Source organism: Hyla sarda, chromosome 7 (genome assembly GCF_029499605.1).
Source record: "Hyla sarda isolate aHylSar1 chromosome 7, aHylSar1.hap1, whole genome shotgun sequence".
NCBI classification, from domain to species: Eukaryota; Metazoa; Chordata; class Amphibia; order Anura; family Hylidae; genus Hyla; species Hyla sarda.
In genome coordinates, this window is record NC_079195.1 from 25,724,491 (window position 1) to 26,012,848 (window position 288,358).

General features: G+C 43.0%; 2 protein-coding genes and 1 long non-coding RNA gene across 4 annotated transcripts; 2 read left to right on the forward strand and 1 right to left on the reverse strand.

The window, feature by feature from the left end:
* Positions 1 to 14,411: 14,411 nt before the first annotated feature.
* LOC130282027 (uncharacterized) lies at positions 14,412 to 183,102 on the reverse strand. The gene is made up of 5 exons (XR_008846216.1): positions 183,078 to 183,102; positions 136,313 to 136,412; positions 133,986 to 134,178; positions 113,707 to 113,797; positions 14,412 to 15,180 (listed from the first exon to the last, which is right to left on the reverse strand). It is a non-coding gene; the product is annotated as an uncharacterized LOC130282027 (long non-coding RNA).
* LOC130282026 (transient receptor potential cation channel subfamily V member 6-like) lies at positions 80,835 to 142,474 on the forward strand. Its single transcript, XM_056529862.1, has 15 exons — positions 80,835 to 80,965; positions 125,450 to 125,547; positions 125,697 to 125,819; positions 127,611 to 127,751; positions 127,897 to 127,995; positions 128,670 to 128,845; positions 130,638 to 130,784; positions 130,875 to 131,087; positions 131,225 to 131,311; positions 131,397 to 131,473; positions 131,609 to 131,774; positions 133,025 to 133,091; positions 133,851 to 134,119; positions 139,078 to 139,184; positions 139,507 to 142,474. Exons 1-15 carry the CDS (start codon positions 80,835 to 80,837, stop codon positions 139,778 to 139,780), a joined length of 2,175 nt encoding a protein of 724 aa, XP_056385837.1. The 3' UTR covers positions 139,781 to 142,474.
* Positions 183,103 to 186,049: 2,947 nt separating the features above from the next.
* LOC130281732 (transient receptor potential cation channel subfamily V member 6-like) lies at positions 186,050 to 226,671 on the forward strand. Of its 2 annotated transcripts, XM_056529295.1 has the most exons (17): positions 186,050 to 186,152; positions 186,250 to 186,270; positions 201,538 to 201,823; positions 205,964 to 206,061; positions 209,224 to 209,346; positions 210,994 to 211,134; positions 212,561 to 212,659; positions 213,609 to 213,772; positions 213,863 to 214,009; positions 214,272 to 214,484; positions 217,739 to 217,825; positions 218,877 to 218,953; positions 219,344 to 219,509; positions 220,176 to 220,242; positions 222,150 to 222,418; positions 223,720 to 223,820; positions 225,285 to 226,671. In XM_056529295.1, the coding sequence occupies exons 3-17, from the start codon at positions 201,732 to 201,734 to the stop codon at positions 225,508 to 225,510; spliced, it is 2,070 nt and encodes a 689-aa protein (XP_056385270.1). In that variant the 5' UTR covers positions 186,050 to 186,152; positions 186,250 to 186,270; positions 201,538 to 201,731; the 3' UTR covers positions 225,511 to 226,671. The 2 variants fall into 2 exon arrangements, with proteins under 2 accessions (XP_056385270.1, XP_056385271.1); XM_056529296.1 differs by lacking the exons at positions 186,050 to 186,152; positions 186,250 to 186,270 and having other exon boundaries at positions 201,323 to 201,602; positions 201,687 to 201,823.
* Positions 226,672 to 288,358: the final 61,687 nt, after the last annotated feature.

Consider the following 288,358-nt stretch of genomic DNA (forward strand, 5'->3'; position numbering starts at 1 on the left):
AGGTGTCAGCAGAAAAAATTCAAAAAGAAAATAATTTCCTCTGTAGCATACAGCTGCTAAAAAGTACTGGAAGGGTAAAGATTTTTTAATAGAAGTAATTTACAAATCTGTTGATTTAAAAAAAAAGAAATGTTTTCCACCGGAGTACCCCTTTAAGATTTAAAATGTTTTCTTCATAGTTAAGTAGTAGTAATAAGAATGATAGTGAAAATTATAGTTATTATAACAGTTATAATTATAGCTTCTACTTTTTACACTGACGTCTTTGTTATATAATCACTTCAGAATAGTTGGTAGTAATATATATGTATATTGGGCATGATTGCATTTAATAACCATAGAAATGAGGTCATAAATCCTGTTCATCCTCATAGCATGCACTGTGTAACCTTTAGGGCGGATTCACACACTGCAGATTTTGTCGCAGAGATTTCGGTGGCTGTTGCTTGTGACCCCATTCAGATGAAAAGAACTGATGTTCAGTTGCATTAATTTCTTTAAAAAAAAATCCTGCTGCATGTAAATCCGCCCTATTAGGCCTTGGTCACATGGCGGAATTTCGGCGGCGGAAATTCCGATCCCGACCTTCACAGGGAGAATTGTCAATTCTTTCTGCGGAATCAGAAATTTAGTACATTGCTGTCTATGGAGATGGCACATTTCCGAGCGGTCCTAGCGGCGGCATGTTCTTGCGATGGTTGCTGTCGGCGTAATGTCCAACAGAAATGTTTTCAGCCGCACATTCCACAAAATAATCCTTCATGTGAACATAGCCTCAAAGCTAAAACCACTTCAAATGAAATGTTTGAAAATAGAATCCTGCCGGATGTCTCCTTTATAACATAATACACTTGCAATCCACCGACACTTATAACTGGAAATGTCTTTACGAAATGATTTGTTTGGGGTTAATACATAGTTAAACTTTGTCAACAACATAAAAAAACATTGGACAGTCTTGGCTGCGGCTCCGACGTGTTATTAAGGATCTCCAGCAGTAATTATGGATTGTGCGTATTGTTTCCTTGTCCATTTACTTTTTAACCCCTTCCCACCACATCAAAATATTTTGCCAATGGTATTTTCCTTTTTTCATCACCAACTTGCAAATGCTATAACGTTAGTATTTTTCCCATTAGTGAGAAGAGTTGTACCTTGTAATCACTTTATTATAATTATTATTTTCTTACCAAATAGTGTATTAAGAAACAAAAAATAATTAAAATGTAGGATGTGATGGAAAAAAAAGAATGGAAATCTACAAATTTTTACAATGTTTCACAGCCCAGTTACAGCAATGTAAAATTGATATAGTTTTTATGCTCTATTACAGTACTTTATTTTTTAATTTTTTTGCTTGGCATCGCCATATTCTGACACCAAAGCCTTTTAAACTTTTACATCTGCAGCACTGCATAAGGTCATATGAGGAGATTTATCAAAACCAGTGCAGAGGAAAACTTGCCCAGTTTCCCATAGCAACCAATCAGAATGCTTTTTTTAATTTTAATTAAAGAAACGATCTGATTGGTTCCTATGGGCAACTGGGCAGCTTTTCCTCTGCACATGTTTTCATAAATCTCCCACATAGTTTTTTGCAAGTGAAACACAGATTTTTTTTGATACCACAATGTGGTAGATGTGACTTTTTGGTCTTCTTGAACTCTGTACTATGGGAATTGCAATCTGTTTTCTGCTCTCTCTCTCTCTCTCTCTCTCTCTCTCTCTCTCTCTCCCTCTATCAATTTAAATATCTACATCTAATACATGTTTACAGTATGTGTTAATAGATAGATTAACCAAGGGTCAAATCCTGGGAAAAAAGTGTGGGAACTCACCCAAGATTTGCACTTCAAGCATACCTGTCAGACACCCCGCAACCCCCCCTCCAAAAAAAACTGCGATATGTTGCTCAGTACCTCATCCTGATTATGTACATGTAATTTTTATGTGTCTACGACCTATATTTCTCTCAGAATTACCTTTATGTACTTGAAGTTATTGCTCAGTGAGGTTTCTGTCCATGCAGAGGCATGGGGCGTGTCCCTCTCTTCTCCTTACTGTGATGACTCCTCCCCCTCCCTCACTCTGCTCTGACTCACAGAGGGCTGGGAGCAAGCACAGCAGCTCTGGACCTGCCTGCAGCCCTTTCAATCACTCATGGTGTCCATGAGGTGTCGATGACCACTGGACACTGCAGGACTGGTATGTGTCCCAGGAGCAATTGAAAAACATATTGTTTTTGCAAGCTTTATAACATATCAACACAAAACCACATAAAATAGTGTAGTAAAGTCCCTACACTATAAGGCTATGTTCACACAGACTTTTTTGTACCATAGTTTTACCCAGAAAAAAAATGGCTGTTTTCTGTTTGTCTTCTTTGTGCAGCCATCTGTTAGATATTACACTGACCCGAATGTATTAACATTGCTGGGTTTTGAAAAACCCTAGGGTTTCCCTTTTTTTCCTCAGATTTACTATATCTAGTTCTTGGTTAGTAGTGCATTAGGTTGTTTTTTTTCCTGAAAACTGACTACATTAGAGTTGGTCAGCTTTATGAATAGTAGCTGCACCATTTTTCACCAAACTGTAGGAAAACTTTTAGTAATCATCATAGGACATGTGAAAAAAAAAAGAAAAAAATAACTTTTTCTGAGCTTCAATGTTTTCCCAACAGCTGATTGTTGGGAAAACTCTAAGTGTACTAGAAATGCAAAAAAATACAAATAAATAAAAGTGTAGGCATTGTGCACATTACCATCGAGTTCCATTGAACTCAATGGGACTCATTTACTTAGGGTGAAGTGTAGTTTTCTTTGTGCGTTTTTTCCCCGTCAGGAATTTTTCCATGATATTTAATGATTTAGCAATTTTCCCTATGTTTTGCTTTTTTACACCTGCTCTAAGCTGTGGGTTTTTTTAGAGCTCAAATCCACCACATTTATTTGAGGATTTTGGGTGTTGGGGACACACTTCTTTCTTTGTAGACACATGGCCCTTTTCTGGTTTTCTAGGTGAAGGGGTGAAAAGCAGTAGTAAAAGATGCCCAATGCATGAAAAAATACATCTTTTTTTTTGGCCATCTTTTGTACTGGCAAAATAATGCCCATTTTTTTGTACAAAATATGAAAGAAAAACAAGATGTGAATGTAGCCTAAAAAGGAGTAGAAAGGGAACAGTGTTGGAACTTGGGATTTTCTGTCCTCTGGAAAAATCATCTATGCAGAATAAAATTATAGAAAAGAAAAAAAAATTGGCTCCTGGATTCACTAGAGCACAGAAAAGACCATTCCAGGTAATAGAAAAACATAAATAAGGAAGAACATGGCTGACCACTAGTGGAAAACTATCATGGGGCGAGAGGGAGGAGCTTATTATAATTTAGGTAGTTTCTTCATTTATATGTTTTGCCACTTTTTAAATTCGTGCTGAAGTTGTCCAGATTGGAATGTGACACAGTAAAATATCTCATTCTGAGGGGTGGAGGGATAACTCCCACCCTTAACCACATTTTGCAAAATCAGGTACATGTACGTGATGATTAGGGATGACTTCCCGCATCACCATGAACATGTACCTGATGAGAAAAAACTGTCACAGCGCCGCCGTGCACTGGGACAGTTTATTGAGCTTGGTTGTGCTGCACAGTTAAGCCTCCCTGAAGCCGGCCAGGGACCAATCGCAGCAGTTCCGAGCCGGCAATCGCTGCTATTGGTCCGTCAGTACAGACTGACCAATAGCAGGGATCTGGTGCGGGTCTCCTCCTTCCCCCTCTCCTCCATTGCTTTCCTGTGTGAAGGGATCAGTGGTGAGGGGGGCCCCATCGGCAGAAGCCACCCGCGGAGCTGCGCTCTAATCCTGGGTTTACCCTGTAGAAGCTGCGGTCACTGAGACCGCAGCATTTACTAGGGTAACAGAGGGAGGGAGCTCCCTCTGTCACTGATCAGCGCTCTGCAAAGTGAAAGCAGAGCACCAATGGTTGCCATGGCAACCGGAGGCCTTACACTGGCCTCCGTTGACATTTATACTGCATGACGAATGACCTTCAAAATAAAAAACAAATGCAGAATAGATTTTTGTTTAATGTATACCACCTCATAAAAAATAAAATGGCACCAATGAAAGCGTCCTATTGTCACCCAAAAATATTTTTGCACCCCAAGGCCCCTGTAATTTTATATGATGTCAATAAAATATCCTAAACTAAAAGGAGGCCCCAAAATCCACACAGCACACCTTCATGTCTGAGGCCTGTGTGAGAGACACGTAGCGCACAAAGGCCACATATGGGATATTTCTAAGTATGTCACAATTCAGGGAATAAATCTTGAGTTTTATTTCTTTGTCAACACCTACTGTGTTATAGAAAAAAAAATGGATTAAGATGAAAAATCGACAAAAAATTCCTCCTCCACTTTGCTTTTATCTCTGTGAAACGCCTAAATTGTTAATAAACTTCTTTAATGTCATTCTGACTACTTTAAGGGGTGCAGTTTATAAAATGGGGTGATTTATGGTGGTATCTAACAAGCAGGCCCCTCAATTCCACTTCAAAACTGAACTGGTCCCTAAAAATCTGATTTTGCAATTTTCTTGAAAATCTGGAAAATTGCTACTAAACTGATAATTCCTCTAACATTTATAAAAAGTAAAAGAATGTTTATCAAATAATGGGAACATAAAATAGACATATTGTAGATGTGAACTAATTATTAATTTGATGTGGCATGGCTATTTGTCGTACAAGTAGAAAATATGAATCTAGAAAAATGCTAATTTTTCATGTTTTTTCACAAAATTTAGTTTTTTTTTTTTTTTTTTTACAAAAAACACTCAATATATAATTAAAAATTTACCACTAAAGTAAAGTACAATATGTCACGAAAAAAAACTATCTCAGAATCACTTTCATAAGGCTAAGTTTCCACTTGTTTTTTTTTCTGTCAGTTTTTGGAAAACTGCAACTGCAGTTTTTGAGCCAAAGTCAGAAGTGGATCCATAAGGGAGGAGAAGTGTAAGTCCGTCCATTATATTTGCCATTCCCTTTGAATACACTTCTGCAGTGGCAGTTTTCCAAATACTGACAGAAAAAAAAAACAAGTGTAAACTTAGCCTGTAATCTTTGACCTTATTACCAAATAAGTGGACGCATGTCAGATTTAGATAATTTGCCTTGGTCATTAAGGTCAAAACAGGCTATTGATTAAAGGGAGTAATATAGTAAATCAGTATTGACACCCCATAATAAAAAATGCTATATGACCTCCTATCATAACAAATACAAGAATTGGAGTCATTAAAAACCAAAAATAGTACAAATATGCATAAACTTAATTGAAATGTCATATATTAAAAGATTGGAAATTCCACCCAGAAGGGGGGTACAAAAACGGACCAGGTGTCACATACATTGTCTACTAATTAGTGCATACACAGCACCAGTACTAATGGATATCCCAAACTGGACATAAGGAAAGTGCAAAGTAACATAGAGAATTCTATAGAATGGTCACAACAGTACAAAAAATGCTATACTTAGCAATACATTAAGTGACAGGGCAACGAGACACTGGACACTGGGTGGAATTCCTCCCATCTTTTAAATGACTCCAATTCTTTGAATGTGAGTAGAAGTAAATAGGGCTCAGGTAAGAAAGCCATGATGAAATGGGTTGAATCAAGTTGTCCTACATTTGCGTTTTGCATCTCCCAGTTTATCTTCTGGCTCTGCTGTAACCTATTTTTCTTTTGTCAATAAGAGGTACAGTTAATGAATTCCACCCTGGTTATCCATTAGGAAAGCTGCCACACCTCTGCTACATATGACATTACACGATCCTGATAAATATCTACACAAAGCAAAGATCAGTCTCTGTTGCGTCATCTATATATATCTTTATACTGTAGGTGGGGAGCTCCTTTACTAGACTGCAGCTGATTTTTTACATACAGTACATTATGCATACATAGAATTATTTATTTAAATTACATGAAATAAAATTTCATATTTACATTCAAAATGCAAAACAACTGTGACTCTTGCTGGCACCCCACAGTTCCGGTTTATCTTTGTTTGGTCCCTTGATCTTCTATTCTCTGTATCTGAGATAAACACTTGGTGCAGGACCTGCTGGCACAGCCAATCACTGGCAAGGACAGGACACCACTGAAGACAGTCATTGACTGAGCTGACAGGTTCTATTTCAAGCAAAGAAAAAGAGAGAAAAACCTGGGGACCGAACAGAGCCAAATGAGAGCTACACAGGACCAGCAAGGGGATTGGAGCTTGGAAAGTATGTTTTTTTTTTCATCCCTTGTCCTTCCTTGTCCCAGCACCAAAAAAAAAAAAAAAAAAAAAAAAACCTCCTTTAAACCTTTAAGGACTGAGCCCTTTTCCTTCCTTGTCCCAGCAACAAATAAAAAAAAATACTCCTTTAACCCCTTAACCCCTTAAGGGTTTTTCAGTTTTTGCACTTTCAGTTTTTCCTCCTTACCTTTTAAAAATCATAACCCTTTTAATTTTCCACCTAAAATTCATATTATGGCTTATTTTTTGCGTCACCAATTCTACTTTGCAGTGACATTAGTCATTTTACCCAAAAATTCACGGCGAAACAGAAAAAAAAAGTCATTGCCCGACAAAATCGAAGAAAAAACGCCATTTCGTAAATTTTGGGGGCTTCCGTTTCTACGCAGTGCATATTTCGGTAAAAATGACACCTTATCATTATTCTGTAGGTCCATATGGTTAAAATTATACCCTACTTATATAGATTTTATTTTTACGTACTTCTGGAAAAAATCATAACTACATGCAGGAAAATTTATACGCTTAAAAATGTCATCTTCTGACCCCTATAACTTTTTATTTTTCCACGTATAGGGCGGTTTGAGGACTCATTTTTTGTGCCGTGATCTGAAGTTTTGTATGACTTTTGTTTTGTTTGGACATTTTTATCACTTTTTATTCATTTTTTAATGGTATAAAAAGTGACCAAAAATACGCTTTTTTGGTCTTCGGAATTTTTTTGCGCATACGCCATTGACCGTGCGGTTTAATTAATGATATATTTTTATAGTTTGGACATTTACGCACGCGGTGATGCCACATTTGTTTATTTTTTTTTATTTACACTGTTTTATTTTTTTTATGGGAAAAGGGGGGTGATTCAAACTTTCATTAGGGAAGGGGTTAAATGACCTTTATTAACACTTTTTTTTTTACTTTTTTTTTTGCAGTGTTATAGGTCCCATAGGGACCTATAACACTGCACACACTGATCTCTCATGCTGATCACTGTCGTGTATTAACACGCCTGTGATCAGTGTTATCGGCGCTTGACTGCTCCTACCTGGATATCAGGCACGGAGCAGTCATTCGTCGATCGGACACCGAGGAGGCAGGTAAGGGCCCTCCCAGTGTCCTGTAAGCTGTTCGGGACGCCGCAATTTCACCGCGGCGGTCCCGAACAGCCCGACTGACTAGCCGGGATAGTTTCACTTTCACTGTAGAAGCTGCTGTCAGCTTTGACCGCCGCTTCTAAAGGGTTAATACCGCACATCGCTGCGATCGGCGATGTGTGGTATTAGCCGCGGGTCCCGGCCGTTGATGAGCGCCGGGGCCGACGCGGTATGATGCAGGATCGCGGCGCGACCCTGCTTCATATCGTGGGAGCCGGCGCAGGACGTAAATATACGTCCTGCGTCGTTAAGGAGTTAAGGACTCAGCCCTTTTTTGCAATTCTGACCACTATCACTTTATGCATTAATAACTATGGGATGCTTTTACCTATTATTCGGATTCAGAGATTGTTTTTTCGTGACATATTCTACTTTTTGTCAGTGGTAAATTTTCATTGTTACTTGCATCCTTTCTTGGTGAAAAATCCCCAAATTTCATAAAAATTTTGAAAATGTAGCATTTTTCTAAATTTGAAACTCTCTACTTGTAAGGAAAATTGATATTCCAAATAAATTATATATTGATTCACATATACAATATGTCTATTTATGTTTGCATCATAAAGTTTACATGTTTTTACTTTTGGAAGACATCAGAGGGATTCAAAGTTCAGAAGCAATTTTCCAATTGTTCACAAAATTTTCAAGATCAGAATTTTTCAGGGACCAGTTCAGTTTTGAAGTGGATTTGAGGTGCCTTCATATTAAAAATACCCCATAAATGACCCCATTATAAAAACTGCACCCCCCCCCCCCCCCCCCCGAAGTATTCAAAAGGATTAGAGATGAGCGAACTTCCAGTAAATTCGATTTGTCACAAACTTCTCGGCTCAGCAGTTGATGACTTATCCTGCGTAAATTAGTTCAGCCTTCGGGTGCTCCGGTGGGCTGAAAAAGGTGGATACATTCCTAGGAAAGAGTCTCCAGCCCACCGGAGCACCTGAAAGCTGAACTAATTTATGTAGGAAAAGTCATCAACTGCCGAGCCGAAAAGTTTGTGATGAATCAAATTTACTGTAAGTTCGCTCATCTCTAAAAATGATATTCAGAAAGTGTGTTAACCCTTTAGGTGTTTCATAAGAATAGCAGCAAAGTGACAAAGTGAAGAAAACCAACATGCCATACTATTTTGGAAACTACACCCCTCAAAGAATGGGTCCAGTGAGCCTGAACAAAGGGTCCAGTGAGCCTTAGCACAGATGTTTGACGAATTTTCGTTAAAGTAGGATGTGTAAATTTTTGTTTTCACTAAAATGCTGATTTTCCCCCAAATTTTACATTTTTGCAAGGGGTTATAGGAGAAAATGCCACCCAAAATTTGTAACCCCATCTCTCCTGAGTATGGAAATACCCCATGTGTGGATGTCAAGTGCACTGCTGGTGCACTACAATGCTCAGAAGAGAAGAAGTCACATTTGGCTTTTGGAAAGCAAATTTTGCTGAAATGGTTTTTGGGGGGCATGTCACATTTAGGAAGCTCCTATGGTGCCAGAAAAGCAAAAAAAAAAGAAATAAAAAATGGCATACTATTTTGGAAACTACACCCCTCAAGGAACGTAACAAGGGGTACAGTGAGCCTTAACACCCCACAGGTGTTTGACAACTGTTCATTAAAGTCAGATATGTAAATGATTTTTTTTTTTTTTACTAAGATGCAGTTATGTTACCCAAATTTACCATTTTTACAAGAGGTAATAGGAGAAAATGCCCCCCAACAGTTGTAACCCTATTTCTTCTGAGTATGGAAATACCCTATATGTATATGTAAAGTGCTCTGCGGGCGCACTACAATGCCCAAAAGAGAAGGAGCGCCATTGGGCTTTTGGAGAGAGAGTTTATTTGGAATGGAAGTTGGGGGCCATGTGCGTTTACAAAGCCCCCATGGTGCCAGAACAATGGACACACCCCACATGTGACCCCATTTTGGAAACTACATCCCTAACGTAATGTAATTAGGGGTGCAGTGAACATTTACACCCCATTGACCTTTTACAGATCTTTGGAACAGTGGGTTGTGCAAATAAAAAATAAAAATTTTCATTTTCACGGACAACTGTTCCAAAAGTCTGTCAGACACCTGTGGGGTGTTAAGGCTCATTATACCCCTTGTTACATTCCGTGAGGGGGGTAGTTTCCAAAATGTGGTCACATCTGGGTATTTTTTTTCCGTTTATGTCAGAACCGCTGTAAAATCAGCCACCCCTGTGCAAATCACCAATTTAGACCTCAAATGTACATAGTGCGCTCTCACTCCTGAGCCTTGTTGTGCGTCTGCAGAACATTTTACACCCACATATGGGGTATTTCCGTATTCAGGAGAAATTGCGTTACAAATTTTGGGGGTCTTTTTTTCCTTTTACCGCTTGTGAAAATTAAAAGTATGGGGCAACACCAGCATGTTAGTGTAAAAAAAATAAATTTTAAACTAACTTGCTGGTGTAGACCCCGACTTTACCTGTTCATAAGCGGTAAAAGGAGAAAAAGCCCCCCAAGAAGTTACAAGTACGGAAATACCGTAGTACGGAAATATCCCATATGTGGCCCAAAACTTTTTCCTTGAAATACGACAGGGCTCCAAAGCGAGAGAGCACCAGGCGCATTTGAGGCCTAAATTGGGGATTTGAATCCGCCACAAAAATACCCCACGGCAGTGTTTCCCAAACAGGGTGTCTCGAGCTGTTGCAAAACTCACAGCATGCCTGGACAGTCAGTGGCTGTTCGTCAATACTTGGAGTTGTTGTTTTTCGACAGCTGGAGGCTCTGTTTTGGAAACAGTGCCGTACAAGATGTTTTTTTTTTTTTTTTATTATTTGGGGGGGGGGGGGGGCTGTGTAGGGTTATGTAGTGTTTTACTTTTTATTTTGTGTAGGTGTAATCACACGATTGGGTTTACAGTGAGTTTGAGCTGGGAGTTTGAGCTGTGGCTGAAAATTTGCCGCATCTCAAACTTGCAGCAGCAAACTTGCTGTAATCCCGCCCATGTGAATGTTCCCTGTACATTCACATGGGGGGGGGGGGGCAAACCTCCAGCTGTTGCAAAACTACAACTCCAAGCATGCACTGACAGACCATACATGCTAGGAGTTGTAGTTATTCAACAGCTGGAGGCACATTGGTTGCAAAACACTGAGCGTTTGTTACTTAACTCAGTGTTTCCCAACCAATGTGCATCCAGCTGTTGCAAAACTACAACTCCCAGCAAGTACAGTCTCTCAGTGCATGCTGGGAGTTTTATTTTTGCAACAGCTGAAGGCACACTGGTTGGGAAACACTGAGGTAGGTAACAAACTCGGTTTCAGAACCATTGTGTCTCCAGCTGTCGCAAAACTGCAACAATCAGCATGCATTGACGGTCGAAGGGCATGCTGAGAGTTGTAGTTTTGCAACAGCTGGAGGCACACTGCTACAACTCCCAGCATGCCCTTTGGTAGTCTGTGCATGCTGGGAGTTGTAGTTATGCAACAGCTGAATGCACGCTTTTTCATAGAAAAAATGTGCCTCCAGCTGTTGCATAACTACAACCCCCAGCATGCACAGACTACCAAAGGGCATGCTGGGAGTTGCAGTTGGAAATCCAGCTGTTGCAAAATTACAACTCCCAGCATGCCCTTTGGCTTTGCATGCTGCAAGTTGTAGCTAAGCAACAGCAGGAGTTGAACAGACCTCACCTCCTGCTGTATCCTGCTGCCTGCACCGCTGCCGTTGTATCATGCCGCCGGGACCCATCCTGCTGCTCCTGTCGCTGCTGGTGCCGATCTCCACTCCGATCGCCGTCCCCAGCAGGTCCGTGATTGGTCGGTCGGTCCGACCGATCAACCACGTGATTGTGAGGCGGCACCCATGCCACCTCACTCCTGCTGGGTAAGGGTGAATGGGGCTGTCTCGGACAGCCCCATTCACCCTTTTTTTCCGGGTGACCGGGTCACCTGAGACCCGATTGACCCGGAATAGAGGCAAATCGTTGGTCTGAATTGACCGGAGTTTTGCCGCGTTCGCCGACATGGGGGGGTTTCAGGACCCCCCTGGGCGATATGCTGGGATGGCTGCTGATAGATATCAGAAGTCATCCCGTTCCGATCACCGCGTCCAGAGCAGTGATCAAGGAAAGCTGTGCCATAAATGTATGGCGCTGTGCACAAAGAACTTCTTGGCAGCGCCGTACATTTACGGCACTCATCCTTAAGGGGGTTAAAGGGGTACTCCACTGGAAAACATTTTCTTTTAAATCAACTGGTGCCAGAAAGTTAAACAGATTTGTGAATGACTTCTATTAAAAAATCATAATCCTTCCAGTACCTTATCTGCTGCTGGAATTTATTTTCTGCCTGACCGCAGTGCTCTCTGCTGACACCTCTGTCTATGTCAGGAACTGTCCTGAGCAGAAGAAAATTCCAAGGAGCAAACCTCTTTTGCTCTGGACAGTTCCTGAGGTGGACAGAGTTGTCAGCAGAGAGCACTTGTCATCAGGCAGAAAGGAAATTCAAAAATAAAAGGACTTCCTGTGTATTATACAGCAGCTGATAAGTACTGGAAGGATTGGGATTTTTTAATAGAAGTAATTTGCACATCTGTTTAACTTTCTGGCACCAGTTGATTTAGAAGAAAACGTTTTCCAATGGAGTACCCCTTTAAGTTAAAACTTTCATGCATCCCAACTTGTGTATTCAATGAGGCTTAGTAATTGACAATAAGGGTTGTAGTTTTCCAGCCGCTCATAGCCTTGTTAACATACCATAACTCTTAAGAAGTCAACGGGTTTAAGGAGAAGGCATTGCCAACCATGTAACTATAATATGGAGGTGTGCCAGCAAAGTGCCTCTTAAATAGTTATATCCACACCCTCTCCTGGAGAGAAACCAAGATGGTTGTGAGTCACAAATCCAAATGTAATAATAAAAATAATAATAGTGACTGTAAATTATGGATGTTGGGAATTAACCTGGGGTATAGCATTCCAGAGACGTAAAGAAAAATCTATGTGACAGTAGGGGAGGTATAGATTATGAAGGGTGTTAGCCATTAACAGAAACTAGAGCAAGACCTTTACCCTTATAGGGGGAGATTTATCAAACCTGTACAGGGGAAACGGGGAGCAGTTGCCCATAGCAACCAGATTGCGCCTTTAATTTTTAAAAAGGCCTCTATAAAATGAAAGAAGCGATCTGATTGGTTTCTATGGGCAACTGCACCACTCTTCCTCTACATAGGTTGTGATAAATCTCCCTTTATAGAATCTAATATATATATATATATATATATATATATATATATATATATATTTAAATATGGCTACCATTACATGGTAATTACATTTCTTTAAAATAAAAAATAGCAATAATAATAATAATAATTACTGGAGTAGAAAAACTATTGAAACCTTGGTTTGAAGGTTCATATAGGTCCAAATGTTATTCTTATAACTTCTATCTGTGTAATTTTTCAAAAAATCTAGAACATAACAGATTGGTGCAACACAGGTTTAAATATAGATTTTAGCATTTTGTGAACTTAAAAAAAAAAATAAACTAATATATTGATTTCAATTATGCCATAAATATTTATAATTTCTACTTTTCTAAAAATATCTAAACTTATTGCAACACATAATTTTCGAAAATGTATAATAAATGTAAAACAATAATATAAATAATAAAAAAAGGGCATGTTTTTAATTTATTTTGACCAAAAGGAAAATGTACAAATGATGAATATTTCAAGCCCTTAATGATGCAGTCAATTTCAATTTTGGGGTTTTCATTTTTTTTTCCTCCTCTCTTTCTAAGGCCACATTTACACGATGGAATTTCCAAGTGAAACCGGCAGAAAAATGTTACTGGGAAATTCTGTTGGATCCCATTCTTCTCATCACACCATAAAAAAGGCAGAATTTTCATGACGTGAACATCTGTAGCAAAAATTGTAATTCCAGACTCCACAGAAAGAAATAACATGTCAATGCTTTCTGTGGATTCAGCTTGGAAATGCACTGCTGTCTACGGAGATACCGCAATTCCGAGTGGTCCTATTCCGCCTGTGGAATGTACAGGTGCGGACATTCCATCATGTAAATGGGGAGTCATTATGATTTAATTTTCTATCTCCGTATTGAGAGCTTGTTTTGTTAAAGAATGTATTATACTTTTTTCCATAAATTAACAGAAAGAAAAAAAAAAAAAACAGTATTTAAAGAAGTAAAAAAATAATTATTTTTACAAATTTATGGGGTAGGGGTGTTTACACTATTCACTGTGCGGTGAAAAGTACAGGCTATCTGTATTGCTCGGGTTGGTACAATTACAACAGTACCTATTTTGCATTAATATATATATATATATATATATATATATATATATATATGTATATATATACAATTTAATGACACCTATAACTTTTTTACTTTTTTGTGTATAAAGTTTATTGATAGCACCATTATCTTCTTATCCGTGTGCATTGCTACTATGAAATAAAGATCACTACTGCAATTGAGCCACTGTGCTGGACCATCTTTTTTCTTTGCCAAGTTCAAGTAGTATGTTCCACATTGGTCTGTGACGAGGGAGGTAAACAGGGGGTGAGCTGGACTTCTCTTTTTGTACACCATTGTCTTCAGTTACCATTACCAGGTACTGTTTTGGCATAGATTAGACTTTTAGTTCACTTTTTATTACAGTTTTTTGGGGCTGTAATGTAAAAAAATTATAAAAAATAAAAAAAAATAAAAAAAAAATTCTGGCACTTGGTATATTTGATGGATTTGATGTTTGATGGATGGTTTAAAAAAACAAAATCTACCAACGAACAAATACAATTTTTATTTCTTAATGTTAAAACACATGTGAAACACACATTTAATCTTTTATTTTATTTATTTATTTATTTATTTTTTAATGAGATTTTTACAAGCGTTTCTTGGTGGCATTTTTTATTTTTTGTAACTTTTGCAAAAGATTTTTTTCCAGGAGTTCTTAAAGTCTTTGGCAGAAAACTGACAGGGGGTTTTTTGTACAACAAAACAAAAAACCAAAAAAATACACACATGGCATTTTTTTGGACCAAAATTGTTTTCCTTGTGAAAACCTTGATTGGAAAAACACTCCTACCTTTTTTGCAGTATGTTTCCTGGTGTCTAAGTAGGTTTCCTGGGGACTAAGGCAATGTAGGTAGTATACATAAAAAATGGGCACATCTTCATGAGAGTATAGCAGGGAACAATAGTCAGCAGACTAGTGGTCCTACCGGCATCTGCAGCAGCCGAACTGGTCATCAGAAACTTTAATGGAGTGTGATGAATAGCCATAGACTATAGACATAGAATAGTCAATAGCCATAAAAATATTTTTAATAACTGTATTTAATATCTATGGAATGGCATATCTTATGAATCTAGTTCAGACTGCGTTTACCTCGTAACCTTCAAAACAAAAACTATTTCAAGTGAGTCGTCTCCAAACCAGATCCCGCCAGTCATAGCCTCCATATTACAATCCTACCGCTGAGATGACATTTATATATATATATAGATATAAAACATCTTTATACGGTGATTTGTTTGGCTGAATCTTAAATGTAAATAAACTGTTAAACTTTGGCAAAAGCAATAAAAAAAAAATTGTCCGATCCTGGCGGCGGTTCCAGTATGTAAGCAGATGAATGTGACACTGTTTTTCAGCAGGTCTCAGATGAAGCATCTTTTACAGTGTCATCCTCAGTTGTCTCCTGAAATAAAAAGGAAGACTGAGCAGGACCCCCACCGCAACATCACATAACTAATATGGCAATTCTTACTTTTTGTACAGCTCCTGGTACATAGACCCCATCCAGTCCAATATAATATGATGCCATTTCCTTCGAATGGTGGGGAAAAATTTCAGTATTTTGTATTCAACGCCTTAAAGGGGTACTCCGCCCCTAGACATCTTATCCCCTATCTAAAAGGATAGGGGATAAGATGTCAGATCACCGCGGTCCAGCTGCTGGGGAGCCCCGAGATCACTGCTGCGGCACTGCGCTCATTGCTGCACAGAGCGACAGACTTTTATTGAGGGGGCGGACTGCGACATCACGAGGGGCGGAGCCATGATGTAACGATGCTCCGGCCCCTGTATTACCCGTCATTACGTGCAGAGCAATGATAGCGCAGTGCCGCAGCAGCGATCCTGGGGCTCCCCAGCAGCGGGACCGTGGCGATCTGACATCTTATCCCCTATCCTTTGGATAGGTGATAAGATGTCTAGGGGCGGAGTACCCCTTTAAGGACTCAATGTTTTTCCGTTTTTGCACTTTTGTTTTTTTCCTCCTCACTTTTTAAAAATCCTAACCCTTTCAATTTTGCACCTACATACCCATATGATGGCTTGTTTTTTGTGCCACAAATTGTACTTCATAATGACATCAGTCATTTTACCCAAATATCTATGATGAAACCATAACAAAATATATTTGTGGGACAAAATGTAAAAAAAAAAAAAAAATGCCATTTTGTAATTTTGGGGGCTTCTGTTTCTACGCAGTGCACTTTTCGGTAAAAATGACACCTTATCTTAATTCTGTAGGTACATACAATTAAAATGATACCCTACTAATATGGGTTTTATTTTGTTTTACTTCTGGTGAAAATTATAACTGATTACATGAAAATTTGTACTTTTAAAAAGGTCCTCTTCTAACCCCTATAACTTTGTTATTCTTCCGCATGCAGGGCGGTTTGAGGGCTCATTTTTAATGGGACTTTTTGATCACTTTTTATAAAAAAAAAATTATTTGACCATGCGGTTTAGTTTACTACATATTTTTATAGTTTGGACATATGTTTATTTTTGTTTACATTTATTTTTTTTTAATTGGCAAAGGGGGTGATTCAAACTTTTATTACGGAAGTGGTTAAATCACATTTATTCACTTTTTTTTTAAACTTTTTTTTACACATATATATCCCCCATAGGGGACTATATCATGCAATCTTCTGATTGCATACACTGATCAATGCTATATCATAGCTTAGCATTGATCAGTGTTAACGGCGCTCTTCTGTTCCAGCCTGGATCTCAGGCATGAAGCAGTAGTTGCCGATCAGATGCCGAGGAGGAAGGTAGGGACCTTCCTCGCGTCTTCTCTGTTTTACCGCCGTGGTCCTAATCAGCTCCACTGAGCTGCCGGGAAGCATTTTTTTTTTACATTTTAGATGCGGTGATCAACTTTGATCGCTGTGTCTAAGGGGTTATTACTAGGTATCACCGTGATCGTTGATTTCCAGTATTATCCACTGGCAGGGTCGGAATTAGGCTTAGCGTGGCCCTAGGCAAAATCAAAAGAGGGGCCCCAAAAGTCGTAATAGTGCACGAACCAGGTTTGCACATTTTTGGTCACTTCAAATACTATAAAAAATATCTAAAAGAAATTGAAAAGTCCCATCAAAACAAATATAGTACCGATAAAAACTACAAATCAAAGCGCAAAAAATGACCTCATACATCCCCATATACAGAAAAAAAAGTTATAGGGATCAGAATAGTACAATTTTATAATTTTGTGTATAGTTCCCCTACATTAGGTTGGCAGTATAGTTCCCCCCACATTTGGTTTGCTGTATAGTTCCCCCCACATTAGGTTAGCTGTATAGTTCCCCCACATCAGGCTGCCAGTATAGCTTCCCAAGATTAGGTTGGCAGTATAGTTCCCCCTCAGTAGGTTGTAGTTCCTCCACATTAGGTTGGCAGTATAGTTCACCCCACATTAGGTTGTAGTTCCCCCATATTAGATTGGAAGTATAGTTCCTCCCACATTAGGTTGTAATTCCACCACATTAGGTTGGCAGTATAGTTCCCCCACATTAGGTAGACAGTATAGTTCCCCCACATTAGGTTGGCAGTATAGTTCCCCCACATTAGGCTGGCAGTATAGTTCCCCCACATTAGGTAGACAGTATAATTCCCCCACATTGGGTAGGCACTATAGTTCCCCCACATTAGGTAGGCACTATAGTTCCCCCACATTAGGTAGGCAGTATAGTTCCCCCACCTTAGGTGCAGTACAGTTCCCCCACATTAGGTGCAGTACAGTTCCCCCACATTAGGTGCAGTATAGTTCCCCACATTAGGTGCAGTATACTTCTCCACATTAGGTGCAGTATAGCCCCCCACATTAGGTGCAGTACAGTTCCCCCACATTAGGTGCAGTACAGTTCCCCCACATTAGGTGCAGAATAGTTCCCCCACATTAGGTGCAGTATAGTCCCCCCCACATTAGGTGCAGTATAGTTCTCCACATTAGGTGCAGCATAGCTCCCCACATTAGGTGGTGCAGTACAGTTCCCCCACATTAGGTGCAGTATAGTTCTCCACATTAGGTGCAGTATAGCTCCCCACATTAGGGAACTCAGTGAACCCAGCCAAAATCGTTATACAATTGATGCCGAAACTAATGACAACGTGCATCAGTTGTCATCAGTTGTGTAATATCTGGCATCCATTGTTTCTGGACGCCGTTCAATGTGTCCAACCATCCGGCGTCAAAATTGATGGATGATTGTAAACTGTCCAATTCAAATAAATGGGATCAGTTCTAGCATACCAAAGGGAAACTATGCTGGACACCGGACATATGTGAACCCAGCCTAAGAAATCAAGTGATATCTTTAAAATGTAATCTATAGGGACTTAAAAAAAAATATTTAAAAAATTGATAAAAACAGTTAATAAAAATATTTGTTTACAAATCCTCCTCTCCCCAATAAAAATGTAAATCACCTACCATTTTTCAAATGTGGAACCAATAATACAATCTCAAACTAACAATATAATGTTATTGATCCCATACAGTGAATGCCATAAAAATACACAAAAAGCCACAATTGTTGATCTTTGGTCACATCACATACCAAAAAAATATTATTTATATATATAATATATATATATATATATACACACACACACACACACAAAAAAAATTAGCCCTCACAAACCCACAGATGATTAAAAAAAAAGATTTTTTTTTATGAGTAAAAAAAATTTATAAAAATTTGGTATCTATGTGATCATACAGAATAATGTAATGTCAACAGTCAAAAAATTACAGAAGTGATGGAAAGATTTTATTAAGCAATTTTATTTTTTTTAAAGTAGAAAAACCAAACAAAAAGCATAAAAAATTGCTATCTGTGATTATACAGAATAAAGGCAACAGTCAGATAAACTTTGAAATGATTGTAGAACATTTTTTTTTTTTTTTATGCAAAATTGGACAATTCCATTTCTTAAATTCACCCCACAAATATTTTTTTTCTTTTTCTGGTTTTGTAATATATTACATGGTAACATTAAAAAGTGGCAATAAAAAAAAAAAATACACTGTGTGCTGCAAAAAAAAAAAAAAAAAAAAAAAGCAAAACAAAAAAAAAATAAAAATATATATATATTGAAAATTTATACATTTTTTTAAACTGTGTTATATAAATTAAACACCAATGTATATTTACCAAACATGACAACTACTGTAAATAAAACACAAGTCTTTCCATAAAGCCTTATGCAGTTACATCACACACAATCCACAAAAGATTATCTGTTGTTCTCCGGGAGTTCAAAAACCCATTAAAATTTTAACAAAATAGATTTCGTTTTCTACTTAACACATCCTGATAAGACTGTGAACAATTGTATAAATTAACCAATTCTGAATTTAAGTCTAAATGTTAATTATGAATCAAAAATTAATGTTCTTATTATTTTAATGTTCATGTAGACAATGATGAATATTACTAGAAATAAATAAACTTTCATCGAACCTGAAAAATGCTTTGTCCTTACAGTTTGTTCCAATTCCAGTTTATTGTGACCCCTGGAAAGCAGCAGAAGCCCTCCAGAATTCTTCCGAAGGAAACATACAAGAGAATCTCTATCTCAGAATTAAAGACTGAATAACACAACAATTTCCTGCCCTGACTGTCACTTCAAGGGATCACACTCATACACATAATACTGAGGAGGCACTGTCGGAAGGGGCCGCACATGTTTGGAAACTCACACAGGTCTTTATTATATAAACTTGTTTTTTTTTGTTTCTTGTTATTCTTTGAATGAACAGGAGGAACAAGTTCATTCACGTCTTAATAGTAGATTGACGTTATTTGGGCTTTTTTGTGTCTTAGACTCCTTTATGGATTCTATTCAATTCTTTCCTGTGAAAGAGAATTCCCACTTTTACTGGAAAAGTTCTACAATTTTCAAAAAGTCTTTATGTTCTTGCTATCAATGAATAGGAACAGTCTTGCTTATCTTCAGAGGCAGCAAGCCCATACATAGCCAAACTGTTCTCGGCTATAAAGTGGATACAATTGTATTCATTCTACAAATTGTTCTATGGACTGTAGACTTATACATTGTAGCTATAGATGAGTGAATCAATGCAACATGAATTGAATTTGATACATATTCTACAAAAATGGGATTTATAATAAGCCAAACCTTTTGCAATTCATGTTAAAGGGGTACTCCAGTAGAAAAAAAAATGTTTTCAAATCAACTGGTGCTAGAAAGATAAACAGATATGTAAATGACTTCTATATAAAAATCTTACTTTTTCCAGGACTTATCAGCTGCTGTATGCCCCACAGGAAGTTGTGTAGTTCTTTTCAGTCTGACCACAGTGCTCTCTGCTGCCACCTCTGTCCGTGTCAGGGACTGTCCAGAGTAAATGCATGGAAATCCCCATAGCAAACATAGGCTGCTCTGGACAATTCTTGACATGGACAGAGGTGTCAGCAGAGAGCAACTGTGGTCAGACTGGAAAGAACTACACAACTTTTTGTACTATTTAGCAGCTGATAGGTACTGGAAGGGGAAAGATTTTTAAGTAGAAGTAATTTACAAATCTTTTTTAAACTTTCTGGCACCAGCTGATTTGCAAACATTAGGCTGAATTCCGTGCAGAAAAATCTTGTAGAATTCCGTGCGGAATTTCTTCCGTGTAAATGCGCCCTGAGAGGACTTTTACAGGACAATGGAAAACTTCAGAAGCCTCTGGTTTCGAGTCTCAGTCAAACTCGCCGAATCGGGACCAAAATGAATCTTAGGAGATTCGCTCATCTTTAATTCTAGCAAACTACAAGAAAGATTTGCACAGCAGCTGCCAATGTGTTTAGCTCATAGAACATTGTCTAGTCATTGACAAGTGTTTCTCAACCTTTTCAAGCCAAGTACACCATTAATGACTAAATGCTCCACCATGGAAGCAAATAGTAATGAACTTTACCATGGTTTGCAAAAGTATATAGATAATTGTAATTGTTGCACCTTTATGACCAAAGAATTAATATTTTTACAACTTAAATAATGCATAAATATCTCATCGTAACCCTAAATCTTTATTATCCCACCATAACCCTTCATCTTTATTATCTTTTGTTGCCTTAACATAACCTAACATCCTCCTAAGGCTAGGTTCACACTACGGAATTTCCACCTGCAATTCCACTTTGAAATTGCAGGCAGAAATTCTGCTTACTAAAATGTATAGTGTAGTGAATGGGTTTCCGTTCACAAATTCACACTTCGGAATTTGTGAAGCAGAATTTGTGAATGGAAAATCCGCTTTAAAATTTCTGCCTGAAGAATGGTGTTGCTCATTCTTCAGGCGGAAATACTCGCGGAACAGATTGAAGTCTATTGGAGACTGCAGTGTTAGCACGGTCCTAGCGCCAACGCTGGCCGCACTCGGAATCTCTGGGCGGAAATTTTCTGCCCGGAGATTCCACAGTGTGAACCTAGCCTTAGGGTCTATTAACACGGCAGAATTTCCGCTTGCAGAATCTCTCCTTAAATTAAAGCCTGTAGACTTCTATGGGATTCCGCACTCCCATTCACACTTCTGAATTTCTGCTTGCAGAATTCTGCTAGCGGAATTCCACAAGCGGAAATTCAGAAGTGTGAATGGGAGTGTGGAATCCCAGAGATGTCTATGGGCTTTATTTTGAGGTGGAAATTCTGCCATGTGAAAAGACCGTTAGTAGTTTTCTTGGTAAGAATAATTTAGTCTTTAGAAACACTTTAGGTTTTGCTTTACAGAATAGTCCAGAAAGTTAAACTCCACTGAAAGGGGTCTTCTTGTTCACTCTGTAAAATTCTTCAAATACCTTGGTTACTCTTGGTTAGTTGTGTTATCGTACCCTGTTGCAAGGCATAAGGCTGTAAAGGTTGTGACATGAAAGTAAAGTTACGCTGGCTCTGGCTAGAGGGCCACTAAGAAGTGGGTGCAGAGGAGCACTTGTTCAGCTTCTTCTTCTCCTGATTTGAAACAAATCTCCATTTCAGAGTAGAAATACAAGTTTAGGGTAAAGACTAGAGATGAGCGAATTTAAAAAAAAAATTATTTGGCCGATACGCTGAATTTTCCCCCAAAATTTGTTTTGTCTGAATTTATTCGCAGAAAATTGCTATTAAAAACGGCTATTTCTGGCCTACAGAGAGCCTCATTGGGGGTGTAGAACACTTTGCCTTGCTGTAACATGCATAGGATGTGTGCTGGGTTAGTGAAATAATGTGGTTATTCAGTATGACATGCAGATCAGAGGCGTTGCTATTAGAATCACTGTCACAGAGCGGCACAATGACAGAACCTGGAGGTGGCATCAGTATGATGAGACCATAAAGTGGCTGAATGACATAGCGTGGAGGTGGCGGCAGCATGAGGAGACCATATAGTGGCTGAATGACACAGCCTGGAGGTGGTGGTAGAATGAGGAGACCATATAGTGGCTGAATGACCCAGCATGGAGGTGGCGGCAGCATGAGTAGAGCATATAGTGGCTGAATGACACTAAGTGGAGCTGAACCCATAGAATAAGATACTTCTGTGGGGGAGGGAACAGCATAGGACAGAGGCAATGGGAGGACAGGGACTGCTCCCAGCCAAGCCAACTGACGGTTGTGTCTGAGGAATCCACCGACTGTTGACTGGGGGTATCAGATGTCAATTGTGATGAAGTGGATGAATGTGTCAACCAATTGATGACGGCAGATGGGTTGCTGGTCAAGACATGACCGCTAGCTGATACCGGTAGCTCAGGCCTCTCGCTTCGACTCCTGCTTCCACTCGCCCACAGTCTGCTGCGACCTCTGCCTGATGAATTTAGGCCTCTGCCACTCCTCTGCACATCCTGGCACTTCTCTGCCTGACATACTTAGTGCGTATATGAGGGGAGTACAATATGCTCCACTACGCTTAAAACAGTATTTGTCTACAACACCAGCAGGTGTGTTCTTTTGGCTGGCCTTTCACAGTATCTATGCCCTTAAGACTTTAACAGGAAAAAAATGGTACACCACTTAAATGTACTTATATGCACTTTTGAGGGGAGGACAATGCGCTCCAATATGCTTAAAACAGTATTTGTCTACAATACAAGCAGGTGTGTACTTTTGACTGGTCTTTCACAGTATCTAGCCCCTTTAAACTTTAACAGGAACAAGATGGTACACCGCTTAGATGTACATATGTGGTATGCACTTATGAAGGGAGGAAAATGCGCTCCAGTACGCTTAAAACAGTATTTGTCTACAACATCAGCAGGTGTGTACTTTTGGCTGGCCTTTCACAGTATCTAGGCCCTTAAGACTTTAACAAGAACAAAATGATACCTCACTTAGATGTACGCACAGGTTACACCTAATAGAGGACAATATGCTTTTAGTGCTCTGCTCATCGTAACTGGCTGGCTACTGTTAGCTTTTCAGTTGTTGTACACACCAGTGCTGCAGCACAAAGTTACTGTGTACTACACCCAAAATTGCACTCTCTATCTCAATCTCACTCCCTTCCCTATCAGTGCTTCTAGGCTGGATTTGGGCTTGAGGCGAATCGCTGCTATAAAAAAGCTTTTCTGTGCAACAAACTGCTCTCTGTCCCCCTCTCTCTCTGCAATAGAATGCTGATGTGACTGGGAGGTGAATCGCTGCTGTAAAAATGCTTTTCTGTGCAACACGCACTGCTCTCTGTCCCTCTCTCTCTGTAATAGAACGCTAATGTGACTGGTCGAAAGATGGCTGCCGATTATATAGGGCTGTGACAACACAGGGGTGGTTTGCTGCTGATAGGCTGCATGCTGAATGTGATTCAGGGTCATCCTGCTGACCCTTGTTCCCGCCTTCCCAGGATTCATTGCCCCACGTCCTCACATGTGGATCCGCCATTTTAGATGCCCTGGAGCCTAGACCGCACTTAATGGAGTTTAATGAAACGATTCACGTGATTGCATCGCGGCGATATTTACACGTTTACATGTTGCAAATCTAATTTTTCCTGAAATTTGTAATGAATTCAGATTCTTCAGATTCGATTCGCTCATCCCTAGTAAAGACCTCTTCAGTGTGGATTGGAGACACCTTTTGGGTGTATGTTAACTGCAAACAATGCTGTTGTCACGATGCCGGCTGGCAGGTAGTGGATCCTCTGTGCCAGAGAGGGATTGGCGTGGACCGTGCTAGTGGATCGGTTCTAAGTCACTACTGGTTTTCACCAGAGCCCGCCGCAAAGCGGGATGGTCTTGCTGCGGCGGTAGTGACCAGGTCGTATCCACTAGCAACGGCTCAACCTCTCTGACTGCTGAAGATAGGCGCGGTACAAGGGAGTAGACAGAAGCAAGGTCGGACGTAGCAGAAGGTCGGGGCAGGCAGCAAGGATCGTAGTCGGGGGCAACGGCAGGAGGTCTGGAACACAGGCTAGGAACACACAAGGAAACGCTTTCACTGGCACAATGGCAACAAGATCCGGCGAGGGAGTGAAGGGGAAGTGAGGTATAAATAGGGAGTGCACAGGTGAACACACTAATTGGAACCACTGCGCCAATCAGCGGCGCAGTGGCCCTTTAAATCGCAGAGACCCGGCGCGCGCGCGCCCTAGGGAGCGGGGCCGCGCGCGCCGGGACAGGACAGACGGAGAGCGAGTCAGGTACGGGAGCCGGGATGCGCATCGCGAGCGGGCGCTACCCGCATCGCGAATCGCATCCCGGCTGGAGACGGTATCGCAGCGCACCGGGTCAGTGGAGCTGCCTGGAGCGCTGCGGTAGCGAGAGAGAAGCGAGCGCTCCGGGGAGGAGCGGGGACCCGGAGCGCTCGGTGTAACAGCTGTATGTCACCGTGAACAACCCAGATCTGACTTGAGTTTGACTTGGTAGAGCCAGGGTTGACTATGTTTTTGCATAGCAGGCTTGATGGCCTGAGCCAGACTAAGGCTTAGTGACTATACAAGACCTCCTTCTCCTTCCCAGGTCTAGCCAGGACTAACTAATTTAGACTGGTTCCTATCCTCAGGAGAGACATAGTCACGATGCCGGCTGGCAGGAGGTGGATCCTCTGTGCCAGAGAGGGATTGGCGTGGACCGTGCTAGTGGACCGGTTCTAAGTCACTACTGGTTTTCACCAGAGCCCGCCGCAAAGCGGGATGGTCTTGCTGCGGCGGTAGTGACCAGGTCGTATCCACTAGCAACGGCTCAACCTCTCTGACTGCTGAAGATAGGCGCGGTACAAGGGAGTAGGCAGAAGCAAGGTCGGACGTAGCAGAAGGTCGGGGCAGGCAGCAAGGATCGTAGTCAGGGGCAACGGCAGGAGGTCTGGAACACAGGCTAGGAACACACAAGGAAACGCTTTCACTGGCACAATGGCAACAAGATCCGGCGAGGGAGTGCAGGGGAAGTGAGGTATACATAGGGAGTGCACAGGTGAACACACTGATTAGAACCACTTGCGCCAATCAGCGGCGCAGTGGCCCTTTAAATCGCAGAGAACCGGCGCGCGCGCGCCCTAGGGAGCGGGGCCGCGCGCCGGGACAGGACCGACGGAGAGCGAGTCAGGTACGGGAGCCGGGGTGCGCATCGCGAGCGGGCGCCACCCGCATCGCGAATCGCATCCCGGCTGGAGGCGGTATCGCAGCGCACCGGGTCAGTGGATCTGACCGGAGCGCTGCAGTAGCGAGAGTGAAGCGAGCGCTGCGGGGAGGAGCGGGGACCCGGAGCGCTCGGCGTAACAGTACCCCCCCCCTTGGGTCTCCCCCTCTTCTTAGAGCCTGAGAACCTGAGGAGCAGACTTTTGTCTAGAATATTGTCCTCAGGTTCCCAGGATCTCTCTTCAGGACCACAACCCTCCCAATCGACCAAAAAAAAAGTTTTCCCTCTGACCTTCTTGGAGGCCAGTATCTCCTTTACGGAGAAGATGTCCGAGGAGCCGGAAACAGGAGTGGGAGAAATAAGTTTGGGAGAGAAACGGTTGATGATGAGTGGTTTAAGAAGAGAAACGTGAAAGGCATTAGGAATACGAAGAGAAGGAGGAAGAAGAAGTTTGTAAGAGACAGGATTAATCTGGCACAAAATTTTGAAAGGACCAAGATAGCGTGGTCCCAATTTGTAGCTAGGGACACGGAAGCGGACATATTTAGCGGAGAGCCATACCTTGTCTCCAGGAGAAAAAATGGGGGGAGCTCTTCTTTTCTTATCAGCAAACTTCTTCATGCGTGATGAAGCCTGTAAGAGAGAATTTTGGGTCTCTTTCCATATGGTGGAAAGATCACGAGATATTTCATCCACAGCGGGCAAGCCAGAGGGCAAGGGAGTAGGGAGGGGGGGGAAGAGGGTGACGGCCGTACACCACGAAAAATGGGGATTTGGAGGAAGATTCAGAGACTCTGAAGTTATACGAGAATTCGGCCCGTGGTAGGAGATCTGCCCAGTCATCCTGGCGGGAGGAAACAAAATGCCGTAAATAATCACCCAGGACCTGGTTAATTCTTTCTACTTGCCCATTGGATTGAGGATGATAGGCAGAAGAAAAGTTTAATTTAATCTTGAGTTGTTTACAGAGAGCCCTCCAGAATTTTGACACGAATTGGACGCCTCTGTCCGAGACGATCTGCGTGGGCAACCCGTGAAGACGAAAAATGTGTACAAAAAATTGTTTTGCCAACTGAGGCGCTGAAGGAAGACCAGGAAGAGGGATGAAATGTGCCATCTTGGAGAATCGATCAACGACCACCCAAACAACAGTGTTGCCACGGGATGGGGGTAAGTCTGTAATAAAGTCCATACCAATCAGAGACCAAGGCTGCTCGGGGACAGGCAGAGGATGAAGAAGACCAGCGGGCTTCTGGCGAGGAGTCTTATCCCGGGCACAGACAGTGCAGGCTCGCACAAAATCCACAACATCCGTCTCCAGAGTCGGCCACCAATAGAAACGAGAGATGAGTTGCACGGATTTCTTGATGCCCGCATGACCTGCGAGATGGGAGGAGTGACCCCATTTGAGGATTCCGAGGCGTTGGCGTGGAGAGACGAAGGTCTTCCCTGGAGGAGTTTGCCTGATGGAGGCTGGAGAAGTGGAGATCAGGCAGTCAGGAGGAATGATGTGTTGCGGAGAGAGCTCTACTTCCGAGGCATCCGAGGAACGAGAGAGAGCATCGGCCCTAATGTTCTTATCGGCAGGCCGAAAGTGAATTTCAAAATTAAATCGGGCAAAGAACAGAGACCACCTGGCCTGGCGAGGATTCAGCCGTTGGGCAGACTGGAGATAGGAGAGGTTCTTGTGATCGGTGTAAATAATAACTGGAAATCTTGATCCCTCCAGCAGATGCCTCCATTCCTCAAGTGCTAATTTAATGGCTAGTAGCTCTCGATCCCCGATGGAGTAGTTCCTCTCCGCCGGAGAGAAGGTCCTAGAAAAAAAACCACAAGTAACAGCATGCCCGGAAGAATTTTTTTGTAGAAGGACCGCTCCAGCTCCTACTGAGGAGGCATCAACCTCCAATAGGAAGGGTTTAGATGGGTCAGGTCTGGAGAGCACGGGAGCCGAAGAAAAGGCAGACTTGAGCTGTTTAAAGGCGTCTTCCGCTTGAGGAGGCCATGACTTAGGATTGGCATTCTTTTTGGTTAAAGCCACGATAGGAGCCACAATGGTAGAAAAATGTGGAATAAATTGTCTGTAATAATTGGCGAACCCCAAAAAACGTTGGATAGCACGGAGTCCGGAGGGGCGTGGCCAATCCAAGACGGCAGAGAGTTTGTCTGGATCCATTTGTAGTCCCTGGCCAGAGACCAAGTATCCTAGGAAAGGAAGAGATTGACATTCAAACAGACATTTCTCCATTTTGGCATAAAGTTGATTGTCACGAAGTCTCTGAAAAACCATGCGGACATGCTGGCGGTGTTCTTCTAGGTTGGCAGAAAAAATCAGGATATCGTCCAGATACACAACAACACAGGAATATAAGAGATCACGAAAAATTTCATTAACAAAGTCTTGGAAGACGGCAGGGGCGTTGCACAGGCCAAAGGGCATGACCAGATACTCAAAGTGTCCATCTCTAGTGTTAAATGCCGTTTTCCATTCATCCCCCTCTCTGATGCGGATGAGATTATAAGCACCTCTTAAGTCCAGTTTGGTAAAGATGTGGGCACCTTGGAGGCGATCAAAGAGTTCAGAGATGAGAGGTAGGGGGTAGCGGTTCTTTACCGTGATTTTATTAAGACCGCGGTAGTCAATGCAAGGACGTAGGGAGCCATCTTTTTTGGACACAAAGAAAAATCCGGCTCCGGCAGGAGAGGAGGATTTGCGGATAAAGCCCTTTTTTAAATTCTCCTGGATGTACTCAGACATAGCAAGAGTCTCTGGGGCAGAGAGAGGATAAATTCTGCCCCGGGGTGGAGTAGTGCCCGGGAGGAGGTCAATAGGACAGTCATAAGGCCTGTGAGGAGGTAGAGTCTCAGCTTGTTTTTTGCAAAAAACATCCGCAAAGTCCATATAGGCCTTAGGGAGACCGGTTACAGGGGGAACCACAGGGTCACGGCAAGGAGAACTGGGAACCGGTTTAAGGCAGTCCTTGAAACAAGAGGAACCCCAACTCTTGATCTCCCCAGTGGACCAATCCAGGGTTGGGGAATGGTGTTGAAGCCAGGGTAGTCCGAGGAGAATTTCGGAAGTGCAATTGGGGAGGACCAAAAACTCAATTTTCTCGTGATGAGGTCCGATGCACATTAGGAGGGGCTCCGTGCGGAAACGTATGGTACAGTCCAATCTTTCATTGTTAACACAATTGATGTAGAGGGGTCTGGCGAGACTGGTCACTGAGATGTTGAACCTGTTGATGAGAGAGGCTAAAATAAAATTTCCTGCAGATCCGGAATCCAAGAAGGCCATAGTAGAGAAGGAGAAGGTAGAGGCAGATATCCGCACAGGCACAGTAAGACGTGGAGAAGCAGAGTTGACAACAAGGACTGTCTCACCCTTGTGCGGAGTCAGCGTACGTCTTTCCAGGCGGGGAGGACGGATAGGACAATCCTTCAGGAAGTGTTCGGTACCGGCACAGTACAGGCAGAGATTCTCCATGCGGCGTCGTGTCCTCTCTTGAGGTGTCAGGCGAGACCGGTCGACCTGCATAGACTCCACGGCGGGAGGCACAGGAACGGATTGCAGGGGACCAGAGGAGAGAGGAGCCGGGGAGAAAAAACGCCTCGTGCGAACAAAGTCCATATCCTGGCGGAGCTCCTGACGCCTTTCGGAAAAACGCATGTCAATGCGAGTGGCTAGATGAATGAGTTCATGTAGGTTAGCAGGGATTTCTCGTGCGGCCAGAACATCTTTAATGTTGCTGGATAGGCCTTTTTTAAAGGTCGCGCAGAGGGCCTCATTATTCCAGGATAGTTCAGAAGCAAGAGTACGTAATTGTACGGCGTACTCGCCAACGGAAGAATTACCCTGGACCAGGTTCAACAGGGCAGTCTCAGCAGAAGAGGCTCGGGCAGGTTCCTCAAAGACACTTCGAATTTCCGAGAAGAAGGAGTGTACAGAGGCAGTGACGGGGTCATTGCGGTCCCAGAGCGGTGTGGCCCATGACAGAGCTTTTCCAGACAGAAGGCTGACTACGAAAGCCACCTTAGACCTTTCAGTAGGAAACTGGTCCGACATCATCTCCAAGTGCAGGGAACATTGAGAAAGAAAGCCACGGCAAAATTTAGAGTCCCCATCAAATTTATCCGGCAAGGATAGTCGTAGGCCTGAAGCGGCCACTCGCTGCGGAGGAGGTGCAGGAGCTGGCGGAGGAGATGATTGCTGAAGCTGAGGTAGTAGCTGCTGTAGCATCACGGTCAGTTGAGACAGCTGGTGGCCTTGTTGCTCTATCTGTTGTGACTGCTGGGCGACCACCGTGGTGAGGTCGGCGACAACTGGCAGAGGAACTTCAGCGGGATCCATGGCCGGATCTACTGTCACGATGCCGGCTGGCAGGAGGTGGATCCTCTGTGCCAGAGAGGGATTGGCGTGGACCGTGCTAGTGGACCGGTTCTAAGTCACTACTGGTGTTCACCAGAGCCCGCCGCAAAGCGGGATGGTCTTGCTGCGGCTGTAGTGACCAGGTCGTATCCACTAGCAACGGCTCAACCTCTCTGACTGCTGAAGATAGGCGCGGTACAAGGGAGTAGACAGAAGCAAGGTCGGACGTAGCAGAAGGTCGGGGCAGGCAGCAAGGATCGTAGTCAGGGGCAACGGCAGGAGGTCTGGAACACAGGCTAGGAACACACAAGGAAACGCTTTCACTGGCACAATGGCAACAAGATCCGGCGAGGGAGTGCAGGGGAAGTGAGGTATACATAGGGAGTGCACAGGTGAACACACTGATTAGAACCACTTGCGCCAATCAGCGGCGCAGTGGCCCTTTAAATCGCAGAGACCCGGCGCGCGCGCGCCCTAGGGAGCGGGGCCGCGCGCGCCGGGACAGGACCGACGGAGAGCGAGTCAGGTACGGGAGCCGGGGTGCGCATCGCGAGCGGGCGCCACCCGCATCGCGAATCGCATCCCGGCTGGAGGCGGTATCGCAGCGCACCGGGTCAGTGGATCTGACCGGAGCGCTGCAGTAGCGAGAGTGTAGCGAGCGCTCCGGGGAGGAGCGGGGACCCGGAGCGCTCGGCGTAACAGACATAGTTGGACTAGGGAACTCTCTAGAAGGTTCTAATGGCCTAAGGCAGATGTGTGGGTTTTGTACCTTTTTTTTAATACGCATGTACACAGGTTCCACTAGAAGTGGCAATGCAAAAAACATTAAGCCATTGGATAACTTTATACCTCAGTGTATGCACTAAATAAAGGGGTACTCCGCCCCTAGACATCTTTCCCCCTATCCAAAGGATATGGGATAAGATGTCTGATAGCGGGGGTCCTGCTGCATCCGGCATCCATTTAGAGCATCGGATGCAGCTCCAGAGGCTTGTAACGTCACGGCCATACACCGCTCGCGACGTCAGGGCATGCCCCCTCCCATAGACTAGCATTGAGGGGCGTTACTGTGACATCCCGAGCGGGGCGTGGCCGTGACGTCACAAGCCTCAGCCCCGCATCGCCAGTCATCCGGCATGGAGCGAAGTTCCCTATGTGCACTAGATGTCTGGGATGTCGCAGCTGAGATCGCAGGGGTCTCCAGCAGTCAGACGCCTGCGATCATAAATCTTATCCCCTATCCTTTAGATAGTGAATAAGCTGTCTTAGGGCGGAGTATCCCATTGAGAAGTGTAAAGCAATACAGTACATGTTACCAAGGTTTAACTGCAGCTAGATCGGTGCCAAGATCCCACTCCATGCAGCTGATTCATTTTGTTGGTAGTTTGGGCAGCATGAAACAGATGGCATGTTCCCTTTCATGACTTCCACTAATATACACTGCTCAAAAAAATAAAGGGAACAGTAAGATAACATATCCTAGATCTGAATGAATGAACTAATCGTATGAAATACTTTCATCTTTACATAGTTGAATGTGCTGACAACAAAATCACAAAAAAATTATCAATGGAAATCAAATTTATCAACCCATGGAGGTCTGGATATGGAGTCACACTCAAAATCACAGTGGAAAACCACACTACAGGCTGATCCAACTTTCATGTAATGTCCTTAAAACAAGCCAAAATGAGGCTCAGTAGTGTGTGTTGCCTCCACATGCCCGTATGACCTCCCTACAATGCCTGGGCATGCTCCTGATGAGGTGGTCTCCTGAGGGATGTCCTCCCAGACCTGGATTAAAGCATCCGCCAACTCCTGGACAGTCTGTGGTGCAATGTGGTGTTGGTTGATGGACCAAGACATGATGTCCTAGATGTGCTCAATCGGATTCAGGTCTGGGGAATGGGCGGGCCAGTCCATTGTATCAATGCCTTCCTCTTGCAGGAACTGCTGACACACTCCAGCCACATGAGGTCTAGCATTGTCTTGCATTAGGAGGAACCAAGGGCCAACCGCACCCGCATATGGTCTCACAAGGGGTCTGAGGATCTCATATCGGTACCTAATGGCAGTCAGGCTACCTCTGGCAAGCACATGGAGGGCTGTGCGGCCCCCAAAGAAATGCCACCCCACACCATTACTGACCCACCACCAAACCGGTCATGCTGGAGGATGTTGCAGGCAGCAGAACGTTCCCAACGGTGCCTCCAGACTCTGTCATGACTGTCACGTAAGTGAAGAGCAAAGGGCGCCAGTAGCGAATTTACCAATCTTGGTGTTCTCTGGCAAATGCCAAATGTCCTGCAAGGTGTTGGGCTGTATGACGTCGGGACCTCATACCACCCTTGTGGAGTCTGTTTCTGACCATTTGAGTGGACACATGCACATTCTTGGCCTGCTGGAGGTCATTTTGCAGGGCTCTGGCAGTGCTCCTCCTGTTCCTCCTTGAACAAAGGCTGTTGTATCAGTCCTGCTGCTGGGTTTTTGCCCTCCTACGACCTCCTCCATGTCTCCTGATGTACTGGCCGGTCTCCTGGTAGCGCCTCCATGCTCTGGACACTACGCTGACAGACACAGCAAACCTTCTTGCCACAGCTTGCATTGATGTGCCATCCTGGATGAGCTGCACTACCTGAGCCACTTGTGTGGGTTGTAGACACCATCTCATGCTACCACTAGAGTGAAAGTACCGCGAGCATTCAAAAGTGACCAAAACATCATCCAGGAAGCATAGGAACTGAGAAGTGGTCTGTGGTCACCACCTGCAGAACCACTCCTTTATTGAGGGTGTCTTGCTAATTGCCTATAATTTCCACCTGTTGTCTGTTCCATTTGCACAGCATCATGTGAAATTGATTGTCAATCAGTGTTGCTTCCTGAGTGGACAGTGGGATCTCACAGAAGTGTCATTGACCTGGAGTTGCATTGTGTTGTTTAAGTGTTCCCCCTTATTTTTTGAGCAGTGTATATATTGTATTTCTCAGAAATGATTATCCTTTAGGAAAAGGACTGAGAAAGTTCAGGCCACCACACCTCTGCTAAGTATGACATTATGTGCTAACAGTAAACACATACCACATAAATCAAATCGGTCTTAGTCAGGTCATCTTTATATATGAATTATGGTCCTTAACTAGACTGAAGCCCGATGATGATATCTATAATGCAAATATGATATATATATATATATATATATATATATATATATATATTACCATAACTTATTGGGTCACTTAAAATAATTTTGTACAATTGGTTCACCCAGCAATAACCGTAACATTTTTACATAGCTTTACAGCAGCTGCTTGACTTGAGATCATCAAATTGATTCTTACAAATAGAATTGACTGTTAAGTTTCCAAAAAATTCTGACTCATCTAAATTTAAAAAAATTTGTGGACTAAGGAGAATGTATATCCCCGCAGTTATGCTGTATACATTGCTGCTCACACTCTGCACTGGCTCAGCAAATATAAACTGTATGCCCCACTGCTCAGTGAACAGAAGAAGGGACAGATTTTTCTTTACCAATCTGAATGACCTATAGCCAAAGTTCTCAAATTGGTACTCCACTGCAACAGCGTTAGGAACATTTTGTTCCAGATGCTCAGTGTGGGCTCCGGGGGTCATGATGTCACGGCCACACCCCTCGTGATGTCATGCCACACCCCCTCAATGCAAATCTATGGAAGGCGGTGTGGCGCCTTCCATAGACTTGCATTGAAGGGGCGTGGTATGACATCAGGAGGGGTGTGGTCATGATGAAACAACCCCCGCATCCCACACCCAGCTTTTGGAACAAAATGTTCTGAATGCTGGGGCAATGGAGTACCCCTTTAAGACTGAAAATAGACAATAGTCCATCAAATTTAACCTATATACCTATTGTGTCCCTTCTGTGTTGATCCAGAGGAAGGCAAAAAAGCCCTTATCAGGCTGATGACAATTGCCCCATACTAGGGGAAAAAAATTCCTACCCTACTCCAAATATGGCATCAGAATAAATCCCTGGATTAACGTTCTGTCCCCATAGACCCGTCAAACCAAAATCGAATTTGACAAGCTAAACCCACCAAGACAACTTTTGGGAGCGTTTCTCATCTCTACTTAACATTTTGGCGATTTTCCTTTCAGGAGGGGCCATATAGCCCAACTGTATCTAATGTGTGGCAAAATTCTATTCAGCTGTATGGAGTGTATACAGTGTATACAGTGACCCCTCAACTTACAATGGCCTCAACACACAATAGTTTCAACATACAATGGTCTTTTCTGGACCATTGTAAGTTGAAACCAGACCCAACATACAATGTACAGACAGTCCAGATCTGCGAAATGTGTCAATGGTCGGAAGAACTGACCAATCAGAATGGGCATTTTACTGGTAAAACCCCTGTATTCCTGCAGTGTATGCACTGACTGGTGTCTGGTAGCGCCCCCTACAGTACAGGGAGGTAATACATGTTCTTCCGTACACTTTACCTGTACCAGGGTTACCTGTTCCTTTGGACATCAGGTGAGGGCGACTCCATCTTAATTTTTTAGGACATTGCGTGTACTGTACAGGACCCCGAAGAAGATCCTGTCTTCCACATAGACCAGTGTTTCCCAAGCAGGGTGCCCCCAGCTGTTGCAAAACTACAACTCCCATCATGCCCGGACAGCCTTTGGCTGTCCGGGCATGCTGGGAGTTGTAGTTTTGCAACAGCTGGAGGCTCCCTGCTTAGGAAACACTGACATAGACAGTGATTTACAGCTCCCAGCAGATCTTTATTACTTTTATATGTAAGGATTTGCTTTATCTATATTAGTAATCTACTTATTTTTCTTTAATCCTCACTTTTTCCTATTTTTGGATGACATTTCGGTGCCTTTAGAACCAATTACCAGGTTTGCATAGAGTTCTGGTCTCAACATACAATGGTTTCAACATACAATGGTCGTCCTGGAACCAATTAATATTGTAGCTTGAGGGACCACTGTACAGTGTACCTGGGTGACAACCAATATGGTGATCATTACTAGTTCCTTAGGGGTTGTCACTGAAACGTCTGGGTTGTAAATCTGCCCTTTCATATGACACATCGCCTGCTCCCAATTCCCTATTGTGTTTTATTGACAGCAACATTAAATGAGAATCTAAAGATTGAGTTGATTTCCATAACATCATTGGATGAATCTCTTATATATCTATTTGGAAAATATTCCTTATTGTCTTTTTTTGTATTAAAGTAGACTTTCACGCGCTGCCACCGGTATATCCATGGACATTGACAGTAAGAGCTGTAGTTTTCCAGCTGCTCGGTGCCTGGTTAGCGTGACTTTTGAGAAGTCAACGGGTTTATAGAGAAGGTAATGCCAACTGAGTATCTGTCATATAGAGTTGTGCCAGGAAACTGCCTATTAAAAGTTTTTATCCGCACCCTCTCCTGGAGAGAAACCAAGATGGATACAACCAAATAGAATATGGCTCACAATGGTCTGAACACAAGTCAAAGGCGGTGGTGGTGGTGGTGGAGAGTTATCTTCAAAAACAGCTGGAAAACCCGAAAAGGGCTACCCCTACTCTTACCCCACACAGCAACTAAAGCTGGTCATATAAACTAGATAGATGTCAGTCAAATGATAGTTTCTGCTGGCAGCTACCTCTGCTGATCTTCCTACCCATATGTATAGTGGGTGGAGCACGTATATATGTTCTCAAGGGGGAGAGGGGGTTATTTCTTTTCTGTCTAACCACAGTGCTCTCTGCTGACACCTCTGTCTGTCTCAGGAACTGTAAAGAGAAGGAGCAAATCCCCATAGCTAACCTATCCTGCTCTTATAGATACAAAACAAGGCTTCAGTATAGGGTGCAGGAGTACATCGGCGCCGAACGGACCCAGGACACAGCAGGTAAGAAGGTAAAATCCAATTTGTTTGATGCAACGCGTTTCCCTGCGCAAGCGCAGATTCATCAGGCATGCCTGATGAATCTGCGCTTGCGCAGGGAAACGCGTTGCATCAAATAAAATGGATTTTACCTTCTTACCTGCTGTGTCCTGGGTCCGTTCAGCGCCGATGTACTCCTGCACCCTATACTGAAGCCTTGTCTTGTATCTATACGTTGTGGAATCCACACCAGGAGGGCCGCAGACGGACCATTGTATCCAAGCGATTTCCATTGTTGCGTATGAGGCTACACAACCACCCAGGGTGAGCAGTTTAAAATTAGCTTTTACTCTCCCCTCCCCATTCTCTGGTGGTATTACCCTATGGAGCGCCTTCTCTCCTGTTTTTAGAACTATCCTGCTCTTGACAGTTCCTGAGACAGATAGAGGTGTCAGCAGAGAGCACTGTGGCCAGACAGAAAAGAAGTTTAAAAAGAAAAGAACTTCCTGTGAAGAATACAGCAGCTGATAAGTACTGGAAGGGTTAAGATTTTGAAATAGAAGTAATTTACAAATCTGTTTTAACTTTCTGGCACCAGCCGGTTAAAAAAAAAAAAAAAAAAAAAAAAAAGGTTATCACTGGAGAACCCCTTTAAGTCGCTGCCTCCTCCTGTTGCCTCTAGACTCCTCTGACAACAAATTGGATAGCTGAAACCTTATAGGTCTGATCCTTCTCTGTCCCTGACATCTGCCATCAGAAGAAAGCCAGGAGGCCACCATACACCTTAGATGGTCAATCTGTCCTGTTCTTGCTCTCGGCACAGACCAACATTGGCTCGCATTGATGTGCCATCCTGGATTAGCTGCACTACCTGAGCCACTTGTGTGGGTTGTAGACTCCGTCTCATGCTACCACTAGAGTGAAAGCACCGCCAGCATTCAAAAGTGACCAAAACATCAGCCAGGAAGCATAGGAACTGAGAAGTGGTCTGTGGTCACCACCTGCATAACCACTCCTTTATTTGGGATGTCTTGATAGTTGCCTATAATTTCCACCTGTTGTCTGTTCCATTTGCACAACAGCATGTGAAATTGATTGTCAATCAGTGTTGCTTCCTGAGTGGACAGTGTGATTTCACAGAAGTGTCATTGACTTGGAGTTACATTGTGTTGTTTAAGTGTTCCCTTTATGATTTTGAGCAGTGTATATTCCAGCAAAACTAACTAGAGATATTTTGATTAAACTTGGTAAAATCTTATATGTACAATAAAAAAAATATAGTAGAGTACAGGGATGACCCCAATACCAACAATCTTTGCTGCCTCATAGTCACGGAGCCCAGACAGCAAGTCTATGGTACTTCCGCCTCATCTCCTGATCATGTTACTTTCAGGCTGCAGAGATTGCCCAGGAGTTTTAAACATGCTTCCACCAAACCAATGTCATGATAAAGTATCATTTTACTGTTAGGCAGGCAGAGAATAGTTAGTCCATGAGGAACAGAAAGGGGATCTTGGGGGAAGAGAGTGCAGCAGAGAGATCTATTGTGGGCTGTAAGGAGTGAGAGGACAGAGAAGATATTAGTGGGAGGGCTGGGAGAGGTCCTGGCAGCTCTGCTGCAGTGAGGAGTGTAGGGAAGATGAAAACCTATCACTTCTGGGGCTTCAGGAGACTAGGAAAGCTGGGTGGTATGCAGAATGATTAATTCTGGGGCAGGGGAGTAAAGATTTACTGTTTGGCAAAGAGAAGGGTGAGGGAGGAGAAAAGAAATCAGTGCAGGGTCAGGGAGAAGACTTGGCAGTGCTACTACAGGGACGATGAGTAGCCTATCACTGCTGGGGCTTCAGGAGACTGAAAAAGCTGGATGGCACCGGGGAAACACAGGGTACTTTGCTAGTTAACTATAAATTACACCAGAAAATTGTCATTAATTATGGCAGAAACCATTGATTTATTTAGTCTTGTAAAAGTCATTCTGTTTTTCATTATAAACCAGTCCAGAGTCTCGTTCCAGACTTCTCCAGGGAATCTGAACACTCGTTAGGAAGAAAGATTATTACAAGATAAAAGGACTGAAGGCTGATGAATCACATTCTTACTCTAGACTCTACTTAGGGTGTAATAAAGGTACATTTCACTGACAGCAAGCAGATCTTTTTAAACAAAGTTTTTAAACTAAAATTACATTTTGATAGGGGCGTCACTCTGCTTGCCACAAGAAAGTTAGATATCCAGCATCCAAACCACTCTCTCAACAAGCTCAGCAAGCGACACCACAATACCCCCCCCCCCCATGATATGTGTCACCCCAGGAGGGGTTTTGTTACAGTGTGTCACCCCAGTAGTAAGGAGATTACATGAGGAGGAGGTATGTTACAGTGTGTCACCCCAGTAGTAAGGAGATTACATGAGGAGGAGGTTTGTTACAGTGTGTCACCCCAGTAGTAAGGTGATTACATGAGGATGAGGTTTGTTACAGTGTGTCACCCCAGTAGTAAGGAGATTATATGAGGAGGTTTGTTACAGTGTGTCAGCCCAGGAGTAAGGAGATTACATGAAGAGGAGGTTTGTTACAGTGTGTCACCCCAGTAGTAAGGTGATTACATGAGGAGGAGGTTTGTTACAGTGTGTCACCCCAGTAGTAAGGTGATTACATGAGGAGGAGGTTTGTTACAGTGTGTCACCCCAGTAGTAAGGTGATTACATGAGGATGAGGTTTGTTACAGTGTGTCACCCCAGTAGTAAGGTGATTACATGAGGAGGAGGTTTGTTACAGTGTGTCACCCCAGTAGTAAGGTGATTACATGAGGAGGAGGTTTGTTACAGTGTGTCACCACAGTAGTAAGGAGATTACATGAGGAGGAGGTTTGTTACAGTGTGTCAGCCCAGGAGTAAGGAGATTACATGAGGAGGAGGTTTGTTACAGTGTGTCAGCCCAGGAGTAAGGAGATTACATGAAGAGGAGATTTGTTACAGTGTGTCACCACAGTAGTAAGGAGATTACATGAGGAGGAGGTTTGTTACAGTGTGTCACCCCAGTAGTAATGATGTTACATGAGGAGGATGTTTGTTACAGTGTGTCACCCCAGTAGTAAGGAGATTACATGAAGAGGAGATTTGTTACAGTGTGTCACTCCAGTAGTAAGGAGATTACATGTGGAGGAGGTTTGTTACAGTGTGTCAGCCCAGTAGTAAGGAGATTACATGAAGAGGAGATTTGTTACAGTGTGTCACCCCAGTAGTAAGGAGATTACATGAGGAGGAGGTTTGTTACAGTGTGTCACCCCAGTAGTAAGGAGATTATATCAGGAGGAGATTTGTTACAGCGTGTCACCCCAGTAGTAAGGTGATTACATGAGAAGGAGGTTTGTTACAGTGTGTCACCCCAGTAGTAAGGAGATTACATGAGGAGGGGGCTTGTAACAGTGTGTCACCCCAGTAGGAAGGTGGGGCATGTAAAAGGGGGGCCCATTGGCGGAGTCAAGGGGGCAGCAAAATTAACTTTTGCCTAGGGTGGCAAAAAACCTTACATCAGCCCTGCATCTCGGTCACATGACACAAAGTTGGGAGAGAATGCAATAAGCACTCACTTCTTTCTCTGATGCAAAGATCATTTTTTTTTTTTAAATGACAGGGCCCCTTTAACTCACAGAACATTGTCTAATCTGGATACATTGTTGCAATCTCTATTTACAAATACAGTGAATTGTAACTAGCAATAAGCATGGGCCACATTTTACTACTATGCTAATACTGTATAATGCTTCACTCCCCACCCCTTTTCTCTCATATTGTATTCTCCTATAATGTTTTAATAGGTATTCTTCCCAATGAGGTTCTGCAGTAGCTGGGGTGTGCATTTTATAATGTTGTTCTCCTGTCATAAATGTAGAATTCTTGGCCTTTGGCTTTATTCTTTGAAAAGGGGACTTCTGAAGGCCTGGGAATAAATTAGATACAAAGCAGCGCTCACGCCACTTCTTCCAAATGGCTTTCCCTTGAAGTCAGTGTTTTTCTCCAACTAGGAGTCTTGGAAGCTGACTGGGAATCTATGCCAAGACAGAGATCTCGCAAAGGAGAGAATACCCATCTGCTCTGTGATGAGGGGCAAACCCCTAAAACAGCTGTCTGCAGATGGGTATACACTTTTCCAGAAAGATCTGTGTCTTAGCCTGCATTCCCAGTCAGTTTCCAAGACTTCTTGTTGGAGTGAAACATTAACTAAAGGAAATTCACTTGTAAAAAAATGATGTAAGAGCTGCTTTGTACATCTTTTCTTCCTAGAATTATTAGTGGAGCATTATCCCCTCCTCTACTTCTTTTGTCATCTAAAGGTGTCATGCATAGCAGTATTTAAGACTTAAAGGGGTACTCCGCCCCTAGACATCTTATCGCCTATGCAAAGTATAGGGGATATGATGTCTGATTGCCGCCGCTGGGGACCCCCATGATCTCGGCTGAGGTACCCCAGACATCCGGTGCATGGAGCAAACTTCGCTCCGTGCCGAATGACTGGTGATGCAGGGCGGAGACTCATGACATCACGGTCGCACCCTACTTGTGATGTCAAGGCCATGCCCCCTCAATGCAAGTCTATGTGAGGGGGGCGGGACCCCCCCGATCAGACATCTTACCCCCAATACTTTGGATAGGGGATAAGATGTCTAGGGGTGGAGTACTCCAATAAACTGCACCCCCCCCCCCCCCCACACACACACATTTTGTGGGTGATCTGCAAAAACTAATAAAACAAATTAAATTAAATTAATAATAATAATTAAAAAAAAATGTGTATTATGAGGGCTTCCTTTCGATATAAATGATATATTCAGATGACCAGGTGGAGAGCCATCTAATCCATCAAGGTTGTGGTGACTACATAGACATCCAGTTATGCTCCCTCTAGTGAACAGATATGGAAATGCAGCCGTGTGGCGAGGTCGTTGCGTTCACCATCCGGGCACAGCGCCAGCCTTGGGGTTAATGAGGCTGAATACTATCAGGTTGTTACAGTGAGGTGATGAAAGAATATTCCTTCTGTGCCAACTGGGCCCAGTGCCAGACATGTGGAAGGTGCAGAGATTGCCCGGATCAGATGGAGAGATGTTTTCTTAGTGGTGAGAGAAAGTTGTTGGAGTTTAGTGGTAAATGAAAAAAAACAAAAACACAAAACTATGTAACAAACAGGGATCAGGGACATTAGATATATGGGGACAGTCCCGAAAAATTTTGAGCAAGTTACAGAACTTATCATATCCGCTAATATTTCACCCCCTAAATTGCCACCACAGGGTTAAAGACAATGATGATAGAAACATAGAATGTGTCCACAGATAAGAACCATTCAGACCATCTAGTCTGCCCAATATTCTGAGTAGTCTCTGGCCCTATGTTATATAAAGGATAGTCTTATGCCTATCCCTATCTTATATGAAGGATAGCCTTATACCTATCCCTATCTTATATGAAGTATAGCCTTATGTCTATCCCCATCTTATATGAAGGATAGCCTTATGTCTATCTCTATCTTATATGAAGGATGGTCTTATGCCTATCCCTATCTTATATGAAGAATAGCCTTATGCCTATCCCTATCCTTATATGAAGGATAGCCTTATGCCTATCTTTATCTTACATGAAGGATATCCTTATGCTTATTCATATCTTATATGAAGGATAGCCTTATGTCTATCTCTATCTTATATGAAGGATAGCCTTATGCTTATCTCTGTCTTATATGAAGGATATCCTTATGTCTATCTCTATCTTATATGAAGGATAGCCTTATGCTTATCTCTGTCTTATATGAAGGATATCCTTATGTCTATCGCTATCTTATATGAAGGATAGCCTTATGCTTATCTCTGTCTTATATGAAGGATATCCTTATGTCTATCTCTATCTTATATGAAGGATAGCCTTATGCTTATCTCTGTCTTATATGAAGGATAGCCTTATGTCTATCTCTATCTTATATGAAGGATAGTCTTATGTCTATCTCTATCTTATATGAAGGATAGTCTTATGTCTATCCCTATCTTATATGAAGGATAGCCTTGTGCCTATCTTTGTTTCAACTTACAGTCAACATATCAATTCTCTCTCTAAAATATTGAATAAACATCGGGGTATTTTGAAGGACAGTTATATAGAGAGATAGCAGTTTTCAAAATTAACCCTCTGATGTCCCATAGGAGATCATATAATTTAAAGGACAAGCTTGTTAAGAATGACGTTACACAAGAAAAAATGGTGGGACAGACTTTTTTGATGACACCTAATCTTGGTTTGTTTCCATGTTTATCCTGTATTAATTTCATGCAGATGACAAAAGTTTCAAGTACATCCAAGTACAGGACAGACTTACAAATTTAAATATTTTCTCACTTGTAATTCAGACTGGGTCATTTATGTGTTGAGGTGTCCCTACAAATGACTCTACGTGGGTCAAACCACGTGGAGCTTGAGATTACGCATCAACAATCATAGACACAGCATTAGAAAAAAGAGGATGGACCTCCCTGTCTTGAAACACTTTACCGAAGTAGGGCATACTGAAAGAGATTTACACTTTATGGCTATAGATCATATACCACCACTAAAAAGAGCTGGTGATCGCGTAAGTGTATTGAAGAAAAGAGAGTTATGGTGGATTCATCCCTTAGGTACATTACGTCCAGGTGGTCTCAATGTTGAGTTTAATGCAATTTAATGGGAAGAGCTTTGTTTGTCTCTTCTTGATTTGTTGTGCTATCCTGCAGTTTAGTATATGTTGTGATACATTTTGTAAATAATAAAGTAGATATAGAAGTATTTCTGTACTGTTTTCTATTTTGTTTTTTCTCTTTTATTATACAGATTGAGGTTTTGAACAGAAAACATAACACCCGTTCTGGATAGATCAAAATAAAATATATATACATATAAAATGATGTTTGCTGCATATTGATTGATATACATTGACAAATTTCACAATAAAACTGATATTATGGGGGACTTTATTGGTGTAATTCTTTGTCATAATGGATTATTGATATCGTTTGGACTTCAAATGTAGGGATCATATATATATATATATATATATATATATATATATATATATGTATATATGAATTGTAGCTTTCATTTGAGTAATTTTTCGGTTTATGTTATTCTTCTTATATTTTTTTATATTGTTTATTTTTATTTTTAATTTTTTGTATTGATGCAGTTATGCAGAAAGGAACAGAGAATGCAGAATACTGGTCGTGCTGCTCTGCAGCGAGCATGTTCCCTACTTGGCTGCAGTGGGGGTACCTTGAGTCTGAGGTCCCGAGGGATTTCTGTCTCTAAAGTCCTTTCTTTGGTGTTTTTTCTGTGCACCCTGACTGGGATGCTAGAATTTTTACACCCTGCAAACCTGGGAGCTATCCCTAGTTGATACTTCAAGAGGCCAATGATTGACCCAATAGTGGTTATAACATGGAAATATAACATTTTATTTATTTATTTAGTTTTATTTTTTGAATTTTTTATTATTTTTGTATTATTTATTATGTTTTTTTATTTTATTATCTTTTCAGCATTATTTTTTTATTTTTTAAATAACAATTTTTATTAGATTTCAAAAAACCAACATATATGCGAATGATAATACAATGCCTTGCACGACATGTCATTAGTTAATACAGTGATAAAAAAGTACATTTGCATCATATACCATTTGTAAATATCCAACAGATATCCACATATCGTGTCATGAGCTTCGGAGCCTCACATTGCAGATATATATCAGAGCTTCCATTGCAATAAAAAAATAAATAAAATACCCCGAATTAGACCCCCGCACATCTATCCCAAACAACCCCTAAAGGAACCAAAAACAACCTCTAACCAGTGCTCTCTCTGGTGCCCGGTGGCACATTTATATAATTAGACCACACCTGAGAACAAATACAAAGACTAGACTCGAGACAGACTGACGATACAGGACACCATACACTGAAAGATGGCCATTAGGGGACACGGAGTAGCGAACCAGCACCAAGTATTCAGTTGTCAGCTCAAGGGGGGTCCCGTATCTCCAAAGGCCCAAGTGAACCCTTCAGAGCCTCCAAAGAGTACCATGTAGTCCATCTATATTTGTGCATTAAATGTTGTCTATCGTCATCTGATATAATGTGTGTAATTACTGGACGCCATTTAATGAAGAAAGACTTTGCATGCTTTTCAGCGTCTTTTAGCGTCTCCAAGGATTCGCAATGCAGAACTTTAAGCAGTAAATCTGCAACCTCTTTCAAGCATGGTACAGTGTCCTTGAGCCAATGACGCAATAAACACTTTACCCCTGACAACAGCAGTAAATGAATGCCCTTCGTGCCCACAGGGGCCATATTGGATGAGGAGCCAGCTATATAATGGAAAATATAGTGTAACGGTTGCAATTCTATGTCTCTTTGCCACATTCTATGTATAAGATCCCTGATAGCAACCCACATAGAAGTAACTCCCGTGCATTGCCACAAGCAGTGCATAAGGTCAGCCTTATCTAACCGACACTTGGGGCAAGCCCTCAAATAGTGAGGAGGAACCTCCCAGTGTGCAAAATGAAAGGCATGTGTCGCTTTATGCAAAATCTTAAAATGCATCTCTCTCTAATCCTCACTCATTACCGCCTCTCTCACATATCTCGAGCCCTGCAGAAGTTTATGTGTCACTTCCTCCTCCCCTAAAAATGTACCCCAGTGGTCAAAAATACGCGTGGCTAAAGTTTGCATGGGGCGATCTATGAGTGTCTTATAAATGCCTGATAGAGATGATAAGCTGGATAGGTGACCGATCAGATTGGTAAACACCGCCTCCATCGGAATCATGTCAAAATTCCTGGCCCTTGACCTGCAGAATGCTCTTATTTGGTAATATTGCATAATGTGAGACGCCGGCAGACTATATTTGTCTCTTATCTCTGGCCATGTCATGAACGTACCACTAGGAGCTACCAGAAGATCTATTAGGCATCTAACTCCCCTATCCCTCCAGATTTGGAATAGTTTATTAGTTCGGCCAGCCAGGAAAGCCAGAGAGCCCCAGAGAGACATGTTACTCGAAATCCCAAAAGGGAGATCATACAACTTTCTCACTGCCTTCCAGGAGGCAACCGTGTCTCTGAGCAGGGCACTGCGTCTCACCATGGCTGGTAATTCGGAGTATTTGGAGTGGAGAAGCGCAGCAAGATTCCAAGGGGCCGCCAACTGCTTGTCCAATTCCAAATCCCAAAAATAAGAACACCCCAATATCCAATCCCTAGCATGTCTGAAAAGGGCAGCTAAGTTGCAAGTTCGTATACAAGGCATATTCAGGTCCCCCGATTCCCTGGCTAGCTGTAATTTACGGTACGCTACCCGTGGTCTTTTCCCTTTCCACAGAAATTTAGTAATCGTAGACTGTAATATCTTAATGTCAGAATGTTTCAACAGTAATGGGATAGTCTGAAGAGGGTAAAGTAATCTCCCAAAAGACATCATTTTTACTAAGTGCACCCTCCCCATTAATGAAATAGGGAGGGACACCCATCTGTGCAGTTCCTCCTTTATCTTAGAGAAAAGAGGTTTGTAGTTTAAACTATAGAGATCCGTTGGCGTTTTTCCTATCTTAATACCCAAGTAAGTCAAGTGAGAATCAACCACGTCCACCTCAATATTTGGTAAGTCCGGATTCACTATCCGGATTAGCTATGTTCGCCAACAACCTCCCTGCCTTGTTCCCATATCTGTAGAATCTAGCAGTCCGTTGGTCTCGGAAAAGTGCATCTATCTGTTCCTGTCTTTCATGGAAGTCAGCTCTCGCCCTCTCCCAGGCCCTTCTATGTTCCTCTAAAGGTGTATTGCGAAACGTCGTGTATGTGGTCCTCAAAGTCTGGGTAGCATTATTAAATAGATCCCTAGCCTCCCTCTTTTTATGTGTGACATATGCCATGATCCTCCCCCTCAACACCGCCTTGGCCGCATCCCAGAAAAGACGCAGATTATTGGCATGCTGAGCATTCGTAGTTAGATAATCCTGCCACCAGCATTTCAAGTGGGCCTGAAAAGTCGTATCAGTGGCCAGAGTCAAGGGGAAGTACCACAGAATGTCTGTTCCCTTGGGCATCACCGGAGCCACTGTCAATTGGATGGGGGCATGGTTAGAAATGACAATGTCTGCAATATTAGCCATCTGTAATCTAGCAGTCAGGGACCCAGATGTTAAAAAGTAGTCAATACGCAACCACGAAGACCACATTGATGAAAAGAAAGTATATTCCCTCTCGTCAGGGTGAAGGTGTCTCCAGGTATCAGTCAGGTATATAGTCCCAAGAAGGTCCTGCAATAAAGTCACGCGTCTCTGTCTGTTATCCCTAGTCCCCTCATCTCTCCTCCTATCCTCCACCCCAGAAAGGACCGTGTTAAAGTCCCCTCCAACAAGTATGTCCCTCTCAGTGTCTTTTAGCAACCTGGATTTCAGGGCCCGGAAAAAGGGCGCCTGCCTATCATTGGGAGCATATACATTATATAAGCTTAACCTGCCTAATGAAGAGTCAATAACCAGATGACACTATCTACCATCACCATCAGTGTCTTGGGATATAAGTGTGTGAGCAAAACTTTTGTGTACCAGAATGACCACTCCAGCCTTACGATCTCTAGAGGAAGAACCATATACTGTTCCTACCCACATCTGTTTAAGTCTGCTAAAGTCCCCCTCTTCTAAATGTGTTTCCTGTAATAGAGCCACCTTGGCACCCAACTTATGAAGATGTCATAATACCATGCGTCTTTTAGAGGGCGATTGTACCCCTTAACATTCCACGATATAATCTCCATCTGGAGCATCACACAGTGGGATGTAAATATCGGTCCGCAAAAATGTACCTGAGATCCCATCAGCACTCACAGTCCAGTCTGCTCGCTCCAAACATAACAATCTTATGGTCTGACTTAAAGGAAAAGAAAAGAGATGAGAGCACATACAAAGCATAATACATAAAACCACAACAACAAACAGAAAAAACAAAACCCAAGGGAGCCTATGGCAATCCCTATCAGTGCCTATAGCAGTACAGGCTTTACTTTTTTCTCTGATGGTCCCCAGTGGGGCACTGACACACTCTCCTGAAATCCTACCCATACACAATTCCAAACAGGAGCCCCGCTCCCCTCCCTCTACATGACCCAGCTTCCCCTACCTCCCCAATATAGAGTCTTACCCCCCCCTTCATGCAAACCCCGTACCCCTTATAGCATAAATCAACAGTTAAATACCGGCTGATATAAGGGAAAAAGATATCATGTAAGAGGGTAAGGCATTATAGCATCAAAAGATCAAGTCCATCGCACAAAAATAGGTGCGGATCATCTCCAGGGCGTAACAATACTAATCAGAAAAGAAAAACAAACTAATTACAAAAAATAGTCCCAAGCATTAATCACCAGTCCCCAAGTCTATAGGGTACAAGGCACCCTTGAAGGACGAAAACAAAAAGAACCCATACAAAAATGTTGTAATTGCAGTCACCCAACAGAGTCCTGGGTAGGCGCAATTCGATCCTCTCGGCATTTCTTTTGGGCACCTCTGGCAGAAGTTTCCATGTCTTCAGTGGAATCTAGCAGAAAAGCTGCAGCCTCAGGTGTAGCAGAAGTATGAAAAGTTCCATCGCTTTGAAATACTTTTAAAGTCGCCAGATGCTGTAAGGCAAAATGGATCTGCTTCCTGACCAACGATGCGCACACTGGAGCAAAGGCTTTGCGTCTTTTAGCAACATCAGCTGAATAATCGCCAAAGACAAGCAATTTATGACCTTGGTATATTAGTGGAGAATTGAGCTTGCGAAATGTGCGGAGAATCAAATCTTTATCAACATAGTTCAAGTACCGGACAATCACTTGGCGGGTTCTAGGGGTACGATTTGGTCATCCGGCTGAGGTGGGGGTCCCACTCTATGAGCCCTTTCAACTAAGTAGCCCCCTTCCAAGCCCAGTGCTTTAGGCAGGTCCACCGAGCATAGTAGAGAAAGCTGGGAGTGCTGCACCACCTCTGGGAGCCCCACCACCCGCAAGTTGTTCCTCCTTGATCTATTTTCAAGGTCTTCCACTTTGTCTTGTAAAACCTTATGCGATTTAGTTAAGTGCCTGAGACTGTTCCTAGCCTCTGCCAGTTCATCTTCAACAGTAATAAACCGCTGCTCCCTATCAGCAATCTGGGTAGTATGTGAGGAGACTTCAGTGGTTAACCGGGCAATGGCCGCCGACATGGAGGTCTCTATTGTGGCCGTAATCTGGGGAGATAAGAGCTTAGCCATCTCCACTACGAATTGCTTACCAGTGAGTCCCAGGTTGGGGATGATTTCCTCCATGGGTCCACTTACTTGGAGGTCCGGCAACATCGGTTCTTGCTGCTGCGCTGAAACAAGCTCCCCAGAGTTCCCGCTCGCAGCCATCTTTGTCAGTGCTGCGCTCGGAACAGGCTGAGAGGACTAGGAGTGCTGAGATGTTGTAGTCCCGCCGCGGAGGACACATTTCTCCATCGGAGAGTAGGCGGGGTGAATGGGGCACCAGACACCCCCTTTTCTCAGGTTAGGAGAGCGGGTAGTGCGGCTTTAGCGGTCGGAGTAGCGTAGCTCCCACACACACGTCTACTCCATCAGAGCGCCGGAACCGGAAGCTTCAGAATTATTTTTTTGTATTCTTATGTAATTTTATTTATTATTCTACAATTTTTACTTTGTTACTTACTATTTCTGATTTACATAAGAAGTCCTGATTTTGTAAGATTTACCAAATGCACAATATATTTATTTAACCATGTTTATATAGTTATATTAACATGTTGGGTGGGTAGATTAAGTTTGTTTATCCCTCATACGTACGGTTTTAAGATCTGTTAACACTAGTAGCGTGGGTGCTTGCCATGACGATTGGGTCACATGACCGCAGTCAGCTGATCGCGCCCTTGAGCATGTCAGCATACTGCGTCTATGCGCTCGTATTTCGTCTTCCTGCACAGCCACAATGAAGGAGCACACACGCTAGTGGCGCCATGACATCATAGAGAGAGCGGATGAGCATGTTTTCTTTTATATATATAAAATCTATCTATCTATATATATATATATATATATATATATAATTATTAACCCCTTAAGGACTCAGACAATTTTATTTTCACTTTTTCATTTTTTCCTTCTCGCCTTTAAAAAATCATAACTCTTTTATATTTTCATTCACAGACTAGTATGAGGACTTTATTTTGTGTGCGACCAGTTGTCCGTTGTAATGCCATCACTCACTTTACCATAAAATGTATGGTGCAACCAAAAAAATACTATTTGCGTGGGGAAATTAAAAAGAAAACTGCAATTCAGATAATTTTGGAAGGTTTCTTTTTCACGTCGTACAATTTACGGTAAAAATGACGTGTGTTCTTTATTCTTTGGGTCAATATTATTAAAATGATACCCATGAACACATACTTTTATATTACTTTTGCGCTTAAAAAAAAATAGCAAACTGTTTAACCAAATTAGTATGTTTAAAATCCTACTATTTTGAAGACCTATAACTTTTATCATTAAAATTTTATTTTAATAGTTGGAATATTTACACATGCGGTGATACCAAATATGTATATAAAATATTGTTTTATACACATTTTGGGGGGGGGATAGGGAAAATGGGACAATTTACATTTTTATTGGGGGAAGGGGGTTTTTCAAAAAAATTTTTACTTTTTTTTACTTTTATTTTTACACTTTAATAGTCCCCATAGGGGACTATTTATAGCAATCACTCGATTGCTAATACTCTTCAGTGCTCTGCATAGGACACATCACTGATCAGTGTTATCGGTCATCTTCTGCTCTCGTCCGCTGGATCGCAGACCAGAGCAGGAGACCCGTGGAAGGCAGCGGAGGCAGGTGGGGGGACCTCCATCTGCCGTGCTGGATGATCAGATCGTTACGGCAGAGCTGCGGGCGATCCGGTCATCCATTCAAAAGACCGCACTGCCGCAGATGCCGTGATCTGTATTGATCACGGCATCTGAGGGGTTAATGGCAGACATCCGCGCGATCGCGAACATCCACCACTACCGGCGGGTCCCTGGCTGCTGATAGCAGCCGGGACCTGCTGCGCATGATCCGGGCATAGCTCCAATGCTCGTGGTTATGTATAGGATGGAAATGTACGTCCTGGTGCGTTAAGTACCCCCTCACCAGGACGTACATTTAAGTCTGGCGTCGTTAAGCGGTTAATGTAACACACATGAATAAACACAGGTGTTAGTAATGAACTGTAAACATAAGTTATATGCAATTAATGTCTAATCGAGCAATTTTTCAAGTCTTAAATGTTTTGAAGTCACATCTATACACAGAACACTTTATGTAAAAGTTTGATATGTAATGGGCACATGTATAAGATGTATGAATTTTTGTGATAAATATGTATTGATTGACACTTGTAATTCTGATCAACAAATATGAGTGTTTGGGGCCTATAAATACCCCCTATGTAAATGCATCACTAAGCTTGAAAATGGTCCTGTGAGAGGACAGAAATGTTGCTATGATGTGAGCCAATATACTCTTGATTCCTTATTTTATATCTATTTATCTATCTATCTCATATCTATCTATCTCATATCTATCTCATTTCTATCTCATATCTATCTATCTCATATCTGTCTATCTATCTCATTTCTATCTCATATCTATCCATCTCATATCTATCCATCTCATATCTATCTATCTATCACATATCTATCTATCTCATATCTATCTATCTATATCATATCTATCTCATATCTATCCATCTCATATCTATCTATCCCATATCTATCCATCTCATATCTCTCTATCTATCTATGTATCTCATATCTATCTATCTATCTATCTATCTCATATCTATCTATCTCATATCTATCTCATATCTATCTATTTATCTATCTCATATCTATCTCATATTTATCTCATATCTATCTCATATCTATCTATCTCATATCTATCTATCTATCACTTCTATCTATCTCTCTCATATCTATCTATCTATCTCATATCTATCTATTTATCTATACCATATTTATTTATCTATATCACATCTATCTATCTATCTATCTCTCATATCTCTCTATCTATCTCATATCTATTTATATCTAATATACAGAAAAATTGAATAAACAGTGGCACACCAAGTGTCAGCAAAAAAAAGGTGATTTATTCAAAAGAACGTCTTGGGCTGAATAAATCACCTTTTTTTTTTGCTAACACTTGGTGTGCCACTGTTTATTCAATGTTTCTGTATCTCAGAGGGGTCCCCAACCTAGACCTGACACAGTAGACACCCGAGCACCTTTTTTTACCCTGAAGTGCTGCTTCCCTGCTCTATCTATATCTAATATATATCTATATATTTATATAGACAAAGAATAAGTCAGCCAGCACTTTAGTTGATACCAAACTATTATATGGACCTGGCCTACAGGTGCACGCTACTAGGCTAGATATACAGCAACAGGAGAATACAGCAGCACACTGCCAGCACAAGGATATAGGTGAAACATGAACATGCAGATAAAACATGGAGAGCTATACAGCTATGGTGTAATAGATGCAAATGTGACACTATGAAATAGTGAGGCACTTAGCTCGCAAATTTGTCTCCGCCGGCGGTCAAATAGGAGTGGCTACCTCCATGTTGGCCTTGCACCCCACCCACCTCTATCAGGTGTGTATATAAGGTGTCTTGGATGTTCCAGATCCTGCCATGCTTACTGAACTGTTCACACAGAGGCATATTCACAGTGTAGGGTCCGTCCCAATGAGGCCACCTTATCGCGGTGGGACGGTCCAAGCTATTTGACCGCCGGCGGAGACAAATTTGTGAGCTAAGTGCCTCACTATTTCATAGTTTCACATTTGCATCTATTACACCATAGCTGTATAGCTCTCCATGTTTTATCTGCATGTTCATGTTTCACCTATATCCTTGTGCTGGCAGTGTGCTGCTGCATTCTTCTGTTGCTGTATATTTATCTATCTGTATCTGTCTATATATTAGCTTTGTAATGAAGGGAAGTTGATATAACAGTGAATCTGGGGTTCTCCATATGTAAATACTGCCTTTCCTGAGACTCCTCACTCTGGATAGAAGATCAGGATCCTGATCCCCATCTATTAACTCTGAAATGAAAGCAGATCCCTTTTTAATTGAAATTATTTAGTTATGTAACTTGCAGATTTGCTTTCCAGCTCTTACATAATATATGTCTCAGTGTTATAAACATAATAAGTGTGTATGATTAACACGAACAGTGAGATTTCCAGATTAATCTGGAGACGCTTATTGTACCTCTATACTGAACTGGGATCATTGAACTGGTGACTTGTAAGTGGGAGGGCAGCCATCTAGTGGTGAACACTGGTATGACACTGTGCAGAAATAAAAATGAATACAAACAGAACCATCATCTAAAGTCACCACTAGAGATGAGCGAACTTTTCAAAGATACGGTTCGGACGATTCGCCGAATTTTTAGAAAAAATTTGTTTCGATCAAAATGTATTTGCAGTGAATCTATATTAAAAACAGCTTATTCTGGCCTACAGAGAGCCTCAATAGGGGTGTAGAACACTTTACTGTGTTCTAACACTCATATGGAGTGTGCTGGGGTAGTGAAATAATACTGTTATTCAGAATAGCATGCAGATTACCAGCATCGCTTTTAGAATCACTGCCGCACAGCAGCACAATGACAGAGCCTGGTGGTGGCATCAATGTCAGGACACCATATAGTGACTGAATGACACAGCGTGGAGGTGTTGGCAGCATGAGGAGACCATATAGTGGATGAATGACACAGCATGGAGGTGTTGGCAGCATGAGGAGACCATATAGTGGATGAATGGCACAGCCCGGAGTTGCCCGCAGCATGAGTAGGCACTAGGCCTTCACAATCCCTAAGATTAAAAGATGAATTAAGAAATTCAAACCGAAGATTTTGGATAGCGGGTGCTACCTACCATAACAAAATGTTTATTCCCAGACCCAGGCCCCACAGCGGCATTAGTAAACCATATATTGCCTGAATGATACAGCCTGGAGTTGGCTGAAGCATCAGGAGACCATTGAAATGTACGATTTTATTTAAATTTAAGATTTTGAAATTTAACCCCTTCCGGTCCCTGCCGCGCGCCGGGCAGAGATCGGAAGCGGATGCCTGCTGAAATGCTTCGCCGAGGGGGGCCATGTAGGCCCCCCATGTTGGCGATCGTCGCAAACCACGAGGGAAATCGCCCTTGCGATCTGCAGCGATACCAGGCCGATCGGGTCTCTGGGACCCGACCGCCCGGTAATTTTGCATGATCCCGATTGTCACAGACAGCCAGGACCATGCTGGAGGCTAGGAGTGAGATGGCAAGCCTGCCACCTCCTCCTATCCCCTGCGATCCATCGGTTAGCTAACCGACCAATTGCAGGGGGGGGGGGGGGCGGTTACTTCCTCCAGCCCTGCCCTGCCCCTGGAAGTCCGGAGAGGACGGGAGGAAGACCGGAGGTCGCGCCGGGGGACAGGGGAGTGCTGGGGACCGGCCCCGGTACTTACCTTGTCCCTGAAGACCCTGATCCCGGCGATGAAGACGGCGGCGGCGACAGGTGAGTTCCTCTTCAGCCGCGGTCGGGCCCTTTACAGCAATGCACGTCGCCGTAAAGCGACATGCATTGCTGTATTGGGACCCTGTATACTACAACTCCCAGCATGCCCAGACAGCCCTTGCCGTCTGGGCATGCTGGGAGTTGCAGTTTTGCAACATCTGGAGGTCCGCAGTTTTGGGACCACTGTGCCCTTCCAGATGTTGCAAAAATACACATCCTCAGCAGGCCCTTACTGTCCAGGCATGCTGGGAGTTGTAGTTCTGTAACATCTGGCCCTTCAGATGTTGCAGAACTACAACTCCCAGTATGCCTGGACAGTTTTGGCATACTGGGAGTTGTAGTTTTGCAACATCTGGAAGGGCACAGATTGTGAACCACTGTATTAGTGGTCTGCAAACTGTAGTCCTCCAGATGTTGCAAAACTACAACTCCAAGCATGCTGGGAGTTGTAGTTCGGCAACATCTGGCTCTAAAGATGTTGCCGAAATACTACTTCCAGCATGCCTGAGAATGTTTGGGAGTAGTGGTTTTGCAACAGCTGGAGGCACACTGGCTGGGAAACATTGTCTGTTTCCTAACTCAGTGTTTCCCAACCCGTGTGCCTCCAGCTGTTGCAAAACTATAACTACCAGCATGCACTGATAGACTGTGCATGCTGGGAGTTGTAGTTTTGCAACAGCTGGAGATTCCCCCCCTGTGAATGTACAGGGTACACTCACATAGGCAGGGGGCTTACAGTGAATATCAGGCTGCAACTTTGCGATGCAGCAAATTTTCCGCGGCAGCTCAAACTCGCAGCGGGAAACTTGCTGTAATCCCCCGCCCGTGTGACTGTACCCTAAAAACACTACACTACAGTACACTAACACAAAATAAAATAAAAAGTAAAAAACACTACATATACACATACCCCTACACAGCCCCCCTCCCCTCCCCAATAAAAATGAAAAACGTCTGGTACGCCACTTTTTTCAAAATGGAGCCTCCAGCTGTTGCAAAACAACAACTCCCAGTATTGCTGGACAGCCATTGACTGTCCAAGCATGCTGGGAGTTTTGCAACAGCTGGAGGCACTCTGTTTGGGAATCACTGGAGTAGAATACCCCTATGTCCACCCCTATGCAAATCCCTAATTCAGGCCTCAAATGCACATGGCGCTCTCACTTTGGAGCCCTGTCGTATTTCAAGGCAACAGTTTAGGGCCACATATGGGGTATCGCCGTACTTGGGAGAAATTGGCTAAAAAATTTTGGGGGACTTTTTCTCCTTTCTCCCCTTATGAAAGGGTGAAGTTGGGGTCTACCCCAGCATGTTAGTTTAAAAAAATAATTTTTTACACTAACATGCTGGTGTTGCCCTATACTTTTCATTTTAACAAGAGGTAAAAGGCAAAAAAGCCCCCCCAAATTTGTAATGCAATTTCTCCCGACTACGGAGATACCCCATATGTGGGCGCAAAGTGCTCTGGGGGTGCACAACAAGGCCCAGAAGGGAGAGTGCACCATGTACATTTGAGGTGATTTGCACAGGGGTGGCTGATTGTTACAGCGGTTTTGACAAACGCAAAAAGAAAAAAAAAACACGTGACCTCATTTTGGAAACTACACCCTTCACAGAATGTAATGAGGGTGCAGTGAGAATTTACACCCCACTGGTGTCTGACAAATCTTTGGAACAGTGGGCTGTGCAAATTAAAAATTTTGTACAGCCCCCTGTTCCAAAGATCTGACAGACACCAGTGGGGGGTAAATGCTCACTGTACCCCTTGTTCCGTTCCTCAAGGGGTCTAGTTTCCAAAATGGTATGCCATGTGGGGTTATTTTACTGTCCTGGCACCATAGGGGCTTCCTAATTGCGACATGCGGCCCCGAGCGAAATTTGCTCTCAAAAAGCCAAATATGACTCCTTCTCTTCTGAGCATTGTAGTTCGCCCGTAGTGCGCTTCAGGTCAACTTATGGGGTACCTCCATACTCAGAAGAGATGGGGTTACAAATTTTGGGGTGTATTTTCTGCTATTAACCCTTGCAAAAATTTGAAATTTGGGGGGGAAACACACATTTTAGTGAATTTTTTATTTTTACGTATGCAAAAGTCGTGAAACCCCTGTGGGGTATTAAGGCTCACTTTATGCCTTGTTACATTCCTCAAGGGGTCTAGTTTCCAAAATGGTAGGCCATGTGGGTATTTTTTGCTGTCCTGGCACCATAGGGGCTTCCTAAATGTGACATGCCCCCGAGCAAAATTTGCTCTCAAAAAGCCAAATATGACTCCTTCTCTTCTGAGCATTGTAGTTCGCCCGTAGTGCGCTTCAGGTCAACTTATGGGGTACCTCCATACTCAGAAGAGATGGGGTTACAAATTTTGGGTGTATTTTCTGCTTTTAACCCTTGCAAAAATGTGAAATTTGGGGGGGAAACACACATTTTAGTGAAATTTTTTTTAAATTTTTTTACATATGCAAAAGTCGTGAAACACCTGTGGGGTATTAAGCCTCACTTTATTCCTTGTTACGTTCCTCAAGGGGTCTAGGGGTTGCTGTTCTGGCTCCATAGGGGCTTCCTAAATGCAACATGCCCCACAAAAACCATTTCAGAAAAACGTACTCTCCAAAATCCCCTTGTCGCTCCTTCGCTTTTGAGCCCTCTACTGCGCCCGCCGAACACTTTACATAGACAAATGAGTTATGTGCTTACTCGAGAGAAATTGGGCTACAAATATAAGTATACATTTTTGCCTTTTACCAAAAATTGGGTCTACAAGAACATGCAAGTGTAAAAAATGAAGATTGTGAATTTTCTCCTACACTTTGCTGCTATTCCTGTGAAACACCTAAAGGGTTAAAATGCTGACTGAATGTCATTTTGAATACTTTGGGGGTGCAGTTTTTATAATGGGGTCATTTGTGGGGTATTTCTATGATAAATACCCTTCAAATCCACTTCAAACCTGAACTGGTCCCTGAAAAATTGTGATTTTGGAAATTTTGTGAAAAATTGGAAAATTGCTGCTGAACTTTGAAGCCCTCTTGTGTCTTCCAAAAGTAAAAATACATCAATTTTATGATGCAAACATAAAGTGGACATATTGTATATGTGAATAAAAAAAATATTTGTAATATCCATTTTCCTTACAAGCAGAGAGCTTCAAAGTTAGAAAAATGCAACATTTTCAAATTTTTCATAAAATTTTGGGATTTTTCACCAAGAAAGGATGCAATGTTAATGTTAATGTTAAAGTAGAATACGTCACGAAAAAACAATCTCGGAATCAGAATGATAACTAAAAGCATCCCAGAGTTATTAATGTTTAAAATGACAGTGGTCAGATGTGCAAAAAATGGCTGGGTCCTAAGGTGTAAAATGGCTGGGTCCTTAAGGGGTTAAATCAATGATTTTAAAATTGAACTTTTAACTCCCAAGTTTTAGCATCCCGGACCCCAGCATGTGGGTACAAAGGGCCAAATCTAACAAGCCCCCACAGGGCTCATGTGGCCGTGAGATGTAGGCGCAATGTCCCCATTGCCCTGACCATCCCTTGTTTCCAACACTTTTTGCCAAGGCAAACCATGTGAAGAACAGCTTGACACCGCCATGCCCTGCACACATGGTATGCTGAAGGGCGTCTGAGACTTTTCCGTGCAGTGGGGGCTTAGGACACAGTGGGAGATGTGGCGGCGGAGTCGCACACTGTCACAGGACCAACAGGCTGATAGAGTGGAGCAGGAAGCAGCATAAGTACACAAGAAGGGTTCACAACTCCTAAAATTAAAAGGTGAATGTTGAAATCTCTATTGAAGATGCATGTTAGGTAGTGCTACCATCAAAAAATTTAAGGCCCAAGCCCAGAAGCATCAGTAAACCAAGTAGTTCCTGAAAGAAACCGTCAGGAAAAGGCATCAGCAGTACACAAGAGGATTTCATAACCCCTAAGATTGAAAGATCAATGTTGAAATCTCAATTAAGCATGTATGTAAGCTAGTGCAAAACATGCAAAAATGTAAAGCCCAAGCCCAGAAGCATCAATAAGCCGAGTAGTTCTTGAAACACATAGGAGCAGGCATCAGCAGTACCCAAAAGGGTTTCATAACCCCTTACATTGATAGATCAATGCTGAAATTTCTATTAAGCATGTATTTAGCTCATGCTAAACATCCAAAAATTTAAGGCCCAAGCCCAGAAGCATCAATAAGACAAGTAGTTCCTGAAAGACAAAGGAGCAGTCAGGAGCAGGCATCAGCAGTACCCAAGAGGGTTTCATAACCCCTTACATTGAAAGATAAATGTTGAATTTTCTATTAAGCATGTATTTATCTTGTGCTAAACATCCAAAAATATAAAGGCCCAAGCCCGGAAATATCAGTAAGCCAAGTAATTCCTGAAAGACACAGGAGCAGGCATCAGCAGTACACCAGGGGGTTTCGTAAACCCTTACATTGAAATATCAATCTTGAAATCTCAATTAAGCATTTATGTCAGATTAACAGGTACAAAATGGTACATTACTTAGATGTACGTCTGCGGTATGCACTGATGAGGGCAGAAAAATGCACTTCAATAAGCCTAAAAACTCTGTCTTTTTGTAAAACACCAGCCGTTGAATAATTTTGCTTGGACTTTCACAGTATGTAGGCCCTTGACAGATTAACAGGTACAAAATGGTACACTACTTAGATGTAGGTATGTGGTATGCACGTATGAGGGCAAAAAAATGTGCTACAGTACACTTGGAAAATGTATTTTCGTAAAGCACCAGCCGGTGATTACTTTTTCCAGGACTTTCCCGGTATCTAGATTTGTTACAGATTTACAGATACAAAATAGTAGACTGCTTTGATGTAGGTATGTGGTATGCACTTATGAGGGCAGAAAAATGCACTACAGTCCGCTGAAAAAAACGTATTTTTGCACAGCAGCAGGACACAACAGTGCAGCACCACAAAAAAAAGGGGACTAAACCCTAAATTGCACTCTGTCACAGAGTATTAAGAATGGTGTGAACTGGTTTTTATTCCGTCTACAGACTAGTATAAGTAGCAGAGGATTTCTTGTGGAAAAAATATACAGAATTGTGCTGAAAAATCATTCCTGCCTCCTGTGATAAGGTTCATGAAGTTCAGGCAGCTTGTTGATATGTATGAGGCAACGAAAATCTATCTGCCCCTCTCTGATAAAATGCTGAATAAAGTGACTGGGAGGTTAATGGCTGGCGTCAAAATCCTTCTCAGTGAGAACAAGCAAAGCACTGCACTTCTCTCTGTACACAACACTGATGTGACTAGCAATTGGAAGTGGAACGCTGCGGTATGATCAATTACAGGATATAACTCAGGATCAGTACGGGATAAGTAATGTAATGTATGTACACAGTGACCTCACCAGCAGAATAGTGAGTACAGCTCTGGTGTATAATACAGAATATAACTCAGGATCAGTACAGGATAAGTAATGTAATGTATGTACACAGTGACCCCACCAGCAGAATAGTGAGTACTGTTCTGGGGTATAATACAGGATATAACTCAGGATCAGTACAGGATAAGTAATGAAATGTATGTACACAGTGACCCCCGCCAGCAGAATAGTGAGTACACCTCTGGAGTATAATACAGGATATAACTCAGGATCAGTACAGGATAAGTAATGTACTGTATGTATACAGTGACCCCACCAGCAGAATAGTGAGTACAGCTCTGGTGTATAATATAGGATATGCATGTCTATTTTGCTTGGGGCCTCCAAATTTCTTCAAATGGCCCAGGTGAGTGCAGCTCTGGAGTATAATACAGGATATAACTCAGGATCAGTACAGGATAAGTAATGTAATGTATGTACACAGTGACCCCACCAGCAGAATAGTGAGTACAGCTCTGGGGTATAATACAGGATATAACTCAGGATCAGTACAGGATAAGTAATGTACTGTATGTATACAGTGACCCCACCAGCAGAATAGTGAGTACAGCTCTGGTGTATAATATAGGATATGCATGTCTATTTTGCTTGAGGCCTCCAAATTTCTTCAAATGGCCCAGGTGAGTGCAGCTCTGGAGTATAATACAGGATATAACTCAGGATCAGTACAGGATAAGTAATGTAATGTTTGTACACAGTGACCTCACCAGCAGAATAGTGAGTACAGCTCTGGGGTATAATACAGGATATAACTCAGGATCAGTACAGGATAAGTAATGTAATGTATGTACACAGTGACCTCACCAGCAGAATAGTGAGTACAGCTCTGGTGTATAATATAGGATATAACTCATGATCAGTACAGGATCAGTACTGTTATGTATGTACACAGTGACCCCACCAGCAGAATAGTGAGTGCAGCTCTGGAGTATAATACAGGATATAACTCAGGATCAGTACAGGATCAGTAATGTTATGTATGTACACAGTGACGTCACCAGCAGAATAGTGAGTACAGCTCTGGGGTATAATACAGGATATAACTCGGGATCAGTACAGGATAAAGTAAGTACTATATGTAGTAGCTTTCACATTATGAGGCTCCCTACTTGGTGCATTTAAGCCTCACCTAATAATGAAATAACCCTATTGCCATGTGATCAGTCTGTTATGTGTGAAATTGTGGCAAAGTTGTTGCTCAAATAAAAATGCTGCCACATATCATTGCAGGTCATAAAGTGAACACAATACATGTAGGACACAATTACGAGTAAAAAAAAAAAAAAGTCCTATCCAGGGACCTAAAGTGTCATCTTCTCTGTTTGGTATCATTTTCTTATTTTCTTTTCTCCATCAGCCCAGACTTCCATGATGAGGACTTTTTCCCTCTATGTTTCACCTGTACAATTTACAAATTCTCTATACCAAGACAAACCCCCTTAGAATCACACACACTGTGTCCCTAAATATAATAATACCACATAATCCCCTGAGTATATTTCTACACATACTACATGTGTCAAGAGACTAGTGCCTTGCAATGTGCCCCCTAAAAATAGTGCCATATACTCTGTCTCTGAATGTAATATTGTCATACACCAAGTACCCTGAAAACAAATTGCTACATACTGTGCCTCTGAAAAAATACTGCTACGTGCCATGCCTGCTGGTACAATACTTCCACACGCTCTGTCCATAAAAAGAATACTGCCATACAAAGTGATATCTGAAAACAATACTAAAAACAACACTGGGAAATTATATTTTGTACCACAGGGGCTACTAAAGTAGTTCTATATTTGTACATAGAAGCAGTATTTTAGTATACATTGGAGACAGTGTTATAGTAGTTATATTCTTGTATATAGGAGCAGTATTATAGTAGTTATATTCTTGTATTTAGGGAGCAGTATTATAGTAGTTATATTCTTGTATATAGGAGCAGTATTATAGTAGTTATATTCTTGTATATAGGAGCGGTATTATAGTAGTTATATTCTTGTATATAGGAGCAGTATTATAGTAGTTATATTCTTGTATATAGGAGCAGTATTATAGTAGTTATATTCTTGTACATAGGAGCAATATTATAGTAGTTAAATTCTTGTATATAGGAGCAGTATTATAGTAGTTCTATTCTTTCATATTGGGGCAGTATTATAGTAGTTATATTCTTGTATAGAGGAGCAGTATTATAGTAGTTATATTCTTGTATGTAGGGGGCAGTATTATAGTAGTTATATTCTTGTATATAGGAGGCAGTATTATAGCAGTTATAGTCTTGTATATAGGAGCAGTATTATAGTAGTTATATTCTTGTATATAGGAGCAGTATTATAGTAGTTATATTCTTGTATAGAGGAGCAGTATTATAGTAGTTATATTCTTGTATGTAGGGGGCAGTATTATAGTAGTTATATTCTTGTATATAGGAGGCAGTATTATAGCAGTTATAGTCTTGTATATAGGAGCAGTATTATAGTAGTTATATTCTTGTATATAGGAGGCAGTATTATAGCAGTTATAGTCTTATATATAGGGGGCAGTATTATAGTAGTTATATTCTTATTCATAGAGATTAGTAGATTTATTCTAGCAGTAGATTACTCTGAACAGGACAGTCAGAAGCAGAGTAGAAAGCTAAAGAATAAAAAATTGAAATGAATGAAAAACATATCCAGCGTTTCACTCGAAAATGTTTATTATTGTTGCTGATCTGTGTCATGATGATTGTCCACCTTATAGTGTCTCCAGCTGTTTGTACTGTGTGTATACGGCAGCATCTGTATCCCAGGAGTCAGACAAGATGATATGTGTGATAACAGCCGGATCTGGAGTTCCAGTCTGACTGGTTTCTGGAGTACACGGTGCACAATATTCCAGCCTGAGAATTTCCTGACAGGTACAAAGAGATTCAGACTATTCATATGATCATATAGGATAATGGACTTATTTACATTCCTTCCTGTAGGATCCTCAGATTGACAACTACAGGAGATATAGAGGTTATTCTCATATTGGATGGACCAGTGATTGAGATCTCATGAACTTAGATGGATTTAGCCCCCAATATTTGCACTAGAGTGGAGCAACTACTCCACTAGCCTCCACATATCTGGACAACCACTCCACTATACTCCACACATGGGCAGCTACTCACCTATCCTCCACATATATGGGCAACTACTCCACTTATCCTCCACACATGGGCAACAACTCACCTATCCTCCACATATATGGGCAACTACTCCACTTATCCTCCACACATGGGCAACAACTCACCTATCCTCCATATATATGGGCAACTACTCCACTATCCTCCACATACATGGGCAACTACTCCCCTATCCTCCACATATATGGGCAACTACTCCCCTATCCTCCACATACATGGGCAACTACTCCACTATCCTCCACATATATGGCAACTACTCCACTATCCTCCACATATATGGGCAACAACTCCCCTATCCTCCACATATATGGGCAACTACTCCACTATCCTCCATATATATGGGCAACTACTCCCCTATCCTCCACATATATGAGCAACTACTCCCCTATCCTCCACATATATGGGCAACAACTCCCCTATCCTTCCCATATATGGCAACTACTCCACTATCCTCCACACATATGGGCAACAACTCCCATATCCTCCACATATATGGGCAACTACTCCCCTATCCTCCACATATATGGGCAACTACTCCACTATCCTCCACATATATGGGCAACAACTCCCCTATCCTCCACATATATGGGCAACTACTCCCCTATCCTCCACATATATGGGCAACTACTCCCCTATCCTCCATATATATGGGCAACTACTCCACTATCCTCCACATATATGGCAACTACTCCACTATCCTCCACACATATGGGCAACAACTCCCATATCCTCCACATATATGGGCAACTACTCCCCTATCCTCCACATATATGGGCAACTACTCCACTATCCTCCACATATATGGGCAACAACTCCCCTATCCTCCACATATATGGGCAACTACTCCACTATCCTCCACATATATGGGCAACTACTCCACTATCCTCCATATATATGGGCAACTACTCCCCTATCCTCCACATATATGGGCAACTACTCCCCTATCCTCCACATATATGGGCAACTACTCCACTATCCTCCACATATATGGGCAACTACTCCCCTATCCTCCACATATATGGGCAACTACTCCACTATCCTCCACATATATGGGCAACTACTCCACTATCCTCCATATATATGGGCAACAACTCCCCTATCCTCCCCATATATGGCAACTACTCCACTATCCTCCACACATATGGGCAACAACTCCCCTATCCTCCACATATATGGGCAACTACTCCCCTATCCTCCACATATATGGGCAACTACTCCACTATCCTCCACACATATGGGCAACAACTCCCCTATCCTCCACATATATGGGCAACTACTCCACTATCCTCCATATATATGGGCAACTACTCCCCTATCCTCCACATATATGGGCAACTACTCCCCTATCCTCCACATATATAGGCAACTACTCCACATTAATGGGCAACTATTCCACTATTATCCAGATATATGTGCAACTTCCCCACTATCCTCCACCTATATGGGCAACTTCTCAACTATAATCCACATATATGGACAACTATGCTCCCATCCCCCCTGCACCCTGAGCCAGGCCGAGAGCAGCCATAATGTGGGCAAGTACACTGCGCATGTGGCGGATTGTTGCTACGAGGAGGCACAACTGGAGCCACACTGTAGGGTCTGTCATCGGCGGATCCCCAGCGTTATATACACTGCAGATCTGATACATGTCACCCTACTCTGAAAGTGGAAGGTCTAAATGTAGTCGACTAGCCTAGTCAGTATCAAGAGGTCCCTCACAGCAGAATTAGGAGGAAATTAGTAAATTGTGGTTACAGTGGGGTGCAAGTTATTCTTGTCAGGTCATGACGCCAGGGCACCTTTAACCTATACATGGTCCGAGGTCAGGGGGGCTATAAACACACCGATGCCAGGTTACGGATAACAGTCTTTTACTAAGGCAAGTGTAGATGGTACAACACACACAGTGCAGAGCAGAGTTGAAGGGATGCAGTGTAACCCTTGAGAGCCCTGTTGCCTTGCTGATACTTATGGTGATTTTCACCCACTTGAATTCGACTTGGAGATTAAGAGATCTCCCACGCTGATTAGGGTTCTGCTAAGGTCCAGTTTCTGACACCGCCAGGGTATGAACTCACCAACCCCTGTACGGGGAACACTTGCAAAATGGTGGGGCTGATTCGATTAAATGTTTTCTTTAGGCTTCCCTTGGAATCACCTCACACTTCTTCCACCTCCTTTCCACACTGCAGCTCACATTGAGCTCTGCACAAAGCAGTGACTAGACTCACAAAGAGCAAGCACTAACTAAGAGCAAGCACAGAACTATGGCAGACAGCCACACAGGTCTTGCTAATCAAATGTTGTTATCTCAAGTAGGGGATCCTTCTTAATATGCCTCAAAACTGTGTTCCCCAAACTGTGGACCTCCAGCTGTTGTAAAACTACAACTCCCAGCTGTTGTCTGTTTGGGCATGCTGGGAGTTGTAGTTTTGCAACGTCTGGAAGTCCACAGTTTGAAGACTACTGCCCTAAAGGACATACTGTACGTACAGATGTCTCTAACCTCTGAAGCTCTCATTGTTTATATAACTATATGCATTATACCTATATAAACTTAATGTAAAAATCAGCTTATTATAGCAGTCTCCTAAAATAAACAATAACAGGGAGTACTAGAACCGAGAGAGATAAGCCATTGGGCGGTGAAAAAGCTTCTTTTGGGTTTTATCTGTGTATATATCTACGACATCTGAATAGCTTTAAGAGCCCAACCCTCCTAGGCTATCTAGTCACGTAGGAAAATGTATGCAGCAGAAGACTATATGTTTGTCAGACTATCCTGGGGCCTTTTCAATCGGGCATAGTTCTCCCTGTGTACCACCAGAGCAAGAGAACCCAATAGAGCAGTGGTCGCCAAATGGTGGACCTCCAGCTGTTGCAAAACAACAAATCCCAGCATGCCTGGACAGCCAATGGCTGTCCAGGAATGCTGGGAGTTGTAGTTTTGCAACAGCTGGAGGTCCACTGTTTGGAGACCACTGCCATAGAGCAAAGCTCTCCTGCTCCAACATAAGAGGACTTTAGTAATTAAGTGTCAGACAGTAATGCGCATGCTCACCAAGGATCTGTGCTTGTGTTGGTGGTAATTGGCCATGTCCTGTGTCCCCCATCATGCTGTTGGCTTGTTTTTGGGAACTGGCTACATCAAGTTTCTGTGGTCTCAGACTACAATCCCCAGGATCCTTTGTGTCAAGGTGGAAGGTGATTTATTTCCCTCCCACACATCTGTCATTCCCACCCATTGCAGCACAGCAACCCTCCCCCTGATCACATGACTTGACAAACTTCACCTGACACACAAGATGCGGATCAGTGTGATGTTGAATGCACACACATGTGCACCGGTGACATCATCAGCACCTAACTTGTGATATAATGTCTCGGGCTGCACAGCAAACTGGGAAAGGTCTGAGACAAGACTCATTTTGTAGGCTGCAGAAAATGAAATTCTGGGGGAAAAACTAAACACAATTGAACCCAGGTAAGTCTGGAACCAAAGTATCAATAGAATCACAATAACCCCAGGACAAGAAGTCCCGGGCATTAGAGTCCCAATAATGACTGACTACCTTAAAACTTAGCTTTTAATAGAATAAACGTAAAATCACTGTATTGCCCACTACAATTGTTTTATATTATTGTATTACATTATGCTTAAATGGGTACCCTCATTAAAAATATGTATATATTTAATAGATTATGTAAAAAAAAAAAAAATGTTTCTAATATATATATATATATATATATATATATATATATATTTTTAAATCATGTTTTATGTGTTTTTTTTACGTTTGTAAACCTGGCCACTAGGTGTCACCCTATATGGCTCAGGATTACTCCCCCCCCCCCCCCCCGACGTTCAGCATGTTCGGATCAACGCTGGCTGGGCAGCGTGGCCCAGCGTGGTCCGAAACGCCTGTGCACATGAATGAGGAGAGGGAGATGCAAGGCAGACGGTTTCCTATACAGGCAGAGAGCGAGTACAGCGCTCGTGCGCGCACAACATTTAAATATCCCGGACGCAAGCCCCGGCCAGGCTTCAGATGATGTCGCTCCTGCCGGGGCCGCCCACTTCCTGCCCTCAGCAGAGATATAAAACATGAGATTTAATACAAAGAAAAAATATGAAATAAAATAATAATAATTATAAGTTATATTATAATAAATTCATATAAATTGGAAAGTTACAGACGTGCCCTGAGGCTGTAACTTTCCAATTTATATGAATTTATTATAATATACCTTATTATTATTATTTTATTTATATTTTTTCTTGATATTAAATCCCATGTTTTATATTGATCTGGAAGTCCATTATTCTTTTCCATTTGTACCATAAATCCATCCTACACTCGTTTTTAGAGTGGTATTGCTGAGGACTGAGTACTCTATTTTTTTTTATAAGTTTTAAGGTAGTCAGTCCTTATTGGGACCTTAGTGCCCTGGACTTGTTGTCATGGGGTTATTGTGATTCTGGGGAAAAGAAAGACAAAGAAATGTGATACTATCCACCAAACATAGGTAAGTATATTAGAAACTAGACTAACTTTGCTGCCCCCGTCTCACATTCATAGAACCATAAATACCGGAATACCCCTTTAAAAGGGGTACTCCGCTGCCCCAGCTTTTGGAACATTTTGTTCTGAATGCTTGGAGTGGGTGGCGCAATTGTAACTTCACAGTCATTCCCCCTCAATACAAGTCTATGAGACCTACATTGAGGGGGCATGGTGTGACATCACGAGGGGGCATGGCAGTGACGTAATGACCCCGCCACCCGCACCCAGCGTTCTAAACGAAAATCGGGTGCTGCACAGGGTTGTGGGGTTCCCAGTGGCGGGACCCTTGGGATTAGACATCTTAATCCCCTATCTTTTGGATAGGGGATAAGATGTCTAGGGGCGGAGGACCCCTTGAAGTTTTCAAATATAGGTAATTTACATATATGCATAATTTACTGGTCTCAGTTAACTACAGGTGCTATAATATTTGTATATAAAAAAAAAACTGTCAAAAACAGGAATCCCTGCTCCGGCACTAAGGCAAACATTGTTTAGTACATATTCATTGGGTGGACATAGAGCACTTGACCCGTTACATGTGTACTGCCTATGCTGCTGTATGCATCACCCATTACACTCTGAAACTCACTTTGCACCCGACCCACATGTAGGTCTCGCTGCTCAGTGTACATTAGCTGGTACGCCTGTCTTTTGACAGGAGTCACTGGTCCTGTACCAGGCCTACATGCAATATATACCTGTGCATATACCATGCATGGGACACGGTGAGAGGGCATGGGACACGGTGAGAGGGCATTGTATCATTACCTGCTGTAAGCAGCTACTCCCTCAACTCACCCACCACTCCATCCCATTCATGGCCTGCCCACCATGCCTCCTCCTCTCCTCGGCCAGCTCTCAGGCTTACTCCCATTTACTTCTGTCACTCCACCCTCTTCCCTTCACATCACTGCTGCCAGAGAAGGTAAGTGGAAGCAGGAGAAAAGCAAAAAGTGCAGTTTGGGAGGCTTTTCCTCTGGATTCCTCTACTTATTTCATCAGTGGGGGGCAAACATGATAAGTCTTATTCTCTCATTGCCAACATTCACTGGACTGGGCACTCTGTGCCTGGCTTAGTGCAGGTAACTGAGCAGTGAGGCAGGCAATGCTTGCCTCTCTGCTCAGTGTACAGGAGTAGGGACTATTGCATGAATCTCAATCGATTTTCAAATTCAGATTTGATGGCTGATTTAAGTGAATCTTCTCAAAACCAATTTCAAGAGTTATGGGGCCTTTCTCCAGGTGAACAGACTTATGTTGAGTCCTGGGTATAGAGAGGGTAGTACCCTATGCTACCAGGGACACTAGCTAATTTCTAGGCCACCATGACAGGTAGTATTAACCTCTTCACTACATTAGAACATCAGGAATAAAAATAAAAAACGACTTGTACTGAACATACCCAGCCTGGCTTCAGCGTTGCCTCCGTTCCCCTCTCCGGTGGTTGGTGACATTTTTCGGCATCCTGGTAATGGCCCTACACATCCCAGGGCCATTTATCATTAAGTGATGCAGCCAGCCTAGCCAATGATGAGGTATGGGACTCGGTGGCCCATCAGCTGTGACTTCAGCAATGACCCCCCCCCCCCCCAGAGGCATGATATTTAAATTGCAGAATGTCTTAGTCCTGCGCCCGTGATACAGGTTTTTACCCTTCACTAGCATTTTTGACTTCCCATGATCTGACCTTTTGCTTGTTTACTAACTTTGTTCATGTCTTCTGATATTGTACTGTACTGCTCTATAGGTTTGACCCATTGCATGTCCTGACTTTGCCTCATGATTCTGGTGAACTTTGCTGCTTTCTTGGTTCTGACCCTTTGGCTTTTTTTTTTTTTTTTTTTTTTTCTTACTTGTAACCCCTCATTTGTTGTATCTGTAATGTTTTGTTCCTTTGTTGCTGACCCAGACTGTCTGACACTTATGATGCCCCTGCACTTAGTCCAGTGTAATGACCATTGCCCAGTTGGGGGGTACCATTTATGGTGGACCATCCTAGTACAAAGAGACAGTGGTTTGGGTGAGATCCAGGTCTGCACTGATCCCTACCACAGACATGACTGACAATATCAATAATGACAGCTAGCATTTCCTGGCATTCTGTGCCAGGCACTGCCCCCGAGACGGGGACGTAACGCCTCACCACACCCCCTCTTGACATCATGCCATGCCCCCTCCATTCATGTATATGGGAGGGTGAGTGACGGCCGTCATGCCCCCCTTCCATAGACCTGAATGAAGGTGGCGTGGCACGACGTCACATCTCCGTCTCAGGAGCAGCGCCCAGCATAGAGTGCCGAAAGCTGCTCGGAGATGGCAGGGGGTCAAACTGGCAGCAATTCTTTCCTTATCACAGACTACCATGAATGCCAGCATCAATCTATTGTAGGCTTTCTGCATTTGCAGATGTTGTTCGTGGATACTACTGCACCCCTATTTCAGCTTACTGCCAGTGATTTTTATTTCTTTGACAGGTTATATGATATTGTCTTTCAGTAAAAATATATGACGGTATATCTTGGAGACAACTCGCTGCTCTGTGCACTGAGGCTATGGGATATATCACACAGCAGGATGATTGACAAGCCAGGAGCCTGCACAGAGCCTTGCTTTTCCCACCCACACTTCCTGTATTTTGTCTCCGTACAGAGACACACATGGGATAGCTGCAGGGAAAAGACAGTATTCTGGATAGTGGAAGAACCCCAAGTGGCAAGAAGTATAGAGCATTTGTTCACCCAAAAATATACACATTTTGTAACCTATGTATATTACAACTATACATATAATGTTTTATCTACATTTTTGCACATGACAGTGACCCTTTAAGGGGAAGCTACCTAAAAGGGGTATTCCACTGCCTCAATGTTCAGAACATTTTGCTCCAAACAATGAGTGTGGGCGCCGGGGCTCCTGACATGCCGTGCCCCCTCGTGACACCACACCCCCTCAATGCAAGTCTATGGGAAGGGGATGTGACGGCCGAGGCAGAATGCTAAGCCAGTGGAGTACCCCTTTAAAAAGTTATCAGAGAGAGCATATCCTTTTCTAACAAAAATTATCATTTGTAATAAATCAAATACATGAGGTCACATAGATCAAAAATATAGACTGTTTCCCCCGCCGCATATATTGATGGATAAAACAAGGAATATGCAGTATTTGTTGCTAAGTAAAAACCTGATTTATGTGACAATTAATTTTTAGGGCACAACGGACGTGTGCTATAGGCGTTCCCTGAAATCACACCTTGTGCAACAACGCTGCAGTGGAATAAAAGTGAAAGAAAAGTTGGGTAAAGACATTTATAGAGCAACCAGCCTAGTGATAGAGAATAGAGATGAGCGAACTTACAGTAAATTCGATTCATCACAAACTTCTCGGCTCGGCAGTTGATAACTTATCCTGCATAAATTAGTTCAGCTTTCAGGTGCTCCCGTGGGCTGGAAAAGGTGGATACAGTCCTAGGAGACTCTTTCCTAGGACTGTATCCACCTTTTCCAGCCCACCGGAGCACCTGAAAACTGAACTAATTTATGCAGGATAAGTTATCAACTGCCGAGCCGAGAAGTTTGTGACGAATCGAATTTACTGTAAGTTCACTCATCTCTCATAGAGAACAATGGCTCCTGGGATGGAAGGAGTTACATGTAAGGCTTTGTTCACACAGATTTTCAATTTTTCTTTTATTTTTTTGGAAATTTTTACATTCTTGGTGATTTTTTTAGTATTTTTTTTTCTTTGACATTTTAGGCATTTCAGGTCTATGTAATTTATGAGCCATAAAAATGTAAAAAAATTATAAACAAGGATTTTTTTCCATGCAAAATGGTCATTTTATATCAGAAATAAATACACCTATACATGCACTTTTGAAAGAATAATTATGAAGTAAAAATAGCCTCATATTTTTTTAATTTTAATTTTTTGCTTTTCTTTTATAAACAATTTTAATGCAAATTGTTTGTTTTATGGTGTGTTTTTTATTTAGTTTTTTTTTTTGGCAGCTTTTAGGCATTTTATGCAGGTCAGGTCTATGTCATTTATGAGCCATAAAAACAAACAAAAAATGCACAAAAAATATAAACAAGGATTTTTTTCCCTGTGTAAAATAGTTGCATTATTTCAGAAATAAATACACTTATACGCTTTTTAAAGAATAATTACCAAGTAAAAATAGCCTAAAATTTTCAAGTTTTTTTTTCTTTTCTTTTATGAACAATTTAAATGCAAAATTGTTTATTTTATGGTGTTTTTTTATTGCACAAAATATATATATGAAAAAAAAAATTTCTGCATGTAAAATGTTTGTATTATGTCAAAATTAGGTCAATTTTTTGGTATTAATTATGGCAATTATTGCATTATGGCATATTTTATAACACTGAATATCAGTACTAATACACGTTATATAGGTCGCTATTATCTTATGTAATAAATTGTGTACAGAGACAGATAGTGAATCCTTGGGATTCATCCTACAGAGCTGTAAGCGCTAATTATACCGCCATATACTGCAACATAATTCCCATGCTTCTTAAATGAGAATACCTCTATAAAATGGCAAATATCTTAACATGGATTATAGTGTGGCTCCTTGGCAGTGTTTCCTAACCAGTGTGACTCCAGCTGTTGCAAAACTACAACTCCCAGCATGCCCGGACGGGCGTTTATCGATACAATGCACGTTATATAGGTTGTTATGATCTTATTTCCTAAATTGTGAACAGAGGCTGATAGTGAATCCCTGGGGTCGATACTACAGAGCTGTCAGCGCTGAGTATACCGCCATATAGTGCATATATTTACCATGCTTCTAAATGAGAACACCTCCATAAAATGGCAAATATCTCAACATGGAATACAGTGTGACTCCATGGCAGTGTTTCTCAAGCAGTGAGCCTCCAGCTATTGCAAAATTACAACTCCCAGGATGCCCGGACAGCCGGTGTTAAAAATAGTAGATGTGAACAGCCTTGCAAGCATCTTATATATTGTGCTTGTAGGAGGGTTGTATAATATTGTATTATGTGGTTATTAAATAAGCACTCCAGGCAGATTGTTTAATTCCAGCACAGCTGCATCTATATGTTTTATTTCTGTAACTGGGTCATGTGATCAGTTTGATAAAAAATAAAAAAAACACTATGAGTGAGAGGAAGTGGTCATTCTTGGGTCAGATGACTTTCTGTGAACTACAGGATGGCATTATTCCCTATTAAAGGGGTTATACAGTAATAGAAAAAGAGAGAGAATTTCTTTTAAAGACGGCTCCCTGTCTGTCTCCAGGTTGGGTGTTGTTCTGCAGTTTAGTTCCATTGAAGGGAATGGAGCCATGCTGTAATATCGCACACAACCTGGAAACAGAAGGGGCGATGTCTTTGAAAGAAAACAGGTCTGTTTTTTTTTTTATTCCTGGACAACCCTTTTAAATTGCTCCTGCTAGCTTACAGACCCCTCCCCTCCCAGCTCTCTCTACTGCTGTTGTTATCTCTATGGGTTTAGGATACATAATAGACATATACCTTCCCTCCCAGCTCTATCTGGATACTGCTGCTATCTCTATGGGATAAGGATATATAGTAGTTATAAACCATCCCCCCATCTCTATCTATATACTGCTGCTGTTTTCTCTATGGGATCAAGATATATAGTAGTTATACATATCCCTCCAACTCTATCTGTATACTGCTGCTGCTATCTCTAAGGGATCAGAATATATAGTAGTTATAAACCTCCCCACCAGCTCTATTTGCTTACTGCTGATTCTCTCCCCATGGGACAAGGATAAATAGTAATTATACATTCCCCAGCTCTATCTGTATACTGCTGCTATCTCTATGAGATCATGATATATATATATATTAGTTATACACCTCTCCTCCAGCTCTATCTGTATACTGCTGCTGCCTCTATTGAATCAGGATATATAGTAGTTATACACCTCTCCTCCAGCTCTATCTGTATACTGTTGCTGCCTCTATTGAATCAGGATATATAGTAGTTATACACTTCTCCTCCAGCTCTATCTGTATACTGCTGCTGCCTCTATTGAATCAGGATATATAGTAGCTATACACCTCTCCTTAGACTGCGTTTACACATTGCATTTCTTGCAATGTGTAATTTTGTTCCTAAAATCTAAGCAAAAGAGTTTCTATTTTTATCGTGGTTGAGGAAATCATGGTAACGGTAATTTTTACAGCAATTTTGGAAAGTTGTAGCAAAAACCTCTAGTTATTGTGCAGTATAAGTGCAATAAGTGTAGTAAAATTATGTGAAACATGCAGTAAAAAACACATGTGGACACAACTAAAGACTTTAAATGTTCACAAAACACTTTAATTGTCATTATAGGTCAAATCACTTTCCCCTCAAGGCATTATTTTTTCTATAAAAATAAATAAAATAAAAACACCCAAAAAACTCAATATGAAGAAGAAAATGGATCAAACCCCAGGGGTTTGGTATTTGTTTATTTGGTTACCCCAGATCCCATAATTTTGGGCAATTGTGTTTAGATATGATTAGTGAAGCTGGACTCATGACACCGTCTCACATGTTTCCGTGCCTCCAGTGTTAACGTTTTGTGGTCTTTTTTTTGTCTTTTGCTGTCCTGCTATGGATATTATCTATGCACTGTGCACACATTATGGTGTTTTACTGGTGCCATTAAACCTGCATTTAAAGGGATACTCTACTGGCCAGCATTCAGAACATTTAGTTCAGAACGCTGTGCACGCCCCCTCATGACATCACATCACGCCCCCTGAAAACAAGTCTATGGTACTGCCCCTCCACCTCCCATAGACTTACATTGAGGGGGCATGGCGTCACGAGGGCGCGTGACCAACCCCAACAGTGCACTCACAGCGTTCAGAACTAAATGTTCCGAACGCTGGCCAGTGGGAGTATCCCTTTAAGTCTGTAGTAATTTAAAGGGCTGTATTTTATATTTTTATTTTTTGGGGAGGGGGGGGTTGGCTTTAAATCAGCAAAATGTTCTTCTGTTCCTCATATAAAGCTTTGACTTTTGACCATAGCTACTTCTGTCTGCAGAAGTTTTACCAGTCTTTGTATACTGAAATGTGGTCACAGACACCCCGGCCAGACAGGCACCAACAATCGTTACACTTTGAAATTCAATTACGCACCTAAAAAAATAAACAGTAATCAAGTTTTTCAACAGTTATATAAGAAAAAAGAAAAAAAGTGATATAGAAAATGGTGTATCATTCGCTGCCTTTTATGCATGTTTGTATTATACGGATACATGGTCATTGTCTTAAAGGGGTACTCCACTGGAAAACATTTTTATTTAATTTTAATTTTTTTTTATACATTTGTAAATTACTTCTTTAAAAAATCTTAGTCCTTCCAGTACCTATCAGCTGCTGTATGCTCCACAGGAGGTTCCTTTCTTTATGAATTTCTTTTCTGTCTGACCACAGTGCTCTCTGCTGACACCTCTGTCCATGTCAGGAACTGTCCAGAGCAGGAGAGGTTTGCTGTGGGGATTTGTTCCTACTCTGGACAGTTCCTAAAATGGATTTTTTAATAGAAGTAATTTACAAATCTTTTTAACTTTCTGGCACCAGTTGATTAATAATAATAATAATAATAATGTTTTCCAGTGGAGTTTAACCCCTTAAGGACCCAGCCAATTTTCAGGGTAGGACCCAGCCATTTTTTGCACATCTGACCACTGTCACTTTAAGCATTAATAACTCTGGGATGCTTTTACCTTTCATTCTGATTCCAAGAAAGATTTTTCGGGACATATTCTACTTTATGTTAGTGGTAAAATTTTATCGCTATTGCATCATTACTTGGTGAAAAACTCCAAACTTTCATGAAAAAAATGAAAAGATTAGCATTTTTCTAACTTTGAAGCTCTCTGATTGTAAGGAAAATAGACATTCCAAATAAATTATATATCGATTCACATATAAAATATATCTACTTTATGATGGCATCATAAAGCTGACATGTTTTTACTTTTGGAAGACATCAGGGGGCTTCAAAGTATAGCAGCAATTTTTCACAAAATTTTCAAAATCTGAATTTTTCAGGGACCAGTTCAGTACTGAAGATGGATTTGAGGGGCCTTTATATTAGAAATACCCCATAAATGACCCCATTATAAAAATTACACCCCTGAAAGTATTCAAAATGACATTCAGTAAGTGTGTTAACCCTTTAGGTGTTTCACAGGAATAGCAGCAAAGTGAAGGAGAAAATTCAAAATCTTCATTTTTTACACTCGCATGTTCTTGTAGACCCAGTTTTTGAATTTTTGCAAGGGGTGATAGGAGAAAAAGTCCCCCAAAATTTGTAACCCAATTTCTCTCGAGTAAGGAAATACCTCATATGTGTATGTCAAGTGTTCGGCAGGCGCAGTAGAGGGCTCAGAAGGGAAAGAGCAACAACGGGATTTTGGAGAGTGAATTTTGATTAAATGGTTTTTGGGGGGCATGTCGCATTTAGGAAGCCCCTATGGTGCCAGAACAGCAGAAAACCCCACATGGCATACCATTTTAGAAACTACACCCCTCAAGGCACGTGACAAGGGGTCCAGTGAGCCTTAATACCCCACGGCCGCAATGCCCCCTCCCATAGACATGAATGGAGGGGGCGTGGGGGCTGCTGCAGGGAGATCGGGGGGTCCCGTGATCAGACATCTTATCCCCTATCCTTTCGATAGGGGATAAGATGTTTTTGTCCTGAATACCCCTTTAACACCTCACAGGTTTTTTTTTTATAACTTTTTGTTAAAGTTGGATGTGTAAATGAAAAAAAAATGCATTTTTTTCCCCAAATTTTACAAGGGGTAATAGGAGAAAATGACCCCCAAAATTTGTAACCCCATTTCTTCTGAGTATGGAAATACCCCATGTGTGGACGTCAAGTGCTCTGCTGGCGAACTACAATGCTCAGAAGGGAAGGAGCGCCATTGACCTTTTGGAGAGTGAATTTGTTTGGAATGGAAGTCAGGGGCCGTGTGGGTTTACAAAGCCCCCTGTGGTGCCAGAACAGTGGACCCACCCACATGTGATCCCATTTTGGAAACTACACCCCTCACAGAATTTAATAAGGGGTGCAGTGAGTATTTACACCCCACTGGCGTTTGACAGATCTTTGGAACAGTGGGCTGTGCAAATGAAAAATTACATTTTTTATTTTCACGGACCACTGTTCCAAAAATCTGTCACACACCTGTTAAGCATAAATGCTCACTGCATCCCTTATTACATTACGTGAGGGGAAAATGGGGTCACATTTGGGGAGTCCATTGTTCTGGCACTATGGGGGCTTTGTAAACAAACGTGGCCTTCAATTCCGGACAAATTTTCTCTTTCCCAATCTCGCTCCTTCTCTTCTGAGCATTGTTTTGCATCCGCAGAGCACTTTACATCCCTATATGGGTTATTTTCTTACTCAGAAGAAATGGGGTTACAGATTTCGGGGGGATTTTTTGCTATTTCCCCTTGTGAAAATGAAAAATTTAGGGTAACACCATCATTTTAGTGATTTTTTTTTTCATTTCCCCATCCAACTTTAACGAAAATTTGTCAAACACCTGTCGGGTGTTGAGGCTCGCTATACCCGTTGTCACGTGCCGTGAGGGGTGTAGTTTCCAAAATGGGGTCACATGTCAGTATTTATTTTTTTGCATTTATGTGAGAACCGCTGTAAAATCAGCCAACCCTGTGCAAATCACCAATTTAGGCCTCAAATGTACATGGTGCACTCTCACTCCTGAGCCTTGTTGTGTGCCCGCAGAGCACTTTACGCCCACATATGGGGTATTTCCATATGGGGCAACACCAGCATGTTAGAGCAAAATTTGTAGTGCAATTTCTCCCGAGTACGTAAATACCCTATATGTGACCCTAAACTGGTTCCTTGAAATACGATAGGGCACCGAAGTGAGAGAGCGCCATGCACATTTGAGGACTAAATTAGGGATTGCAAAGGGGGTGGACATTGGGAATCACTGGCGTAGAATACCCCTAACAGGGTGTCTCCAGCTGTTGCTAAACTCCCAGCATGCCTGGACAGTCAGTGGCTGTCCGGAAATGCTGGGAGTTGTTTTGCAACAGCTGGAGGCTCTGTTTTGGAAACACTGCCGTACAATAATTGTTTCATCTTTATTGGGGGAACAGTGTAAGGGGTGTATATGTAGTGTTTTATCCGTTATGTGTTAGTGTAGTGTAGTGTAGTGCTTTTAGGGTACATTCGCACTGGCTCAGGTTTATGGTGAGTTTCCCGCTAGGAGTTTGCGCTGCGGCGAAAAATTTGCCGCAGCTCAAACTTCAAGCAGGAAACTTACTGTAAACTCACTCATGTGAATGTACCCTGTACATTCACATGGGGGGGCAAACCTTCAGCTGTTTCAAAACTACAACTCCCAGCATGCACTGACAGACCGTGCATGCTGGGAGTTGTACTTTTGCAATAGCTGGAGGCACACTGGTTGGAAAACCTTCAGTTAAGTTCTGTTACCTAACTCAGTTTTTTTCAACCAGTGTGCCTCCAGCTGTTGCAAAACTACAACTGCCAGCATGTACTGATCGCCGAAGGGCATGCTGGGAGATGTAGTTATGCAACAGCTGGAGGTACACAACTACAAATCCCAGCATGCCAAGACAGCTGTTTGCTGTTTGGGCATGCTGGGATTTTCAGTTTTGCAACATCTGGAGAGCTACAGTTTAGAGAACACTGCACAGTGATCTCCAAACTGTGGCCCTCCATATGTTGCAAAACTACAAATCCCAGCATGCCCAAACAGCTGTCTGGGCATGCTGGGAGTTGTAGTTTTGCAACATCTGGAGGGCTACAGTTTAGAGACCACTGTATAGTGGTCTCAAACTGTAGCCCTCCAGATGTTGCTAGACAACTCACCGGCTACCGTAGGAGCCACCCACACATCATCGCCGCCCGCTGATCTCCACCGTCGATTGTCGCCTTTGCTGCCACCGGATGGGTAAGTGGACTTCGGCGCCGGTCCTCCTCGGTTTCCCCATTTTTCCCCGCCTATTGTGGGTGGGCAGAATGGGGAAACCGAAAGTTAACCCCCGCCCCCGATCTGTTATTGGTCGTCGCGTCTGTACGACCAATAGCAAGGATAGGAGGGGTGGCACGCCTGCCACCTCACTCCTATCCTATCAGTGGGATCGTGGGTGTCTTGGACAACCCCGATCCCCCTTATTTTCTGGGTCACCGGGTCACCATAGACCCGTATGACCCGGAATTGCGCAAATCGCCAGTGTAAATTCACTGACGATTTGCGGCGATCACCGACATGAGGGGGTCTGATGACCCCCCCTGGGCATTTGCGCGTGGTGCGATATCAGCATTCACCCCGGTCCGGTCCCCACACGGCACGCGGCGGGGACTGGAATTCCCCATGATGTACCGGTACGTCATGGGTCCTTAAGACCCAGGGTGTCGTGACGTAGCGGTACGTCATGGGTCCTTAAGGGGTTAAGGGCTAAATATGCAAGGTGGGGAACTGAGATTTGAAAGGGGGTGTCCTCTTAAAATTAACCTTTCAGACTTATAATAAAAAAAATATATTAAAAATAAAAGATGGATAGATGTGCTAGTCATCAGGTTTCTAAGCATACCTTATTTTACCACCATAGCCCTTTCCATCACAGAGATTTCACAGTTTTTGTCCTTAGTAAGGCTAAAACGTCCAGGGGGCGTTCCCCAACATGACAAGAGCCAAAGTAAGTCCTGCCTCTTTATTACCGCTTAAACATTTTAACTGACAGCAACTAAATAAAAAGAACATAGGTTGGACATACCTGGGCCCTTGACTTTTAAAGGGGTACTCCACTGCTCAGCATTTGGAACAAACTGTCCCAGACGCTGAAGCCGGCGCCGAGAGCTCGTGTTATTATAGCACCGCCTCCTCATGACATCACGCCCCGCCCCCTCAATGCAAGTCTATAGGAGGGGGCATGACGGGGCGGGGCTATGACGCCACGAGCTGCCGGCGCCGGCTCTAAGCATTCGGAACATTTTGTTCTAAATGCTGAGCAGCGGAGTACACCTTTAAGTTATTTTCTCAATTAAGTCTAAGTGAGTTGCACAATCATTTTGCAACTTCTACAACCATTGAGGAAAAATTTACAATAAACCATCAAAAAAAAAAAAGAAAAGAAAAAAAAAAAAAGAAACAGTGTGATACCAAGGATACAGTACTTAAGGGGGTACTCCGATAGAAAAACTTTTTTTTTTTTTTTTTTTTAATAAACTGGTGCCAGAAAGTTAAACAGATTTGTAAATTATTTCTATTAAAAAAATCTTTACCCTTCCAGTACTTTTTAGCAGCTGTATGCTACAGAGGAAATTCTTTTCTTTATAAATGTATTTTTTTTTCTGTCCACAAAGCTCTCTACTGACACCTGATGCCCATATCAGGAACTGTCCAAAGCAGGAAAAAATCCCCATAGCAAACTTGTGCTGCTCTGGACAGTTCCTGACACGGACAGAGGTGTCCGCAGAGAGCACTGTAGACAAGACAAAAAAGAAATTCAAAAAGAAAATAATTTAATCTGTACCATACAGCAGCTAATAAGTACTGGAAGGGTAAAGATTTTTTTAAAGAAGTAATTAACAAATCAATTTAACTTTCTGGCATCAGTTCATTTTAAAAAAAAAAAAAGTTTTTCACTGGAGTACTCCTTTAAGTTGTTATTTTCTGTCTGACCACAGCACTCTCTGCTGACACCTCTGTCCATGTCAGGAACTGTCCAGAACAGGAGAGGTTTGCTATGGGGATTTGTTTCTGCTCTGGACAGTTCCTGACATGGGGATAAGATGCCTGATCACGGGGGGCCAACCACTGGGACCCCCCCCCCCCCGTGATCTCCCTGCAGCACTCGCATTCTATGCAGGAGCTGCATCTTCAGTTTCGGAAACCTCCGAGGAGTTTCCGAGACTGGGGACGTGACGTCACACCACGCCCCCTCCATTCATGTCTATGGGAGGGGGCGTGATACCACGCCCCCTCCCATAGACATGAATGGAGGGGGCGTGGCATGACGTCCCGTCGCCAGTCCCAGAAACCCGGAGGTTTCCGAAACTGGAGACCCAGCTCCCGCATAGAATGCGAGTGCTGCAGGGAGATCACGGGGGGTCCCAGCAGCGGGCCCCCCACGATCAGACATCTTATCCCCTATCTTTTGGATAAGGAATAAAATGTTTTTGCCCGGAATACCCCCTTAACTTCCTCTGTAGTATACAGCAGCTGATAAGTACTGAAAGGATTAAGATTTTTTTTAATAGAAGAAACATACATATCTGTTTAACTTTCTGGCACCAGTTGATCTCCATAGGAGAGCTAGAGATACACGAGCAATGTATCCCCGACTCTCCCATAGAGATGCATGGATGAGGAGCATTGGTCTCCGTCCTTGTGGTGGTCGACACAGCTCCATGCACAAATCGTGCTTACTCCATGCATGCTGACAACCGGGGTATCGGGCAGGAGATTGTGGGGTTCCCAGCAATCGGACCCCCGCGATCAGACACATACTCCCTATCCTGTGAATAGGGGATAAGTTGTTCATTACCAGAGTTACCCTTTTAAACCATGTAAAAGCAAAGCAGATCGGGTAGAACTAGAATCAAGGGCTGCTCAGGCGACGGCCAAGTCTGATGCTTTCTCTTTGCACCCGTTCCTTTACATTTCCCTAACAAACTCAGCTTTGCTTCACCTCTTCGCCTTTTCCCACTTACCTCCTTATATCAAAAAAAGGTAGTTTCTATCTCCAACTAGAATCAAACAGCAATTTTGTATTTAGTTTTTTCCTTAAGTATCCCAGCCCCCATCTCTCCAAGTGTAGTGACCCTCCTCACCTCCTCTGTTTGACATGGAGGGCTGTGTTTGCTATTAAACAGAGCGGCTATTCCTTTAATTGTCTTAGTAGGTGTGCAATCCCTTCGCTCTCACCCACAAGTAAGGAAACCTCCCAGGTCTCTGCCCACTTCCTAATTACAGCTGAGGAGATAGTTTTTAATTGAGTCGGCATCCAGCTCTGTGTCACTGCTCCTCGGGGAAGCCACCTGATACTTTGTTTTCTTTTGTTTTGTTACTTTTGTTTTGTTTTGAAAACATTTGAACATTGTATCCAACACTCAGAATTCCGATACTTTGAACATCTTCTCTCCAGTGGTTTTTAATTCCACGTTTTACGCAGAACTTTTAGATTTATACTTTTTCGTTTTTTTGCCATTTGCACCTCGAATCGGAGCCTCCTCTATGGACTTCTCGAACCATCTCAGACCTCGAACTGTTTAGGTGTAGGATGGTATAAGACTAACACTGGCACTTGTGAGAGGGCGAAAAGGTGTGCAGATTATTTTTTCTTTTTAGGGGGGGGGCGACCTGCCACGCACCCCTTCCTGAATTTAAGCCATGGGGATCTGTTACTGCACCAAGACCGCCGGCATCACCAGTAACGTGTGGAATGGGATTAAGAGCCAGATCCAGAGTCGGGCACCCGAAGGGTTGGAGCTGGATGAGATCCACATGTTGCAGCAGAAGCGGTGAGTAGGGAACTGTCGGGCATGCTGGGAGTTGTAGTTTTGCAACAGCTGGAGGCACGCTGTCGGTTTGTTTTTAAGGGATTAAAAAGTTGTCCTCGCCTGGTCTTATGTTAAGGTTTATCTTGGCGCAGGAGTTTGCGATTAAAAATGTCAAAATGCATGTACAGGTTGAAAGATGTTTTACAGGAGCCATCTGTGAGGGCATTGGACCTGCAGTGCTTCCCAACCAGCTTGCCTCCAGCTGTTTCAAAACTACAACTCCCAGCATGCCCGGACAGCCGAAGGCTGTCCGGGCATGCTGGGAGTTGTTGTTTTGCAACAGCTGGAGGCACGCTGGTTGGGAAACACTGAACTAGAGAGTCACAAGTTTGCAGGCTGCGCAGCAGGAACCACAGGATTTATGGACAGGTTAGGAGTTGGGGCTCCAGGTAATGCACCATTGATGTAACCTGAGACCTGCTGGGAGTTGTAGTTCCTTAACAGCTCAGGAAGCAAACCACTGATGGCTGAGTTTCTGTACAATCCAAAAACCCAGAACTGTCGGGTCGTGACGGGAGTGGTAGTCTCCTATCACTCAGAGAGTAAAAATGTTGCAAACTACTGACACATGTATCTCTTACATGGCAATATATGAAAACTGTGAGGATATACGCTACATGACATAAGTGTTTGCAACTGGCACACTGTAGCGATATGTCAGAAGTGCAGGTTTATCAATGTTGACCTTGTATGTAGTTTGCAGTAGGGATCATTGAGCTGCGCTACTGCTTTGGTAGCGACATAGGTCATGCAGACAAAGATCATTGTGTATTGCATGCTGTAGCTAATGATAGTGAAATATAGATATATGAGATGGATAGTTATTAGATGGATGGATAGATAAGAAATTGATGGACGGATAGATATTGGATGGATAGATATTGGGGATATTGGATAGCTAGATAGATGGATAGGTATTGGATAGATAGATATTAGATGGATGGATAGATATTGGAGAGCTAGATAGGTATCGGAGGGATAGATATTGGAGAGATAAATATTGGAGCGATAGATGGATGGATATTGGAGCGATAGATGGATGGATATTGGAGTGATAGATGGATGGATATTGGAGGGATAGATGGATAGATATTGGATAGATGGATATTGGAGGGATAGATTGATATTGGAGGGATAGATGGATAGATATTGGAGAGATAAATATTGGAGAGAGAGAGATGGATATTGGAGAGATAGATGGATGGATATTGGAGGGATAGATGGATAAATATTGGAGAGAGAGATGGATAATGGAGAGATAGATGGATAGATATTGGAGAGAGATGGATGGATATTGGAGGGATAGATGGATGGATATTGGAGGGATAGATGGATAGATATTGGAGAGATAAATATTTGAGAGGGATAGATGGATATTGGAGGGATAGATTGATATTGGAGGGATTGATGGATTGATATTGGAGAGATAAATATTGGAGAGAGAGATGGATATTGGAGGGATAGATGGATAGATATTGGAGAGATAAATATTGGAGAGAGAGATGGATATTGGAGAGATAGATGGATAGATATTGGAGAGATTGATATTGGAGGGATAGATGGATAGATATTGGAAAGAGAGAGATGGATATTGGAGAGATAGATGGATGGATATTGGAGGGATAGATGATAGATATTGGAGAGAGAGAGAGAGAGAGAGAGATGGATATTGGAGAGATGGATGAATATTGGAGGGATAGATGGATAGATATTGTAGAGATTAATATTGGAGGGAGATAGATGGAGGGATAGATTGATATTGGAGAGATGGATATTGTGTCGATAGGAGATAGATATTAGATATTGGGGAGATAGAGTTAATAGGTATATTTATATTACGTTATGACCTGCAAGTTGCCACGACTGTGCCTAGAAAGCGATCCTGGTTTGATTTGTCTGGAGACTGTTGAGTCCCCATAACTGTACCTTGCGTGCCTCATCATAATCGCATTCATATCATGATCTGGATACAGCGATCTTTGGCTGTGCCACCGGTGTTGAGGCTAAAGTCACCGTGTAGCCCGAGCCTAAGGGCTTGTTGACTTCTGGGTTATGCTTGGAGATGACAGCCATGCCGGATCTGTCACATGTTGGAAACCAGTGGTGTCCGATGGATCCTATTGGCTACGATGTGGTCTGTCAGGTTTCCCGTCACGGTGTCTGGCATTTTATCAGGCACCCTGTTATTTTGTCAGAGATTTTTGATGGAACTTGTGATAGAGGCTCCTAATGGAATGGAAAATTTTAGAAATTTTGGAATGAGGCTAGGTCCACATTACAAAACTGAAATTCCTTTTAGAAATTTTGGCGCGGCAGTATCCCATGGCCGTCAATAGGATTCTGCCGCACAGTGCACATTGTAGAATTTCTGTGGCTGAAATTCCTTCTTGGAATTTCTGCTACCAAAAGATTGATCTCAGTAATTCTTTAGGTGGAATCCCTCTAGAATATATTACAGTCTATGGGAACAGCAATGTACGAGTGGTCACTGGCTGCACTCGGAATACCTGGCCAGAATTTTTTCAGCCGGTGATTCCTCAGTGTGCACCTAGCTTAATTGTCCATGCACCAGCCAAGTGTTTTACTACCCAAATAAAGTGTACCTGTCAAAAAAACAAAAACAAAAAAAAAAACAATGTTTTTATTTGTCAGGTTCCGATTGTTTAGACCCCAGCAGATCACGAGAATAAGGGGGGGAGAGATGACTTACATTATGAGTCCATCCTGGTCATGTGGCACAGGGCCGGAAGAGAATACGCTAAGGTTATATTCACTTGGAATGTCCTCACGGAAAATCTCAGTGCAAAAATTACCCTAACAGGACCCCCCCGGAAATACGCTGTCTCATAGACGTGTCTTTTTTTTCTGTGGACACCAGAATTTCAATTTCTGCTCCAGATGTTTCCAGCGTGCTGTTTCTTCTATGTTAAATGGGTATTCCATTGAAAAAATATATATATCAACTGGCTACAGAAAGTTAAACAGATTTGTAAATTACTTCAAACACCTCGAAACACCATACTCTCAAAAAAGGTGAAAGGTGAAAAAATACTGAAAAAATGCCATGTGTGTATGGCATTTTATATCTCCCATTGACTCCCAGCTAGCTCTTACAAAAAAACAAGACGCCATAAGTAATCCCAGCCTAAAGGAGTGGGTTACGTGTGATATTATTATAATACAGCAGTAGCTTCAGTCTCTCTCCTGTACTGGTAATTTGTTACAATGTATCAGTGCCCTTTTAAATCAACTGGTGACGGAAAGTTTAAACATATTTGTAAATTACTTCTATTAAAAAATCTTAATCCTTCAGCTGCTGTATTTTCCACAGGAAGTTGTGCATTTCTTTTCTGTCTGACCACAGTGCTCTCTGCTGACACCTCTGTCCATATCAGGAACTGTCCAAAGCAGGAGCCAATCCCCATAGCAAACCTCTGCTGCTCTGGACAGTTCCTAACACAGACAGATGATATGAAAAAAAATTTTTTTCCACAGCAGTACCCCTTTAAGGAAAACCTTATGGCACAGGGTGCCCTGTTTACATTCATAAGTGATACATTTGCATATTTTGACATGAACGATGCTAAAAATGATCAAGCGGCAACACAGCGTCATACAGATCCGATATCTCCACACTTGGCATAACTGCTGCCAAAAAAACTGTAACTAGTGATGTAATGTTATCTGAGGTCTTATCGGCACACGCCAAGCTACTTCTATCTATATACAGAGACTTGGTTATATATAGAGATTCCTGCAACCCAGTAATAGACACAGAGATGACACTTCGGGTCCTGGTTGTGAGTGTGACCAAAGACAACACATACAGTAAAACTATAGCATAACACACATATAAAGATCCTGGGGGACCCCCGTGATCAGATATCTTATCCCGTATCCTTCAGATAAGGGCTAGAGCAGCTGATAAGTACTGGAAGAGTTAAGATTTTTTTAATAGCAGTAATTTACAAATCTGTTTAACTTTCTGGCACCAGTTGATTTGAAAAAAAAAATTGTATTCCACTGGAGTACCCCTTCAAGTTTAGTTAGCCTGAGATCACATCTATCAGGTCCATTATGATCTGCAATCATCAGCACTTTTCCACCATTTGGTGCCGGCAAAAAAAACATAGTCTCTGCATGCTGCGAAGTTGAAACTTTAAGCGAACCTGCCAAGTCACCTATATTTATTATAAAAATCCCTCTTTTCATTAGCTCACAGTGTTAGAAATCCTCTCACGAGAAGGGGGACGTGTCCCTCCCTTGTGGTGGGTGGTGATTGGTGTGTGGTGGGAAAGGGTCTGTCCCTCCTTTATGGTGGTGGGAGGGGATTGATGTGTGGTGGGAGGGGGTGTGTCCCTCCCTTATGGTGGTGGGAGGGATTGGTGTGTGATGGCAGGGCGTGTCCCTCCTTATAGTGGGGGGAGGTGATTGGTGTGTCTGCTCATGCAGCTGTGTCCATGAGTCATCTCTTGTCCATGACTCACGGACAAACTGATGCTGCTGCAGGACTGGTTAGTGTCCCAGTTTGCATGGGGACCTCTAGTGGTGGGATTTTAAGAAGCCATTTCTTTATTAAATACTAAATATAAATATATATATATATATATATATATATATATATATCAAACAACCATATTACAAAATGTCTTTAAATCAGTAATAACATATAACATATTTGTGAATCTGACAGTGCCCATTTAACCTTAATTTGGCATCTTCCAGTTTTCAATACAGTATTTTGACATTTATTGCTGTTCTTTTCTTTAGTAATTTAGATTATTTTAGAAGGTCAAGAGTTAGAAGAAAGTTACAGTCTATATTGAAGTTTCCCAACCAGTGTGCCTCCAGCTGTTGCAAAACTACAACTCTGGCCTTAGCTGTCCAGGCATGCTGGGAGTTGTAATTTTGCAACAGCTGGAGGCACCCTGGTTGGGAAAGACTTAGAATTACATTCAAATCACCACTGTTGTTTAAAGGGGGAATTTATTTATTTATTTATTAAGATCAACTGGTTCCAGAAAGTTAAATTGCTACTGCATTAAAGGGGTACACCGCTTCTCAGCGTTTGGCACAAACTGTTCCCAACGCTGGAGCCAGCTCCGGATGCTCATGACGTTATAGCCCCGCACCATCATGCTGCCATGCCCCGCTGCCACTAGTGGATGAGGCCCTGACTGATCTTAAAGGGGTATTCCAGGATTTTTCTTTATAATACAGTGTAATATGGTTCTATTACCTCCATGTTGGGCCTTGTCACGTTTTCATGCACCATTTTTCTGTTGTCTCTGAGCTTTCCCAGCATTCCATATGGCCAGAGACTATGGGGAGATTCGTCAAACCCTGTGTAGAGGACAAGTGATGCAGTTGTCCATAGCAACATTCACATTGCTTCTTTCATGTTTCAAAGGCCATTATGAAAGTGAAAGTAGCGATCTGATTGGTTGCTATGGGCAACTGCACCACTCTATCTCACCCTTTATGTATACAGAAATCTTGAGGTCATGATTAAAGGGGTACTCCAGCCCTAAGACATCTTATCCTTTATCCAAAGGATAGGGGATAAGATGCCTGACCGTAGGGGTCCCTCCACTGGGGACCCACCCCCGCAATCTTGTATTCAGCACCCACCTAGGGGAGCTGCGTGCCGCGCTGCCAGCTCAGAATCTACCGTGTGACGAACACGGGGCCGGAGTATCATGACATCACGACCCCACCCTCATGTGATGTCACGCCTCCTTCCATAGACTTGCATAGTGGTGGCGTGATGTCACATGGGGGCGGAGTCGTGACATCACGGTAATGCTAATAAAGAAATCTGCATTTGTTGTGCATGGGCGCCGAGCCATCATACTTGTCTTTATGGAATTGTGCTTGAGTTCTGTAGACTACAGAGGAACGATGTAAAATCTGGATCGTATTTCTGGGTCTTGTAGTTCTACAGCCTCTTAGAAGTACTTGAACTATAACCTGTGACCTACCTACTAGTGTGCGTAACCTTGGAACCTCGGCTGATGATATAACTATGACTAGGAACATGATATAATTCCACCTCCCTTATCAGACGTTACCGGATGGACTGATACCATCAGTTAATATTGGGATTTGAATGGACCTATTATAACTTGTTCTCCCATACTAATAGAGAAGACACATGGAGACGTGACAGCCTCCTCCTGAGATTTGTTCATTAAGAGTTTTATGTCAATAAAGCTTAAATGGGATTATCCAAGATTTAAACCTTGCTCATTGCTGAGGGTCTAACCTATGAGACCCCTACAGATCATCACAATGAAGTGACTGTGGAACTTTATTGGGCACAGCAGTTTGTCCATATGGGTGTCTGCACCTAATACTGCAGTACAGTCCTATTGTGGGGGTCTCAGAGGAACAGTGATTGATTAATAAGACTGAAGACTAATTTGTAAATTTATAGGGGTATTCTGGGCAAAAACATCTTATCCCCTATCCTTTAGATAGAGGATAAGATGTTTTTGCCCGGAATGCCACTTTAAAGGGTTACTCCACTCCCCAGCATCCGAAATATTGAGCCCCTAACGCTGTGTGCGGGCTTCCGTGTTCACGCCCGCTCCCTCGTGACGCCACGCCCCGTCATGTGATGTCATGTCCCGCCCCCTCAATGTAAGTCTATGGGAGGGGGCGTGGCGGCCGTCACGCCCCCTCCAATAGACTTGCATTGAGGGGGCAGGACATGACGTCACATGACGGGGCATGACGTCACGAGGGGGCGGGCGTCAACTACAATGTTCCGGATGCTGGGTAGCGGAGTAACCCTTTAATGTTACAAATTTCTGAACGCTTGAGCTTTGGCTTGAGGAAGTGAGTCGCTACGCACATAATGTTTGTTCCATATGTTCCCCGCTGTCTGTGACACTCTCTGTCCTGTGTAACATGCCATGTTATTGGAGATAAAAGATTCTGTGAATTGCCGAATGGTGAGTGCCATCTTCTGCTTTATCAGTATTCATTGCTGTTTGTTTTCTGGACTGAGCACAGCCTCTGGCATCGAAGGTGCGGTTTTGAAGGAGTATCCGCCCGCTGAGGTTTATTTGTGCTATATATAGCCGTACCGGTCATCTTTGCTAGTCATTCTTTTTGCAACTATTAAAGTGGTGCTACTGGAAATTTTCTTGGAAATGCCCTCTTGCCGAGGCCCATTTCCATTGGATTCAATTCTTCAGCTTGTAGTTGGAACCACCTAAGATGGTTCAAGTGCTGCAACATGCTACTGTTGGCAGAGATGATCAGCACCTGAGTAGTGTTGATCGCGAATTTTCGAAATGCAAATTTTTACCGCAAATATAGGCACTTCGCAATTTCACAAATATTTAGTATATAGTGCTATATATTTGTTATGACAAATATATTTTTTTTCACAGTGCACATTACAATGATGTGTACTCTGTTAAAAAAAAAAAAAAGAAAAGAAGTGATCATCCCTTCCTGCTTCCAGCTTGTGGTCCAAAGATGGCTCGAATATTATTTACTGTGTGAGTTAGTGTGGAGCGCGAATATTTCAGATATGGGAATATTCGCGAATATTGGCACTTCCGAAGGACACTGATCACTCCTTTCTTTTAGCTTCTGGGCCAATGAGAAGGATGCAAATACAGTTGTCAGAGGTTAGCAACATCCCTAGCAACCAATAATAAACTTGCCCACAGATAGTTGAAAGATCTAATTGTTCTTAAGCAATTGAAAGATCTAATCATTCTTAAGCAATTGTATTTTCTGTAATAGAGACTCTCTCTAGTATGAGCCCAGTAAAGACTAGACCCAAGTAATTATCTTTGTAGGTTATGTGGGCAGTGGCCATGTTGGCGTGACTTGTTTGCAACTAAATTAAAGTTTCTGTGCCTGGCACCCACTATTACATTCAAGTCTTACTTCTGTGTTGGCCTACATTCAATACCAGTTCTGGCACGCGTGGGAAATTTTCAAGCACATTTATTACTTATGCATTGTGTTTAAAAGTATACTATACAGATTTATGTTTGCCATATATGGATTTATTCATTGCTAAAAAATGCACTAAGTTCAAATTGACTAAGTGTGTAAATATTTATTTTTGATACTTCATAGCTATTTACCTCTAAATCAAGAGACTCTCTACTTATACCAAGTATTTATTCTTGGGGTTATATTATTCTCATGAAAGAGTATAATGTTTACAATGTTACATTATCCTGCTAGTACTAGTAAATTGACTTACAGAAGTATAATCCTGTTCACGAAAATGTCTTATTGGGGGGGAAAAAAAATTCTACATGGAACATTACACTTGTTATGTTTTACATTGTTTTTAGTGAAGGTACCACCCTGCAATAACCTCACAAAGCATTGCTTATTTTAAGAGGGGGAGTATGTAGTGTCCCAATACCGACAGCTAATGTCTTCAAAAAGTTGTCATGTGGCTAAAATAAATCTTAGCAAACTGTATAAATGTGTATGGGTATTGGACGTTATTTGCAAAGTTTTTGTGCAATGCACCATATTTATTGCATAAACTGAGGTATTCAAGAGTCTAAGGGCTTGTCCACACTGCTTCATTTATGTACTGAATTTCCTCTACTTCTACATGCAAAAACTTTAAAGCAGAATTTCCATATGAAAACTCAATGGAAGGTCCTGACCAGGATTATTCCCTGCTTTGCATATGAACATAAATCTGCTGCAAATAAAGGCCTATTCACACTATTTTCAGAGAGAAATTCTGCTCTTGAGTTCGGCTTGGGGAAAAAAAAAAGGTAGCAGCAGCCTCTCATTGTTCTTAAAGTAGAACTCCAGCCAAATGAAATTAACTTTTTATATAGCTGCACATGAAAAAAGTTATATAACTTTGCAATGTGATGTGTAATCTTTGCTAAGCACATACCCTGTTTCTCTCCAGGCAGAAAGTCCAGGAGATCTTATCACATTGATGACTAGTGTCTACCATAGACAACACTTCACACTCCCTTCTCCCCAGCTCAGAGAGCTGACAGCTTCAGTGCGCCATGCTTGAGTGTCTCTGATTGGCTGGTGGGCAACACCCTCCTCCCTGCAGCCCACAAAGGAAACAAGCCCAGTGTGTGGAGTTTTTTGCTGACACAGCAGGATATTCAAAGGCTGTTTATGAGGGCTATGGGGGTCTGATTTTGAAACAAATCAATATAATGTGTCTTGTGGTTTTTTTCCACTTTTGCTGGATATCTCCTTTAATGGGATTCTGCTTCTGTGGCAGGAATCTGCTCTAAAATGTATTTCCATTTACTTAGACAGCACACTTTCAAGTGGTCCTAGCGCCTGCTTTGGACAGAATTTCTTCCTAAAACTTCTCTGTACTGAGATTCAGTAGCCCTTACTTGCGTTCCATGGTTTTTGCAAGGAGAAAAATAATCAGTGTGGTGGAGCCCTAAAGGTTTAACATTTGTAATTCATATGATGAATGATGGCTAGGTCACATGATCCTTCCAACCAGATGAAGGGGTGAACTCAAAACCTGTTAGTAGTTTGGACCTGGCTCTTGCCAATGCCACATGTCTCTCAGCTTTACTCCTGCTGGGCAGGCTAGTAAAGCTAAAGCTTTAGGTCAGTTTTTGCCAGAGAAACCTCTCCTGGCTCTGCTATTGCTAGACATATATACTCTTAGACAACCTGTTTCTTCTCCAGGTGAAATCTTGTCTACCATCAAGTTACTATTCCTGCTCCTATCCACACTAGAAACACTGTGATGGTGTTTCTAGTCTTTACATACAAGAAGGAGTTTATAGTTTTCATCTGAGGAAAGCAAAGCTAAACAAGGGCCCCGCTGCAATAAAAAAAATTTAAGAAATTACAAAAATTGAAACAAAATGGGTTTAAAATAGCTTAAAGGGGTACTCTGCCCCTTGACATGTTATCCCCTATCAAAAGGATAGGGGATAAGATGTATGATTACTGGGGACCCCCGCGATCTCGGCTGCAGCACCACAGACATCCTGTGCACAGAGCAAACTTAGCTCTATGCCGGATGACTGACGATGCGGTCCGGAGGCTCGTGACGTCACGGCCATGCCCCCTCAATAAAAGTCTATGGGAGGGGGCATGACGGCCGTCACGCCCCCTACCATAGGCTTGCATTGAGGGGGCTTGGTGACTCCACGAGACGTCACAAGCCTTTGGTGCTGCACCCGATGCTCTAAACAAATGCCGTGTGCAGCAGTGAGATTGCAGGGGTCCCCAGTGGTTGAATCCCCGTGATCAGGCATATTATCCCCTATGCTTTGGATAGGGGATAAGATGTCTAGGGGCTGAGTACCCCTTTAAAACACAAAAAAGAGGCCATATCCACGAGTTACTGATACATGGACTGGTATAAAAATCTATTTTCACCAGGATGTAGATCAGCCAGAATGCTATATAGGGAGGTCCTTCAGGTAAAAAATAATGGACTACTCACATGCCTGCTATTCATGAGAGGGGCAGCTGCTTGGTATTATACTTGCACATAGTTAGGGCACATAAAAGGTGGCAGTTCATGATGGCATGTAGTGCATTCTGCTGGCTCACATTAGTAATGCCCATTCTATTCAGTCAGACAGCCTGCCCAGCATCCTATATGTGCTCCCCTCATAGCATCAGCACCCAGGGCTCCCCCAACATCAGAAGGCCAGACAACATCCTGAAAAAATCTATTAATATCTTCAGTGGCCTATGGATGGAGTTAGAGCTGGGTGGCTGCCAGGTCATTGATAGTTTTCCTGCATACATCCCTATGGGTATCATGTTGCACACCAGTCTACATACTGCACCGCAGTGAGCCAACCTGTGAGGATCCTTATCAGTAAATCGGTAATTTGGAACATTACCGTCTGTCTACATTGCATCTGCCTTAATCATTACATGTACACGTGCTAGAAAGCACATTAGAAATTCCTTCATTCATTAAAGCTACTCTAAAAACATTATTTTAAAAGGACAGTGACCAAATATTCTCGCTTAAAAGCTGTAGCCGTTTTTTATTGGAATTGCGTGAGGGGTGGCTCGGTGAAAAGCAACTTATCCCCATCCACAGTAAGGGGAAAAGTGTCTAATCGCATGGGGACAGACTGCTGGGCCCCTTCACCATGTCCTGATCATGCCCCGGCTCTCTTACATATGAATGGAGCAGATGCCAAAGTTCAGCTACATCCCCCCTGCCATAACAGGTTAGCTACACCAACTGTGATTAATACTACTGACTCGCCTGATCATCCCCATAGCTACCACACTGCTACTATCCTCTGCCCTATGTACTTACTTATTTTCTGTGGCTGTGACTCCTCTTCACTCCTTCATTCTTGCCTCTGACTACTGCTTGTTAGGAGTCACGCTGCGGTCAGACATGCTGGCCGCGGACGTACTCCTCTTTCGCTGCCCGGCATACTCCATACTGCCATTTGCATCCCGCAATGCGATCGCAGCCTACCTACTGTGTCTTACTTTCCCCGTTGCCCCCGTGCACTCTCTGCTTGCCGGCACGTGCATCCCCGCATCCTATGGCATGCACATTTCATTGGTTCTTGCTTCTCCATGACCCTAAAGTACAAGCACTTCCTTTTGATCCTTGACGGATCTTTGTGCCTTACTAGCCAAAGAGAAAGCATTCAGTTTGTGTCTTGCTTTGCCGTGTATCAGATCCTATTGCTACGTATCCTGACCTTGCTCCTGTGCCGCCTGCCCTCTGACCTCTTGCTACGTGACCTGGCCTTACTACTGTGCCGCCAGCCCTGACCGCCTGCCTGTCCTGACTACGTGTTGCCTCATCCTTCCAATACCATGTTACACCTCGGCTGCCTGTGTGGACGAGTTGTATCAGGGGTAGCGACCTGGGTGCTGCCTGCCGCAGCAAGTCTGTCCCGATTTGTGGCGGGCTCTGGTGAAAACCAGCGGCACCTTAGACTTCGCTCCCTGGTACGGCCCACGTCATCATCCACACAGGTACAGCGTATCCCCTTCACCTCAGCCATAATATTGCTCTTCTTTCTTCTTTCCTTGTTCCTTTTCTCTTCCCATTACTTCTCCTCTGACCACTTCTCACTAGCTGCCGAAGCCCCATTCTCTTGCTCTTTTTCTCATCTTTTTCTTCTTATCTCTTCCTACTCCTCTCTGGATTCGGCTACTCTCCGCTTCATCTTTTTCCTTCTCCCCTTTTTTTAACTATATTTTTTCACCTTCTCTTCTTTTTCATCAGCCTTCTTCTCTTCCCCCTCTTTTCCCCTCTTCTCTTATTTTTCCTTATTTCCTTTCTTCCTCCTTCCTTTTCTCCTTTATTTTACCTTCTTCTCCTTCTCCTTCTCCTTCTCTAGTGTTATATTAAAAAACAAAGGCACTCCATGGTGGAGACTCCCCACACAATGCAGGTAAGGGAGAGGGGAACAGCAGCTTACCAGAGCAGTTTGTGTACCCACATACACAGCAATAGTGAGTAACTGCATGCACAGTGAAATGCATTGCATGCTAAATGAAGATTACCAACACGTACTGCTGACTCCCGTGAACTAAGTCCTGTACAGCGCTGCTAAATTCCCGAAAACCTCCGAAGTCACTTGCCTCTATTCTTCCTCTAGTGCTGACATTTTCCTTCCTCCTCTTTGTCCACTCCTCCTTCCCTCTTAATTTCCTGTACTATCCCTTTAAGAAGGGAAAGTAAATCTTTAAATATGTGTGATTTAAAATGTTCCTCATCAGCCAGGAGGAGTGTAAAATAAGTCTACAATATGTATCTACAACCGTCTACTAGAATATTAAACTCTGGATTTCATAACCTCTAGTCTTGTTGTTTCATAGGGTCATGTGGATATATAATGACATACACTATATAATTTTGGCACAACAAGAGGAAAGACAGGTGGCACCACTGCTAATATATAACAACAACACCTCTAAAAAATTCAGGAATGTAGAAGACTGCTGGAGCAAAAACACAACTAGGGGTGCATAATGTGAAAAATTAGCAAAACGCACAAAATAAGTCATGTAGGAAAATATTGGCACTCGCCTATTGTAAAAATTAACTTTATTCTTCCATGTTACAAAGATTGCTGCAGGTTGTACAGAAAAGATGCAACAGCTGAAGCCTAAAGGGGTACTCCACTGGCCAGTGTTTCGGCTGCATTTGGAACATTTCGTTTTGAACGTTCGGTTTGGCCATGCCCTCTCGTGCCATCAGGTCATGCTCCCTCAATGCAAGTATATGGGAAGGAGCACAGCCGTCACGCCCACTCCCATAGACTTGCATTGAGGGGGCAATGCCTGATGTCACAAGGGGGCGTGGCCGACCCCCGCTACGTGCGTGCCCAGCGTTCGGAATTAAATGTTCTGAATGCAGCTGGAACACTGGCCAGTGGAGTACCCCTTTAACGTGGGAACCGCTACAGAACAGTTTAGCAGTCTCCTACTTCCTCTGGCCTCCTCCTTCGCCATTGCGTCAGGTTACCCTATAACTGAAACCCACTGATGATGTATCCCTTTTAGGGAGGAACACGACAAAAGCATAATAGCATACAATACAACGGGGTATAGCTGCAAAGGGAATGCCAATAGGGAATGCCATTTAGTTTGTTTCGAATGTTCAGACCTAATACACCTAGTGCCTCAGTGCGCATGATCCACCCAGCTTCCCTCTGTCTAAAGCCATCTTCACATGATGGCATTCCTGAGCAGAATCCAGCAGAAATATTAAACTTGGAAATTCCATTGCAGCAGAGTCCCATTGAAAATGTTTAATGGGATTCTTCTGCACTGTGCACATGGCAGATGCTCGAGTTGAGCGTACATAAAGTAAAGTGGCTCCTAGCGAACCTCGCAGCTCGGCTGTTGATTGCTTTAGTCTGCATAAATTAGTTCAGCTTCCGAGGGCTCCAGTTGCCTGGAAAAGGTGGATACAGACCTAGGAGACCTAAGACTGTCATCCAGGACTTTTCCAGGCAACCAGAGCCCTTGGAAAGCTGAAGTAATTTACGCAGACTAAAATAATCAACAGCCGAGCTGCGAGGCTCACTACGAGCCAATTTACTGTAAGTTCGCTCAACTCTAGCAGATGCTTTCTTTTCCGGTCTCCACCGACATAATTGACAGCACATTTCCGAGCAGTCCTAGCATTGGTATATTTTGCACTCTGCACATATCCTGCTATTTGCAAAATGTCTGCCTGTATAACACGGGAACATTCTGCAAAATTTCCACGACCTTATCCGAGCTCTAATCTAACAAAGGTTTTTTTTTATTTTATTTTTTTAAATACACAAGATCTCTTTAGACAGGTATGGTGTATGCTAGGTTTATTAAACATATAAGCAGGCCGCAGAGCTGATGGCAACCTACCTACATTTGTTGCATTAAATTGGGAGGGAAAGATAGGAAAAAGATCCTAAGACAGAGAGAACCTGTGCGCTAAATGTATTACGTCTAGACCACCAAAAACCACTAAACAGACTGCATTCCCGTTGCAGCTGTACTCCGTTGTATTGTATGTTTTTGTCTTGTTGTTGAATGGTTTTATGAGTGGCAGATCTTCCCCACAAAGGGTACTTTATCAGATGGTTCCCATTATAGGGTTAACTGAGGAGGGTGAAGGATGATGCCAGAGGAAGCAGGAGATGGGGAAACTGTTCGGTATTAGTCCTGCGTTTATCTTCAGCTGTTGCATCTTTTCTGTACAGCCGGCAGCAAGCCTTTTAACATGGAAGAATAAAGTAAATGTTTACCATAGGTGAGTGCCAATGATATTTTCTCATACACCTCACTGTATAACTTTGTTGTCCACCTATGAATGTTACATTTTGATGTCATTTAAGTATTTATTAAGAAGAGTTCAGTAGAAGTTACAAAGTACCTCTCGTGATCTTGTTAAATTTTATAATCATCCCAGGTCACTGCCCCCATCATGATAAACCACCCCCTGCCTTTATTATTATTATTATTATTATTATTATTTTTTTTTTTTTTTAGTTTTCTACCTTGAGATTGTTCTGTATTTTCTGCTCAGTCTCAGTCAGATTCACAGACTGGGAAGGGAAATTACCCAGCAGGTGTGACATCATCTGAAGCCATACAGGGGAGAACTTCTTCACTACACACAGCCAAGAGCAGTTCAGTGTGAGATGAGCTATGATTGGCTAAGGCTGCACACACCACCCCTCCGCACTCCAGATTGCATTTCCTGATTTTGGACTTCTGTCAGGCCAGCAAGTCTGTGCAAGAGATGAGGGGAAATGTGCTCTGGACAAGGAGGGCGACACCTAGGGGGAAGCTTTTTTTAAACACAAATCAAATATAGAAAACTTACTTTTTTTTTTAATTAAGTACATTTTAGAAAGATTTTTTATTTACCATAAGGACTGCAACAATAGCAAAAAAAAAAATTTTTAATGACAGCACCCATTTAAGTATTTATTAAGAAGAGTTTAGTAGGTAATGTCTCCTGTCACTCTCCATGGTTTTCTGGTTAGATGGGACACAATATTATAACCTATTGCTGACAAATACAATGTAATGCTACAGATGAGGCAAATAAGGTCAACCTGGAGGAGAACTACAGCTTCTGTGCTACCTGACTGCACGCTCTGAGGATTGGCTGAATGCCTCTGGACACTTAGATAGTTGTAAAGATAAGACCAGAAGTATAAAAAAAAAAAAAAAAAAAGTTTCAGAAGTTTAATGTGGACATCGGTACCTAGATGTCTGTAAGAAGGCTGAATTAGAAACAGCATAAAATGTGTAACAACCGGTAGGGTTGAGAAAATCGAATGACAAATCCGAATTTGTTAAGAATTTCAGGAAAATTTGATTAGCAATGAATGCGAATATCACTGCGATTCTATTGCGCAAATCGCTTTGTTAAACTCCATTTAGTGCGGTCCAGACTCCCGGGCATCTAAAATGGTGGATCCACATATGAGGATATGGGGCAAGGAATCCTGGGAATGCGGGAAAAAGGGTAGGCAGGATGACCCTGAATCACATGCAGGATGCAGCCTATCAGCAGCCAGTCACCCCTGTGATGTCACAGCCCTATATAATCAGCAGCCATATTGCAGCCGTCACTTCAGCCTTTCACCGCAAAGAGATAGATAGGGACAGACAGCGCTGTGTGTTGCACAGAAAAGCTTTTTTCCAGCAGCGATTCACCTTCAAGTCAAGTCAGAGTTCTGTTGCACAGAGAGAGGGACAGAGAGCAGTGTGTGTTTTGCACAGAAAAGCATTCTTAATGCAGCGATTTACCTCCCAGTCATTGTCTACAGCGTTCTATTACAGAGAGCAGGGTGTTGCACAGAACAGCAGTGATTCACCTCAAGCACAAATCCTACCTAGAAGCACTGATAGGGAGGGGCATGAGATTGAGAGAAAAAGTGCAATTTTGGGTGTAGTACACAGCGACTGTGTGCTGCAGCACTGGTGTTTACTGCTGGTGTTGTGCACAAATACTTTGTGTACTGTAATGCATTTTTCTCCCCTCATAAGTGCATACCACATACATACATCTAAGTAGTGTACTATTTTGTACCTGTTAAAGTCTCAAGGGCTTAGATACTTTGAAAGACCAGGCAAAAGTACTCACCGGCTGGTGTTGTACACACATACTTTTTTAGGCGTAGTGAAGCGTACTGTACTCCCCTCATATACGCACTAAGTATTTCAGGCAAAGAAGTGCCAGGATGTGCACAGAGGAGTAGCAGAGGCCTAAATTCATCAGGCAGAGGTCACAGCAGACTAGAGGCGAGTGGCAGCAGGAGTCGCAATGAGAGGCCTGACCTCTCGGTATCAGCTAGCGGTCGAGTCTCGACAAGCAATCCTTCTGGCATCATCAATTGGTTAACACGGTCATCCACTTCATCACAAGTGACATCTGACACCCCCAGTCAACAGTCGGTGGGTTCCTCAGACAACCCTTATTTGGCATGGCCCGCGAGCAGTCCCTGTCCTCCCATTGCCTCTGTCCTATGCTGTTCCCTCCCCTACAGAAGTATCTTATGCTGTGGGTTCAGCTCCACTATTTAGTGAGGACAAACTACTAGAGGACAATCAGCAGCTACTGCTCATCAAAAAATTGGAGGAGACTTCCGCCGCTTCCTACACTAGGCGGACAAGTAGTGATGAGGAGAGTGGTGTGGGAGGTGGTGTTGCAAGCATTCAGGCTTCTAAAGCAGAAACTGCTGAGGAACCTGAGGAGGAAATGAGTGACGTGCAGACACAACTTGATGATGATGATGATGATGATGATGAAGCCTATTGCACTTCAGAGCCAGGTGCAGAAGGGGCACCATCATCAGAAGAGGGTTGCAGGTTGCCCGTGAGGCAGCAGCTGAGCCAACAAGGTGGTAGCATGGTTGCCAGTCAGCATGGTGGCAGAAGTGGAAAGTGTGTAGCCAAATGTGCGTGGTAGAGACCATCGGCTTCGTGGCAGCCTACCTTCTTGGGAAGTAGTGGAACAGGGAGTTCCTGGAGTCGGCGGCAGTAGCAGTCAATCAGTGTGGACTGTTGGGCGGAAAATCAGTTTTTCATCAAGCATCCGGAGGATGTTCACATAGCCACATGCAAGATATGTCGGCAGAAGTTGAAGCGTGGCCAATGTCCCAATGTTGGCACCATGGCCCTGCGTCAACATATGCAGCATCACCATAAAGCGGCCTGGGAGAACCGTAGCTCCGATGTGGTGGTCCAGCCTGCTGCATAACCCAGTAGCCTGCCACTCCCCGTTTCAGACAGCAAAGACCTCACCACCTCAGCCGAAGGGAGCTGTGTGTCATACCCATCTTCTGTCGCTCCAGATGCTCCTACTCCTCCTAATTTGTGTCAGTCATTCCGCCAGCAATCCATCGGTGAAGCCTTGTCCAAAAGACAACAATATGCGCCCACTCATCCAATGGCGCAGAAACTGAATGTACTTCTGTCCAATTTGCTGGTGCTACAGTCCCTCCTTTTTCAAGTGGTGAACTCTGCCTCTTTCAGAGAACTGATGGCTTGTGCCGAGCCGAGGTGGAGAGTGCTAGTCTGTCATTTCTTTGCATGGAAGGCAGTACCAGCCCTGCACAATTTTGTGGAAGAGAAGGTGGGCCAGTCCTTGAGCCTGTCGGTGTCTACCAAAGTGCACTTCAGCACCGAAGTGTGGAGCTTTAACTACGGTCAGGGGCAATACATGTCCTTTACAGCCCACTGGGTGAATGTGGTTCCTGCACAGCCACAACAGCAACTTGGACAGGTCACGCCACTTCTGCCTCCACGCTCTCAGTCTGTTGGTCCTGTGACAGTGTATAACTCCACCTCCTCATCCTCCACCGTGTCCTCAGCCTCCACTGCACTGACAAATCTCAGTGCCCCTCCAGCATACCATGTGTGCAGGGCATGGCGGTCACGCTGTTCTTCACATGGTTTGCCTTGGTGAACGAAGTTTAACAGGGGAGGAACTGCTAAGTCATTCATCAAGAAATCAAATCATGGCTTACTCCATGAAATTTGGAAATGGGAACCATGGTGACCGACAACAAGAAGAACATCTTGTCTGTGCTGCGCCAAGGAAGCCTGAGCCTTGCACCCTGCATGGCACACGTGTTCAATCTGGTTGTCAAGAAGTTCCTGAAGTATTCCCCCCCATCTGCAAGACATCCTAACAATGGGAAGGAAACTTTGTATGCGCTTCAGCCACTCGTACACAGCAAAGCACACCCTCCTTGAGCTCCAGCGTTAGAAAAGCATCCCCCAACATAGTCTGATTTGTGACGTTTCCACATGTTGGAATTCCTATCTCCATATGTTGGACCGACTATAAGAACAAAAAAAAAAAAAGCCATCATCAATTTCTTGATGATCCAAGTGGATAGGAGTACTCCCCTGTGTAACTTCAATGTCAACCAATGGCAGCTCATGCGTGACTCCTGTTTGCTCCGGCCCTTTTGAGGAAGTCACATTATTAGTCAGTTGTGAGGATTTTGGGATAAACAGCGTCATTCCACTGCTTAATCTACTAAAACACGTATTGGAATTAATGGCTAGTCTGGGCACTGGAGATATGGCGCTTGTATCTCACGGCCACATGAGCCCTTTTTTTGGCTGAACTGGAGGAGGAGGAGGAGGGGGAGGGGCACAGTGGAGCACAGTTTAGGTTTCAGGAGATGGGTGTTTAATCTAGTAATCTGACAGGAGAGTAGGAGCAGGCTGTGGAGCTAGAGGGTTATGAGGAAGGTGAGACAGAGGACCCAGTTCCTCCGAGTCACTTGCACAAATGGCACGATGCATCCTCGCTTGCGTAGTGACCGCCGAATTGTCACCATTCGGCAGCGGGATGACTTCTGGCTCTCCACCTTATTAGACCCTCGCTACCGGCACAAAATGGGGGCCTTTTGTATACCCACTGAGAGGGAGGACAAACTGACCTACTACAAAGGCATCCTACATAGTCAGTTGGCCGATGCCAATCTGCAACATCGTCCAACTCGGGGGGGCCCCCTGCTCTCACCTTCCACTGCCATGGCTGCTGGGGATGAGTGGGGTGGCAGGAGCAGTACCAGCTGCAGCAGCCTAAGTCTACAGTCGCTGATGTGTAGCTTTCTTCACCCACATAGTGAAGCAACTCATTAGCAGCAGGTAAACCTGGAGCAGGACCTGAACCAGCAGGTGGTGGCATGCCTTGACATGACCATGCCAACACACCTTGAAGATCCGCTAGACTTCTGGACAGCCAATCTTGATTTGTGGCCGCAACTAGCAGAGTTTGGAAAAGCTGTCCTGCCCGGCCAGTAGTGTGCCATCAGAGCGGGTGTTTAGTGTGGTGGGGGCCGTAGTCACCCCAAAAAATACTCCTCTGTCCTCAAATAATGTGGAGAGACTGACCTTTTGTGAATATGAATCTGGCATCGATGAGCCAGGATTTCCACCCATCAATGCCAGATGCATCAGAGTAGATTGACCATGGTGCCGAACCAACACTTCACAAATATGAATAGTGCAAAACATGTTTAAGGCGCTGCTCCCCAGTAACAGACATTCCTCCGCATCATACCACAAGTAAGTATTGAGGATATGCATTAGCTAAAACTTCACTTTTATTACCATAAAATATATGTACTCCAATTTTTTTTTATTTTTTTTTACATCAAACAAATGGAAAGGTGTGCAAAAAACACAAAGTGCCATCTACACCACCAAGTATTGATAAGATGCAAAGACCTCTAAAAGGTAGAAGGGGACAACGTATGGTCCATTGTAACCGGTAGGGTTAAAAACTTCCCCGGTGAGGCCCTACTCTCACATTATTAATTCCCTTCTTTGCAAGTGTTACTCAACCTAAAAAGGGCGGCCCCACACAGAAACCTCTGCCTATTTACCCCTACAAACACTGCCCTTTCCCAGGGTTTTTAGGTGGAAATAGAGTTTCCTGTGTGGGGCCACCCTTTTTAGGGCAAGTAACACTTGCCAAGAAGGGAATTAATAATGAGAGAGTAGGGCCTTACAGGGGAAGTTTTTACCCCCATCAGGTATAATGGAGCATACGTTGTTCCCTTCCACCTTTTTAGAGGTCTTTGCATCACATCAATACTTGGTGGTGTAGGTGGCACATGGGGTTTTTTGCTCACCTTTCCTTTGGTTTGATAAAAAAAAATTGGGGGGCCATATATTTTATCCTAAACATTATTAAAGGTTAAGTTTTACGTAATGCAAATACTTATTTGTGCACACGAACACTTTTACAAAAGAGACCGTTTTCTTCTGCCTACCTACCTCAGCTACTATTCGGATCCTACCACCCACCTGATGCCACACCTCTGATGCCAAGTTCTCGTTTTTTCACCCACCTTCGTCACCAGGTGCTGGTATGGCCACCCACCGCACCACCTCTATCACCGGGTCACTTTCAGGACTCCTGATGATGCTGCCACCTCCAGACTGTCTCATTCTGCCACCATATGTTCTCCTCATGCTGCTGCCACCTCCAGGCTGTGTCCTTCAGCCACTATATGTTCTCTTCATGCAGCCGTTACCTCCACGCTGTGTAATTCAGCCACTATATGGTCTCCTCATACTGATGCCACCTCCAGGCTCTGACATTGTCCCGCCATGTGACATGTGACTCCTTGTTAGATTTGATCTTTTGTAACCACACTATTTATTCAAAGTAAACGCCAGGGCCTGGGACATTAAACTGGGGAGTGTAATATTAAATTAAAATTTCAAGATTTTACATTTAAAAAAATCAATGTAATCTTTTCAATATGGAGGCCCTATGATCATCGACATATGTCAGCTGTGGAATTACCACAAGAATCCAAGGAAACAGGTTGGAGCGATAACAATGAACCATAACTGATAAAATGAAACATTTGCAGTTCCACAAAGTGTAAGACAGTGGGATGGGATGTGGGGGCGCTCAGAGGCATGGGCTGGAAAACTGGTTGTAGCTTGTCTCGCGGCGGATATGCTCTATGCTCACCAGAATGGGTACTCAAAAATGTAAAGAAATTCAAATAAAATTTAAATTAAAATTACATTAAAAAATCTATTTATTCTCTTCAATTTTGACGCCATATGGTATCCTTGCTGCCAAATCCAGATGCTCTGCACCAGTGATTCTAATAGTGATGCCTGTAATCTGCATGTCATACTGAATAACAGTATTTCACTAATATATAGCAACTACCTATGCGTGTTAGGACAAGGCAAAGTGTTCTACACCCCTATTGAGGCTCTCTGTAGGCCAGAAATAGACGTTTTTAGTAGCGATTCGCTGCAAATAAATTCGGAACGAAACACATTTTTTGGGAAAATTTGGCAAATCGTCCGAATTGAATTTTTCTAAAGTTCTATCATCTCTTATTACAGGCATGCAGTGGTTTACTAGTTTTTATAGACCTACAACTCCTGGTGTGTCTTACTAGATGACAGCAAAAATGTTAACCCTCTCCTTACTATAATGTCATGTAGCTAAGAAATATTCACTGGCCACTTTATTAGGTACACCTTGCTACTCCCTTTTGCCTACATTATTGGTGGCATACTTTCTACAAAGTGCAGGAAGCTTTGCTCAGTAATTTTGCTCCATATTAACGTGATGACATCACGCAGTCCTTCCATATGGACATGATGACATCACACAGTTCCTCCATATGGACATGATGACATCACACAGTTCCTCCACATGGACATGATGACATCACGGAGTTGCTGTCTATTTGTTGGTGGCATGCCCATGATGAGAATCTCTGGTTCCACCATATCCCAGCGGTGATCTATTGGATGAGATCTGGTGACTGTAGAGGCCATTGGAATCCAGTGACCTCATTGTCCTGTATGAGATGTCATGTGACATGGGGTATTATCTTACTGGAACTATCATCAGAAGATGGGTCCACATAAATTATCTATTGGTACTAAGGGGCCCAAAGTGTGCCCAGAAAAGTCCCCCCACACCATTACACCACCACCAGCCTGATCCACTGATACAAGGCAGGAGGGATCCATAGGTTCATGTTGTTTATGCCAAATTCTGACCCTGACATCTGAATGTCACAGCTGGAATGGAGACTTATCAGACCAGACAACATTCTTCTATTGTCCAGACTTGGTGCCTATGTCAATTGTAGCCTCAGTTTTCTGTTCTTAGCTGACAGCAGTTGCCCCCGTGTGATCTTCTGCTACTATAGCCCATCTGCTGGATGTGTTGTGCATTCAGAGATCGTATTCTGCATACCTTGGTTATTTGAGTTACTGTTACCTTTCTATCATCTCAAACCAGTGTGTCCATTCTCCTCTGACATCAACAGGGCATTTCCAGACAACTGCTGCCCCCTAAATCTCTCTTTTTTTTTTTGGACAATTCTCTGTAAATGTTTTCATTTCTCTAACCTTTTCAACATTAAACTGTAGTTCCATTTGGGCTAGTGAGCGATCTGGAAACACCAGAGGGTAATATAGACTTTATTTATCTAGGCAGAGTTCATACACATGTTTTATATGGGGCCAGTAGGGTTCCAAATCATAAAGTCAGTGTTATCAATTTTATATTCCTGAATTATTGCAGGTATGGACCCGGTCCAGCAAACATATTCTGGTTTTAACTGGGTAATAATGTGTGAAGAAGAAAATATTTTTGAACATGTCATACCTGCAGGTAAAAACCCAATATAGGACTAACTAGTTTAAAGGGGAACTCCGGTGAATAATTTTTTTTTTTTTTAAATCAACTGGCGCCAGAACGTTAAACAGATTTGTGAATTATTTTTATTTAATCATTTTAATCCTTCCAGTATTTATCAGCTGCTGTATGCTCCACACGAAGTTCTTTTCTTTTTAAATCTATTTCCTGTCCGACCACAGTGCTCTCTGCTGACACCTCTGTCCATGTCAGGAACTGTCCGGAGCAGGAGAGGTACCAATAAAAACTAAAGATCACTGTGCAAACAATAATCCCCCAAATCCCCAAAAAATAACTGTTAGGTTAGAAATGAACAATTTTAAGCATACTCATTTTCTTGGGTAATTTAAAACAAAACCAATATAAATTGGGTTGTTGTAATCATATGGACCTACAAAAAAAAGGTAGTGTCAGTTTATCTAAGTGCACTGCATAGAAAGTAGGAAATAATTTTTTTTTCTTACCCCACAAATGTATTTTATTTTATTACATTTTTTTATTAATTTTTTTGGCTTAACCATAATGTTTTTTGATAAAATGAGTAATGTCATTACAAAATACACCTTGTTCCGCAAAAACAAGCCCCCTTATAGCCCTGTAGATGGGAAAATAAGAGTTTTGGCTATTAATAGATAAGGAGGACTCTTTAAAGACTAGAAACCAGTCCAGACTCTTTGTTGTAATTTACATAATTTAGTTGGACGAGGTTCGGCTGAGTCGGGAAATTGCTTCTCTGGATGGATTACACAATGCTAATATGCTATAGAAAAAGTAAGCAAAAGCTATGGAAATTTTGACAGATGGCTTAAAAGGCCAGAAAAGTTAAACAGAAAGTTACAGATTTGTAAATTATTTCTATTTAAAAATCTTAATCCTTTCAGCACTTTTCAGCTGATGTATGCTCCAAATGAAGTTGTGTAGTTCTTTCCAGTCTGACCACAGTGCTCTCTGCTTGTGTTGAGCACGAATATTCGTAATGCAAATTTTGATCGCGAATATCAGCATTTCACGAATATTTCGAATATAGTGATATATATTTGTAATGACAAATATTTATTTATTTTTTACATGCAAAATTTTATGAAAATGTTAATGCAAATTTTCCATGCAAATTTTCACATGGGAAAAAAATAGTGAATGAACAAAGCAAATATGCGAATTTCACGAACCTAAGACTAATAATCGTCAATATTAGTTCCCTTTACCATTAAAGAAGGGAGGGCTCAATATTCACGAATATGCGCATATGCGAAGAGCAGAGAGGGATGATCACTGATCACTGTGATGTGTACTGTGAAAAAACTAAGCGAATATTCGTAATTGCGAATATATAGTGCTATATTCACAATATTCGAGATTTCGCAAATATGCTATATTCACGATTTAAAATTCGAATTTCGAATATTCGCGAGCAACACTAGTCCACAGTGCTCTCTGCTGACACCTGATGCCTGCATCATGAACTGTCCAGAGCAGCATAGGTTTGCTATGGGGATTTCCTCCTACTTTGGACAGTTCCTGATATGGGCATCAGGTGTCAGCAGAGAGCACTGTGGACTAGTGTTGCTAGTGAATATTAAAAATTCAAATTTTAATTGCGAATATCGCATATCGAATATTGTGAATTTACAAATCTTTAAGTAATTTACAAATCTGTTTAACTTTCTGTCACCGGTTGGAGTACCCCTTTTAAGGACCAGGGGCGTACATGCGTACATGTAAGCCCTGGTCCCGTTACCAGACTTTGAAGTGCACTCAAGAGCTGAGAACGCTTAAAACCCTGTGGGTCCTGACTGCTATCAGCAGCCAGGATCCAGGGTTGATGCCAGGCAATGCCAATCGGGCCTATGCCGGCATTAAACCTTTACGCCACAATCGAAGTAAAAGTGTCCCGGCAGCTCAGCAGAGCTGATCGGGACCATTGCGGGGAAACCGCAATGTCTCGATTAGCTGTGAGGATGAATGGAGGGTGCTCATCTGCCTTCTCTCCATCCGATCGGTGATCATCTGCTCCAAGCCAAGTCGTCTGGAGCAGCAGAGCACCGATAACACTGATCAATGCTATGCTATGGCATAGCATTGATCAGTGTTTGCAATCAAAATCCTATGGGGGCTTAAAAAAAAAAATTTAACTCTTGGCTTGGCAACCACATAAAAAAAATAAAAAATAAAATAAAATAGTTCAAACACAAAATGAACACGAAAACATTTCTGAACATTGTGTTCCCTATCCCTCACAGAAAAGCGTCAATGGCCCATGGAAGAAAATAAATTCATAGTAAACTGTTTATTTTGTTTACATGTAATTAAGTTCTACCTCTTGACCTGGTTTAAGGGACAGTCCTGCAAAAACATCTGGAACATATATTTTTTCCATGCACCTCTTTTCTGATCTGGTTTGTGCCTTATTTAGGCACCAAGCTCAAAACCTTTTTAGGAAATGTTGCTTCTTTCGTTTTTGAGGGGCCCTTTTAAAAATGAAAGACGTGATTAGATTGATTGCTATGGGCAACTGATCAACTTTTCCTCTGAATAAATGTTGATAAATCTTCCCCATTGTATCTAAATTGTCGGTGTGGTTGAACATTTTGACCCTTTTGCCTTGCCTAGATTTTTAGTTTTTCTCAATGTTTAGAGGATTACTGTATATTCATATAATTTCTATTAATTAGTATTTTTTTGAACCTGATAACTTGGCCATGAAGTATGGTCTTATCATTGGGTATAGATGTGCCTAGAATGAGTACAAACAAGTGAGAGTTGAGAAGGAGGCAGCATGGGAAAATTCTTGTGTACGGGTAAAGTACAAGTTATCCAAACTGAGATGAGGACTGGGTTAGTCCGAAGGCAGATCCCAACCTAAGCAATATTAAAGCCTATCCTCTGACCATGATGAATGAAGACAGAGACTTCATGGCTTCTGATTCACAATCCAGTTGGCATAGTATTATTTTAGTTCATTGTTGCTCTGTATTAAATACCGTATTTATCGGGGTATACCACGCACCGGCCTATAACACGCACCCTCATTTTACCAAGGATATTTGGGTAAAAAAAGTTTTTTACCCAAATATCCATGATAAAATGAGGGTGCGTGTGTGCGCGTGTATACCCCGATATACCCCCAGGAAAGGCAGGGGGAGAGAGGCCGTCGCTGCTCGCTTCTCTCCCCCTGCCTTTCCTGGGGTCTAGAGCACTGCTGCCGGCCCTTTTCACCCCCTGGTTATCGGCGCCGACAGCCAGGGGGAGAGAAGGGGCAGCGGCACCCATTGCCGGTGCCGCTGCCCCGTTGCCTCCCCCCATCCCCGGTGGCATAATTACCTGAGTCCGGTCCGCGCTGCTCCAGGCCTCCGTCGTGCGTCCCCAGCGTCGTTGCTATGCACGGCGCGGCGCTCTGACGTCATGCGCCGCACCGTTCAGCGCATAGCAACCAGGGGGTGAAAAGGGGGTGCCGATAACCAGGGGGTGAAAAGGGCCGGCAGCAGCGCTCTAGACCCCAGGGAAGGCAGGGGGAGAGAAGCGGGCAGCGACGGCCTCTCTCCCCCTGCCTTTCCTGGGGGTGTATCGGCGTATAACACGCACACAGACTTTAGGCAAAAAATTTTTGCCTAAAAAGTGCGTGTTATACGCCAATAAATACGGTATTTATGAAGGGTCCTCTAAACCAGTGGTCCCCAACCCAGTACTCAAGGCCCAACAACAGTCCAGGATTTTAATGATTTCCTGTTCTATGCCTACGGAATAGGCAACCAGTCAAATTCTGGACTGTTGGTGGAGCCCTGAGGACTGGGTTGGGGACCACTATTGTATTCCTATGAAATAGAACAGGGAACCATTCAACATATCCTGGACTATTGGTGGATCATTTATTTATTTATTTTTTAAGTATTTAAGATTTTGCTATTTTAAAGAACATACATCACCAACAAGGTGAAACAGAGAAACAGTCTCCACAGGTCCCAGAGACCAGCACCATAATAAACACAGGAATTCAAGGTAAGATTAAGCACATGCTATCAGCATAAAAGGGCTATATCTGAGACCGTACTGGAGAAAGGCCCAACACAGACAAAACAGACACTCACACACACTCACATCCCAGCAATCCAAATCCATAGGAACCTCGGGTGAAAGCGCCATTAGGGAGGTCTTAGCCCAGGTGACCCGCAAGCCTGAAATCGAACCAAACCAGTCAAGTAGGTCAATTAAAGACAGGAGAGAGCCCTCTGCATACACCAAGTACACTAATGTATCATCTGCATATAGGGATACCTTTTCAACAATAGAATCCCTGGGTATACCACAAATAGGGGGATCCTTACAGATGGCCGCCGCTAGAGGCTTTACCGCAAGCCCAAATAGGAAAGGGGACAGCAGACAACCCTGCCTCATCCAGCGACCTAAGGGAAAGAGTGCAGAGACATCCAAATTAGTCCAAATGCGGGTATAGGGTTATCATATAAAAGGCGGACCCAAGCACAGAAACGGGGACCAAACCAGAACCTCCCAGAGATAGGGCCATACTACAAAACCAAAGGCCTTGTAGACATCTAAACTATATCACTCCAGAAGGAAATCCTGCCCCCACCACCATAATATTAAGTTGTGGGCGCTTAACATTAACATCAGTAGCTCTACCCGGCATAAACCCAGTTTGGTCAGGATGACTGACAGAGGCAATGACACTATGAAGGCGAGTAGCCAGAACTCTAGCTAAAATTTTTATATCAACATTGAGCAGAGAGATAGGTCTGTAAGAACCAGGTAGCAACAGATCCTTACCAGGCTTGGGGAGTACAACAATCAAAGCATCCCTCGTAGAGTCTGGAAGAGAGTCTGCGACAGCCACCAAGTGAAACAATCTAAGCAGTATAGGGGCCAGCCTCTCCTCATTCATCCCGTACCAGTCACCAATCATCCTGACTCACCTCTTCAACTGTAAAAGGAGCATCGAACACCTTCACCTGCACCCGATTAAGCATGGGAAGGGATAGGTGTTGTAGAAAAAAATAGGATTTCCCGCTGACAGGGCTGAATAGGAGCAGAAAATTAAGAGGCATAAAAGTCTCTCTTATAGAAGACGGAATTAATCATCTGGGGGTCAGACACCACAGCACCATCACCACCCCGATACACGGAATAGAGGCGGCTGGCCAACTAGCTCTCGCCAAATGAGCCAGAAACTTCCCATTCTTGTTCCCAAACTCAAAAAGGGCCGCCTCACTGTCTGCCAACTGCAACTGGAGCCTATCCCTCTGAACCACCAAAAGAGACCGCTGTGTAGGTACTGGAGTCCTCTGTGTAGGTACAGGAGACCACAGGGGCACTCAAGGAGGTAGATCACCATCCAACCTCCTCGAGTGCCTCTGTGGTCTCCAGTACGTCGGACGTACCATTCAACCACTGAATCAGCGCATTAACAAGCACAGATCTAATGTCACCAAGGGGTACCAACTCCATAGTGTCTCCAGGCATGCAGCGGAAAAGCACAACAGCGACTTCAGGTGTCACACAATCACACCCATTGAACACATCTCCGCCGACACGGCCCACCGCTTCGCAGTACTGAGGAAATGTGAAAACTTCTGGATCTTCACCCTCAAAACTTTGACCTCCTCGGGTCTGAATGAATACATCGAAAATGTTACGTAATCCATACCCCCAGTCCACCCACTGATGCCAGCCAAAGACAGCACAAGGTCCCGATGACATCATGACAGCCGCACAAGATGCCTCCTCACTGCGGGACAAGCTGACAGCAAGCCACCGCCGAAACCACCTGTCTCTCCACTCCCCTTCTACCTCTTTTCTTCCTTACAAGTTTACAGCTCCTCCATGACAAGTTCCGAGTGTGTTCCAGACTTCAATGACCTCCAGATTAGATGACAGCCCGCCCGGACGATGATAAAGTCTGACACCAGCATCCTGACAACACTACAACACATCTGTCATGACGAGCGCTCCGGTCTCTGCCTCTAGATTGGAGCGCTCGCCTCCTGCTGCAGCCATGCGCGCCCCAGTTCTTCACCCTGACCGAGAGCGCAGTGTTCCTGTGGTCTCCTGCGTGGATACGGGTCACGTCGCGGCTCGTCCTCGCACGCGATCCGCATCCCAGTCTCATTTACCTCTCCCCGCTCCTGTGTACACCGGCCACGTGTCCCGGCGCGCGCATCCCTGCACAGCGATGACAGCCTCCTCCTACTGCCTCCTAATTGGTCCCACGGACGCCGGCAGCTTCCTTATTGGTCGCCACCATGGACATTTCTCGCGGTTCAGTTTGAACATCCAAATACTCCTGTAAAAGACTATACCTATGCTTTTTTACATGCTTTTTGTGGTTTTCATGCCCCTTCTTTGAATATGTCTTAATATATAGATCTTTAATGCCCGGCCCTTACCTGGCCCCAGCACATGACGTCACCAGCTCACCTGGTTTTGGCGCCATTTTTTCATTTATTTAAACACGTATACCTGTCACCTTGCCATACAGCAACCACCTGCAATTGAAAAAGGGAGCTGTGACTCCCGAAACGCATCTTGCTTTATATTTATTATTTTCTTTGATTTCTTATGCTGTAAGAATAAATTATTTATTTTTCACCAATACCAGCGACTTCGGGTTATTTCCTTGAGAGCGCCATCACAGCTTTTTTCTCCTATACCCCATGCGTTCCGTCGCAAAGCGACTTCCTCAGGGGTGGTTTAATGACCCCGTCCTCTGCTTTAACATCTGTGTCGTTGGCCTGTGTGGAGTGCCTCCCACGTGTGGTATTGTATATGGGCTATAGGACAGCATTTTAGACGCTAATATTACTGCATTATTGTCTTCTATCTAGGACTATTTATTATGTCATTCCATTGTGGTACCATTTGTGCCTTTATATTGTGTTATCCTGAGTAGCCACATTGAGCCGACCACATTTATTGATATCAGAACTTCAGTAGGACGGGGTCATTTATTGGGGGCAGGGGGTCATGGCCCTGCTCTGAAGTTGTGGCTTTTTGATAGTAAGATGTATTGCACTGAGTTGCACCCACTTTCATATATGATATTATGGTGAGCCACCCCCCCCCCCCCCCCAAACACACACTGTTTTTTTGTGTGGCAAATTAGGCTAAAGTAGTGGGAGCCCTCACATTATGTGGCCGCTCACTCTGGCATCCAGACCACGCCTCTCCTGTTGGCGGAGCCTTAAACGGGTACTCCAGTGGAGCCAGTTGATATGAAAAAAATTGTTTTCCACCGGAGTACCGCTTTAAGGACTGGGTTGGTGATCTGTGCTCTATAATATGGTAGTTGTCTTCAGATTTATTTTGAGGAGCAGAGTTCCTAATGTCTAGGATAATTGAAACTAGCTCTTACCCAAGAGTTGGATATTGGATTTTAGAGGGTATGAAGTTTTTCTGTTCTTCCAATTCAAAGCAACTTGGCTTATGCCCCTTCCACACTGTCATTTCTCCCCTACGAGAACAACCGTCAAAGTTAGTGATGAGCGGCAGGGGCCATATTCGAATTTGCAATATTTATCGCAAATGGACGAATATTCATCCTATGTTCGCGAAATTCACATATTGGCTATGTTCGTTCCCTTTTCTTCCATGCAAAATTTTGTAATGGAATTTGTATAGTGCGCATATAGTGCGATTATCTTTCACCTGAAAGAAGGGAGGGATCAGTGTCCTCTGGAAGTGCCAATATTAGCGAATATATTTGCATATACGAAATATTCGCGCTCAACACCGACTCACACAGTAAATAATACTGGAGCCTTCTTTGGACCACAAGCTGGAAGCAGGGAGGGATGATCACTTTTGTTTTTTACACAGTACATATTGTTGTGATGTCTATTGTGAAAAAAAAAAACTAATATTGTAAATATTTACGAAATCGCAAAGTGGCGATTATTCGTGGTAAAATTTAGCATTTTGAATATTCATGCTCAATATTAGTCAAAGTCTATCTTTTTTTTTTTTTCTGACTTTAACGGCTGTTCTCGTGACTCAGTCGCCGGGACCTATTATGAATGGCGGGACAGTAATTTTTCTCCCGCTATTCGGCCCGACTCTCCAGATGGCCGTCACACTGCTGTGTACTAATGGCAGTGTGAAAGATGCCTTAGCTGGCATAGAAGGAAAAGCTTTCTGCTTTTCTCTGCCTCTATGTAAAAATGTGTGGCCAACATAAAGGGATGGCAAGGCTGTTGAACGCCTATTGGTGGCATCCCTCGGCTCAAGCTCTAGGATTAGGAAAGGTAAGTTAACAGACCCAAGTGCTAAATGGATCACTAGCAAATTAAAGGGGTTATCCAGGAAAAAAAAATGCATGTATCAACTGGCTCCAGAAAGTTAAACGTAATTTACAAATCTTTCTATTAAAAAAAAATCTTAATCCTTTCAGTACTTATGAGCTGCTGAAGTTGAGTTGTTCTTTTCTGTCTAAGTGCTCTCTGATGACAAGTGTCTCAGGAACTGCCCAGTTTAGAAGCAAATTCCCATAGCAAACCTCTTCTACTCTGTGCAGTTCCCGAGACAAGCATAGATGTCAGCAGAGAGTACTGTTGCCAGACAGAAAAGAACAACTCAACTTCAGCAGCTGATAATTATTGGAAGGATTAAGATTTTTTAATAGTAGTAATTTACAAATCTGTTTAACTTTCTGGAGCCAGTTAAAAAATAAATATAAATATATAATACAACAAAACCCAAGAGAGCAGCACTCCTATACAGCCGTGAGTAGATGATGGGGTGCAGACAGTGCATAAAATCTTGGTAGCAGATCCTTTTCAATAGTACACGAATAGGCAACAGCACTACCGTATGGTGCAAATAAAATGGTCCTTTCTTCACAGCAACATCGTGGCAACATTTCGGCTAGCTCACCTAGCCATTGTCAAGCAACAAAATGTGCATATATGTGAGAATATATGGCCACACAGGGCCCATCAATTAGTGACATCACAGAGCATATTTAAAATAAACATATAGCTCAATATAGAAACAGACATTCATATGGCATCCCACTATAGGAATGCAGAGTGCGATTGTATGTACATACAGTAAAGTGCATATTACACTTATAATTCGTTAATTGGTGTCCATGTGTGAATGGCGTTTACTAATTCCCTGGGCGGAGACACGGGTGCTCTACAGGTTGGTATGGGAGACAGCAAGGTAAACAAAGTCCACATGTATTCAGTTCCGCAACGCCGTTCTCCTCGGCGTGCAGGCCGGAAGCCGGAAGGGGCGTCATAGTCGGTCACGAGTTCACTGTTGGTAGGCTGCGGCCAAGCTTCTGCCTGCGCAGGCGCTCTGAAGCTTCTCGCTGTATCGCAGCCATCTTGGTGTAGGGCAATAGGTGCACAGCAATCCCCACTGCACTTCTAGCAATCTGGTCATCTTCGGCTATTGCGGAACCGCAGTCTGCCAGTTAACCTCTCCATGTCCACCACGGTCCCCACCATATGGCGGTTGCCCCGGGTAACAAGGATGCACAGTACAGTAAACCGGGGAAGTGACCTCATAGCCCTCATATGAATAGATAAGTAGTACCGACCTTGTATTCTCGCCATTACCGGCTGTTGCGTGTAGAAAAACTATAGCTGTCTCCTTACTTGTTATAGACTGAGCAACCCTTGTCCACCGTCCTGTAAAGCAAACACACACAATAATATTAAAATTATGGTTACACATAACTGAAAAAACATATACAAAATTACTAATACATACTTTTTCTCATCCCACCTATACAGAGTGATGCAATGGATCTCATGCATTGCAAATATCATGTATTATTTTGAAATCCACGTTCAAGCCATATGGCCTGAGTGAATTCAGCTCAAAGATCCACCATAGTTCTCTCTTTTTTAATTATGCTGTACGGTTGCCACCTCATTTTAGTTTAGTTACCTGATCAAGTAACATGAATTTTAACTCGCTCTCCTTGTGTCCTGCATCTATGAAATGTTTAGGTACTGGTAAATCGGTGCGGCCCTTCCGAATAGTGTACATGTGCTGGTTTATCCTGGTTTTAGCATCCCAGGTGGTCTCCCCTACATAAAGTAGTTGGCAGGGGCACCACAGCACATAAATTACGTGGTCCAACGTACATGTTAGATAACTTTTGATAGTATATCTCTTGTCAGTCGCTGGGTGTATAAATTCCCTGCCCTTCTGCATGTAGGAACAATTCACGCAGGAGCGGCAGGGAAAAGAGCCCTTGCTAATACCAGATATAGAGGTTTGGTGAGGTTTATCCAAAGCTACGTCCGTCTTAACCAGTTTGTCCCTAAGGTTGCCACCCCTTCTGTAGGACATAAAGGGGGGCACTCGAACTCAGGGATGCCCTTATGTCCTTCTCTGAGTATGTGCCAATGTCTCCTCATGATGTTTTTAATTTTCTGTGATGCCTCTGAGTACGTAGAGACAAAGGCTACGCGTTGGCTGAGGTTGGTCTCGCGGCCTCTCAGCAGCTCCTGTCTGTCCATACCCACTACTTTTCTCCTACAGTCGCCCACTAGTCTTCTAGGATACCCTCTGCGTATGAAGTTTTTTGTCATGGTGTCTAATGCCCGATCGACATGTTGCTGTGTATTAATGATACGTTTCGCCCTGATCATTTGGCTGGTCGGTAGCTAGCGTACCATATTCCTTGGGTGATTGCTGTCAAACCTGAGTGTCGATTTACGGTCCGTCGGTTTTATAAAGATGTCAGTGTCTAAGTGATGTCCTGAGATGGTACCTTGAGTGTCCAGAAAGTTGACTGTAGTAGAAGAGAAGGTCAGGGTAAAATTTATGCTGTCCACCATAGAATTCAAAAATTCTTGAAAGACATGTAGTTGAGTCCATAACAAGAAAACATCATCTATGTAACGCCACCACCTCAGCACATGGCTGAAGTGGTGGCATGCATAGATGATGTTTTCCTCTATGTGTGCCATGTAGATGTTCGCGTATGTTGGCGCCACATTGGTCCCCATAGCTGTACCTGTGCGTTGTATGCAATGGATGTCGTTAAACATGAACTGTTTTTTGTCAATGCAATGTACAAAAGTTCAGTAAGGAGTGTCTTCCTCTCAGGTGAAAAATCCTCTGCAATAATGGAGGACACAGCCTGTACACCTCCATTGTGGGGTATGGAGGTGTACAGGCTGACAACATCGAAGGAAGCCAATATGGCTCCCTCCGGCACATGAATTCCACTCAATTTGTTGAGAAAGTTGCCTGTATCCCTTATGTATAACTTAGCTGATGTGGCATAGGGTCTGAGAATCCTATCCAAAAATATAGATATATGACTAGTCACAGACCCTTGTCCGGAGACTATTGGTCTCCCGGGGGGGGGGGGGGGGGGGTCAATCAATGCCTTATGTATTTTAGGTAACACATAAATCATAGGTCTGACAGGGTGAATAATGTAGAGATAGTTGTACAAAGGTTCATCAAGAAGATCCTGTCCCTTAGCCTCCAGCAATACTCTTTTAATGTACGCCCCTGTATTTCCCATTTGGGATCATAAGTAAACCCACTGTAAGTGTGTGTATGTGTATATATATATATATATATATATATATGTGTATATATATATATATATATATATATATATATATATATATTAATATTATTAAATATTAAACGTTTTTTCCCTGGAATACCCGTTTTAACAACTTCATCTTTCGAGAGCACAGTGTGTCAAACCTTGAAAGTAAATCTACACGGTCAACATTTCAGAAGACAATTCCATATTTTCAGTGTGTGAGTGGGATGGAGGTAGGTGTCCTCTGGAATGTAACCCTGGTGTATTCATCATGGAAGGATTGGATTGTTTACTTTTCTAGACCAGAGATTAATTCCATTAGCATTCTACGAATGTATATCTCTATGAGCAATGTGTAATATTATTATCATACTACTTATCTCTCAGAGACACATTGATGCAAAGCTCAAAATTATAGTTTAAGATGTCATCTGAAAAATCTTAAGTAAAACAATCTTTGAATTATGGATGTGCTCCATTTTATAGTGTTTAGGTATTTGGGCTTGCATCTAAAGGAGAGTAAGGAGATGGTGTTAAAGGGGTACTCCACTGGCCAGTGTTTGGAACATTTAGTTCCGAACGCTGTGTGTGCGCTGTGGGGGTTGGGCCACGCCCCCTCAATGCAAGTCTATGGGAGGGGGCATGGTTGCCACGCCCCCTCCCATAGACTTGCATTGAGGGGGCGTGGCCCAACCCCCACAGCGCACACACAGCGTTCGGAACTAAATGTTCCAAACACTGGCCAGTGGAGTACTCCTTATGCTATGGGGTAATGGGGTAACGGGAGATTTAAAGCAAAACAGTCATCACTTTCATGCTGCCTGAACTACAAGTCATCGGGATGGTCCCCAGCAGCTAATTGATAGATCTTTCCCTGTATGAGATCTATTAAGGCCAGCAGGTTGGAGAGAAGTCACCAGAGACTGCTCCAAAAACTCTTGGTCCAGGCAGCATGAACGTAATGATAGATTCTCTTTACTTTAATAAAGAAAAATGCACATTGGAAAACTAGATGTTCTCTCTGTCTCTCAATGTTTACTTGACATTTGCATTGAACATGAATATGCTCTATAGTTCCTTGACTGTAGTAATCTTCATTGGGATGCGCCTTCATCTACCATATCTCCAGTTCTTGCCTTAGTTTAGATTAGCGTTTCTCAAGCGTGTTCCTCAGGTCCCCCCCAACAGGTCATGTTTTCTGGATTTCCTTAGTCTTTCACAGGTGATATAATTATGGTCAGTGAATCGAGCATCACCACAAAACTAAGGAAATCCTGAAAACATGACCTGTTGGGGGTACTTGAGGACCGTGCTTGAGAAACACTAGACTAGACGGACCATCTGGTCTTTTCCAGCCATTATCATTCTGATCAACTATTAACCTGAATGTTTTCATGTGACAAATCTGTTTGTGAGATCTAAGCAGAATTAAATAGGGCATCACATCTCATCTAAAAACGTAACTAGGTTGATACACGAACAACGATTGAACCATCAATCATCTGCTAAAGGAACCTTTCGAAAATGCAGCCATACGTGTTCTAGTCCATATTGGCCTTTCCAGTCAGTACAAGACATGATCAGTAATCAATATCTGGCAAAAGATGAACATTCTGAGAGGAACATGTCACAATAGATTATTTGTGACCAACCACTATTGTAGACCATGTTCAAACACTGCCAAACCCACACAACGATGGCCTATCATTGGTTGGCTCCAATATACGTGTGTGAGTTCTGAATTAGGCAAGAGAAGAAAGCTGTTGCCGGACACCTTAGGTGATGACGTATCTCCCTGAGAATTAAAACTCAACATGACCGGTTCCTCTCTTTCCGGCATCGGTTAGTGGGGCAAGACTGCTCCACAAATTCTTTTATTTCCTTTTCTACATTCGGTATCTTGGTTCTAAGCATTTGGGAGCCCTGTAAGAATAATTCCTTACCCATCTGCCTTACGTTGTCTATGACCAGAATTAAAGGGGCTTAAAGGGGTACTCTGCTGAAAACATCTTATCCCCTATCCAAAGGATACAGGATAAGATGTCTAATTGGGGGGGGGTCCCGACGCTGGGGACCCACGCGATCTCCAGGCCGCTAGCAGCGGTGTCTGGAGCACTGAAGCTTGGATCTTCTGTGTTAGTGATGTCCCGCCACCCCCCTCCATTCAGGTCTATGGGAGGGGGCATGACGGGTAATACACAGCCGTCACGCCTCCTCACATAAATGGAAGGGGCGTGGCGGTCCTGTTCGCCAGTCATCGGGCATGAAGCGAAGTTCGATCAGTGCACCAAATGACGGGTGCCGCAGCGGAGATCACAGGGATCCCCAACGGCAGGACCCCGGTGATTGGACATCTTATTCCCTAGCCTTTGGATAGGTGACGACATGTTTTCAGTGGAATACCCCTTTAAAACACTACCAGGTGGAGAGGGAAATGTATGACTTTACACTCATTAAATAAACATTCAATAGTAAATCAATTCAGAATTATTAATCTCTTTTAGAAACCAAGAAATATTAATGGACATGATCTGTATATATAGCTATTTAGACTTTATCCTCTGTACAAAAAGTTATATAAAAATACACAAAATACATATAATAATTTGCAACAACATTTTGGTGGTACGGTCTTGCATTTCAAGCCACATCCCAGAAGTCTCCAACCTTGTCCTTGAGTCCCACCAACAGTCCAGGATTAGAATTTTCCCTGGTTCTATCACAATGGAGTAACTGAAAACCTCAGAATGTTGGTGGTCCTTGAAGACTGGGGTAGGGACCACTGTGCTAAGGTGTGCCCATGATCTTGGTCTAGATCAATTATCTCAAATTATGGCCCTTCAGATATTGCAAAACTTCAACTCCCAGCATGCCCGGACAGCCAACGGCTGTCCGGGCATGCTGGGAGTTAACGTTTTGCAACATCTGGGGGGGGGGGCACAGTTTGAGACCATTGGTCTCAAGCGTCTTATTGATATTATATAGTGGTGGGACAAGTTCTAGTTTCTGCTATACAATGTTGGTAGGAATCTATAAATGCTGTGTATAGCCATAGACTCATGTAATGACGCTTCATGCTGGCTTCTCAAGAAGCGCTACTCCTGTATTTATTAAATATGGTAATATTCCATAATGGATGGATAACCTTAAGCTGCAGATGTGTTTTTCATTAGGAGATAATTACTACTTTGTTATATAAGGTCGCTAATAGTGAAAGGAATACAATGCATTCACTTATAGGGAATATATCAGCAGTTTTGATCGCTCAAGTTTCCATATAAAGAACAGAGATGAGCTAAAACAGAAGAGTCAGGTCTTGCTGTTTGGATCCCTCAAAACTGTTTAAAGGGATTATCCACCATAAGGTGATTTTGGTGCTTACCTGCTAGACAGTAATGGACTTGGAAAGCATATGTGCTTGTCTTGGGGCTAAATATCTCTGTTGTGAGCCCACTATAATAAATATATATATTTTTTTTGTTAAAAGGCTATTTCCTGTTGGAGTTCCTTCACTCCAACTAAAAGTCCCAGGATCCCTTGTTTGTAAGTGCAAGTTCACTTTTCTCCCTCCCGCACAACAGTCACCCGCCCGTTGAAGCACACCTGAGACACAATTCCCTGCAGCCCTGTGGAGAATGATCATCCACCCCCCCCCCAACCCATCGGTCGTTCCACCCATTGAAGAACAGACAGGCTTCCTATCGACACCTGACTAGTGATATAATGTCTCGGGCTGCACTGCAATCTGGGAAAACCTGAGATGACACTCATTTTGTTTGCTGTTAATAATGAACATTCGAGCAAAGATCACATGAGAATTGTGAGACCATCATGAAACACAGGTGCAGATACAATATAATGCATTACACTAACTAACACTATCAGATGCAATATAATGAACTACAGCCCCTGTAGCATAGTCAAATAAAAAATCTGGAATACCCCTTTTAAGGTTCCATGTAAAGAACAGGTAGAAAATTGGAATTGAAAAGTCAGGTGGTTCAGGTTATATATCCAAAAATATTTTGTAATGCCAGGGCCCCACTATCTCAAGTCCCCTATATCCTTGTAGTCTACTACTCACATATACACATTTATATTATCTGGTTTCCGCTCCCTTCACTCCACAGAAACGGCCCTAACCAAAGTCACTAACGATTTTCTGACGGCCAAATCAAATGGCAATTTCTCTTTACTGATTCTCTTGGACCTGTCTGCAGCTTTTGACACTGTGGATCACCAACTCCTCAGTAGTCTCCGCTCCATCGGTCTCAAGGACTCTGCTCTCGCCTGGTTTTCCTCCTATCTCTCTGGCCGCTCCTTTAGTGTGTCGTTTTCTGGCTCTACTTCTTCTCCTCTTCCCCTTGCTGTCAGGGTTCCCCAGGGATCGGTCCTGGGTCCTCTACTCTTTTCACTCTACACATCCCCCATTGTAAAAACAATCAGTAGATTTGGTTTACAGTACCACCTCTATGCTGATGACACCCAACTCTATACCTCCTCCGCCAACATCACCCCTGCACTCCTACAGAATATCAGTGACTGTCTCTCTGCTATCTCTGACATCATGTCCTCTTTATATCTGAAACTAAATCTTTCGAAAACAGAACTTCTTGTTTTTTCTCCATCAACTGATACTGTACCTAACCCTGATATTTCCATCTTTGTATGTGGCACTACCATAACTCCCGGGCAGCAGGCTCGCTGTCTTGGAGTTATACTTGACTCTGATCTGTCTTTCACTCCCCATATTCAGTCCCTTTCATGTTCTTGTTACCTGCATCTCAAAAACATTTCCAGAATCTGCCCGTTTCTCACTACTGAAACTGCTAAAACTCTCATTATTGCTTTGATTCACTCCTGCCTCGACTACTGTAACTCTTTACTAATAGGCCTTCCTTTCTCCAAACTCTCTCCCCTCCAGTCCATCCTTAATACCGCAGCCAGACTCATCTTCCTCTCCAGCCGCTACACCGATGCCTCCTCCCTGTGCTAGTCACTACACTGGTTACCAGTTCAGTCCAGAATACAGTACAAAATCCTCAGTCTCACACACAAAGCTCACCACAATGCTGCAACCCCCTACATCTCCTCTCTCATCTCCGTCTACCATCCTACACGTTCTCTCCGATCTGCTAATGATCTAACACTAACATCTTCTATAATCCGAACTTCTCACTCCCGTCTCCAAGACTTGACTCGTGCTGCACCGGCTCTCTGGAATGCTATCCCTCAATCCCTCAGACTCAACAACAATATCCATAGTTTCAAGCGTGGCCTAAAAACACATCTCTTCAGACAGGCCTATAACGTTCTCTAATTGGCCCCAACACATCCCCAACACATCCCCAACACATCCCCAACATATCCCCAACATATCCTCAATATATCCCCACACCTCTTGTTTGAATAGTTATTGTGTAATATTATGTCTGATACTTGTGTTTGTTTGTACCCCATAATTGTAAGCGCTGCGGAATCTGTAGGCGCTAGATAAATAAATAAAATAAAATAAATAAATATTTCACCCACACCACCAAATGAGTCCTTAAGAACCAGTACATTTTCCTTCAATGTTTCTTTTTGTGCATGCAGTTCTCTGCTTGTATAAACCCGGTGTAGCTTTTAGGGGTCTGCACTCACTGGATTCTTGGACGATCCATCAGATTGAGCACACCTATTACCTTTTACTTAATATATATATATATATAATCTCAGTGGTCTCCAAACTTTGGATTTCCAGCTGTCCTGGCATGCATGGAGTTTTAGGCTTTCAATAGCTTGAGATCCACAATTTGAAGACCACTGATGTACATGGTGAAATAAGAAGATACTAGATTTATGTGGATAGAACATTAATCCAGGGATTTATTCTGATGCCATATTTGGAGTCGGGAAGGAATTTTTCTGTCAAGGGGCAATTGGCATCAGCCTCATAGGGGTTTTGGCTTCCTCTGGATCAACGCATTAGGTCTTTAGGTTAAACTCGATCGACTCCTGTGTTTTTTGTTTTTGTTTTTTTTCAACCTTATGAACTATGTAACAGTTTATGTAAACTTCCCTGCAGTTGGGGGACCAAAGTGAGACTTTTAATTCTCCAAAATAGCTGATTGTGGACATTGATATATGCTGATGTCCTTCATAGCCAAATGTATATGTTCTACTAATAAAGTAGAAGAATTAAAGGGCGATTCTGGGCAAAAACATCTTATCCCCTATCGAAAGGACCCTCCGCGATCTCCCTGCAGCAGCCCGCATTCTATGCGTAGCTGCGTCTGAAGTTTCGGAAACCTCAGTGCTTCCGAGACGGGGACGTGACATGACGCCACTCCCCCTCCATTCATGTCTATGGGGAGGGGGCATTGCGGCCGTTACGCCCCCTCCCATAGAAATTAATGGAGGGGGCATGGCGTGATGTCACGTCTCCATCTCGGAAGCCTCAAGGTTTCCGAAGCTTCAGATGCAGCTACGCATAGAATGCGGGCTGCTGCAGGGAGATCTAGGGGGGAACCCAGCGGCAGGCCCCCCCACGATCAGACATCTTATCCCCTATCCTTTCAATAGGGGATAAGATGTTTTTGCCCGGAATACCCCTTTAAATGTGTGCCGAATGCCCCTGATGCTACTGAACAACCAGGAGAAACACTACTCAATGTTTTCCCCTTTAGTCATTAGAGTTGAGGTAACAAAACCTATTGGCTGTAATACAATGACATCACAACTCTAACAAAGTCTCTGCTCAGTACGGCCCTGGTGTTTATTCTTGTTGTGCATTTTAATATATGGACTCTATCAACAGGCAACACAACAAACATTAATGACATGTCAAATAGGTATGGATATGCCCCCCACAGGTCTAGAGATCAGGGCTTGCTTGTTTCCATAGTAAAGAGGCCTCCTCACCATGAATGGGGGCCTGACTGCTACTTAAAGGGGTACTCAGCCCCTAGACATCTTATCCCCTATTTAAAGGTGTGATGCGGGGCAGAGTTGCGCCCTGCTCGTGACAACACGGCTATGCCCCCTCAATGAAAGTCTATGTGAGGGGGCGTGACGACTATAACGCCCCCACCCATAGACTTGCATTGAGGGAACGTGGCCGTGACATCACAAGCCTTCGGCGCTGCACTCGACGGTCTAATCGAACACTGGGTGCAGCAGGGAGGTCCTTTGGATAGGGGATAAGATGTCTAGGGGCAGAGTACTCCTTTAAAGAGGACACAAAATTGCACCTCTTCAGTCAGCACACAAGGAGAAAGGCAAAAAAAACCTCCATCAGGCACTACGTGTGCCGTTATCCTCAGCATGAAAGATACAAGTCACATAAAGCCCCTCACCCTCATGTTGTATCTGTAATGTATTGAAAAGTAGGAACATGTCCTCCACTTGCCGGGAACAGCAACAAGGTTTCGGTGTGAAGAACAGAAGCTAAAGGAAACGGTAGATAGGAGTGAGATATGCTGACCAGACAGGGTACAGCATCGGTGGGATCTTTATTGAATATATAGTTAAAAAAAAGTGTTGGCAACGATGGACCCCGATGGCTCCTCAGATCAATATTTAATCTGAGGAAGCACTGAGGTCCAAGAGTGAGTGTACATACCACAGTGGCAGACCATACAGCTGCTTAGGGCCTTGGGAAAGAGGGGACCCTGTCCTTGGTACCAAACCCTTTTCCATTGGCAAGAAACTGTGCGGGACTCCCCTCTTCAGAGGACTGCATTGTCAGCAAAATTTATCGGGGGGGGGTCTGGGGTGTTAATTGACCAATGTGTCATAGAAAGCAGAGGGGAAATAAACACTAGACCTTTCTGTCCTTGTGGTGGGGATCAAATTTCAAAATAGGAGGCCCATTTCAATCATTTCTACAGTGCCCCTTTTCTTCTATGAGCTATCTGGGTCTACCGATGAAAAACACATTTTCACTGTATCATCGGACACCATTGATGCTATAAATTGACTTGTCTATGATTCTGCCATGTTAATCTTACACTGTTGTAGGAAGCTGTGCTATCCTATATTCTATAGCTACCTCGTAAGTCGGTGACGTTCAACCAGTCAATTACACCTGTATGATATAAAGTTTTGTGATGGCTAAAACTCTAATTGCTAAAAGCCACAAATATTGTGGATCAGTCCAGAAAACTTGGGGTTATGTTCATGTGTTCACACGGGACATTTCTGGGCATTTCTACTATTAATAATTAATAATAATAATAAAAATAATATTATTATTAGTAGTAGTAGTATTATGATTAGCATTAGTATTATTACTATTATTAGCATTAGTATTATCGTATTATTAATAATAATAAAATAATTAATAATATATAATTATTTTATTGCTTTTTATTTATTATTAATATAATAATAATAATAATTCCCTTCCTTTCTCCTACGTTGTATATTGCATAAAACTGCACAATATGCTAATTTGTATAACAGGTAAAGCAAAACGTGCCAAATACTAAATCTCGCTGACAACAAAACATTAAACCACTTGATGAGATCTTAAAGAATTTTCTTTTTTTTTAAACCAGGAAGCATTTTACGTAATTTCATGCTGCCAGAGAGAGCAATTATCTTTACCCCTCCTAACACTAGATCATGTAGCTGGATCAACACCAGAAACCATTTCACAACTGAATGTGTAACAACTATGTAATTTACTGAGAACATATGTACAAGAAAAAGGATGGGAAAAAAAAAATTCAGAATTTTTATTCCAGCTGACAGCTTTATATTTATGAACCCGGCCTATGGACTTGTTAAATACGATGTAAAGTCAATGTGCCATAATACCCCGCTTTCACGTAAACAATTGGCAAAATAGGAAATGTGTTTATTCCAATATTTTTTTGATATATGTGATATATATATGTATATGTGTTTATTCCAATATACATTATATATATATATATATATATATATATATATATATATATATATATATATATATATATATATATATATATATATATATATTTTTTTTTACATTTTGGTACTGACTTCTACTATGTTTGGGGATTTCACTGCTCTCAATGAAACTTGATCTATGATCAGAAAGTCTCATTTGAAACTGAATTGGCAAAATATCTACAATATGCTTGTCCTGGGATAGAGACCAATTAGATGAACAAATCTATCCATAATGAATCCAGAATAAATTCCCCCAAAAATTGTATTCGTCTGAAATAGTTTTGATTCATCTTGGACAAACTGTCCAGACTTAGGGTATTAGAGCAGGGACTCCTGTCAAAGGTGGTAGTCCCTGCTCCTGTACACTGTGCATCCCAGAGGTAAAAGGTGATGCTGTATGCAACATATACAATATGGACAACAGCTTAGTATACTGTACAGAGCAAGGACCAAGAAGTCTCTGCTCCTGCATGCTAAACCAATGGCTCAGTGCGCCTCACAGGGTAATCGTGGCACCTTCAAATAGAAGGCCAAATTCACCCTGGCGGCTATTTTGAAAGACTCATACAAATTGTAGGATATTTGCTGATCTCTAGTACTGAATACTGGCCAAAACTTTCACTTTGGGGTTCACGTGTGTTTAGCATGGGTGGCCGCTCTAAGGAGAAGACCCTCAGCTCAGGATTTGAAACCATGACCATTGACCCACACCCACCCACTCATGGGGGAGGTGCCCTTCTTCCCTATGATTACTGATGACCCAATGAGTAATTCTTAAGAACGTCTTCTCTTCTTTTTAGGGGGTTCATGTGATAAAACAATGTGTTAATCTTGTCTTTCCTAGGATCAGCGAGTGTCCTTTACTTAGTGCTGCCAAAGACAATGATATTGGGGCTCTGAGAAAAGTGCTGGAGTGCGCATCGACTGACCTGCATGCGAGAGGTAGGTGGGTAGAGATGTTTGAGTGTGGCCAAAAGGAAGGTTTATAGAACACCTAGGGCAGTGGCGGAAAGTACCGTTGACAGTCGTCAATAATTGTAAGCTTCGGAGGCTAATACTCATATATAACGTTCTCTTTCTGTGTTTACCAGGAGCAGTGGGAGAGACCGTACTTCATGTAGCTGTAATGTATGATAACCTGGAGGCTACACAAATAATTCTAGAGGCGGCACCTGACCTCATCAACCAACCTTTCACTTCTGCCCTGTATGAAGGTCAGATATTATACTGTGTGAGGGTGATATCTCAGGACTTGGTAGTTGATCAATACAATGAACTGAGGTTGAGGGATCTCCATGCCATTTTTGTCAGCCTTTGGAATTTCAGAGGGGTACTCCGCCCCTAGACATCTTATCCCCTTTCCAAAGGATAGGGGATAAGATGTCTGATCGTGGGGGGTCCCGCAGCTGGGGACCCCCAAGTTCTCCCTGCTGCACCTGGCGTTTGTTTAGATCGTCAGGTGCAGCGCCGGAGTCATGGCCAAGATATCACGATTGGGGCGTGACCGTGATGTCACGAGCCTCCACCCTGCATCGCCAGTCATCCGGCACGGAGCAAAGTTCGTGCACCGGATGTCTGGGGTGCCGCAGCCGAGATTGCGGGGGTCCCAAGCGGCAGGACCCTGTGATCAGACATTTTCTCCCCTATCCTTTGGATAGGGGATAAGATGTTTAGGGGCAGAGTACCCCTTTAAGGGTATGGGATAAACTGTAAGTACATTATTATTGGCTTTATTATTTATTGTGTCCTTAACCCTAGTGGGATGAATAAAGCTGCCCTGGTGTGCAAACCTCCCCACACAGTTCCCCATTTCTCAGCTTTTTTTTCCTAAAACTTACATAGGAGGTTGGACGTGTGTCAAATAGCAGATCAGGGAGGAAGGGGCGACTCCTCCACATGCACGAAGGGTGCCAGCTGTTACTTGCAGCTTACACCTGCCACTGGTGGCTGCAATTGGAGATAACATCAAAACCTGGTCATTTAACTCGTTTACTACCCAAGCCGCTAAGGGCATTTGGCGCAGGCTCCTGACTCAAACCTGTGCCATACCAAATGGCCCATAGTTGATTTTAGTAGCTGCGGGCAACCGCCAATTGCTGGCATGAGGTGATCACCACGGGCAGGTATTAACCATTAAACAATTACTCTGTAGATGTAAGACAAGGAAGTATTGGGGGTCAGACTATGTAGATAGAAAGCTTTTTTGAAGTTATCAGAATTTTATCATGAATGGGGTTATCTACGATCAGAGAAATAAAGCTGCTTTCTTCCATAAATAGTGCCACGCCTGTCCTCAGGCTGTGTGTGGTATTGCAGCTCAGTTCCATTAGAAATGTACAGAGCCAAGTTGTAATAAAACACACAACCTGAAAACATCAGTGGTGCTGTTTTTGGAGGAAATCAACACTGTTTTTCTGGATACACCCTTTAACTTCATGGTTATGTAGCGATCAGGAGCAATTTTGGAATTTGGGGCTATAGCCCCTGAAAAAAAAATTGTTCAGCATAACATTTTTGAATGTTTTTACATTCCTAGTATTAACAGAAGACTGACATAAAAACATTAAAAGGGGTACTCCAGTGCTCCAGCTTTCTGAACATTTTGTTCAGGCTTTTCTGAGCCAGAGGCCGTGATTGTGAAGTCATGGCCATGCCCCTCGTGATGTCAAGACATGCCCACTCCATTCATGTCTATGGGAGGGGGCATGTCTGCCGACACGCCCCCTCCCATAGACATGAATGGAGGGGGTGTGGCATGATGTCGCGAGTGGCGTGGCCACGATGTCATGACCACTACCGAACCCGGTGTTTATATAGAAAGCCGAGTGCTGCAGAAGATCACGGAAGACCCCCGTGATCAGGCATCTTATCCCTTATCCTTTGAATAGGAGATAAGATGTCTAGCAGCAGAGTACTCCTTTAAGTCCTAAAAATCAGAACATCTATTACATTGATGCTTGTACGGGTTCTTCAATTTTACCTTCTTTCTCATTTTACTCTTATAGGACAGACCGCCTTACATATCGCGGTTGTCAATCAAAACTTGAGTTTGGTGAAACTGCTGGTTCAAAAAGGAGCTGATGTCTGTTCTCCACGAGCCATTGGAAGTTTCTTCTCTTACAACCCAGAGAACCTGTTTTACTTTGGTAAGTGCAACTGTTGGCACCACCCTTTTTTATTTATTTATTCTTTTTTTCCTTATTACAGCCCCTACCTAAAAATCTCTTATTTTATCTTTACAAACTGGGTCAGATTACCTTTCCATGAATATTCTTTTCTTCTTGCTTATAGGTGAACACATTTTGTCTTTTGCTGCTTGCACTGGCAATGAGGAAATTGTCCGTCTGCTTATTGAGAGTGGTGCCTGCCTCCGGTGTCAGGATTCCTATGGTGAGAACTAATTTTAGGAATTCTTCCCGATAATGCATTGTTCGGCATCAGGAGAAAACTATTTGTAGCTATTGTGGGATAAAATGGTTTCCACACCAAGGAAACATAGCTAAATTATTGTAAATGCGGCCAAACCCCAACTGGGGAGGGGGCTCTGCCTATGATTGCTCTGGTCTGCCTAAAAAAGTTTTCCAGGGGACTTAAGAATGATAGGTTTAGGTCACCTTGGACTATATCCATCTTTTCCAGGAGTCTGGAGCTTTTTGAAAACTTAATTAATTTAAGCAGACCAAAGCAATGGACAGCCAAGGTGTAAGGTTCACTTTCACCTAAACTTACTGTAAATTTGCTAAACGCTACAGTGTATCTTTGATGCCCAATGTGTCCTCTTCACCTTCCCTTTAGTATTTGGGTATATCTGGACCAGTTCCAGCATAAGTCTCCAGCCTGCTGGAGCATCATCTTATGGTGGTTTATATGACCCACGGTAATTGATTGACATAAGGTTGTTTTTTGGTGGCCTCATTACTTTTTTGCATATGGTTTTGGTGATTTTTGTGGTTTAAATAAAGGTTAACTTTTAGTGTTTAGTCTGTGATTTACTCATTTTATTATATCTTCATCATAAAATTTTGACCAAATTATGGACTTTAATTCTGGTATTTATTTCAAAGGAAACACAATACTCCATATCCTGGCCCTCCAACCCAACCAGACCTTTTCCTGCAAGATGTTTGATCTCATCCTTTCCTACGATGAAGAAGGCAACAATGAAGAGGATCTTCAAATGATCCCAAATTACATGGGCCTTACTGCCTTCAAACTGTCTGCCTCCGAAGGAAATATTGTTGTAGGTGTAACTTTTTGAATGAAGAAATACTGTCTTAGAGTAAAATCTGTCCAATGACTTATGTATACTGTACGCCTTTTGGGCATAGATGGACAGCCTCCATATGCTGCTGGACATAGTCAGGCTGAATGCGTTTCGAGAAGAGTATTTTATTACCAAAAAGTAAAGTAAAAACATTCAAGAAATAAAATGAATATAGAAGTACAATAGTAGCCTTAAGTAAAACTATGGGAACCCAATTATAGTAGACAAGTAATGTAGAATATGTTGAGTCCCGTTGTGCTTGGATACATATTGGGCACCATCTACAATTTTGCTTGCACAGTCCAAGACATGTTTCCTACCTCGATAGTCCTGGTGTACATGGAGTCTATACAGTACAGCTGGTTTATTATAGCTAAAAATCTTCAAAAATCCATTAGTTCAGATGACTGTAGAAAACACAACAGTACTGTAAGCTGTGCTGGTTTGGTCCTCATACTCCAAAAAAATAAAATAATATTATATATATTCAAATAGTAGCAGCATTTGGCACAATATGAATTGTAAATCTACTGATAGTACTTATGGCATAAGGACACTAAACAAAGTTCCCTTGCCAGCTGTGGTGCTCCATTCTGGGAAATCAATCCATGCGTAAACCAGCCAAAGAGTGTGTATGAATGGCACTCACCAATCATGGATCAGAAAGAATACGGTTATTGGATATTGGTGTAACACAGTAAACGGGTTACGTGGGAGAGCAGGATGATGCCAGTCACTGGCGGCGTCCTGCTCTTCCATGTAATCCATTTGTAGCGTTGCACCAATATCCCATAAAAGTATTCTTCCTTCTCCAAGATTGGTGAGTGCCATTCATACAAACTCTGTCTGGAGTCCTAAAAAAACACTGTGTGCTATGAATGCACACCAGTCCTTAATTCACCATAGGTCTCCAGTAGAGTCCCTCATTGTGGGGTATTGGGTGATCCCGTGTGGAGTTATGTCCAAATATTGCTGCCTAAAAAAACTGAAAGAGTCATGCCTTTGTTCCTTAATTAATTGTCCAGGGCACCCAACAAGAGAAAAAGGGTGTCAGGGTGTTTCTTAACTAAATTAGTCAATTGGGCAGTATATCACATTGTATACTGTAAAGCAGTGGTCTCAAACTGTGGCCCCCTAGATGTTGCAAAACTTCAACTCCTAGCATGCCTGGCTGTGCTGTCTGGGCATGCTGGGAGTTAATGTTTTGCCACATCTAGGGGGCCACAGTTTGAGACCACTGCTGTAGATCATGGCCCTGCATGAATGTTCTAAGGGACCCTCTTAACCCGTTAAGGAGGCAGGGCATATTGGTACCTGTATGCCCTGGTCCCGTTGCTACTGTCTGACACACGCTCACGAGCTGATGTCCCCAGCAAGGCTCTGCAGGATGGAGCATCAGAGCACCGATAACACTGATCAATGCTGTTCTATAGAGCAGCATTGATCAGTGTATACAATCTAAAGATTACATGGCATAGCCCCCTTTGGGAACTTAAAAATAGAATTATTATTATTTATATTTATTTGTTTTTTCTTTTTGAGTTTAAAGGGGTTATCCAGGAATAGAGCTACAAAAGCACACCCAACCTGGAGACAAACAAGGAATGGTTTTGAAAGAAATTAGCTCTGTTTTTCCATTCCTGGATAATTCCTTTAAATCGTTTTATGATGAAACGGGGAAAAAAAGGAAGCTCCCTTGTACTTGCCTAAAATTCTTATATGGTTTTTAGTCGTCTAACTCAGCTTGTTATTGTTCTTGACTCCATAGATGTTCCAGCATATCCTAAATAAACGGAAACAGGTCCAGTGGAGTTTTGGCCCAGTGAGTTCCATTTTGTATGATCTTTCGGGTATAGACTCTTGGGGAGAGGATCAGTCAGTGCTGGAACTTGTGGTGTCCTCCAGAAAAAGAGCGGTAAGTATATACATTGATCTAACATGTCAGTGTTCCTGACTCGATGGGTGTATTCTCTAACGTCCTCTTTCCACCCAACATATCTTGCAGGCCCGGAATATTCTTGATCTTACACCCGTGAAAGAACTTGTCAGTCTGAAGTGGAGGAGCTGTGGTCGACCATACTTCTGGTTTTTGGCGGCAGTCTATGTCTTTTATATGATTGGCGTGACTGTGTGTTGCATATACAGACCCCTTAAGGAAATTCCGGACAGGTCTAATGATTCTCGAGATGCAACCGTTTTAATGGAAAGACCTCTGAATGTAGGTGTACAAATAGAAACTAGAGGGGGGCAAGGTTTTTTTTTTTTTTTTTTTTGGGGGGGGGGAGGGGTCGGTGCGGGGGATTTACTTTTATATCTCTTATATTTATGGTTGTTCTCTTTATTGGACCCTAACAGGAAGCATATACTACTTATCATGATGACCTACGCCTTGTAGGGGAGCTTATAAGTGTTTTGGGGGCAATTGTCATACTACTGCTTTTGGTAAGTAATATTTAAAGTGTATAGGATTTGCCCTTTTTTGTGATTACTTCTAACTTTAAATATAAAAAAGTATTCTATGTTTTAGATTCCTGACCTGCTTAGAGTTGGAGCCACAAGATATTTTGGGCAGACAGTCCTCGGAGGTCCATTTCATATAATCATGTAAGTGCATTATGCTTGTATAGTTAGTCTCAATTTTGCCAAAATTTGACATGTCATGATTTGAGGACATAAAAAGCTTAGAAATGTGGGATTTTTGTGCCGAACATTGGTATAACTTGAAACTTCTCTTTGTAGAATTGGTTTTGCCTGCATGGTGATGGCAGTTTTGGTCATGAGGTTGACCAACAGTGAAGGAGAAGAGGTTCCTATGTCAGTAGCTTTGGTCCTCGGCTGGTGCTACATCATGTATTTTACTCGTGGCTTCCAGATGCTTGGACCCTTTACCATCATGATACAAAAGGTATGTTTAATATTGTAAAGATGTCACATTACAATTTTTTTCTCAAATTACAAATGTGGCAAATGTGTTGCTATATATTAAAGCTTAGGACTCGTTTACATTGTCATCGTGCAACGTTATACAGAGCTCCGTTGGCAAGTCCGTCAGAATGATGGAAGTATAGCGGAGAAAAAAAATAGTGTATGCACTATTCGGTAAATTATTGGATCCCCGACAGACCCCATTCAAGTCAATGGGACCTGTCAGGAACTCTGTGGTGATCCAGTGTGCTCCGATCTATTTTTGAGGCCTTTCAGAGCAAAAAAAAAAAAAGCTTAATGGGCTCTTAACAGGACTTAGTACAATGGCAATGTGAACTTAGCCTTGGCAGAGATGAGAAAAACTGAAAAAAATTACAGAAACAATATTTTCAGCAGATAAGATAATGAAGCCTAAAATTAGGATATTTTTTTTCACAATTTCTTTTTTCTAAGGCATAATAAAAGTGTTGTTTTCTCAGAGTAGCATTCAATGCACAGAACTCTTCTGATGGTTTCTTTAAAAACCTCAGGTCAAGTTTGTAAAGTTCTCAGGCAATGTTCTTTTGACTATGAAGTAAACTTGACTCCAGGGCCAAGACAATTGTTTAACTTATGCAGGGCCGGCTCAACCTATAGCCAAATTGGGCTGCTGCCTAGAGCTCCCTCTTGATGGGGGCGCCATTCTGCCCTCTGCAAGTAAGTTATTTCTTCAGGTCCTGACAGCCGCAAAACTGTCACCCCAGTAGTAAGGTGATAACATACGGAGGGGGATAACATATGGAGGGGGTTTGTTACAGAGTGTCACCCCAGTAGTAAGATTACATGAGGAGGGGGTTTGTTACAGTGTGTCACCCCAGTAGTAAGATTACATGAGGAGGGGGTTTGTTACAGTGTGTCACCCCAGTAGCCAGGAGATAACATGAGGAGGGGGTTTGTCACAGGATATCATCATAGAAGTAAGGAGATTACAAGAGGAGGAGGTGTATTATAATGTGTCACCCCCATAGTAAGATGATTACATGAGGAGGAAGTTTGTTACAGTGTGTCACCCCAGTGGTAAGATGGGAAGTATCAATGGGAGGAGTCAAGGGGGCGGCGAAATTAGCTTTTTGCCTAGGGTGAAAAAAATCATAGCACCAGCCCTGACCTTATGCTTAGATGGTTAAATATCTTCTTACATAGGGTGAATATCTTCTCATACTGAATCCCGATCTTCTTTTTTTTTTTCAGATGATATTTGGAGACCTGTTGCGGTTTTGCTGGCTAATGGCTGTGGTTATTCTTGGGTTTGGTGCAGGTGAGATTCCAGTTTTATATGGCACTTTATGCACTTTTTTGTGGGTCGCACTCGAATCAAGTACCATAATACAAATAAAACCTTTCTAAAAGACACCCATTTTAAGAAGTCCAAAAAGTAACAATGTGGTTAGGCACGGCTTGCCCCTCTAATGTATCCACGTTGGTGAATCTGTTACAGATGTGACCTCTGCTCATTCCCTAGGGGGTGCATATCCCGAAAACAACATACAGTTTATGAATGATTCAGAAGTAGAGAAATATAGCATTAACCCCTTTTTAGCTCTGTATGCTCCACAGGAAGTTATGTAGTTCTTTCCAGTCTGACCACAGTGCTCTCTGTTGACACCTCTGTCCATGTCAGGGACTATCAGATGGGGATTTGCTCCTACTCTGGACAGTTTCTGGAATGGACAGAGGTGTCAGCAGAGAGCACTGTGGTCAGACTGGAAAGAACTACACAACTTCCTCTGGAGCATACAGCAGCTGAGAAGAACTGGAACAATTAAGATGTTTTAATAGAAATAATTTACAAATCTGTTTAACTTTCTGGAGCCGGTTGATATGAATTTTTTTTTTCCCACCTGAGTACCCCTTTTAAGTGTGACATTGGCATCAAATGCCCAGAGAGAACATGTGCAAGCCAAACCTTCTAATTTCATTTTATTGTTGCACTTGTATAAATTGTGGTTCCTAATGCTATTAATGGACATCCAATAGTAGGACTGTATTATCATCACCTTATTAATTTCTTCCACAGCATTCTTTGTGATCTTTCAAACCCAAGACTCCGAAGACCTGGGACACTTCATGACTTACCCCATGTCCCTGTTCAGCACGTTTGAGCTTTTCCTTACAATCATTGATGGTCCAGCAAACTACTCCGTAGACTTACCATTCATGTTTAGCTTGATGTATTCGGCCTTTGCTATCGTGGCTGCACTTCTAATGTTGAACCTTCTTATTGCCATGATGGGGGACACTCATTGGCGTGTAGCTCATGAAGGAGATGAATTATGGAGAGCTCAGGTAGGTTGAGATGCTTGGGTGTTATGTTGTGGTAGCAAGTCCAGATTCCCTGGATCCATCTGTATGGGAGATCATTTAGACATCATTTCTAGCCTTGGAACTTCGCTATTTATACCACAAGTAGATAATATGTAATGGTAGAATTGACAGAGATGGTCTTTTCAAATGCTGTTGCTTTTTTCTTCAGGAACACACTTTACATCAAGTAACAAATATGAAGGTAATAACTTCTAACACATTTCACGCAGAATGAGTGTTAGCCAGTTAGCACTGGATACAAACACATAAAAATACTATGAAACCACATCCCACTTCCATGGTTGGATTTCCTAATTACAATCAGATTGAGAACAGATGGAAAGAGACTGGTCCTTTTTTAACCCTTGTATGGTCAATACCCAGATTTTATAAACAACCTTTACCAAAACCTTCTAACTGTTACACCTTAGTAGAATTCTAAAGATAGGGCAAAGGAGATATACCACTGGAGTACAGTATTGAAGATACAAACTTTATCAAAGTGACATAGAAAAACCCACACTGAACACTCTCACTAATAAATTCAATATGTAGTAATCAAATCTAACCTTTGCTTCACACCAAACGGTTGCCTTGTAGTTAGTACAATTATCCAGTAGGTTTCTCGATTGTATAACCGTTTCCTAAGATCTCCTCCTCTAGCTCCAATTTTGTACTTTTTCTATTTCCATTACTCTCAATGAACTAGCATCGCCTGCATGTACACTCCTAAAATTTTGTGACAAGGTAGACACATAGTATTATAGCATAGTATTTTAATGTGTTTATATCCAGTTCTAATTATTCTATGACTAAGCTCATCCTGTGTGAAACTTGTTAGAAGTTCTTACCTTCAGGTTTGTTCCTTGATGTAAAGTGTGTTTAAAAACACCATCTCTTGTGGCTGCATGATTTGGATTGCCGGGGATGAGACCGGCTGTACCCATGCATGAGCTAAACTCTTGGGAAGGGGTGAGCTGTAACACTGTTGGACATTATTGACCATTTTGAGTCATCAATGTGTGTTCCCTTTGAGCTCCTACAGATCTGTAATATGACAATAGGAGATTACAGTGTAAGAGTTGTACCTGACACCCATCAGTATATAGGACCATTCTGTACCTTCATAGATAGTTATAGTTGTATATGCATATTCTAGTGGTACACATCATGTCATTGTCTACTGTTCTATAGTAAGAAAATGTAGACCATGCTGGGGGGGGGGGGGGATTTATAATTGGCTTTAGAGCAGTTTGTAGGTGTATATTGGTCACTATTCAGGCGCACTGTTGTGTGCATTGTACAGGATTTTCATTTGGTCCTTTGCAGTGGTAATGAATTTACCAGCTGCAACTTTTTAAAAAATGTTGCAAATTTTTGTGCAAACACCTCCAAAAAAAATCACAAATCTACACCAGCCCAGGCATGGCTTAGATTTTTGGTGTGTATGTAAAAAAGTGTCAAAAATTTTTGCAATGAGTAAACCAAAGAAAAATTGACAGGAAATGTTTACATGCACAAAATTTATCAAGTGCCCTGTGACCATTTAATAAATTTGATAATGCATCTACAAATTAGCTGTATGCAAAATAAACATGTACAAAAATGGTTCACCTACATATATCCCCTCCCCCTGTGTTCTCCTATACAGTGTCAGTCATGTGCAAAAGTATAGGTTGAAACTCATTGTCTAGAGGGCTCCTCAGCTGCCAAAAGCCTTTTCCATTAGCCTATGTTTACACAGCACAATTTCTGCTAGGAATTTCGCATTTAAATCTGCACGTAATGTCTGCACTAATTTCAAGCCAATACATTTCAGTGGGATTCCGCAGTCCCTTTCACACTGCTGAATATTTGCATCGGTCTTTCCGCGGTTAAAATTCTGCGCTCCACACAAATATAAGTCATGTCTTTTTTTTTTTTTTCATATTTTTTGAGGAATTTGGCTGCGGAATCCAATTGAAGTCAATGGGGCTTGAATTTCTGCACAAAATGCTGAATTGGTGCAGAAATCATGCAAAATGAATGGGGAATTTAACATTCGCTTTAAAAAAAAGTTCACCTTTATAACTGTGCTGTGAAATCATGCGGATAGCATCCCAAAAGCATCCGGCTGGACAGATGCGGAATTGAAGCCAAATGAATGCGAATACGGAATTCAGGAAAAAATCCTACCGTGTGAACATAGCCTTACTGGTGACTTCCTATGAAGCAGACGTCTTTGGGGGTCCCCTTAGGTACAAGGGTATGGGTACCACTTTTACCTCTTCACCTCCTACAGAATAAAGAGAGAATTTGTCGTATACAGATACATTGGACACATAGAAGCTATAATTATCGTTCCCATATCTGAAATAAATTAGATTGTTATTATGTAGACGGTTATTATGCCCAGCTTAATGGAAACATGTAATCAAGTGTGATGACATATCTCCGCAGCATTGGTGAAATGCGATACGTCCTCTGCAAGAGGTCAGATAAGGATGGAAAAATATTAGTCAAAGACCGAAATATTTCTAGATCAAATTCTCATTGAGGGTCCTGCTCAATCACAGCACAATAAGGTACATCAGTCGAGGAAGCTGTGCTATAAATATTTCTTTGGAGCTCCTGATTCTACTGTTAAAAAGGCAAACAGATTTAGACCTACAAAGACCTACTATCCAAAGGCTAGTGGATAAGATGTCTGATCGCGGGGGTCCATTCCCGCTGCCACTCGCCCCTAGTCTGCTGTGACCTCTATAAAAAAAAGGGGGGGGGGAGCTCAATGCAAATATAGTAGTAAGAAAGCCTAAACCAAGGATACTGAGTTGCACCTACCCTTGTGCCAAAAGCTGGAGGCTCCAAATTAAATGCCCACTGTAACAGTTTGTGCGCGTATTAGCGCAGATGCAAGAAGAACAATAATCCTCTATCTCGGACAACACGGAGACCGGGTAAATGAGGAACAAAGTTAGAAGATCAGGCACTTAGTGCCTCTTACCGTCTCCTGGCGGAGGACGATTGCCGGCATACGGCAGTGTTTGCAGATGTATTCACAAATACATACACGTACCACAAAAACATCTGCAAACGCCGTATGCCGGCAATCGTACTCCACCCTTATATCTAGCAGGACTGCATCTTTTTCTGTTTTGCTGTGACCCCTGCCTGAGGAATTTAGAACTCTGCCATTCCTCTGTGCATGTCCTGGCACTTCTCCGACCTACTTAGTATGAGGGGAGTACAATACACTCCACTATGCTTAAAACAGTATTTGTCTACAACACCAGCCGGTGTGAACTTTTGGCTGGTCTTTCACAGTATCTAGGCCCTTAAGACTTTAACATTTCAACAAAATGGTACACCACTTAGATGTATGTATGTGGTATGCACTTATGAGGGGAGAAAAATGTGCTACAGTACGCTTAAAAAAGTATTTGTGCACAACATCAGCAGTACACACCAGTGCTGCAGTACACATTTGCTGTGTACTACACCCAAAATTGTATTTTCTCTCTCAATTTCACTCCCTTCCCTATCAGTGCTTCTAGGCTGAATATGGGCTTGAGGTGTATCGCTGCTGTAAAAAAGCTTTTCTGTGCAACACACATTGCTCTCTGTCCTTCTCTTTCTGCAATAAAACACTGATGTGACTGTCCACCAGATGGCTGCCGATTATATAGGGCTGTGACATCACAGGGGTGACTGGCTGCTGATAGGTTGCATGTGATTCAGGGTCATCCTGCCAGCCCTTGGTCCCAACTTTCCAGGATTCCTTGCCCCATGTCCTCACATATGGATCCGCCATTTTAGATGCCGTGGAGTCGGGACCGCACTAAATGGAGTTTAATGAAGCGATTTGCGCAATCGAATCATTGTGATATTCACATTCGTTACAAATCACATTTTTCCTAAAATTCTTAACTAATTCAGATTCGTCAGATTCGATTCGCTCATCGCTAACCTCCACCACTGTTCCCAAGCTGATTTCCCCCCCCCCAATTCTGCCTCCACTGGCTGCTACAGTGTTATATAAGCAGCAGACATCAGATGAGGCTGCTGGTTGGCTGCAGTGATCACGTGACATCCACTGCTCATGTAACACCGGACCACTGACCGAAGGCAGAACAGGGGATCAGTGTGGGTACAGAGGGAGAGGTAAGTAAAACAGCTTATTAAAAGGACACTAATGATCGAGACATGATGAGATGAGGGAGACACTTGACTGTGAAATGGAGAGATGAGGGGACACTAATGACTGTGACACAGGGAGAGATGAGGGAGCACTAATTACTGTGAAAGAGGGGGGGGGCACTAATGACTGACACAGGGAGAGATGAGGAAGCACTAATGACTGTAAGATGGGGAGTTGAGTTGGACACTGGGGATATGAGGGAGACACTAATGACTGTTACATGGGGAGATGAGAGGGACACCAATGACTGACACAGGGGAAGATGAGGGGACACTAATGTTGCATGACCTGTGGCTTTGGGGCTCTTAACTTTTTTTTCTGGCTCCTAGATTCATATCCAATTTGTCAAGCCTTGGGGTATTTTTATGCTCGGTATTTCAATTATGTCAATTAAGTCCCTGATAAACCCCATTATCACAATGGGGGGGGGGGATTAATGCATACAGGAACTTGACTTGAGCAGCCAATGGGGTGCATATGTGAATCATCTGATCTAATTTTCTGCACACCTTTGTGATTTGGTTATCATGTGTCATTTGGGCATTTTGTGGTATAGTTATGGTTCATTTAGCAAACAAAGCTGCTATCACTTGAAAACCTAACTTTTATTAAATACAATTAAAAATAAACATGTCTTAGACTATGTTCATATTCACAAAGGTTTTCTTGGACTTCTTGAACCAAGGAGAACTCTAGGTCTTTAATACAAGGCTTCTTTTACATTTTAATAACTTTTTAATATTTATATTTTTTATTTTTACAGGTTGTAGCCACAACTATAATGCTTGAACGAAAGATGCCCAAGGCTCTCTGGCCACGTCTGGGCATCTGCGGCAAGGAATTTGGTTTAGGAGATTCTTGGTATCTCCGGTAAGTGACTTTCATGCAATCATTCATCTTTTCCTTCTGTTATGATGGCAGAGCATATTGCTTGTAGTCTTCCAATGGGTTTGGAAGACTACTATAGGCCAAAGACTTCCATATGACTGTTAACTTTTTATGTCTCGATGGGGTGTGTGAGTTGAAACCCTCCAAAAGGTTCCCATCTCAATGGCAGGAAGCAGCATCTTCATTATTGGAAGTTAGGGTTCCTTATCCCTGACATCCCCCCCCCCCCAAAAAAAAAAAAAACATCCTCCTTTTTAAACTATGATCTTTTGAGAATTATATTGTGTCATTTCTCTCTTGACAGAGTCGAGGAGCGTAATGATTTAGACCGGCATAAAACAAGTGACTCTCAAGACAGTGTTGAAGCTGTCAATAAAGAGTGTTCTTTGATGGATTTCCCTGAAGACAAGCTCAAAACTAAAAGGGTGTCTATAAGCGAAACTCCAGCTTTACTCCGAAAACTTTCTTTAAGAAAAACGAGCAGAGGCTGGCAAATTCTTAAGAAAACCCCTCTCGACCAGTTAAAGGGCAAAGTGAACCACGCCCTTGATATTCATGAGGAGATATATGATGTGTGAGTGGCTGACAACTGTAGATTCTGAACAAAAAAAGTCTAAAAATGAATCAGTTTATGGTCGTAAGAGGATTACTGACCCATACTGCTCAGCATTACTTCTAACTTGGCTCTCACGAAAAAGAAGGACATTTCTCTGAGCATCTCTCATGAATCTTGGGTTGTCCTGGTCTTCTGAAGAGCAAAGGATCTCGTTTTCCCAACATGACCTCTGAACGTAACCCATCTGAAAGAGCAAGTTTTCTAGTGATCTCCATATGACGTTGGATTCTCTATGAATTCTTACAAACATCATGCTCAAGTAGAGCATTTGATCTTACCCCACACAGATATCCAGATCTTAATCCAGGTGTTGATGACATTTGCATTGTTGACTTTATTTAATGAAGACTTTCAATTACCTTCCAAATGGATTAATTCATACAGCCAAGCTAGGAATACCCTGGCATTGCCATTATTACCATCCTATCATCGTGTTTGAGGAATCTTTACCTAGCGTCTATAATCCATGGATGGAGTTTTAATGAAAAGAACTTGGCTACATGTCTTAGGTTGGCATGTTGCCTTGGCTATTAGCACTTTAGTTAAACTCATGACTGTCTTTTAACTTCTACTTGTTTCATAATTTCTACATGTAAGGGAGGTTGAATGGTTAAGGTTCTTACAATGGACATTGTCCACTTTAAAGCGGACCTGCAACCTCAAGAAATGGTAGCTGTCATCATCCATGTGGAGACATGGCTCCACAAAGTTGGGCACATTTATGGTGTTATAGATATTTCCTTTCACTAGTTAACAATGCTGGTAGATTTTTTGGTTGCTGGATATAAGGGTCTAGACTGAGAACTGATTTGGTATCACTGCTCATTTCTCAATGGGGAGGACCCCACCTTGAATGTCTATGAGCATGGCTGTAGTCTGTGAACTCTCAAGGGGGTGAGCACCAATGCTCTGTACAGCAGAAGACCCCAACACAGTCCAAACGGCCCACCAACAGTCCATTTGACATGTTCTCTATCCTATTTCAGTAGAGTAACTGAAAAAAACAAAACATTTTGGTGGGCCTTAAGGACTGAATTGGGGACCACTGCTTTAGAGGGTGTAAAGCTGAATGTGTTTCCCCACTGAAAACTGATTTTATGAGACTTAGCAGTCCTGTACTTTACTTTATTAAACTATTACTTTATTATGCCACTGAAAGAACACATTAGTCATAGTATAGCTACTGAAAGATTCAACTGGTATCTTTTCTTGATAGGATTTTTTTTAAATACTCATATGTAGCAAAAATTTTGTTTAAAAAAATTCTATATAGGTGGGGGTGAAAGGGAATTTTTTTTGAAAAAAAAAAGTCCTCTTCTGCCTAGAGTAGCCATCTTATAATACTTGCAATCATTTTGTTGGCCTGGACTTTTATCATCCAATAGTTAATACCTCCCCTGCAGTATAAGAGGACGGTGTATGCTTTTTCATCAAAAATTCTCTAATTCCACCCCTTTTAGTAGAGTATGACCACTTGCATGTTCTACAATGTCCCAATCCATTTTGCTTCAGTTGTGGTGCTCCGGTAGAGAAAGGGCCTTGTGCTGGATTGGTAGAACCAACCGGTCTAAAGTCTGCCTTTCTATAGATGCTATATTAGCCCTATGGGGCATGGGATTTTGTAGGAAACCGAGAAATAACATTTTGTGGGGAAAAAAATTTTAATCAGTATGTCGGCATTATCACTTTTCATTCAGTATAAGTGCATTATGTAAGTGATGTGAACTATTTGCTCAGGCTTGCGGGGCACTAACACTAGCAAGTCTTTCATCATGTTGGGTATTTACATCTAATCCTCAGCACACTTGTTCATAGTCATGGATTAGTGATTGGAACATACATTCCATTGATCCATACACGGTGCTTCCCAGAGCTAATATTTACAGATGGCTCTTCTTGTAGAACATAGTTGTCTTCTTTTGTACTTGGCTTGTGTTCTTTGTTGGCCAGGTAGATATTGTCAGGGTCAATATCTACAAAATACACATGACTCACTATAGGCCTTTTTCTTCCCAAAACTGCTCTGTTGTTTGTATTCTAGCCTATAACTTTCTACTGGAGTTTTGCAATATTGGTGCTAGAACATCCTTGACTGGGATCTGTATGAATCAGGACATCTGTACAGCATTCTATTGAGACCATAGGAATGGGCGCTATTGAACTGATAAAATGGACCCACTAAATTTTGATGGCTTTTGCAACTACAGAGGACTCTTCCTGTTTCTTTGAAGTACTGATTATATAGAACTGTCATGTGACCCCTTTCTGCTTTGCCAATTGGCTGAAACCTAGCAAAGACATCATGAAGGATTTTTATAGTTTTTTGGGTGGTGGGGGGTTGGGGCTTTCATTGGACTAATATATCTCCTCCTCGGAAATGGTTTTATGTGAAATCTATAAGATGAACTGGATTTACAGTAATCTAATCAACTACGATTGACCCTCCAATTTCTGTTTTCAAAAACTCTTTCCTGTCATTTGATCCGTATTATTATAATCTTGTACTTTCTGGCTGCATATAACCCTCTACATGCAGGGAAATTATAATTTCCCACTATAAGGATTTTACTTTGCCGGTCAACATGAAGCACAGTTGTCACTTTAAGCAGCGCTGGTTTGTTTTGCACTTTTATTATTGTTGACAGTGTAATTTTATTTTTTGCCAATAAAATTTTATTTTCTATGAGTTTTTATTTCTATTTTCTGTGAATTAAAATGTGCCGTATTCAGACGGATACTTCTAAGGCAATGGAAATGCTGTAATGTTCAGTCAAAGAGAGTAGATATAAACTAGGCCACTTGGAGATTTGGAGGTCCCTGGGGCAGCGAGAAGCCATTAGGGACTGCCCTGATTCACAGTTCAGGCAGTATGAAAATGATGACAGGTTTCTCCTAATGTGAGCTATGGACTTTATTTTTGTTTTGTCAAATTATCACAATGAAGTGTGGGGGGAGGGGGGGATGGACGTACATGCACATCTTGCTCTCTACAGGTAGCCTGGCCAAAGTCTATTTTTAGACCTGTTAAATTTGGAGTAAAGGAACAGTATAGTCAGTGGTGTAACTTGTAGATTTTTCACAGGGGCACAGCATCTAAAGCAGGGCTCCCAGCTATAATTTGGCTGCATGATATAGTAAAATTTGGCAAAAGACTATGATGCTCAAATGGGAAAATCTGTATTTTGAACATCTTGGAATTGGGCTCTATTGCACACATGTCCTGCCGCTCTAGTGAAACTGAACCTGCTCTCTAAACTCTTGGGCCCAGGTGAAATCGCACCCACTTTAGACCCTATATTTAAACCCCTTAGCATAGTATCTAAAGTGTTAAGATATTAAAAGCCTGCTCATTTTTCTCATGAACTCCTACAACATGGCCCAAAATATCTAACATTGAACCCCTTCCATAGATTTCCTCATAAGGTTAAGTTTCTACTTAATTTTAATTTTTTTTGTGCATCCCCCCCCCCCCCCCCAAAAAAAAAAAAAATAAGCCAAAATGACCCCCATGGTGGTCAGATATTAGCTTTAAATCAATGAGAAATTGCAACAACAAAAAATTGCACTTTGCGTTTTTCAGTTTGGCAATTTTTTTTAATACGTTTGGCATTTTTTCACAATTTTTTTTTAAATTTTTTCCAGCTCCTTGGCAGTTTTACAAAGTCACAGCATGTTGCAGCACTTTTTTTCTCTGAAATCGTGAAATCGTGATGTTTTTCTCCCACAGAAGTCTATGGGAGTAAAAAAAAAAAACACCAAGAAAAACAACGTGGCATTTTTGCAGGCGGTTTTTATTCTTTTTTGGTCTTTAGCGATACAAAAAAAGTGATAGAGATACTACCTAAAAATTTCAGGAAAAAAAAATGAAAAACACACACACTTTACTAAACACATTATTAAAAGACATTACTAATAAATATTTTAACAAAATTAATTATAAAAGATTTATGATTTTTACATTTAAATGGCCCCTTTCTACAATTTTATTGTCAGCCACATTTTTAGTTCCCTGCCTTCCCACATAAATTGATCCCAGTTTTAAAAAATTATTAAAATTTCTTTATAAAACATATAAATGTTGTTAAATACATTATTTTTCCATCCCTTTCCACGCAAAGGTAAAGTTGCCAGAAAAAGCGCCAGCCACAGTAAATTGCACTGGTGTTTTTTCTGACTTTTTTTTTTTCACACAAAAATAATCTAACAAGGCATCTCTGCCACTGATTGCCCAGCCATATATACCCAAAAGCATATCCCTTATAAATGTGTGTCAAGTACTGAGAGCTGTTTGGTTCCATCATGCTGTGCTACAATGGGGTCAACCTGAATATAGCCATGTGAAGTTTAAGCCCTTAAGGACCTAGCCAATTTTCAGTGTAGGGCCCGGGCATTTTTTGCACATCTGACCACTGTCACTTTAAACATTAATAACTCTGGGATGCTTTTACCTTTCATTCTGATTCAGAGAATGTTTTTTCTTGACATATTCTACTTTATGTTAGTGGTAAAATGTTGTCGATACTTGCATCATTTTTTGGTGAAAAATTCCAAAATTATGAAAAAATTGAAAATTTTGCATTTTTTTTTTTACTTTGATGCTCTCTGTTTCTAAGGAAAATAAATGTTCCCAAAAATCTTTTGGGAATATTTATTTTCCTTAGAAACAGAGAGCATCAAAGTAAAAAAAATGCAAAATTTTAAATTTTTTCATAAAATTTGGAAATTTTTCACCAAGAAATGTTTTTACTTTTGGAAGACACCAGAGGGCTTCAAAGTTCAGCAGCAATTTTCAAATTTTTCACAACATTTTCAAAATCGAAATTTTTCAGGGACCAGTTCAGTTTTGAAGTGGATTTGAAGGGCTTTCGTATTAGAAATACCCCATAAATGACCCCATTATGAAACCTGCACCCCTTAAAATATTCAAAGTGACATTCAAAAGGTTTGTTAATCCTTTAGGTGTTTCACAGGAATAGCAGCAAATTGAAGGAGAAAATTCAAAGTCTTCATTTTTTACACTGACATGTTCTTGCAGACCCAATTTTTTTTATTTTTACAAGAGTTAAAGGAGAGAAATCTTCCTAAAATGTGTAACCCAATTTCTCTCGAGTAAGGAAATACCTCATATGTATGTCAAGTGTTCGGCGGGTGCACTAGAGAGCTCAGAAGGGAAGGAGCGACAGTGGGATTTTGGAGAGTGAGTTTTTCTGAAATGGTTTTTGGGGGGCATGTCACATTTAAGAAGACCCTATGGTGCCAGAACAGCAAAAAAAAACAAACAAAAAAAAAAACACATGGCATACTATTTTGGAAACTACACCCCTCAAGGAACGTAACAAGGGGTACAGTGAGCCTTAACACCCCACAGGTGATTGACAACTTTTCGTTGGATGTGTAAATGATTTTTTTTTCACTAAAATGCTAGTTTTCCCCCAAATGACATTTTTTTTTTCAAGGGGTAATAGGAGAAAATGCCCCCCAAAATTTATAACCCCATCTCTTCTGAGGATGGAAATACTCCATGTGTGGACGTTAAGTGCTCTGCTGGCACACTACAATGCTCGGAAGAGAAGGAGTCACAATTGGCTTTTGGAAAGCATATTTTGCTGAAATGTTTTTTTTTTTTTTGGGGGGGGGGGCATGTCCCATTTAGGAAGCCCCTATGCTGAAAGAAAAGCAAAAAAGAAAATAAAAAAAAAACACTTGGTATACTACAGTGGTCCCTCAACATATGATATTAATTGGTTCCAGGAGAACCATCATATGTTGAAACCATCATATGTCGAGTACATATGTCTATGTAAAAATGGTAATTGGTTCTGGGGCCTCGGAACCATTGTATGTTGAATACATATCTCTATGGGAAACTGCTAATTGGTTCTGGGATGACCATTGTATGGGGAGTGTATGGGGAGTGTTTAACAAACCAGGGTGCCTCCAGCTGTTGCACAACTACAACTCCCAGCATGCATGTACAGCCATTGACTGTCTGGGCATGCTGGGAGTTATAGTTTTGCAACAGCTGGAGGCACACTGATAGGGAAACATTGATGTATGGGGTGTATAGTGTGTATATGTATTGTATGTGATGTGTGACATCGTATACAGTACTGTACAGTTCTTTAAATACCTTCAGGGGGGACAGACTGTCCTCATTACGATCCTGCCGACTACAGCTCTATAGGAAAGGAAGGGGAGGGCAGCCAGCAGCTCATTGGATGCCTGCAGCAAGATGCTGCTGGCTATTGGCTATGGCGGCACTGGGGGGGGGGGGCGGGGCTTACATGGAGCTCACAGTGGAAGCCTGCGTGAGTTAGCAGGACAGCATGAGAGTAATAGGAGGCAGAACAGGGCACACGGGGCACATTAAACAACTATCTGTCAGATGCTGAAGTTGTCAGGGCTGTCAGATAGCTGTTTGTACGATGGCCCCGACACACAGCAGCATCATATGTCGAGGCTGCCTTCAACATACGATGGGCTCCGAGAGGCCATCATATGTTGAAATGATTATATGTCGAGGCCATCATAAGTCGAGGGGTCACTGTATTTTGGAAACTACATCCCTCAAGGAAAGTAACAAGGGGTACAGTGAGCCTTAACATCTCACAGGTGTTTGGTGACTTTTTGTTAAAGTTGGGTGTGTAAATGGAAAAAATAAAATAAAATTCACAAATGCTGGTTTTTCCCCAAATTTTACATTTTTACAAGGATAATAGGAGAAAATTACCCCCAAAATTTGTAACCCCATTTCTTCTGAGTAAGTACCCTATATGCGGAAATACCCTATGTGCGGATATCAAGAACTCTGCTAGCGCACTACAATGCTTAGAAGAGGGAGAGCGCCATTGAGCTTTTGGAAATAAATGTTTTGGGAATGGAAGTCAGGGGCCATGTGCGTTTACAAAGCCCCCCGTGGTGCCAGAATGGTGGACCCCCTCACATGTGACTCCATTTTGGAAACTACACCCATCACAGAATGTAATTAGAGGTGCAGTGAGTATTTGCACCCCACTGGTGTTTGACAGATCTGCGGAACAGTGGGCCGTGCAAAGGAAAAATTACATTTTGGCTGTCTGGGCATGCTGGGAGTTGCAGTTTGGCCTTCCTAGTGGTTGCCACAGTAAAGATCACTTTACTTTCACTTTCAATTACCCCCCCCCACCACTGTAGTTTCCTTACCTGACCCAGGATACAGCAGTCTCCAGTGACAATGGGGGATCTCCAGGCATCTTCTCCTGCAGGTACCGGCCTCCATCTTCTTCCCACGATCCCCTCGACATCCAGGGGTGGGCAGAATGGGGGTTGCCATGGCAACCCACTGTCCTGCTCTGCCATTGGTCAGAATAAGTTCTGACCAATGGCAGGGGATAGGAGGAGATCGCAGCTCTGCAACCTAACTCCTAGCCCTCAGGATTATCGGGGCTGTCCCCGACAGGTCCGATCATTGCTATTTTCCGGGTGATCGGGTCACCAGAGACCCAATCAGCCCGGAATAGCAGAAAATCGCATGTCTGAATTGACATGCGATTTTCTGCGATCGCCGACATGGGGGGGGGGGGGGGGGGGAGTGTCTCAGGACACCCCTGGGCCATGTGCCGGGGTGCCTGCTGAGTGATTTCAGCAGGCATTCCAGTCCGGTCCCCAACCGGCTAGCGGCGACCAGAATTCCCACGGGCGTATCCATAGGCCCTCAGTCCTTAAGGACTCGGGATGCATATGCCCAGCGTCCTGAACAGGTTAAACACCTGTGGGGTGTTAAGGCTCACTATACCCCTTAATTACGTTCCGTGAGGGGTGTAGTTTCCAAAATGGGGTCAAGTGGGTATTTATTTTTTTGCGTTTATGTCAGAACCGCTGTAAAATCAGCCACCCCTGTGCAAACCACCAATTTAGGCCTCAAATGTACATAGTGCGCTCTCACTCCTGAGCCTTGTTTTGAGTCCGCAGAGCATTTCACGCCCACATATGGGGTATTTCCGTACTCAGAAGAAATTGCGTTACAAATTTTGAGGGTCTTTTTTTCCCTTTTACTGCTTGTGAAAATAAAAAGTATGGAGCAACACCAGCATGTTAGTGTAATTTTTTTTTTTTTTTTTACACTAACAGGCTGGTGTAGCCCCCAACTTTTCCTTTTCATAAGGGGTAAAAGAAGAAATAGCACCCGAAATGTGTAGTGCAATTTCTCCCGAGTACGGAAATACCCCATATGTGGCCCTAAACTGTTTCCTTGAAATACGACAGGGCTCCGAAATGAGAGAGGACATGCGCATTTGAGGACTAAATTAGGGATTGCACAGGGTGGACATAGGGGTATTCTACGCCAGTGATTCCCAAACAGGGTGCCTCCAGCTGTTGCTAAACTGTTGTGTTTCACCCTTTATTATGTGTTAGTGTAGTGTTTTTATATATATATATATATATATATATATATATATATATTTCCCAAATAAAGGGATTCTGTGAAATCACACTGTCTACTCGGGAAGCAACATTGATTGACAATCAATTTCACATGCTGTTGTGCAAATGGAACAGACAAGAGGTGGAAATTATAGGCAATTAGCAAGACACCCCCAATAAAGGAGTGGTTCTGCAGGTTGTGACCACAGACCACTTCCCATTTCCTATGCTTCCTGGCTGATGATTTGGTCACTTTTGAATGCTGGCAGTGCGAGCTTTGGCAAGAAGGTTTGCTGTGTCTGTCAGCCTAGTTTCCAGAGCATGGAGGCGCTACCAGCAGACAGGCCAGTACATCAGGAGATGTGGATGAGGCCGTAGGAGGGCAACAACCCAGCAGCAGGACCGCTATCTCTGCCATTGTGCAAGGAGGGGCAGGAGGGCGTCAAACGGTCAGAAACAGACTCCATGAGGGTGGTATGAGGGCCTGACGTCCACAGGTGCGGGTTGTGCTTACAGCCCAACACCGTGCAGGACGTTTGGCATTTGCCAGAGAACACCAAGATTGGCAAACTCACCACTGGTGCCCTGTGCTCTTCACAGATGAAAGCAGGTTCACACTGAGCACATGTGACAGAGTGTGGAGACGCCGGGGAGAACGTTCTGCTGCCTGCAACATCCTCCAGCATGACCGGTTTGGCGATGGGTCAGTAATGGTGTGGGGTGGCATTTCTTTGGGGGGCCGCACAGCCCTCCATGTGCTTGCCAGAGGTAGCCTGATTGCCATTAGGTACCGAGATGAGATCCTCAGACCCCTTGTAAGACCATATGCCAGGAACTTCTCATCCAACACCAGGTTGGGGTTGCAGTCCGCATCCTCACATCATGGATCAAGAGGGCGGAGCTTCACTGTTGCACAGTATGCGGAATGGAGATCACCCTTCGGGTAGACACGCAGAGAAACAGCAGCAAAATCGCATCAATTGTGAATATAGGCCAACACAAAACAAAATAAAAAGTAAAAAAAATATTCAAATAAATGGTCCGACATCATAAACCTCCTGCAGAGAAAAGATAGAGATATAGTTGGGCATTGGTGATGATGACTCGAAAATCCGCAATCCAAAGTGAGAAAAGTGAAAAGTGAATATATGAATATATGCTTTTCAATGATAGGCACATTATCAAAAGAGAACATAAGAGGACCATGTTCATCATCAAATTACATCATTCCAGGGGTCACATTAAATTTGCCATTCAAACCATATGGGCGTAAAATATTTAACTCAAAAATCTTTGGTAAAAAAACTTTTTTACCAAAATTTCCTTGGAAAAATGAGGGTGCGTTTTATAGGCTGGTGCGTGTTATACCCCGATAAATACGGTAAATAAAAGCTGATGTCCTATTCTTTCAGTGTACGAGGATGTTTTAAAGCTGGGCCTTTATTCATCAAAGGGCAATTTACACATGAGAGGCAAGGGAGAGACCCTTTGTTCTGGATAGTAAGGTACTGCTGATTATCAGGTGGTTTGAGAGACACATCTGACTTCACCAGTTTGTCTCTCAAATTGCGTTGTCTTCTATACAACATCAGGGGAGGGTTGCTGAATTCTGGACCATTAGGAAAACATTTAGCAAGAATAGACCAGTGTTTATTGACTCTAGGAACTTTGTGTGAACAATTCTTATATGTAGTTACAAATGCAATACAGGATTTGGAGTTATCTTGACGTTTGGCAGAGTGATGGATGAGGGAATGTCTTTCCATCACCATTAGAGATGAGCGAATTCTTGAAAAATTCGATTCGGACGATTTGTCGAATTTTCTGAATTTATTTGCAGTGAATTGCTTTAAAAACAGCTATTTCTGGCCTACAGAGAGCGGCAATAGGGGTGCAGAACACTTTGCTTTGTCCTAAAACACATAGGGAGTGTGCTGTGTTAGTGAAATATTACTGTTATTCAGTAAGACATGCAGATTACATCACTATAAGAATTACAAGTCTATAGAACAAGACACCGGCACAAAAAAAGCTTTTTCAAGCCAAAAAATATTTGTAATCCACAGTTTTTAGAAATTCCCAAAAATTATATATAGGACCAAGTGTGGACCTGTGTGTAGGGGTGCTAACGTAAATGAGGGTAAATCCTATGCATGCAAAAATAGAAAAAAGATGAAAACGTTGCACTCACCACAGACACGGTCGTGATTTTCCAAAGACGGTTTCTTTATTGTTACATTGAATAATATTACAAAGTCTGTGAACAAGCAGTATTCAATGCGAAACGATTTGTCGCTTTTTGTCAGCTCCTCAGAGCTGATGTCTGCCTCTACTCCTTCCTTCTCCCCCACTAGTGTTGCTCGCGAATATTCGCAATTCGAATTTTATTCGCGAATATCGCATATTCGCGAATATAGCGCTATATATTCGTATTTACGAATATTCTTTTTTCTTTTTTTTTTTTTTTTCACAGTACACATCACCGTGATCATCCCTCTCTGCTTCCAGCTTATGTGGTGTAAGAAGGCTCTAATACTACTGTGTGAGACCGATGTGCGAATTTTCGCATATGCGAAAATAAAAAGAGAATATTACGAATGTGCGAATATTCGCGAATATGACGAATATTCGCCCATATATTTGCGAATATTCGCGAATTCGAATATGGCCTATGCCGCTCAACACTATCCCCCACTTGGACTTTATAACATTATTCAATGTAACAATGAAGAAACCGTCTTTGGAAAATCACGACTGTGTCTGTGGTGAGTGCAACGTTTTCATCTTGCCGCAGAACGTCTGGATGAGGCAGATTTTTTATGTAATTTTCATTTCATTTTTATTTATTAAAATTTTTTGATTACCCATTCTGGTGAGCATCGAGTTGGCGGTGCTCCGCGAGGCGAGCTACCACCTGTTACAGCCCCTGCCTCTCAGCGCACCCCCATACTCTGAGTATCCACTTCAAAAGGGAGGGACTGCAGTACCAGCAATTTGGACAGGAGCACATTCAGCGTATGTGCCATTGGATAAACGGGCGCATAAAGCTAGAAGTGGCTGCAGTGAAAAAGCTTGTACTTGTATCTTAACCTCTTAAGGTCGTAGGGCTTACCTGTACGCCCTATGCCCGGTCCCGGTGTTTAAAACAGGGTCACGCCGGGGATCACACCGGGTCGGTCCCAGCTGCTAGTCATAGCAAGGACCCTGGGCTAATGGCATGCAGCACCGATCGTTGTGCCGTGCGCTATTAACCCTTCAGACTCGGCGATCAAAGTTGACCGCTGCGTCTGAAAGTGAAAGTAAACGCTTCCCGGCAGCTCAGTCGGGCTGATCGGGACATCGCGATAAAATTGCGAGGTACCGATCAGCTAGGACGCAAGCGGAGGTCTCCTTACCTGTCTCCACGGCATCCGATCGGGGTTTGATTGCTCTGAGCTACAGGCTTGAGCAATCGAGCCCCTATCTCGCTGATCCATGCAAAGCTATGGCTTTTCAGGGATCAGCATAAGAGATCAGTGTGTGCAGTGTTATAGGTCCCTATGGGAGCTATAGCACTGCAAAAAAAAAAGTTAACAAAGGTCATTTAACCCCTTCCCTAATAAAAGTTTCAATCACCCCCCTTTTCCCCTAAAAAAAACTGAGTAAATAAAAATAAACATATGTGGTATCGCCGCCGGCAGAAATGTCCGAACTATAAAAATATATCGTTAATTAAATCGCACAGTCAATGGTGTATGCGCAAAAAAAATTCAAAAGTCCAAAATAGCGTATTTTTTGTCACTTTTTATATCATGAAAAAATTTATAACAAGCGATCAAAAAGTCCGATCAATACAAAAATGGTACCGATATAAACTTCAGAACACGGCACAAAAAATGAGCCCTCATACTGGCCCGTACGCGGAAAAGTTATAGGGGTTAGAAGATGAAAATTTTTTACATATAAATTTTCCTGCATGTAGTTATGATTTTTTTTCCGAAGTACGGCAAAATCCAACCTATATAAGTAGGGTATAATTTTAACTGTATGGATCTACAGAATAAAGATAAGGTGTTATTTTTACCGAAAAATGCACCACGGAGAAACGGAAGCCCCCAAAAGTTACAAAATGAAATTTTTCTTCAATTTTGTCGCACAATTAATTTTTTTTCCGTTTTTCCGTGGAAATTTGGGTAAAATGACTAATGTCACTGCAAAGTAGAATTGGTGGCGCAAAAAATAAGCCATCATATGGAATTTTATATGCAAAATTGAAAGCGTTATGATTTTTAGAAGGTGATGAGGAAAAAATGAAAATGCAAAAATGCTGCGTCCTTAACCCCTTAAGGACCCTTGACTTAAGCGTACGTCATGACAACCTGGTACTTAAGGACCGATGACATATGCGTACGTCATGGAGAATTCCGGCCCCTGCCGCGCGCCGGGCGGGGATCGGAAGCGGATAACTGCTGAAATGCTTCAGCAAGCATCCAAGGCAAACGCCGAGGGGGGCCATGTAGGCCCCCCATGTCGGCGATCGTCGCAAATCGCAAGGGAAATTGCCCCTGCGATCTGCGGCAATACCGGGCTGATCGGGTCTCTGGGACCCGACCGCCCGGTAATTTTGCATGATCCCGGTTGTCACAGACAGCCAGGACCATGCAGAAGGCTAGGAGCGAGGTGGCAAGCCTGCCACCTCCTCCTATCCACTGCGATCCGTCGGTTAGCTAACCGACCAATCGCAGTGGGGGGGGGGGGGGTTACTTCCTCCCACCCTGCCCGGCCCCTGGAAGTCCGGAGAGGACGGGAGGAAGACCGGAGGACGCGGCGGGGGACGGGGGAGTGCTGGGGACCGGCCCCGGTACTTACCTCGTCCCTGAAGACGCGAATCCCGGCGATGAAGACGGCGGCGGCGACAGGTGTGTTCCTCTTCAGCCGCGGTCGAGCCCTTTACAGCAATGCACATCGCCGTAAAGCGACATGCATTGCTGTATTGGGACCCTGTATACTACAACTCCCAGCATGCCCAGACAGCCCTTGGTGTCTGGGCATGCTGGGAGTTGCAGTTTTGCAACATCTGGAGGTCCGCAATTTTGGGACCACTGTGCCCTTCCAGATGTTGCAAAAATACACATCCTCAGCATGCCCTTACTGTCCAGGCATGCTGGGAGTTGTAGTTCTGTAACATCTGGCCCTTCAGATGTTGCAGAACTACAACTATCAGCATGCCTGGACAGTTTTGGCATACTGGGAGTTGTAGTTTTGCAACATCTGGAAGGGCACAGATTGTGAACCACTGTATTAGTGGTCTGCAAACTGTAGTCCTCCAGATGTTGCAAAACTACAACTCCAAGCATGCTGGGAGTTGTAGTTCGGCAACATCTGGCTCTAAAGATGTTGTCGAACTACTACTTCCAACATGCCTGAGAATGTTTGTGAGTAGTGGTTTTGCAACAACTGGAGGCACACTGGTTGGGAAACATTGTCTGTTTCCTAACTCAGTGTTTCCCAACCCGTGTGCCTCCAGCTGTTGCAAAACTATAACTACCAGCATGCACTGATAGACTGTGCATGCTGGGAGTTGTAGTTTTGCAACAGCTGGAGGCACCCCCCCCCCCCCCCTGTGAATGTACAGGATACATTCACATTGGCAGAGAGCTCACAGTGTGTATCAGGCTGCAAGTTTGCAATGCAGCAAATTTTGCACGGCAGCTCAAACTCGCAGTGGGAAACTCGCTGTAACCCCCCGCCCGTGTGACTGTACCCTAAAAACACTACACTACACTAACACAAAATAAAATAAAAAGTAAAAAGCACTACATATACACATACCCCTACACAGCCCCCCTCCCCAATAAAAATGAAAAACGTCTGTACGCCACTGTTTCCAAAATGGAGCCTCCAGCTGTTGCAAAACAACAGCTCCCAGTATTGCCGGACAGCCGTTGACTGTCCAAGCATGCTGAGAGTTTTGCAACAGCTGGAGGCACCCTGTTTGGGAATCAATGGCATAGAATACCCCTATGTCCACCCCTATGCAAATCCATAATTCAGCCCTCAAATGCGCATGGCGCTCTCACTTTGGAGCCCTGTCGTATTTCAAGGCAACAGTTTAGGGACACATATGGGGTATCACCGTACTCGGGAGAAATTGCCTAACAAATTTTTTTGGGGGGGGGGGGCTTTTTCTCCTTTAACCCCTTATGAAAAGGTGAAGTTGGGGTCTACACCAACATGTTAGAGTAAAAAAATAAATTTTTTACACTAACATGCTGGTGTTGCCCTATACTTTTCATGTTGACAAGAGGTAAAAGGGAAAAAGCCCCCCAAAATTTGTAATGCAATTTCTCCCAACTACGGAGTTACCCCATATGTGGGCGAAAAGTGCTCTGGGGGCGCACAACATGGCCCAGAAGGGAGAGTGCGCCATGTACATTTGAGGTGATTAGCACAGGGGTGGCTGATTGTTACAGCAGTTTTAACAAACGCAAATAAAGCAAAACCCCACATGTGACCCCATTTTGGAAACTACACCCCTCACGGAATGTAATGAGGGGTGCAGTAAGAATTTACCCCCCACTACTGTCTGACAGATCTTTGGAACAGTGGGCTGTGCAAATTAAAAATTTCGTGCAGCCCACTGTTCCAAAGATCTGACAGACACCAGGTGGGGTTAAATGCTCACTGTACCCCTTGTTACGTTCCTCAAGGGGTCTAGTTTCCAAAATGGTATGCCATGTTGGGGTTATTTTGCTGTTCTTGCACCATAGGGGCTTCCTAAATGTGACATGTCAAATATGACTCCTTTTCTGAGCATTGTAGTTCGCCCCTAGTGCACTTCAGGTCAACTTATGGGGTACCTCCATACTCAGAAGAGATGGGGTTACAAATTTTGGGGGGTATTTTCTGCTATTAACCCTTGCAAAAATGTGAAATTTGGAAGGAAACACACATTTCAGTGAATTTTTTTTTTTTTACGCATGCAAAAGTCGTGAAGCCCCTGTGGGGTATTAAGGCTTACTTTATTCCTTGTTACGTTCCTCAAGAGGTCTGGTTTCCAAAATGGTATGCCATGTGGGTATTTTTTGCTGTCCTGGCACCATAGGGGCTTCCTAAATGCGACATGCCCCCGAGCAAAATTTGCTCTCAAAAAGCCAAATATGACTCCTTCTCTTCTGAGCATTGTAGTTCGCCCGTAGTGCTCTTCAGGTCAACTTATGGGGTACCTCCATACTCAGAAGAGATGGGGTTACAAATTTTGGGGGTATTTTCTGCTATTAACCCTTGCAAAAATGTGAAATTTGGGGGGAAACACACATTTTAGTGTTTTTTTTTTTTTTTACGTATGCAAAAGTCGTGAAACACCTGTGGGGTATTAAGGCTCACTTTATTCCTTGCTACATTCCTCAAGGGGTCTAGTTTCCAAAATTGTATGCCATGTGTTTTTTTTTTTTTTTTTTTGCTGTTCTGGAACCATAGGGGCTTCCTAAATGCAACATGCCCCCAAAAACCATTTCAGAAAAACGTACTCTCCAAAATCCCCTTGTCGCTGCTTCCCTTCTGAGTCCTCTAGTGCATTCGCCAAACAATTTACATAGACATATGAGGTATGTGCTTACTCGAGAGAAATTGGGCTACAAACATAAGTATACATTTTACTCCTTGTAAAAATTCAAAATTGGGTCTACAAGAACATGCGAGTGTAAAAAATGAATATTGTGAATTTTCTCCTTCACTTTGCTGCTATTCCTGTGAAACACCTAAAGGGTTAAAACACTTACTGAATGTCATTTTGAATACTTTGGGGGTGCAGTTTTTATAATGGGGTCATTTGTGGGGCATTTCTAAGATGAAGACCCTTCAAATCCACTTAAAACCTGAACTGGTCCCTGAAAAATTGTGAGTTTGGAAATTTTGTGAAAAATTGGAAAATTGCTGCTGAACTTTGAAGCCCTCTGGTGTCTTCCAAAAGTAAAAACATGTCAATTTTATGATGCAAACATAAAGTGGACATATTGTATATGTGAATAAAATTTTTTTTTTGGAATATCCATTTTCCTTACAAGCAGAGAGCTTCAAAGTTAGAAAAATGCTAAATTTTCAAATTTTTCATCAAATTTTGGCATTTTTCACCAAGAAACAATGCAAGTATCGACAACATTTTACCACTATGTTAAAGTAGAATATGTCACATAAAAAACAGTCTTGGAATCAGAATGATTAGTAAAAGCATTCCAGAGTTATTTAAAGTGACAGTGGTCAGATGTGCAAAAAATGGCCGGGTCCTAAGGTGTAAAATGGCTGGGCCCTTAAGGGGTTAAAGGGGTACTCCGGTGAAAACCTTTTTTTCTTTTAAATCAACTGGTGGCAGAAAGTTAAAAATATTTGTAAATTACTTCTATTAAAAAATCTTAATCCTTCCTGTACTTATTAGCTGCTGAATACTACAGAGGAAATTCTTTTCTTTTTGGAATGCTCTCTGTTGACATCACGACCACAGTTCTCTCTGCTGACGTTATTATAATAATAATAACACTTTATTTATTGTTGTCCTTAGTGGGATTTGAACCAAAGTCCCCAGCACTGCAAGGCAGCAGTGCTAATCACTGAGCCACCATGCTGCCCTTATCATACATCTGCTATGCATGGTTGCTAAAGTGGACAGAGATGTCAGCAGAGAGCACTGTGTTCGTGATGTCATCAGTGTTCCAAAAAGAAAGGAATTTCCTCTGTAGCATTCAGCAGCTAATAAGAACTGGAAGAATTAAGATTTTTTAATAGAAGTAATTTACAAATATGTTTAACTTTCTGCCACCAGTAGATTTAAAAGAAAAAAGGTTTTCACCGGAGTACCCCTTTAACGATAATGTACGTCCTGGTGATGTGGTACTTAACGCACCAGGACGTACATTTACGTCCTGAGCATCATGCGCGGCAGGTCCCGGCTGTGGATCGCAGCCAGGGACCCGCCGGTAATGGCGGACACCCGCGATCCCGCGGATGTCCGCCATTAACCCCTCAGATGCCGTGATCAATACAGATCATGGCATCTGCAGCATTGCGGTCACTTAACAGGATGATGGGATCGCCCGCAGCGCTGAAGCGGCGATCAGATCATCCTGCACGGCAGACAGAGGTCCCCTCACCTGCCTCCGCTGTCTTCCGGGAGTCTTCTGCTCTGATCTGCCTTCCCGCAGACCAGAGCAGAAGATGACCGATAACCCTGATCAGTGCTATGTCCTATACATAGCACTGAACAGGATTAGCAATCGAATGGTTGCTATAAATAGTCCCCTATGGGGACTATAAGAGTGTAAAAATAAAAGTAAAAAAAGTTAAAAATAAAGTTAAAAAAATGTGAAAAACCCTCTCCCCCAATAAAAACGTAAATTGTCCCATTTACCTTATTTTACCCCCAAAAAGTGTAAAAAAATGATTTAATATACATATTTGGTATCGCCGCGTGAGTAAATATCTGAACTATTAAAATAAAATGTAAATGATCCCGTACGGTGAACGGCGTGAACGTAAAAAAAAAAAGGCCAAAATAGCTGCTTTTTTTATAACATTTTATTCCAAAAAAAAATGTATAAAAAATGTAATAAAAGTTTTGTATAAGCAAATATGGTATTAATAAAAAGTACAGATCACGGCACAAAAAATTAGCCCTCATATTACTGCTTATACGGAAAAATGAAAAAGTTATAGGTCTTCAAAATAGGGGGATTTTAAACGTACTAATTTGGTTAAAAAGTTTGTGATTTTTTTTAAGCGCAACAGTAATAGATAGGTGTAAAATCAAGGGTATCATTTTAATCGTATTGACCCAGAGAATAAAAAACACATGTCATTTTTACCATAAATTGTACAGCGTGAAAACAAAACCTTCCAAAATTTGCAAAATTGCGGTTTTCTTTTTAGTTTCCCCACACAAATAGTATTTTTTTGGTTGCGCCATACACTTTATACAACGGACAACTGGTCTTGCAAAAAACAAGCCCTCATACTAGTCTGTGGATGAAAATATAAAAGAGTTATGATTTTTTGAAGGAGAGGAGGAAAAAACGAAAGCTTAAAAATAAAATTGTCTGAGTCCTTAAGGTCCAAATGGGCTGAGTCCTTAAGGGGTTAAGGGGTTAAAATCGAGCTGGTGGTTCTCCGCCAGGCGATATACCACCTGTTCCAGCCCCTGTTTCATTTAATCAGTTATGGGTCATAGATATCACTCCAAGCTGTTTCATTGGATTCTTGTGATAATTCCACAGGTGATATGACGTCGATGAACAAAGGGTCTCAGTCTTGAAAAGATCACATCAATTTTTAAAAATTTAAGATTTAGATTAGATTCCCAAGTTTAATGTCCTGGTGTTTACTTTGAACTAATACTGTATGACCACAAAACCCAAATAACAAGGAGTCACATGGTGGCACAATGACAGAGCCTAGAGGTGGCAGCAGCATGAGGAGACCATAATCTGGCAGAATTACAGTCTGGAATTGGTGTCAGCAAGAGGAGACCATATAGTGGCTGAATGACACAGCCTGGAGTTGGCAGCACCATGAGGAGATCATAGGGCTTCACAAACCCTACAATTAAAAGATGAATTTTCTAATTTAAATTGAAGATTTATTGTAGCTAGTGATACCATAAAAATGTTTTGGGTAATGTCCCAGCAGCATCAGAAAACCATATAGTGGCTGAATGGCACAGCCTGGAGTTGGTGGCAGCATGAGTAGAGCATATAGTTGCTGAATGGCACAGCCTGGAGTTGGCGGCAGCATGAGTAGAATATACAGTGGCTGAATGGCACAGCCTGAAGTTGGCAACAGATGAGGAGACCATATAGTGGATGAACGGCCCAGCCTGGAGTTGGCGGCAACATGAGTAGAACATATAGTGGCTGAATGGCACAGCCTGGAGTTGGCGGCAGATGAGGAGACCATATGTTAGCAGATTGAGACTGCCTGGAGGTCGGAGCAGCATCAGGAGTCCTGAAAGTGACCCGTTGCCGAGTGGTACGGTGTCAGGGGGGTGAAAACAGGTGGGTGAAAAAAGGTCTGATGCGGAGGAATGTTTGTAACTGGAGAGCAGCGCCTTAAATTTGTTTGGCACTATACATATTTGGGTAGTGTTGGTGTGGCACCATGGTCAATTTACTCTGATGCATCTGGCATTGGTGGGTGGAAATCCTGGCTGATCCATGCCTGATTCATCTTCACAAAGGTCAGTCTCTCAACATTTTTTGTGGACAGACAAGTTCTCCTTGGGGTGACTATGGCCCCCGCTGCACTAAACACCCGCTCTGATGGCACACTACTGGCCGGGCAGGACAGCTTTTCCAGGGCAAACTCTGATAGTTGCGGCCACAAATCAAGTTTGGCTGCCCAGAAATCCAGCGGAAGGTGTGTTGGCATGGGCATATCAAGGTATGCCACCACCTGCTGGTTCAGGTCCTGCTCCAGTTCTACCTGCTGCTGATGAGTTGCTTCACTATGCAGGTAAAGAAAGGTACTCATCAGTGACTGTAGACTCAGGCTGCTGCTGATGGAGCTGGTACTGCTGCTGCATCCTCACCCCTCCCCAGCAGCCATGGTAGTGGAAGGTGAGTGCAGGGGGCCCCCCTAGTCAGACCTGCAATAGGATGGACAATGGCGCTGATAGGCATCGGCCAATTGATTTTGTAGGATATCTCTGTATTAGGTCAGTTTGTCCTCCCTCTCAGTGGGTGTAAAAAATGCCCCCATTTTGTGGCGGTAGCAAGGGTCCAATAAAGTGGAGAGCCAGAAGTCATCCCGCTGCCGAATGGTGAGAATTTGGCGGTCACTACGCAAGCAAGTGATCATGCATCGTGCCATTTGCACCAGTGACTCGGGGGGACTTCCTGACTCCATCTCCACTGCATACTACCTCGGTGTGTCTGGGCCCTCTGTTTCGCCTTCACTATATCCCTTTAGCTCCTCTGGCTGCTCCTGCTCCTTCTATCCTGTCAGATGACTAGAAAAACTGCCCATCTTGTGAAACCTAAACTGTGCTCCATCGTGTTCCTCCCCCTCCTCCTCCAGTTTAACCCCATAGGGCTCATGTTGCTCTGAGATGTAGGCGCCACATCTCCATTGCCCTGACCAGCCATCGTTTCCAACATGTGTTGTAGTAGATGAAGCAGTAAAATGATGCCGATCATCCCTTAATCCTGGCAACTGACTAATAATGGGGCTTCCTTAACCCCTTAACGACGCAGGACGTATATTTACGTCCTGCAGCGGCTCCCGCGATATGAAGCGGGGTAACGCTGCGACCCCGCATCACATCGCGTCGTTCCCGGCTCATAAACGGCCGGGACCCACGCCTAATACCACACATCGCCGATCGCGGCAATGTGCGGTATTAACCGTTAGAAGCGGCGGTCAAAGCTGACCGCCACTTCTAAAGCGAAAGTGAAAGTATCCCGGCTAGTCAGTAGGGCTGTTCGGGACCGCCGCGATGAAATCGCGGCGTCCCGAACAGCTTGCAGGACACCGGGAGGGCCCTTACCTGCCTCCTCAGTGTCCGATCGACGAATGACTGCTCCGTGCCTGAGATCCAGGCAGGAGCAGTCAAGCACCGATAACGCTGATTACAGGCGTGTTAATACACGCCAGTGATCAGCATAGGAGATCAGTGTGTGCAGTGTTATAGGTCCCTATGGGACCTATAACACTGCAAAAAAAATGTAAAAAAAAAGTGTTAATAAAGGTCATTTAACCCCTTCCCTAATAAAAGTTTGAATCATCCCCCTTTTACCATAAAAAAAATAAAACAGTGTAAATAAAAATAAAAATAAACATATGTGGTATCGTCGCATGCGTAAATGTCTGAACTATAAAAATATATTGTTAATTAAACCGCACAGTCAATGGCGTATGCGCATAAAAATTCCAAAGTCCAAAAAAGCGTATTTTGGTCACTTTTTATACCATTAAAAAATGAATAAAAAGTGATCAAAAAGTGTGATCAAAACAAAAATCATACCGATAAAAACTTCAGATCACGGCGCAAAAACTGAGCCCTCATACTGCCCTGTACAGGGAAAAATAAAAAAGTTATAGGGGTCAGAAGAGGACATTTTTAAACGTATACATTTTCCTGTATGTAGTTAAGATTTTTTCCAGAAGTACGACAAAATCAAACCTATATAAGTAGGATATAATTTTAACTGTATGGACCTACAGAATAATGATAAGGTGTGATTTTTACAGAAATATGCACTGCGTAGAAACGGAAGCCCCCAAAATTTACAAAATGGCGTTTTTTCTTCGATTTTGTTGCACAATGATTTTTTTTTCCGTTTCCTCGTGAATTTTTGGGAAAAATTACTGATGTCACTGCAAAGTAGAATTGGTGACGCAAAAAATAAGCCATAATATGTATTTTTAGGTGGAAAATTGAAAGGGTTATAAATTTTAAAAGGTAAGAAGGAAAAAACGAAAGTGCAAAAACGGAAAAACCCTGAGTCCTTAAGGGGTTAAAGGGTCTAAACAAATGGCAGCAGTCCAAGCTCCAGGGCATCTAAAATCATGTATCCACATGTGAGAACACAGGCAAGGATAGGTAGGTGGGATGACCCTGAATCACATGCAGGATGCAGCCTATCAGCAGCCCGTCACCCCTATGATGTCATAGCCCTATATAATTGGCAGCCATATTCCGGCTAGTCACTTCATCCTTTCAGTGCAGAGAGATAAAACAGTTCTGTGTGTTACATAAACAATCTATTTCCAGCAGCATTTCCCCTCCTGTCACGTCAGTATTCTGGTGGACAGAGAGCAGTGCATTTTTCACAGAAAATAATTTTACTGCAGCCATTAACCTCCCAGTCACTTTCTACAGCAGTGTATTACAGAAAGGGGCAGAGAGCTGTTTGTTGCCTCTTACATTTGAGCAAGCTGGCTCAGCTTGAGAAACCAAAGTAGAGGATGGAGGAATAATTTTTCAGCTGTTGTTCCACAACAAATGGTCAGCTGGTTATTCTAGTCTGAAGACGGTATAATACCCAGCAGTCCATTCCTAATAGTCTTTGAGAGAGTGCAATTTTGGGTTAAGTACACAGCGACTGTGTGCTGTAGCACTGTTGTGTACTGCTGGTGTTGGGCAAAAATAAGTTTTTTAAGCATACTGTAGCGCATTTTTCTTCCCTCATAAGTGCATACCACATAAGTACATCTAAGTAGTGTACTATTTTGTACCTGTTAATCTGTCAAGGGCCATGAAACTGTAAAAGGCTAGGCAAAAGTAATCACTGGCTGGTGTTTTACACCAATACTTTTTTAAGCATACTGTAGTGCATTTTTCTGCCCTCTTTGTTCAACAACAAATGGTCTGCTAGTTATACTACTCTGTAGATGGTATAATACACACCCAGCAGTGCATTCCTCATAGACTGTTAGAGAGTGCAATTTTGGGTTTAGTACACAGAACTGTGTGCTGCAGCACTGTTGTGTACTGCTGGTGTTGTGCAAAAATATGTTTTTAGCTTACTGTAGCGCATTTTTCTGCCCTCATAAGTGCATATCACATACCTACATCTAAGCAGTGTACTATTTTGTAATTTTGTACCTGTTAATCTGTCAAGGGCCAAGATACTGTGAAAGGACAGCAAAAAGTACACACCTGCTGCTGTTCTAGAAAAAAACAGTTTTAAGGTTAGTGAAGCGTATTGTACTCCCCTCATATACACACTAAGTATGGAGTGGCAGAGGTTTGAATTCATCAGGCGCAGTCAGAGGTCGCAGCAGACTAGGGGCAAGTGGCAGCAGGAGTTGCAGCGAGAGGCCTGAGCTCCTGGTATCAGCTAGCGGTTGTGTCTCGACCAGCAACCCATCTGCCATCATTGGTTGTTTAACATGGTAATTCACTTCATCACAAGTGACATCTGATACCCCCAGTCTGATACCCCCAGGGTTCCTCAGACACAACCCTCAGTTGGCATTGCCCGGGATCAGTCCCTGTCCTTTCATTGCCTCTGTCTTATGCTGTTCCCTCTCCTACAGAAGTATCTTATGCTGTGGGTTCAGCTCCACTATTCAGTGAGGATGATCTGATAAAGGACAGTCAGCAGCTAGTGCTCAGCCAAGAAGTGGAGAAGACATCCGCCGCTTCCTCCACTAGGCGGGCAAGTTGTGATGAGGAGAGAGACGTGGGAGGTGGCGTTGCCAGTTTTCAGGGTCCTGAAGCAGATACATTTGAGGAACCTTTGGAGGATATAAGTGATGAGCAGACACTTGTTGATAATGATGAAGCCGATCACAATTGGGAGCTGGGTGCAGAAGGGGCTTCATCATTATCAGGAGAATAGGGTTGCAGGTTGCACGTGAGGCAGCAGCTGAGCCTGCATGGTGGTAGCATAGTTGGCATGGTGGCAGAAGTGGAAATTATGGAGCCAAACGTGCCCCTGGGAGATCACCTGATTCGCGGCAGCCTACCTTCTGGAGGAGGCAGCAGTGGCAGTTAATTAGTGCGGACCATTGGGGGGGAAAATCAGCTACTCAGCGGTGTGGCAGTTTTACATCGAGCATCCGGAGGAGGTTAACATAGCCACATGCAAGATGTTTCAGCAGAAGGTGAAGCGTGGTCAGGGTCCCAATGTTGACACCATGGCCCTGCATCAAGATATGCTGCACCACCATAAAGCGGCCTGGGAGAACCGTGGCTCCGATGGGGTGGTCTAGCCTGCTGCATCACCCAGTGGCCAGCCGCTCCCTCTTTCAGCCAGCCAAGGCTCCACCACCTCAGCAGAAGGGAACTGTGTGTCATACTTTCCTTCTGTCACTCCAGATGCTCCTGCTCGTCCTACTTTTTGTCAGTCATTCCACCAGCAATCCATCGGCGCAGCCATGTCCAAGAGACAACAGTATGTGCCCACTCATCCAACGGCGCATAAGCTCAATGTGCTCCTGTCCAAGTAGCTGGTGCTGCAGTCCCTCCCTTTTCAAGTGGTGGACTCTGCACCTTTCAGAGAACTCATGGCTTGTGCCGAGCCAAGGTGGAGAGTGTCAAGCCATCATTTCTTTGCGAAGAAGGCAGTACCAGCCCTGCACAATTTTGTGGCAGAGAAGGTGGGCCAGTACTTGAGCTTGTCAGTGTCGACATCTGGAGCTGTAACTATGGTCAAGGACAATACATGTCCTTTACGGCCCACTGGGTGAATATGGTTCCTGCACAGCCACAACACCAACTTGGACAGGTCACGCCGATTCCTCCTCCACGCACTCAGGCCGTTGGTCCTGTGACAGTGTGCGACTCCGCCTCCTCATCCTCCACCGTGTCCTCAGCCCCCACTGCACAGACAAGTCTCAGTGCCCCTTCAGCATACCATGTGTGTAGGGCATGGTGGTGTCACACTGTTTTTCACATGGTTTGCCTTGGCAAATGGAGTCACACAGGGGAGAAACTGCTAAAAGTCATTCATAAAGAAATCAGAGCATGGCTTACTCCACAAAAACTGGAAATGGGAACCGTTGTTACTGACAACGGGAAGAGCATCTTGTCTGCGCTGTGACAAGGAAGTCTTAGCCATGCGCACTTCATAGCAAACGTGTTCAATCTGGATGTCAAGCGGTTCCTGAAGTGTTCCCAACATTTGCCAGACATACCAACAATGGCAAGGAAACTTTGTATGCACTTCAGCCACTCGTACACCCTCTTTGAGCTGCAACGTAAGAACGGTATCCCCCAATAGTGTTGCTCGCGAATATTCGCAATTCAAATATTATTCGCGAATATCGCATATTCGCGAATTCACGAATTTCGCGAATATAGCGCTATATATTCGTAATTACGAATATTCGTTTTTTTTTTTTCTTCACAGTACACATCACAGTGATCACCCCTCTCTGCTTCCAGCTTGTGTGGTGTAAAGAAGGCTGTAATACTACTGTGTGAGACTGGCGTGCGAAAAATCGCATATGCGAAAATTAGCATATGCAAATATTTGCATATGCGAATTTTCGCGTATGCTAATTTTGTATATATGAATTTTCGCATATGTTAATTTTCGCATACGTGAATTTTCGTGTATGCGAAAATAAAACGAGGATATAACGAATATGCGAATATTCGCGAATATATGACGAATATTCGTCCATATATTCGCGAATATTCGCAAATTCGAATATGGCCTATGCCGCTCAACACTATCCCCCAACACAGTCTGATTTGAGACATTGCTAAACGTTGGAATTCCATTCTCCATATGTTGGAGGATGGAACAGAGAAAAGCCATCACTGATTTCTTGATGATCCAAGCAGATAGGGGGGACTCCCCTGTGTAACTTCAATGTCACCCAGTGGCAGCGCATACCTGACACCTGCTGTTTGCTCAGGCCCTTTGAGGAAGCCACATTATGTCGGTCGCCAGGATTACGGGATGAACAACGTCATTCCACTGCTTCATTTCCTACAACATGTGTTGGAAAAGATGGCTGGTCAGGGCAATAGAGAAATGGAGCCTACATCTCACAGCCACATGAGCCCTGTGGGGGCAGAACTGGAGGAGGAGGTGAAGGGGGCTAGGGGCACAGTGGAGCACAGTTTAGGTTTTGCGAAATGGGTGGTTTTTCTAGTCATCTGACAGGAGAGGAGGAGCAGCCAAGGGAGCTAGAGGGTTATGAGGAAGGTGAGACAGAGGACCCAGACACACCGTGGCAGTATGAAGTGGAGATGGAGGCAGGGAGTACCTCCAAGTCACTTGCCCAAATGGCACAATGCATGCTCACTTGCTTGCGTAGTGACCGCCGAATTGTCACCATTCGGCAGCGAGACGACTTCTAGCTTTCCGCTTTATTAAACCCTCGCTGCGGCCACAAAATGGGGGCCTTTTTTACACCCACTGAGAGGGAGGACAAACTGACCTACTACAGAGACATCCTATGTAGTCAGTTGGCCATCGTCCATCCTCTCGCAGGTCTGACTCGGGGGCCCTCTGCGGTCACCTTCCACTGCCATGGCTGCTGGGGAGGGGTGAGGTGGCAGGAGCAGTACCAGCTCCATCAGCAGCAGCCTGAGGTTACAGTCGCTGATGAGTACCTTTCTTCACCCGCATAGTGAAGCAACTCATCAGCAGCAGGTAGACCTGGAGCAGGACCTGAACCAGCAGGAGGTGGCATACCTTGACATGCCCATGCCAACACACCTTGAAGATCCTCAGGACTTCTGGGCAGCCAAACTTGATTTGTGGCCGCAACTAGCAGAGTTTGCCCTGGAAAAGCTGTCCTGCCCGGCCAGTATCGTGCCATCAGTGCAGGTGTTCACTGCGGTGGGGGCCATAGTCACCCAAAGGAGAACTCATTTGTCCACAAAATATGTGGAGAGACTGACCTTTGTGAAGAACAATCAGGCATGGATCAGCCAGGATTTCCACCCACTAATGCCTGATGCATCAGAGTAGATTGACCATGGTGCCACACCAACACTTCCCAAATATGTATAGTGCCAAACAGATTTAAGGCGCTGCTCCCCAGTTACAAACATTCCTCAGCATCAGACCTTTTTTCACCCACCTTTGTCACCGCAAAATGGTTTTGCCACCCACCAAACCACCATGCTGCTTCTGCCACCTCCAGGCTTTCTCATTCTTCCACCATGTGGTCTCTTCATGCTTCCGCCAACTCCAGGCTATGCCATTCAGCCACTATATAGTCTCCTCATCTGCCGCCAACTCCAGGCTGTTTCATTCAGCGACTATGTGTTCTACTCATGCTGCCGCCAACTCCAAGCTGTGCCATTCAGCCACTATATGTTCTACTCATGCTGCCGCCAACTCCAGGCTGTGCTATGCTGCTGAGCATGGGACATTACCTAAAAAAAATTTGGGTAGCAGTAGCTACTATAAATCTTCATTTAAAATGTTAAAATTCATCTTTTTATCTTAGGGATTGTGAAACCCCAGTGTTTCCTCATGCTGCCGTCAACGCCAGGCTGTGTCATTCAGCCACTATCTGGTCTCCTCATGCTACCGCCAATTCCAGGCTCTATCATTCTGCCAGATCATGGTCTCCTCATGCTTCTGTTACCTCTAGGCTCTGTCAATGTACCGCCATGTGACTCCTTGTTAGTTTGGGTTTTGTGGTCATACAGTATTAGTTCAAAGTAAACACTGGGACATTAAACTTGGGAACCTAGTATAAATCTTAAACTTAAATCCCAAGATAAATCTGAAATTTAAAAAAAAAAAGACTGAGGCCCTATGGCCGTCACTGTCATTTTACCTGTGGAATTATCACAAGAATCCAATGAAACAGCTTGAAACAATAACAATGAACCATAACTGATTAAATGAAACATTCGCACTTTCACAGTCAGGGGGGTGCTGAGAGGTAGGGGCTGAAACAGGTTGTATCTTGCCTGGCAGAGGACTGCCAGCTTGATTTTAAGATATAAGTATGAGCTTTTTGCACTGCAGTAACTTCTAGCTTTATGGTCCACTTAGGACCAACTTGGACAGAAGCTGAATGTGCTCCTGTCCAAGTTGCTGGTACTGATGTCCCTCCCTTTTCATGTGGACACTGAGAGTATGGGGGTGTGCTGAGAGGCAAGGGCTGGGACAGGACGTATCGCGCCATGCTCACCAGAATTGGTAATGAAAAAAATTAAATAAATTCAAATTAAAATAAATAAAATTACATAAAAAATCTGCCACATCCAGACGCTCTGCGGAAGTGATTCTAATAGTGATGCCTGTAATCTGCATGTCATACTAAATAACAGTATTATTTCACTAACACAGTACACTCCCAATGCATGTTAGGACAAGGCAAAGTGTTCTACACCTCTACTGAGCCTCTCTGTAGGCCAGAAATAGCTGTTTTTAACCTCTTAAGGACCCAGCCATTTTACACCTTAGGACCCGGCCATTTTTTGAACATCTGACCACTGTCACTTTAAACATTAATAACTCTGGAATGCTTTTAGTTCTCAATCTGATTACGAGATTGTTTTTTCGTGACATATTCTACTTTAACATAGTGGTAAAAAAAATTTGTAACTTGCATCCTTTCTTGGTGAAAAATTTGAAAATTTTATGAAAAATTTGAAAATTTTGCATTTTTCTAACTTTGAAGCTCTCTGTTTGTAAGGAAAATGGATATTCAAAATATTTAATTTTTTTTCACATATACAATATGTCTACTTTATGTTTGCATCATAAAATTGATGAGTTTTGACTTTTGGAAGACACCAGAGGGCTTCAAAGTTCAGCAGCAATTTTCCAATTTTTCACAAAATTTCCAAACTCACAATTTTTCAGGGACCAGTTCAGGTTTGAAATGGATTTGAAGGGTCTTCATCTTAGAAATACCCCAAAAATGACCCCATTATAAAAACTGCACCCCCCAAAGAATACAAAATGATATTCTGTCAGCCTTTTAACCCTTTAGGTGTTTCACAGGAATAGCAGGAAAGTGAAGGAGAAAATTCACAATCTTCATTTTTTACACTCGCATGTTCTTGTAGACCCAATTTTTGAATTTTTACGAGGGGTAAAAGGAGAAATGTATACTTATATTTGTAGCCCAATTTCTCTCGAGTAAGCACATACCTCATATGTCTATGTAAAGTGTTCGGCAGGCGCAGTAGAGGGCTCAGAACCGAAGGAGTGACAAGGGGATTTTGGAGAGTACGTTTTTCTGAAATGGTTTTTGGGGGGCAAGTTGCATTTAGGAAGCCCCTATGGTGCCAGAACAGCAAAAAAAAACACATGCCATACCATTTTGGAAACAAGACCCCTTGAGGAACGTAACAAGGAATAAAGTGAGCCTTAATACCCCACATATGTTTCACGACTTTTGCATTTGTAAAAAAAAAAAAAAAAAATTTCACTAAAATGTGTGATTCCCCCCAAATTTCACATTTTTGCAAGGGTTAATAGCAGAAAATACCCCCCAAAATTTGTAACCCCATCTCTTCTGAGTATGGAGGTACCCCATAAGTTGCCCTAAAGTGCACTACGAGCGAACTACAATGCTCAGAAGAGAAGGAGTCATATTTGGCTTTTTGAGAGCAAATTTTGCTCGGGGGCATGTCCCATATAGGAAGCCCCTATGGTGCCAGGACAGCAAAAAATACCCATATGGCATATCATTTTGGAAACTAGACCCCTTGAGGAACGTAACAAGAAATAAAGTGAGCCTTAATACCCCACACAGGTTTCACGACTTTTGCATACGTAAAAAAAAAAAAAATTCATTAAAATGGGTGTTTCCCCCCAAATTTCACATTTTTGCAAGGGTTAATAGCAAAAAATACCCCCCAAAATTTGAAACCCCATCTCTTCTGAGTATGGAGTACCCCATAAGTTGACCTGAAGTGCACTACGAGCGAACTACAATGCTCAGAAGAGAAGGAGTCATATTTGGCTTTTTGAGAGCAAATTTTGCTCGGGGGGCACTTCGCATTTAGGAAGCCCCTATGGTGCCAGGACAGCAAAATAACCCCCACATGGCATACCATTTTGGAAACTAGACCCCTTGAGGACCGTAACAAGGGGTACAGTGAGCATTTACCCCCACTGGTGTCTGTCAGATCTTTGGAACAGTGGTCTGTACAACATTTTTAATTTGCACAGCCCACTGTTCCAAAGATCTGTCAGACACCAGTGGGGGGTAAATTCTCACTGCACCCCTCATTACATTCCGTGAGGGGTGTAGTTTCCGAAATGGGGTCACATGTGGGGTTTAGTTTTTTTTGCGTTTGTCAAAACCGCTGTAACAATCAGCCACCCCTGTACAAATCACCTAAAATGTACATGCCGCACTCTCCCTTCTGGGCCTTGTTGTGCGCCCCCAGAGCACTTTGCGCCCACATATGGGGTATCTCCGTAGTCGGGAGAAATTGCATTACAAATTTTGGGGGCTTTTTTCCCTTTTACCTCTTGTCAAAATGAAAAGTATAGGGCAACACCAGCATGTTAGTGTAAAAAATTGATTTTTTTACACTAACATGCTGGTGTAGACCCCAACTTTATATTTTCATAAGGGGTGAAAGGAGAAAAAGCCCCCCAAAATTTGTTAGGCAATTTCTCCCGAGTACGGCGATACCCCATATGTGGCCCTAAACTGTTGCCTTGAAATACGACAGGGCTCCAAAGTGAGAGCACCATGCGCATTTGAGGCCTAAATTAGGGATTTGCATAGGGGTAGACATAGGGGTATTCTACGCCAGTGATTCCCAAACAGGGTGCCTCCAGCTGTTGCAAAACTCCCAGCATGCTTGGACAGTCAACGGCTGTCCAGCAATACTGGGAGTTGTTGTTTTGCAACAGCTGGAGGCTCCATTTTGGAAACAGTGGCGTACCAGATGTTTTTCATTTTTATTGGGGAGGGGGGCTGTGTAGGGGTATGTTTATATGTAAAGTTTTTTACTTTTTATTTTATTTTGTGGTTGTGTAGTGTAGTGTTTTTAGGGTACAGTCACATGGGCGGGGGGTTACAGCGAGTTTGAGCTGCCGCGCAAAATTTGCTGCATCGCAAACTTGCAGCCTGATACTCACTGTAAGCCCCCTGCCCATGTGAATGTATCCTGTACATTCACAGGGGGGGACCTCCAGCTGTTGCAAAACTACAACTCCCAGCATGCACAGTCTATCAGTGCCTGCTGGTAGTTATAGTTTTGCAACAGCTGGAGGCACACGGGTTGGGAAACACTGAGTTAGGAAACAGACAATGTTTCCCAACCAGTATGCCTCCAGTTGTTGCAAAACCACAACTCTCAGCATTCTCAAACATGCTGGGAGTAGTAGTGCGGCAACATCTTTAGAGCCAGATGTTGCCGAACTACAACTCCCAGCATGCTTGGAGTTGTAGTTTTGCAACATCTGGAGGACTACAGTTTGCAGACCACTAATACAGTGGTTCTCAATCTGTGCCCTTCCAGATGTTGCAAAACTACAGCTCCCAGTATGCCAAAACTGTCCAGGCATGCTGGGAGTTGTAGTTCTGCAACATCTGAAGGGCCAGATGTTACAGAACTACAACTCCCAGCATGCCTGGACAGTAAGGGCATGCTGAGGATGTGTAGTTTTGCAACATCTGGAAGGGCACAGTGGTCTCCAAACTGTGGACCTCCAGATGTTGCAAAACTGCAACTTCCAGCATGCCCAGACGCCAAGGGCTGTCTGGGCATGCTGAGAGTTGTAGTTTACAGGGTCCCAATACAGCAATGCATGTCGCTTTACGGCGACGTGCATTGCTGTAAAGGGCCCGACCGCGGTTGAAGATCAACTCACCTGTCGATGCCGCCGCCGTCTTCATCGCAGGGATCCGGGTCTTCAGGGACGAGGTAAGTACCGGGGCCGGTCCCCAGCACTCCCCCATCCCCCGCCGCGTCCTTCGGTCTTCCTCCTGTCCTCTCCAGACTTTCAGGGGCCAGGCAGGACGGGAGGAAGTAACCGCCCCCCCCCCCCCTGCGATTGGTCGGTTAACTAACCGACAGATCGCAGGGGGATCGGAGGAGGTGGCAGGCTTGCCACCTCACTCCTATACTTCAGCATGGTCCTGGCTGTCTGTGACAGCCGGGATCATGCGAAATTACCGGGCGGTCGGGTCCCAGAGACCCGATCAGCCCGGTATCGCCGCAAATCGCAAGGGCCTACATGGCCCCCCTCGGCGTTTGCCCTGGATGCCTGCTGAAGCATTTCAGCAGGCATCCGCTTCCGATCTCTGCCCGGCGCGGGGCAGAGACCGGAAAACGCCAGGGCGTACTAGTACGCCTTGGGTCCTTAAGGCCCAGGGTGTGAGGGCGTATCCATAGCCCTGGGTCCTTAAGAGGTTAATAGCTTTTCACCGCAAATACATTTTTCTAAAATTCGCTCATCTCTAGAGAAGTTGGATGGACTTACATTTGCCATAGTGTTAGAATCCATAGTTGCAGATTTAAAGTGGGTGCAGGCTCCAAAAAGACCAATACAGATAAACAACAAACATAGGGCAGCATTCCCAGTCGTATAATGGATGGGTGCAGCCGGGTCACAGGCACTGAAGAACTAGATAGAAGGCAAAACTGCAGCACTCCAGAGTAATGGTGCAAATTAATGTGAATTTATTCCATCCAAGCAAATACAATGTTTTGGTCGCCCAGTGCGGCCATGTTCAAGCATACAAACATGGTCCTTTATTTTCTTTTTGATCATGTGCCTATCATTGAAAAGCATATTTTAATTGTGTTTTTATCTCTTTTCCCAGATTGGATCGCAGATTTTCGAGTCATCGTCACCAATGCCCAACTATCTCTATATTTTCTTTGCAGGAGATTTATGATGTCGGACCACTTATTTGCTTATTTATTTTACTTTACCGTATATACTCGAGTATAAGCCGACCCGAGTATAAGCCGAGACCCCTAATTTCAACCCAAAATCCCAGGAAAAGTTATTGACTCGAGTATAAGCCTAGGGTGGGAAATACCTCATCCCCCCCTGTCATCATCCAGACCCCGTCATTAACATCCTCATCATCATCCCCTTGTCATCATCCCACACATCCCCCCTTCATCATCCCCTTATCATCCCACACATCCCCCCTTCATCATCCCCTTATCATCCCACACATCCCCCCTTCATCATCCCCTTGTCATCATCCCACACATCCCCCCTTCATCATCCCCTTATCATCCCGCACATCCCCCCTTCATCATCCCCTTATCATCCCACACATCCCCCCTTCATCATCCCCTTATCATCCCACACATCCCCCCTTCATCATCCCCTTGTCATCATCCCACACCCCCCCCTTCATCATCCCCACCCCCCTTCATCATCCCCACACCCCCCTTTCATCATCCTCTTCTCATCATTCGCCCTCAGTGGTCTTCAACCTGCGGACCTCCAGAGGTTTCAAAACTACAACTCCCAGCAAGCCCGGGCAGCCATCGGCTGTCCGGGCTTGCTGGGAGTTGTAGTTTTGAAACCTCCGGAGGTCCGCAGGTTGAAGACCACTGCGGCCTTCAACATCATCCAGCCCCCTCTCACCCCCCTTTAGTTCTGAGTACTCACCTCCGCTCGGCGCTGGTCCGGTCCTGCAGGGCTGTCCGGTGAGTAGGGGGTCCGGTGGGATAGTGGTTCCGGGCTGCTATCTTCACCGGGGGCGCCTCTTCTCCGCGCTTCCGGCCCGGAATAGAGGCGTTGCCTTGACAATGACGCAGAAGTACGTTGGCAATGAACGCACCTCTGCGTCGTTGTCACGGCAACGTGACTATTCTGAGGCCGGGCCCGAAGCGCTTAGAAGAGGCCTCCCCGGTGAAGATAGCAGCCCGGAACCACTATCCCACCGGACCACCTCCTCTCCGGACAGCCCTGCAGAACCGGACCAGCGCCGAGCGGAGGTGAGTACTCAGAACTAAAGGGGGTGAGAGGGGGCTGGATGATGTTGAAGGCCGCAGTGGTCTTCAACCTGCGGACCTCCGGAGGTTTCAAAACTACAACTCCCAGCAAGCCCGGACAGCCGATGGCTGCCCGGGCTTGCTGGGAGATGTAGTTTTGAAACCTCTGGAGGTCCGCAGGTTGAAGACCACTGCGGGTGGGGGAGTTCACTCGAGTATAAGCCGAGGGGGGTGTTTTCAGCACGAAAAATCGTGCTGAAAAACTCGGCTTATACTCGAGTATATACGGTACTTTTTATTTTTTATTTTTCCTTTTGTTTGCGTTTACCTTTATTCACACTTGATGCAATTTTGCAGTGGTTTCTCTGCGTCTCTAGCTGAAGGGTGATCTCCATTCCGCAAACTGTGCAACAGTGAAGCTCTGCCCTCCTGATCCATGATGTGAGGATGCCGACCGCAACCCCAATCTGGTGTTGGATGAGAAGTTCCTGGCATGATCTTATTCCCGAGGATATGATGACAGACACTGATGACAGCAGAATCGTTGTTAGACAATGGGTATGAGATACGCTTGTCGTGATGAATCCTGCTTGTACATTACTGTTACGCCGAGCGCTCCGGGTCCCCGCTCCTCCCCGGAGCGCTCGCAGCGTTCTCTCATTCGCAGCGCCCCGGTCAGACCTGCTGACCGGGTGCGCTGCGATATTACTCCCAGCCGGGATGCGATTCGCGATGCGGGACGCGCCCGCTCGCGATGCGCATCTCGGCTCCCGTACCTGACCCGTTCCCTGTCTGTGTTGTCCCGGCGCGCGCGGCCCCGCTCCTTAGGGCGCGCGCGCGCCGGGTCTCTGCCATTTAAAGGCCCGCTGCGCCACTGATTGGCGCAGCAGGCCTAATCAGTATTCTCACCTGTGCACTCCCTACTTATACCTCACTTCCCCTGCACTCCCTCGCCGGATCTTGTTGCCATTGTGCCAGTGAAAGCGTTTCCTTGTGTGTTCCTAGCCTGTGTTCCAGACCTCCTGCCGTTGCCCCTGACTACGATCCTTGCTGCCTGCCCTGACCTTCTGCTACGTCCGACCTTGCTCTTGTCTACTCCCTTGTACCGCGCCTATCTTCAGCAGTCAGAGAGGTTGAGCCGTTGCTGGTGGATACGACCTGGTTGCTACCGCCGCTGCAAGACCATCCCGCTTTGCGGTGGGCTCTGGTGAATACCAGTAGCAACTTAGAACCGGTCCACCAACACGGTCCACGCCAATCCCTCTCTGGCACAGAGGATCCACCTCCAGCCAGCCGAATCGTGACAGTAGATCCGGCCATGGATCCCGCTGAAGTCCCACTGCCAGTTGTCGCCGACCTCACCACGGTGGTCGCCCAGCAGTCGCAACAGATAGCGCAACAAGGTCACCAGCTGTCTCAACTGACCGTGATGCTACAGCAGCTATTACCACAGCTCCAGCAACAATCTCCTCCGCCAGCTCCTGCACCTCCTCCGCAGCGAGTGGCCGCTTCCGGCTTACGATTATCCTTGCCGGATAAATTTGATGGGGACTTTAAGTTTTGCCGTGGCTTTCTTTCGCAATGTTCCCTGCACTTGGAGATGATGTCGGACCAGTTTCCAACTGAAAGGTCTAAGGTGGCTTTCGTAGTCAGCCTTCTGTCTGGGAAAGCTCTGTCATGGGCCACACCGCTCTGGGACCGCAATGACCCTGTCACTGCCTCTGTACACTCCTTCTTCACGGAGATCCGAAGTGTCTTTGAGGAACCTGCCCGAGCCTCTTCTGCTGAGACTGCCTTGCTGAACCTGGTCCAGGGTAATTCTTCTGTTGGCGAGTACGCCATCCAATTCCGTACTCTTGCCTCCGAATTATCCTGGAATAATGAGGCCATCTGCACGACCTTTAAAAAAGGCCTATCCAGCAACATTAAAGATGTGCTGGCCGCACGAGAAATTCCTGCTAACCTGCATGAAATTATTCATCTTGCCACCCGCATTGACATGCGTTTTTCCGAAAGGCGTCAGGAGCTCCGCCAGGATATGGACTTTGTTCGCACGAGGCGGTTTCTCTCCCCGACTCCTCTCTCCTCTGGTCCTCTGCAATCTGTGCCTCCCGCCGTGGAGGCTATGCAAGTTGACCGGTCTCGCTTGACACCTCAAGAGAGGACACGACGCCGCATGGAGAACCTATGCCTGTACTGTGCCGGTACCGAACACTTCTTGAAAGATTGTCCTATCCGTCCTCCCCGCCTGGAAAGACGTATGCTGACTCCGCACAAAGATGAGACAGTTCTTGATGTCTACTCTGCTTCTCCACGCCTTACTGTGCCTGTGCGGATATCTTCCTCTACCTTCTCCTTCTCTGCTACGGCCTTCTTGGATTCCGGATCTGCAGGAAATGTTATTTTGGCCTCTCTCATCAACAGGTTCAACATCCCGGTGACCAGTCTCGCCAGACCCCTCTACATCAATTCTGTTAACAATGAAAGATTGGACTGTACTGTGCGTTACCGCACGGAACCTCTCCTAATGTGCATCGGACCTCATCACGAAAAAATTGAATTTTTGGTCCTCTCCAACTGCACTTCTGAAATTCTTCTTGGATTACCATGGCTTCAACGCCATTCCCCAACCCTTGATTGGTCCACAGGAGAAATCAAGAACTGGGGTACTTCTTGTCACAAGGACTGTCTAAAATCGGTTCCCAGTACTCCTTGCCGTGACCCTGTGGTTCCTCCTGTATCCGGTCTTCCTAAGGCTTATATGGACTATTCTGACGTTTTTTGCAAAAAGCAAGCTGAGACTTTGCCTCCTCACAGGCCTTATGACTGTCCTATTGACCTCCTCCCGGGTACTACCCCACCCCGGGGCAGAATCTATCCTCTGTCTGCTCCAGAGACTCTTGCCATGTCGGAGTACATCCAGGAGAATTTAAAAAAAGGGTTTATCCGCAAGTCCTCCTCTCCTGCCGGAGCTGGATTTTTTTTTGTGTCCAAAAAAGATGGCTCCCTACGTCCTTGTATTGATTACCGCGGACTTAATAAAATCACGGTAAAAAAACGCTACCCCTTACCTCTTATCTCGGAACTCTTTTGATCGCTTACAAGGTGCCCACATCTTTACCAAACTGGACTTAAGAGGTGCTTATAATCTCATCCGCATCAGGGAGGGGGATGAATGGAAGACCGCATTTAACACCAGAGATGGACACTTTGAGTATCTGGTCATGCCCTTTGGCCTATGCAACGCCCCTGCCGTCTTCCAAGACTTTGTTAATGAAATTTTTTGTGATCTCCTATATTCCTGTGTTGTGGTTTATCTGGACGATATTCTGATTTTTTCTGCCAACTTAGAAGAACACCGCCAGCATGTCCGCATGGTTCTTCAGAGACTTCGTGACAATCAACTTTATGCCAAAATGGAGAAATGTCTCTTTGAATGTCAATCTCTTCCTTTCCTAGGATACTTGGTCTCTGGCCAGGGACTACAAATGGACCCAGATAAACTCTCTGCCGTCTTAGATTGGCCACGCCCCTCCGGACTCCGTGCTATCCAACGTTTTTTGGGGTTCGCCAATTATTACAGACAGTTTATTCCACACTTTTCCACTATTGTGGCTCCTATCGTGGCTTTAACCAAGAAAAATGCCAATCCCAAGTCCTGGTCCCCCCAAGCGGAAGACGCATTTAAACATCTCAAGTCTGCCTTTTCTTCCGCTCCCGTGCTCTCCAGACCTGACCCATCTAAACCCTTCCTATTGGAGGTAGATGCCTCCTCAGTGGGAGCTGGAGCTGTCCTTCCACAAAAAAATTCTTCCGGGCATGCTGTGACTTGTGGTTTTTTTTTCTAGGACCTTCTCCCCGGCGGAGAGAAACTATTCCATCGGGGATCGAGAACTACTGGCCATTAAATTGGCGCTTGAGGAATGGAGGCACCTGCTGGAGGGATCAAAATTTCCAGTTATCATATACACTGATCACAAGAATCTCTCCTATCTCCAGTCTGCCCAACGACTGAACCCTCGCCAGGCTAGGTGGTCGTTGTTCTTTGCCCGTTTTAACTTTGAAATCCATTTTCGCCCTGCTGACAAGAACATTAGGGCCGATGCCCTCTCTCGTTCTTCTGATGCCTCTGAAGTAGAGGTCTCTCCGCAACACATCATTCCTCCGGACTGTCTGATCTCCACTTCTCCAGCTTCCATCAGGCAAACTCCTCCAGGGAAGACCTTCGTATCTCCACGCCAGCGTCTCGGGATTCTCAAATGGGGACACTCCTCCCACCTCGCAGGCCATGTGGGCATCAAAAAATCCTTGCAACTCATCTCTCGATTTTATTGGTGGCCGACTCTGGAGACTGATGTTATTGATTTCGTGCGGGCCTGTACTGTCTGTGCCCGGGATAAGACTCCTCGCCAGAAGCCTGCTGGTCTCCTTCATCCTCTGCCTGTTCCTGAACAGCCTTGGTCACAGATTGGTATGGACTTTATTACGGACTTGCCCTCATCCCGTGGCAACACAGTTGTTTGGGTGGTCGTTGATCGATTTTCCAAGATGGCACATTTTATTCCTCTTCCTGGGCTTCCTTCAGCGCCTCAGTTGGCAAAGCTATTTTTTGTACACATTTTTCGCCTTCACGGTTTGCCCACGCATATCGTCTCAGATAGAGGCGTCCAATTCGTGTCTAAATTCTGGAGGGCCCTCTGTAAACAGCTCAAGATCAAATTAAACTTCTCTTCTTCTTATCATCCCCAATCCAATGGGCAAGTAGAAAGAGTTAATCAGGTCCTGGGTGACTATTTACGGCATTTTGTTTCCTCCCGCCAGGATGACTGGGCAGATCTTCTACCATGGGCCGAATTCTCATACAACTTCAGAGTCTCCGAATCTTCTGCTAAATCCCCATTTTTCGTGGTGTACGGCCGTCACCCTCTTCCTCCCCTCCCTACTCCCTTGCCCTCTGGTTTGCCCGCTGTGGATGAAGTGACTCGTGATCTTTCCACCATTTGGAAAGAGACCCAAAATTCTCTTTTACAGGCTTCATCCCGGATGAAAAGATTTGCTGATAAAAAAAGAAGAACTCCCCCCATTTTTGCTCCCGGAGACAAGGTATGGCTCTCCGCTAAATATGTCCGCTTTCGTGTCCCCAGTTATAAACTGGGACCACGCTATCTTGGTCCTTTCAAAATCAAGTGCCAGATCAACCCTGTCTCTTACAAACTCCTTCTTCCTCCTCTCCGTATTCCCAATGCCTTCCATGTCTCTCTCCTTAAACCACTCATCCTTAAACGCTTCTCTCCCAAAGTTGTTTCTCCCACTCCAGTTTCCGGATCTTCTGACGTCTTTTCTGTGAAGGAGATTCTAGCATCCAAGACGGTCAGAGGTAAAAGATTCTTCTTGGTCGACTGGGAGAATTGCGGCCCTGAGGAGAGATCCTGGGAACCTGAGGACAACATCCTGGACAAAAGTCTTATCCTCAGGTTCTCAGGCTCCAAAAAGAGGGGGAGACCCAAGGGGGGGGTACTGTTACGCCGAGCGCTCCGGGTCCCCGCTCCTCCCCGGAGCGCTCGCAGCGTTCTCTCATTCGCAGCGCCCCGGTCAGACCTGCTGACCGGGTGCGCTGCGATATTACTCCCAGCCGGGATGCGATTCGCGATGCGGGACGCGCCCGCTAGCGATGCGCATCTCGGCTCCCGTACCTGACCCGTTCCCCGTCTGTGTTATCCCGGCGCGCGCGGCCCCGCTCCTTAGGGCGCGCGCGCCGGGTCTCTGCCATTTAAAGGCCCGCTGCGCCACTGATTGGCGCAGCAGGCCTAATCAGTATTCTCACCTGTGCACTCCCTACTTATACCTCACTTCCCCTGCACTCCCTCGCCGGATCTTGTTGCCATTGTGCCAGTGAAAGCGTTTCCTTGTGTGTTCCTAGCCTGTGTTCCAGACCTCCTGCCGTTGCCCCTGACTACGATCCTTGCTGCCTGCCCTGACCTTCTGCTACGTCCGACCTTGCTCTTGTCTACTCCCTTGTACCGCGCCTATCTTCAGCAGTCAGAGAGGTTGAGCCGTTGCTGGTGGATACGACCTGGTTGCTACCGCCGCTGCAAGACCATCCCGCTTTGCGGCGGGCTCTGGTGAATACCAGTAGCAACTTAGAACCAGTCCACCAACACGGTCCACGCCAATCCCTCTCTGGCACAGAGGATCCACCTCCAGCCAGCCGAATCGTGACAATTACTACTTACCAGACTGCCCTTCTCTCTCTCTCTCTCTCTCTCTCTCTCTCTCTCTCTCTTTCTCTTTCTCTTTCTTCCAGAAGAACTGGAGTATTTTTCCCACAACGACCAATCACAGCCCCAATTTCACTTTATCGGAGCTCGTTAGCTGAGCTGTAATTGGTTGCTATGGGAACATCACTCCAGTTTTTCCTCTCTCAAAATTTTATAAATGAGTTCTAATGGAGATGAACGACTCTCCCAGGATTTGTTTTGGGTCTAATCTGACAGATTTGTATAAGTTTTGGATTTATAAGAGCATCTATCGCCCTGTGATTGCACACGCACAATGGCTCTGAATTACTATTACAAACCCGACATGTTTTGTCGGGTTGTGCGCCAGATTCTGGCACATTGTGCCAGAAATTCTGTCTGCGCCACAGTGTGCGCCAGAATTTGTGCCAGAATTTGTGCCAGAATTTAAAGAAGCCTGACTAACTCTCCATTTTACTGAGAAAACCCTGTCATGGGCAGGAGTCCCTGTTACTGTCCAGTACACTGAGCAGCTGGGCTGACTGCAGAACATCCAGCCCAGCAAATGTAGCAAGTGGAAGCTATGATGCACCGCTGCTTACCTCAGTGTACCAGAGCAGGGACAAAATAAATCCAAAATGAATCTCAAAAAGTTTGGATACAAGTTATTTATTAATAATATTTGTGTGTGACATTTGGATCGAATGCGATTCTGCACCAAATAGATCTGCTCCTCTAATTTTATGTTCCCAAAAAATTGTGGCTACATGATGGTTAATAATAATAATAATAATATATATATATATATATATATATATATATATATGTGTGTGTGTGTGTGTGTGTGTGTGTGTATATTATATATATATATATATATATATATATATATATATATATATATATATATTTTAACACCTGTGGATAATAGGCTTTCTCCAATGGCACATTTTATTTTTAAAGAAAATAACACTGTATAGATACAACAGGGGGAATAGATCAAACATTTCCCGGTAGTATTTGCTGGGTTTTGTGCATGTGTATATATATATATATATATATATATATATATATATACATATATATATATATATATATATATATATATATGTATATATAAAATGTTGCAGTATCTTGTAATACCTCTTTTATTGGGCTAACAGCATCACTGGACTAATACGGCTACTCAAATTTACTGCATCACTGGACTAATACGGTTACTCAAATTTACTGCATCACTGGACTAATATGGTTACTCAAATTTACTGTATATATATATATATATATATATATATATATAGGTCCTCCTATCTGGACCTCCTATCTCAACCTCCTATCTGGACCTCCTATCCTGTCCTCCTATCATGACCTCCTATCCTGACCTCCTATCCCAACCTCCTATCCCGACCTCATATCCCGACCTCCTATCCAGTCCATCTATCTCAACCTCCTGTCCCGACCTCCTATTCCGTCCTCCTATTCCGACCTCCTATTCCGACCTCCTATCCCGTCCTCCTATCCCGTCCTCCTTTCTCGACCTCCTATCCCGACCTCCTATCCCGGCCCTCCTACCCCGGCCCTCCTATCCCAACCTCTTATCCTGTCCTCCTTTCCAGTCCATCTATCTCAACCTCCTGTCCCGACCTCCTATTCCGACCTCCTATCCCGTCCTCCTATTCCGACCTCCTATCCCGTCCTCCTATCCCGTCCTCCTTTCTCGACCACCTATCCCGACCCCCTTATGCCGGCCCTCCTACCCCGAGCCTCCTATCCAGACCTCCTATCCCGTCCTCCAATCCAGTCCATCTATCTCAACCTCCTGTCCCGACCTCCTATTCCGTCCTACTATTCTGACCTCCTATCCCATCCTCCTATTCTGACCTCCTATCCCGTCCTCCTATCCCGTCCTCCTATACCAACCTCCTATCCCGACCTCCCATCCCGACCTCCTATCCCGACCTGTAATATGTGTACCAGGTATTGAAATATGTCCCGCCGTACGGAAGTTATGTGGGAACATACATTTTCCATTGATTTGCATGGGACTTTAAACAAAAACCCCAACACTCACAAATGGGGGTAGTTAAGGGTTAAATTAACTATCCTATATTTTATGTGGACATATAAGTAACATGTGACCGAGTATTATCGAAATATCTCCAGCCGTTTGGAAGTTATGCAGTAACATATATTTCCCATTAACTTGTATTGGACTTTAAACATAAACCCTGCCCCTGGCAAATGGGGGTGAGTAAAGGTTAAATCACCTATCCTATGTTTGTTGTTTACATATAAGTAACATGTGTGCCGAGTTTCATGTTAATATCTTCAGTGGTTTGGACGTGATGCTGGAACATACATACACACATACACACACGTTGAGTTTTATATATATATATATATATATATATATATATATATATATATTTCCCCATAAACCCGACTTTTCCCCAGGAAAACCTGAATGCCTGACAAAATTTGAAATGAATGGGGATCTTTAAATGGGCACTGTCACCAACTTTATTTTTTGATATGTTGTAGTACTTATGTACTACAACATATCTCTAATATACTTTATTTATTTTTTATTAAAACGCTTTAATTTACATTTGAAAAACGGCCACTAGGGGTCTCCCTCCTAGTGGCCGGCTGCAGCCTGGTGTGACGTCACGCCTGAAAAAGGATTGATGAGGCCGGGCATCGGTCCTTTTTCATTCAGCGTACGCTCGCTCCCTGCCTGTCAATCAGACAGGCAGGGAGCGAGCGCATTGGTTCCTCGGCCACTGGCTGGGAGGCCACTCCTCCCGCACGTCGCCGCTGCTGCCTCGTCGCCGCCGCCGCTGTCCCTGCACGCCCGCTCCCGGACTCTGCAGTAAGTGTAATGAGGGAACGGGGTATGCGGGAGGGGGGTTTGTGATGGAGGGAACAGGGTATGCGGGGGGGGGGGGGGTTGTGATGGTGGGAATGGGGTATGGCGCGGGGGGAGGGAGACGGACTGGACGGGCTAGCGCCGCATGTAACTAACTAATAGTTTATCTACACAGGGTGCCAATCCCGAATCCCCCCCCCCCCCCGTCCCCTCCCATGGGGTCAACAGCAGAAATGAGACGCCTTTTGAACTTTACATGTCCCAAGACTCACAACCCTAAACTTGTGTCTCCTATCAGCTCCACCCAGGACCAGAACAACCTGTAAGATTTGCATCTGGAAGGTTTTTCTTTCATTTACATATTAAATGAAGACAAGATTATCAGTGCTAAACATCTGTAATTATTACTACTATGTTATTTATATGATACCTGTTCTATCACTCCGAGACTCCAGATTCATATAATCAATTGATTTTTCCCTCAACAACCAATCACAGCTCAGCTAACAAGCTGAGGTAAAGTGAAAGCTGAGCTGTGATTGGTTGCTATCGGAAAATCACTCCACTTTTTCTCTCACACAGTTTGATAAATCTGGGCCATTGGCCCAGATTTATCAAACTGTGTGAGAGAAAAAGGGGAGAGATTTTTTTTTATAGCAACCAATCACAGCTCAGCTTTCACTTTACCTCAGCTTGTTAGCTGAGCTGTGATTGGTTGTTGAGGAAAAATCTCTCTACTTTTTGTTATCACACAGTTGGATAAATCTGGGCCATACATATATATATATATATATATATATATATATATATATATATATATATATAATCTTTAATAATAACAATATTAGTGAAAGTGTGAAATGAAAAAATACAAAAAATGTATGTATGGGACATATGTAGGGGATATTTTCGAAATTATTTCTAATTAAATTAATCTTATCCCCTGTCCAAAGGATAGGGGATAAGATGTCTGATTGAGGGGGTTCAGTAGCTGGGACCCCTGCAATCTCTGTGTAGCACCCGCGTTCGTTTAGAACTAGGTGTGGTTCACAGGAGTCGTGACGTCAAGGCAACAACCCTCGTGACGTCACACCACGCCACTTCAATGCAAGTCTATGGTAGGGCGTGTGGCGACCACCATGCCCCCTCCCATAGACTTGCATTGTGGGGGGCGTGGTGTGACGTCATGACCCCCCCCCTCCCCCTCCAACACCTGCTCAGAGCGCTCGGAACAAAATGTTCCGAATGCTGTGGCAGCGGAGTACTCCTTTAACCCCTTAACGACGCAGGACGTATATTTACGTCGCGGCAATGTGCGGTATTAACCCTTTAAACTGAAAGTGAAAGCATCCCGGCTGCTCAGTCGGGCTGTTCGGGACCGCCGTGGGGAAATCGCGGCATCCCGAACAGCTTACAGGACACCGGGAGGGACCCTACCTGCCTCCTCGGTGTCCGATCGGCGAATGACTGCTCCTTGCCTGAGATCCAGGCAGGAGCAGTCAAGCGCCGATAACACTGATCACAGGCGTGTTAATACACGCCAGTGATCAGCATGAGAGATCAGTGTGTGCAGTGTTATAGGCCCCTATGGGACCTATAAGGGTACGTTCCGACATGGCATATTTGCTGCGTATTTGCTGCTGCGTATTTTATTTTCCCTGTTGAAGTCAATGGGTAGGAAAATACGCAGCACCAAATACGCAGCAAATACGCAGCAAAATACGCCACGTGGGAATGCACCCTAACACTGCAAAAAAAAAAGTTAAAAAAAAGTGTTAATAAAGGTCATTTAACCCCTTCCCTAGACTAATCTTTTAAAGGAGTACTCCAATATTGGAAAATGTATCCCCTATCCTAAGGGTAGGAGATAGGTTTCAGATCGCAATCTCCTGTATGGGGCCCCGGCTGTCAATGGGAAGGGGTCGTGTAACCACCGCATGAAGCTGCGGCTGACAAGCCCCCTCAATACAACTCTATGGGAGAGCCGTAGTGCTGTATTGAGGGGGCGTGTTGTGTGGTGGTTTACACACACTATCTGGCCGGAGAGCCGGGCCCCGTACGGTAGATCGCGGGGAGTCCCAGTGGTCGAAACCCCCGCAATCTTAAACGTATCCCCTATCCTTAAGGATAGGGGATAAGTTTTCCTCTACTATACTACTCCTTCAATGGTTTGTCTGCCTACATGGTGTAAAATGTGCAGAATGTCCACATGGAAAATACGTGGGGCATTCCATACATTTGAAAAATTGGAGAATTAGAGTAGACAAAAAACATCTGCTGCAGAAATTCCACCGTGTGAACAGTGCAGCAGAATCCTATTGAAATCATTCCGGATATTCCGCAGCGTGAACATGGCCCAAGACTATGTTCACTCTGCAGAAAATATGCAGTTTTGTGGAATATGAGAGGAATTTCTGTGTGCTCAAAACACAAAATTCTGCCGAAATTCAAAGCCCCATGGACTTCAAAGGGATTCCGCCATGGCATTCTGCAAATTTTGAAGAACTGTTCAATGTTTTTGCAGAAAACGGAAAGCAGAATTTCTGCTGTGTGAGGCCGGGTTCACATGACTGAAAATGTGCAGAGTGTCCGCCTGGAAAACACGAGCAGACAATTCATATTTTTGTACAATCCAGCGGGCGCTAGGACCACTCGGTAATGCGCAGTCTCATAGATGGCAATGAATTTTCGAGCAAAATCTGCAAAAAGAATACTGTATACTCGTCTATTTTTTATTTTATTTATTTTTTGTGGAATCCGGAAACGGGATTCCCACGGCAGAAACATCTGCCATGGAAAATCCGCCGCTTGCACAGTGAAAACAATGGGACTTTGCTGCAGTGGAATGTCCGTGTGGAAAATTACGTTGCAATTCCGCACAGACATTCCGCCGTGTCTAGATACCCTCGAATGGGACGGTAGAATCTCCATGTAATGCAGTAAATTTTGTGGAATTTCAGAGCTGAATTTTCTAGCGGTATTCGGTCATATGAACATAATACAGGACAGACAGGTCCTCTATAGCAGCTCACGTAACCACTATCCACATGTGCCGTCAACCTGCATAAATCATTGGTATACAGGGGTATGGCCAGAGAACCGCTCCTGGTCGCTGGGGGATTCAAGATGGTGCCTCTTTGCTTCCCCTTATTCCTAAAGCCCTTGGTTGTCTTGGCATGCTGGGAGTTGTAGTTTTGCAACAGTTGGATGCACACTGGTTGGGAAACACTGCATTAGCGCATAGGCTGGTGAGATGGCGGCGGGAGGTTAAGATTAATTAATCATGTGATTTATTAGCTATTAATAACGCATATTAAGTATATCAGGTAATTGCTCTTCAGGCTTTTTTTCTCATATATTACTGTAGATTTACGGATCGCTCCGGTTATATTGGATGCATGTTGGGAAGCAGCGCCCTCTAGTGACCATTTCCAGGAATGTTTGTTTAGATTTTTTTTTTTTGTGCAAGAAACTAAGAGTGCTCCCAGTAACCTGCTCCCGAAAGGTGTGTCTGTGTACAATAATATGTAATCACCTCTCAGTAATGTGCGCCGCGTGCTCCGACAGGCGTTCTCTTGTTTAACATGTGCCATTTCTTTCAGAATACTGAAATATTAGACACGGTGAGTATTCTGTTTGCTTCCTTTTACTCCAAGATCTAATCCTTGTGTCAAGAAAATCTGATTATCTTGTATTTTTCAGATTAAACAAAATAAAAATGCATCTGTTACTATTATTTATTATTCATATTAATAATAATAATAATAATAATAACATACAAGATGACTATAATAAAAAAATAATAATAATTATGTTGATGATAATGATGATTATAATTATAACACAAATTATGATAATGATAATAAAACTAATGATAATAATAATAATAAATATTGATGGCAGTAATAATAAAATAATATAAATTATTATTATTATTGCTATTTATATTATTATTATTATTAACAAATGATTACTAATATTAATAATAATATTTATAATACAACTTACAATGATAATAAAAGTAATGATGATAATAATAATGGTAATAATAGAGATGAGCGAACTTACAGTAAATTCGATTCGTCACGAACTTCTCGGCTTGGCAGTTGATGCCTTATCCTGCATAAATTAGTTCAGCTTTCAGGTGCTCCGGTGGGCTGGAGACTATCTCCTAGGACTGTATCCAACTTTTCCAGCCCACCAGAGCACCTGAAAGCTGAACTAATTTATGCAGGATAAAGGCATCAACTGCCGAGCCGAGAAGTTTGTGACGAATCGAATTACTATAACTTCGCTCATCTCTAGCCACAATAATTAATAATGAAAATAATGATTTCTTCTTCTTCTTCTTATTATTATTATTATTATTATTATTTAATTGATTAATATTAACCCTCCATTACTATGAAAAGTGAGGTATCCCAATGTGATAAACTTGTGGAATTATAGCACTAGGTTATTCCATTATAATATAAATAATAGCGATCGCACATGAGATCCCCCTCTAGCAACACTAGTTAAAGGGGTTAACCAGAATTAGAAAAACTGAGCTACTTTCCTTAAAAAACAGCACCTCTCTTGTTTTTAGGTTATACGTGGTATTACAGCTCCATTTGCTTCAGTGGCACTGAGCTGCGATACCATACACAAAGTGAGGATACGAGCTGTGCGGTGTATTTAGAGAATGCTGCTATATTTTTCTAATCCTGGATAACCTCTTTTACTCCCATCATTGTAAGGATCATGAGGATAATGCTCTTCTACAACTCTTTAGCACCCCCTAAGGAGCAGCAGCAGGATGGAGAACATAACAGAGCAGCGTAAGTTGGGAATACAGCACTGGGGTGAGATATAAGAATTATTGAAGCCTTCAGCAGCTTATCTGTGTATCTCTGCCTTTCTCTCATTCTTCAGATTTCTCCTCCTCTTCCTTCTTTCATGCCTTCCTTTCTTACTCTATAGACGTTTTTGGGCAGCAGTTACCTGATACTTAAGTGAGCTGATCTAATACTGACTAAAAAACTTTGTGTGAACTCTGCTGATTTGCTTAGCTCACAGAGTATTGTCGTAACCAGTGGTCTTCAAACTATAGCCCTCCAGCATGCTGGGAGTTGTAGTTTTGCAAGAGCTGGAGGACCACCACTTGACCACTGGACTAAACTGACTGCTATCAATGAATAAGATTGCTTTTCAAACAGGTCAGAGTGTACACCATGCCTTAAAGGGGTACTCCAAATCGATTCAACTGGTGCTAGAAAGTTATACAGATTTGTAAAATACTTTGACTTAAAAATCTTAATCCTTCCAGTACTTATCAGCTGCTGTATGCTCCAGAGGAAGATGTGTAGTTCTTTCCAGTTTGACCCCAGTGCTCTCTACTGCCTTCTGCGCCCGTGTCAGGAACTGATCAGAACATTAGAAATTTGATATGAGGATTTTTTTTTTTGTGCACTTGGCAAGTGGTTTAGATTGACTTTTGAAGAAAAAAGCAAAAAATAAAAAAATAATGCAAAGCTTGCTGCATGTCTCATAGCAGGCACGGATTCTATTTATTTTACTTTAAAGGAGTACTCCACCAAAAAACATCTTATCCCCTATCCAAAGGATAGGGGATAAAATGTCTGATCGTGGGGGTCCCGCCACTGAGGACCCCGCGATCGCCTGGCCGGGAGTGGCAGCATCCGAAGATAGCTATTTCCGGTGCGGCACCTCAGTCATTCGTTCACGGAGCGAACTCCGCTCCGTGTCGGAGGGCTAGCAACTACAGCCACCGTGCCCCCTCCATTCATGTCTATGGGAGGAGGCAAAGACAGACATGAATGGAGGGGGTGTGGCGAGACATGACTAACACCGGCCTGGTGATCGTGGTGGTCCACAGTGGTAAGACCCCCACGATCAGACATCTTATCCCCTATTCTTTGAATAGGGGATAAGATATTTTTCGGCAGAGTACCCTTTTAAGCTAGTCCTAAATTTTTTTTTTTTAAAGTTCAATTGCATCAACTGGAAGTGGTAAGTTTGTCACTAGAGATGAGTGAAGTTACAGTAATTCGATTCTGCACGAACCTCGCGGGTCGGCAGTTGCTGACTTTATCCTGCAGAAATGAGTTCAGCTTTCAGGTGCTCCGTTGGGCTTGAGACTCTCCCAGGACTGTAACCACCTTTCCCAGCCCACCGGAGCACCTGAAAGCTGAATTAATTTATGCAGGATAAGTCATCAACTGCCGAGCCGAGAAGTTCGTGCAGAATCAAAGTACTGTAACTTCCCACATCTCTATTTGTCACCAAACATTCCTAAGAACTTATATAATGGATGAACACAAGTTTTACTCTTTTTACAATAATAATAATAATAATAATAATGTATTATTTTTAATAATTATTCTTATTTATTTATTTTTTAGGAAGAAATTCTTTTATGTTGTGTTTGTTTCCTGATTGGGATTTTATATCTAGTGGAGAGTATTTATCAAAGGATTTATGTGGTTTTTTTCATGTAACTTTGGCGCAATACTTTGTCTTTTTGCGCCAAAGTTTGGCGCATCTTCTCCACTGTCATTTTTTACAACTTTCTCAAAATCACACAGTCCTGTGTGTTATTTTAACTTTAATCAATAATTCATCATTTGCGCCAATCGATCTTTGGTGCAATTTTGGTGCAAATCCCATTTTTTGGGGGGTGCAAATCACCGCCAAGAAATTTTGCACGTGGAAAACACACTTACCAATGTCAGAAAATGGAAATGTGTCAAAATACATAATTTTTTATTTTTTTTTGTGAAAGCAACAACGCCTCCAGGGCTGCTCAATACTATCCTGCGACATAGTTGTCTCTGAGGGACCTTCACCCTCCGCTGAGCCAGCATCCATTTCACATGGTGGCTCCACAGGGTAAAATACGCTCTACAGGATAAAATACGTTCTACAGGATAAAATACGCTCTACAGGATAAAATACGCTCTACACGGTAAAATTCACTCTACAGGATAAAATACGCTCTACAGGGTAAAATACGCTCTACAGGGTAAAATACGCTCTACAGGATAAAATACGCTCTACAGGGTAAAATACGCTCTACAGGATAAAATACGCTCTACAGGGTAAAATACGCTCTACAGGATAAAATACGCTCTACAGGGTAAAATACGCTCTACAGGATAAAATACGCTCTACAGGGTAAAATACGCTCTACAGGATAAAATACGCTCTACAGGGTAAAATACGCTCTACAGGGTAAAATACGCTCTACAGGATAAAATACGCTCTACAGGGTAAAATACGCTCTACAGGATAAAATACGCTCTACAGGGTAAAATACGCTCTACAGGGTAAAATACGCTCTACAGAGTAAAATACGCTCTACAGGGTAAAATACGCTCTACAGGATAAAATACGCTCTACAGGATAAAATACGCTCTACAGGATAAAATACGCTCTACAGGGTAAAATACGCTCTACAGAGTAAAATACGCTCTACAGGGTAAAATACGCTCTACAGGATAAAATACGCTCTACAGGATAAAATACGCTCTACAGGATAAAATACGCTCTACAGGATAAAATACGCTCTACAGGGTAAAATACGCTCTACAGGGTAAAATACGCTCTACAGGGTAAAATACGCTCTACAGGGTAAAATACGCTCTACAGGATAAAATACGATCTACAGGATAAAATACGCTTTACAGGGTAAAATACGCTCTACAGGGTAAAATACGCTCTACAGGATAAAATACGCTCTACAGGGTAAAATACGCTGTACAGGATAAAATACGCTCTACAGGGTAAAATACGCTCTACAGGGTAAAATACGCTCTACAGGATAAAATACGCTCTACAGGGTAAAATACGCTCTACAGGGTAAAATACGCTCTACAGGATAAAATACGCTCTACAGGATAAAATACGCTCTACAGGGTAAAATACGCTCTACAGGGTAAAATACGCTCTACAGGGTAAAATACGCTCTACAGGATAAAATACGCTCTACAGGGTAAAATACGCTCTACAGGGTAAAATACGCTCTAGAGGGTAAAATACGCTCTACAGGGTAAAATACGCTCTACAGGGTAAAATACGCTCTACAGGGTAAAATACGCTATACAGGGTAAAATACGCTCTACAGGGTAAAATACTGTTACGCCGAGCGCTCCGGGTCCCCGCTCCTCCCCAGAGCGCTCGCTACACTCTCCTCACTGCAGCGCTCCGGTCAGATCCACTGACCCGGGGCGCTGCGATACCGCCTCCAGCCGGGATGCGATTCGCGATGCGGGTAGCGCCCGCTCGCGATGCGCACCCCGGCTCCCGTACCTGACTCGCTCTCCGTCGGTCCTGTCCCGGCGCGCGCGGCCCCGCTCCCTAGGGCGCGCGCGCGCCGGGTCTTTGCGATTTAAAGGGCCACTGCGCCGCTGATTGGCGCAGTGGTTCCAATTAGTCTGATCACCTGTGCACTTCCCTATATTACCTCACTTCCCCTGCACTTCCTTGCCGGATCTTGTTGCCATCGTGCCAGTGAAAGCGTTTCCTTGTGTGTTCCTAGCCTGTGTTCCAGACCTCCTGCCGTTGCCCCTGACTACGATCCTTGCTGCCTGCCCCGACCTTCTGCTACGTCCGACCTTGCTTCTGTCTACTCCCTTGTACCGCGCCTATCTTCAGCAGCCAGAGAGGTTGAGCCGTTGCTAGTGGATACGACCTGGTCACTACCGCCGCAGCAAGACCATCCCGCTTTGCGGCGGGCTCTGGTGAAAACCAGTAGTGACTTAGAACCGATCCACTAGCACGGTCCACGCCAATCCCTCTCTGGCACAGAGGATCCACTACCTGCCAGCCGGCATCGTGACAGTAGATCCGGCCATGGATCCCGCTGAAGTTCCTCTGCCAGTTGTCGCTGACCTCACCACGGTGGTCGCCCAGCAGTCACAACAGATAGCGCAACAAGGCCAACAGCTGTCTCAACTGACCGTTATGCTACAGCAGTTACTACCACAGCTTCAGCAATCATCTCCTCCGCCAGCTCCTGCACCTCCTCCGCAGCGAGTGGCCGCTTCTGGTCTACGCCTATCCTTGCCGGATAAATTTGATGGGGACTCTAAGTTTTGCCGTGGCTTTCTTTCCCAATGTTCCCTGCACTTGGAGATGATGTCGGACCAGTTTCCCACTGAAAGGTCTAAGGTGGCTTTCGTAGTCAGCCTTCTGTCTGGAAAAGCCCTGTCTTGGGCCACACCGCTCTGGGACCGCAATGACCCCGTCACTGCCTCTGTACACTCCTTCTTCTCGGAAATCCGAAGTGTCTTTGAGGAACCTGCCCGAGCCTCTTCTGCTGAGACTGCCCTGTTGAACCTGGTCCAGGGTAATTCTTCCGTTGGCGAGTATGCCGTACAATTCCGTACTCTTGCTTCAGAATTATCCTGGAATAATGAGGCCCTCTGCGCGACCTTTAAAAAAGGCCTATCCAGCAACATTAAAGATGTTCTGGCCGCACGAGAAATCCCTGCTAATCTACATGAACTCATTCACCTAGCCACTCGCATTGACATGCGTTTTTCCGAAAGGCGTCAGGAGCTCCGCCAGGATATGGACTCTGTTCGCACGAGGCGTTTCTTCTCCCCGGCTCCTCTCTCCTCTGGTCCCCTGCAATCTGTTCCTGTGCCTCCCGCCGTGGAGGCTATGCAGGTCGACCGGTCTCGCCTGACACCTCAAGAGAGGACACGACGCCGCATGGAGAATCTCTGCCTGTACTGTGCTAGTACCGAACACTTCCTGAAGGATTGTCCTATCCGTCCTCCCCGCCTGGAAAGACGTACGCTGACTCCGCACAAAGGTGAGACAGTCCTTGATGTCTACTCTGCTTCTCCACGTCTTACTGTGCCTGTGCGGATATCTGCCTCTGCCTTCTCCTTCTCTACTATGGCCTTCTTGGACTCCGGATCTGCAGGAAATTTTATTTTGGCCTCTCTCGTCAACAGGTTCAACATCCCAGTGACCAGTCTCGCCAGACCCCTCTACATCAATTGTGTAAACAATGAAAGATTGGACTGTACCATACGTTTCCGCACGGAGCCCCTTCTAATGTGCATCGGATCTCATCACGAGAGGATTGAACTTTTGGTCCTCCCCAATTGCACTTCTGAAATTCTCCTTGGACTTCCCTGGCTTCAACTTCATTCCCCAACCCTGGATTGGTCCACTGGGGAGATCAAGAGTTGGGGGCCCTCTTGTTCCAAGGACTGCCTAAAACCGGTTCCCAGTAACCCTTGCCGTGACTCTGTGGTTCCTCCTGTAACCGGCCTCCCTAAGGCCTATATGGACTTTGCGGATGTTTTTTGCAAAAAACAAGCTGAGACTCTACCTCCTCACAGGCCTTATGATTGTCCTATCGACCTCCTCCCGGGCACTACTCCACCCCGGGGCAGAATTTATCCTCTGTCCGCCCCAGAGACTCTTGCCATGTCTGAATACGTCCAGGAAAATTTAAAAAAGGGCTTTATCCGTAAATCCTCCTCTCCTGCCGGAGCCGGATTTTTCTTTGTGTCCAAAAAAGATGGCTCCCTACGTCCTTGCATTGACTACCGCGGTCTTAATAAAATCACGGTTAAGAACCGCTACCCCCTACCCCTCATCTCTGAACTCTTTGATCGCCTCCAAGGTGCCCACATCTTTACCAAACTGGACTTAAGAGGTGCTTATAATCTCATCCGCATCAGAGAGGGGGATGAATGGAAAACGGCATTTAACACCAGAGATGGACACTTTGAGTATCTGGTCATGCTCTTTGGCCTGTGCAACGCCCCTGCCGTCTTCCAAGACTTTGTTAATGAAATTTTTCGTGATCTCTTATACTCCTGTGTTGTTGTATATCTGGACGATATCCTGATTTTTTCTGCCAATCTAGAAGAACACCGCCAGCATGTCCGTATGGTTCTTCAGAGACTTCGTGACAATCAACTCTATGCCAAAATAGAGAAATGTCTGTTTGAATGCCAATCTCTTCCTTTCCTAGGATACTTGGTCTCTGGCCAGGGACTACAAATGGATCCAGACAAACTCTCTGCCGTCTTAGATTGGCCACGCCCCTCCGGACTCCGTGCTATCCAACGTTTTTTGGGGTTCGCCAATTATTACAGGCAATTTATTCCACATTTTTCTACCGTTGTGGCTCCTATCGTGGCTTTAACCAAAAAAAATGCCGATCCCAAGTCTTGGCCTCCTCAAGCGGAAGACGCCTTTAAACGGCTCAAGTCTGCCTTTTCTTCGGCTCCCGTGCTCTCCAGACCTGACCCATCCAAACCCTTCCTATTGAAGGTTGATGCCTCCTCAGTGGGAGCTGGAGCTGTCCTTCTACAAAAAAATTCTTCCGGGCATGCTGTTACTTGTGGTTTTTTTTCTAGGACCTTCTCTCCGGCGGAGAGGAACTACTCCATCGGGGATCGAGAGCTTCTAGCCATTAAATTAGCACTTGAGGAATGGAGGCATCTGCTGGAGGGATCAAGGTTTCCAGTTATTATTTACACCGATCACAAGAACCTCTCCTACCTCCAGTCTGCCCAACGGCTGAATCCTCGCCAGGCCAGGTGGTCTCTGTTCTTTGCCCGATTTAATTTTGAAATTCACTTTCGGCCTGCCGATAAGAACATTAGGGCCGATGCTCTCTCTCGTTCCTCGGATGCTTCTGAAATTAGACTCTCTCCGCAACACATCGTTCCTCCTGACTGCCTGATTTCCACTTCTCCAGCCTCCATCAGGCAAACTCCTCCAGGAAAGACCTTTGTTTCTCCACGCCAATGCCTCGGAATCCTCAAATGGGGTCACTCCTCCCATCTCGCAGGTCATGCGGGCATCAAGAAATCTGTGCAACTCATCTCTCGCTTCTATTGGTGGCCGACTCTGGAGACGGATGTTGTGGACTTTGTGCGAGCCTGCACTATCTGTGCCCGGGATAAGACTCCTCGCCAGAAGCCCGCTGGTTTTCTTCATCCTCTGCCTGTCCCCGAACAGCCTTGGTCTCTGATTGGTATGGATTTTATTACTGACTTACCCCCTTCCCGTGGCAACACTGTTATTTGGGTGGTCGTTGATCGATTCTCCAAAATGGCACATTTCATCCCTCTTCCTGGTCTTCCTTCAGCGCCTCAGTTGGCTAAACAATTTTTTGTACACATTTTTCGTCTTCACGGGTTGCCTACGCAGATCGTCTCGGATAGAGGCGTCCAATTCGTGTCTAAATTCTGGAGGGCTCTCTGTAAACAACTCAAGATTAAATTAAATTTTTCTTCTGCATATCATCCTCAATCCAATGGACAAGTAGAAAGAATTAACCAGGTCTTGGGTGATTATTTACGACATTTTGTTTCCTCCCGCCAGGATGACTGGGCAGATCTTCTACCATGGGCCGAATTCTCGTATAACTTCAGAGTCTCTGAATCTTCCTCCAAATCCCCATTTTTCGTGGTGTACGGCCGTCACCCTCTTCCCCCCCTCCCTACCCCCTTGCCCTCTGGTCTGCCCGCTGTGGATGTAATTTCTCGTGACCTTTCCATCATATGGAGAGAGGCCCAAAATTCTCTCTTACAGGCTTCATCACGCATGAAGAAGTTCGCGGATAAGAAAAGAAGAGCTCCTCCCATTTTTTCCCCTGGAGACAAGGTATGGCTCTCCGCTAAATATGTCCGCTTCCGTGTCCCTAGCTACAAGTTGGGACCACGCTATCTTGGTCCTTTCAAAATTTTGTGCCAGATTAATCCTGTCTCTTACAAACTTCTTCTTCCTCCTTCTCTTCGTATTCCTAATGCCTTTCACGTTTCTCTTCTTAAACCACTTATCATCAACCGTTTCTCTCCCAAATCTGTTCCTCCCACTCCTGTTTCCGGCTCCTCGGACATCTTCTCCGTCAAAGAGATTCTGGCATCCAAAAAGGTCAGAGGGAAAACCTTTTTTTTAGTGGATTGGGAGGGTTGTGGTCCAGAAGAGAGATCCTGGGAACCTGAGGACAATATCCTAGACAAAAGTCTGCTCCTCAGGTTCTCAGGCTCTAAGAAGAGGGGGAGACCCAAGGGGGGGGGTACTGTTACGCCGAGCGCTCCGGGTTCCCGCTCCTCCCCGGAGCGCTCGCTACACTCTCCTCACTGCAGTGCTCCGGTCAGATCCACTGACCCGGGGCGCTGCGATACCGCCTCCAGCCGGGATGCGATTCGCGATGCGGGTAGCGCCCGCTCGCGATGCGCACCCCGGCTCCCGTACCTGACTCGCTCTCCGTCGGTCCTGTCCCGGCGCGCGCAGCCCCGCTCCCTAGGGCGCGCGCGCCGGGTCTTTGCGATTTAAAGGGCCACTGCGCCGCTGATTGGCGCAGTGGTTCCAATTAGTCTGATCACCTGTGCACTTCCCTATATTACCTCACTTCCCCTGCACTTCCTTGCCGGATCTTGTTGCCATCGTGCCAGTGACAGCGTTTCCTTGTGTGTTCCTAGCCTGTGTTCCAGACCTCCTGCCGTTGCCCCTGACTACGATCCTTGCTGCCTGCCCCGACCTTCTGCTACGTCCGACCTTGCTTCTGTCTACTCCCTTGTACCGCGCCTATCTTCAGCAGCCAGAGAGGTTGAGCCGTTGCTAGTGGATACGACCTGGTCACTACCGCCGCAGCAAGACCATCCCGCTTTGCGGCGGGCTCTGGTGAAAACCAGTAGTGACTTAGAACCGATCCACTAGCACGGTCCACGCCAATCCCTCTCTGGCACAGAGGATCCACTACCTGCCAGCCGGCATCGTGACAAATACGCTCTACAGGGTAAAATACGCTCTACAGGATAAAATACGCTCTACAGGATGAAATACATTCTACAGGATAAAATACGCTCTACAGGATAAAATACGCTCTACAGGATAAAATACGATCTACAGGGTAAAATACGCTCTACAGGGTAAAATACGCTCTACAGGGTAAAATACGCTCTACAGGGTAAAATACGCTCTACAGGGTAAAATACGCTGTACAGGATAAAATACGCTCTACAGGGTAAAATACGCTCTACAGGGTAAAATACGATCTACAGGATAAAATACGCTCTACAGGGTAAAATACGCTCTACAGGGTAAAATACGCTCTACAGGATAAAATACGCTCTACAGGATAAAATACGCTCTACAGGATAAAATACGATCTACAGGATAAAATACGCTCTACAGGGTAAAATACGCTCTACAGGGTAAAATACGCTCTACAGGATAAAATACGCTCTACAGGGTAAAATACGCTGTACAGGATAAAATACGCTCTACAGGGTAAAATACGCTCTACAGGGTAAAATACGCTCTACAGGATAAAATACGCTCTACAGGGTAAAATACGCTCTACAGGGTAAAATACGCTCTACAGGATAAAATACGCTCTACAGGATAAAATACGCTCTACAGGGTAAAATACGCTCTACAGGGTAAAATACGCTCTACAGGGTAAAATACGCTCTACAGGGTAAAATACGCTGTACAGGATAAAATACGATCTACAGGATAAAATACGCTCTACAGGGTAAAATACGCTCTACAGGGTAAAATACGCTCTACAGGATAAAATACGCTCTACAGGGTAAAATACGCTGTACAGGGTAAAATACGCTCTACAGGGTAAAATACGCTCTACAGGATAAAATACGCTCTACAGGGTAAAATACGCTGTACAGGATAAAATACGCTCTACAGGGTAAAATACGCTCTACAGGGTAAAATACGATCTACAGGATAAAATACGCTGTACAGGATAAAATACGCTCTACAGGGTAAAATACGCTCTACAGGGTAAAATACGATCTACAGGATAAAATACGCTCTACAGGGTAAAATACGCTCTACAGGGTAAAATACGCTCTACAGGATAAAATACGCTCTACAGGATAAAATACGCTCTACAGTATAAAATACGATCTACAGGATAAAATACGCTGTACAGGATAAAATACGCTCTACAGGGTAAAATACGCTCTACAGGGTAAAATACGCTCTACAGGATAAAATACGCTCTACAGGGTAAAATACGCTCTACAGGGTAAAATACGCTCTACAGGGTAAAATACGCTCTACAGGGTAAAATACGCTCTACAGGGTAAAATACGCTCTACAGGGTAAAATACGCTCTACAGGGTAAAATACGCTCTACAGGATAAAATACGATCTACAGGATAAAATACGCTCTACAGGGTAAAATACGCTCTACAGGGTAAAATACGCTCTACAGGGTAAAATACGCTCTACAGGGTAAAATACGCTCTACAGGGTAAAATACGCTCTACAGGGTAAAATACGCTCTACAGGATAAAATACGATCTACAGGATAAAATACGCTCTACAGGGTAAAATACGCTCTACAGGGTAAAATACGCTCTACAGGATAAAATACGCTCTACAGGGTAAAATACGCTGTACAGGGTAAAATACGCTCTACAGGGTAAAATACGCTCTACAGGGTAAAATACGCTCTACAGGGTAAAATACGCTGTACAGGATAAAATACGCTCTACAGGGTAAAATACGCTCTACAGGGTAAAATACGCTCTACAGGATAAAATACGCTCTACAGGGTAAAATACGCTCTACAGGGTAAAATACGCTCTACAGGATAAAATACGCTCTACAGGATAAAATACGCTCTACAGGGTAAAATACGCTCTACAGGGTAAAATACGCTCTACAGGGTAAAATACGCTCCACAGGGTAAAATACGCTCTACAGGATAAAATACGATCTACAGGATAAAATACGCTCTACAGGGTAAAATACGCTCTACAGGGTAAAATACGCTCTACAGGATAAAATACGCTCTACAGGGTAAAATACGCTGTACAGGATAAAATACGCTCTACAGGGTAAAATACGCTCTACAGGGTAAAATACGCTCTACAGGGTAAAATACGCTCTACAGGGTAAAATAGGCTCTACAGGATAAAATACGCTCTACAGGATAAAATACGCTCTACAGGGTAAAATACGCTCTACAGGGTAAAATACGCTCTACAGGGTAAAATACGCTCTACAGGGTAAAATACGCTCTACAGGATAAAATACGCTCTACAGGGTAAAATACGCTCTACAGGGTAAAATACGCTCTACAGGGTAAAATACGCTCTACAGGGTAAAATACGCTCTACAGGGTAAAATACGCTCTACAGGATAAAATACGCTCTACAGGGTAAAATACGCTCTACAGGGTAAAATACGCTCTACAGGGTAAAATACGCTCTACAGGGTAAAATACGCTCTACAGGGTAAAATACGCTCTACAGGATGAAATACGTTCTACAGGATAAAATACGCTCTACAGGGTAAAATACGCTCTACAGGATAAAATACGATCTACAGGGTAAAATACGCTCTACAGGGTAAAATACGCTCTACAGGGTAAAATACGCTCTACAGGGTAAAATACGCTCTACAGGGTAAAATACGCTCTACAGGGTAAAATACGCTCTACAGGGTAAAATACGCTCTACAGGATAAAATACGATCTACTGGATAAAATACGCTCTACAGGGTAAAATACGCTCTACAGGGTAAAATACGCTCTACAGGATAAAATACGCTCTACAGGGTAAAATACGCTGTACAGGGTAAAATACGCTCTACAGGGTAAAATACGCTCTACAGGATAAAATACGCTCTACAGGGTAAAATACGCTGTACAGGATAAAATACGCTCTACAGGGTAAAATACGCTCTACAGGATAAAATACGCTCTACAGGGCAAAATACGCTCTACAGGGCAAAATACGCTCTACAGGATAAAATACGCTCTACAGGATAAAATACGCTCTACAGGGTAAAATACGCTCTACAGGGTAAAATACGCTCTACAGGATAAAATACGCTCTACAGGATAAAATACGCTCTACAGGGTAAAATACGCTCTACAGGGTAAAATACGCTCTACAGGATAAAATACGCTCTACAGGGTAAAATACGCTGTACAGGATAAAATACGCTCTACAGGGTAAAATACGCTCTACAGGGTAAAATACGCTCTACAGGGTAAAATACGCTCTACAGGGTAAAATACGCTCTACAGGATAAAATACGCTCTACAGGATAAAATACGCTCTACAGGGTAAAATACGCTCTACAGGGTAAAATACGCTCTACAGGGTAAAATACGCTCTACAGGGTAAAATACGCTCTACAGGGTAAAATACGCTCTACAGGGTAAAATACGCTCTACAGGGTAAAATACGCTCTACAGGGTAAAATACGCTCTACAGGATAAAATACGCTCTACAGGGTAAAATACGCTCTACAGGGTAAAATACGCTCTACAGGGTAAAATACGCTCTACAGGGTAAAATACGCTCTACAGGATGAAATACGCTCTACAGGATAAAATACGCTCTACAGGATAAAATACGCTCTACAGGATAAAATACGATCTACAGGGTAAAATACGCTCTACAGGGTAAAATACGCTCTACAGGGTAAAATACGCTCTACAGGGTAAAATACGCTCTACAGGGTAAAATACGCTGTACAGGATAAAATACGCTCTACAGGGTAAAATACGCTCTACAGGGTAAAATACGCTCTACAGGGTAAAATACGCTCTACAGGGTAAAATACGCTCTACAGGATAAAATACGCTCTACAGGGTAAAATACGCTCTACAGGGTAAAATACGCTCTACAGGGTAAAATACGCTCTACAGGGTAAAATACGCTCTACAGGATAAAATACGCTCTACAGGGTAAAATACGATCTACAGGGTAAAATACGCTCTACAGGGTAAAATACGATCTACAGGGTAAAATACGCTCTACAGGGTAAAATACGCTCTACAGGGTAAAATACGCTCTACAGGGTAAAATACGCTCTACAGGATGAAATACGCTCTACAGGATAAAATACGCTCTACAGGATAAAATACGCTCTACAGGGTAAAATACGATCTACAGGGTAAAATACGCTCTACAGGGTAAAATACGCTCTACAGGGTAAAATACGCTCTACAGGGTAAAATACGCTCTACAGGGTAAAATACGCTGTACAGGATAAAATACGCTCTACAGGGTAAAATACGCTCTACAGGGTAAAATACGCTCTACAGGGTAAAATACGCTCTACAGGGTAAAATACGCTCTACAGGGTAAAATACGCTCTACAGGGTAAAATACGCTCTACAGGGTAAAATACGCTCTACAGGGTAAAATACGCTCTACAGGGTAAAATACGCTCTACAGGATAAAATACGCTCTACAGGGTAAAATACGATCTACAGGGTAAAATACGCTCTACAGGGTAAAATACGATCTACAGGGTAAAATACGCTCTACAGGGTAAAATACGCTCTACAGGGTAAAATACGCTCTACAGGGTAAAATACGCTCTACAGGGTAAAATACGCTCTACAGGGTAAAATACGCTCTACAGGGTAAAATACGCTCTACAGGATAAAATACGCTCTACAGGGTAAAATACGATCTACAGGGTAAAATACGCTCTACAGGGTAAAATACGCTCTACAGGGTAAAATACGCTCTACAGGGTAAAATACGCTCTACAGGATAAAATACACTGTACAGGATAAAATACGCTCTACAGGGTAAAATACGCTCTACAGGGTAAAATACGCTCTACAGGGTAAAATACGCTCTACAGGATAAAATACGCTCTACAGGGTAAAATACGCTGTCCCCTGTGGTGGTAAGTTCTGTGTAAAAGGCGTGTGAACAGCTGATTTCAACATTTGAGCCAAAATTACTAACAACTTACACCAAATGATAAATTTGGCGCACATTAACGAAAACCAAAGTGAAAAAAAAAGGGTAAAAATAAACTGTCAACAGGCAAAATTGATAAATACCCCCCAGTGATTCTTCTATATCTGCTGACACTTGGGTCCTCGATACATTGATCCAGCACAGATCAGGTTAATGCAGAAGACGAACAGGTCTGGTGAGGATGGGGGTTTGGAATGAAGGAGACTCAGGTGAGACACTGGGCACCTGACAACTCCTCACAAGACAAAGACGGAGATCTTGCTGTTTATAATCACAGCTTTATGTATTTAAAGGGGCACATGTGACCCCCGATGTGGGGGACCAATGAATAAGGCGTCATGTTTAATCCACTCAAAGAAAGGATAAGCACGTGGGCTGGAAGACATCGATCAGCAGAGGAGGAGAAGACGGAGCTGATCCAGAGGAAACGGTAGATGTTGTTTGTGTTATGTTGTTGTATTATTAAGGGATTTTATGATTTTAGTTACTAGAATGGGATAAGCTGCACTATCAGGCACAGCTGCTCTTATGTCACATTGAAGGGGATGGGGCAACATGGTTTACTGAGCTGATTGGAGGGGGTCCTTAAGTTAGAACTCCTATGACAGTGTATATAGGGCGGGCCATTTATTTAGATACACCTTAATAAAATGGGAATGGTTGGTGATATTAACTTCCTGTTTGTGGCACATTAGTATATGTGAGGGGGGAAACTTTTCAAGATGGGTGGTGACCTTGGCGGCCATTTTGAAGTCAGCCATTTTGAATCCAACTTTAGTTTTTTCGGACCACTTATAAAATGTGTTCAATGTGCTGCCCATTGTGTTGGATTGTCAATGCATCCCTCTTCTCTATATACTACTATATACTACTATATACACCGCAGGAGAAATGCTAGCACAGGCTTCCAGTATCCGTATACACTGCTATATACTACTATATACACCGCAGGAGAAATGCTAGCACAGGCTTCCAGTATCCGTATACACTGCTATATACTACTATATACACCGCAGGAGAAATGCTAGCACAGGCTTCCAGTATCCGTATACACTGCTATATACTACTATATACACCGCAGGAGAAATGCTAGCACAGGCTTCCAGTATCCGTATACACTGCTATATACTACTATATACACCGCAGGAGAAATGCTAGCACAGGCTTCCAGTATCCGTATACACTGCTTTATACTACTATATACACCGCAGGAGAAATGCTAGCACAGGCTTCCAGTATCCGTATATACTGCTATATACTACTATATACACCGCAGGAGAAATGCTAGCACAGGCTTCCAGTATCCGTATACACTGCTATATACTTCTATATACACCGCAGGAGAAATGCTAGCACAGGCTTCCAGTATCCGTATACCCTGCTATATACTACTATATACACCGCAGGAGAAATGCTAGCACAGGCTTCCAGTATCCGTATACCCTGCTATATACTACTATATACACTGCAGGAGAAATGCTAGCACAGGCTTCCAGTATCCGTATACACTGCTATATACTACTATATACACCGCAGGAGAAATGCTAGCACAGGCTTCCAGTAACCGTATACACTGCTATATACTACTATATACACCGCAGGAGAAATGCTAGCACAGGCTTCCAGTATCCGTATACCCTGCTATATACTACTATATACACTGCAGGAGAAATGCTAGCACAGGCTTCCAGTATCCGTATACACTGCTATATACTACTATATACACCGCAGGAGAAATGCTAGCACAGGCTTCCAGTAACCGTATACACTGCTATATACTACTATATACACCGCAGGAGAAATGCTAGCACAGGCTTCCAGTAACCGTATACACTGCTATATACTACTATATACACCGCAGGAGAAATGCTAGCACAGGCTTCCAGTATCGATATACACTGCTATATACTACTATATACACCGCAGGAGAAATGCTAGCACAGGCTTCCAGTATCCGTATACACTGCTATATACTACTATATACACCGCAGGAGAAATGCTAGCACAGGCTTCCAGTATCTGTATACACTGCTATATACTACTATATACACCACAGGAGAAATGCTAGCACAGGCTTCCAGTATCCGTATACACTGCTATATACTACTATATACACCGCAGGAGAAATGCTAGCACAGGCTTCCAGTATCCGTATACCCTGCTATATACTACTATATACACCGCAGGAGAAATGCTAGCACAGGCTTCCAGTATCCGTATACCCTGCTATATACTACTATATACACTGCAGGAGAAATGCTAGCACAGGCTTCCAGTATCCGTATACACTGCTATATACTACTATATACACCGCAGGAGAAATGCTAGCACAGGCTTCCAGTAACCGTATACACTGCTATATACTACTATATACACCGCAGGAGAAATGCTAGCACAGGCTTCCAGTATCCGTATACCCTGCTATATACTACTATATACACTGCAGGAGAAATGCTAGCACAGGCTTCCAGTATCCGTATACACTGCTATATACTACTATATACACCGCAGGAGAAATGCTAGCACAGGCTTCCAGTAACCGTATACACTGCTATATACTACTATATACACCGCAGGAGAAATGCTAGCACAGGCTTCCAGTAACCGTATACACTGCTATATACTACTATATACACCGCAGGAGAAATGCTAGCACAGGCTTCCAGTATCGATATACACTGCTATATACTACTATATACACCACAGGAGAAATGCTAGCACAGGCTTCCAGTATCCGTATACACTGCTATATACTACTATATACACCGCAGGAGAAATGCTAGCACAGGCTTCCAGTATCTGTATACACTGCTATATACTACTATATACACCACAGGAGAAATGCTAGCACAGGCTTCCAGTATCCGTATACACTGCTATATACTACTATATACACCGCAGGAGAAATGCTAGCACAGGCTTCCAGTATCCGTATACACTGCTATATACTACTATATACACCGCAGGAGAAATGCTAGCATAGGCTTCCAGTATCCGTAGTTTCAGGTGCTGCACATCTCGTATCTTCACAGCATAGACAATTGCCTTCAGATGACCCCAAAGATAAACGTCTAAGGGGGTCAGATCGGGAGACCTTGGGGGCCATTCAACTGGCCCATGATGACCAATCCACTTTCCAGGAAACTGTTCATCTAGGAATGCTCGGACCTGACACCATAATGTGGTGGTCACCATATTGCTGGAAAAACTCAGGGAACGTGCAGCTTCAGTGCATAAAGAGGGAAACACATCATCATGTAGGCCACTGGAAATTGCTACATGATGATGTGTTTCCCTCTTTATGCACTGAAGCTGGCACGTTCCCTGAGTTTTTCCAGTCCCAGTGTATGGTGTATCCTTAGTCCCCGTGTTTGGATGATCCTTAGCCCAGTGTATGGTGTAGTATTCTTAGTCCTGGTGTATGGATTATTCTTAGTCCCAGTGTATGAAGTATCCCTAGTCCTGGTGTTGGATGTATCCTGAGTCCCTGTGTATGGGATATCCTTAGACCCAGTGTATGGTATATTCTTCTAGTGTATGGTATATCCTCAGCCTCCGATATATATGGAGTATTCTTAGCCTTGGTATATGGAGTATCTATAAACAAACTGTATAGACAGGGAGGATTTCTGTACAGTCAGTGATGGATTGCTGTCTCTGACTGCTATTTCTCCTGATATTTGTCTAGCTCTATGGAGCTAATCTAATCTGATCATTAGCAGGGTTGCTTTATCCTGTGATTCAATATTATACAAGATCACAACATTTCTAGTAAAAGACTCGTCATTTGAATACAACTCTACAGAGAGAAGCATTGCATGTCTTTTGCTGCTTCTGCAAAAATCTACTAATGTTACAAATATAGTGTATCATATGGTTTCATAAGGTATCAGTGGTTCTTATATTGCAGGGAAACAATGGGAAAAAAAGGCGGGCTAATGGAGGCGCTGCTCAGATGTCGAATTGACGGAGAGACTCAGGCGGTACAGGATAACGATTTTTATTAATGATATTAGAACAACGCGTTTCGGCATCTGCTGATGCCTTCCTCAGGTCCACTTAACAGTTCCCCAAACTTCATTGGTGTTCAGTGAGGGTTTGGGGAACAGTTAAGTGGACCTGAGGAAGGCATCAGAAGATGCCGAAACGCGTTGTCCTTATATCATTAATAAAAACCGTTATCCTGTACCGCATGAGTCTCTCCGTCAATTCGACATCTGAGCAGCGCCTCCATTAGCCCGGCTTTTTTTTCCATTGTTTTCCTGCATTTCCTTTCGGCTTCTTACATAGAAGTCCGATGCCGGTGGGAGAGCTGCAGCTCATACTAAAGGTCATTATCCACGTCGTAAGGAATGCTCAAGTTTTAGTGCGGCCCTCCTAAGGTCAGTATATCACTGATTGGTGTGGTGAAGGGTGCACATCAGTGAATACACTATTACAGGGAGCGCCCCCTGCATCTCTTTTTCTCTCCCCCCATGCATCTTGGTTCTTATATTGTGTCTTTTTCTAATAAAAATACCTCTCATATAGTCCTTTAATATTAATAACTAAGCTTCCTTTTCTATCTAAGGATTCAAGATCTTCCGCTCCTACGAGCGGCAAAGGAAAATGACATTCAACTATTAAAGGAACTTCTGGAAGATGAGACGTGTGATCCATTTCAGAGAGGTGAGTAACCACAAGAATTAAGTGATGGAACATTATACCATAACAGGAATATGGCCAAATCCTGCGAAATACGACGTGTAAGATCAATAGTCTTAGCTAAGGTATACGCAATTCAACTTAAAGGGGTACTCTGGCGGAAAACAATTTTTTTCAAATCCACTGGTGCCAGAAAGTTAAACAGATTTATAAATTACTTCTATATAAAAATATGAATCCTTCCAGTACTTATCAGCTGCTGTATGCTCCAGGGGAAGTTGTGTAGTTCTTTTCTGTTTGACCACAGTGCTCTCTGCTGACACCTCTGTCCATGTCAGGAACTGTCCAGAGCAGGATAGGTTTGCTATGGGGATTTGCTCCTACTTTGGACATTTACTGACATGGACAGAGGTGTCAGCAGAGAGCACTGTAGTCAGAATGGAATGAACTACACAACTTCCTCTGGAGCATTCAGCAGCTGATAAGTACTGGAAGGATTAAGATGTTTTAATAGAAGTAATTTACAAATCTGTTTAACTTTCTGGCACCAGTTGATTTGGAAAAAAAATATATCTATGTTTTCCACTGGAGTACCCCTTTATTGGCAGAAAGGTCTATTTTTACCAATGTCTGGAAATGACTTGTGCACTATAGTGAGGGTTACCGGGTTCGCTCATCTACTTTTATATAGTACCAATAAAAGTTTTATTCGTGTTTACAGCTCTGAATATTTTAGGCAGTAAAATCCTTATCTTCAATGCCTGTGGAGTCTATTTTATTATTGTGATCACAAAAGTAAAGTTCGGCACTGCCACTAAGTGTTCCGCTAGGATCTTCCCTGTAATTATTACAGCCAGTGCATGCGCAAGGTGGGAGGGTGTTACACGCGTTGAATGAAGAAATATATAATGCAACACATGGAGAAAAGAGCGGAGTAACTCACCTGGTAAATAGATGGCAGCAGATAGTTCACTTTATGTCCATACGGTGAATAGGCAGGGAGGCGGTAGATGGAAATGGGTGAATCAGGCGTCGGGCCACAGCCGTATCACACTGTTAGGTACTTCGTCAGGCCCCTCACTTCACATCCATACGGTGAATAGGCAGGGATGTGGTAGATGGGAACGGGGGAATCAGGCATCGGGTCACAGCCATATCACACGTTAGGTGCTTCGTCAGGCCCCTGCGCTGCTTCGTCAGGCTTCTCACTTCACGTCCATATGGTGAATAGGCAGAGAGGCGGTACATGGAAACGGGGGAATCTGGCGTCGGGCCACAGCCGTATCACACCGTTAGGTGATTTGTCAGGCCCATGCGCAGCTTTGTCAGGCCCCTCACTTCACATCCATACGGTGAATAGGCAGGGATGCGGTAGAAGGAAACGGGGGAATCAGGCGTCGGGCCACAGCTGTATCACACCGTCAGGTGCTTCGTCAGGCCCCTGCGCTGCTTCGTCAGGCCCCTCACTTCACGTCCATGTGGTGAATAGGCAGGGATGCGGTAGATGGAAACGGGGGAATCAGGCGTCGGGCCACAGCTGTATCACACCGTTAGGTGCTTTGTCAGGCCCCTGCAGGGGCCTGACGAAGCACCTAACAGTGTGATACGGCTGTGGAGCGATACCTGATTCCACCGTTTCCATCTATTGCCTCCCTGCCTATTCACCGTATGGACATGAAGTGAACTATCCTGCTGCCATCTACTTACCGGGTGAGTTGCTCCGCTCTTTTCTCCATGTGTTTGCATTACCTATTTCATTATTGTTTCTTCCTTAATTGCAACTTGATGAATTCAAGTAATTGAAAATTTTGACTTTGATGTCTGTTATAGAACAAGATGGCTACACATTATCAGAATGCATATGGACGAAATTTCTGCACAATAAAATTTCCAGTCAAAGTCTAGACCTTAAAGGGGTACTCCGCCCCTAGACATCTTTTCTTTTGGATAGGGGATACAATGTCTTATTACATGGGGTCGCCACTAGCACCCCAGTCATCCAGTGGACAGAGCAAACTTCGCTCCTAGCCGGATGACGGACAACCACAGCCATCATGTCCCCTCCATTCACATTTATGGGAAGAGACGTGACGGCTATGTACTAGCCATCACACCCCTCCCATAGGCATGAATGGAGGGGGCGTGGAGTGATGTCATGAATAGTGATGAGCGGCAGGGGCCATATTTGAATTTGCGATATTTTGTGAATATATTGCCGATTATTCGTCCTATGTTCGCGAAATTACCATATGAGAAAATTTGCATGGCAAATTTGCAGAAAAATTTGCATGTGAAAAAAGAACACGCAAAAAATGAATATTCGTCATTGCCAATATATAGAACTATATTCTAAATATTCTCGAAATCGCGAAGTGCCAATATTTGCGATAAAAATTAGCATTACGAATATTCGTGCTCAACACTAGTCATGAGCACGAAAGCTCCAATCTATTGTGTTCAGAGAGCTGCAGCGCCAGCCCTGAGATCAAGGGCGGTCCCAGAGGAGGGACCCCACAATCAGACATCTTATCCCCTATCCTTTGGAGGGGATAACATGTCTAGGAGCAGGGTACCCCTTGAACCCAATTACATTTTTGTAATAGGCCCTTTTGTCTGGGTTCATACTAAAGAATTTCAAGATAGACGGCAATATATTCTGTCTGGATTCCGCCATGAGTTAGATCGCACTTTTGGTGTCAGAATTTCAGCAGAGGAAGCTCCACTAAATTCTGTAGTGTACTGTGTTCAGCTAAATCTTATTGACAGCAATAGGATTCTGCTGCACCTGATTTTCCAAATTTATAATTTCTTAGCAGAATTATGCTTAGAAATTCCTCAGTCTGAACCCGGCCTCAGAGAGCTGTGAATGAACCAATTCCCACAATCCTCAACCGACATAACATTGTGGAACTATGAGAGAGACTGATGAAGTCTTACAAAAAAAACATTACTTTAAGTACCGTAATTGCTCCTACAAGCTATTGATTCCTGGGGGTGGAATCTTTTTTTAATGTTTTTTTATGTTACCATAAAATTGAAAATGGATGGCCTTTTTCTCATGTCTAAAAAAATAAATCCAGTGGGGTATGATGGCTAGAATCTGTTATCTGTGAGAATTCAGTAATTCTACTGTATATACAATTTGGAAAACTCTATTGTTTTAACTCTTTGTGGATACCTAAACAGGTGCGGTGGGGGAGACGGCATTACACTTGGCGGTCCAGTATGAAAACCTGGAAGCTGTGGAGATTCTACTGGATGAGGCTCCTCAGCTAATCAATGAGCCGATGGCCTCCAGCCTCTATAAAGGTAGACGCTGTCTGCATAGATATTGTTGTGTGGTTTATAGTTTTGTTGCTTATACTTTTATCTAATAATGTTATCCTACCATTCCAAACCATAGTAATAGTCCTCCACTGCTGTGTTTTTAGGTAGATGTCAGTCAGACCTTTTGACTTTAGCTGATTTGGCCAAAACACTTACTGTATTGTGTTACCAGATTCTTTACCAATGGCAGATATCAGGGGAAATAAAAATCCTCAACCTTTGTTCACATGAGAGAAAGGTCACTACCAATGAGGTCTGTTGAAGTTAAATTCCAACTACTCACTTAATAAAAACCATGTTTGGCCGAGAGGAAATCACTAAGAATAGCTCCTGCTATGTACAAAAATAATAAGTACACGAATGTAACTACAATAATACTACCTCCTATATACAAGAATATAACTACTATAATACTGCTCCTATGTACAAGAATATAACTTCTATAATACTGCTCCAATATACAAGAATATAACTTCTATAATACTGCCCCCTATATATAAGAATATAACTACTACTATAATACTGCTCCTATATACACAAGAATATAACTACTATAATACTGCTCCTATATACAAGAATATAACTACTATAATACTGCTCCTATATACAAGAATATAACTACTATAATACTGTTCCTATGTACAAGAATATAACTACTATAATACTGCTCCTATATACAAGAATATAACTACTATAATACTGCTCCTATATACAAGAATATAACTACTATAATACTGCCTCCTATATACAAGAATATAACTACTATAATACTGCTTCTATATACAAGAATATAACTACTATAATACTGCTCCTATATACAAGAATATAACTACTATAATACTGCTCCTATATACAAGAATATAACTACTATAATACTGTTCCTATGTACAAGAATATAACTACTATAATACTGATCCTATAGACAAGAATATAAATACTATAATACTGCTCCTATATACAAGAATATAACTACTATAATACTGCTCCTATATACAAGAATATAACTACTATAATACTGCCCCTATATACAAGAATATAACTACTATAATACTGCTAATATATACAAGAACATAACTACTATTATACTGCCCATATGAAAAAGAATATTACAGGGTAGCAGTCAGCTCCTGCTGAGTAGTGTTGTGCGCGAATATTTGAAATATAAAATATTTACCACGAATATCGGCACTTAGTGATTTTGCAAATATTTAGAATATAGTGATATATATTTGTAATGATGAATATTCATTTTTTTTTTTCCAAATATATGCGAATATCGCCACTTACTGTCAGAGGACACTGATCCCTCCCTTTTTTTTTGGTGAAAGATATAATTGCGCTTGCGCATTATGTTAATTTTATTATGAATTTTAGCATGGAAAAATAAAAGAGAACGAACTTAGTGAATATGCAAATTTCGCGAACATAGGACAAATATTCGTCCATATATTTGTGAAATATCGCAAATTGAAATATGGCCCCTGCCGCTCATCACTACTGCTGAGACAGCTCATTTTGAAAGGAGATAGAAGCATATATGAAAAAGTGTGCCCCAGACAACACTTTATAGCGCTCATTAAACAACATATTTGCTTATTGATGTATTGATATATCTGTGTTGTTTCCCAGGTCAGACGGCATTACATATGGCTGCTGTCAATCAGAACATAAACCTGGTTCTCACCCTGATACATAGAGGAGCTGACGTCTCTTCCCCTCGAGCTACAGGGACATTCTTTGCACTTAATAATAAGAATCTCTTTTACTTTGGTGAGTGCAGAGACATGAATAGAACATTTCTTAGCAAGGGACATCTGGGACATTTCCTCCTTTGTTTGGTGCAGCTCCAGAGGCTCATGACGTCACAACCACACCCCGCTCGTGATGTCATGGCCACGCCCCCTCAATGTAAGTCTATAGGAGGGGCGTGACGGCCATCATGCCCCCTCCAATAGACTTGTATTGAGGGGGTGTGGCCATGATGTCACTAGCCTCCGCCCTGCATCGCCTTTCATCCGGCATAGAGCAAAGTTCGCTCCGTGCACCAGATGTCTGGGGTGCTGCAGCCGAGATCGCTGGGGACCCCCGTGATCAGACATCTTATCCCCTATTCTTTGGATAGGGGATAAGATGTCTAGGGGTGGAGTACCCCTTTAAAAGGGAATTAATGGAGATTAGATAGCAATGGGCCCCTTTGGTTGCAGTGCTCTGGGCAGCTGGGGCCAAAGGTTAGTTGAAAGGTTCTAATAAATATATTTTACATAATACTTAAAAAAAACCTTAAAAAAAAATTCTTATCTTGCTGGGACCTGTAAAAAATAGGGAAAAAAAATTATACTTACGTACCCCTGGTCCCCCGCAGCTCCCGTCCGACTCTGTCTAGTTATCCAATCTTCTTCCTGCTTCTAAGACAAGAACTTGGTGCAGGACCTGACGGTTTAGCCAATCTCTGGCTGCAGCGTTGTCCTGTCTCACCCCGTAATTGGCTGGATGGTCAGGTCCTGCTCCAATCAGGAGACTGGACAGAGCTAGGGGGACCGGGGTTACGCAAGCATAAGGATTTGCTGTGGGTGCCATTTTTCGATCATAAAAACTTTGATCTCTAAGAGCTGAGTGTTATTTCTGATTCCAGCTAATGCAATAGGATGTCTGATTTCTATTATTCTTGTGTTCTTGCGATTTCCTCTGTGGGTATTATTCCCCCCCCCCCATACCTGAAAATGTACAGTGTAATGCAGGAAAGGCTTAAACGGCTTCTCTGGTGCTCCAGCATTCTGAACATTTTGTTAATAACGCTCGGAGCCAGAGACCGTGATTGTGATTTCATGGCCTCGCCCCCTTAAGTCGTCACACCATGCCCCCTCCATTAATGTCTATGGGAGGGGGCGTGTCAGCAGACACGCCCTCTCCCATAGGCATGAATGGAGTGGGCGTGGTATTAAAGAACGAGGGGGTGGGTCCGTGATGTCACAACCACTGCTGCAGGAACCCGACATTTGTTTAGAACATTGGGTGCTGTGGGAGATCGAGGGTGCCCCAGGAGCGGGTCCGCCGCGATTAGACATCTCACCCCCTATCTTTTGGATAGGGGATAAGATGTCTAGCAGCAGAGTACCCCTTTAAAGAGTACTGTGTGAATGTTCACCTAGTATATGCCTTAATACATGGATTTGAAATAGGCTCACATATCTTTTAGGAGAGCACATACTGTCCTTTGCAGCATGTGTGGGAGACACAGAGATTGTGAAGATACTTCTAGATTATGGAGCTGATATCCAAGCCAAAGATTCTTGGGGTAAGTATATCTTGGATTTTTTGTGGATCTAAAAGCAGAATAGTAGCGATTGCTACAAAAAGTGCAGCTAAAAACAGTGCAGCACAGGAGCGCTCCTTGGCGGCAACAGCCGATTCCTGTGTCAACAAGCACTTCTTCAGGCCAACGATATCCATCGGCCCGAAGAAGTGTGTGCTGACGTAAGAGACAGCTGTTGCCACCAGGTAGTGCTCCCATGTGTTTTTATCCCCCTACTGCACACTTTTTTTTTGTTAAAAAGACAAGAAGATACAGAAGGGTGAGTGCCACTATCATTTTTTTCTATTCAGTATTTTTTTTTCTATTCTGCTTGGGCTGTGGGCCTTCATGTCAGGAACTGTCCAGAGCAGGAGAGTTTTGCTGTGGGGATTTACTTCCTCCATGGACAGTTCCTCACACAGGCAGAGATGTCAGCAGAGAGCATTGTGGTAAGACAGAAAAGACCTACACAACTTCCTCTGGAACATACAGCAGCTGATAAGTACTGGAAGGATTAATATTTTTTAATAAAAGTAATTTACAAATATGTTTAACTTTCTGGCACCAGTTGATTCGGAAAAATTTGTTTTCAACTGGAGTATCCCTTTAAGAAGTGCTGGGAGGTGTGCCAGGCTTTGGCACCAGAGCAGCTTAGTCCCGCCTCCATGACACATGAGAAGTAAAAAATACATTTTATAGGTTTTGCAACCGCCATCAGCTCTAGGAAAGGTAGAGTTTGCTTTTATACCCTAACAGCTATCTAGTGATTTCTGTTACTCCTAGAAACAAATACAGATGAAAGATTCCCTTTAGTTTAGCATATCTTGTTTTTAATATTAGGGGTCGCCTCATTCTTTTGTCCTCTATAGGAATCTTCTATTAGTTTTGATTATTGCACCACTGGCCTACACACTTCTCAATGCCATTTCTATTGTCTTTATAATCTTCCAAGGTAACACGGTTCTGCACATCCTTGTTCTTCAACCCAACAAACATCTATCGTGCCTGATGTTTGACTTCCTCCTATCACAAGATTGTGGAAAGACTCCAATGGACATTCCAAATGTACAGGGACTCACACCGCTGAAGTTGTCCGTTGTAGAAGGAAATGTGATTGTGAGTTGTAACAATTCTTGGTTTCTTGGTCATACATGGTCCATCTTGGTAAACACAGAAATCTGATTTTCATATATTAACTTGTGACAGATGTTCCAGCACTTAATTCAAAAGAAAAGAAAAATCCATTATACATTTGGTCCTGTCACCACCATGATGTATGACTTGTCGGAAATCGATTCATGGGACGATCAGCAATCCGTGCTTGAGCTTATTGTATCAGCCAACAAGAGTAAGGTAAGACAAAGTAATATAGACTCCATTTTTCTATGTTGTTGTTGCTTGTTGCTTGTTACTGATTGAAGTCATTAGGAGGCAAAATTAACTGCAAAAAATCTGAATCAAAATATGCACATGTGAACATACCCTAATACAGCCCCATGTCTACCACACCAACCAATATGATCAAATATATCCTAGAATGAAGTAACCACAACCAACCTCATACTTGTCCTGGTAAAGTTCCTATCTGACAATCTTCATGTCTTTTATATCATAGGCTCATAAAATACTCAACATTCCTCCAGTTAAGGAGCTACTGCAAAAGAAATGGAATTCAACTGGACGTCCATACACCCGATTCCTGGGCTTAGTCTACATCCTATATATGATCTGTGTCTCTGTATGTTGTGCCAACCGTCCTCTGAAGCCTCGGACAACAAATACCACAGACCCCAGAGACATTACTCTGTTAGTTCAGAAAACTCTGCAGGTGGGTCACAAGGGACACTTGTGAAATCCATTTTTGGTATCTATCCAAGATGATCACCCATCTAAGGTGGTCAGAAGACAGGCCCACACTGTCAAAGAGCTAAACTGCCTTACAATGGACACAAGGGTTTTACATGTCCTGGTCCACTACTTTTCACAGTCCTTCTTTATACAGTAACCTGTTGAGTTAAAACAACAATGGACCAGATTAATATATTGGTCAGGGAAGAGTAGATGAAGGTTCTAGTCTAGAAAGGATAGATGAAGGTTCTAATCTAGAAAGAGTAGATCAAGGTTCTAGTGTAGAAAGAGTAGATCAAGGTTCTAGTCTAAAAATAGTAGATCAAGATTCTGCTCTAGAAAGAGAAGATGGAGGTTCAAGTCTAGAAAGAGTAGACAGAGGTTCTAATCTAGAAAGAGAAGATGGGGGTTCTAGTCTAGAAAGAGTAGATGGTGATTCTAGTCTAGAAAGAGTAGACCGAAGTTCTAGTCTAGAAAGAGTAGATTAAGGTTCTAGAGTAGAAAGAGTACAGTAGATCAAGGTTCTAGTTTAGAAAGAGAAGATGGAGGTTTTAGTGTAGAAAGAGTATGTGAAGGTTGTAGTCTAGAAAGAGTAGGTGGAGGATCTAGTCCAGAAAGTGTAGGTGGAGGTTTTACTCTTGAAAGAGTAAAGGGAGGTTCTGGTCTAGAAGGAGTAGATGAAGGTTCTAGTCCAGAAAGTCCATGTATGGTGTATGATGAGTGCTGACCTTTAATGCGATTGGGGGAAAAAAAGGTCTACTACAAGCAATTGGCTAGTTGAAAAGGGTGAATAATTGGTTATTAGGCTATATATATATATATATATATATATATATATATACATTAAAGAGTATATAGGCATTTGATAAAGCAAGAGGTGGAATAGAGATCTGAGAAAAGATGCAAAAATATCATCCACATATACATGTTATAGTCGTCAACTGGCCCTGAATTGAAAAATGAAAGGAATACTTTAGCTTTCATGCATCTAAGAGTACTGGGCCCATTTTGATACCAAGAAAACTTGTCCTATCTAGAGTTAAGGGATCATACAGTAAGTTTTTCCGAGCCCAAACCTGGCGGCTTGGCATTTGATTATTGGAGCATTTTGAATGAGGAATTAATTTATGCAGACTAAAGTAGTTAACGGCCAAGCCGCCAGGTTCGGCTCATACAAACACAGTAAGTTTGCTCAATTTTAGTCCTATCCCTAGTCGGATTCTCTGTAATTATGCTGAGAAATTGAGTCAGGACAATAAACCCTTACATTGTTGTATTTAAACTGACCATTTAAGAGGATCCTATAGGCCTAACCTCTGGCTTTATCATTGGGTTTCCTTGACCTTATATAATGTCTCGCTTCAGTTCCTAGGAAGCTTATTTGCATATGACTCCAAACTTCACCAACAAAGAGGATGCAATGTGCGCTGCCTCACCACAGAGAGAGGATGCAGTACTGGACAATCACAATCACAATTCTTGGGGTCTTTCCTTCACTTTAAATATTTCTTCTTCTCACATGGTGTTTTTGCACTTAGACATTTATAGGAGCCCAGAGGGGGGGGATTCAGACCCGCACCCCCTTCAAAATGGTGGATGTAAATAGTCTGTTAGACACAAGGAGTTGTCACTATCACAAATGGATCTACAATATACCCTAAGGTCAATACCGTAGGGTACAAAAAAATTGCACCACTGAGAAAGATTTTGTTCAACAATCTAAAGTTCTTCAAAAAAAGGTTTTTAAATAAAAGGTACACTAAAAAAGTTTTAAAAGATGCATATAAAAAAATGTATCCTTTAAAACAACAACAATTGGTTCAACCGATCCCCTCTGCTTCTTCCAATATAACCCATAATAATCATAATAAGTTCCGTTTCAATTTTATTACAAATTTAAATTCCGTTTTTTTAAAAGAAAACATATTATTCAGAAACATTGGGCTGTATAAAAAAAATAGACCCAGTTCTAAAAATAACTCATACCACCAAAACCTGCTTTTACTTACCGACAGGCCAGGAATTTGAAAAGTATTCTAGCTCCTAGTAGATTCTAGCTCCTAGTAGATCGGGTCAAGTGACTAGGATCGGGTCAAGTGATCCAAAACCTCCTTCCATTCACTTGACTTTGTCAGGTGATGGGCAGAAGGGGACATTCCGGTGCAGCAGCAATCGCTGCCTATGTTGCTTATGGATCTCCTCATCCGGCGACCGGACATTGCAGTTAAATTCTACCGGTCAGTACTTACCAGTTACAGACAGATTGGATTGTGGTTCACAATATGTAATTTATCTGCTAACATGTGATTGTGGCTGTCAGTACATTTGGCACAGAGTTCAGACTGTGAGCCAGAAAATGAATAAACACAGAGAGAATATTCAGAACACCTTTAGGAAGAATGGCGTTTCGCAAATTTTTTTTAAAACATGACGGGGAAATCAATGTTTTACAACTATCCATTAATGAAACTGTACCAGCCGTGATTACTAATAGATTCCAGACTCTTATCAATAGGGAGTCATACTGGATTTTTATGTTCAACACAATAACCCCTGATGGTCTTAATGAGACAATTAAAAGAACCACTATTTAACGTCTTTGAAATCACTGGCTTCATGGAGGTATTCTGATCAGAATTTTTATATGTATTTTTGGACATTCATTTTATTTTTTATGCATGTGGATTTGTGTAGGGGCATACTCTCTGTGCATTTAGGTCCATAGATGTGTGCGTCTGCAGAGATCCCCATACACTGTTGTGTATATTAAGTTGCATGTGTATCTAGTATGCCCACATATTTATATTTTTATAAGTGTTTTATTTTTAAATACTTTTTTTCCATGTAATGGAAAAAAAACTTAAAGGTGATGTAACGTTTTTTTTGCGATCATGTGACCTTAGGTATGGGAGGAGTGTGTGTTTACACCTGCCCCCTCCCCATTTGTTTCTTGTACTTGAAAAAAGTTGTATTACTTTTAAGAGAATAAACCTATTTGTCCAGTACTGCATCCTCTCTCTTTGGTGAGGCAGCGCATGTTGGATCCTCTTTGTTGGTGAAGTTTGGAGTCATATGCATTTTCTCACGCCTGGAGCGTGGTGTTTATCTTTGTATGTGTTGTGCCGGTAAGTGCACAACCCATCCAGGTGAATCAGTGGTTGACTCACCTAACTTTTTTCTCTTTCACTGGAAGGATTCACACAGTAAGCGCCTTTTGCTTGTTTTATATTCTAGGAAGCTTATTTGACATACGATGATCATCTAAGACTTGTTGGTGAGGTCATTTCGGTCATTGGAGCTCTCATACTTTCGATGAGCGAGGTGAGAAGGGTTCTCTAGAAACGTGTGTAAGTCTTTATTTATACAAATACATGCCCTCATGCTACATCATAAACAGTTTATTTGTGACAAACCTCTGAAGACAGTGACAGTAGGAACTAAGCTACGAACATTTGTGAGATGGACGGGACCTGTAGTCCCATGTTGGTCATGGGTGATATTGCATTAGAGCCCAGTCTTGTTGGAGGGTTCTTTTGTCTACAGATGGGTCAATTACTGTATTTTTCACCATATAAGACGCTCCGGCATATAAGAGGCACCCAATTTTAAAGCATGAAAATCTAGAAAAAAAAGATTCTGAACCTTCAACCTGTGGACCTCCAGATGTTGCAAAACTACAACTCCCAGCATGCCTGGACAGCCGTTGGAGGTCAGCAGGTTGAAGACCACTGGTATAGGAGGTAATACTCACGAGTCCCTGCCGCTCCGGACCCGTCACCGCTGCCCTGGATGTCGCCCTCCATCACTGTCGCCGCGTCCCCGGGTGTCTCCGTCGCTCTGGAATGTCTCTACTGCCAGGTATCCTAGCTCTCCATCGCCGCCATCACGTCGCTACGCATGCCGCTACGCATGCCGCTATGCATGCCGCTATGCACGCCGCTCCTATTGGATGATGGCATGGCGTGCGCAACGACGTGATGGCGACGAAGGAGATCGCCGGCCATGCAGGGGATCCCGGCACAGAGCAGACACCGAGAAGGCAGGTAAGGTCCCTCCCGGTGTCCTGTAAGTTGTTCGGGACGCCGCGATTTCACCACGGCGGTCCCGAACAGCCCGACTGAGCAGCCGGGTTAGTGTCACTTTCGCTTCAGACGCGGCGGTCTGAATGGTTAATACAGGGCATCACCGCGATCGGTGATGTCCTGTATTAGCCGCGGGTCCCAGCCATTGATGGTCGCAAGGACCGCCGCAATAGGACAGGTTTTAATGTGTATTTGCCGTATAAGATGCACCAACTTCCCCCCCAGTTTTGGCAAAAAATACGGTAGACCATATTGGTCAAGATTTCTCATAAAGATTGTATTTTTCCTAGCTGTTACAGGCCTACAAAATGGGTTTGAGGCACTTCTGGAGCCATATATTCTGGAGGGATCCATTCAATGTAATCAGGTAAGATAATATCTTAAGTTGAGTTTCAAGGCAAAGTTTATCAGCGACCCATCTTCAGGATAGGTCATTAATATCTGATCGGTCTAGTACCAACACCTAACACCCCTGCTGATCAGAGCTGGGGCTTCAGCATACACATTAAAACTGAATCAGAAGCAGATGGCTCCATGCTGTGTCCATGCTGTGTAACTGCAGCTCAGCTTCCATCCACTTTAACACCCTATTACAGATCATTAGGTCAATTTTTATGTTAGATTTCTACATATGAAACCAAATAAAAAAACTTAGCACTGCTAAATCTGTACATTACAATATTAAGATGAAACAGACAACTGCAGCTAATCCCAACTTATCTTAACCCTTTCTACAACATGTTTCCTATATTTACAGAATTTGCTTCGCTCTTCTACTCTTGATCATCCTTGCTATGCGTTTGACTGATACTGACGGAGAAGTTGTCCCCATGTCGGTGGCATTAGTGCTGGGGTGGTGTTACTCTATGTATTTTGCCCGAGGCTTCCAAATGCTGGGACCCTTCACTATCATGATACGAAAGGTAAAAGGCTATCAAAAGTAAACTGTAACATGATTGTACCGTATTCTTTATATATAGTAAAAAAAAAAAAAAAAAAAAAAAGGCCCAAACCATAATACCAATATAAAGTCAATGAGAAAATTTGTAGCGATAAATCCGGTGTGAGGTGCAGAACTGCATCCTATGCAGTTCTGTGTTCGCTCCTCCCTTCAGCTGTTCGGAGATTTCCGAAGATACAGTGAGGGGAGGGGAAGGCAGAGCTGGGCAGGACGCAGCTCTGCACCTCCCTCAGCCCCGTACACACTTCCCTCCTGGCACCTCCTTCAGCAGGAAGGACATACATTTTCACAGCCCCGCTCCTGTCACCTCAGTCCTCCTCAGGGACATAGATTTTCACAGCCCTCTCCTGTCTGCTCCTGGACAGCTGAGGGGAGGGGCGAATGCAGAATTGCATAGGATGCGCCGGCATTGCAGAAGACCATGTCTTCTTTCTTGCCCGTTTTACACCAAGCTCCACCCACTTGACAAACTAAGTGCAGTGTTTAAAAGTCGCACAATTTTTGTGCTAGATTTTTCCATAAATTTTGTGACTTTTCACCTATCTAGGGCACACAATGATAAATTCTCCACACTATCTGTGATCTTTATCTTTACTAATAGTAACATCTTTTCTCTTCTATTATACAGATAGCCGCCAGTGACCTTTTGAAATTTTGCTGGCTCATGGCCGTGGTGGTTGTCGGCTACAGTGTGGGTAAGCAAAGCTTATAGCGATGTATTATTTTTATCTTAAGCATTAAAGCTCAAATGTTTAATAGGATTTTATCATCAAGTTCTCAAAGGTCATAAATTATGCCCAGTTAGGGACCCCTGAAGATGATAAAAAAAAAGGCAAAACAGGACAGGGGCATGAATTAGCCGTTCAGATACAATAAAAAAAAATGTATACTACTGTACAAAATATAAAATATTTATATATATATATATATATATATATATATATATATATATATATACATAAAGGGAAAAAAGGATTACTGGAGACATACTACCCAGACAGAGGCCAAAGGGGAACACTTGTGATCTCTATCTGGACAATGTGGCGTATGGTTAAGTGTGTTGTATGTTGTATGTAGTGGAAACTCCTAGCAACGTTCAGCTGTACAGAATAACGCAATACATAATAGAAACATTAACCCTCTGCATTCTGTAGAGATCATTGCATTCTTAGACTTATAGTGAAAGGCACGAAAAAATATTTAATGCAGTAAATATACTTGGCATAACCATACAATATTTAAGAAAAATACTTTGCATCCAGAAAACCTTATATTACCTCAGCTGCCTGATTAGTCATTGAGTAGCAACTAATATGCTGTACTGGGTCGCCACACATATGCCTTGCGTATTCACCAAACATAGTGTGAACATAGCCTAATGTTGATATTCCCCTGCAGTGGCCCCACACAACTTCCCTTGGTGATAACCGCTTATTGCCGGGAGTTAGAGAAACCAGGCGAGGGGGCAATAAAAAAAATTAAAAAAATGTTTATCATAAACGAAACATTTTTCATAAACTATAATGTTGAATGGAATATCCTTAAGATAATCCATCACTATCAGACTGGTGGAGGCCCAAATTCCAAACCCCCACCAATCCTCTGACTAAAGGGACCACAGTGCTCCAGCAAGTGCTGCTGCATGTCAGTACCAATTTATTGAGGTCAGTTTTGGTAAAACGGTTAACGTTAATTTCATACGGCCGTTGTTCTCCGACCCATTCAGGTTTTTTGGGCCAAACAGACTCTGAATGGGTCTGAGCACAACTGACACCGCTGGGTCCCGATGGATCCTATTGACCTAAAGGGGTATTGCAGCCATAGACATCTTATCCCCTATCCAAAGGATAGGTGATAAGATGTCGGATTGTGGGGGGGGGGGGGGGCACCACTGGGACCCCCGTGATCGCCGTGCAGCATTGGCATTCTGTGCCGGGCTGTTGCCCCAATCTTGGAAACCTCTGAGTTTCCGGGATTGGAGATGTGATGTCACACCACACCCCTCGTGATGTCACACCACGCCCCTTCAATTCATGTCTATGGGAGGGGGCATGGCGTGATGTCACGTCTTCAATCCCGGAAACTCAGAGGTTTCCGAGATTGGAGCAACAGCCCGGCACAGAATGCCGATGCTGCACGGAGATCGCGAGGGTCCCAGTGGTGCCCCCCCCCCCCCATGATCCGACATCAAATCCCCTATCCTTTGGATAGGGGATAAGATGTCTATGGCCGCAATACCCCTTTAGGTCAATAGGATCCATCGGCACAAAATGTAGGTGCTGCACGAAGATCACGGGGGTCCCAGTGTCAGGCCCCCCCACGATCAGAAATCTTATCCCCTATCCTTTGGATAAAATGTATATGGCCAGAATACCCCTTTAAATCTGATATTTTACAGAAAAAATAGGGCATGCAGTACTTTGTTTCCGCTCAACTCCTGTCCTTCCGAGGGTCTGATCTCCCCTTACCGGAGCACATCGGCCATGTGAACAAACTTTTAGTTAGTTGAACATCAGAAGAAGCTGGATGATATGAAGATAGTGGAATATGGCTGAAGTTTTGCAGTTACTGAACTTTTTCTCCTTTTTCTCCCCTTTTCCAGCTCTATTTATTACCTTTCAGACAGTACAGGGACAAGCGCTTGGTTCTTTTAATAACCATATAATGACCCTGATCAGCACCTACTGTCTATTCTCCAATCTCCTCAATGGACCGGCCAACTATTCTGTTGAGGCCCCAGGGATGTATCGCCCCCTCTACGGCTCGTTTTGTGTCATTGCCTTTCTTCTCATGTTCAACCTGCTCATCGCAATGATGGGAGACTCACAATCTGCTATGGTTAAGAGGAAAGAAGAGTTATGGAAAGTAGAGGTAATGTAATAGGGCGAGAAAGTAAAGGGTGAATAGAAGACAATAGTTCAGTATGGGGGATAGGCCAGGTTAGGGCCAGAAATGAAAACTATGGAGGCAGGAGGGAATTAGACGCTTAAAATTTAATAAAAGGCCTATCATTACTGATTGATGTGCCACAACTATTGTGGCTAGGAGCTTGGGAAGTTTTTTGCCATAGTTGAGGCCAATTTTCTGGTGTAAATTATAGAACATAGAATCTACATTTTAGTAAATTTGAAAGTTAGTTATATTCTTGTATATGGGAGAAGTATTATAGTAGTTATATTCTTGTACATGGGAGGCAGTATTATAGTTGTTATATTCTTGTATATAGGAGCAGTATTATAGTAGTTATATTCTTGTATATAGGAGTAGTATTATAGTAGTTATATTCTTTTATATAGGAGGCAGTATTATAGTAGTTATATTCTTGTATATAGGAGGCAGTAATATAGTAGTTATATTCTTTTATATAGGAGACAGTATTATAGTAGTTATATTCTTGTACATAGGGGACAGTATTATAGTAGTTATATTCAGGTGTATAGGAGCAGTATTATAGTAGTTATATTCTTGTATATAGGGGCAGTATTATAGTAGTTATATTCTTGTACATAGGAGCAGTATTATAGTAGCTATATTCTTGTATATAGGAGCAGTATTATAGTAGTTATATTCTTGTATATAGGAGCAGTATTATAGTAGTTATATTCTTGTATATAGGAGCAGTATCATAGTAGTTATATTCTTGTATATAGGGGCAGTATCATAGTAGTTATATTCTTGTATACAGGGGCAGTATTATAGTAGTTATATTCTTGTATATAGGAGCAGTATTATAGTAGTTATATTCTTGTATATAGGAGCAGTATCATAGTAGTTATATTCTTGTATACATGGGAGCAGTATTATAGTAGTTATATTCTAGTATATAGGACCAGTATTATAGTAGTTATATTCTAGTATATAGGAGCAGTATCATAGTAGTTATATTCTTGTATATAGGAGCAGTATTATAGTAGTTATATTCTTGTATATAGGAGCAGTATTATAGTAGTTATATTCTTGTATATAGGGGCAGTATTATAGTAGTTATATTCTTGTATATAGGAGCAGTATTATAGCAGTTATATTCTAGTATATAGGAGCAATATTATAGTAGTTATATTCTTGTACATAGGAGCAGTATTATAGTAGTTATATTCTTGTATGTAGATGTCATTGTACTGTAATAGATAGACTGAATAAAAAGGATTTGTCATTCCCCCTCCCTCCTGTAGATGAGTGATGCTACCGTAAAGATGGAGCTGACATTTCCACAGTGTCTGTGGTTTGGCACAAAATCCACTGAGCAAGACTTGGACAAAAGACGATATATTAGGTATGTGACAAGGACTCCTGACAACCAATAAAAAAACAATGTTTTAAGCTTAAAGGGGAACTTTGATTGCAGCTCATTTATGTTTCAATAAGTGGGGTGGCTGATGTATGGGAGGGAGGAAAATGGAATTGTGGGATTTGTAGTCAAAAAAGAAAAGTCAAACAGGAAATACAAGTTCACAAAAAGCTAGCCACAGTGTTATGGTAATCTCATGACATAGCCATTTAGCCCCAAGACAAGCGCAGATCCTTCCTACGCATGTCCATTACTGCCTGCCAGGTACATACTAAAATCACCTTATGGTGGATAACCCCTTTAATGAAAAATGTCTAATTAGAAACAAATAAGCTTTATTAGGAAGGCATATTAGCTCAATAATTGGCCCATGTAAAAGGATCATAAATGGATCGAAAAAATTCCATACACTTTTATAGTCTCTAGGATTTGATGGCTCTGTAGAGAGCCTTCTCCAGGAGCCTACCTTATCTATACCTTCAGCACAACAGTAGAGCTATTATTAATTCACACACCCCTTAAAGGGGTATTCTGGCTTTATACATCTTATCCCCTATCCAAAGAATGTATGATCGCAGGGGTAAGATGTATAAAGTCAGAATACCCCTTTTATTGGTAATGAGATGACTCTGCTGATATTGTCATAACCTGTATAGCAAAGCTGACAAGGGAGTTGCAGAAAACATCTCCTACTGAAGTTTATAGTTAAAAGAAATAATCTTAGCATAGTAAATCAACCTCAGAATCCTAAGTGGGAACTTTTTTAGGGGCAAAATTTGCTTGATAATATGTTTGCAGTGTATGTACGTTAATTACTATACTACAACAATATACAGATAAGTCAATTGGCTTCCTAGTAATAAATATATATATATATATAATAAATTATGTGTCCCTAGTAGCTCCATGGTCTATGGCCCTTATTTACTAAGAGTGGAGTGTAGGTTTCTTTTTGGGGTTTAATTCCCTACAATTTTTTATCCTTACATTTTCCACTTTCTCTACATTTTGCTTTTTTTTAAACATGCCCTGATATGTAGGGTTTTCCTCAGCTGAAATCCACCACATTTTCTGTGGAAACCTTAGCAAATATGTTGGGTTTTTGTGAAAATGTCGGGAACACGCCCCTTTTTGGTTACCATGCCCATGTTTCCTGATGGCCACACCCCTTTTTTGGGTTTTCTTAGTAAAATGGAGAGTTAGTCAGGTTTTTTTTCAATTCCCGCGCAGACAAAATTTCTGGCGCACAACCCGACAAAACATGTTGGGTTTTCAATAGTAAATGAGGTCCTATGTGTGCAATATAAGGAAATGTACTGTGAGCCAGATTGGATATAGTGATTGGTGTGATCATCGACTCTGTAGAATATTATGGTTCTAAACAGGAAATAACATATCTCATTTGGACCTGCAAAATTATTTGTAAATCTCAGGTTATGTTTTCTCTAGTGTGGAAGAGCGGAAATGGAACCCGCACCATCCACGTGAAGTCAACAGGTCATCAAGTGATGAGGAATCAGATGAAGACTCTACACCTCAAAAGTCACAAGAGAGGAGTCCAGACCTGTATACCCGACAGGAGATCAGAACAAATATCAATGATGGAAGTGAAGACAGTAGAAAAGTGGAACAACATGAAAATAATGTGTGGGGAGAAGAGACGTTTCAGCTTTAAAGGGGTATTCCAGCCTTAGCTATCTTCTCCCCCTCCATTCATGTCTATGAGAGGGGCCGTGACGGCCGTCACGTCCCTTCCCATAGACATGAATTGAAGGGGTGTGGTGTGACATCATGACGGGGCGTGGCTGTGAATCACATCTTGGTCTTGGAAGCAGCGCCAGGTACAGAATGCCGGGGGCTGCACTGAGATTGTGGGGTCCCGCCACTGGGGGTAAGGGTATAAGATGTCTAAAGCCGGAATTCCCTTTGAAGTTTTTTATTGGATACATCTATTATATGTTGTACTAAATTTATCTAAAATATGCCATACTTGCCCATTCTTGACTGAAGGTTTAAAAATAACACAATGTCCCAATCTGTACAGCAAAGCTGAAGGTTTAAAATGAACACTTCCATGCTGCCATGTGTACAGGAATAATATCCTTTTCTCAGCCTCTGTTATACAAAACCTTTCTATAAGACACATCGAGCCAAAATTCAAGCGCTACTTCCTTTCCTACTCAACTTAGTAAGTATGTAGACTCATAGACATAAAAATATGTACCAAGATGATGTGTGAATGTAATAATGATATATGCAATGGGAGTATAGATCGGAAAAGCACAGGACAAATAAAAAAAACTTTATTGATGTATTGGGGACAACGCGTTTCGGCATCAACTGATGATGCCTTCCTCAGGTCCACTTACAGTTCCCAGTGTAGATCAGTGCTGGGTAACTGGAACGGAGTCCTGTAGAGATTCTGTGCTTTCCTCGGTCCGTCAATAATGATATATGTAAGTGATTACAGTATTAGACAAAAACAAATTGTGAAAAATTGTACAATTGAAAGGAGGCTCTAGTAGTAGGCACACAAGTTCTGTATGGCATCCTGCGGCACATTTGCCCACAGAGGTTACAGATTGGCCCGTAGATCCTGCACACTTGTAGGTTGCTGGACTACAGATTAGTGTTGAGCGGCATAGGCCATATTCGAATTCGCGAATATTCGCGAATATATGGACGAATATTCGTCATATATTCGCGAATATTTGCGTTTTATTTTCGCATATGCAAATATTTGTGTTTGCGAAAATTAACATATGCGAAAATTTGCATATAAGAAAACCTGTGCAAGCAAAAATTTGCATATTCGAAAATTCGCGCACCAGTCTCACACAGTAGTTTTAGAGCCTTATTTACACCACACAAGCTGGAAGCAGAGAGGGATGATCACTGTTATGTGTACTGTGAAAAAAAAAAAAGAATATTCGTAATTACGAATATATAGTGCCATATTCGCGAATATGCGATATTCGCAAATAAAATTGGTATTGCGAATATTCACGAGCAACACGACTACAGATCACGTCTAGAAATGAGCCCTCATACATACGCGGAAAAATAAAAATTTTCGTACAAAAAAGTTTGACTTTTTTAAAAGTAGTAAAGTAAAACAAAACCTATATAAATTGGGTACCATGGGTGCATGGGTGCATGGAGTAGAAACGGAAGCCCGCAAAAGTTGCACAATGTTGTTTGTTTTTCGATTTTGCCCTACAAACATTTTTTTGTTTGTTTCACTGTACATTTTGAGGTAAAATGAATGATGTCATTACAAAGTACAATTGGTTCCACAAAAAACAAGCCCTATATTGATCTGTAGATGGGAAAATAAAAGAGTTATGTCTCATAGAAGGCGAGGAGGAAAAAACAAAATCTCAAAAAAAAAAAAAAAAAGACCGCAGTACAACAAAATGTGAAAAAAGGGAAAGGATCTGGAAACTTCCCAAATGCTTTGTACATTCTGTGTATCTGAGATTTGTATTCCGAGAAGAAGAGGAGTATATATATTTTGGTATAACAGCTGAACAGAAGAGCAGGTTAAAGGAGTACTCTGGTGGAAAAAAGTTTTTTTTTTTTTTTTTTTTTTAAATCAACTGGTGCCAAAAAGTTAAACAGATTTGTAAATGACTTCTATTAAAAAATCTTAACCCTTCCAGTACTTCTTAGTGGCTGTATACTAAAGAGGAAATTATTTTCTTTTCTGGCACCAGTTGAGTTAAAAAAAATAAATAAATAAAAAGAAAGAAAACATTCCACTGGAGTACCCCTTTAAATACCCATCCTGGAATGAAGGAATCAGACAACTTCTACTTAACAGGTAGATAGAGATTGAGTGATAAGTGTCTGTCAGACCGGACTGACCACAAGCCTGAGACAATGAGGTGACCTCACTGAACCCTCCTGCCTTCAGGTCTGCTGTACAATGTTCTGTAGATATATTTAGTGTGTATATGTACAAACCAGGCAGTATTCATCACAAATAAAAACCTGTTAATTATATTGTTCACTTAAAGGGGTTATCCAGGAAAAAAAAATTTTTTATATATCAACTGGCTCCAGAAAGTTAAACAGATTTGTAAATTACTTCTATTAAAAAATCTTAATCCTTTCAGTACTTATGAGCTTCTGAAGTTAACATTGTTCTTTTCTGTCTAAATGCTCTCTGATGACACGTGTCTCAGGAAACACCCAGTTTAGAAGCAAATCCCCATAGACAACCTCTTCTAAACTGTTCCCAAGACAGGTGTCATCAGAGAGCACTTAGACAGAAAAGAACAATCTTAACTTCAGAAGCTCATAAGTACTGAAAGGATTAAGATTTTTTAATAGAAGTAATTTACAAATCTGTTTAACTTTCTGGAGCCAGTTGATATATATAAAAAAAAAGTTATTTCCTGGATAACCCCTTTAACCTTGAAGTGTTAAATGTGTCACTCTCAAATACACATGCTACTTTATTTTTACAAAAGACAACTAGTTTCTCATAGCCACAATCATTATAAATTACCTAGGATAACATATCCCAGCAAATCCATCATGGGCCTTTGCATTAAATTAAAGGGGTACTCCGGTGGAAAACTTTTTTTTTTAATCAACTGGTGCCAGAAAGTTATACAGATTTGTAAATTACTTCTATTAAAAAATCTTAATTCTTCCAGTACTTATCAGCTGCTGAATACTACTGAGGAAATTCTTTTATTTTTTGGAACACAGAGCTCTCCGCTGACATCACGAGCACAGTGCTCTCTGCTGACATCTCTGTCCATTTTAGGAACTGTCCAGAGCAGCATATGTTTGCTTTGGGGGATTTTCTCCTACTCGGGACAGTTCTTAAAATGGACAGAGATGTCAGCAGAGAGCACTGTGCTTGTGATGTCAGCAGAGTGTTCCAAAAAGAAAATAATTTCCTCTGTAGTATTCAGCAGCTAATAAGTACTGGAAGGATTAAGATTTTTTAATAGAAGTAATTTACAAATCTAAAACAAAGATTAACCACACTACCCTAGGGTACACAGTGAATAATTGTTTGAGACAAAGTTTTGAAAAAAATGCAGATTTTATTAAAACAATAAAAACCTAAATGGTTAAAAATATCAGAGCAATGTCAATGTTATCTTAAACTGTCATTGGGCCCTAATGACAGATTTAGAAAATATGAATATATATATAGCAACCACCTAATATAGAATAATCTATAGATGTAAAAAACAAATGCAATTTTTCAACGGCATATAATGATCCGGAGTCGGCTATTAGTCCGGCACCTATGATGAATAAAAAAGGGCTGATAGTCCGGCACTTGTAATGGAAAAGGCAAAGTCACTTGATGGACTGATGTACAGGTGTATAAAAAGCTGCCCACAGATGTTAAACAAATGCAAAGTTCCACCTCACCCTGGCTGCTGGTCCCGTACTGCGACGGGCCGATAGTTGAAATTCTTGTGTTGGCTGCAGCAATCCCGGCGTGAGAGCCTGGATGGATATGGGCTCCGGCAGGAGACTCTCTCAGGAGCGGTCCGTGGTATCGGCAAATACCTGGATGTGTATCGGACCCTCGCTGTAGAGATCGTGGCTGGGTTCTGGTAGTGCAGGCAGCAGGTTGGTAATGCGCTCAGTGGGAGAGGATGTTTGATGAATGCAGCAAGTGGTGCACAAAGTTCTGGGCCGGCTTCAGTCTAGGTGGTGCGTGCGAATTGTGCTCTGTTCAGATTAGATATCAGCCTAGACGCGTTTCAGGGTGCTAAAAACGACCCCTTCCTCAGTAGGCGATTGTAGGAAATAATGAATGTGCAGCCTTTATATGGTGGGTGCACATGTGTGAACTTGACAGCAAAAACCTGGTAAGTGGACCAACTTGGAACACTGAATTTGAATCTACTATTAAATGAATAGTTATCATCCCTTAATCTTTCTATATCTCTTAGATGTTCAGTATAAAACAGATTAGAAAATATAAATCCATATACATTTATCAGCGTTATACTAGAATTGTCAAATCTAGCTATTGTTTGGTTTCACATAGTAAAACCTTCACACAAAAGAGAACTGATGTGTTGAGGAAACAGGTGGCACTCCAACATAGGTAACGCATGGAGACATCAGAGGTGTGAATTGAAGTCAAGAAGACATGTTTGTGAAAAATGTATATAAGTATATAAATATGTTTGTAAAAGAAGAAAAATCCTGTATATAGGTGTGTGAATGGAATCAAAAGGAATGTTATGAGAAAAAAAATAATAATAATAAAAAAAAATATATATAAAATAAAATATAAAATAAAAAATAAAATATAAAACAGAGAATAAAAAATAGTAAATGATATGTAAAATAAATATAAATATAAAATAAAAAATAAAAATGAGTGATGTGGTGTAAATTGAGGTGGATGAAACCAAGAAGATAATAGTAATGTGAATTAACCCCTTAAGGACGCAGGACGTAAATGTACGTCCTGGTGAGGTGGTACTTAACGCACCAGGACGTACATTTACGTCCTGTGCATAACCGCGGGCATCATAGCGATGCCCGAGTCATGCACGGCTGACCCCGGCTGCTGATCGCAGCCAGGGACCCGCCGGCAATGGCTGACGCCCGCGATCTCGCGGGCGTCCGCCATTAACCCCTCAGGTGCCGGGATCAATACAGATCCCGGCATCTGCGGCAGTGTACAATTTGAATGAATGATCGGATCGCCCGCAGCGCTGCTGCGGGGATCCGATCATTCATAACGCCGCACGGAGGTCCCCTCTCCTTCCTCCGTCCAGCTCCCGGCGTCTCCTGCTCTGGTCTGTGATCGAGCAGACCAGAGCAGAAGATCGCCGATAACACTGATCTGTTCTATGTCCTATACATAGAACAGATCAGTATTAGAAATCATGGTATTGCTATGAATAGTCCCCTATGGGGACTATTCAAGTGTTAAAAAAAAATGTAAAAAAATGTAAAAGTAAAAGTTAAAAAAAAGTGAAAAATCCCCTCCCCCAATAAAAAAGTAAAACGTCTGTTTTTCCTATTTTACCCCCAAAAAGCGTAAAATTTTTTTATAGACATATTTGGTATCGCCACATGCGTAAATGTCCGAACTATTAAAATAAAATGTTAATGATCCCGTAAGGTGAACGGCGTGAACGGAAAAAAAAAAAGTCCAAAATTCCTACTTTTTTTATACATTTTATTTAAAAAAATTATAAAAAATTAATTAAAAGTTTTTTATATGCAAATGTTGTATCAAAAAAAAGGACAGATCATGGTGCAAAAAAATAGCCCCCATACCGCCGCTTATACGGAAAAATAAAAAAGTTAGAGGTCACCAAAATAAAGGGATTATAAACGTACTAATTTGGTTAAAAAGTTTGTGATTTTTTTTAAGCGCAACAATAATATAAAAGTACGTGATAATGGGTATCATTTTAATCGTATTGACCCTCAGAATAAATAACACATGTCATTTTTACCATAAGTTGTACGACGTGAAAACGAAACCTTCCAAAATTAGCAAAATTGCGTTTTTCGTTTTAATTTCCCCACAAAAATAGTGTTTTTTGGTTGCACCATACATTTTATGATATAATGAGTGATGTCATTACAAAGGACAACTTGTCGCGCAAAAAACAAGCCCTCATACTAGTCTGTGGATGAAAATATAAAAGAGTTATGATTTTTAGAAGGCGAAGAGGAAAAAAGGAAAACGTAAAAATTAAATTGTCTGAGTCCTTAAGGCCAAAATGGGCTGAGTCCTTAAGGGGTTAATGTGAAATTGTTGAAGATGTGTGACCAGTGAAAAAGGTTGATAGTGAATGTAAAGGTTTTGAATGGGGAAATTGTAGTGAGTGTCTGTGAATAAAAAAAAAAAAAAAAGAGAATAAATTAAAATAAAAATGGAAATAAAAATAATAAAAATAAAAGTAAAATGAAATGAGAAAAAATTTATATTAAATAAAGGAATAAATAATATATATATTAAAATAATAATAATGAAAAATATAAGAATGTAAAAAATATATAAAATAAAAAGTAATACAAATATACAAAAAAAAAATCCAAATTGTGGTGAAAATGAAATAAAATTGGATGAAATAAGTGTGAATGCTTCATTGTGAATCAGTAGTCATAAAATACTCTTATCCAAAAATAAAAAAGACATAGCCATGATTCTAAAACTTCGGAGAACATATATGAGAGACCTGTCCTGGAACCGACAACCGCCGTGATTGGAACAACGGCGGGCGTCGGTGCCATAGCAGGTCTCTCAGAGAAAACCAAATAATTCAAAGCTGGAATTCAGCCCTTTGGGCTCTATAGTATCAAATTAAAAAAAAATTTTGCTCTCTGCTTTGGACATTCTGAGCATGAAACTTCCTCCCCGCCAATCTTTCTTAATGATTTGAAAACCTGCAAATTTTTAACTGGATGGATGCTTTTTGTGTACTTTTGCAAAATGGGCAGATAAGGGGTGTTTTTGTTCTCCCTTTCTTATATTGTTAATGTGCTCTGCTTGTCTAGTTTTTAATTGTCGCTTCGTCCTTCCCACATATTGTTTGTGGCACCCGCATTCCAGAATATATATAGGACCCATTTTGAATTGCATGTAATACATTCATCTATTTTCCACTTATATTCATTCACTGTGGAATGAATAGTGGTTATTCTTCTAACATCCTTGGATGTTGTACATCCACTACAGGATCCGCAGCGAAAAAAAACCCTTCATATCCATCCAGGATTGAGTTTTAATAAATTTGGTGGGAGGTTTAATAGATGGAGCTACTGTGATACCTAAGTTGGGAGCTCGTGTATATATAATCGGAGATGTTGAGGTATAGTATCACCAATTGTTTTATCCTGTTTCAAAATTTTCCAGTGTTTTTTTATGATTTCTTCTACCTTCATGTGGGTTGTATTAAAGGGCAGAGCCAATCTGTATTCTGGAATGGATGTTTTTGTGTTTGACTCCTGAGGGATGAAAAAATCTTTCCTATCTAAACCTTTGATTTTTTTCTAATGAATTTTGTAAGACAAGTGTGGATACCCCTTTTCTCGGAACTAACCGGACAATTGGTCTGCTTCTTCAAGATATTTACCATTGTCGGTGCAGTTACTTTTTAAGCGGCGGTACTGACCTCCAGGGACATTAAGTAGCCACCTGGGTAAATGGCAGCTCTCAAAATCAATGTAGCAATTTTTAGCCGTGGGTTTCCTGAAGGTGTTCCTGAATTTTAAACCACCATCAAAAGCTTTAATTTCTAGATCCAGGAATTCTGTTTGTGAACTACTAATCGTGGAAGTGAAAACTAAATTAAGTGAGTTGATGTTTAGATTATAAATGAAGTGATTAAGATCTTCTAAAGACCCCTGCCAAATTAAAAAAAATGGAATCTATATACCGCCGCCAGAGCCCCAGGTCCGCGCCATGACTCCGGATCATTATATGCCGTTGAAAAATTGCATTTGTTTTTAACATCTATAGATTATTCTATATTAGGTGGTTGCTATATATATATATATATATATATATATATATATATATATATATATATTTATATTCATATTTTCTAAATCTGTCATTAGGGCCCAATGACAGTTTAAGATAACATTGACATTGCTCTGATATTTTTAACCATTTAGGTTGTTATTGTTTTAATAAAATCTGCATTTTTTTCAAACCTTTATGTCTCAAACAATTATTCACTGTGTACCCTAGGGTGTGGTTAATCTTTGTTTTAGTTTTTACCCATTTGGATTGGTGGGGATCAATCCTTTAACCACAATAACCTCGAATACCTGGTTGTGAGCTGCACACATTTTTCTAATTTACAAATCTGTTTAACTTTCTGGCACCAGTTGATTTAAAAAAATAAAAATAAAACATTTCCACCGGAGTACCCCTTTAAACTCCTCTACTCTAAATGATTTCTAAGCATCTTAGGGTCCACAAGGAAGGGGGAATCTGTATAAAAGCCCATAGACTTCCATGGGATTCCACACTCCCATTCACACTTCTGAATTTCCTCTAGCGGAATTACGCAAGCGGAAATTCAGAAGTGTGAATGGGAGTGCGGCATCCCATGGAAGTCTATGGGCTTTAATTTGAATCGGATCCCACAAGCAGAAATTCTGCCATGAGAATAGAACCTTGTTCAGACATAATTTCCGTCCTTCATTTCTGTGCATAGGGGGAGATTTATTAGAAACTGTGCAGAGGAAAAGTTGACCAGTTGCCCATAGCAACCAATCAGATCGCTTCTTTCATTTTTGAAAAGGCCTCTGAGAAATGAAAGAAGTAATCTGATTGGTTGCTATGAGCAACTGGTCAACTTTTCCTCGGCACAGGTTTTGATAAATCTCCCCCTTTACCCCAGTTTAGTCCCTCCAGACCTACTCCGCTATTGAGAGATCTACTGGATGATGCCTCTAGTTGTTCTGTTAAAGGGGTATTCCAGGCCAAAACTTTTTTTTTATATATCAACTGGCTCCGGAAAGTTAAACAGATTTGTAAATTACTTCTATTAAAAAATCTTAATCCTTCCAATAGTTATTAGCTTCTGAAGTTGAGCTGCTGTTTTCTGTCTAACTGCTTTCTGATGACTCACGTCCCGGGAGCTGTGCAGCTCCTATGTGGATATTCTCCCATCATGCACAGCTCCCGGGACGTGACATCATCATTGAGCTGTTAGACAGAAAACTTCAGAAGCTAATAACTATTGGAAGGATTAAGATTTTTTAATAGAAGTAATTTACTGTAATCTGTTTAACTTTTCCGGAGCCAGTTGATATATATAAAAAAAGGTTTTGCCTGGAATACCCCTTTAAAGTCTCATTATTGCTTTTTCTACATTTCGTACGGCCTTTAAAATGAAACATCCATATATTAAAGGGGTACTCTGGTGTAAAACTTTTTTTTTTTTTTTTAAGTGAACTGGTGCCAGAAAGTAAAACAGATTTGTAAATTACTTCTATTAAAAAAATCTTAATCCTTTCAGGACTTTTTAGCATCTGTATGCTACAGAAGAAAATCTTTATTTTTTTAATTTATTTTTTGTGTTGTCCACAGTGCTCTCTGCTGACACCTGATGCCCGTTTCAGGAACTGTTTAGAGCAGGAGAAAATCCCCATAGCAAACCTATGCCGCTCTGGACAGTTCCTGACACGGCCAGAGGTGTCAGCAGAGAGCACTGTGGACAACGCAAAAAAGAAATTCAAAAAGTTAAGAATTTCCTCTGTAGCATACAGCTGCTAAAAAGTACTAAAAGGATTAAGATTTTTTAATAGAAATAATTTACAAATCTGTTTAACTTTCTGGCACCAGTTCATATAAAAAAAAAGTTTTCCACTGGAGTACCCCTTTAAGAAAGACAAATTGGTTGGAAAACTTCCTTCTGTTCCCTAAGTTCCCTAATGCACTAATATCTAAAATCTACAACAACCTCCCTGTACAAAATGTTATTCTATCTATGCCTAGGAAAGAGATCTTGAGCGTGGATTCCTGCCTTCAGCATTGACACATATATTAGCCGCTTCTCATAGGTTTTCTCTTCCTATTTTACTACATACAAAAATGTATCTTCCTTTTATAGAAATCATGGCTTATAAAAAAAAAAAGACCACCAGGGGACCCCATACCATCCAGAACATGATCCTTTCCGGCTGCAGCACCATATTTGTCCCAGCTGAAGCACCGGCAGGGATAAAGTCCAGGAAGTGAGGGCGGGACTTGCCCTCCTCTGTGCTCACTCCTATCCTATCAGACTGCAGCATGAAAAAAGAGAGTAGGGGGTTTACGGAGCAGCCTGCAGTGATTGGATGAAGAGACCCAGCACAGCACAGCAGACTCAAGAAGGAAGTGAATGCACGGTGAGCGAGGGGGGCGGGCTCAGTGCTTGCCTCAGAAACTACCCTTCCTGAGCAGTGGATGTCAGAATGAGTGAGCAGCAGAACAGAGGGATTTGTGAGCCAAATACAGAAGCTAGACACATAAAAAGAAAATGTAAAGCATCTGCATGACCTAGTGAGTAAGATATAGAAGCATTTTTTTCTGTGATAAGACAGGTACGCTTTAAGCTTACACTTACAAAAAAAATTAAAAATAGTGCAAATGTATTTATGTAACGGAGAAGCAGATAATGTCCCCCAACTTTTAAAATGAAACTGATTTTATTTTAAAACTATTTTTTTTTTTTTTTTTTTTTTTTAATACAAAATGCAGAATCTACATTTATCACCAATCCCCATCAGTTGTGAGAATAGGGGTCATGTTTCTGTAGGGGAAAAAAATACTCTTCAGGAAATTCAACTAAAAAAAAAAAAAAAAAAAGAAAAAGAAATAAAGAGCAAAGGAGGACATGTGAAATATTTAACTTATTTGTTGTTGCTTCTGGGTAATTCTTTCTTAAATACTCATTTTTTTCCCTCATTGAATTCGGAATACCTTGTACTGAACAGAAAATGTATGTAGAAATTATGGGGGAAAAATAAAACACTGAGTAGTACTGAGCAGAAAGTCATTTTTTAATAATAGTAGTATACAATTATTGCCAATGCTATACAGAAATACCGTACACAGATAGATAAGCGTAGGTTACTCATGGTAGGTCAAATAAATCTTAGGGTTAGGTCAGATTGTAGACCTGTAAGGATAAAATGTAAGACATTTTAAAAGTGGTTAGGGTGGAGAATAAAAAAAAAACATACTCACCTGTCACTGATTTCCCATTGCTGCCATTCAAAAAGTACTGCCTGACACTACCGCCTGGTTCCTGCGGTAGTGTTCGTAGTGTCACGGTCACGCCCCCTCCATTCATGTCTATGGGAGGGGGCGTGTCGGCTGACACGCCCCCTCCCATAGACATGAATGGAGGGGGGCGTGGTGTGACATCACGGTCATGGCCTCCGGCTCCGAGCATTCTTAACAAAATGTTTAGAACACTGGAGCACTGGAGTACCCCTTTAACCTCTTAAGGACCCATGACGTACGCGTACGTCATGAGTCCGCTCCCGATCTATAACGCAGGGCCACTGCATGGCCTCGCCGCATCATAGCGGGTCGGGCTTGGCCTCTAACAACGGCCGGGACCCGTGGCTAATAGCTATTAACCCTTTAGATGCGGCGTTCAAAGTTGAACGCCGCGTCTAAAGTGAAAGTGAAAGCATGCCGGTTAGCTGAGGGAGCTGTTCGGGATAGCCGGGGCGAAATTGCGGCATCCCGAACAGCTTGCAAGACAGCTGGAGGATCCCTACCTGCCTCCTCGCTGTCCGATCGCCGAATGACTGCTCAGTGCCTGAGATCCAGACATGAGCAGTCAAGCGGCAGAATCATTGATCAATGGTTTCTTATGAGAAACCAGTGATCAGTGTAAAAGATCAGTGTGTGCAGTGTTATAGGTCCCTATGGGACAATAATCAGTGTGTGCAGTGTTATAGTCCCCTATGGGATAACAATGATCAGTGTGTGCAGTGTTATAGGTCCCTATGGGACAATGATCAGTGTGTGCAGTGTTATAGCCCCCTATGGGATAACAATGATCAGTGTGTGCAGTGTTATAGGTCCCTATGGAACAATGATCAGTGTGTGCAGTGTTATAGGTCCCTATGGGAGCTATAACACTGCAAAAAACTAAGTGAATAAAGATCATTTAAGCCCTTCCCTATTAAAAGTTTGAATCACCCCCCTTTTCCCATAAAAAAAAAAAAAACAGTGTAAATAAAAATAAAATAAACATATATGGTATCGATGCGTGCGGAAATGTCCAAATTATAAAAATATATCATTAATTAAACCGCTCGGTCAATGGCGTCCGCGCAAAAAAATTCCAAAGTCCAAAATAGTGCATTTTTGGTCACTTTTTATATCATGAAAAAATGAATAAAAAGCAATAAATAAGTCCTATCAATGCAAACATGGTACCTCTAAAAACTTCAGATCACGGCACAAAAAATGAGCCCTCATACCGCCCCATACACGGAAAAATAAAAAAGTTATAGGGGTCAGAAGATGACAATTTTAAACGTATTGATTTTCCTGCATGTAGTTATGATTTTTTCCAGAAGTCCGACAAAATCAAACCTATATAAGTAGGGGATCATTTTAATCGTATGGACCTACAGAATAATGATAACATGTCATTTCTACCGAAAAATGTTCAACGTAGAAACGAAAGCCCCCAAAATTTACAAAACGGCATTTTTTTTCAATTTTGTCTCACAATAATTTTTTTTTCCGTTTTGCTGTAGATTTTTGGGTAAAATGACTGACATCATTACAAAGCAGAATTGGTGGCGCACAAAATAAGCCATAATATGAAGTTTTAGGTGCAAAATTGAAAGAGTTATGATTTTTTAAATGTGAGGAGGAAAAAACGAAAATGCAAAAACGGAAAAACCCCGGGTCCTTATGGGGTTAATCCTCCTCATGTTCTTGGCCCTTGCATAGATTGTATTTTAGCAAACAAAATGGCAGCCAAATGTAATCCAGACACATCAAAACTTACACACCATTTGCATACAATGGCACAGCCATCTTGATGGTTACAGTTCTCAGGTAAGACTCCATAGCTTGTTAGGTTCCCACTAATCAGCACTATTGTTTAAAGGAGTAGTCTGGCAAATATCTTCTGTTAAAATCTGGTCAGGAAGGGGGTTAGTTTAAAAAAAAAAATATATATATATCCCCTTAAGGACTGGGCGCTTTTCGGTTTTTGCTCTTTCGTTTTTTCCTCCTTACCTTTAAAAAATCATAACTCTTTAAATTTTGCACCTAAAAATCTGTATTATGGCTTATTTTTGCGCCACCAATTCTACTTTGTAATGATATCATTTTTCCCAAAAATCTACGGCAAAACGGGAAAAAAAATCATTGTGCGACAAAATTGAAAAAATACAGCCATTTTGTAAATTTTGGGGGCTTCCGTTTCTATGTAGTACATTTTTCGGTATAAATGACACCTTATTTTTATTCTCTAGGTCCATATGGTTAAAAGGATCCCCTACTTATATAGGTTTGATTTTGTTTTATTTCAGAAAAAAATCATAACTACATGCAGGAAAATCTATACGTTTAAAATTGTCATCTTCTGACCCCTATAACTTTTTTTATTTTTCCGTGTTCAGGGTGCTGTGAGGGTTAATTTTTTGCGCCGTGATCTGAAGTTTTTGTCGGTACCATTTTTGCATTGATCTGACTTTTTGATCGCTTTTTATTCATCTTTTCATGATATAAAAAGTGACCAAAAATACGCTATTTTAAACTTTGGAATTTTTTGGCGCGCACGCCATTGACCGTGCGGCTTAATTAGCAGTATATATTTTTAAATTCGGACATTTCCACATGCGGTGATACCAAATATGTTTATTTTTGTTTTTATTTACACTGTTTTTTTTTTTATTATTGGAAATGCCGAGTGATTCAAACTTTTATTAGGGGAAGGGATAATTCAAAGGGTTAATGATTTTTTTTACACTTTTCTTTTGCAATTTGACAGTTTAATTTGACAGTTTGCAATTTGACATTTAACAGTGTTCAATGCATCTCCATAGGGATGCATTGATCAGGGTTTTTGGCGATTGATTGCTCAAGCCTGAATCTCAGGCTTGAAGCATTCAATCGACGATCGGACTGCAGGAAGGAAGGTAAGAGACCTTCCTCCTGTAGTACAGCTGTTCGGGGTGCCGCGATTATACCGCCGCGATCCCTGAGCTAACCGGCACTTTTTACTTTCACTTTTAGCCAAGTGGCTCAGCTTTGAGCGCGCAGCTAAAGGGTTAATAGCGCGTGGCACGGCGATCAGTGCCGCGCGCTATTTGCAGTGGGTCCCCGCTTCACTATGACGCCGGGCCCGCCGTGATATGATGCGGGGTCACCGTGGGACCCCACGTTATATCATGGGAGCGGGACCAAGGACGTACTCATACGTCCTTGGTCCTTAAGAGGATATATATATATATATATATATATATATATATATATATAAAAAGTCTCTTACCTTCTTGGATGAACAGGCATGTGACATCACGGTCCCCGAACCCGGAAGTGTTGGACAGCAGGGGGAAGAGCTCTGTTATACTGATAGGAGTAAGAAACATAAAAGAAATTTCTTTTACCTCAATTTTTTTGTTCTCTTAATTAATTAGTCAGATACTAAAACATTTTCTTTTTTTTTTCTAATCTATTATTATTTTCTGATTGTCATTTATTATATTTTGTATTTCTTTATTTTTGTTCAGAGTTATGGGGGCTGCCATTTTGCATGAGCTGTTTCCCTAAGCATTCAGAGATGTGCTCTACAGCAGAACCCATGGACTATAGAAATAGACAGGAGCTGTCCCATTGACATGACTTAGAGACTGCACTGGGCATTCTCTGTGACCTTTTCAGAAGTCATTCTATAGGGCGGGGCAGGCTGATCTCTGCTGTGAATGGTGGTGGATCCAGTGTTATCTATCGCTGGCACCTTTCACTCAGTGAGAAGTCTCAGTTGAGTTTTAGACCTGCTGGCCAAAATAAAAACTGCAATGTTTCAGGGTTATAATAAAATGTAGATAGCAAAATAGAAAATTAGAAGAAAAAAAAAAAACACCTGCTTTAAACAATAGGTAATTTTCTGATGACACTTTCACTTTAAGGGCCCAGTCACACTACGTATTTTTGAAGAGGAATTCCGCTTGGAAAATCCAGTGCAGTAGACTCCCATTGATCTCAATAAGATTCTGCTGCACCATTCACACTACAGAATTTCCATGGCGGACGTTCTGCCACAGAAATTCTGGATCCCAGACTCTATGCTGTTGAATATAGCGCTTGGTGTCAAGAAGTAAGTAGCCGCACCCTTAGTAGGTACTATTAGGAGGTGCGGCCATGTGACATCAGGCTTGGGCACAGAGAATATGACCTCAGACACTGTAAACATACATTGTAAAGTGCTGAGCAGCATCTTGTGAGATTACCATAACACTGTGGCTAGCTTTTTGTGAACTGATATTTCCTGTTTGAGTTTTCTTTTTTGCCTACAAATCCCATAATTCAATTTACCTCCCTCCCACACATCAACCACCCCACCCATTGAAACATACATGAGCTGCATCCATTCAAAAGACCTATGGTTTTCTATCAGGGTGCCTACAGCTGTTGCATTAGTTGCAGTTGATCTCTCTTCCACCAAGCCGTCCCTCCACCCATTGATGCAGACAGGCTCCCTGTTTCAGGTGACTAGTGATGTCAGGTCTCGGCCGCATTGCAATCTGGGAAATATCTGAGACAACAGTTATTTTGTATGCTGTTAAAAATAAATATTGGGGTGAGAATCACAGAAGAATAGAAAGAAAACTGTCACACACAGGTACAGACACTATATTATGAACTACACTAACTTTACAGCCCCTGTAGCATAGTCAAATAAAACAAAAATCCTGGAATACCCCTTTAAGGACATTGGACGTAAATGTACATTCCGATCCGGACATACATTTACATCCTCTACATAACGCAAGCACCAGAACGGTGCTCGTATCATTAACGGCAGGTCCCGGCTGCTATCAGCACCCAAGGACCTGCCGGTAATGATGAACATCAGTGATCGAGTTGATGTCTGCCTTAAACCCCTCAGATGCCGTGATCAATATAGATCACGCATCTGTGGCAATGTGGACCTTCGAATGAATGATCAGTTCGCCTGCAGCACTGCCAGAGGGATATGATCATCCAATATGGCGGACGGAGGTCCCCTCACCTGCCTCCAACACTCTCCATTCAGCAGACCAGAGCAGAAGATCACCGATAATACTGTGATCAGTGCTATGCCCTATGAATAGCACTGAACAGTATTAGCAATCTAATGATTGCTATAAATAGTCCCATATGAGACATAAAAAGAGAAAAAAAAGTTAAAAAAAAGGTTTTTAAAAAATTTGAAAAATCCCCTCCCCCCTTTTATCCTCAAAAAGCATTGAGGATTAATTAACATGTTTTGTAGTGCCACATGCGTAAATGTCCGAACTATCAAACTATAATGTAAATGATCCCATAGGGTGAACGGTGTAAACATAAAAAAAAAGTCCAAAATTGTTGTGTTTTGGTCACATCACATTACAAAAAAAAATTATAAAATGCGATCAGATAAATGATAAGTTATAGGTTGTCAAAATAGGGGAATTTTAAACATACTTATTTTGTGAAAAAAGTTGTAGTAGTAAAATAATATTTTTAAGTAGAAGTAGTAAAATAATAGAAAACATGTAGACATGTGCGTCATTGTAATCAGATTGACTCACAGAATAAAGAAAATATGTCACTTTTACCACAAAGTGTACAGTGTGAAAACAAAACCCTCCAAAATCTGCAGTTTTCTTTTCAATTTCCTCACACAAATAATATTTTTGGGGGTTTGCTGTACTTTTTATAGTAACATGAGTGATGTCATTACAAAGTACAATGGGTCACACAAAAAACAAGCCCTCACATGGGTCTGCGGAGGGAAATATAAGAGTTATGATTTTTAGAAGGCAAGGAGGAAGAAACAAAAACGTAAAAAAATTGGCGGTGTCCTTAAGGCCAAAATGGGCTGTGTCCTTAAGCAAGATTTTAATAGATCATGTGAAAAACTAAATACAGCATCTCATTAAAAAATGTGAAACACCGACGCGTTTTGGGCTGTATACAAGCCCCTAAACATGGCTTGAGTAGGGCTTATAAACAGCCCGAAATGTGTCCGACTTTTTTTTAGGTTTGGGGTTCATGATTTTTTTTTTTGGGGGGGGGGGTGAGCTTTTAAAAGTTTTGAATAAAGGTTATGTCTTAGTCATCTCCCCTGAAATGATGTAATTTTTTGTTTATGTGAAGGCTGGGAGCAATCTCCACCTAGTGTGGTCCATTGTAGGGTCCGACACAATAGTGTACAGTCCTGTATAGAAGATCCTACATTAGCCGGTTTTATTCTGTCAAAACCTTCCCTGAACCTGCAGTGGCAGAACAGGTTTCTGCATCATTGTCTATGTGATGTTCTCATATGGCGGAACTTACATTCCACATGTTCTGCTGGTTAGACAAGGAGCAGTGAGGGTTAAGTGACCTTATGTAACATGAGGCAAAGAGGGAACATATGTAGGGATGCTGGGTGTAGATTGACAGCTTATCAGAGATGCCTAAAAATGTGCACAGCTAAAAAAAAAAAAAAAAAAATAATAATAATCTATCTATCTCATATCTATCTATCTATCTATCTATCTATCTCATATCTATCTATCTATCTATCTATCTCATATCTATCTATCTATCTATCTATCTCATATCTATCTATCTATCTATCTCATATCTATCTATCTCATATCTATCTATCTATCTATCTCATATCTATCTATCTCATATCTATCTATCTATCTATCTATCTCCTATCTCTCATATCCATCTATCTCATATCTATCTATTTATCTATCTCATATCTATCTATCTCATATCTATCTATCTATCTATCTATCTCCTATCTCTCATATAGGTCCGGAAGTACATGTGTCTAAGTCACATAATTTATACAGCAATACATATGGGGAAAAGTGTTTATAAAAACATGATCATTAAAATCGATATAATAAACCGACAGGTGATGTATATATAGGAGACCCGGCATGCACGTGGGACCCCCTGTATACAAAGTATACAGTACATAATACCGGTAAATCAAGGACTTCCGGGATGCCGTTCCGTGGGCCAATCAGGAGTCGCCCCGCAGGAGTGACAGTATACAGACGCCTATCAGATGTCCCCCACGGGCATGCGCACGGGTCCAGCGGCAACCCTCGCTGACGAGGGCAATCGCGTGACTCGGCTCAAGCCCTGGGGAGGCATACCAAGGGTATCATCGCACCGAACCCGGCCATCTTGCAAGTGGGCAAGTTGAGGAATAAAGTACTTACTAAGGCGCATGTATGTACAAATACCAGCTGAATATAATCAGCACTCTGGGCACAGTAATATATAACTATCATACAGATAGTGTTAGCAGCATACTTATGGTGATAATATGAGTATATAATGAGACTGGCATAAATTATGTCACCCACCGCCATTCAGTATCACACGTACCTGGGCACAAAATCACCACCACATCTTGTCACATTTTCACCGCACATCCCAGGACTGGGAAATGCATGTGTAACCAAGATTTTGGAGCACACGGGGTTCTGTGTCACTCCGCTATCATTGGTTTAGTGGCTTGGTATTCGGGGTCCACACACTGTGTGTCTGGGGTGCCATCCATGCAGTTCATGCATCTAGTGCGGACATAGAAAAAAAAATCGCCAAGTCTTAGTAATGAACTGCGCCAAAGTGATATTAAGAAAGATATTTATTGTAGATAACAGGACATGGTTTCAGTGCGATACTACAGATACCACATATTCATTAATAGAAAAAAAGAAAAAAAAAGGGGGGGGGGAGCCCAAGGGTTGGCCACCTCGGAAGGGTAATGTTCTTAACCTCTTCAGGACATAGGGAGTATGGATACGCCCTGCATCCCGAGTCCTTAAGGACCGAGGGCGTATCCATACGCCCGTGGGAATTCCGGCCCCCACCGCTAGCCGGTTGGGGACCGGAGCCGGATGCCTGCTGAAATCGTTCAGCAGGCATCCCGGCATATCGCCCAGGGGGGTCATTATGCCCCCCCATGTCGGCGATCGCCGCAGATCGCTGGACAATTCAGTCCAGCGATCTGCGGCGATTCCGGGTCAATCGGGTCTCCAGTGACCCGATGACCCGGAATTACTGGCTGTTCGGGGCCGTCTCTGACGGCCTTGAACAGCCAGAGCCTGCAGGGGTGAGGTGGCACTGGTGCCACCTCACGATCGCCCTGATTCGTCGGCCGGATTACCGGCCGACCAATCAGGGCGCCTGCTGCGGGTGTCACTCCCGCACCCGCATCGCCACTCTTCTGGAGGACGAGAGCGGGTGCGGGACGTGCACCCCGGGTGCTGGGGACCCCGATCCCCGGCGTTAATGTTGGGATCGGGGCCCCAGGAGCAGCGGCGGCGGCGGGACTGACCTGCAGCGTCTGGATCGTTGGAGGTGAGTGACAGCCTCCTGCTGTTGCTTAGCAACAGCTCCCAGCATGCAAAAAGGGCATGCTGGGAGCTGTAGTTATGCAACAGCAGGAGGCAGACCACCACAACTCCCAGCATTCCCTTATGGGCATGCTGGGACTTATGGTTTTGCAACAGCTGGAGGCACATGTTTTCTATGGAAAAGTGTACCTTCAGCTGTTGTATAACTACAACTCCCAGCTTGCACAAACAGCTAAAGTGCATGCTGGGAGTTGTAGTGGTGCATCTGCTGGTTGCATAACTACAACTCCCAGCATGCCCGTTGGCTGTCGGTGACTGCTGAAAGTTGTAGTTTTGCAACAGCTGAAGGCACACTGGTTGTGAAACTCAGATTTTTTTTTACCTAAATCAGTGTTTCACGACCGGTGTGTCTCCAGCTGTTGCAAACTACAACTCTCAGCAGTTACCGTACACCATGCACCGTACATGATGGGAGTTGTAGTTTTGCAACAGCTGGAGGCACACTGTTTGTGAAACACTGAGTTAGGTCACAAACTCAGTGATACATAACCAGTGTGCCTACAGTTGTTGCAAAACTACAACTCTCAGCAGTCACCGACAGCCAACGGGCATGCTGGGAGTTGTAGTTATGCAACAGCTGGATGTCCCCCCCCCCCCAATGTGAACGTACAGGGTACACTCACATGGGCGGAGGATTACAGTAAGTATCGGGCTGCAAATTTGAGCTGCCGCAAACTTTCTGCTGCAGCTCAAATTGCCAGCGAGAAACTACTGTGAACCCCCGCCCGTGCGACTGTACCCTAAAAACACTACACTACACTAACACAAAAAATAAAATAAAAAGTAAAAAACACTACGTATATACACATACCCCTACACAGCCCCCCTCCCCTCCCCAATAAAAATGAAAAACGTCTGGTACGCCACTGTTTCCAGAACGGAGCCTCCAGCTGTTGCAAAACAACTCCCAGTATTGTCGGACAGCCGTTGACTGTCCAGGCATGCTGGGAGTTTTGCAACAGCTGGAGGCACCCTGTTTGGGAATCACTGACGTAGAATACCCCTATGTCCACCCCTATGCAAGTCCCTAATTTAGGCCTCAAATGCGCATGGCGCTCTCACTTTGGAGCCCTGTCGTATTTCAAGGCAACAGTTTAGGGTCACATATGGGGTATCGCCGTACTCGGGAGAAATTGTGTTACAAATTTTGGGGGGTATTTTCTGATTTTACCCTTTTTTAAAATGTCAAATTTTTGGGAAAACAAGCATTTTAGGTAAAAAAAAATTTTTTTTTTTGCATATGCAAAAGTCGTGAAACACCTGTGGGGTATAAAGGTTCACTTAACCCCTTGTTACGTTCCCCGAGGGGTCTAGTTTCCAAAATGGTATGCCATGTGGGTTTTTTTTTGCTGTCCTGGCACCATAGGGGCTTCCTAAATGCGGCATGCCCCCAGAGCAAAATTTGCTTTCAAAAATTTTTAGGGGTATTTTCTGCTATTACCCTTTTTAAAAATAAAAAAAATTTGGGAAAACAAGCATTTTAGGTAAATTTTTTTTTTTTTTTTTTACATTTGCAAAAGTCGTGAAACACCTGTGGGGTATTAAGGTTCACTTTATCCCATGTTACATTCCCCGAGGGGTCTAGTTTCCAAAATGGTATGCCATGTGTTTTTTTTTTTTGCTGTTCTGGCACCATAAGGGATTCCTAAAGGTAACATGCCCCCCAAAAACCATTTCAGAAAAACGTACTCTCCAAAATCCCCTTGTCGCTCCTTCCCTTCTGAGCCCTCTACTGCGCCCGCCGAACACTTTACATAGACATATGAGGTATGTGCTTACTCGAGAGAAATTGGGCTACAAATACAAGTAAAAATTAAGATTGTGAATTTTCTCCTTCACTTTGCTGCTATTCGTGTGAAACACCTAAAGGGTTAAAACGCTGACTGAATGTCATTTTGAATACTTTGGGGGGTATAGTTTTTATAATGGGGTCATTTATGGGGTATTTCTAATATGAAGACCCTTCAAATCCACTTCAAACCTGAACTGGTCCCTGAAAAATACTGAGTTTGAAAATTTTGGGAAAAATCGGAAAATTGCTGCTGACCGTTGAAGCCCTCTGGTGTCTTCCAAAAGTAAAAACTCGTCAATTTTATGATGCAAATATAAAGTAGACATATTGTATATGTGAACCAAAAAAAAATGTATTCGTAATATCCATTTTCCTTACAAGCAGAGAGCTTCAAAGTTTGAAAAATGCTAAATTTTCTAATTTTTCATCAAATTTACGGATTTTTCACCAAGAAAGGATACAAGTATCGACAAAAATTTACCACTATGTTAAAGTAGAATATGTCACGAAAAAACAATCTCGGAATCAGAATGATAACTAAAAGCATTCCAGAGTTATTAATGTTTAAAGTGACAGTGGTCAGATGTGCAAAAAAACGCTCCGGTCCTTAAGGCCAAAATGGGCTCCGTCCTGAAGGGGTTAAACAGCAAATGTGTGGATAGAAATTCTCCTCTATGGTTCTCCTCTGTAGTGTCCCGTGTCCGGTGGTTACACTAAAAAGCAAAAGAAATATAGACAAATTAATATATAGGAAAAAAAGAAACACCTATAAATTTATAGGTGAATAGAATCACATCATAAAATCCAAACTAATGGGGGTATAGCCGAAGCATCAGTCTACAAAATTACACCCTATAAATCTGCGGAGTCACCACAAACTCAACGTTCAGGCCCCTCGGACGAAGGGACTTTAATTTGCGTATCCACTGTAGTTCTCTGCATTTAAGCATATTAGTATGGTCCCCTCCTCGTTTAGGGGGGGGGGGGGAATATGGTCAATAATAACGCATTTCAGCATCTTTCTGTGTGATTAGCCTCGCTAAAATGTTTGGCCACTGGTAGGTCATTGCGTCCTTTCCTAATACTATATCGGTGTTGGTTAAGTCTAGTCTTGAAATCCCATGTGGTCTCCCCCACATAGAGGAGACCACATGGGCAGATCAAAACATAGACCACATGGTCTGAAGTGCACGTTAGATAATGTTTTAACCGATACTCCGTCCCTGTCCCAGGGTGGATAAACTTAGAGCCTTTCAGCATGTATTTGCAGTTGACACACTGGCGGCAGGGGTATGATCCTTTGTTAACAACACTTAAATATTTTTGTGAGCTGGTTTTTAAGGATACATCCGATTTGACTAATTTGTCTCTCAGATTAGTGCCTCTTCTATAAGACAGGAGTGGTCGATTGGCAAAATCCGTAATTTCAGGGAAACTCTGATGCAATAGATGCCAGTGTTTATTAAAAACACTGGCAATTGCTTTAGAATGGGACCATAGGTAGACACAAACGGAATTCGTGAAGATACCGTTTTTTTCTTTGGTTCATGTAGTAATTTTTGTCTATCTAGGGTTAATACTCCAGCTCTACTCTCCTTGAGTAAACTGGGGGGGTAACCTCTTTGTTCAAAGTTTTTAACCATCTTATTCAGCGTAGGTTCCAGTTTATCATTCGCGTCAACGATGCATCTCGCCCGTAGCATTTGACTGCTCGACCCGTCGGACACGGGTGGCAACTGGAAAAATGGAGGGTTGAATTACAGTCAGTCTCCTTTACATATATTTCTGTGGTCAAATGGCCCGACTGTATAGTAACCAAGGGGTCCAAGAATGAAACGGATTGTTCTGAAGCATGTATATGTGAATTGTATATGTGGATTAATCGTGTTCAGATATGCGTGGAAGACATTCAACTCACTCATGTCTCCACCCTAAATCAGATACACATCGTTGATGTATCTCCACCACCCCAGCAATTTGCTGGAGTGGTGGGATACATAGACGCCAGTCTCCTCCAGCACCGCCATGAACACGTTCGCATACGTAGGCACTACGTTTGTGCCCATGGCGGTGCCGGAGATCTGGAGAAAGTATGCATCATTGAACATGAAATAGTTGTACTTCAAGACCAACTCCAAAAGAGAAATAATGAAGTTGGTCTTTGCAACTAAGAAGTCTGGTTCCACGCTGGACCTCACAGCCTGTACCCCCCCATCATGAGGGATGGAGGTGTACAGACTGATGACCTCCAGCGTGGCAACAATAGCACCTGGTGGAAGGGAAATGTCAGCAATCTTTAACAGGATAATATCTATCTATCTAGCAACAGAAGAATACAGCAGCACACTGCTAGCACAAAGATATAGATAAAACATGAGTATATAGATAAAACATGAAAAGCTATATAGCTATGGTGCAATAAATGGAAATATAAAATTATGAAGTTATGAAATAGTGAGGTACTTAGCTTCCAATTTGGCAGCCAAATAGCTTGGACCGTCCCACCACGGTAAGGTGACCTCATTGGGACGGACCCTACACTATGAATATGCCTCTGTGTGATCAGTTCAGCAGGCATTGCAGGACCTGAAACATCCAAGACACCTTATATACACCTGATAGAGGTGGGTGGGGTGCAAGAGCCAACATGGAGGTAGCCACTCCCCTGTCTGTGTAATACAACCAAAGGATAAGTTAGCCAGCACTATTGATTCCAAACTATTATATGGACCTGGCTTATCTATCTATCTATCTATCTAGGAAGGATGCCGCAGCACACGGAAGGTTCAAAAGTGTAAACAGTGGTTTATTCCATGATAATACAAGTTAGCAACGTTTCTGCTGCCAGTGCAGCCTTTGTCAAGCCTTTGTTGGCTTGACAAAGGCTGCACTGGCAGCAGAAACGTTGCTAACTTGTATTATCATGGAATAAACCACTGTTTACACTTTTGAACCTTCCGTGTGCTGCGGCATCCTTCCTAGATGTCTGAATTGCCTTGACCGGGGCTCCACTCGCTGCTTGCACCGCTATCACATCATTGTGGGACGTGCTGCTCTAATTCTCCTGTGCTGTATCTATCTATCTATCTATCTATCTCATATCTATCTATCTATCTATCTATCTATCTATCTCATATCTATCTATCTATCTATCTATCTAGCAACAGAAGAATACAGCAGCACACTGCCAGCACAAGGATATAGGTGAAACATGAATATGCAGATAAAACATGGAGAGCTATACAGCTATGGTGTAATAGATGCAAATGTGAAACTATGAAATAGTGAGGCACTTAGCTCACAAATTTGTCTCTGCCGGCGGTCAAATATCTATCTATCTATCTCATATCTATCTCATATCTATCTATCTATCTATCTATCTATCTCTCTCTCATATCTATCTCATATCTATCTATCTCATGTCTATCTATCTATCTATCTATCTCATGTCTATCTATCTATCTATTTCATATCTATCTATCTATCTCATGTCTATCTATCTATCTATCTCATATCTATCTATCTCTCTATCTATCTCATGTCTATCTATCTAAAGAAGAAATTATCCTTGCAGCACACCCATAAAGTGCAAAAAAATGAGCTTGAGAATGGCAGCGTGATGCTGCCGAAACATTGTATCATCCACATGGATTAATAAAAACCTAATTTTTTTGCTCTATATGTATGTGCTGCAAGGATAATTTCTTCTTTGGATCTACTTCCATGGTCTGCGATTGGGACCGTGCTACTGTGCCTGCTTGAACCCCTGAACATTTGGGATTATGTTTGGTTGTGCTGCCTCCACCCCTGCTGCTTCTATCTATCTATCTATCTACAATAGGGAGAAGAACAGCACAGCGGAAGACATAATCCAAGTATATGGTGCATGCAGTTTCTGGAGCCCAGGTCAAGAGCCCACCATATAGACCGCAAAAGAGGATCTCACCGCAGCACACAGTAGTAATCTTGTAGTTAATTTCATTTTAAAAAAAGTGTTTTTACAGCAAGTAGCAACGTTTCGACCAGGCTCACCCAGTCATTATCTATCTATCTATCTATCTATCTATCTATCTATCAATCTCATATCTATCTGTCTATATATCTCCTATCTATCTCATATCTATCTCATATATATCTATCTATCTATCTCATATCTATCTATCTCATATCTATCTCATATCTATCTATCTCATCTATCTATCTATCTATCTATCTCATATCTATCTCATATATATCTATCTCATATCTATCGCATATCTATCTATCTCATATCTATCTCATATCTATCTATCTCATATCTATCTATCTCATATCTATCTATCTATCTCATATCTATCTATCTATCTATCTCATATCTATCTATCTATCTATCTCATATCTATTTATCTCATATCTATCTATCTATCTCATCTATCTATCTATCTATATCATATCTATCTATCTCTCCTGTTTTATTCCTTTCTTTTTTATAAAACTTTATTTAACCATTTGCAGTTTACAATATTACACAGAACATAAAACCTAACAACAATCCTCAAATCTCCTCCTCCCCCCCAAAAAAGAAGGAAAAAAACAAAAAACCAAACCTTGTTCAATAGATTATTCTCCCATTTTACACAAGTAAACATATATTACATATATATCAACCAATTCCAGTGTTAGTTATTTTGGATTACAAACTTATTCTATCCTGTACTCTTTCATAAATGTTACAATCCTTCTTTATTTCATTCTTACCATTCGTGAATATTTGGAGGGTTTGTAGAAATTCACTTTCTTATAATCAAAAGTCGGACACAAAACAGTAACTTTTGGAATCTGTTATTCATACTCTTAATTAAATTAATCTCAATACCATCTCCCAATATCCCAACCAATGGGGTGAGAGAGATTTTAATTTACCATTTTTCCCTATTTTAAGGCAAACTTCTGACCAAAATTCTTGTATTTTTTCACAAGTCCTCAACATGTGAAGAAACCCCGCTTCTTCTCCACCAAATCTTGGGTAACTACTACTCTGTCTCTTACCTATTGTGAAAAGGAAGAGCGAATTGTAATATAATCTATAGACAATGTTAAAGGGGTATTCCAGGAAAAAACTTTTTTTAATATATCAACTGGCTTCAGAAAGTTAAACAGATTTGTAAATTACTTCTATTAAAAAATCTTAATCCTTTCAGTACTTATGAGCTTCTGAAGTTGAGTTGTTCTTTTCTGTCTAAGTCCTCTCTGATGACACCTGTCTCGGGAACCGCCCAGTTTAGAAGAGGTTTGCTATGGCGATTTGCTTCTAAACTGGGCGTTTCCCGAGACACTTGTCATCAGAGAGGACTTAGACAGAAAAGGACAACCTTAACTTCAGAAGCTCATAAGTACTGAAAGGATTAAGATTTTTTAATAGAAGTAATTTACAAATCTGTTTAACTTTCTGGAGCCAGTTGATTTATAAAAAAAAAAAAAGTTTTTTCCTGGATAACCCTTTAACCTGCATACTTTTATCATTGTTGTTTGGGGATATCTGAGGAATCTCTTTATAAATTCTCTCCCATTGTCTATCATCTATCGGGTTTAAATCTTTTTGCCATATTCTTTTACTTCCATGTATCAAATCTTGTATCAAAGCATAATTAAGTGCTCTGTATATATAAGACATTACCTTTTTATTAATTCTACCCTCCATTAAAGGGGTACTACGCCCCTAGACATCTTATCCCCTATCCAAAGGATAGGGGATTAGATGTCAGATCGCCGGGGTCCCGCTGCTGGGGACCCCGGGGATCCCTGCTGCAGCACCCCGCTATCATTACTGCGCAGAGCGAGATCGCTCTGCACGTAATGACGGGCAATACAGGGGCCGGAGCATCGTTACGTCACGGCTCCGCCCCTCGTGACATCACGGCCTGCCCCGTCAATACAAGTCTATGGGAAGGGGGCGTCGTGGCCCCCTGCCATAGAATTGCATTAAGGGGACGGGCCGTGATGTCATGAGGGGCGGAGCCATGACGTCACACTGCTCTGGCCCCTGTATCGCCCGTCATTACGCACAGAGCTAACTCGCTCTGTGCAGTAATGATAGCGGGGTGCTGCAGCGGCGATCCCCGCAGCGGGACCGCGGCGATCTAACATCTTAACCGCGATCCTGCATCATATCGCGGCGGTCCCAGCGCTCATCAACGGCCGGGAACCGCGGCTAATACCACACATCGCCGATCGCGGCGATGTGCGGTATTAACCCTTTAGAAGCGGCTGTCAAAGCTGACCGCCGCTTCTAAAGTGAAACTGAAAGTGACCCGGCTGCTCAGTCGGGCTGTTCGGGACCGCCGCGGTGAAATTGCGGCGTCCCGAACAGCTGACCGGACACCGGGAGGGCCCTTACCTGCCTCCTCGGTGTCCGATCGACGAATGACTGCTCCGTGCCTGAGATACAGGCAGGAGCAGTCAAGCGCCGATAATGCTGATCACAGGCGTGTTAATACACGCCTGTGATCAGGATGAGAGATCAGTGTGTGCAGTGTTATAGGTCCCTATGGGACCTATAACACTGCAAAAAAAATTTAAAAAAAAAGTGTTAATAAAGGTAATTTAACCCCTTCCCTAATAAAAGTTTGAATCACCCCCCTTTTCCCATAAAAAAATAAACATATGTGGTATCGCGTAAATGTCCGAATTATAAAAATATATAATTAATTAAGCCGTACGGTCAATGGCGTACGCGCAAAAAAATTCCAAAGTCCAAAAAAGCGTATTTTGGTCACTTTTTATACCATTAAAAAAATGAAGAAAAAGTTATCAAAAAGTCTGATCAAAACAAAAATCATACCGATAAAAACTTGAAATCACGGCGCAAAAAATGAGTCCTCATACCGCCCTGTACATGGAAAAATAAAAAAAGTTATAGGGGTCAGAAGATGACATTTTTAAACGTATAAATTTTCCTGCATGTAGTTATGATTTTTTCCAGAAGTGCGACAAAATCAAACCAATATAAGTAGGGTATCATTTTAACTGTATGGACCTACAGAATAATGATAAGGTGTAATTTTTACCGAAATATGCACTGCGTAGAAACGGAAGCCCCCAAAAGTTACAAAATGGCGTTTTTTTTCGATTTTGTCGCACAATGATTTTTTTTCCGTTTCGCCGTGCATTTTTGGGTAAAATGACTAATGTCACTGCAAAGTAGAATTGGCGACGCAAAAAATAGACCATAATATGGATTTTTAGGTGGAAAATTGAAAGGGTTATGATTTTTAAAAGGTAAGGAGGAAAAAACGAAAGTGCAAAAACGGAAAAACCCTGAGTCCTTAAGGGGTTAAGACTATAGCTGCTTTGCACATTGACCCGGATAGTTGACCTTCCTCCATTCCTGACTTAAACACTCTTAAAGGGATACTCCGCTGCTAGACATCTTATCCCCTTTTCAAAGGATAGGGGATAAGATGTCTGATCGCGGGGGTCACACTGCTGGGCCCCCGCGATCTCCCACAGCACCCGGCGTTCTAAACAATCGCTGGGTTCCTGCGGCAGTGGTCATGGTGTCAAGCCCCCACGGGTGTGGTGTGACGTCACAAGGGGGCGTGGCTGGGACATCATGATCACGGCCGCCGGCTATGAGCGTTCTGAACAAAATGTTCAGAACCTGGAGCAACAGAGTCCTCCTTTAAAAGTTCTGGTAATAAACTCTGACCATATTTTTAATATATTTTGAATGGCAAGCACTCACTCCTGGGTAGCATATTTCCCTTTATAGATAGCAAAGCAGAATTTAATTCTCTGATAGTAAAGGGGGCATCAAGCATTTATTTTTGTGTATCAGTTAATTTTGGGAATTTTATATGATCCAAGTATTCCAGCAAATCCTTTCTACTTTTATTAAACAGTACCTCTTATGATCTTGTTAAATTTTATAATCCTCCCAGTTCACTGCCCCCATCATGATAAACCACCCCCTGCCTTTCTTTGTATAATTTTTTAGTTTTCTACCTTGATATTGTTCTGTATTTTCTGCTCCGTCTTAGTCAGATTCACAGAAGGGCCATTCCCCAGCAGGCGTAACCTCATCTGAAGCCATACTGGGGAGAATTTCCTCCCTCATTCTGCTACACAAAGCCCAGAGCAGTTCAGTGTGAGATGAGCTATGATTGGATAAAGCTGCACACACCCCTTTCAGCATTTTCTGATTTTGGACTTCTACCAGGCCAGCAAGAGTCCAAAGTCCGTGCAAGAGATGGGGGGAAATGTGCTCTGGGCAAGTAGGGAGACACCTAGTGGTAGCTTTTTTAAACACAAATAAAACATAGAAAACTTCATTTTTTTTTTTTACAAAGTACATTAGAAAGATTTTTTTTATTTACCATAAGGAGTGCAATAGCAAAAATTTGCTTTAAGTGGGCACTGTCAGATACAAAAACTTTTTATATGTTGTAAGGCATATATAACCAATAGGTTTTGCAATTGCTTTCATTGGAAAATTTCATACTGAAAAAGCCAGTCAAACAACTGCCCCCCCCCCCTGCCTGTTTGGACACATACTAGTCCTGCAGTGTCCATGTGTCATGGACACACTTCCTTGATTGACAGCTGTGAGTGTAGGGCTCACAGCTAGAGGAAAAATCCTCCCACTGTCATCTTGTGTCCCGCTACTGTCAGTGAGGACAAGCTGGGAGTTGTAGTTTTGCTAATGCTAGGGGAGATGTGAGCAGACAGCATACTGAGGGAGGGGGCGGAGACCTGCACAGTGAGGCCACACCCCCTGCCTTTGAGAGGAATTCAGACTAGTGAGCTAAATTAAAAGGGTAATAAAAAATAAATAAAGGTGCTAGACACATAAAATTTTTTGTTGGATCTGACGGGTACGCTTTAATGTAAGTGCCCATTTAAGTTCTGATTTACAGTGAGGAGCAATGATCTCTGAACTCACTTACAATCTCATTTTTCTCAATGCAACACTTTCCATTTTTATTCTTTATGACTGGGATTTTCTGATTCACCTGCTGACTTTTTACAATTGCCATCAGATATTTATTTGGTTTCCCCACCTGGATAAATCTTTGCTGTCCCATAAAGAGAAACGTATTTCTACTTTTTTTCATAAGATACTTGCCATCCATTTTTCTTATCTTCTGTCGAATCACGTACAAAATTATCCTCTGCTCTCCTTATTGATTCTTTCAATCTAATCGCTCTAATTATCTCCCCCATTAAAAATGCCTTAATAGTTTTCCATACTATTAAATCACTAGCTGAACCCCAATTATGTGCAAGTTTTTATGAATTTTTTTTTATTATTCATGAGATTCAACCAATGAGGGTTGATTTTTCTTATACCCTCTCTATCTTCCCCCCTTATAATTTCAAGAGCTTAGCGATCGGTTAGGCAGCAGGCTAAATAACTAATCTTACTAACTTCATCTGTACCTGATTTATTCCCCAAGCACATATCTATGTGAAATATACCGGTAGTATGGCAAGTTTTATTCCAGCAAGAGTAAATCTTTTTGTTTTGGGGTTCTGGATCCCCCATATATCATTCAATCCTATTTCATTGCACAATTTTGCCGGAGGTGTTTGACTATCTAACACCCTTCATTCTGTCCATTTCCTCATCCATGACACAGTTCATACCACTTTGAACAAAAATAGGGCATTCATCTCCAGTCAATCAAAATTCAAGCAATTTTTTTTAAGACCTTGGATGACTATGGAGGGAGTATATATATATATATATATATATATATATATATATGTATATATATATATATATATATATATATATATATACATATAAGCTACAACACAAATTAAATTCTCCAACCTCCCATGAGCCGAAGATAGCCGAATGGCTCTCCCATAGAGATATATGGAGGGGGCGTGGCGGCTCCCGCTTCAGGTGAGGGTCTTGATGTGCTACTCTGAGGGAGAGCCACGATTCTGTACAGGTAATCGCGGGGGCCACAGCGCTCAGACCCCCCACAATCTCAAACTTATCCCTTATCCTGCGGATAGGGGTTAAGTTCTTCTGTACTTATCGACATGAGACTTCTCCTTTAACCTCTGCAATAAACCCTATGACTTGTCCCAATTGCTGACAAACCTTTCTACTAGCATATTCCCTGTCCCCTGGAGACCCCCGTCTGATCATTATGAACAACCCGCAATCTTGCGGAAAACGAAAGTGAAAATTTTATTCCATTCTGATACAATCTTTTCAGTCTTTCAGTCTTTTCTTTTTTAAACTTCTTTAAAGGAGACCCATGTCTTCTGTATTTCTATAGAGTAGTCTGGGAAAATCATAATTTTACTGACACTCTTCTTTTCCATCATCACCTTCACAATATTTTCCTGGTCTTTAGCATTTAGTCATTTCAGAATGATTGCTCTCGGGTTTCTACCCGGTGGTAGGGGACGGGCGGGGATCCTATGAGACATTTCTATCCTAAAAAATGCTGAAAGATTTTTTTTTTCCCGCACAAAGAAAGTATCCAGGACTGCAAAAACAATATTGGATCCTTGCTTTCCTCCCCTTCTGGCAAAGCGACCATTCTCAAGTTATTCCTTCTTGACCGATCTTCCAAATTAGTAACTTTTTGGATTAGCGACCAATTTTCAGCTAGTATTTTTTCACCTTTCTGCCTTAACTTTGTGCATTTCATCTGCCATGACTGAAATTCTTGTTTTCCATCTCTGAACACCTTTCTCGGATCTTTTTTAGGTAATCTCTGATAAGAGTTATATCTCCACCAATAACTCCAACTTGGTTATATAATACATCTATTGAAGAATTACACTTATTAATTTCCTCTAATATTGTCTTCAAGGCCGTTGGGGAGACCTTGCCACTTAACTCTGCGTTTGACTCTTCAATAGTTTGCTCAATTATATTGCTCATCGCCTGTCCACAGTTTCTAGGTGTAAAACCAGTGGAGGCCCGGAATGTATACATTTACCGGTACTTTTCTGCTCTTTAACAGGGCTAGCTGACTTCCTTTCTCTAGAACCCATCTCAAACCACAATTGCTATAGAACACTGTATGTCATTCAATTCTGGTCCTACAGAGTTACTATCCACCATCCACTTAAAGAATCCTATATCCATTTAGGATTCCTTAATCAGAGCCACAAGTCTCTCTTATTTAGATTATTATGTTAAACACTAATAATTCTAAGTGTTAGTGGAGAGTAGGGCAATGAAAAGTTAAAAAGAGGAGCTAGGCACAATTAGTAGGTTAGTAGATTTACCAATTAACCAGTTAGCCAGAATTAGCCAGAGGTAGTCAGTTAGTCAGGTAGCAAACTTCTCAAGACAAATATTTAAATCAGAAGGATCTCACCAAATATGGTCGGTAGCCTTCTCCCTATATTTTCCTCTATAGCCAGGCTGTTATCTGTGGCACCGCTGCACAGACTGGACCTCTTGTTTATTTACTGACAGGTATGCTGACACATACTGCATTCCCGCATTCAGACGCTCAAGGCACATCTCATATCTGTCATCTATCTATCTCATATTTATCTATCTCATATCTATCTGTTGATCTAGTATACAAAAAAGAAGGTTGCAGCAGCACTCTTGGTCAAAAAATGGAGGCTCCTAGCGCACCTTTTGATCAAAACGTGTCCCTCATCCACCATGTGGAGGTGGCCTCATTTTGGATGGGACCCTAACACTCATTTCACTCACCTCTGCTGGGATCTTTGAGGCCACCTCCGCGTGGTGAATGGGGGACACCTTTTCATCAAAAAGTGTGCTCCATTTTTTGACCAGGAGTGCTGCTGCAACCTTCTTTTTGTATACTCTGTATTTGCCACAGCAGCTTGCACCCGTGTATTAGGTAGTTGTGCTGACTATTTTTCTTTTTGTTTTTGCTGTGCAATTTAGGGGGAGTGGCCCCCTCTGTAGCCGTGCACCCCTCCCCTGTTTCACAGGAGGTGTTTTTAAATTGATAGTGGATCCAGCATGTCACCCAGTTAGAGGCCATATGCCCAGCAGAGGTGAGTGAAATGAGTGTTAGGGTCCCATCCGAAATGAGGCCACCTCCCCGTGGTAGATGGGGGACACGCTTTGATCAAAAGGTGTGCTAAGAGCCTACTGGCCGGGCAGGACAGCTTTTCCAGGGCAAACTCTGCTAGTCGCGGCCACAAATCAAGTTTGGCTGACCAGAAGTCCAGCGGATTGTCACGGTGCGTTGGCATGGGCATGTCAAGGTATGCCACCACCTGCTGGTTCAGGTCCTGCTCCAGGTGTACCTGCTGTTGAAAGTTGACCGCCGCATCTGAAGTAAAAGTATCCCGGCAGCTCAGTCGGGCTGTTTGGGACTGTCGTGATGAAATTGCGGCATCCCGAACAGCTTACAGGACACCGGGAGGATCCCTACCTGCCTCCCCGGTGTCCGATCGGCGAATGACTGCTCCGTGCCTGAGATCCAGGCAGGAGCAGTCAAGCGCTGATAACACTGATCAATGGCATGTTAATACATGCCAGTGATCAGTGTAAAAGATCAGTGTGCGCAGTGTTATAGCCCCCTATGGGAGCTATAACACTGCAAAAAAAAAGTGAAAAAAAGTGTTAATAAATGTGATTTAACCCCTTCCCTAATAAAGGTTTGAATCACTACCCTTTTCCCACAAAAAAACTGTGTAAATAAAAATAAACTGTCCGAACTATAAAAATATATTGTTTATTAAACTGCACGGTCAGTGGCGTATACGTGAAAAAATTCCAAACTCCAAAATAGCGTATATTTGGTCACTTTTTAGACCATTGAAACATTTAGATTTAGAGAACACATTGTTACGCCGAGCGCTCCGGGTCCCCGCTCCTCCCCGGAGCGCTCGCTTCACTCCCTCCGCTGCAGCGCTCCGGTCACGTCCTCTGACCCGGGGCGCTGCGATCCTGCTGCCAGCCGGGATGCGATTCGCGATGCGGGTAGCGCCCGCTCGCGATGCGCACCCCGGCTCCCCTACCTGACTCGCTCCCCGTCTGTTCTGTCCCGGCGCGCGCGGCCCCGCTCCCTAGGGCGCGCGCGCGCCGGGTCTCTGCGATTTAAAGGGCCACTGCGCCGCTGATTGGCGCAGTGGTTCCAATTAGGGTTTTCACCTGTGCACTTCCCTATATTACCTCACTTCCCTTGCACTCCCTTGCCGGATCTTGTTGCCTTAGTGCCAGTGAAAGCGTTCCTTGTGTGTTCCTTGCCTGTGTTTCCAGACCTTCTGCCGTTGCCCCTGACTACGATCCTTGCTGCCTGCCCCGACCTTCTGCTACGTCCGACCTTGCTTCTGCCTACTCCCTTGTACCGCGCCTATCTTCAGCAGCCAGAGAGGTGAGCCGTTGCTAGTGGATACGACCTGGTCACTACCGCCGCAGCAAGACCATCCCGCTTTGCGGCGGGCTCTGGTGAAAACCAGTAGTGGCTTAGAACCGGTCCACTAGCACGGTCCACGCCAATCCCTCTCTGGCACAGAGGGTCCACTACCTGCCAGCCGGCATCGTGACAGTAGATCCGGCCATGGATCCCGCTGAAGTTCCTCTGCCAGTTGTCGCTGACCTCACCACGGTGGTCGCCCAGCAGTCACAACAGATAGCGCAACAAGGCCAACAGCTGTCTCAACTGACCGTTATGCTACAACAGTTGCTACCACAGCTTCAGCAGTCATCTCCTCCGCCAGCTCCTGCACCTCCTCCGCAGCGAGTGGCCGCTCCTGGGATACGCTTATCCTTGCCGGATAAATTTGATGGGGACTCTAAGTTTTGCCGTGGCTTTCTTTCCCAATGTTCCCTGCATCTGGAGATGATGTCGGACCTGTTTCCCACTGAAAGGTCTAAGGTGGCTTTCGTAGTCAGTCTTCTGTCCGGAAAAGCCCTGTCATGGGCCACACCGCTCTGGGACCGCAATGACCCCGTCACTGCCTCTGTACACTCCTTCTTCTCGGAAATCCGAAGTGTCTTTGAGGAACCTGCCCGAGCCTCTTCTGCTGAGACTGCCCTGTTGAACCTGGTCCAGGGTAATTCTTCCGTTGGCGAGTATGCCGTACAATTCCGTACACTTGCTTCAGAATTGTCCTGGAATAATGAGGCCCTCTGCGCGACCTTCAAAAAAGGCCTATCCAGCAACATTAAAGATGTTCTGGCCGCACGAGAAATTCCTGCTAATCTACATGAACTTATTCACCTAGCCACTCGCATTGACATGCGTTTTTCTGAAAGGCGTCAGGAACTCCGCCAAGATATGGACTCTGTTCGCACGAGGCGTTTCGTCTCCTCGGCTCCTCTCTCCTCTGGTCCCCTGCAATCTGTTCCTGTGCCTCCCGCCGTGGAGGCTATGCAGGTCGACCGGTCTCGCCTGACACCTCAAGAGAGGACACGACGCCGTATGGAGAACCTCTGCCTGTACTGTGCTAGTACCGAACACTTCCTGAGGGATTGTCCTATCCGTCCTCCCCGCCTGGAAAGACGTACGCTGACTCCGCACAAAGGTGAGACAGTCCTTGATGTCTACTCTGCTTCTCCACGTCTTACTGTGCCTGTGCGGATGTCTGCCTCTGCCTTCTCCTTCTCTACAGTGGCCTTCTTGGACTCTGGATCTGCAGGAAATTTTATTTTGGCCTCTCTCGTCAACAGGTTCAACATCCCAGTGACCAGTCTCGCCAGACCCCTCTACATCAATTGTGTAAATAATGAAAGATTGGACTGTACCATACGTTTCCGCACGGAGCCCCTTCTTATGAGCATCGGATCTCATCATGAGAGGATTGAACTTTTGGTCCTCCCCAATTGCACCTCGGAGATTCTCCTTGGACTTCCCTGGCTTCAACTTCATTCCCCAACCCTGGATTGGTCCACTGGGGAGATCAAGAGTTGGGGGTCCTCTTGTTCCAAGAACTGTCTAAAACCGGTTCCCAGTAACCCTTGCCGTAACTCTGTGGTTCCTCCAGTAACCGGTCTCCCTAAGGCCTATATGGACTTCGCGGATGTTTTCTGCAAAAAACAAGCTGAGACTCTACCTCCTCACAGGCCTTATGATTGCCCTATCGACCTCCTCCCGGGTACTACTCCACCCCGGGGCAGAATTTATCCTCTCTCTGCCCCAGAGACTCTTGCCATGTCCGAATACGTCCAGGAGAATCTAAAAAAGGGCTTTATCCGTAAATCCTCCTCTCCTGCCGGAGCCGGATTTTTCTTTGTGTCCAAAAAAGATGGCTCCCTACGTCCTTGCATTGACTACCGCGGTCTTAATAAAATCACGGTTAAGAACCGCTACCCCTTACCCCTCATCTCTGAACTCTTTGATCGCCTCCAAGGTGCCCACATCTTCACTAAATTGGACTTAAGAGGCGCCTATAACCTCATCCGCATCAGAGAGGGGGACGAGTGGAAAACGGCATTTAACACCAGAGATGGACACTTTGAGTATCTGGTCATGCCCTTTGGACTGTGCAATGCCCCTGCCGTCTTCCAAGACTTTGTCAATGAAATTTTTCGTGATCTGTTATACTCCTGTGTTGTGGTATATCTGGACGATATCCTAATTTTTTCTGCCAATCTAGAAGAACACCGCCAGCATGTCCGTATGGTTCTTCAGAGACTTCGTGACAACCAACTCTATGCCAAAATTGAGAAATGTCTGTTTGAATGCCAATCTCTTCCTTTTCTAGGATATTTGGTCTCTGGCCAGGGACTACAGATGGATCCAGACAAACTCTCTGCCGTCTTAAATTGGCCACGCCCCTCCGGACTCCGTGCTATCCAACGCTTTTTGGGGTTCGCCAATTATTACAGGCAATTTATTCCACATTTTTCTACCATTGTGGCTCCTATCGTGGCTTTAACCAAGAAAAATGCTGATCCCAAGTCCTGGCCTCCTCAAGCAGAAGACTCCTTTAAACGACTCAAGTCTGCCTTTTATTCGGCTCCCGTGCTCTCCAGACCTGACCCTTCCAAACCCTTCCTATTGGAGGTTGATGCCTCCTCAGTAGGAGCTGGAGCTGTTCTTCTACAAAAAAATCCTTCCGGGCATGCTGTCACTTGTGGTTTTTTCTCTAGGACCTTCTCTCCAGCGGAGAGGAACTACTCCATCGGGGATCGAGAGCTTCTAGCCATTAAATTAGCACTTGAGGAATGGAGGCATCTGCTGGAGGGATCAAGATTTCCTGTTATTATCTACACCGACCACAAGAACCTCTCCTACCTCCAGTCGGCCCAACGGCTGAATCCTCGCCAGGCCCGGTGGTCTCTGTTCTTTGCCCGATTTAATTTTGAGATTCACTTTCGTCCTGCCGATAAGAACATTAGGGCCGATGCTCTCTCTCGTTCCTCGGATGCCTCAGAAGTTGATCTCCCTCCGCAACACATCATTCCACCTGACTGCCTGATCTCCACTTCTCCTGCCTCCATCAGGCAGACTCCTCCAGGAAAGACCTTTGTTTCTCCACGCCAACGCCTCGGAATCCTCAAATGGGGTCACTCCTCCCATCTCGCAGGTCATGCGGGCATCAAGAAATCTGTGCAACTCATCTCCCGCTTCTATTGGTGGCCGACTCTGGAGACGGATGTTGGGGACTTTGTGCGAGCCTGCACTATCTGTGCCCGGGATAAGACTCCTCGCCAGAAGCCCGCTGGTTTTCTTCATCCTCTGCCTGTCCCCGAACAGCCTTGGTCTCTGATTGGTATGGATTTTATTACTGATTTACCCCCTTCCCGTGGCAACACCGTTATTTGGGTGGTCGTTGATCGATTCTCCAAAATGGCACATTTCATCCCTCTTCCTGGTCTTCCTTCTGCGCCTCAGTTGGCTAAACAATTTTTTGTACACATTTTTCGTCTTCACGGGTTGCCTACGCAGATTGTCTCGGATAGAGGGGTCCAATTCGTGTCTAAATTCTGGAGGGCTCTCTGTAAACAACTCAAGATTAAATTAAATTTTTCCTCTGCATATCATCCCCAGTCCAATGGACAAGTAGAAAGAATTAACCAGATCCTGGGTGATTATTTGCGACATTTTGTTTCCTCCCGCCAGGATGACTGGGCAGATCTCCTTCCATGGGCCGAATTTTCGTATAACTTCAGGGTCTCTGAATCTTCCTCCAAATCCCCATTTTTCGTGGTGTACGGCCGTCACCCTCTTCCCCCCCTCCCTACCCCCTTGCCCTCTGGTCTGCCCGCTGTGGATGAAATTTCTCGTGACCTTTCCATTATATGGAGAGAGACCCAAAATTCTCTCTTACAGGCTTCTTCACGCATGAAGAGGTTCGCGGATAAGAAAAGAAGAGCTCCCCCCGTTTTTTCCCCTGGAGACAAGGTATGGCTCTCCGCTAAATATGTCCGCTTCCGTGTCCCTAGCTACAAGTTGGGACCACGCTATCTTGGTCCTTTCAAAATTTTGTGTCAAATTAATCCTGTCTCTTATAAACTTCTTCTTCCTCCTTCTCTTCGTATCCCTAATGCCTTTCACGTCTCTCTTCTCAAACCACTCATCCTCAACCGTTTTTCTCCCAAATCTGTTCCTCCCACTCCTGTTTCCGGCTCCTCGGACGTCTTCTCGGTCAAGGAAATTTTGGCTGCCAAAAAGGTCAGAGGGAAAAATTTTTTTTTAGTAGACTGGGAGGGTTGTGGTCCTGAAGAGAGATCCTGGGAACCTGAGGACAACATCCTTGACAAAAGTCTGCTCCTCAGGTTCTCAGGCTCCAAGAAGAGGGGGAGACCCAAGGGGGGGGGTACTGTTACGCCGAGCGCTCCGGGTCCCCGCTCCTCCCCGGAGCGCTCGCTTCACTCCCTCCGCTGCAGCGCTCCGGTCACGTCCTCTGACCCGGGGCGCTGCGATCCTGCTGCCAGCCGGGATGCGATTCGCGATGCGGGTAGCGCCCGCTCGCGATGCGCACCCCGGCTCCCCTACCTGACTCGCTCCCCGTCTGTTCTGTCCCGGCGCGCGCGGCCCCGCTCCCTAGGGCGCGCGCGCGCCGGGTCTCTGCGATTTAAAGGGCCACTGCGCCGCTGATTGGCGCAGTGGTTCCAATTAGGGTTTTCACCTGTGCACTTCCCTATATTACCTCACTTCCCTTGCACTCCCTTGCCGGATCTTGTTGCCTTAGTGCCAGTGAAAGCGTTCCTTGTGTGTTCCTTGCCTGTGTTTCCAGACCTTCTGCCGTTGCCCCTGACTACGATCCTTGCTGCCTGCCCCGACCTTCTGCTACGTCCGACCTTGCTTCTGCCTACTCCCTTGTACCGCGCCTATCTTCAGCAGCCAGAGAGGTGAGCCGTTGCTAGTGGATACGACCTGGTCACTACCGCCGCAGCAAGACCATCCCGCTTTGCGGCGGGCTCTGGTGAAAACCAGTAGTGGCTTAGAACCGGTCCACTAGCACGGTCCACGCCAATCCCTCTCTGGCACAGAGGGTCCACTACCTGCCAGCCGGCATCGTGACACACATACATTCCATAAAGACAGGAAACGGAGCTCCAAGATTTATTCAAGAACATCACAACAGTGATCATCGCTGTCTAAAATTTTGCAGCATTGAAAGAATATCTTGCAAGGATGGCATAGACAGAAGTAAGCTATTACTCCAACACGAGGCAAGATGGATACTTAAGACACAGGCTCTGGGAAACTTGGGCTTAAATGATAGATTTTAAACAACCTTTAAGGGGTGACCCCTAGTGAGGAAAACCCTTACTAGAAACCACCCGTAAAATCTTATTTATTGGAACTTCATAAAACAACATAACAAGTACCCTTCACAAACAAATGTTAAAATTATCAGCAGTGTTTCAGTGGTTAATCTAGGAGAGAGTAGCCTCTCCTAGCTTCTATTGTGTTACTGTCTATTATATGTATGTTTGTATCTTGCGCAACATGCTGCGCATGTTTAGTGACAGCGCCCGCTCTCCACTGTTAACTGTCACTGTGCCGCTGTATTAAAACATGAACCTAGCCTCCCCGACGTTTCGCTGAGCAAATCAGCTTTGTCAAGGGTTGTGAGGGTTTCTAGTAAGGGTTTTCCCCGCTAGAGGGTCACCCCTTAAAGGTTGTTTATGATTTACTGCCCTAGAACCTTCAGGGATCCCTTTTTGTTCAATATAAATGATAGATGAGACCTACGTATGTTTATTTAACATTGTTGCAAGAAAAACAGTTTAAGTACATGTTTTTTAATTGTTTTTTCACATTTTTGTATTTGTCTAAGCTGTTGAGCAAATTGTACACGCCTCCTCACCTGTATCATGGAGCTAGGAGGTGTTTAAACTCCTGATGCACAGATGAGAACTCGTAATCTGATGAAGCACTAGAGCAGTGAAACAGTCTGTTATTACCTAGTCTGTTGGTGGCATCCAAGACCGTTCAGGCTGTGTTTTATTACTACACGAAGAATAAAAGAAATCCTGCACTTTATGGGTAAGTACCTCCTTCATATTTTCATTGCTAGATACGCTAACATTTATATGGCATCACTGGAAGAGACCGCACCGCAATCTATGTATCCCACCACTTCAGGCATGTCCTGAAGTGGTGGCGATACATAGATGACATTTTTCTAATATGTACAGGAGACGAGACTGCACTAAAAGCATTTCATGTTTTCCTTAACAATATAGATCCTAATATAACATTTACCCTTACCTTCTCTCTAGATACAATTAGTTTCTTGGATGTATTAGTAAGCATTAGGAATGGGTAACTTTCCCAATGCTTACCAAAACAGACAGCAACATGCTTCTCAGGTTTGAGAGCTGTCACCTGAGATCTATGATTAGATCTCTACCGTATAGGTCAGATGCATGCGTGAAAAAATAATAGTTGATAACAATAAAAATCTAGAGGAGGCACTAGACCGAATGACTTGCAACTTCAGGGATAGAGAATATCCTACCAAATTGATAGACATAAAGACAGAGGAGACAGTTTGATGGAGGGGTGACGAACAAAATGGTAAAAGCAGACAGAATTCTGTTTTTCATTACTTACAATGACCTTACAATGATTGATGTATCATCAAAAACAGGTAGATTCTGAGATATTTAACATCTATCAATAAAGGCTATTTCCCTTGGAGAAATTGTGTGAACTGGCATCTTATGAAAAAAGATAGTTCTTTCACACATCCCAAGACTGGTGAGACATATCTTATTAAGTATTGCTTGACATGTGATTCCTCCTATGTTGTTTATGTATTATGGTGCCCATGTGGCCTTCTCTATGTAGGGGAGACCACATGGGATTTGAAAACAAGTCTTAACCAACATAGATAATCAATTCGGAAGCAAAGATTAGGTCTCCCGGCGTCCAAGCTTTTTGTGGAGCTTGGACATCGGAGAAGGATCTTAGGTTTTTGATATTGGATCATATCCCCGCACCCAAAAAAGAGGAGGAGATAGACAGGCATTATTAAGAAAGTTAGAATTGAGATGGATATTTACATTGAATACTTTGAAACCACATGGCCTCAATGTGGAATTTAAAACGTCTGATAGCATTGTGGTTTGTTGATTATTGGTTATGTCACTAAAGTTTTATGCGACAGTGTAAAGTATATGCGTTTTTAAAAATTGAATATGTATTGATTGATTCACAATTGGTACTTGATTGGTAACCTTATATATGTATGCTTCTGTCACTACTGTGCACTGCTTGATAATGGACAGAAGAGCTGGTTGAAACATCGCTGCTTTGTAACACTTGTTTACTATGTTTACTATAACACTTTATTTCATTTGATTTGGTTGAGCTGCTTTTCTACATTTTTTTTTAAATCTCCTCTCTCTCTCTCTCTCTCTCTCTCTCTCTCTCTCTCTCTCTCTCTCTCTCTCTCTCCATCTCTCCATCTCTCCTTCCCTTCCTCCCTATATTTATTGCAGGTATAATTGTTATGATTTGCTGTAAACATGACTTGTTTGTCCTGATGACTCCGGACATGGTTGGTATGAACCACTCACACTCGTGTTTGGTGTCAGTTCACATTAAGTGACGTTACCACTTGTCTCAATAGTTCTTAGTTTACTGTTGTGTTTTGTGTCTGATCTCCGTCTGTATCACATGGAGCCCCGGGCAGAACATTTCTGCTGAATCATCTCATCATAGAGCTGGTTTACACAGGACACCACGCCCAGGTGATCTGCTGATCTGCATTTGTTGTTTATTTTTGGCATTTATACATTTCAATGTGAATAGAGGATGAGTATCCAATCACAACCTTAGTGATATCCATGTATATCTATGTGAATTCAACTACAGGAAAAAAAAAAAAAAAACAGAAATGGTCGCACATCCACAACATGCACCTTGGTCTAATGCTTCTCGGCCACATTTATTAAACTAACAGGTCGTTAGTGTACTTTATGATCATGAAGTGCAAGCCCACTAGCCACGTCACGGCCACCTGTAAGTAGCGGGTCCCTAATGTCCCTAGCATAAAATGGTGTAGCACTGAGCGAAAGGAAATTAAAAAAAGAACTTCCTGTGGATTATACAGAAGCTTATAATTACTTAAAGGATTAAGATTTTTTAATAGAAGTAATTTACAAATCTGTTTAACTTTCTGGCACCAGTTGATTAAAAAAAAAAAATGTTTTCCAGCAGAGTACCCCTTTAACAGAGAAAAGAAGATCGGTTTGGAATTTTTTCAGAATTTCCCCCAAAATTTGGATCCATCCGAATCTGAAACTTTTGGGCTTCACTAAATCTCTCTGTAGCTCCCTACTCCGCAAACGTAGGCTGCCCCAGAAAATGTGTACAGGAGATGAAGCTACTGTTAATGGCATCACCGCTTACACTCACTACAGAGCAGCCGGCCCAACAAATGTGTAAAACATACATAACAGTCCTGCTAAAATAATAATAAATGTATATATATATATATATATATATATATATATATATATATATATATATAGTATATATTAATATTTATATATTATACACAAATAAATATATGGTGAAGATAATAATAAAGATAATGAAGGAGTTGTGAAAATGGTTAGAGGCATGGGGTTGTGATAACTAGAGATGGGCGAACTTACAGTAATTTGATTCGTTACGAACTTCTCGGCTCATTGGTTGCTGACTTTATCCTGCATAAATGAGTTCAGCTTTAAGGTGTTCCGGTGGGCTGAAAAAGCTGGATACAGTCCTAAGAGAGAGTTTCCTAGGACTGTATACACCTTTTCCAGCCCACCAGAGCACCTGAAAGCTAAACTCATCTATGCAGACAAAAGTCAGAAACTGCCGAGCCAAGAAGTTCGTGACAAATCGAATTACTGTAAGTTCGCTCATCTCTAGTGATAACCAAAGAGATTTCCCAGGAGGAGATTTACTTACTAATACCGTATATACTCAAGTATAAGCTGAGTTTTTCAGCATGATTTTTCGTGCTGAAAACACCCCCCTCGGCTTATACTTGAGTGAACTCTCCGCCCTCAGTGGTCTTCAACCTGCGGACCTCCAGATGTTTCAAAACTGCAACTCCCAGCAAGCCATCGGCTGCCCGGGCATGCTGGGAGTTGTAGTTTTGAAACACCTGGAGGTCCGCAGGTTGAAGACCACTGCGGCCTTCGTCATCATCAAGAACCTCCCCCCCCCCCCCTTTTGTTTTGTACTCCCCTCCCCTCGGCAGGACGTTAGGGTGAGCTGGTCCAGGCCATCTGTGCTGCAGGGACCGTCCGGTGGGGAGGGATAGTCGTTCTGGGCTGTCCATCTTCACCTGGGGGGGGGCCTCTTCTCCGCACTACGGGCCGGCCCCGGAATAGTGACGTTGCCTTGATGACGACGCACAGGGACGTTCATGAGCAACGTCCCTGTGCGTCATCGTCAAGGCAACGTCACTATTCCGGGCCCGAAGTGCGGAGAAGAGCCCCCCCGGTGAAGATGGACAGCCCGAAACGACTATCCCTCCCCACCGGACGGTCCCTGCAGCACAGATGGCCTGGACCAGCTCACCCTAATGTCCCGACGAGGGGAGGTGAGTACAAAACTAAAGGATGGGGGGGGGGGGTCTGGATGATGATGAAGGCCGCAGTGGTCTTCAACCTGCAGACCTCCAGATGTTTCAAAACTACAACTCCCAGCATGCCTAGACAGACAATGGTTTGCTGGGAGTTGTAGTTTTGAAACATCTGGAGGTCTGCAGGTTGAAAACCACTGTAATCAGACATTGACAAGCGGTGATGATGAAGGGGGGGGATGATGACAGGCGGTGATGATGAAGGGGGGGTGTGGGATGATGACAAGGGGATGATGGCAGGCGGTGATGATGAAGGGGGGGTGTGGGATGATGACAAGGGGATGATGACAGGCGGTGATGATGAAGGGGGGGTGTGGGATGATGACAAGGGGATGATGACAGGCGGTGATGATGAAGGGGGGTGTGGGATGATGACAAGGGGATGATGACAGGCGGTGATGATAAAGGGGGGATGATGAAGGGGGGGATGATGACAGGGTGATGATGACCGGCGGTGATGATGAAGGGGGGATGATGAAGGGGGGGATGATGACAGGGGGATGATGACAGGCGGTGATGATGACAAGGGGATGATGACAAGGGGATGATGACAGGCGGTGATGATGAAGGGTGATGATGAAGGGGGGGATGATGACAGGTGATGATGATGATGAGGGTGTTAATGACGGGGGTCTGGATGATGACAGGGGGAATAATGTATTTCCCACCCTAGGCTTATGGTCGAGTCAATAACTTTTTGTGGGTTTTGGGGTGAAATTAGGGGCCTCGGCTTATATTCGGGTCGGCTTATACTCGAGTATATACGGTAAATATTGAATGCATCTGATTGTAAACCAATGTGATTGAACTGTTATCTATAAATTTCCCTTTGTAACTTAAGCTTGATAAAAGCAGTTTTATGCTGAAATGTTGCACAATGAGGAACTGAATAAACAACAGTATTCTAGATTCTTAGCCCCTTAAAGGGGTACTCCGGTGGTCAACGTGTTTTTCCGTTTTTGACTTACTCTATTTGTTTTGTTTCATTTCTATTCTTGTTGTTTAGCCTACTCTATTTCCGTTCTTTGTTGTCTTTTTATCCCCCATTTTGTTTTCCTATCTTTGCTTTTGTCGTACTTCTGGAAAAAATCATAACTACATGCAGGAAAATTTATATGTTTTAAATTGTCATTTTCTCACCTCTATAACTTTTTCATTTTTCTGCTTATGGGGCGGTATGAGGGCTCATTTTTTGCGCTGTGATCTGAAGTTTTTAGTGGTACCATTTATGTATTGATCAGAGTTTTTGATCGCTTTTTATAAATTTTTTCATGATATAAAAAGTGACAAAAAATACGCTATTTTGGACTTTGGATTTTTTTGCGCGTACGCCATTGACCGTGGGGTTTCATTAATATTATATTGTTATAGTTCGGACATTTACACACGCGGCGATACCACATATGTTTATTTTTTTTTATTTACACAGTTTTTTTACTGGGAAAAGGGGGGTGATTCAAACTTTTATTAGGGAAGGGGTTAAATGATCTTTATTAACTTTTTTTTCACTTTTTTTGCAGTGTTATAGCTCCCATAGGGGGCTATAACACTGCACTAACTGATCTTTTACATTGATTAGTGGTTTCTCATAGGAAACCATTGATCAATGATTCTACCAATTGACTGCTCATGCCTAGATCCTAGGCACTGAGCTGTCATTCGGCGATTGGACACCAGGAGGCAGGTAAGGTGACCCTCCTCGTGTCCTATAGCTGTTTGGGATGACGCAATTTCACCGTGGCGATCCCGAACAGCCCACTGAGCTAACCGGAAGTAGTTTAGTTTCACTTTAGACGCATCTGTCAACTTTGAACGCTGCGTCTAAAGGGTTAATAGCGAGCGGCACTGCGATCAGTGCTGTGCGCTATTAGAGGCCTGTATGTTAGAGGCCCGGCCTGACCCGTGGCCACGCATTATAGAAAAGGAGCGGACTCAGTGAATACAGATTGACATGTTTAGATGGCCATGGGCACAATGGAGGAATCCGGTGCTGTCTCCTTACTACATATGTTTTACCTACATAGCTACCTATTTGACTGCCTCCCTACATAGCTGCCTTCCTGCCTACCAACCCACATAGCTCCCTACCTGGCTACAAACCTACCTACATAGCTACCAACCTGGCTACTTACTTACATGGTTACCTTCTTGGCTACCAACCCACATAGCTACCTACCTAGTTACCTACCTACCTACATAGTTACCTACCTGGCTACCAACCTGCCTACATAGCTAATTACCTGACTACCAACCTACCTACTTAGCTACAAGCCTGGCTACCAACCTACGTACCTGGCTACCAGTCTGCCTATATTGATATCTATCTGGTCTACCAACCTACCTATATAACTGCCTACCTGGCTACTAACCTACCTTCATAGCTACCTACCTACATTGATACCTGAATGCCTACCTACAGAGCAGCCTATCTAGCTACCTATTTACCAAACTACCTATTTACCTTCCAACCTATTCACAAACCTAGCTACCTAGCAACATATCTACATATGCACCTATCTTAGTATCTAGATAGCTTTTTTGACCTAGCTACCTACCTACATAGCTGCCTACCTCCTTATTTACCTAGCTACTTGTCTACCTATATCCTTACCTATCTAGCTTGCTACCTACCTATCTATCTATCTACTTACCTTCACATCTACTTACCTAGATACCTGGTTATCTACCCACATAGCTAACTACCTAGTTACCTATATATCTACATATCTACCTTGCTTCCTATAAAGCCACCTACCTAGCAAACTATCTGCCCACCTACTTATTTACTTACCTACCTATTTAACTACCTACCTATTTACATACCTGGCTACCTACTTGTATACTAACCAAGCCACCTACCTATGAACCTATCTATCTACATAGCTAGCTTTCTGGCTACCTACCTACACAACTTCCTACCTACTTGTCTACCTAGCTACTTCACTACCTACCTAATTACCTTTTTAGTTAGCTAGCTACATACCTACTTACCTACAAAGCTAGCTACCTACCTGGCTACCTACCCACCCACATATTTACCTACTTGGGGGAGATCGATCTACCTACCTAAGGATGTATTTACCCACTTGCCTTTATACCTGCCTATGGGGAGGAGCTACTAAATAAGGCAACTAACTACTGTGGGGCATATCTGCATACTGTGTGTGGGGGAGGGAGATATACCTACATAAATTGGCACTGTAAGAGTCAAAAACTTTTTATTTGTTGTACATCTTGGCAAAACATTAACCTTTCTTATATATTTCATAAAAACATTTTTTTCCTTTTTATAGAAATCATGGCTTATAAAATCATGGCTTTATCCAAGCTGAAGCACAGGCATGGAGAAAGTCCAGTAAGCGAGGGTGAGCACTCTGTTGTGCTCTCCCTCTTGTTTGATAGCACTCCTCTGTGCTCTCTCCTGTCTGATAGCACACCTCTATGCTCTCTCCTGTGTGATAGGACTTCTCTCTGCTCTCTTGTGTCTGATAGCACTCCTCTGTGCTCTCTCCTGTCTGAAAGTACTCTTCTGTGCTCTTTCATGTCTGATAGCACTCGTCTGTGCTCTCTCCTGTCTGATAGTACGTCTCTGTGCTCTCTTGTCTGATAGTACTCCTCTGTGTTCTCTCCGGTCTGATAGCACTCCTCTGTGCTCTCTCCTGTCTGATAGTACTCATCTGTGCTCTCTCCTGTCTGATAGCACAGAGGAGTACTATCAGACAGGAGAGAGCACAAAGGAGTACTATCAGACAGGAGAAAGCACAGAGGAGTCCTATCAGACAGGAGAAAGCACAGAGGAGTGCTATCAGACAGGAGAGAACACAGAGGAGTCCTATCAGACAGGAGAGAGTACAGAGGAGTCCTATGAGACAAAAGAGAGCACATGGGAGTACTGTCAGACAGGAGAGAGCAAAGAAGAGTACTATCAGACAGGAGAGAGCACAGAGGAGTACTATCAGACAGGAGAGAGCACAAAGGAGTACTATCAGACAGGAGAAAGCACAGAGGAGTCCTATCAGACAGGAGAAAGCACAGAGGAGTGCTATCAGACAGGAGAGAACACAGAGGAGTCCTATCAGACAGGAGAGAGTACAGAGGAGTCCTATGAGACAAAAGAGAGCACATGGGAGTACTGTCAGACAGGAGAGAGCAAAGAAGAGTACTATCAGACAGGAGAGAGCACAGAGGAGTACTATCAGACAGGAGAGAGCACAGAGGAGTACTATCAGACAGGAGAGAGCACAAAGGAGTACTATCAGACAGGAGAAAGCACAGATTAGTCCTATCAGACAGGAGAGAGCACAGATGAGTACTATCAGACAGGAGAGAGCACATAAGAGTACTATGAGACAGGAGAAAGCACAGAGGAGTATTATCAGACAAGAGAAAGCACAGAGTGCCAATACACACAAAAAAGGAAACATTTTTAAAAATGAAATAAATATCTAAATTTTTCCCATTTCTACTACTCTCTCCCAACTTTCCCTCAGATTTTTCTTTCCCCAGGACTTTGACCTTCGACTTCGACCTTCGATGTTCTCATTCATGATTTTTCACAGAATTGTTACTTTACTTGGTTTGGAAAAACATCCACCAATAGTAAAACTATTTCCATTGGTTCTTGAGGGATATTTCATTAACTAAAATACTATTAAAGGGTTATTCTGGTCATAGACATCTTATCCCCTATCCAAAGAATAGGGGATAAGATGTCTGATCATGGGGGACCCACCGTTGGGACCCCCATGATCTCCGTGCAGCACCTGCATTCTATGTGGGGCTGCTGCTTCAGTCTCATAAACCTCTGTGCTTCCGGGACTGGAGACATGACGTCACGTCACGCCAAGCCCCCTCCATTCATGTCTATGGGAGGGGGCGTGATGGCCATCACGCCCCTTCCCATAGACATGAATGGAGTGGGCGTGGCGTGATGTCATGTCACATCTCCAGTCCTGGAAACACAGAGGTTTCCGAGAAGAGAGCAGCAGCCTCGCATAGAATGTGGGTGTTGCACGGAGATCACGGGGGTCCTAGCCATCAGACATCTTATCCCCTAACCTTTGGATAGGACAGACATAGGCAACCTTCGGCACTGCAGATGTTTTGGAATACATTTCCCATGATGGTCTTACAGCCAAAATGCTGACAAAGCAACATGGGAGATGTAGTCCAAAACACCTGCAGTGCCGAAGGTTGCCTATGCCTGGGATAGGAGCTAAGATCTCCATGGCTGGAATACCCCTTTAACATTATTTGGTGTCATATCTGAGATTTGTTTGTTTGCTACATAGTAAAAAAAATCTGTGTGTCCATCCTCATACTGTGTATTTAGGCCTTAGGAATTGCTCAGATCAAGTGCGGTATCTGTTCTTATCAGTAGTTGAAAAGCCATTGTGCAGAATGGATATAACATGGTGGTAGGTTACAGTAGGTAGTGGGAGGTGATTGGCAACCAGAAGATTAACAATAGAAGACAGATAGAGTTGTAGCCCAAGGTGCCTTCTGACTAAAAGAATGTTTTCTAGTCCCCGTCTGATGTTCGGGCTGTTTTGACACCACACACATCCTTATTTATCTTTTTTTTGTATGTGTGCACTTCACATTTGTTCTTCGCAAGGGCTTTAGCAGGGAGCGGTCCAGGAATGCGGAAATAAGATTTCCACCCCCTGCAACAGGGCACCCTCTTCTGGGGGAGCCACCTCTAGACATTGAGGGTGTTGGAATGTATAGGAATGGGTAAAGGGTCTTCCTTATGGCTTATGATGGGCCAAATACTTGAAGGCACTTTGGCTTTCAAATACTAATAGCATTTTGCCATGTGTTTTATTTCTAGATCCTATTAGCTGTGTCGGTCTGTGTATATTTGTGGCTTAACCACAGGGATGATAAGGGTTATGATGTAGGATAGCTGGGAGTAGTAGTCTTTTAACCGTTATATCACGTGGCAGGGTAGTGAAGCTAACCCAATATTTCCAAGCTAACCCAATATATGCAGGAATAAGACTTCAGGACACTGGATTCTGTGAAACACCTTTAAGGGAATCTGTCATCACTTTCATCCGCACTAACCTGTTGGTACAGGTGTGTAGTGCAGGTGACACTGATGGTAACAATACTTACCTATCTCCGATCCGTTGCTCCGTTCACCCATTATCCTCCTTGTTCAGATGGCAGGCTTGGAAATTTTCGGCGCTCCAGGAGCACGCTGATGTCACCGCTGCGGCTTCTTCACTTGGGTAGAGTCACAGCTACACTCAAATGAATGCATTGATCTATAAGTGGCAAGTGAATGGGGGACACCCCTGCAGTGGCAATCAGCTCCACATAGTGGTGTGGGAGACCACTAGCCACATGTGGATGAATATATGACTCCAGTAGCAGCGGGATACACCAAACAATCATTCATCTGAAGGGGTCTGGAGAAGATAAACTATCCCAAGAAACAAGTCTGAGTGAAGCCTTAAAGGGGTTCTCCGGCTCTAAGACAGCTTATTCCCTATCCAGAGGATAGTGGATAAGATGTCTGATCGCAGGGGTCCCGCTGCTGGGGACCCCCGCTATCTCGCATGCAGCATCCACCTTTGGGAGCTGCACACAGCGCTGCAGCCTCAGAGTCTGCCGTGTCACAACTACGGGGCCGGAGTATCGTGACGTCACAACTCTGCCCCCGTGTGATGTCATGCCCCGTCTCCGAAATGCAAGTCTATGGGACCCCCGCTATCGATCCCCCTTTGGATAGGTGATAAAATGTCTTAGGGCCGGAGTACCCCTTTAAAGTGGTACTCCGGTGGAATTATTACTTTTTTTTTTTTAAATCAATTGGTTCCCGAAAGTTATACAGATTTGTAAATGAATTCTATATAAAAATCTCAATCCTTCCAGTTCTTATCAGCTGCTGTATGCTCCAGAGGAAGTTCTTTTCTTTTTGAATTTCTTTTTTGTCTGACCACAGTGCTCTCTGCTGACACCTCTGTCCATGTCAGGAACTGTCCAGAGCTGGAGAGGTTTGCTATGGGGATTTGCACCTACTCTAGACAGTTCCTAACATGGACAGAGGTGTCAGCAGAGAGCACTGTGGTCAGACAGAAAATAAATTCAAAAAGAAAAGAACTTTCCTCTGGAGCATACAGCAGCCGATAAGTACTGGAAGGGTTAAGATTTTTTAAATAGAATTTACAAATCTGTTTAACTTTCTGGCACCAGTTGATCTTCATTTTTTTTTTTCCAACCGGAGTACCCCGGAGTAGAGTGGTGGCAATTTATTAAATCCAGAAGAGAAAGAGTTAATCAGTCATAATAGTTTATAATAAGGGTGTACATTTGGGAATTACCTTTTATCTATTAGTTCTTAATAAAAGATCATTTTTAGAGGGGTCTTTAGTTAATGGCTTCTCCTGGAGAAGGGGGAGGGGGTTCCCCAAAAAACTTGTATGACAGGGTAGTGTGGTAAGCCAGCGGGTATCTAGGAACAGTGTTGTAAACTAAGTATCTAAGCACGTCTACTGCTAATGGTGCATGCGTCCTTTGGTTATGTAACAATAGCCCTCCCAGCTCGATATCGAGAGACACTAAATGTTAGTAGCTCATAAAAGCTAAGCGCTGCATAGACTATAAGGCGCATGCACAATAAACTAAAGAGGCAATTCTTAATTTTGCTAAGGACACTGGGAATGTATGTAGTTCACGCAAAGTCAATGCTTAGAACATAGTAGTACACAAAAGAGTTAAATAGGTATTCCGACCAAATATATTGTGACATCACGCCATGCCCCCTCCATTCATGTCAATGGGAGGGGGCGTGACAGCTGTTTCCATAGACATGAATGGAGGGGTCCTGATTAACATCATACCACGCCCCCTCTTGATGTCATGCTACTCCTCCTCCATTCATGTCTATGGGAGGAGACGTGATGACCGTCATGCCCCCTCCCATAGACATGAATGGAGGGGGCATGGCGTGATATCACGAGGGGGCGTGGCTTGACGTCATGTCTCCAGTCCCAAAAACACAGAAGTTTCCGAGACTGGAGAAGCAGCCCCGCATATAATGCGGGTGCTGCACGGAGATAGCAGAAGGTCCCAGCAGTCGGATCCCTGCGATCAGACATCTTATTCTCTATCCTTTGAATAGGGGATAAGATGTATTTGGTCGGAATACCACTTTAAGATTTCAGAAGGTAAATAAAAAATATATATATAAACGTACACTGCTCAAAAAAATTAATGGAACACTTAAACAATACAATGTGACTCCAAGTCAATCTTCTGTGAAATCACACTGTCCACTCAGGAAGCAACACTGATTGATAATCAATTTCACATGCTGTTGCGCAAATGGAACAGACAACAGGTGGACATTATAGGCAATTAGCAAGACACCCCCAATAAAGGAGTGATTCTGCAGATGGTGACCGCAGACCACTTCACAGTCCTATGCTTCCTGGCTGATGTTTTGGTCACTTTTGAATGCTGGCGGTGCTTTCACTCTAGTGGTAGCATGAGATGGAGTCTACAACCCACACAAGTGGCTCAGGTAGTGAAGCTCATCCAGGATGGCACATCAATGCGAGCTGTGGCAAGAAGGTTTGCTGTGGCTGTCAGTGTAGTGTCCAGAGCATGGAGGCGCTACCAGCAGACAGGCCAGTACATCAGGAGATGTGAAGGAGGCTGCAGTAGGGCAACAACTCAGCAGCAGGACTGCTACATCCGCCTTTGTGCAAGGAGGAGCAGGAGGAGCACTGCCAGAGTCCTGCAAAATGACCTCCAGCAGGCCACAAATGTGCATGTGTCCACTCAAACGGTCTGAAACAGATTCCATGAGGGTGGTATGGGGGCCCTACATCCACAGGTGGGGTTTCTGTGCTCTTCACAGATGAAAGCAGGTTCCCACTGAGCACATGTGACAGACGTGACAGAGTGAGAGAGACGTGGAGACTCCGTGAAGAACGTTCTGCTGCCTTCAACATCCTCCAGCATGACCGGTTAGGTGGTGGTCAGTAATGGTGTGGGGGTGAAACTTCTTTGGGGGGCTGCACAGCTCTCCATGTGCTTGCCAGATGTAGCCTGACTGCCATTAGGTACCGAGATGAGATCCTCAGACCCCTTGTGAGACCATATTCTGGTGTGGTTGGCCCTGGGTTCCTCCTAATGCAAGACAATGCTAGACCTCATGTGGCTGGAGTGTGTCAGCAGTTCCTGCAAGAGGAAGGCATTGAGGCTATGGATGGCCCGCCCGTTCCCCAGACCTAAATCCGATTGAGAACATCTGGGACATCCTGTCTCGCTCCATCCACCACAGACTGTCCAGGAGTTGGTGGATGCTTTAGTCCAGGTCTGGGAGGACATCCCTCTGGAGACCATCCTCCACCTCATCAGGAGCATGCCCAGGCGTTGTAGGGAGGTCATACGGGCACATGGAGGCCACACACACTACTGAGCCTCATTGTGACTTGTTTTAAGGACATTACATAAAGTTGGATCAGCCTGTAGTGTGGCTTTCCACTTTTATTTTGAGTGTGACTCCATATCCAGACCTTCATGGGTTGATAAATTTGATTTCCATTGATAATTTTTGTGTGATTTTGTTGTCAGAACATTCAACTATGTAAAGACAAAAGTATTTCATATGATTAGTTCATTCATTCAGATCTAGGATGTGTTATCTTAGTGTTCCCTTAATTTTTTTGAGCAGTGTATATAGAAGATACCAAAAAACATATATATATATATATATATATATATATATATATATATATATAGTGACATTCCGTCTCAGGGATTAGCTCTGGGACTGTCCTGGTCACTTGCCACGGGACACGTTTTCTTTCAATAAACCCGCAGACAACGGTTGTTCATGCAAGTCTGGCACCTTGCCAGCTTTATTTAGACAGGTTGCAGGGGAAAAACATAACTCAGCAACAAAATAAAATCCTAGACCCTATCATATCCTAGACCGTACACATATTAGCCTGCCCTGACTACTATCAGGTAAGCTATCCTCAGCCAGTTAAACATGTGACTCCTGCAACCTGTTACTCACAGTTCACACCACTTCTTGGACCACTCACTGATTCCAGCTGTGTGCTTCCTCAACAGGGTCTGTGTGTCTCCCCCTATAGCGACATACTGTTTACCAGGGAGAGCACAGATTAGACTGAGTCTCCATCTCATATACACCTCCCTTCCCTGCTGCCTCATCAATTAGGAAGCAGGTGAGATATTCTTCAGGATGAGCCAAGGAAATACACCCTTTCCTTGTCACCTTATCACAAAATATATATATATATATATATATATATATATATATATATATATATATCTTGAACAAATGTCATCTGTTGTAGTTTCAGTAGTTATGTATTTCATGCAAAAGCAAAATGGAGAGTATAGAATTACATAAAAGAATTACAATCTTAGCAGGTGAGTAAGAAAGAAGTGTGATCTTATATAAAATTACCTAAAAATATACAAAGCAATCAGAAAGTTTCCAGACCCTTTTTACTTTTCCTACATTTTGTTATGTTGCCTTGTGCTAAAATGCAACAAAAATACATATCTTAATACCACATAATGAGAATGTGAAAATGGAATATTAAAAATTCTTGGCTGTCCGGGCATGTTGGGAGTTGTGGTTTTGTAAAAGTTGGAGTCATCCTGGTTGGGAAACACTGCACAAAGTTTTACAAGACGATAAAACCAATGTTTATGTTGCTTCGTATTTGCTGCATTGTTCTACCGACATACTTTGGTTAAATATTTGGTGTTTTACAGAGAAGTTCATAGATTCCAATTAGCCTAATTACTTCCTCACGGGGTCACTAACCTCAGCCATTGTCATGTGATTCCAGTTTGTACCTGTTAGACCTGTGATCTGGCCTGTATAATTTGCATGTGGCTGCATTTGTCAAGGATGTTCTCTGATGTATCCCTGTTAAATCTTTGGACACCTTTGACATAGAACAAAAAAATATTTTTGCATGTAAGTGGTTATGTTAAGTTAAACATGTTACATTAGGGGGTTCATCCAAAGATCTTAGTCCTGATGAAGAGGCGTGCCTTCCCCTCGAAACAAGTTTTCTGTATAATTTGGTAATAAAAAGCCATTTGCTTTATTAGTTTCTTGTATTGAGTTATTGTTCTATCCTCACATTGGGTGAGCGGCGGTTTAGCATCCTTCTTGCTTCTACCTTAAATGGGTAACCCATTGGAAAAAAATAGTTTTTTAAATCAACTGGTGCCATAAAGTTAAACAGATTTGTAAATTACTTCTATGTAAAAATCTTAACCCTTCCAGTACTTATCAGCTGCTGTTTGCTCCGGAGGAAGTTGTGAAGTTCTTTCCAGTCTGACCACAGCGCTACCTCTGTCTGTGTCAGGAACTTTCCAGAGCATGAGGAGTTTTCTATGGGGATTTGGAACTATTTCGGACAGTTCCTGACAAAGGATAGAGGTGGCAGCAGAGAGCACGGTGGTCAGACTAGAAAGAACGACACAACTTCCTCTGGAGCATACAGCAGCTGATAAGTACTGGAGATGTTAGGAATTTTGAATAGAAGTAATTTACAAATCTGTATAACTTTCTGACACCAGTTGATTTGGAGAAAAAATTTTTCCCTCGAAGTACCCCTTTAAGAGGACCATATATCTCTACAATCTAATGAGGTTTTCTTATAATTAGCTAAAACAAGACCTCATGGAACAATATATGACTCACTGTATGGCTGCACACAGAGCTCCTACAACTTAGATCCATAGAGCCATGATAATTCTCGCCATATGGTGTCACCATACAAAACTGTAATTCTCTTCCAAATTAGTGTTTGTTTTCCTAGTGCCAGCTCTTGGTCTCCTTTCCTGGTGCTCCCACACTCAAACTTCCTGTCGAACTCCATGGCCCAGTTCCATGCTCTACGTTTGTTCTTGTCGTGTTGTCACTTCTGCACGTGGCTGCCAACTGGTTATTCGTCTGTGGACCACGACCTGTGGATTACCCTGCAGCAAAGAACATATCTCATTGAAGGAGACCACACAAAATGTACCTATATGTCCTCTCCTAAACACATCGGGTTGTACATCAGCAGCCATGCACTCACAGTCAATGACGAACTTCAGCGATCCCACTAATGTCCCCCCTCAACCCCTCAAGTCCTATAAATAATAATCACACTTAAAGTGTAGCTTCCACCATCCTTTTTTTTTTCTGTCCCTGCCTATTGCCCTTCTATCCCTTATTCCCTCCCTGCCTTTATATATTTTTTTAAACTATATTAAAAATGCTTTTTTGTCTGCCTGCAGACTTCCCCAGCAGGCAGACATAACTGATGCCGACACTCCGCCCTTAGTTCATCTACACAGGGTGCCTCCAGCTGTTTCACCACTACAACTCCCAGCTTGCCCTGACATCTATTGGCTGTCAGGGCATGCTGGGAGTTGTAGTGGTGAAGCAACTGGAGGCAGCCTGTGTTAAAAACAATATCCTTCCATGGCCGTGGCAATCAACTCTACAATACACCCCCGAACCCCGCGACAATCAACTATCAACTCTATAATACACCCCCCCGAACCCCGTGACAATCAAATATCAAAGCTGTAATATACCGAACCTCCCCCCGAACCCTGCGACAATCAACGCTGTAATACAACGAATGCCCCCCGAACCCCGTGACAATCAACGCTGTAATAAACCGAACCCCCCCTAACCTCGCCACAATCAACTCTATAATACAACCCCCGCCCCGGACCCCGCAAACCAAACCCAGTCCGGCAGCAGCAACGGGATGCCGGGAGGCAGGGCTGGCTTGTGAGGCCAGGGAGCAGGGGAGCCAATGCGCGCTTCTTCTGTTCTCAGAGCTCGCTCCCGTCTGTCTGATTGACAGGCCGGGAGCGAGAGCAGCCTGAATGAATTAGGACCGATTGCCCGGCCGGCATTGGTCTGAATTCAGGCATGACGTCACGCTAGGCTGCAGCCGACCACTAGGAGGGAGACCCCTAGTGGCTGGTTTTCAAATGTAAAATACAGTATGTTAATAAAATAATAATTAAAGTATATTAGAGATATGTTGTTGTACATAAGTACTACAATATATATATATATATATATATATATATATATATATAAAAAGTTGGTGACAGTGCCCATTTAACATTTAAGAGCCTGACAGTCAGATGTCCCTTTCTGATTGGCACCTCCCCAATATATATATTTGGGGTCCGATTGGTTTCCCTGGGTCTCTCCCCAAGTCGCTGCTGGCTCTGGTGCGATCTCCTGAAAGAGGCTGCCGCAGGCAGACTGTAATAGTAGATTGCTGATCAGACTGAGTATTGCTATGCAATAGTATCAGTATTGTCCAAACTATTATAATAAAGCATTACTGATCCCATATGGTGAACAGTGTAAACGTGAAACAATACCAAATTCCATCTTTTTTGTAGCATTACATCCCAGAAAAAAATTGCATAAAATGTGAACAATTGTTCACATATATGCAAAAGTGATACTGGTAAAAACTACAAATCACAGTGCATAAAAAATATCATATTTAGAGAATAAAGTTACTGGGGGTTATTTACTAATGTGTTACTAATTTTCCAATGTTTTTTGTTGTGTTTTGTGGCTGCATTTAGATACACGTCATGTGCACCAAAATTTGTGACCAAAAAAACTTCAAACCCGACCATCACTCAATTCCCCCACTGTAAAATATTGTGCATAATTTACAATATCATTATAATCCATTGATCAAGGTAAATGAGCGAGGGTATTGGATACAAGATGGCTGAACTGACTTTTTGAAACAAGTGAAATAAATACAAGTTGAGCTAGCTGAATCCTATAGATAGAATAGCTGAAGCTAAGAAGTATTTCATGACCATAACTGTATACCGTAACTAGAGATGAGCGAATTTTTGAAAAATTAAATTCGCCCAATTCGCCGAATTTTCCGAAAAATTTGTTTCGTTCTGAATTTAATTGCAGCGAATCACTATTAAAAACAGCTATTTCTGGCCTACAGAGAGCCTCAATAGGGTTGTAGAACACTTTGCCTTGCTGAAACACGCATAGGTTGTGTACTGGGTTAGTGAATTAATAGTTTTATTCATTATGACATGCAGATCAGAGGGGTCGCTATTAGACTGACTGTCGCAGAGCGGCACAATTACAGAGCCTGGTGGTGGCATCACTATGAGGAGACCATATAGTGGCTGAATGACACAGCCTGGAGATGGCGGCAGCATGAGGAGACCATATAGTGGCTGAATGACCCAGCGTGGAGGTGGCGGCAGCATGAGACCATATAGGGGCTGAATGACCCTGCGTGGAAGTGGTGGCAGCATGAGGAGACCATATAGTGGCTGAATGACCCAGCATGGAGGTGGCGGTAGTATGAGGAGACCATATAGTGCCTGAATGACACAGCATGGAAGTGGCGGCAGCATGAGGAGACCATATAGTGGCTGAATGGCACAGCCTGGAGTTGGTGGCAGCATGAGGAGAACATATGGTGGCAGAATGAAACAGCCTGGAGGTAGCATTAGCATGAGGAGAACATATGGTGGCAGAATGAGACAGCCTGAGGTGGCATCAGCATGATGAGAACATATGTTGGCAGTATGAAACAGCCTGGAGGTGGCATCAGCACGAGCAGAACATATGGTGGCAGAATGAGATAGCCTGGAGGTGGCAGCAGCAGCATTAGGAGTCCTGAAAGTGACCTGGTGACAGAGTGGTGCGGTGGGTGGCAATACTAGTACCCGGTGACGAAGGTGGGTGAAAAAAGGAGAACTTGGCATCAGTTGTGTGGCATCAGGCGGCTGGCAGGATCAGAATAGTAGCTGAGGCAGGTAGGCAGAAGAAAATGGTCTCTTTTGTAAAAGTGTTAGTGTGTACAAGTAATTATTGAGGATATGCATTATGTAAAACATAACTTTTAATAATATGCTTAGGATAAAATATATAGACCCCAATTTTTTTTTTAAATCAAACAAAAGGTAAGGTATGCAAAAAACACCATATGCAACCTACACCACCAAGTATTGATGTGTTGCAAAGACCTCTAAAAGGCAGAAGGTAACAACGTATGGTCCATTGTAACCGGGGGGGGGGGGGGGGGTAAAAACTTCCCCTGTAAGGCTATACTCTCGCATTATTAATTCCCTTCTTGGCAAGTGTTACTCGCCCTAAAAAGGGCAGCCCCACACAGGAACCTTTCCCTATTTCCACCTACAAACACTCTAGCTCCTCTGGCTGCTTTAGCTCCTCCTCTCCTGTCAGATGACTAGAAAAACCGCCCAACTCATGAAACCTAAACTGTGCTCCACTATGCCCCTCCCCCCTTCTCCTCCAGTTCAGGCCCCACAGGGCTCATGTGGCCGTGAGATGTAGGCGCCACGTCTCCAGTGCCCTGACCAACCATTGTTTCCAACACGTGTTGTAGTAAATGAAGCAGTGGAATTATGTTATTCATCCCGTAATCCTGGCGACTTACGTACAATGTGGCTTCCTCAAAGGGCCTAAGCAAACGGGAGGTGTCACCTATGAGCTGCCACTAGTTGACATTGAAGTTACACAGGGGAGTACCCCTATCCGCTTGGATCATCAAGAAATCGGTGATGGCTTTTCTCTGTTCGTATAGTCTGTCCAACATATGGAGGGTGGAATTCCAACGTGTGGAAACATCACAAATGAGATTATGTTGGAGGATACCGTTCTGACGCTGCAGCTCAAGAAGGGTGTGCTTTGCGGTGTACGAGTGGCTGAAGCGCATGCAAAGTTTCCTTCCCATTGTTAGGATATATTGCAGATGCGGGGAACACTTCAGGAACCGCTTGAAAACAAAATTGAACATGTGCCATGCAGGGCACATGGCTCAGTCTTCCTTGTCGCAGCACATGGTCACCATGGTTCCCATTTCCAGTTTTCATGGAGTAGGCCATGATTTGATTTCTTGATGAATGACTTTTAGCAGTTCCTCCCCTGTGTGACTAAGTTCGCCAAGGCAAACCATGTGAAGAACAACGTGACACCACCGTGCCCTGCACCCATGGTGTGCCGGAGGGGCACTGAGACTTGTCCGTAGAGTGGAGGCTAAGGACAGGGTGGAGAATGAGGAGGCGGAGTCGCACACTGTCACAGGACCAATGGCCTGAGAGTGTGAAGGCGGAAGTGGCGTGACCTGTCCAAGTTGCTGTTGTGGCTGTGCAGGAACCACATTCACCCAGTAGGCCGTAAAGGACATGTATTGTCCCTGACTGTAGTTACAGCTCCACACGTCGGCCCTGCCGTGCACTTTGGTACACACCGACAGGCTCAAGGACTGGCCCACCTTCTCTTCCACAAAATTGTGAAGGGCTGGTACTGCCTTCTTCGCAAATAAATGACGGCTTGGGACTCTCCATCTCGGCTCGGCACAAGCCATCAGTTCTCTGAAAGGTGCAGAGTCCACCACTTGAAAATGGAGGGACTGCAGCTCCAGCAACTTGGACAGGAGCACATTCAGCTTCTGGGCCATTGGATGAGTGGGCGCATACTGTTGTCTCCTGGACATGGCTTCGCCGATGGATTACAGGCAGAATGACTGACTCGAAGTAGGAGGAGCAGGAGCATCTGGAGCGACAGAAGATGGGTTTGACACACAGCTCCCTTCGGCTGAGCTGGTGGAGCTTTGGCTGGCTGAAACAGGGAGAGGCGTGCCACTGGGTGAAGCAGCAGACTGGACCACCACATTGGAGCCACAGTTCTCTCCGGCCTCTTTATGGGGACGCTGCATATGTTGACGCAGGGCCATGGTGTCAACATTGGGACCCTGGGCACGCTTCACCTTCTACCGACACATCTTGCATGTGGCCAGGTGAACATACTCCGGATGCTTAATGAAAAACTGCCACACCGCTGATTTTCCCACCAAAAGTCTGCACTGATTGACTACTACTGCTGCCGACTCCAGGAACCTCTGTTCCACTATCTCCCGGGAAGGTAGGCTGCCCCGGGCACGTTTCACTTCTGCCACTATGCTGACTGCCAACTATGCTACCACCTTGCTGGCTCAGCTGCTGCCTCACGGGCAACCTGCAACCCTCTTCTCCTGATGATGATGAAGCCCCTTCTTCACCCAGCTCCCAAGTGCGATCGGCATCATTATCGAGTTGTGTCTGCACGTCACTGATGTCCTCCTCAGGTTCCTCAACAGTGTCTGCTTCAGGAGCCTGAATGCTCGCAACACCACCTCCCACACCACTCCCCTCATCACTACTTGCCCGTCAAGCGGAGGAAGCGTCAGATGTCTCCTCCACTTCTTGGCCCGGGCAGTAGCTGTTGACTGTCCTCTATTAGATCGTCCTCACTGAATAGTGGAGCTGAACCCACAGTATAAAATACTTCTTTAGGGGAGGGAACATCATAGGACAGAGGCAATGGGAGGACAGAGAATGCTATTGGGCCATTCCAACTGAGGGTGGTGTCTGAAGAACCCACAGTGCATGACCGTGTAAACCAATCGATGATGGCAGATGGGTTGTGGGTCAAGACATGATCGCTAGCTAATACCGGGAGCTCAGGCCTCTTGCTGTGACTCCTGCTGCCACTCGCCCCTAGTCTGCTGCGACCTCTACCTGATGAATTTAGGCCTCTGCCACTCCTCTGTGCATGTCCTGGCACTTCTCTGCCTGACTTACTTAGTGTGTAGACAGTATTTGTAGCTCTAACAGGTGTGTACTTTTGCCTGGCCTTTTACAGTATCTAGGCCCTTAGGACTTTAATAGGAACAAAATGGTACACCACTTAGATGTAGGTATGTGGTGTGAACTGATGAGGAGAGGACAATGCGCTCCAGTACGCTTAAAACAGTATTTGTCTACAACAACAGCAGGTGTGTACTTTTGCCTGGCCTTTCACAGGATCTAGGCCCTTAAGACTTTAACAGGAACAAAATGGTACACATAGGTTACATAGGACAATGTGCTTTTAGTGCTCTGCTCACCCTAACTGGCTGTCTATTAGCTTTTCAGTTGCTGGTCTTCACGTGGCGCTGTGGCTTAGTTGGTTAAAGTGCCTGTCTAGTAAACAGGTGATCCTGAGTTCTCAGCTTTTCAGTTGTTGTACACATCAGTGCTGCAGCACACAGTCGCTGTGTACTACACCCAAAATTGCACTTTCTCTTTCAATCTCACTTCTTTCCCTATCAGTGCTTCTAGGCTGGATTTGGGCTTTAGGTGAATCTCTGCTGTAAAAAGGCTTTTCTGTGCAACACACTGCTCTCTGTCCCTCTCCAATAGAACGCTGATGTGACTGGGAGGTGAATCGCTGCTGTAAATATGCTTTTCTCTGCAACATGCACTGCTCTCTGTCCCACTCTCTCTGTAATAGAACGCTAATGTGACTGGCCGCAAAATGGCTGCTGATTATATAGGGCTGTGACATCACAGGGGTGACTGGCTGCTGATAGACTGCATACTGCATGTGATTCAGGGTCATTCCGCCGACACTTGTTCCCGTCTTCCCAAGATTCCTTGCCCCATGTCCTCATATGTGGATCTGCCACTTTAGATGCCCTGGAGCCTGGACCGCACTAAATGGAGTTTAATGAAGCAATTTTTTTTCCTGAAATTCGTAACGAATTTGGATTCGTCAGATTCGTTTCGC

Coding starts and splice junctions, on each gene's coding strand:
- LOC130282026 (XM_056529862.1), top strand. CDS start 80,835: ATGGGGATCTGTTACTGCACCAAGACCGCCGGCATCACCAGTAACGTG. Junction 125,820..127,610: donor CACTTCTGCCCTGTATGAAG/GTCAGATATTAT, acceptor TTACTCTTATAG/GACAGACCGCCTTACATATC. Junction 131,474..131,608: donor GGTCCATTTCATATAATCAT/GTAAGTGCATTA, acceptor TTCTCTTTGTAG/AATTGGTTTTGCCTGCATGG.
- LOC130281732 (XM_056529295.1), top strand. CDS start 201,732: ATGTTTAATCCACTCAAAGAAAGGATAAGCACGTGGGCTGGAAGACAT. Junction 206,062..209,223: donor GTGTGATCCATTTCAGAGAG/GTGAGTAACCAC, acceptor ATACCTAAACAG/GTGCGGTGGGGGAGACGGCA. Junction 209,347..210,993: donor GGCCTCCAGCCTCTATAAAG/GTAGACGCTGTC, acceptor GTTGTTTCCCAG/GTCAGACGGCATTACATATG.